Source organism: Coregonus lavaretus, assembly GCF_964263955.1.
Source record: "Coregonus lavaretus genome assembly, chromosome: 11".
Lineage (NCBI taxonomy): Eukaryota > Metazoa > Chordata > Actinopteri > Salmoniformes > Salmonidae > Coregonus > Coregonus lavaretus.
The window spans coordinates 14,812,446-15,100,803 of record NC_139998.1 but is presented as its reverse complement, the minus strand read 5'-3'; the positions used below and the strand labels follow the sequence as shown (position 1 = coordinate 15,100,803).

The 288,358-nt window shown below is 42.0% G+C and overlaps 4 protein-coding genes across 8 annotated transcripts; 3 read left to right on the top strand and 1 right to left on the bottom strand.

The window, feature by feature from the left end:
• Positions 1–67,359: 67,359 nt before the first annotated feature.
• On the top strand, positions 67,360–171,072 carry LOC311137155 (polypeptide N-acetylgalactosaminyltransferase 18-like; the record flags this gene model as incomplete). 2 transcript variants are annotated; one of them, XM_084171508.1, is made up of 11 exons in its annotated part: positions 67,360–67,606; positions 110,140–110,335; positions 110,445–110,611; positions 113,700–113,883; positions 118,583–118,780; positions 119,198–119,312; positions 121,543–121,728; positions 121,867–122,004; positions 123,310–123,405; positions 144,622–144,786; positions 170,923–171,072. In XM_084171508.1, the coding sequence occupies 11 exons, from the start codon at positions 67,366–67,368 to the stop codon at positions 171,070–171,072; spliced, it is 1,836 nt and encodes a 611-aa protein (XP_084027634.1). The 2 variants fall into 2 exon arrangements, with proteins under 2 accessions (XP_084027634.1, XP_084027633.1); XM_084171507.1 differs by lacking the exon at positions 121,543–121,728 and having other exon boundaries at positions 67,369–67,606.
• An 8,704-nt stretch (positions 171,073–179,776) lies between these two features.
• On the top strand, positions 179,777–180,233 carry LOC311137104 (phosphatidylinositol N-acetylglucosaminyltransferase subunit Y). The gene has a single exon (XM_084171442.1). The coding sequence runs from the start codon at positions 179,862–179,864 to the stop codon at positions 180,072–180,074; it is 213 nt and encodes a 70-aa protein (XP_084027568.1). The 5' UTR covers positions 179,777–179,861; the 3' UTR covers positions 180,075–180,233.
• Positions 180,234–201,110: 20,877 nt separating this feature from the next.
• LOC311137668 (BTB/POZ domain-containing protein 10-like) lies at positions 201,111–228,420 on the top strand. 2 transcript variants are annotated; one of them, XM_084172193.1, is made up of 9 exons: positions 201,111–201,298; positions 211,091–211,215; positions 219,263–219,471; positions 219,923–220,238; positions 220,336–220,438; positions 222,826–222,946; positions 224,878–225,075; positions 225,473–225,583; positions 227,635–228,420. In XM_084172193.1, exons 2-9 carry the CDS (start codon positions 211,097–211,099, stop codon positions 227,937–227,939), a joined length of 1,482 nt encoding a protein of 493 aa, XP_084028319.1. In that variant the 5' UTR covers positions 201,111–201,298; positions 211,091–211,096; the 3' UTR covers positions 227,940–228,420. The 2 variants fall into 2 exon arrangements, with proteins under 2 accessions (XP_084028319.1, XP_084028320.1); XM_084172194.1 differs by lacking the exon at positions 211,091–211,215.
• Positions 228,421–229,283: 863 nt separating this feature from the next.
• On the bottom strand, positions 229,284–253,710 carry LOC311137667 (basic helix-loop-helix ARNT-like protein 1). Of its 3 annotated transcripts, XM_084172190.1 has the most exons (21): positions 253,592–253,710; positions 245,783–246,016; positions 243,131–243,360; positions 240,368–240,420; positions 240,103–240,250; positions 239,773–239,793; positions 239,560–239,595; positions 239,258–239,296; positions 238,814–238,971; positions 238,642–238,721; positions 238,446–238,538; positions 238,199–238,316; positions 237,770–237,919; positions 233,914–234,160; positions 233,366–233,472; positions 233,101–233,251; positions 231,228–231,316; positions 230,826–230,934; positions 230,433–230,520; positions 230,102–230,195; positions 229,284–229,945 (listed from the first exon to the last, which is right to left on the bottom strand). In XM_084172190.1, the coding sequence occupies exons 4-21, from the start codon at positions 240,378–240,380 to the stop codon at positions 229,788–229,790; spliced, it is 1,899 nt and encodes a 632-aa protein (XP_084028316.1). In that variant the 5' UTR covers positions 240,381–240,420; positions 243,131–243,360; positions 245,783–246,016; positions 253,592–253,710; the 3' UTR covers positions 229,284–229,787. The 3 variants fall into 3 exon arrangements, with proteins under 3 accessions (XP_084028316.1, XP_084028317.1, XP_084028318.1); XM_084172191.1 differs by lacking the exon at positions 243,131–243,360 and having other exon boundaries at positions 253,592–253,698; XM_084172192.1 differs by lacking the exons at positions 243,131–243,360; positions 245,783–246,016 and having other exon boundaries at positions 253,592–253,707.
• Positions 253,711–288,358: the final 34,648 nt, after the last annotated feature.

Here is a 288,358-nt window from a genome sequence, read left to right as displayed (position 1 = left end):
TCCAAAAAGTACGATCTGTGTCCCCATGTGCAGTTGCAAACAATAGTCTGTCTTTTTTATGGAGGTTTTGGAGCAGTGGCTTCTTCCTTGCTGAGCAGCCTTTCAGGTTATGTCGATATAGGACTCATTTTACTGGGGATATAGATACTTTTGTACCTGTTTCCTCCAGCATCTTCACAAGGTCCTTTGCTGTTGTTCTGGGATTGATTTGCACTTTTCGCACCAAAGTACGTTAATCTCTAGGAGACAGAACGCGTCTCCTTCCTGAGCGGTATGACGGCTGCGTGGTCCCATGGTGTTTATACTTGCGTACTATTGTTTGTACAGATGAACGTGGTACCTTCAGGCGTTTGGGAATTGCTCCCCAGGATGAGCCATACTTGTGGAGGTCTACAATTATTTTTCGGAGGTTTTGGCTGATTTCTTTTGATTTTCCCATGATGTCAAGCAAAGAGGCACTGAGTTTGAAGGTAGGCCTTGAAATACATCCACAGGTACACCTCCAATTGACTCAAATGATGTCAATTAGCCTATCAGAAGCTTCTAAAGCCATGACATCATTTTCTGGAATTTCCCAAGCTGTTTAAAGGCACAGTCAACTTAGTGTATGTAAACTTCTGACCCACTGGAATTGTGATACAGTGAAATATAAGTGAAATAATCTGTCTGTAAACAATTATTTGAAAAATTACTTGTGTCATGCACAAAGTAGATGTCCTAACTGACTTGCCAAAACGATAGTTAAGAAATTTGTGGAGTGGTTGAAAAACAAGTTTTAATGACTCCAACCTAAGTGTATGTAAACTTCCGACTTCAACTGTCATTTAGGTCAATATTTTGGACTCATTACAATGTTTTTGATCCATCCTCAATTTTCTCCCATCACAGCCATTGAACTCCATAGCTGTTTTAAAACCACCAATGGACTCATGGTGACATCCCTGAGCAGTTTCCTTCCTGTCCTGCAGCTCAGTTCAGAGGGACAACTGTGTATTTGATGTGTCTGGGTGGTTTAATACATCATACAGTGAATTATAAGTGAAATCATCTGTCTGTAAACAATTGTTGGAAAAATTACTTGTGTCATGCACAAAGTAGATGTCGTAAACGACTTGCCAAAACTATAATTTGTTAAGAAGACATTTGTGGAGTGGTATGTAAGTGTATGTAAACTTACGACTTCAACTGTGTATATATATATATATATATATATATATATATATATATATATACACACACACACACACACACACACACACACACAGTACCAGTCAAAAGTTTGGACATTCCAGGATGTTTCTTAATTTTTTTACATTGTTGTAGAACTCTTTGAAGCATTTATTTGGGCTGCCATCTGAGGTGCAATTAACTCTAATGAACGTATCCTCTGCAGCAGAGGTAACTCTGGGTCTTCCTTTCCTGTGGCGGGCCTCATGAGAGCCAGTTTCATCATAGCGCTTGATGGTTTTGCGACTGCACTTGAAGAAACTTTAAAAGTTCTTGAAATTGTCCGGATTGACTGACCTTCATGTCTTAAAGTAATGATGGACTGTCGTTTCTCTTTGATTATTTGAGCTGTTCTTGCCATAATATGGACTTGGTCTTTTACCAAATAGGGCTATCTTCTGTATACCCCCCATACCTTGTGACAACACAACTGATTGGCTCAAATGCATTAAGAAGGAAAGAAATTCCACAATTTAACTTTTAACAAGGGACACCTGTTAATTGAAATGCATTCCAGGTGACTACCTCATGAAGCTGGTTGATAGAATGCCAAGAGTGTGCAAAGCTGTCATCAAGGCAGAGGGTGGCTACTTTGAAGAATCTCAAATCACAAATATATTTTGATTTGTTCAACACTTTTTTGGTTACTACATGATTCCATATGTGTTATTTCATAGTTTTGATGTCTTCACTATTATTCTACAATGTAGAAAATAGTAAAAATAAAGAAAAACCCTTGAATGAGTAGGTGTGTCCAATCTTTTGACTGGTACTGTATATATATAATAGGCTTAGCCTATAGAAAGCTGATGGGACCCTTCTCATTTTAATAGAGGCCATCAAAACTCTGTTTTCTCACGCAATTGCATAGTCTGTAGAAATGTTGCGTAACATGAGCTCATGGCTCTCATGAAATGTTTAATTTGATTTTTTATTACATTTGCATTGATGTCAGAGTGATTAGAGGGACAATTGAGTGCTGAATACCAGGCAGTTAGCAAGTTTGTGAGGCTACTAATGACCATCAGCAGCATCAGAGCTTGGAGAAACTTAGTTACCGTAACTAAATGTGACCAACCGCCTTGATTCGGTCTTATGTAGCAAAATTTGAAATTGTGTTTTTTACACTGGATAAAAGCAGACACAGCTACAAAATGGTATCATACACTGCATTTAAGGGAACAATGGGAAAGTAATTCTGCTTTGAAATTTGATCAACTTGTAATCTCACTTTTGACAAAATGGCCTTTGAATGTTTTGGTACCTACTCGAGCTCTTCTTTGTTTACACCCATTCAGCATCGTTCACTCCCTCTTAAGCTTTAGCCCCACCCATCTCGTTTTGCTCTCAGAGCGTTCAGAGCGCACACTTGACGCTCTGGCTGATGAGTAGGGTTGATCCAAGCGTTCTGACCTCACAAAAGCAGTCAAGCACCCAAGCTAACTGCCTAACATTGGCTAGCTTGCTAGCTACTTCCAGTCACAAAATTGGGATTATGGTTCATTGTTTACCTCTGGATAACATGAAAACAGCCTAACCAGCTCTGCTATGGCGAGTAAATGGTCAGTCGGGTGTTCTCTCATTAAATGACCTGGAACCCTGAGGCTGACTCTGCCTTCAAGAGGCTGAAGGAGAGGTTCACTACAGTGCCCATCCCAAAACACCCAGATCCATCTCGTCCTTTCATCCTGGAGGTGGACGCATCGGAGTAGGGCATGGGTGCGGTCCTCTCCCAGCGGCACGGTAAGCCAGAGAAAATGTATTCCTGTGCCTTTTTCTGTAAAAAGCTTACCCCCGCAGAGAGGAACTATGGAGTTGGAGACAGGGAGCTGTTGGCGGTGGTCCTCGCTCTGGAGGAATGGAGCACTGGCTGGAGGGTGCAGTCCATCCATTCCCGATTCTTACTGACCACCGGAATTTGGAGCACATACGGGCAGCGAAACGGATGAACTCTCATCAAGCCAGGTGGGCCCAATTTCTCACTCTCTTCCAATTAATTCTGTCATACCGCCCAGGATCCCAGAATGTGAAGGCCGACGCACTCTCCAGGATGCACCATACCGGAGAAAGGAAGGATCTGGAGGGTCCTATCCTGCCCTCGTCTCTCATCGTTGCTCCTGTCGTTTGGGATGTGGATGAAGACATCCGCCTGGCGGCTCAGGAGGACCCAGCGCCTGCCAACGCCCCTCCGAGGCGCCTGTATGTACCCACCAGTGTCCGTGACTGCCTGCTGATCTGGGCGCACACCAACCTTACGGCAGGGCACTTTGGTATTACGTGTACCCTGCATTCTCTAGCCCAAAAATACTGGTGGCCCACCTTGGCTTCTGATGTCTCCCGCTACATCAACTCCTGTTCCGTATGTGCCCAAACGAAGACACCTCGGAACGCCCCGGCAGGCAAACTAGTTCCTCTCCCAGTCCATAGACTTTCTCACCGACCTTCCACGTTCTGACGGCTTCACCACAGTCATGGTGGTCGTAGATTGGTTCTCCAAATCATGCCGTTTTTTGCCACTAACTGGTCTTCCTTCTGCTCTCCAGGTTGCTGAAGTCCTGTTCCAACAGGTCTTCCAGATTTATGGACTTCCGGAGGACATCGTCTCGGACCGTGGCCCTCATTTCACCTCCCGAGTGTGGAAGGCTTTCCTGGAGAAGATTGGGGCCATGGCCAGCCTCACTTCCGGGTATAGGCCTCAGTCGAATGGGCAGGTGGAGCGCATGAACCAGGAGCTGGGGAGGTTTCTTCATTGCCACTGTCAAGACCAGCAGGGTGAGTGGGCGAGGTTTCTTCCCAGGGCAGGATATGCCCAGAACTCCCTCGTTCACTCCTCCACGGGGCTCACTCCCTTCCAGTGCGTCCTGGGGTACCAGCCGGCCCTGGCCCCTTGGACACCCAGCCAGACTGATGTGCCCGCTGTCGACGAGTGGTTCCACAGGGCCGGACAGGTCTGGGACGCCTCCCAAGTCCATCTCCAGAGGGCCATTCGTCGGCAGAAGGACCAAGCCGACCGCCACCGCAGTGAGTCCCCTGTATTCCAGCCTGGGGATCGTGTCTGTCTGTCCACAAAAAACCTCCCTCTCCGCCTGCCCTGCAAGAAACTGAGCCCCCGGTTTGTGGGGCCGTTTAAGGTCCTCCGGCGGATAAATGAGGTATCATACCGGCTGCTCCTTCCCCCTCACTACCGTGTCTCACCCACATTTCATGTGTCTCTCCTCAGGCCGGTGGGTCATGGTCCTCTGGCGGATGCCGTCCCCTGGGGTACGCCTCCTCCGCCGCTGGACATTGACGGGAGTCCGGCGTATGCGGTAAGGGACCTGCTGGGCTCCAGGTTCGGTGGGGGACGGCTCCATTACCTGGTGGACTGGGAGGGGTATGGTTCTGAGGAGAGGAGCTGGATTCCGGCTGGGGACGTTCTGGACCCCAACCTAATTCGGGACTTCCACCGTCGCCGCCCTGACCGGCCTGCTCCTCGTCCTGGGGTCGTCCTCCTGGCCGGCGACGTCCAGCGGATGGAGCCACGCGTCCGGGACATGGGGACGGGGGGTACTGTCATGTCTCCTCCCGTTGCTCCCCTCCGGCGCTCTGATTCGCCGGTCTACTGAGCCACTGGTCTGAGCGCACCACCTCGGGTACACCGGAATGGAAACCCAACGCACCCTAATTACCTCCAGCGCACCTGCACCTCATTATCTCATCACCACCCCTATTTAGCCCTGGCCTGTTCTGGATGATGTTGTGTGTGATTGTTTAACTTCGTGTTGTTTACTCTATCTTTGTTATTTCTCTTGCTCATTGTTAATAAACCTTGACCTTGTTAATTCCTGCGTCTGCGTCCTGCCTCTTCGTATACTCAGTACGCGTCACACTTACCTCTTTAGTGCTAACACTCACAGGCACTCCTGTTATCACCCCTTTAATCCACTGCTTCCCTGCTTGATCAGTCCATCTGCTCGACTCCACCTTACACTTCCCTATTTGCTTCACTCTGAGAGCTTTTGCCATGTCCTTACAGAACACCAATAAGCTCCCATCTCTTAACACTTTAGCATTGACAACTTCCCCCATCAACTATTTTATCACAGCCGTCAACCTTATCGGACTCATCGCCCCAACTCCCCCTTCCTCCCTAAACTTCAGAATCACTTTATGCTCCTCCTCACCTCCATGTTCCCCTCCTATCTTGCCCTTCCTCTGCACTTTCTACCTCCGAACTTCCGCTAGCGTTGGAAGCTAGGTTGCTCTCCTCAAACTTTTCTGCCTCCTCTCTGCCTCCATTGACCTCTCTCTCCCCTTCATACCCCTACTCCCTTTCTCTCCCGCTTTCTTTTTCTTTTTCTCTTTCTTACTCCCTCCTTTATTTGTACCGCTATGTTCCATACTTGCTTCACTTTCTTCTCCATCACTATCTCCTACCATCTCTGACCCATTCACAGCACAGCCATGCCGAACCTCCGCCACACTGAGTAAAGTTTGTTTGTTTTTCAACGATTTGTTCCACCTACTCCTCTAACCTTCTCCAAACGCAACCTTCCTCGGTCGAGTAAGCCCACTATCTCTGACCTTGATTTAGCTTTTACAGTATTAGTAGCCATATTGTACTTTCAAAATTTGCAGAAAACTTTGTTTACTAAATCGAGCTGTACGTAACGCGATGCGCCACTTCCTTGTCTAGATTTCCAATGGACACTAAACCACGTTGCGCGTGTGCTGAATACACAGGCTTTTCCTCAGGAAAGGACCATCTCATATTCCTGTAAAGCCCAGCTATTTGGCTATATAGCTAGCTATGTTTCAAAACGATAGGTGGTCATTGGACCAAGATACAGTCAATCAAGTGAACACTGCCCGCCTCATTGGTGTGTAATCATGTCAGTTCTTGGTGGGCTCAAATAGCTTTTGTGTAGCCTATACGTCATGCAGAATGATGAAGATGGGAGGTGTTGAATGGAATTGAAGGATGGGACTAAAAACAACTAACAACAAACAATAACAAGATAACTAATAATGTAGGCACGCTGTGTCCATAATAAGTGTAATAATAATAATAATAATAACAATAATATTAATAATAAGGTTGGGAGCTTTTGTGAAGGAGCACAGTTAGAAAGATATGGCATGTAGAAGCAAACCGGATGAACATCATGGAAATGATCGGAGAGGTTGAGAGTAGAAGAAGTTCAGGAGAAAGAACAAACAAAATGTAATTATTGTAAAATTGACTGTGTCCATAAAATGTAGATAGTGGGTATGGGCTGGAAGTAGAGGCCTAGGCGTTGTTGTTCACTAGTTTACTCCAAGTGGGGAAGGGGTTGCGGGGTTGGAAAGAAATAAAGGGGAATATATATATATATTTAAAGGGTATGTATGTGTATGTATGTATGTATGTATGTGGGTGTGTATGTGTGTGTGTATGTATGTGTGTATATACAGTGGGGGAAAAAAGTATTTAGTCAGCCACCAATTGTGCAAGTTCTCCCACTTAAAAAGATGAGAGAGGCCTGTAATGTTCATCATAGGTACACGTCAACTATGACAGACAAAATGAGAAAAAAAAATCCAGAAAATCACATTGTAGGATTTTTAATGAATTTATTTGCAAATTATGGTGGAAAATAAGTATTTGGTCAATAACAAAAGTTTCTCAATACTTTGTTATATACCCTTTGTTGGCAATGACACAGGTCAAACGTTTTCTGTAAGTCTTCACAAGGTTTTCACACACTGTTGCTGGTATTTTGGCCCATTCCTCCATGCAGATCTCCCCTAGAGCAGTGATGTTTTGGGGCTGTCGCTGGGCAACACAGACTTTCAACTCCCTCCAAAGATTTTCTATGGGGTTGAGATCTGGAGACTAGCTAGGCCACTCCAGGACCTTGAAATGCTTCTTACGAAGCCACTCCTTCGTTGCCCGGGCGGTGTGTTTGGGATCATTGTCATGCTGAAAGACCCAGCCACGTTTCATCTTCAATGCCCTTGCTGATGGAAGGAGGTTTTCACTCAAAATCTCACGATACATGGCCCCATTCATTCTTTCCTTTACACGGATCAGTCGTCCTGGTCCCTTTGCAGAAAAACAGCCCCAAATCATGATGTTTCCACCCCCATGCTTCACAGTAGGTATGGTGTTCTTTGGATGCAACTCAGCATTCTTTGTCCTCCAAACACGACGAGTTGAGTTTTTACCAAAAAGTTATATTTTGGTTTCATCTGACATTCTCCCAATCCTCTTCTGGATCATCCAAATGCACTCTAGCAAACTTCAGACGGGCCTGGACATGTACTGGCTTAAGCAGGGGGACACGTCTTGCACTGCAGGATTTGAGTCCCTGGCGGCGTAGTGTGTTACTGATGGTAGGCTTTGTTACTTTGGTCCCAGCTCTCTGCAGGTCATTCACTAGGTCCCCCCGTGTGGTTCTGGGATTTTTGCTCACCGTTCTTGTGATCATTTTGACCCCACGGGGTGAGATCTTGCGTGGAGCCCCAGATCGAGGGAGATTATCAGTGGTCTTGTATGTCTTCCATTTCCTAATAATTGCTCCCACAGTTGATTTCTTCAAACCAAGCTGCTTACCTATTGCAGATTCAGTCTTCCCAGCCTGGTGCAGGTCTACAATTTTGTTTCTGGTGTCCTTTGACAGCTCTTTGGTCTTGGCAATAGTGGAGTTTGGAGTGTGACTGTTTGAGGTTGTGGACAGGTGTCTTTTATACTGATAACAAGTTCAAACAGGTGCCATTAATACAGGTAACGAGTGGAGGACAGAGGAGCCTCTTAAAGAAGAAGTTACAGGTCTGTGAGAGCCAGAAATCTTGCTTGTTTGTAGGTGACCAAATACTTATTTTCCACCATAATTTGCTAATAAATTCATAAAAAATCCTACAATGTGATTTTCTGGATTTTTTTGTCTGAATTTGTCTGTCATAGTTGACGTGTACCTATTATGAAAATTACAGGCCTCTCTCATCTTTTTAAGTGGGAGAACTTGCACAATTGGTGGCTGACTAAATACTTTTTTTCCCCACTGTATATACAGTGCCCTCCACTATTATTGGCACCCCTGTTTAAGATGTGGTCGAGGACTTCCAAAAATTCTAATTTTTTTAAAACAACATAGAACCCAAATGCAAAAAATCCAACCTTTTATTTAAGTACATTACTTTGGTGGTGAAAAAAAAATCACACATTTAGAAAAAAAAAAACTTGAAATCATGTGTCCCACAATTATTGGCACCCCTAACAATTCCGCTGAACATTTTAATTGATTTTTAAAAAAATATATTTTTCTGTAGTTGCTAAAGTTGGTCAGGGTATCTGGGAATTTTAATTAGTAATTCATGACTTCCTGTTTCCCTGGGGTATAAATATGACGTGACACAGAGGCCTAATTCTCTTACCCATTTGTCAACATGGCAAAGACAAGAGAACACACCATTCAAGTAAGGCAGATTTGTGTCGACCTTCATAAGTCAGGCAATGGCTACAAGAAAATAGCCACTCGCCTTAACTTGCCCGTATCTACAGTCAGAGGAATCATTAAGAATTTTAAAACAACTGGAACAGTGACAAACAAGGCTGGAAGAGGTCCCAAGTTTATCTTGCCACAACGCACAGTGAGGAGGATGGTAAGAGAAGTAAAAAAAAGTCCTAAGCTCACTGTCACAGAATTGCATCAAAGAGTGGCATCTTGGGGTCACAAAGTCTCCAAAACAACCATCAGACGCTCTCTACATGCCAACAAGCTGTTTGGGAGGCATGCAAGGAAAAAGCCTTTTCTCACTAACACTCACAAACGTAAACGTCTGGAGTTTGCTAAGCGGCACTGGGACTTCAACTGGGATCGTGTGCTTTGGTCAGATGAGACTAAGATTGAGCTTTTTGGCAACAAACACTCTAAGTGGGTCTGGTGTAAAACAAAAGATGAGTATGCCGAAAAGCACCTCATGCCCACCGTGAAGTATGGTGGAGGATCTGTGATGCTGTGGGCCTGTTTCTCTTCCAAAGGCCCTGGGAACCTTGTTAGGGTGCATGGCATTATGAACGCTTTGAACTACCAGGACATTTTAAATAAAAACCTGATGGCCTCTGCCAGAAAGCTGAAGATGGGTCGTCATTGGGTCTTTCAGCAAAATCTACACAAAAATGGTTCAGCAGTCACAAACTCAAGGTCCTCCCATGGCCATCTCAGTCCCCAGACCTCAACCCAATCGAAAACCTGTGGGGCGAGCTAAAGAGGAGAGTGCATAAGAGAGTACCCAGGACACTGGATGATCTAGAAAGATTGTGCAAAGAAGAATGGTAAAAGATCCCTCTCTCTGTGTTCTCCAATCTTGTGAAATGTTATAGGAGGAGATTAAGTGCTGTCTTGTTGGCAAAAGGGGGTTGTACAAAGTATTAACATCAGGGGTGCCAATAATTGTGGGACACATGATTTCAAGGTATTTTTTTTCAAAATGTGTGATTCTTTTTTTTACACCAAAGTAATGTACTTAAATAAAAGGTTGGATTTTTCTCTTTTTTTGCATTTGGGTTCTATGTTGTTTAAAAAAAAAAGGAGAATTTTTGGAAGTCCTCGACCACATCTTAAACAGGGGTGCCAATAATTGTGGAGGGTACTGTATATATACAGTGGGGGAAAAAAGTATTTAGTCAGCCACCAATTGTGCAAGTTCTCCCACTTAAAAAGATGAGAGAGGCCTGTAATTTTCATCATAGGTACACGTCAACTATGACAGACAAATTGAGATTTTTTTTTCCAGAAAATCACATTGTAGGATTTTTAATGAATTTATTAGCAAATTATGGTGGAAAATAAGTATTTGGTCACCTACAAACAAGCATGATTTCTGGCTCTCACAGACCTGTAACTTCTTCTTTAAGAGGCTCCTCTGTCCTCCACTCGTTACCTGTATTAATGGCACCTGTTTGAACTTGTTATCAGTATAAAAGACACCTGTCCACAACCTCAAACAGTCACACTCCAAACTCCACTATGGCCAAGACCAAAGAGCTATCAAAGGACACCAGAAACAAAATTGTAGACCTGCACCAGGCTGGGAAGACTGAATCTGCAATAGGTAAGCAGCTTGGTTTGAAGAAATCAACTGTGGGAGCAATTATTAGGAAATGAAAGACATACAAGACCACTGATAATCTCCCTCGATCTGGGGCTCCACGCAAGATCTCACCCCGTGGGGTCAAAATGATCACAAGAACGGTGAGCAAAAATCCCAGAACCACACGGGGGGACCTAGTGAATGACCTGCAGAGAGCTGGGACCAAAGTAACAAAGCCTACCATCAGTAACACACTACACCATCAGGGACTCAAATCCTGCAGTGCCAGACGTGTCCCCCTGCTTAAGCCAGTACATGTCCAGGCCCGTCTGAAGTTTGCTAGAGTGCATTTGGATGATCCAGAAGAGGATTGGGAGAATGTCATATGGTCAGATGAAACCAAAATATAACTTTTTGGTAAAAACTCAACTCGTCGTGTTTGGAGGACAAAGAATGCTGAGTTGCATCCAAAGAACACCATACCTACTGTGAAGCTTGGGGGTGGAAACATCATGCTTTGGGGCTGTTTTTCTGCAAAGGGACCAGGAATACTGATCCGTGTAAAGGAAAGAATGAATGGGGCCATGTATCGTGAGATTTTGAGTGAAAACCTCCTTCCATCAGCAAGGGCATTGAAGATGAAACGTGGCTGGGTCTTTCAGCATGACAATGATCCCAAACACACCGCCCGGGCAACGAAGGAATGGTTTCGTAAGAAGCATTTCAAGGTCCTGGAGTGGCCTAGCCAGTCTCCAGATCTCAACCCCATAGAAAATCTTTGGAGGGAGTTGAAAGTCCGTGTTGCCCAGCGACAGCCCCAAAACATCACTGCTCTAGAGGAGATCTGCATGGAGGAATCGGCCAAATTACCAGCAACAGTGTGTGAAAACCTTGTGAAGACTTAAAGAAAACGTTTGACCTGTGTCATTGCCAACAAAGGGTATATAACAAAGTATTGAGACATTTTTGTTATTGACCAAATACTTATTTTCCACCATAATTTGCACAACCTTTCTTCAAACCAAGCTGCTTACCTATTGCAGATTCAGTCTTCCCAGCCTGGTGCAGGTCTACAATTTTGTTTCTGGTGTCCTTTGACAGCTCTTTGTTCTTGGCCATAGTGGAGTTTGGAGTGTGACTGTTTGAGGTTGTGGACAGGTGTCTTTTATACTGATAACAAGTTCAAACAAGGTGCCATTAATACAGGTAACGAGTGGAGGACAGAGGAGCCTCTTAAAGAAGAAATTACAGGTCTGTGAGAGCCAGAAATCATGCTTGTTTGTAGTTGACAAAATACTTATTTTCCACCATAATTTGCAAATAAATTCATTAAAAATCCTACAATGTGATTTTCTGGAATTTTGTTCCTCAATTTGTCTGTCATAGTTGACGTGTACCTATGATGAAAATTACAGGTCTCTCTCATCTTTTTAAGTGGGAGAACTTGCACAATTGGTGGCTGACTAAATACTTTTTTCCCCCACTGTGTATATATATATATATATATATATACACAGTGGGGAGAACAAGTATTTGATACACTGCCAATTTTGCAGGTTTTCCTACTTACAAAGCATGTAGAGGTCTGTAATGTTTATCATAGGTACACTTCAACTGTGAGAAACGGAATCTAAAACAAAAATCCAGAAAATCACATTGTATGATTTTTAAGTAATTAATTTGCATTTTATTGCATGACATAAGTATTTGATCACCTACCAACCAGTAAGAATTCTGGCTCTCACAGACCTGTTAGTTTTTCTTTAAGAAGCCCTCCTGTTCTCCACTCATTACCTGTATTAACTGCACCTGTTTGAACTCGTTACCTGTATAAAAGACACCTGTCCACACACTCAATCAAACAGACTCCAACCTCTCCACAATGGCCAAGACATGAGAGCTGTGTAAGGACATCAGGGATAAAATTGTAGACCTGCACAAGGCTGGGATGGGCTACAGGACAATAGGCAAGCAGCTTGCTGAGAAGGCAACAACTGTTGGCACAATTATTAGAAAATGGAAGAAGTTCAAGATGACGGTCAATCAACCTCGGTCTGGGGCTCCATGCAAGATCTCACCTCGTGGGGCATCAATGATCATGAGGAAGGTGAGGAATCAGCCCAGAACTACACGGCAGGACCTGATCAATGACCTGAAGAGAGCTGGGACCACAGTCTCAAAGAAAACCATTAGTAACACACTACGCCGTCATGGATTAAAATCCTGCAGCGCACGCAAGGTCCCCCTGCTCAAGCCAGCGCATGTCCAGGCCCGTCTGAAGTTTGCCAATGGCCGTGTTTGGAGGAAGAAGAATGGTGAGTACAACCCCAAGAACACCATCCCAACTGTGATGCATGGAGGTGGAAACATCATTCTTTGGGGATGCTTTTCTGCAAAGGGGACAGGACGACTGCACCGTATTGATGGGAGGATGGATGGGGCCATGTATCGCGAGATCTTGGCCAATAACCTCCTTCCCTCAGTAAGAGCATTGAAGATGGGTCGTGGCTGGGTCTTCCAGCATGACAACGACCCGAAATACACAGCCAGGGCAACTAAGGAGTGGCTCCGTAAGAAGCATCTCAAGGTCCTGGAGTGGCCTAGCCAGTCTCCAGACCTGAACCCAATAGAAAATCTTTGGAGGGAGCTGAAAGTCCATATTGCCCAGCGACAGCCCCGAAACCTGAAGGATCTGGAGAAGGTCTGTATGGAGGAGTGGGCCAAAATCCCTGCTGCAGTGTGTGCAAACCTGGTCAAGACCTACAGGAAATGTATGATCTCTGTAATTGCAAACAAAGGTTTCTGTACCAAATATTAAGTTCTGCTTTTCTGATGTATCAAATACTTATGTCATGCAATAAAATGCAAATTAATTACTTAAAAATCATACAATGTGATTTTCTGGATTTTTGTTTTAGATTCCGTCTCTCACAGTTGAAATGTACCTATGATAAAAATTACAGACCTCTACATGCTTTGTAAGTAGGAAAACCTGCAAAATCGGCAGTGTATCAAATACCTGTTCTCCCCACTGTATATATATATATATAAAAATATGGGGGATTGGAAGTGATGCAGACAATTACATTGATGGAAGTTACAATCTATCTGCAATATTAAGCTTATCTACCCCCAAAAGAAAAGAAAAAAAAGAAAAAAAAGGTTTCTTCTTATTGGTGTCCTTTAATAGTGGTTTCTTAGCTGCAATTCGACCATGAAGGCCTGATTCACACAGTCTCCTCTGAACAGTCCTCTGAACAGTTGATGTTGAGATGTGTCTGTTACTTGAACTCTGTGAAGCATTTATTTGGGCTGCAATTTCTGAGGTGCAGTTAACTCTAATTAACTTATCCTCTGCAGTAGAGGTAACTCTGGGTCTTCCATTCCTGTAGCGGTCCTCATGAGAGCCAGTTTCATCATAACACTTGATGGTTTTGCGACTACACTTGAAGAAACTTTCAAAGTTCTTGAAATGTTCCGTATTGACTGACCTTGATGTCTTGAAGTAATGATGGACTGTCGTTTCTCTTTGCTTATTTGATCTGTTCTTGCCATAATATGGACTTGGTCTTTTACCAAATAGGGATATCTTTTGTATACCCCCTACCTTGTCACAATTAAATTAATATTAATATGCCATTTAGCAGACGCTTTTATCCAAAGCGACTTACAGTCATGCGTGCATACATTATTTTTATTTTTTTTGTGTATGGGTGGTCCCGGGGATCGAACCCACTACCTTGGCGTTACAAGCACCGTGCTCTACCAGCTGAGCTACAGAGGACCACAACACAACTGATTGGCTCAAACGCATTAAGAAGGAAAGAAATTCCACAAATTAACTTTTAAGGAGGCACACCTGTTAATTGAAATGCATTCCAGGTGACTACCTCATGAGGTTGGTGGAGAGAATGCCAAGAGTGTGCAAAGCTGTCATCAAGGCAAAGGGAGGCTATTTGAAAAATCTCAAATATATTTTGATTTGTTTAACACTTTTTTGGTTACTACATGATTCCATATGTTATATTTCATAGTTTTGATGTCTTCACAATTATTCTACGATGTAGAAAATAGTAAAAATTAAGAAAAACCCTGGAATGAGTAGGTGTTCTAAAACGTTTCACCGGTAGTGTACTTCTAGGGTTTGTTAGGGACCATCAGTAAATTACACAATATACATGGGGCAATATAAAATAATGTCAGTAGCTCCAAATTTCAGTGACTTAAAAACCTCAAACTAACTATAAATTGTAGAAATTCATATACAAATATTGAAAGCATTTAAAGATGCACTATGCAGAAATCTCTCCGCCATTTCCTATTTGCTAAAATTCTAATAGTTCACCTAATTTCAGTTTGTGACAAAACAAGTATAGTGTTGAGAATCATTGTTCCATCTAAACCGCTTTGAAATATATTTTCCATAACCAAAAATATTGTATTTTCAGCTGTTTGAAGCTGGTGTAAAAAAACTAAAATAAAAGATGCAAAAACTAAACTTAAGAACGGGAAGCATAGAAATAGCACACATAGAACAGGTCTAATGCTTCTTAGACATATTTTGGGTCAGCCAAAAGGTTACATATTGCAGCTTTAATGAGACAACTAATCGATGTGCAGCATGAAAATGTTGTTCCATTTACATTTATTGACTGTCACCACTAGTCCCACAGTCCAAAGTCAAGAAGTTGGCTAGCTTGCTAGCTAGTCTAGGCTACTTCCAGAAACAAGACCTGGTTAGACTATTTCAAGTTATCTAGAAGGGTGAGTGACTGTACTGTAACTGTATACTGTTTTGGCAGAGTGAAAGTACAAACACTTCCCACGTTTGAACACGCACAAAAGACACCCACACGAAAGCATGCCTCCAAGACCCAAATCTCGTTCTCAGTCGCATTTCCTAGTGAGGAGAATTGAAACCATGGCTAAATCAGGAAGTTCAGCCCCCGTCTAAGGGCACAGACAGCCAGGGCTCAACCCCTATTGCCGAGAGGGCATATGTGGTCCGGCTCAGAGATTTTTTTACTTGGGCTTTAATTCACATGTCATGTAAGGCAATTTATACAGTATGATCCATTTCCAAGAAAACTAAGCCAGTTTATTATCAGAGTAAAGGTGCTCTGGAGGTGCTATTCAAAGTCTTATTGAAACGTTCTGTGAAAGTTTTAAGGAAGTTATTGAAAAACCTCAAAATAACCTTTAAATGTTGTTCTTAGAGTGTTAAGAAAACATTCAATAATGACCATAACAAAACGTTCACAACATTTAGAGAATGTTCTAAAAATGTTATTTAGTTACATTAAAATAACCTGTAATATCCGTTCTCAGAACTTTAATAAAACCTCCCAGGAAAACTTTTGTTGGTTCACTGCCAGCTTATACTTTATGCAATACTTTTGTCCCATTCTCTCTGAAAGTCCATGGACTTACAACATGTGTATGATCATTATCTTAACCCCACTTCCAGAGATAGAGAGGGGATGCAGTTTTTATTCTGTACTTTACCCAAAACTAAATGGGATTTCAATGCTCACCTTTGTCTTTGTCACACACATTATTTACCCCCCTGCAGCTATTACACACAGAACAAATTACTCACTAAAGACAGTTTCTGTACAAGTAAAATGAGACAATAATAATATCTCTTGTTAAAGCTTGGCTTTCCCAACCAGTTCTGAGAAGTTAATCAACAATCACAAGTAAAGTATGTGTCCCACTTGACAGCCTGTTATAGCTAAACCAATTTATTTTCACATAGATATTTTTTTCTGAATCAATACACTGTAATCTAAAAAGTTATGAGACATCAAATTACAACAAACAGCTGCTGTTTGATCCAGGATATTTCCCTACAACAGTACCTCCAAAAATTATATGAAAGTCCTTATGGTTAGGATAAAGAATAATTCACAACTCTTAGCCAAATACTAATCACAGTCACTGGTACATTGTCCATTGTAATCTTGAACAGCCTGAAATTGTTTTGAGCACATTTATTACAAATTCAATGTTGCAGCACACTAACGTCTGCTCAGTGCTCATGTAGTTCAGAGTAATCGATTAGTTTTTCCAAATCTAAGTTAACTTTTGTTACACTTGGTCTTGGTCTCACCGAGGTGTGCTGATGTAGTTGGGAATAATGATGCAAATCTTCTCAGGATGTTTATCTATCTGTGTACTCCCAGACGATGGGAGGAAAATGGGCTCTCTAAGGAGGCAACAGTCCAGTGAGCGGTGACCCAGCTAGCACATTTGGTTCCTTGGAACTTGTGGGAACATATGTTTTTGGTTTCACATTGGTTGTGGGAATGAAGCCATAAGTTTCCTAACCACTTTTCTCCCCAATTTCAATCTTGTCTCATTGCTGCAACTCCCCAACGGGCTTGGAATGTGAAGGTCGAGTCATGCGTCCTCCGAAACATGACCCGCCAAACCGCGCTTCTTAACACCTGCTTGCTTAACCCGGAAGCCAGCTGAACCAATGTGTCGGAGGAAACACAGTTCAACTGATGACCGAAGTCAGCCTGCAGCCGCCCGGCCCGCCACAAGGAGTCGCTAGAGTAAAGCCCCCCCGGCCAAACCCTCCCCTAATCGCTGGGCCAATTGAGCGCCGCCCTATGGGACTCCCGATCATGGTAGGTTGTGACACAGCCTGGAAACGAACCTGGGTTTGTAGTGACGCCTCTAGCACTGCGATGCAGTGCCTTAGACCGCTGCGACACTCAGGAGGCCCTAAACTGAACGTTTTTTAAATGTTCTGAGAACAGAAGTGAAAGTTTATTTTTAGGTTGCAGGGAGGTTCTGAAAATGTTTTACTCTGATTCCTTGAAAGTTTTTCTTGGAGGTTTTAACACTCTCAGAACCTAAATTATAGGTTATTTGGAGGTTTTTGAATAACTTCCTTAAAACTTTCACTAAATGTTTCAATAAGACTTTTAATAACACTGCGATCTTATTTTAAGTTAACTTGTTCAACTCTGACACCCTCTGGTGACATTTCTTAAACAATGCATAATTAACCTGTTCAATTCTGACACCCTCTGGTGACATTTCCTAAACAATGCATAATATTGTATACTACCCTCATAAAGTACCTATAAGTCCTACAAACACATGATTAGTACTATTAGAAAGGTAAGAACTGTGGGATTCTGATAAAGGTATTTCCATTCTAAAAGTGCAGGGCTTGTGCAACGTAATTTTTCCTCTTACAGGAATATTTTTTCCTCTTACAGGAATCCTATACATATGAGGAGAAAGCTGAAGTCTCTACCTGTTTATTGATGAAAATATCCCCTGTCTGATTCCCAGTTCGTCTACTAGATAGCAGTAGGAGATCACAAGACGTCTCTTGGCCACATGAAACCAGTTGCGTCTGGATTGGGTAGTGAGTCACTGTGCGAAAATAGGTGAACGGATTTTCAAGTCTGACATCTTAATATTTACATTTACGTCATTTAGCAGACGCTCTTATCCAGAGCGACTTACAGTTAGTGAATACATATATATATATATTTTTTTTATACTGGCCCCCCGTGGGAAATGAACCCACAACCCTGGCGTTGCAAACGCCATGCTCTATCAACTGAGCTACATCCCTGCCGGCCATTCCCTCCCCTACCCTGGACGAATTGTGCGCCGCCCATGAGTCTCCCGGTCGCGGCCGGCTGCGACAGAGCCTGGATTTGAACCAGGATCTCTAGTGGCACAGTTAGCACTGCGATGCAGTGCATTAGACCACTGCGCCACTCAGGAGCTTAATATGACCCTAGCGCTCAGGCCTGTCAAGTTAATCGAGTTTGTTAATTGAAATAAGACACAGACAGGTGAGGAAACTTCAAACGTCTTTTCCCGTTCACTTTTCCTATTGTAAACGAGTGAGATAGATTAAATCAAATAAAATATTATGTCACATGCGCCGAATACAACAGGTGTAGGTAGACCTTACCGTCAAATGCTTACTTATGAGCCCTTAACCAACAATGCAGAGTTTTAAAAAAGTAATAAGAAAAATCTGCTAAATAAGCTAAAGGAAAAATAGTAACACAGTAAAATAACAATAAAAAGGCAAATATAAATATACAAGGGGTACCGTTACCGAGTAAATGTGCAGGGGTACGGGATAGTCAAGGTAATTTAGGTAATATGTACATGTAGGTAGGGGTAAAGTGACTATGCATAGATCATAAACAGAGAGTAGCAGCAGTGTATGTGAAGAGTGTGAAGGAATGTGTGTGTGTGTGTGTGTGTGTGTGTGGCGTCAATATACATGTGTGTGAGTGTGTCCATGTGTGTGTGTGTGTGTGTTGGAGTGTCAGTGTGGTGCACAACCAGTCAAAAGGAGAGTGATGGAATGCTGCATCAGATGACCTGGCCTCCACAATCCCCCAACCTCAACCCAATTGAGATGGTTTGGGATGAGTCAGACCGCAGAGTGAAAGAAAAGCAGCCAAAAGTGCTCAGCATATGTGGGAACTCCTTCAAGACTGTTGGAAAAGCATTCCAGGTGAAGCTGGTTGAGAGAATGCCAAGAGTGTGCAAAGCCTTCAACACGGCAAAGGGTGGCTATTTGAAGAATCTCTAATATAAAATATTGGTTAGTTTATGATTCCATATGTGTTATTTCATAGTTTTGATGTCTTCACTATTATTCTACAATGTAGAAAATAGTACAAAGAAAGAAAAACCCTGGAATGAGTAGGTGTGTTCAAACTTTTGACTGGTACTGTATGTGTGAGTGCATGGTTAGAGCCCAGTGAGTGTACATCGAGCCTGTGCAAGAGAGTCAATGCAAAAATAAGAATAAAAGAAGGGGGTCAAAGCAAATAGTCTGGGTAGCCATTTTATTAACTGCTCAGCAGTCTTTTGGCTTGGGGTTAGAAGCTGTTAAGGAGCCTTTTGGTCCCAGACTTGGCGCACCAGTAACGCTTGCAGTGCGGTAGCAGAGAGAACAGTCTTTGACTTGGGTGGCTGGAGTCTTTGACAATTTTTAGGGCCTTTCTCTGACACCGCCTGGTATAGAGGTCCTGGATGGCAGGAAGCTCGGCCCCAGTGAAGTACTGGGCCGTACGCACTACCCTCGAATGCCAAGCAGTTCCATACCAAGCCATGATGTAACAGGTTAACCAAACCAGTCAGGATGCTCTCGATGGTGCAGCTGTATAACTTTTCGAGGATCTGAGGCCCCATGCCAAATCTTTTCAGCCTCCTGAGGGGGAATAGGCATTGTCGTGTCCTACCACCGACATGTCGTCAGCAAACTTAGTGATGGTGTCGGAGTTGTGCATGGCCACGCAGTCGTGGGTGAACAGGGAGTACAGGAGGGGACTAAGCATGCACCCCTGAGGGGCCCATGTGTTGTGGGTCAGCAATGCAGATGTGTTGTTGCCCACCCTCTCCAACTGGATGTCCAGGACCCAGTAGTAGAGGGATGTGTTCAGTCCCACGGTCCTTAGCTTAGTGATGAGCTTGGAGGGCACTATGGTGTTGAACACTGAGCTGTAGTCAATGAACTGCATTCTCACGTGGGTGTTTCTTTTGTCCAGATGGGAAAGGGCAGTGTGGAGTGCAATAGAGATTGCGTCATCTGTGGGACGGTATGCGAATTGGAGTGGGTCCAGGGTTTCTGGGATGATGGGGTTGATGTGAGACATAACCAGCCTTTCAAAGCATTTCATGGCTACAGATGTGAGAGCCACGGGGCAGTAGTCATTTAGGCAAGTTATCTTGGCGTTCTTGGGCACAGGGACTATGGTGATCTGCTTCAAACATGTAAGTGTTACAGACTGGGTTAGTGGGAGGTTGAGAATGTCAGTGAAGTCCCTTGCCAGCTGGTCAGCGCATGCTCTGAGTACGCATCCTGGTAATCCGTCTGGCCCTGCAGCCTTGTGAATGTTAACCTGTTTAAAGGTCTTACTCACATCGGCTACGGCGAGTGTGATCACACTCGTCTGGAACAGTTGGTGCTCTTATGCATGGTTCAGTGTTGCCTGCCTCGAAGTGAGCATAGAAGGCATTTAGCTCTTCTGATAGGCTTGCATCACTGGGCAGCTTGCAGCTGAGTTTCCCTTTGTAATCTGTGACAATTTGCAAGCCCTGCCACATCCGACGAGTGTCAGAGTAGGTGTAGTAGGATTCGATCTTAGTCCTGTATTGACACTTTGGCTGTTTGATGGTTCGTCGGAGGGCGTAGCGAGATTTCTTATAAGCGTCCCGCTCCTTGAAAGCGGCAGCTCTAGCCTTTAGCTCAGTGCAGATGTTGCCTGTAATCCATGGCTTCTGGTTGGGATATGTACGTACGGTCACTATGAGGATGATGTCGTCGATGCACTTATTACATTTTTCTTCCTGTAGTTGCACTTATGACATGCTGGTAGAAATGAGGTAAAACGGATGTCAGTTTTCCTGCATTAAAGTCCCCGGCCACTAGGAGTGCCGCCTCTGGATGAGCATTTCCTTGTTTGCTTATGGCCTTATACAGCTTGTTGAGTGCGGTATTAGTGCCGGCATTGGTTTGTGGTGGTGAATAGATAGCTACGAAGAATATAGATGAAAACTCTCTTGGTAAATAGTGTGGTCTACAGCTTATCATGAGATACTCTAATTCAGGTGACCAAATCCTTGAGACTTCTTTAATATTAGAGATCGCGCACCAGCTGTTATTGACAAAGAGACACACACCACCCCACCGATCTTACCGGAGGCTGCTGTTCTGTCTTGCAGATGCACGGAAAACCCAGCTAACTGTATATTATCAATTTCCTTGTTCAGCCACGACTCGGTGAAACATAGGATATTACAGTTTTATTGTCCCATTGATAGGATGGTCTCGAACGGAGCTCATCCAGTTTATTCTACAGTGATTGCACGTTCGCCAGTAGATTGGGGCGTATGACATTGCCAGCAGTAAGATTTGAGGTACTTCCAAACTCGCCAGAACCAGTACAGAGTCCAAAACAACCACTCAGTTTAACTTTTTTGAACTCCAAGCACAGATAGAACACATTTAAATTAATTTACTTAGGCATTAATCATAGAAACACTATAATCTTTTGTTCTCTATCTATGGAATTAGTCCACTGCGCCAGGAGGGAGCTTGCATGCAATGTTCTTTATGCACACAAAGCTGTTCATTTTAGTCTATTCAAACAGACCCAATTTCAAAGGAAACAAGCAGGTGTGGACAATTAGTGGGTGAGGCCAACACACCTGAATACACTTAACAAGATAGTGGATAGAGAGAGTTTTGATGATGCTGAGAATAGAATGTATATGTTTTTAAATAACATTCTTAGAACTTTCTCTGAACGTTACAAAAGTTTTCTTGTGATTTTTATGGAAAGTTTTCTTTATGTTCTCGGAACAATTTGAGAACATGATTTTAAATAGAACCATGAGGAAACCTGTAGGAAATGTTATGCTGAAGTACTGAAATTCCCACAGAAGAATGTTGTTTCTTAACGTTCTCTTAACTATTTGAGAATATTCCCAATGTCAAACCAGTTCCTAGAAAATTACCTTAAATTAAATTTAACCATGTTTGAACTTGAGAATGTTCCAAAGCCAAGCAACTATCCTGCACCATTCCCAGAAAGTTGTGGGAAGGTAGTATGCAAAATAACCATAGGACAACCCCGCTCTCATACAAGCTCTAAGAGACGTGGTGTTATAACTATAACTACTATTCCCTGGAGGAGGAAAACGAGGTACAACATACTATGGGGTGTCTCACTCAAGCAACTTCGGTTGAAGGATCTACAATCACGCCTGACAAGGCCAATGAAATCCGCACCTCGCTGGAAGCCCCGCCTTCCACAGGTGATAAGCGTGAGGTTCGGATTCATTCCTTCAATTCAATAACGCTCTTCACCGAGCCCAGGAATGGGTGGCGCGGGGCTAAACAGGTGTTGTACTTCGTTTCCCTCCTTCAGGGAACAGTAGTTATAGTCATAACGCCACGTTCCCTTCAGCATGCCCCAATCCACATCGACGGGGTTGTAGTGGAACGGTCGAAAGCTTCAAGTTCCTCGGTGTCCACATCACTAAGGAATTAACATGGTCCACACACCCCAACACAGTCGTGAAGAAGGCACAACAACACCTCTTCCCCCTCAGGAGGCTGAAAACAATTGTCTTGGGCCCTCAGATCCTCAAAAAGTTATACAGCTGCACCATTGAGAGCATCTTGACTGGCTGCATCACCGCTTGGTATTGCAACTGCTTGGCATCCGACTGCAAGGAACTACAGAGAGTAGTGCGTACGGCCCAGTACATTACTGGGGCCGAGCTCACTGCCATCCAGGACTACTATACCAGGCGGTGTCAGAGGAAGGCCTAAAAATTGTCAAAAACTCCAGCTACCCAAGTCGTAGACTGTTCTCTCTGCTACCACATGGCAAGTGGTACCTATGCACCGTCTGTAACCAAGGACCCTGAACAGCCTCTACCCCCAAGCCATAAGACTTCTATATAGTTAACTAGATAGGTACCCAGACTATCTGTTTTGACTCATCACATACGCTGCTGCTGCTGTTTATTATCTATCCTGTTGCCTAGTCACTTTACACCTACCTATATGTACATACAGTATCTACCTCAATTACCTTGTACCCCTGCACATCGACTCAGTACTGATACCCCGTGTATAAAGCCAAGTTATCTTTACTCATTGTGTATTTATTCCTTGTGTTATTATTTTTCTATTTTTCTCTTTGCATTGTTGGGAAGGGCCCATAAGTAAGCATTTCACTGTTAGTCTAGACCTGTTGTGACAAATACAATTTGATTTTATTTGTTAGCCATCTAACTTATCGCTATAGCCAGGCCAAGCAATTCTAAGAATAACTAATTGTTTGTTATTAGGAAACTTCAGCCCACAACATCCAGGGGGTGAGCACACTCTACCACTATGGGACAGTTTAGTTGGGGCAATGTAATACAGTCTCATGTTCCAATTGTTTGTTTTCGTATCGTGAATCATTCCTATTCACACTGAGGTGAAGAGCGGAATAATTGAAGGAATGAATCCGAGCCTCACGCTCATCATTGGCCTTGTCAGGCGTGATTGTAGATCCTTCAACCGAATTCGGGAGAGTGCGTTGTACCGAAGATGACTGACTGAAAGGGAACATAGGGTTCTCAGAATGTTACATGCTAGCTGGGGAGTGTCACTACCCCAGGAGGAGCAGCTCAGTGTGACCCCGGTCTAATAATGAGTAAGTAGACTACAAGACAACAAACCACAGATGCAGTCCAGTCTGTCCACCGCAGATTCACCACATCTCATTTCATGACTTTTCACTTTGGTGTTGACAAACAAGCAGTCATTTGCTTCGCCAGTGTTCTGTCTGAGATTGATCCCCTTCGTGCAGCCCGGTGGAGATAGATGATTGTGTAGGCTTTGATGACAACCATTTTGTTTAATTTTCAGGTGGCTCTGTCTGTGAAGCAGTACCCTGTGACTCAAGGCTTGGTGCACTATAGGTGATGGTGTTTATCCTCATCAGCTGCACAGTATCTTGCAGTATACTGCAGGATATTTTGTGAGAACACACCATTTCTTAATTATATTGCACTCTAGGAATACTCCTTAATGGAGAACAACAGGACTTCCAATAAAACATATAGTACCAAGTTTGGACACACCTAGACACTCAAGGGTTTTTCTTTATTTTTTACTATTTTCTACATTGTAGAATAATAGTGAAGACATCAAAACTATGAAATAACACATATGGAATCATGTAGTAACCAAAATAGTGTTAAACAAATCAAAATATATTTTATATTTTATATTCCTCAAAGTAGGCATTCTCTCAACCAGCTTCATGAGGAATGCTTTTCCAACAGTCTTGAAGGAATTTCCACATATTCTGAGCACTTGTTGGCTGCTTTGCCTTCACTCTGTGGTCCAACTCATCCCAAACCATCTCAATTGGGTTGAGGTCAGGGGATTGTGGAGGCCAGGTCATCTGATGCAGCACTCCATCACTCTCCTTCTTGGTCAAATAGCCCTTACACAGCCTGGAGGTGTGTGTTGGGTCATTGTCCTGTTGAAAAACAAATGACAGTCCCACTAAGCGCAAACCAGATGGGATGGCGTATCGCAGTGTCACCAGCAAAGCACCATCACACCTCCTCCTCCATGCTTCACGGTGGGAACCACACATGCAGAGTTAATCCGTTCACCTACTCTGCGTCTCACAAAGACACGACGGTTGGAACCAAAAATATCCAATTTGGACTCATCAGACCAAAGGACAGATTTCCACCAGTCTAATGTCCATTGCTTGTGTTTCTTGGCCCAAGCAAGTTGTTTCTCTTTTATTATTTGAGCTGTTCTTGCCATAATATGGACTTGTCCTTTTACCAAATAGGGCTATCTTCTGTATACCCCCCTACCTTGTCGCAACAGAACTGATTGGCTCAAACGCATTAAGGTACCACGTTCATCTGTACAAACAATAGTATGCAAGTATAAACACCATGGGACCACGCAGCCATCATACCGCTCAGGAAGGAGATGCGTTCTGTCTCCTAGAGATTAACGTACTTTGGTGCGAAAAGTGCAAATCAATCCCAGAACAACAGCAAAGGACCTTGTGAAGATGCTGGAGGAAACAGGTACAAAAGTATCTATATCCACAGTAAAACGAGTCCTATATTGACATAACCTGAAAGGCCGCTCAGCAAGGAAGAAGCCACTGCTCCAAAACTGCCATAAAAAAACAATGACCCCAAGCATACTTCCAAAGTTGTGGCAAAATGACTTAAGGACAACAAAGTCAAGGTATTGGAGTGGCCATCACAAAGCCCTGACCTCAATCCTATAGAAAATGTGTGCGCAGAACTGAAAAAGCGTGTGCGAGCAAGGAGGCCTACAAACCTGACTCAGTTACACCAGCTCTGTCAGGAGGAATGGGTCAAAATTCACCCAACTTATTGTGGGTAGCTTGTGGAAGGCTACCCGAAACGTTTGACCCAAGTTAAACAATTTAAAGGCAATGCTACCAAATACTAATTGAGTGTATGTGAACTTCTGACCCACTGGGAATGTGATGAAAGAAATGAAAGCTGAAATAAATAATTCTCTCTACTATTATTCTGACATTTCACATTCTTAAAATAAAGTGGTGATCCTAACTGATCTAAGAAGGGAATTTTTACTAGGATTAAATGTCAGGAATTGTGAAAAACTGAGTTTAAATGTATTTGGCTAAGGTGTATGTAAACTTCCGACTTCAACTGTACATAGTGAAAAGAAGAAAACAAATCTACAGAAAAAAAAGATTCCAAAACATATATCCTATATGCAACAAGCCACTAGAGTAATACTGCAACAACAGAAAACGGCAAAGGAATACACCTTTTGGCTTAAATGCAAAGCCTTATGTTTGGGGCAAATCCAACACAACACAAACATGGTGGTGGCTGCATCATGGGTATGCTTGACATCGGCAAAGACGGGAGTTTTTCAGGATAAAAATATACGGGATGGAACTAAGCACAGGCAAAATACTAGAGGAAAACCTGCTTCAGTCTGCTTTACATCAGATACTGGGAGAGGAATTCACCTTTCAGCAGGACAATAACCTACAACGCAAGGCCAAATTTACATTTGGATTTGCTTACCAAGAACGTTCCTGAGTGGCCAAGTTAGTTTTGACTTAAAGGTAGACTCAGCGATATGATGTAGATGCAGAAAGTACCCAAAATAGTGGGTCAATTTCCACAACAACTAAGAGCACTGAAGCAAGAGGCTCAACTTCTCTGCTGTTATGGTACCCTGGCTACCACTCTGTGAACAGCGTGAATCGAACCAGTGCACATGCGCAGATATTGTGTGTGACTGTGTGAGAGCGAAGTCTTTCATCACGCTCATCTCAATATCTGCGGTGCTGCTCGTGGCAACGTCATTTAGCTGAGTCTACCTTTAAATCTGCTTGAAAATATATGGCAAGACTTGAAAATTGCTGTCTAGCCATGATCCCCAATACCTTGACAGAGCTTTGAAGAATTTTGAAAATAATAATTGGTCAAATATTGCGCAATCCAGGTGTGCAAAGAGACTTACCAAAGAAGACTCACAGATGTAATCGCTGCCACAGGTGTTTCTAACATGTATTGACTCGGGGGTGAATACATATCTAATCAAGGTATATTACTGTTTTAGCATTTGTCTTCCACTTTTACATTATTTAAATTCATTTTAATCCCACTTTGTAACACGATAAAACGTGAAGAAATCCAAAGGGGGTGAATACTTATGATACACACTGTACATACTACATGACTGGTTCTCCCATCAGTCAGTAGATGGACTAACTCTGAAACTGTGATATAAGTCAATCGGAAAGTATAAAGACCACTTGACTTTTTCCACATTTTGTTACGTTACAGCTTTATTCTAAAATTGATTAAATTGTTTTTCTCCCCCCCTCATCAATCTACACACAATACCCCATAATGACGAAGCAAAAATAGGTTTTTGGAAATGTTTGCTAATTTATTAAAAATAAAAAAACGGAAATATCACATTTACATAAGTATTCAGAACCTTTACTCAGTACTTTGTTGAAGCACCTTTGGCAGCAATTACAGCATAGAGTCTTCTTGGGTATGACGCTACAAGCTTGGCACACCTGTATTTGGGGAGTTTCTCCCATTGTTCTCTGCAGATCCTCTCAAGCTCTGTCAGGTTGGATGGGGAGCGTTGCTGCACAGCTATTTTCAGGTCTCTCCAGAGATGTTAAATTGTGTTCAAGTCCGGTCTCTGGCTGGGCCACTCAAGGACATTCAGAGACTTGTCCCGAAGCCACTCCTGCGTTGTCTTAGCTGTGTGCTTAGGGTCGTTGTCCTGTTGGAAGGGGAACCATCGCCACAGTCTGAGGTCCTGCTTGCTCTGGAGCAGGTTTTGATCAAGGATCTCTCTATACTTTTCTCCGTTCATCTTTCCCTCGATCCTGACTATTCTCCCTGCCATAGAAAAACCTCCCCACACCATGATGCTGCCACCCCCATTCTTCACCGTAGGGATGGTGCCAGGTTTCCTCCAGACAAACTTCCCACGGGGGGCCAGTATGAAAAAATGTATGCACTCACTAACTGTAAGTCGCTCTGGATAAGAGTGTCTGCTAAATGACTAAAATGTAAAATGTAATGATGCTTGGCATTCAGGCCAAAGAGTTCCGTCTTGGTTTCATCAGACCAGAGAATCTTGTTTCTTTCTTGTCTGAGAGTCTTTAGCTGCCTTTTGGCAAACTCCGATCCATAGATTAGGGCCTAATTTATTTATTTCAATTGACTGATTTCCTTATATGAACTGTAACTCTACACAATATATACAAAAGTATGTGGACACCCCTTCAAATTAGTGGATTCGGCCATTTCAGTCACACCTGTTGCTGACAGGTGTATAAAATCGAGCACACAGCCATGCAATCTCCATAGACAAACAGCGGTCTGTCATGTGCATTTTACTGAGGAGTGGCTTCCGTCTGGCCACTCTACCATAAAGGCCTAATTGGTGGAGTGCTGTATAGATGGTTGTCCTTCTGGAAGGTTCTCCCATCTCCACAGAGGAACTCTGGAGCTCTGTCAAAGTGACCATTGGGTTCTTGGTCACCTCCCTGACCATAGCCCTTCTCCCCCGATTGCTCACTTTGGCTGGGCAGCCAGCTCTAGGAAGAGTCGTAATTGTTCCAAACGTATTTACAATACATTTGCAAAAATGTCTAAAAACCTGTTTTCACTTTGCCATTGTGGGGTATTGTGTGTAGATTGCTGTGGATTGTAAAAAATGTAATCCATTTTAGAATAAGGCTGTAACGTAACAAAATGTGGAAAAAGTCAAGGGGTCTGAATACTTTCCGATGGCAATGTATATCAATGTATTTCCTCTAATAGAAAAACAATTTTCTGCAGCCACAGCATTCAGTCCCTCCAGTGCGTTATGCTCCTCAGGGAAACGTAAATGAAAGCAGACATGTCACAGCAGGCTTTTGTATTGCAGTAATGGCATGGAAAATGTCCCCTTGAATGCAACTACTGCTGAAATCCATCTATAGACTTTATGTTCCAGACAGTTCCTTTACATTGCAGAGAGAAAAAGCTGTTGTATCTGAGGTTGGCCAAAGGGTATTTCTTTCTTGAGTGATTTTTAAAACTGCAAGGTGTACTGAACTTTAATTGACTTAAATGGCAAACATGTTTTAGGGGCACTTCATACAGTGGTCAGCTCCACATTAGCTATGATAGATATTATCATTATAAGAGCAATATATCTGTAAAACTGTCCTAGTCACCTTTTTAGTCACTTCTTACAAAGCCTCATGCCAAACTGACTTCTCTGTTCTATGATCTGCTTTCATCCCCCTTCTGTGTCTTACATTATACCTTCCTCCTTTAGAGTGTCACTGTCAGTCCATCCACTGCCCATGGGTCAGAGTAGAGCCAAAGCTGGCTATGAGCTAGCCTCCACCCTGCAATGCAGCACTTCCTTCTCTTTGTCAAACAAAGACACATACCGGGGGGGGGGGGTTGGGGGGTGTATTGAGTGGGCAGAACAAGAAAACCTCCGCTCACAGAAATCCAAACCCTGGATCCCAATCATTCTATAAAGTACAAAGGAAATGTCTAGTAGAAACATGGAGACCAAAAATAAACCCCAAACATCTGAGATTAAAGGAAAGCAGATCAGAGGGGCTTTTATGGAAAAGTTATTTCTTCACGTCTCTTTTTTCTTCTCAGACGCTTGAGCTCTATCTGCTCCCTCTCAGTAATGCTCCCCCTCAAGTAACATCTCTGTGGGAAACGACTCGTCGATGCTAACACGACTCCCTCTCGAGTGAAGGACTTGACACGGAGTAAACTTGAGCAATGGGTACTGCAATCTAGCATTTATTAATTGGCCGCTCTATGACAACAGGACAAAAAAAATTGCGATATCTCTTTCCCTGAAAACATCTGTTGCCCATTTGATTTGGAATGAGATAATGTCTTGTCAATGGGACCTGGAAGGCAGAAAAGTAGAGAGAGTCATTTATTTTTACTTTCATATGACTACTGTGGCATGATGGGGGTATAACGGTTCCTGCTTGCGCAACATGTAGTACCTCAACTTATTGATGAACTCACACACCTTGTCGATAGTAGCATGCCCTGTACTCAGTTATCATTTCCATGCTGTGAAAGCAATTGGCTGAGTGTGGGTTAAGTGTGACCTGTCATTCCATTCCTCAGTTGGAGATGCAGGTGAACAGAGTAAATGAACACTGAAGTCCATGCTGCCTACTACCTGTTCCTGTCTGCTTTATGACTGTCCCTTACATAGACATATATGTATCCATGGTCTTGGTTGCCTGATAGCACAAAGGACAGATAGGAGCAATGCTCGTGCAGAGCTGTCTTTGACCAGTAAGGCACCTATTAGTCCATGAGCCAGAGGGGTTTGCACACATCTCAGGAGGGATTTTGTTCCACTCCTCTTTGCAGATCTTCTCCAAGTCATTGAGGTTTTGAGGCTGACGTTTGGCAACTCGAACCTTCAGCTCCCTCCACAGATTTTCTATGGGATTAAGGTCTGGAGACTGGCTAGGCCACTCCAGGACCTTAATGTGCTTCTTCTTGAGCCACTCCTTTGTTGCCTTGGCCGTGTGTTTTGGGTCATTGTCATGCTGGAATACCCATCCACGACCCATTTTCAATGCCCTGGCTGAGGGAAGGAGGTTCTCACCCAAGATTTGACGGTACATGGCCCCGTCCATCGTCCCTTTGATGCGGTGAAGTTGTCCTGTCCCCTTAGCAGAAAAACACCCCCAAAGCATAATGTTTCCACCTCCATGTTTGATGGTGGGGATGGTGTTCTTGGGGTCATAGGCAGCATTCCTCCTCCTCCAAACACGGAGAGTTGAGTTGATGCCAAAGAGCTCGATTTTGGTCTCATCTGACCACAACACTTTCACTCAGTTCTCCACTGAATCATTCAGATGTTCATTGGCAAACTTCAGACGGCCCTGTATATGTGCTTTCTTGAGCAGGGGGACCTTGCAGGCGCTGCAGGATTTCAGTCATTCACGGCGTAGTGTGTTACCAATTGTTTTCTTGGTGACTATGGTCCCAGCTGCCGTGTAGTTCTAGGCTGATTCCTCACCGTTCTCATGATCATTGCAACTCCACGAGGTGAGATCTTGCATGGAGCCCCAGGCCGAGGGAGATTGACAGTTCTTTTGTGTTTCTTCCATTTACGAACAATCGCACCAACTGTTGTCACCTGCTCACCAAACTGCTTGGCGATGGTCTTGTAGCCCATTCCAGCCTTGTGTAGGTCTACAATCTTGTCCCTGACATCCTTGGAGAGCTCTTTGGTCTTGGCCATGGTGGAGAGTTTGGAATCTGATTGATTGATTGCTTCTGTGGACAGGTGTCTTTTATACAGGTAACAAGCTGAGATTAGGAGCACTCCCTTTAAGATGCGTTTTTCTGGATTTTTTTGTTGTTATTCTGTCTCTCACTGTTCAAATAAACCTACCATTAAAATTATAGACTGATCATATCTTTGTCAGTGGGCAAATGTACAAAATCAGCAGGGGATCAAATACTTTTTTCCCTCACTGTACATTCCCATTACAATGTCGTAAAACCCAATGTTGGGCCTATTGAGGCCAATTATATTACTTTTATTATTTTAGTAACAGACCAATCTGCTATGGCCCCATAGTAAGAATACATCTTAATAAATCTAACTATGTGTAATGGTTTGCTGCTCTCATCATCAAGATACAGTATGTTAAAATGTATTGGCATTCTAATGGAATTTTACACGTTTCTTGTCCTCTGTTTTATGAAAACAGTTAATAGGATAACATTGTATATAATTTTTATCAGCTCACATGCTTGATTATTCACTTGTACATATCCATTTTACATGTTTGAAGTTGAAATATTGCAATTATTGAACCAGATCATGACATTCAGACAGCTTTTGGGCACATTCTTACCACAATTCTTTATATCTGGCACACCTGGCTAATTTGGTTGTGTATTTTACATCACTATGACCATTTGTAGATATTATTGGGCATACTACAATTATATATGGTCATATGAAATTGATCCAATAAGACCCCATTGAGTTGTTTGGTGGCCATATTGGAAAAAGGCTTCTGTGGGGTTAATGCGTGAATCCTGTGATGGCCCTCCATCTACAAGTGTTTTTATAATCCTGTTCTAGCTGTGGGTGTGAAATGTGTGGTGCCTCTATCACCAGAGTTACAATCCAAAAACATAGCTGCCCCACTACATGGAATCTTATGGTTAAGGTGCCAACATTCTAATGTCAATAGTACAATATGGGCTACATTTTAACAATAGTTGTAGTTGGTTATATTATATATCATTTGAAAGGTAATTTTATGACCTTTCAGAACCAGTTGTCAAACAAAGATTCAAATGTATCAGGGTTTTCTTTTTGAAGCAATTTATGAAGGTAATTCTGGTATGTACCCTCGATGTCAAAGGTCAAGGTTCTTTGAATCTATGCTTTCCAATGACACAGTGGCGTCAGAAAGTATTCACAACTCTTGACTTTTTCCACAATTTGTTGTGCTACAGCCTGAATTTAACCCTCCCGTTGTCCTAGGGTCAAAATGACCCGCCACTGTGTTAAACCAACTTTATTTAATTTTTATATTTTTTTGATCATTTGTGAGAAGGAGGCAGTGATACTTTCTTTAAAGTCTCACTGCCTCCTTCTCACAAATGATCCCCAAAATATAAAAATTAAATAAAGTTGGTTTAACACAGTGGCGGGTCATTTTGACCCTAGGACAACGGGAGGGTTAAATTCAGGCTGTAGCACAACAAATTGTGGAAAAAGTCAAGAGTTGTGAATACTTTCTGACGCCACTGTGTCATTGGAAAGCATAGATTCAAAGAACCTTGACCTTTGACATCGAGGGTACATTGTTTAATTTTGCGTATATATATTTTTGTTCAGTGGTAGAAATGTGCTTAACAAGTCACTATATAAGTTGTATGGACTCTGTGTGCAATAATAGTGTTTAACATGATTTTTGAATGACTACCTCATCTCTGTACCACACATACAATTATCTGTAAGGTCCCTCAATCGAGCAGTGAATTTCAAACACAGATTCAACCACAAAGACCAGGGATGTTTTCCAATGCCTCGCAAAGAAGGGCACCTGCACAATATATACAAAAGTATGTGGACACCCCTTCAAATGAGTGGATTCAGCCATTTCAGCCACACCTGGTGCTGACAGGTGTATAAAATCGAACACACCGCCATGCAATCTCCATAGACATTGGCAGTACAATGGCCTTACTGAAGAGCTCAGTGACTTCCAACGTGGCACCTTCATAGGATGCCACCTTTCCAAGAAGTCAGTTTGTCACATTTTTGCCATGCTAGAGCTTCCCCGGTCAACTTTAACTGCTGTTATTGTGAAGTAGAAACGTCTAGGAGCAACAAAATGCGAAGTTATAGGCCACACAAGCTCACAGAATGAGACCGCCCGAGTGCTAAATCGCGTAGTGTGTAAAAATCGTCTGTTCTCGGTTGCAACACTCACTACCAAATTCCAAACTGCCTCTGGAAGCAACGTCAGCACAATAACTATTTGTTGGGAGCTTCATGAAATGGGTTTCCATGGCCGAGCAGCCACACACAAACCTAAGATCACCATGCACAATCCCAAGCTTTGGCTGGAGTGGTGTAAAGCTCGCCGCCATTGGACTCTGGAGCAGTGGAAACGCGTTCTCTAGAGTGATGAATCACGCTTCACCTTCTGGCAGTCCGACGGACGAATCTTGGTTTGGCGGATGCCAGGAGAATGTTACAGGCCTGAATGCATAGTTCCAACTGTAAGATTTGGTGGAGGAGGATTAATGGTCTGTGTCTGTTTTTCATGGTTTGGGCTAGGCCCCTTAGTTCCAGTGAAGTGAAATCTTAAAGCTACAGCATACAATGACATTCGAGACCATTCTGTGCTTCCAACTTTGTGGCAACAGTTTGGCCCTTTCCTGTTTAGGCATGGAAATGCCCCCGTGAACAATGCGAGGTCCATACAGAAATTATTTGTTGAGATCAGTGTGGAAAAACTTGACTGGTTTGCACAGAGCCCTGACCTCAACCCCATCGAACACCTTTGGGATGAATTGGAACGCCGACTGCAAACCAGGCCTAATTGCCCAACATCAGTGCCTGACCTCACTAATGCTCTTGTGGCTGAATGGAAGCAAGTCCCCACAGCAATGTTCCAACATCTAGTGGAAAGCCTTCCCAGAAGAGTGAAGGCTGTTATAGCAGGAAAGTGGGGACCAACTCCATATTAATGCCCAATATTTTGGAATGAGATGTTTGACGAGCAGTTGTCCACATACTTTTGGTAATGTAGTGTATTTGTAGACGGGTAAAAAAAAAAAAAGCAGATATTGAATATCCCTTTGAGCATGGTGAAGTTATTAATTACACTTTGGATAGTGTAGCAATACACCCAGTCACTACAAAGATACTGGCATCCTTGCTAACTCAGTTGTCAGAGAGGAAGGAAACCACTCAGGGATTTCACTATGAGGCCAATGGTGACTTTAAAACAGTTACAGAGTTTAATGGCTGTGAAAGGAGAAAACTGAGGATGGATCAACAACATTGTAGTTACTCCACAATACTAACCTAAATGACAGAGTGAAAAGAAGGAAGCTTGTACAGAATACAAATATTCCAAAACATGCATCCTGTTTGCAATAAGACACTAAAGTCAAACTGTAACAAAATTGGCAAAGAAAGGAACTTTATGTCCTGAATACAAAGTGTTATGTTTGTTGAAAATCCAACACATCAAATTCACCTTTCAGCAGGACAATAACCTAAAACACAAGGCCAAATATGCTGTACACTGGAGTTGCTTACCAAGATGACATTGAATGTTCCTGAGTGGCCTAGTTAAAGGTTAGACTTAAATCGGCAATGTTAAACAACCAACTTGACAGAGTTTAAAGATTTTTTTAAAGAATATGCAAATATTGTACAATCCAGTTGTGCAAAGCTCTTAGAGACTTACCCAGAAAGATTCACAGTGTCACGCCCTGGCTCTGGGGACTCTAATATGTTGAGCCAGGGTGTGTAAAGTCTATGTGTTTTGTTCTAGGTTTCACATTCTAGTATTGTTGTTCTATGTTGGCCAGTGTGGTTCTCAATCAGAGGCAACGTGATTCAGCTGTTGCTTGTTGTCTCTGATTGAGAACCATACTTTAGCAGCCTGTTTCCCCACAGAGTTTGTGGGATCTTGTTTCTAGTCTGTTGTGTTAGACCGTGAACTGTCACGTTATCGTTTTGTTGTTTTTGATCGTGTCTCTAATAAAGAGTATGTTTGCCTGCAACGCTGCGCCTTGGTCCTCATCTCTGTTAGACGATCGTGACAGAAGATCCCACCACTACTGGACCAAGCAGCGTGTCCAGGAGCCATCGCCAGGGGAATCGCTTGCAGATCTCCGTGGCAACCTCGACTGCGTCAAGCCTAGTGAGGAGCAGAGAGGGTGGACTTGGGAACAGTGGAGGAAGAGTCTCGACTGGGTCAAGCCGAATGAGGAGCAGAATGGCTGGAGTTGGAGGCAGAAGAGCGAGAGTTGGGCGAGAACTATAGAGGCCTGGCCCACGGGGAAGAGAGACCCCCAGAAATTTTTTAGGGGGGGGCTAACGCCGTGGACGACGGGGCAGCAGGAGGCCGCCAGGTTACGGGAGTCACTGGTCACCAGGGGGAAGGAGGATGTAGAGGCACGGCGAGAGGTACTGGGGTGTGTTGCCAGTCCGGTCCGGCCTGTTCCTGATCCCCACATAGGGCCAGTGGTGTGTGTTCCCAGTACGGTCCGGCCTGTTCCTGCCACTCGCACCAAGTCTACGGTGCGCGTCGCCAGCTCGGCCCGGCCTGTTCCTGCTCCCCGCACCAAGCCTGTGGTGCGCGTCGCCAGCCCAGTCCGGCCCATTCCTGCTCCCCGCACCAAGTCAGTGGTGCGTTTCGTCAGCCCTGTCCGGCCCGTTCCTGCTCCCCGCACCAAGTCAGTGGTGCGCGTCGTCAGCCCGGCACGGCCCGTTCCTGCTCCCCGCACCAAGTCAGTGGTGCGCTTCGTCAGCCCGGTCCGGCCCGCTCCTGCTCCCCGCACCAAGTCAGTGGTGCGTTTCGTCAGCCCGGCTCGGCCCGCTCCTGCTCCCCACACCAAGCCAGTGGTGTGCGTCGTCAGTCCGGCACGGCCCGTGCCTGTTCCACCGGTGGCTGGTCCGGCACCGGTCAGATGCTTCACGCCGGAGCTAGAGCAATCCACTCCACCAGTGTGCAGTCCAGCTCCGGCCAGCGGGGCCAGACCGGACCAGGGGTACTTTGGGGGGTTGGAGAGGGAGCGGGGATCAGGCCCGGAGCCGGATCCGCCGCCTAAGCGGAGTGCCCACCCGGTCCCTCCCCTGTGGTATTTGGTGGGCGCGGTCGGAGTCCGCGCCTTTAGGGGGGGGTACTGTCACGCCCTGGCTCTGGGGACTCTAATATGTTGAGCCAGGGTGTCTAAAGTCTATGTGTTTTGTTCTAGGTTTCACATTCTAGTATTGTTGTTCTATGTTGGCCAGTGTGGTTCTCAATCAGAGGCAACGTGATTCAGCTGTTGCTTGTTGTCTCTGATTGAGAACCATACTTTAGCAGCCTGTTTCCCCACAGAGTTTGTGGGATCTTGTTTCTAGTCTGTTGTGTTAGACCGTGAACTGTCACGTTATCGTTTTGTTGTTTTTGATCGTGTCTCTAATAAAGAGTATGTTTGCCTGCAACGCTGCGCCTTGGTCCTCATCTCTGTTAGACGATCGTGACACACGGCTGTAATCGCTGCCTAAGGTGATTCTAACATGTATTGACTCAGGGGTGTGAATACTTATTTAAATGAGATATTTCTGTATTTCATTTTTAATAAATGTCCTAACAGTTCTAAAAACATGTTTTCACTTTGTCATTATGGATTAAAATGGATGAAAAAATATATATTTCTTCCATTTTGAATTCAGGCTGTAACACAACAAAATGTGAAATACTGTAAGTCAAGGGGTATGAATACTTTTTGAAGGCACTGTGCGCAATAACTTCCAAAATCCCTATGGGGAAAATGAATGGGATGGAGGAATGAAGGAAATAGTGATAACAAAGAGAAAGCTTCCATTGCTGCACTGCTGTCACACATTTTCTAGGGACATAGACAGTGCATTCGGAAAGTATTCAGACCTCTTCACCTTTTCCACATTTTGTTACGTTACAGCCTTATTCTAAAATTGAATAAATTGTTTTTTTCCCTCATCAATCTACACACGAGTCTGCTTGGGTATGACGCTACAAGCTTGGCATACCTGTATTTGGGGAGTTTCTCCCATTGTTCTCGGCAGATCCTCTCAAGCTCTGTCAGGTTGAATGATGAGCGTCGCTGCACAGCTATTTTCAGGTCTCTCAAGAAATGTTAGATCGGGTTCAAGTCCGGGCTCTGGCTGGGCCACTCAAGGACAGTCAGAAACTTGTCCCAAAGCCGCTCCTGCATTGTCTTGACTGTGTGCTTAGGGTCGTTGTCCTGTTGGAAGGTGAACCTTACATTTTACATTTACATTTTAGTCATTTAGCAGACGCTCTTATCCAGAGTGACTTACAGGAGCAATTAGGGTTAAGTGCCTTGCTCAAGGGCACATTTACGTCATTTAGCAGACGCTCTTATCCAGAGCGACTTACAAACCTTCCCCCCAGTCTGAGGTCCTGAGCACTCTGGAGCAGGTTTTTATCAAGGATCTCTCTGTACTTTGCTCCGTTCAGCTTTCCCTCGATCCTGACTAGTCTCCCAGTCCCTGCCGCTGAATAACATCCCCACAGCATGATGCTGCCACCACCATGCTTCACCGCAGGGATGGTATTGGCCAGGTGATGAGCTGTGCCTGGTTTTTTCCAGACGTGACGCTTGGCATTCAGGCCAAAGAGTTCAATCTTGGTTTCATCAGACCAGAGAATATTGTTTCTCATGGTCTGAGAGTACTTTAGGTGCCTTTTGGCAAACTCCAAGCGGGCTGTCATGTGCCTTTTACTGAGGAGTGGCTTCCGTCTGACCACTCTACCATAAAGGCCTGATTGGTGGAGTGCTGCAGAGATGGTTGTCCTTCTGGAAGGTTCTCCCATCTTTACAGAGGAACTGTGGAACTCTGTCAGAGTGACCATCGGGTTCTTGGTCACCTCCCTGACCAAGGCCCTTCTCCCCCGATTGCTCAGTTTGGCCATTTAAGAATGATGGAGGCCACTGTGTTCTTGGGGACCTTCAATGCTTCAGCCATTTTTTGGTACCCTTCCCCAGATCTTTGCCTCGACACAATCCTGTCTCGGACCTTACATAGACAGGTGTGTGCCTTTCGAAATCATGTCCAATCAATTGAATTTCCACAGGTGGACTCCAATCAAGTTGTAGAAAAATCTCAAGGATGATCAATGGAAACAGGATGCATCTGAGTTCAATTTCGAGTTTCATAGCAAAGGGTCTGAATATGTATGTAAATAAGGTATTTTTTATTTTATTTTCATACATTTGCTAAACACCTGTTTTTGCTTTGTCATTATGGGGTAATGTGTGTAGATCAATGAAGGAAAAAAAAATAATTGTATCAATTTTAGAATAAGGCTGTAACGTAACAAAATGTGGAAAAAGTGAAGGGGTCTGAATACTTTCCGAATGCACTGTAGACATTCAAGAAAATCACTATGAGACATTGTTGGCCCAAGTGAGACCAACGGCCCAAATTAGGGGGTATTGCTCATGGACTAAATGGGCTGACAGTCCATAGCGTTCACTGGCTGATGAGTTGTTGAACAAAAGGCTATTTAGTGAACATCATTTAGTTTAAGAAATTAGGATAGCAGCTACTCACGTGCCATCCCACTGGGCACAGACATCTGTTCAACGTCTAGTTTTGATTCACATTTGGTTGAGTTTTCAATTAACATGAATTCAATATGAAATCAACAAAACATTTCACCATGTCATTGGATTTAGGTTAAAAGTTGGGTGAAAAAAAGTCTAAATTTCCTTAAGTTGATGACTTTTTGCAAATCCAATCATTTTTCCACATTGATTCAACATCATCACATAGATTTTTTGGGTTGAAATGGTGTGGAAATAGCGTTGATTCAACCAGTTTTTTCCCAGTGGGATGCTGTGCTGTGCTAACTTTACCTCCCATTGCTTATGGTATTCATAAACTCTTACCCAAAGTGAACTGTGTCTCAGTTGGGAAGCCTTTTGAACAACACACCATCTACTGTGAGGACTTATTTGATGAAACTACTGTCTGTGTGGGATCTGTATTATTCATCCTAAATTTGAATCCCTTTGTCTAAAATGCCCGGGGGTAGTTGGAGGCTTACAGACAGAATATAACAAGAAATTGGTTTAAAAAATGACTGTATTTTGACTTTTTAAATTCTATTTTACCACCAGAATACAAAGATAAAATAATCCTCCCATTTGAACATTACAAAACCCATCAACTGCCCTAATGTGTACAGAGCATTGATTTGTTAGTGATGCACTGCAGGGAAAATCCTTACTGTTTTTCACAATTACCATTTTATCCTTAGTCATTATCTGAACACTATTATATGTATGAAAATTAATGTAAATTCTACTAACCCCACTGCTTTTATAGAAAAGTAAGTGTTTCTCTAGACCTGGTCGATTGCCATATAAAGTATTGTGTTTTTCCTTTCCTCAGTATTGTCACTGCATTTGTGGTCAAAAGTGCTATAGCAACTAGCTGTGCCCAGGCTCTCAACATGTCAAATCCTGCATCCAATCTCACATCCATCAAACATACTCTGGTTTCATAACACTGTTGCCATGGTTACACTGTATTTAAAACCTGTTGTAATAACCTGACCATCACAATTTTCTCCCAAAGAGGTAATGTCCACCATTTCGGTGCTAAAATTATTCCTCCACTGTCCTTGTTTTTCTAATTAATTAGCCGTATTAAAGGAAATTGGCCTGTCAACGTCAATATATCATGGGAACTCTAGTGCTTAGTGAAGTATGGATAGACAAAACTGAATGTGAGACTGAGAGCAAGGTAGTAAATTCAAGCCATAGTATAATCAGATTTTTTTTTTTACAGGTACATTTTCTAAAAGGTTGATTTCTTGAACCAGACTGTCAAGGAGTTCCACTGTTAGATTGTATTAATTGCATTCATCGTGCTGTCCAACATGGGCTGAGCATTAGATGTACACAAACATGTAGAGGGATATTGATGCAGTACTCTTAAACAATATATTGAACAGGATTAGACTTGTGTAGAGAGGTCTTGTCAGATGTCCTTGTCTTTAACTAAAAGTAGTCCTTCTCATTCTGGAGATACAATCTAGAAGTCCTTGGAACAGAGTTATCCTCTTGGCTGGGCTGGAAAATCTATGGACAATCTTTGTTAATCCCAACTCTGCTATCTGACTGTGTGCCTGTAGGCTCGTCAACCCTCTAAGGACAAGTATGGTCAAACTTACTGAAATAAAAATAATTCAATTTTCCATTTTTGTTCAGCTAAGTCCCACAAGCAGCCCTTCACTTACAGAGATTTCAGAGCAACAGTTGAAAGCACAGAACAAGTGTCAAGCAGACCAGTGAAAATCCCATGATTAAATAAAGCTGGCAAGAGCAACATGAGTTGATGTTTGTACTCTGAGAGACTACAGAAGCATGGAGTGTGAAAACCGGGCACTGCAAGGCCACTTAATCTTAATTAAAGAGTGGGGAAAGAGGCTCTGCCAAGTCTTCCACAAGATTCACACAGGAGCAAATTAGGGGCCTCTGACAGCCACACAGACATTCTCTCCCATTAGATACGACTTCTTCTCTCATTAAAGGGATGGAGCCACTCTCAGAGCTCCCAAATCCCAAATAATTAAATAGAATGCATTAACGACTGATTGAGGGAAAGAGGGATTTCTAGTATAATAGGTGTCTTCTTTCTTTTGCAAAGTGCTGTGCTGTAGCCATGCAGTAGCCACTCCTATAGGAATGAGGTGAAACACACCACAAACACACTCAAAACTGTTGGATTTATAGTTAGTTTTATTCCGGTTTAGATGGAGTCATCCAAATGTAGATCTATTGTAGCATCTCATCCCCTTCTGACCACTAATGAGCAACTCTTGGCGTCTGAGACACAGCTCAGAATAACAACATTCATATAAATACAAGTTTATGATGAATTGATAGCAATAGGATGTGACATGAAGAATACACACAGTGCCAGATGCCAGGGGTTGTCCGCTGTGGCTTAGTATCCTTCAAACTGCTTTATTACATTTCACTCGGCAGAATAATTCTTCCGACATAGTCATTTCTCAGGCTCACTGGCACATTTATATTTACTCCGCCAGAGCCAGCTAGGCAGCCCAATATCATTTCTAACAGGCAGACTGTAGAGAGGAACAGTATTTACAGCAAAGACAAATCAAACATCATCTAAAGCATTAGAACACCTTTTGACTCCATTTGGTGGACATGGTGACCTGTAAACTCGGGCTCAACAGGGCAATGTCATATATCTAACGGCAAAGTATACATTGATTGCTTTCCAAATCCATTTCACTGTCTCACAAATCCTCTGTTGCCATACCAATCACTCTCCTCCCATCTCTCTCAGTTAGTGTGATAAATCGCATCTTGTGGTCTAACTTTTAATTGGAACTAATATTGGCTACTATAAATCAAATGGGATACATCAGCATATCACTTAACATGTTAACATATGTTTCCCATCATGATTGCATGTATCCCATGCATTAATAAAATGTGTATGCTAACCTGTTTGCATATAGATAGAAATGTGTATAAAACAATTTGTTAAGAGAGTGAAATGGGGGGGGGGGGGGTTCAAACCAGAGGGTTAAATATTACATTTCCACCTCTTTATACCACCAGGTATAGAATAGGACTAGGACTCCCAATGCCATTTCATGGTCTCTGTAGAAATGATTCAGGTGTGGGATCTCTTAGGTCTTGAAGTTGAAAGGTGCTGATGGTGTGTTGTGATTGACATGTCATCTACCTCTCTGCCTTCTCTCATTATCCTTTGTTTCATCCTTTCCATGAGGGCTGGGGTTGATGAAAGACATGGAAATCTCCTAAAGAACTACAGTTACAGGTAGATATTTTCAGATTGATCTATGGGACAAAGAAGCCAATGTAACAGCACCAATGTTTTCATAGTGGTGTAAAGTACTTACAGTTGAAGTCGGAAGTTTACATACACTTAGGTTGGAGTCATTAAAACTTGTTTTTCAACCACTCCACACTTCTTGTTAACAAACTATAGTTTGGCAAGTCGGTTAGGACATCTACTTTGTGCATGACACAAGTAATTTTTCCAACAATTGTTTACGGACAGATTATTTCACTTATAATTCACTGTATCACAATTCCAGTGGGTCAGAAGTTTACATACACTAAGTTGACTGTGCCTTTAAACAGCTTGGAAAATTCCAGAAAATGATGTAATGGCTTTAGAAGCTTCTGATAGGCTAATTGACATCATTTGAGTCAATTGGAGGTGTACCTGTGGATGTATTTCAAGGTCTACCTTCAAACTCAGTGCCTCTTTGCTTGACATCATGGGAAAATCAAAAGAAATCAGCCAAGACCTCAGAAAAATAATTGTAGACCTCCACAAGTCTGGTTCATCCTTGGGAGCAATTTCCAAACGCCTGAAGGTACCTCGTTCATCTCTACAAACAATAGTATGCAAGTATGAACACCATGGGACCACGCAGCCGTCATACCGCTCAGGAAGGAGACGGGTTCTGTCTCCTAGAGATGAACGTACTTTGGTGCGAAAAGTGCAAATCAATCCCAGAACAACAGCAAAGGACCTTGTGAAGATGCTGGAGGAAACGGGTATAAAAGTATCTATATCCACAGTAAAATTAGTCCTATATCGACATAACCTGAAAGGCCTCTCAGCCAGGAAGAAGCCACTGCTCCAAAACTGCCATAAAAAAGCCAGATTCACCCAATTTATTGTGGGAAGCTTGTGGAAGGCTACCTGAAACATTTGACCCAAGTTAAACAATTAAAGGCAATGCTACCAAATACTAATTGAGTGTATGTAAACTTCTGACCCACTGGGAATGTGATGAAAGAAATAAAAGCTGAAATAAATCATTCTCTCTACTATTATTCTGACTTTTCACATTCTTAAAATAAAGTGGTGAACCTAACTGACCTAAGACAGGGAATTTTTACTAGGATTAAATGTCAGGAATTGTGAAAAATTGAGTTTGAATGTATTTGGCTAAGGTGTATGTAAACTTCCGACTTCAACTATATGTCCAATAACAAGGTGACTTTAAACGTACGGCTCATGTTTTGATGTGGCATCATTACCTAGAATGTATTGCTCAGAAACTGTTAAGGGCAGTATTTATCTGTCCAAATGGGCATCGTAGTTCACTCTGTTCACCTGTCCTAAATCCCTCTATGTGGGCTTTGGATCACCCCCCTCTGCAGTCAGGGGATGTCTGAGGATTACCCACAAGGCCTGTCAGGAGGCTCACGCATGTACGTGCAAACACACACCCACGCCACGCACACAAATTATTGGTTGCCGTATATGTTACGATTAGGAATAACGTGGCAGATTATAAAATAATCAGACAGGAAATGTGTGGGTTTTGGCGTTCAAGTGTGTTGTGTATTACCAGGGCAGTTTTGCCAGGGCCATTGTGGGCTTACTGAGGATGTATTTTGTTATCTGATTTCTGATTCTCGTCTGAAGATGAAACACACAAAAGATACATGGCTTAGAGAGCTAATTTTAGAAGAGCTGCCTTATCATTCACAACACCTGGCAATAATAGTGCTTAATTTGCAAATAAAAGGAGCCCACTGGGCACACACTGGTTGAATCAACGTTGTTTCAATGTAATTTGTCAACGTATTGTGACGTGGAATCGACGTGGAAAATACATTGGATTTGAATAAAGTAATCAACCAGTACTGTCTTCATCTCATTCAACCAGCGTTGTAAACGTTGAAATTAGGGTAAAACTACAATTTAAATACATTGACTTAACCAGACTAACAGGTTGTTAGGTCAATCTAATTTCAACATAATAATTAGAACTATGTATATGTTGAAATTGTGTTGAAAATTCCACATAGAACGTAACCACTTTTTCATCCTATATTCAATTGGGTGGTTGAAATTATGTCGAATTTCATATTTGATTAGAAATACTTTATTTGACCTTGCTACAATGTGAATTGTTTCAACGTCATGCTATCAACTTAAATAAAGAGGTAAACATGTTTGAAGCCACAGTCCAACGATTTCTGCCTTAACAGTGACTTCTACTGGTATATGAGGGGTATTGCACTTCAGTGAGAACGAGTCTACACCAGATGCCTACCTCTACAGTGCCTTCAGAAAGTATTCACACCTCTTGACTTTTTTCACATTTTGTTGTGTTACAGCCTGAATTTAAAATGGATTCAATTTAGATTTTGTATCACTGGCCTACACACAATACCCCATAATGTCAAAGTGGAATGATCTTTTTAGAAATGTTTACAAATGTAAAAAAATTTAAAGCTGAAATGTCTTGAGTCAATAACTATTCAACCCCTCAGTTGAGCAGTGAATTTCAAACACAGATTCAACCACAAAAACCAGGGAGCTTTTCCAATGCCTCAACAAAAACAGCAGACATTGAATATCCCTTTGAGCATGGTGAAGTTATTAATTACACTTTGGATGGTGTATCAATACACCCAGTCACTACAAAGATACAGGCGTCCTTCCTAACTCAGTTGCCGGAGAGGAAGGAAACCGCTCAAGGATTTCACTATGAGGCCAATGATGACTTTAAAACAATTACAGAGCTTAATGGATGTGAGAGGAGAAAACTGAGGATGGATCAACAACATTGTAGTTACTCCACAATACTAATCTAAATGACAGAGTGAAAATAAGGAAGCCTGTACAGAATAAAAATATTTAAAAACATGCAATAAGGCACTAAAGTAGAACTGCAAAAAATGTGGCAAAGATATTAACTTTATGTCTTGAAAACAAAGCGTTATGTTTAGGGCAAATCCAACACAACACATCACTGTGTACCACTCTTCATATTTTCAAGCATGGTGGTGGCTGCATCATGTTATGGGTATGCTTGTCATCGGCAAGGAGTTGTTTAGGATACAAATAAATGGAATAGAGAAAAGCACAGGAAAAATCCTAGAGGAAAACCTGGTTGTCTGCTTTCCAACAGACACTGGGAGACAAATTCACCTTTCAGCAGGACAATAATTGACAATAATTGCTTACCAAGACGACATTGAATGTTCTTGAGTGGCCTAGTTACAGTTATGACTGTAACTCTATGTCAAGACTTGAAAATGGCTGTCTAGCAATGATCAACAATCAACTTGACAGAGCTTGAAGAAATTTGAGAAGAATAATGGGCAAATGTTGCACAATCCAGGTGTGGAAAGCTCTTAGAGACCTACCCCGAAAGACTCACAGCTGTAATCGCTGCCAAAGGTGCTTCTACAAAGTATTGACTCAGGGGTGTGAATACTTATGTAAATTAGATATTGATATATTTCATTTAAAAAAACAATTCAAACATTTCTAAAAACATGTTTTCACTTCGTCATTATGGTGTATTGTGTGTAGATGGGTGAGATTTTATTTTATTTTATCCATTTTGAATTCAGGCTGTAACACAAGAACATGTTGAATAAGTCAAGGGGTATGAATGCTTTCTGAAGGCACTGTTTCAGCTGAGCTATCATGTAAACATTTAGACATTGATCAGCTTCCATACTCATTTGTGTAAACTACCTTAATAACATTGAATAGTTTAAATTAACTTTTCTAAATTTTCTTATACAAGCTGTAAAAGTAAATTGGGAATGAGGTTGGGTTTATGTAGGCTACATTGATATCTGATTTTCCCAAAGGACACCATCATTTCAATGTGTAGCTAGGTATACTATAATTCATACATGGTTGATTGGATCTTTGGATTAAAAATATTAATGTTTCTACGTCAACATTTCTACGCAATTTCAACGTATACATAGTTCTGATAATGTTGAAATTAGATTGATGTAACAACCTGTTAGTCTGGTTAAGTCAATGTATTTAAGTTGAAGTTTTACACTCATTTCAATGTTTAAAATGCTGGTTGAAATGAGATGAAAACAGTACTGGTTGATGACTTTTTTCAAATCAAATGTATTTTCCACATTGTTTCCACGTCACAATACGTTGACAAATTATGTTGAAACAATGTTGATTCAACCAGTGTCTGCCAAGTGCGAGGCGGCTTCAAAGCCTGTGTTTTCTCTCTCTCTCTCATCTCTGCCTCTAACTGTTGCCAGTCAACCAGTGCCACTACACACAGATTTTACTCTTATAATTAATTCACCTTTTGTGTGTTTTATATTTTACCCTCAGTTCTACACTCCCAGGGCGGGAGTTTGTAGCTTCTCTCAGCCAGACTGCACTTTAGGCAGGTTAGAGATTCTGTCAAGGCAGATATTTCCATGCTATCTGTGACTTCACTGAGTCTCACTGTATGATTGGGAGGGCACTGGGCACACACTTAATATAACACAATCTATTCACCAGGTATTGATGAAAAAAATAGTTCCCCTGCTGCCAGGGTATTGTATAGTGTTTGTGGGTAGCCAAGGATCTATAGACTGCCATGGTAATTGGGGGAATAGTCTAAATATAATAAGCATGCCAGAATGACATGGGTTAAAGGGCCCCTAGTTGATATGTGTGGCAGATGAAACAATAAGCAGAACTATCTGTAACACCAATTAATTGCCTTCCAGAGGGGAAACTAAGACTGCCTGTGTGTGTGTGTGTGCTCATTTGTTGCGCATTCTCTCTCTCTCTCTCTCTCTCTCTCTCTCTCTCTCTCTCTCTCTCTCTCTCTCTCTCTCTCTCTCTCTCTCTCTCTCTCTCTCTCTCTCTCTCTCTCTCTCTCTCTCTCTCTCTCTCTCTCTCTCTCTCTCTCTCTCTCTCTCTCTCTCTCTCTCTCTCTCTCTCTCTCTCTCTCTCTCTCTCTCTTCTTTCTCCCTGGTTTACCCAGCACTCTACACAGGTTCCTTTCTGTTTGCTTTATTAATCTGGAGTTACATCCCATTGCCCTTTAATTACAACATTCAGCCCAACATTAATCCAGGAGTGAAGATGGTCATTATTGCTCTCTGGATAGTCCCACACCATCTGTGGTAGTGTTCATGACAGCAGGAGAAGGACTGTGTTCATTAGATCAGTGACTCCCACTGTTGAATAATCTCCTGCAGGACCACAATGGTCTGCTGGCCAGGAGCATCAAGTGGATCCAGGGGGACCGAGAGGGACAGAGCTGGAGAGTCATTGTGTTTGTCTGTCTTTTTTCCTCAGGTATACTTTATTCAGTAGATTCTAATCTCAAGTTTGGTGTCCTTTTCTCTTTTCATACTTGGACACTTATTGATTCTCTGCTTGTCATTCAGACACGTGCTCTCCCTATTTTCTCTCTCAAAGAAGGTTGAGCCTTTCTTTCACAGTTTGGCAACAACTACACTTCTCGTCTTTGATAGGAAGTAATTGTTCTATACATTGTGTGTACGCCTACAATACTTGGCCAGCAGATCTGAGAGATAAAAGATTAATGCAATCAATGCCTTTGTCATATTTATTACTATAGGCTACGGGGTCATGTCATAACAGTTCCATTACTCTCCCATGGCTGTTGACATGTTTGGAGTCAGATGAGTTGCATTGAATTGCCAGCATCTTCATCTGTTACTTCTGCATGATGGCCCTAACAGTGTGGTTAGCACTTGTTGGAAGTGTGACCTTATTGCACATGGAGCTTCCAACGGTTCCCTCCTGAGGGAATTACTGAGTGCTCATAGCTTCATCAGACCCCAAAGCATGAGATACAGGGTAAACTCCTTCCCATAGCAGACAACTTATGTTTGTATACAAGTTTCATGTTTTGAAACTGATATGTATAGAATTATACATCTGGATTTACTTCTTTTACAGGAGATGTCTGGACTGGTGGGGTGGTTTGGAACATGAAGTTAGGTGTTGCTTTCTTCCTGTTGCCATTTAGAATAAAACACATCAGGAACCGGTGATGACCTCATTAATATGGAGAAGGTGTTGTGTTCACCTTTAACATGGCTCTCTCAGCAATCTGCAGACAGACACGTCTGGGAAGGAGAGATTGTGAGCCCTAATTTATGAGTGCGATGATGGCCGGCTTTAACTTTTAAAGGTTAGGTACCCCACTGAATTTTACATACAAATACATGTCATTTATCTTATTCAAATCGTATTGGACTACTTTAGTTGTTGGCAGGATGATTAGTACCTAAGTAAAGGTTAAAGCGGTCACTTAGTAAAAACTGACAAGGAAGTTAATTTCATGTCCAAAATATCTAAACTAGTGTTTCCCAAGTGTAGGGTCACAGGACTGACTAGCTAGATGTTGGCTTGTTTACATAGTGGGTTACACAAGAAAAGCCCAAAAAGCTTTAGGTGGGTCATGCAGCACAAAAGCGTTTAGTGAACCACTGCTCTATGCACCTGAAAGACACTCAGGTTTGGTATGCATAGTATGAAGCAAACTCTGTTCTGACTGGAGAATGGTGGTTCAGATTCTTGAAGTTGCAGGGCAGACTTTGGTTGCCTGCTGAGATATGTGAAAAGCGTACATGAATCACTGTAATATTTAGGCACAATGTTTGCTCTCTCATGTCATTTAAATTGATCGTTTTTATTACTGGGAGATCTCTGGTGGTTCTACACAATCTTTAATTAGACTCAGACTGCATCACAGAAGCACATTCATGAGTGCTCTGCTTCACTCCCTCCCACAATTACTTCACTTCTCCATCCAGTGCTTCATTGAGGTTTGCATTCAATAACTTGGATAGTTACTGGCAATCCCCAGCTAACAATTGTAGGGAGAGAACATTTTTGTAATGTTACCAGTAATGTTCTTCTAATGTTTGAGTGTCCCGTTTCTGTTAGTTAGGGGAACACTATCTACTATATGTTAGCAAAAACTTTCTGAGAACCTTTTTTAGCATGTTTTAGTGTTAAAGTTAGGAGAATATTACCTTAATGTCAAGCAGAACCTACTGTATCTAGAACGTGGTTACAATGTTTTCATAATATACAATATTTATGTTTTAGACACGTTTCATGGGACGTTGTAAGAAAATTCATCTGTCCAGTTTTCTGAGGGTTAAGAGAATATTCCATCAATGTCCCACCAAACATACACAGACTATTGTTGCCATGTTCTCAGAATATACGATATTAATGCTCTAGACACGCTTCATGGGAACGTTGCAAGAACATTTCTGTGTATCAGGACATCGCCTGATGGTCCAAAAGAAACATTCTCCAAAATAAAAGTTCAATTACACCTTGTTACTGTTGCCAAGCTCATCAAGGCGAACCACTGATCCATTCACAGCTCATTTTGTCTGTTGGCAAGGTTAGGGATACTCACACACACAGTGCTTTTAACATACATATTTGACACATGTTCATTTATACAGTAATTATTTTTCAACATGTTGTCACCTGGGATTTGAATTCACAACCTCTTGGTTCACAGCATTCAGATCTTCCTCCTACGCCAACATGTATGTGTCAGTTATCAATTAATTTGACTATTCTCTCTTCATTGATTTGATTGACTTGTTTCAACAATTTAAGGGCTTTCTGTATAGTTGTCTAATGTTGGTGGGGCATATGAACCTGTTTTAATGAAACTCCTGAATCACTATGATCAATAAAAGTTTTTCTTGAGTGTACTTTTAACAGAGCTGAGATTTACTTCAAAGTGCATTCACCCTATTGCTTACACATATCAAGTTGTTTCAGATCTACACAAGTGCCTAGGGAGGAGGGGTTAGGGTTTATTCTGGACAGGGCCTAACTATACTGGCCCAATAAGCACATGCCCTAGAGATATCCCTTATAGGGAATGTAGTTAGGGTGTTCGTCATTGGTGCTGGTGGCCTGAGTTTGAGACCTACTAGGGGAATCTCACATTCTTAGCAATATATGTTAATTTCCTTATTTGGCAACAGTTACAACACACCAATCTGATCTAATTAAAATTAGTTTCTCATTGAAACATGGAGATTAGTATAATTCTAGATAGCTGAGCATCTCAAAGAGAACTCTCTATCATCTTCTTGAAATCGACACCACATACCGTGTAGAACAAACGTGTCTTTGAAAAAGGAATCACATCCGCTCTGGTCATTGGATTTCTATCTCTAACATTCCTAATTTGTTGCCGAAACATGGCCCAGGTGGTTGTGTTACTTCTGATGGAAGCATACCCAGAATATGGTTGCCATATTCTCAGAATATCAGAAATGTGTATATTTACAGTAGCATGTCTGTACTTTCTCACATTTGCCATTTAAGCAATGATGATGCCATTTATACCAAAACAATACACAACCAGGGGCGGACTTAGGGCCCAATTCCGACCCGATCACCTTTGACAGCGATTACAGCTGTAAGTCTTTAAGAGCTTTGCACACCTGGATTGTACAATATTTGCACATTATTATTAAAAACATTATTCAAGCTCTGTCAAATTGGTTGTTGATCATTGCTAGACAGCCATTTTCAAGTCTTTCCATAGATATTCAAGCCAATTTAAGTCAAAACTGTAACTAGGCCACTCAGGAACATTCAATGTCATTTTGGTAAGCAACTCCTGTATATTTGGCCTTGTGTTTTAGTTGTCCTGCTGAAAGGTGAATTTGTTTCCAGTGTTGGAAAGCAGACTGAATCAGGTTTTCCTCTAGAATTTTGCCTGTGCTTAGCTCTATTCCATTTATTTTTATCCTAAAAAACTTCCTAGTCCTTGCTGATGACAAGCATACCCATAACATGATGCAGCCATCACCATGCTTGAAAATATGTAGAGTGGTACTGTCACACCCTGATCTGTTTCACCTGTCTTGTGCTTGTCTCCACCCCCCACCAGGTGTCTCCCATTTTTCCCCATTATCCCCTGTGTATTTATACCTGCGTTTTCTGTTTGTCTGTTGCCAGTTCGTCTGGTTTTGTCAGGTCTTACCAGCGTGTTTCCCGTTTCTCCTGTTCTCAAGTTTTTGTTTTCTAGTCTTCCTGGTTCTGACCTTTCTGCCTGTCCTGACCATGAGCCTGCCTTTCTGCCTGTCCTGATCCTGCCGTCCTGTACCTGCCTGACTCTGACCTAATTTACGAACCCCTGCCTGCCCTCGACCTGCCTTTTGCCTGTCCCTTTGTTATAATAAATATTCAGAGAATCGAACTATCCGCCTCCTGTGTCTGCGTCTGGGTCATATCCTGAGCCGTGAAAGTGTGAACTGGCCATGACTGACCCAGCAGACTCAAACCAGCTTCGCAACGCTGTCTCCTCCCAAGAAGCCACCATTGGAAGACACGAGGAGCTACTTCAAAACCTTATGAAAGGACTCCAGACCTTGGCGGAACAACATGATCACGCCGTCAATGCATTGCTGGAGCAATTCTGCGGATTATCCACTAGGCAGCAAGCCACTATGTTAACCCCCCAGACTCTCAGTAACCCCGCTACCAGCAGTGCTTCTCCCCAGCCTACCCCGGCTTCCCGAGAGCCCTGCTTACCTCCTCCGGAGCGCTACGCTAGAGATCCAGGAACCTGCCAGACGTTTCTCTCCCAGTGCACCCTCATCTTCGAGCTGCAGCCCTCTTCGTTTCCCTCGGATCGCTCAACGATAGCGTACCTGATAGCGCTGATGTCCGGGAGGGCACTCGCCTGGGCTACGGCGGTGTGGGAGCAACAATCCACTGTTTGCCTCAGTCTGGAGGAGTTCGTGGCGGAGGTTAGAAAGGTGTTCGATTCTCCATTGTCTGGGAGAGAGGCTGCTTGGAAGCTACTTCAACTGCGTCAAGACTCCCGTAGTGTGGCAGACTACATGGTGGATTTTTGCACTTTGGCCGCCGAGAGTGCCTGGAACCCGGAGTCTCTGTTCGACACGTTCCTTCATAGAGGAGGTCTGTTCCCGGTCACACTCGCTCGTCCACGGCTCCCACCTCACCTCTGAGGAATCTCGGAAGTCCCCGGGAGAATCCGATGTCACCCAAGCATCCCCAAACCATCACACCACCACCACCACCATGCTTGACCTTTGGTATGATGTTCTTACTGTGGAATGCAGTGTTTGGTTTTCGCCAGGCATAATGGGACCCATCTTGTCCAAAAAGTTGACTCAAGTTTGCCAAAAAGCACCTGGATGATCATCAAGACTCTTGAAAGAACGTTCTATGGACAGATGATTCAAAAGTATAACTTTTTGGACGACATGGTTCCAGTAATGCCTGGCGAAAACCAAACTCTGCATTCCACAGTAAGAACATCATACCAAAGGTCAAGCATGGTGGTGGTGGTGTGATGGTTTGGGGATGCTTTGCTGCCTCAGGACCTGGACGACTTGCCTTAATAGAAGGAACCATGAATTCTGCTCTGTATCAGAGAATTCTACAGGAGAATGTCAGACCATCCGTCTGTGAGCTGAATCTGAAGCTGAAGCGCAGCTGGGTCATGCAGCAAGACAATGATCCAAAACACACAATCAAGTCTACATGAAAATAGCTAAAAAGCAACAAATTGGAAGTTTTGGAATGGCCTAGTCAAAGTCCAGACCTAATCCCAATTGAGATGTTGTGGCAGGACTTGAAACGAGCAGTTCATGCTTGAAAACCCACACGTCACTGAGTTAAAGCAGTTCTGCATGGAAGAGTGGGTCAATATTCCTCCACAGCGACGTGAGAGACTGATCAACAACTACAGGAAGCATTTGGTTGGAGTCATTGCAGCTAAAGGTGGCACAACCAGTTATTGAGTGTAAGGGGGCAATTACTTTTTCACACAGGGGAATTGGGTGTTGCATAACTTTGTTTATGAAATAAATATGTAATTGTTGTGTTATTTGTTCACTTATGTTCCCTTTATCTAATATTAGGTTTTGGTTGAAGATCTGATAACATTCAGTATCACAAATATGCAAAAGTAGAGAAAATTAGAAAGGGGGCAAATACTTTTTCATAGCACTGTAGGCTTGCCATAACAATGGGGTCTAATACTTATTGACTCAAGAGCTCATTTCAGCTTTTTTTCATTTCAGCTCATTTCAGCTTTTCATTTTTTATTAATTTGTAAACATTTCTACAAACATAATTCCACTTTGACAATATGTTGATGTACTGTAGGCCTTACTGCTATTAGCCCATAGAAATGCATTGAATAACAGATTCATACATGGGAAAACAGATAGTAAAAATGTGTATCAAAAGGATGTATGTTTTGAAGTGTCTGAGAGATATAAGAAAGCTCAGGATTTTTTTTTTTTTTTAAACTGGAATTACGTGAAAACCTTTGAAGTAAAAATGCCCTATTCACTTCCATTCATTTTTCAGCCCGGTACCAGTTTACCTTCAGACGAGTCCCACTTGAGGGAGTCGTAGATCAAAACGGAGAACATTGTGTTCGTGAGAGTCTCATATTTCCATAGAGGGGCCATAATAATTTATAGACCAAACCGTTCGGACACTACAGACGTTTTCATGAGAAGACCAATTTTCAAGATGTCCCCTGGTCTGACAAACACAGCTGTAGCTCTGCCACCTTCCACCGCAGATGCGGAAGGCCGACTCGGTGGATGCAGCCCATACAGATATCTCTAGTTTAAACAGACAGATTTTGATGGGGATTTTTTTAATCATTTTTTATTATGCCTCAAGCGGAGCATGGGGGGGCCTCAAGCGGAGAAATTATTTTAATATATATGATGTGAGGCCTGAGGCAATTGCCTCTTCTGCCTAATGGTAAGTCCGCCAGTGTCCACAACATAGAGTTCCATCTCCAAGTTTTAATGTGGAAAAATAGACAAATCGCAACAGAATAACTTGGGACCAGTGTTGGGGGTAATATATTACTTACAGTAATATATACTACCAGTCAAAACTTTGGACACAGCTACTCATTAAAGGGTTTTTCTTTATTTTTACTATTTTTTACATTGTAGAACAATAGTGAAGACATCAAAACTATGAAATAACACATATGTAGTAACCAAAAAAAGTGTTAAACAAATCAAAATATATGTTATATTTGAAATTCTTCAAATAGCCACCCTTTGCCTTGATGACAGCTTTGCACACTCTTGGCATTCTCTCAACCAGCTTCATGAGGTAGTCACCTGGAATGCATTTCAATTAACAGGTGTGCCTTCTTAAAAGTTAATTTGTGGAATTTATTTCCTTCTTATCAGTTGTGTTGTGTTGTGACAGGGAAGGGGGGGGGGGGGGGGGGGGTATACAAAATATAGCCCTATTTGGTAAAAGACCAAGTCCATATTATGGCAAGAACAGCTCAAATAAGCAAAGAGAAACGGCAGTCCATCATTACTTTAAGACATAAAGGTCAGTCAATACAGAACATTTCAAGAACTTTGAAAATGTCTTCAAGTGCAGTCGCAAAAATCATAAAGCGCTATGATGAAACTGGCTGTCATGAGGGCCGCCACAGGAATGGAAGACCCAGAGTTACCTGTGCTGCAGAGGATAAGTTCATTACCAGCCTCAGAAATTGCAGCCCAAATAAATGCTTCACAGAGTTCAAGTCACCGACACATCTCAACATCAACTGCTCAGAGGGGACCTGCTTGGGCCAAGAAACACGAGCAATAGACATTATACCGGTGGAAATGTGTCCTTTGGTCTGGAGTCCAAATTGGAGATTTTTGGTTCCAACCGCCATGTCTTTGTGAGACACGGTGTGGGTGAACGGATGATCTCTGTATGTGTTTTTCCCACCGTAAAGTATGGAGGAGGAGGTGTTATGGTGTGGGGGTGCTTTGCTGGTGACACTGTCTGTGATTTATTTAGAATTCAAGGCACACTTAACCAGCATGGCTACCACAGCATTCTGCACCGATACGCCATCCCATCTGGTTTGGGCTTAGTGGGACTATCATTTGTTTTTCAACAAGACAATGACCCAACACACCTCCAGGCTGTGTAAGGGCTGTTTTACCAAGAAGGAGAGTGATGGAGTGCTGCATCAGATGACGTGGCCTCCACAATCCTCCGACCTCAACCCAATTGAGATGGTTTGGGATGAGTAGGACGGCAGAGTGAAGGAAAAGCAGCCAACAAGTGCTCAGCATATGTGGGAACTCCTTCAAGTATTCCTGGTGAAGCTGGTTGAGAGAATGCCAAGAGTGCGCAAAACTGTCGTAAAGGCAAAGGGTGGCTATTTGAAGAATCTCAAATCTAAAATATATTTTGATTTGTTTAACACTTTTTGGGTTACTACATGAGTCCATATATGTTATTTCATAGTTATTCTACAATGTAGAAAATAGTAAAAATAAAGAAAAACCTTTGAATGAGTAGGTGTGTTCAAACTTTTGACTGGTACTTGTCACGGTCGTCTATGTCGTCTAAGTAAGACCAAGGCGCAGCGTGTCCAAGAAACATGACTTTAATTGAGTAAAGCACGTAATACAAAACAAAAGACGACTCACATGAAGTCCACGGTACACTGACCGAAACGGAACAAAAACCCACAACCCTCATGAGAACACAAATAGTTTAAATATGGCTCCCAATCAGAGATAACGAGCCGACAGCTGACACTCGTTACCTCCGATTGGGAGTCACACGACACCACAATAAACTCACCCAAAACACCACCAACCGAATACACCCTATACAACAACCCCCACAACAAAACCCAACAAAACAAATACACCCTGGCTCAAATACAAAAGTCCCGGAGCCAGAGTGTCACAGTACCCCCCCCTAAAGGTGCGCACTCCGGGCGCACCAGCATACAGTCTAGGGGAGGGTCTGGGTGGGCGTCTGTCCACGGTGGCGGTTCTGGCCCTGGTCGTGGTCCCCACCCCACCTTAGTCACCACCCGCTTCCCTAGCCTCCTCCACATGACCACCCTCCAACTTACCCTACCTGGATTTAGGGGCAGCACCGGGCTAAGGGACAGCACCTGGCTAAGGGGCAGCACCGGACTAAGAGGCAGCACCAGGATAAGGGGCAGCACCGGGCTAAGGGACAGCATCGGGCTAAGGGACAGCCCCGGACTCAATGGCGGATCCTGGCTGGCTGGCTCTGGCGGATCCTGGCTGGACGGCTCTGGCGGATCCTGGCTGGCTGACGGATCTGGCTGCTCATGGCTGGCTGACGGATCTGGCTGCTCATGGCTGGCTGACGGATCTGGCTGCTCATGGCTGGCTGACGGATCTGGCTGCTCATGGCTGGCTGACGGATCTGGCTGCTCATGGCTGGCTGACGGATCTGGCTGCTCATGGCTGGCTGACGGATCTGGCTGCTCATGGCTGGCTGACGGATCTGGCTGCTCATGGCTGGCTGACGGATCTGGCTGCTCATGGCTGGCGGAAGGCTCTGGCTGATCCTGTCTGGCGGAAGGCTCTGGCTGATCCTGTCTGGCGGAAGGCTCTGGCTGATCCTGTCTGGCGGAAGGCTCTAGCGGCTCCGGTCTGGCGGACGGCTCTGAAGGCTCATGGCAGACGGGCGGCTTAGCAGGCTCAGTACAGATGGCCAGTTCAAGCGCCTTAGGGCAGACGGGCAGTTCAGACCCCGTTGGGCAGACGGCAGACTCTGGCCGTCTGAGGCGCACCGTAGGCCTGGTGCGTGGTGCCGGAACTGGAGGTACCGGGCTGAGGACACGCATCTCAGGGCTAGTGCGGGGAGAAGCAACAGGGCATGCTGGACCCTGGGGACGCACATAAGGCCTAGTGCGGAGAGCAGCAACAGGACGCACAGGACTCGGGGGACACACAGGAGGCTTGGTGCGTGGTGTAGGCACTGGTGGTACTGGGCTGGAGCGGGGAGGTGGCGCCGGAAATACCGGACCGTGCAGGCTTACTGGCCCCCTTGAGCACTGAGCCTGCCCAACCTTACCCGGGTTGATGCTCCCCGTCGCCCGACCAGTACGGGGAGGTGGAATAACCCGCACCGGCCTATGTGGGCGAACCGGGAACACCATGCGTAAGGCTGGTGCCATGTACGCCGGCCCGAGAAGACGCACTGGTAGCCGGATGCGTTGGGCCGGCTTCATGACATCTGGCTCAATGCTCACTCTAACCCGGCCGATACGTGGAGCTGAAATGTACCGAACCGGGCTATGCCTGCGTACAGGAGACACCATGCGCTCTACTGCGTAACACGGTGTCTGCCCGTACTCTCGCTCTCCACGGTCAGTCCAGGGAGTAGGCGCAGGTCTCCTACCTGACTTCGCCACACTCCCTTTTAGCCCCCCCCCAAGAAATTTTTGGGTAGTACCCACGGGCTTCCAGCCTCGACTCCGTGCTGCCTCCTCATACCACCTCCTCTCGGCTTTAGCTGCCTCCAGCTCTTCACGAGGGCGGCGATATTCTCCCGGTTGTGCCCAAGGACCCCTTCCATCCAGTATCTCCTCCCATGTCCATGAATCCTTGATAGGCGTCCATAAATCCTGTTGCCGCTTGACACGCTGCTTGGTCCTTTTATGGTGGGTTTTTCTGTCACGGTCGTCTATGTCGTCTAAGTAAGACCAAGGCGCAGCGTGTCCAAGAAACATGACTTTAATTGAGTAAAGCACGTAATACAAAACAAAAGACGACTCACATGAAGTCCACGGTACACTGACCGAAACGGAACAAAAACCCACAACCCTCATGAGAACACAAATAGTTTAAATATGGCTCCCAATCAGAGATAACGAGCCGACAGCTGACACTCGTTACCTCCGATTGGGAGTCACACGACACCACAATAAACTCACCCAAAACACCACCAACCGAATACACCCTATACAACAACCCCCACAACAAAACCCAACAAAACAAATACACCCTGGCTCAAATACAAAAGTCCCGGAGCCAGAGTGTCACAGTACTGTATAACTTTTATGAGTAACGGAGTAATATAACTTTACTGTTTGCAAATATTGTAATAATATTACAGTTACTTTTTCAAGTAACCCATTATTACTTTCAAAAGCCTATTAATACTGGCGTGCTATGTGTATTTTTTACAGCCTTTTCTCATGTAACGGAATTCATGCTGTAGGTTAACTGGTTTCCAATAGGCTATCATAAAGTTGAAAATCTAAAAAGCTGTGTTGTTACCCCACTTAACCTTTTCCTTGTGGAAATGCTCCCATTATTTTGAGTTAATCGAGAAGAAAGTGAACAACATTTTAGTCAAATGCAAACTCTGCAAAGGCAGCATTAATCTCTTCTTCCAGAAACACCACATGAAACCTGAAAAAGCATCTCGAGGCATGGCCGCGGGAAGTAGGGGTGCTGAGGGTGCTGTAGACCCCCTGAAAAATCTGATTTTAAATAATAATTTTAAATGTTAATATATATATTTTTTTCACAAAGTAGTGAACTGGGCCTTTACTAGTCCTGTATTAGCGGACCAATATAGCCAGCCGTCTATCGCGCGAGCAACCCCACCCCCAAACATCTTCCCGCGGCTATGTCTGGAGGTCGTGCACAAGGCACAACGGTAGCCAAAGTTCCAGAAATGCGTGAAAGAGCAGAAATATAAACACATTATGATAATAAACAAAGATGCATAAATAATCATGACATTTCCATATAAACAATCGAAATGTCTGATAAATGCAATTCAAAACGGCAATAATGACATTAACATATATTGCTAAGAATGTGAGAGTAGGGTGACTCCCCTAGCAGGTCTTGAACCCAAGCCACCAGCACCAATAACAGACACTCTAACCAGTGTCACGATAAGGGATATCTGTAGGGCATGTGCTTATTGGGCTAGTATAGTTAGGCCCTGTCCAGAATAAACCCCAAACCCTCCTCCGTAGGCACTGAAACAACTTCATAGGTGTAAGCAATAGGGTAATTGCACTTTGAAGTAAATCTCAGCTCTGTTAAAAGTACACTCAAGAACATATTTTATTGATCATAGTGATTCAGGAGTATATGCCCCACCAACATTAGACAACTATACAGAAAGCCCTTTAATTGCTGAAATAAGTCAATACAATCAATGATGAGAGAATAGTCTGATTATAATATAATAATTACTGTATAAATGAACATGCACAATGTACTCGTGTGTCAAATACAGTGCCTTCAGGAAGTATTAACGCCTTTTCGCTTCTTCCACATTTTGTTGTGTTACAGCCTGAATTTAAAATGGATTTTTTTTTTTTTAGTATTCAATTAAATTCGATTTATTTTGTCACTGGCCTACACACAATACCCCATAATGTCAAAGTGGAATTATGTTTTTAGAATTTTTTACAAATTAATTACAAATGAAAAGCTGAAATGTCTTGAGTGAATAAGTATTCAACCCCTTTGTTATGGCAAGCCTAAATAAGTTCAGGAGTAAAAATGTGCTTAACAAGTCACATCATAAGTTGCATTGACTCACTCTGTGTGCAATAATAGTGTTTAACATTATTTTGAATGACTACCTCATCTCTGTAACCCACACATACAATTATCTTTAAGGTCCCTCAGTCGAGCAGTGAATTTCAAACACAGATTCAACCACAAAGACCATGGAGGTTTTCTAATGCCTCGCAAAGAGGGGCACCTATTGGTAGATGGATAAAAAAGAAGGAGACATTGAATATCCCTTTGAGCATGTTGAAGTTATTAATTACACTTTGGATGGCGTATCAATACACCCAGTCACTACAAAGATACAGGCGTCCTTCCTAACTCAGTTGCCGGAGAGGAAGGAAACCGTTCAGGGGTTTCACCATGAGGCCAATGGTGACTTTAAAACTGTTACAGAGTTTAATCGCTGTGATAGGAGAAAACTGAGGATGGATCAACAACCTTGTAGTTACTCCACAATGCAAACCTAATTTGCAGAGTGAAATGAAGGAAGCCTGTACAGAATAAAAAATATTCCAAAACATGCATCCTGTTTTCAACAAGGCATTAAAGTAATACTGCAAAACATGTGGCAAAGCAATAAACATTTAGTCATGAATACAAAGTGTTATGTTTGGGGCAAATCCAATACAAAACATTACTGAGTACCACTCTCCATATTTTCAAGCATAGTTGTGGCTGCATCATGTTATGGGTATGCTTGTAATCGTTAAGGACTGGGGAGTTTTTCAGGATCAATAATACATGTATTGGAGCTAAGCAAAGGCAAAATCCTAGAGAAAAACCTGGTTCAGTCTGCTTTCCATCAGACACTGGAGATCAATTCACATTTCAGCAGGACAATAACCTAAAACACAAAGCCAAATCTACACTGGAGTTGCTTACCAAGAAGACAGTGAATGTTCCTGAGTGGCCGAGTTACAGTTTTGACTTAAATCTACTTTTAATTATCAACAACCAATTTGACAGAGCTTGAAGAATTTTGTAAAGAATAATGGGCAAATGTTGCACAATCCAGGTGTGGAAAGCTCTTAGAGACTTACCCCGAAGGACTCACAGCTGTAATCACTGCCTAAGGTATTTCTACAAAGTATTTACTCAGGGCTGTGAATACTTATGTAAATGAAATATTTCTGTATTTCATTTTCAAAAACAATTGTACAATTTCTAAAAATATGTTTTCACTTTGTCATTATGGGGTATTGTGTGTAGATGGGTAAGATAATTTAATTTAATCCATTTTGAATTCAGGCTTTCACACAACAAAATGTGGAATAGGTCAAGGGGTATGAATACTTTCTGAAGGCACTGTATTTAGGTTGAAAACACTATGTTAAAAGCACTGTGTGTTTGAGTATCCCTAACCTTGCCAAAAGAGAAAGAGCTATGAATGGATCAGTGGTTCACCAATCAGGGCCTTGATTGGCTCGGCAAAATTACTGTGATGTGTAATGATTTTTTTTGTGACACATAAATGTTCTTGCAACGTTCCATGAAATGTGTCTAGAAAATTAATATCTTATCTTCTGAGAACATGGCAACCATGTTCTGTGTATGTTTGGTGGGATGTTGATGGAATATTCTCCTAACCCACAGATAACTAGGCACATTAATGTATTTGCCAACCATATGGAAATCAACACAATAAAAGACTGATGGGGCACTTTGAGGTAAATTGCATGGCAATGGATTTGGCGAAGACCTGTGGTTGTGATTGGCAAACCCTACCTTTTAAAAGCATTTTATATGCCCGTCACAGGCATGACGGAAGAGGGGGACTATAATCTGAGGAGTCGCCTGCTGTTAAATTGTAGAGTGAATTACACTGGGGTCAGTTTGGGACAGTCAGGCTCAATAAGGGAGGATGTGCTGGTAATTGTGAAATGTCCTCGTCCCCTTCAGGAAAGCAGTGCCTCGACACAGGAGCCAAACTCAGAGCAGGCTGCAGCAAAATGTGTCGTTTTCCTCAGATTACAATTTAATCAGACATTTCAGACAAGCGTGAAAACCGGACTCCCTGCTTTAAATGGATTCTGGGGAAATAAGTCCCTCTCAGGCAGAAGGCAATGACACTTATCTTAAAAACTGGAGGGAGCCCACTGGGCACACACTGGTTGAATCAACGTTGTTTCCACGTTATTTCAACGAAATTACGCTGAACCAACGTGGAATAGACATTGAATTGACATCTGTGCCCAGTGGGTGGAAACATGCAAAATTCAGATGCCTTGATCTTTTCCTTCTCGGGAAGTGTGGGTTGATGTAAAGAGGAAGTAAGTCTTTACCTTCTGCAATGAATGTTATTATAATAATGATTGAATGTGTTCAAAGGATGTCACTCACTCAGCTGTATGGGAGAGCCACAGCAGTCAGCTTCATACAAATCAGAGCTTTCCATTTCATTAGGTTCCTGACAGATCATTGTACTTTCAACTGATTATTGCTTTTGGCAAAGGCACAGTGCAGTTTGACTGACATTTTGGGGGACTTTTTTGAAAGACTTGTAATTTTACAAAGTTCATCTGTCATCACTTTTGATAAGGTTGGTTTGTCATTCCATGGGACATGATTAATGCGTTTTAAATTTGAAGTGCAGATATAGAAAATGACAGAGATTGTATTGGAACCAAATTGATTGCAGCTCAGTAAATCATTCTACTTTATATATCATAATGTAGCCACAATGTTTCAATAGAGACATTTCATTTCAAAAGAGTGAGAATTTTAAGGAGAGCATATTTGCCATTGAGTTGTGAATATTGTGGTGTAAGCTTCATGAGCTCTCTGACAACCAACATGCGTGATTAAAACAAGCAATACATTTAATGATGCTTTTACAGTATATATGTTCCCTTACTTGAGTTCGAAGGTCATTGTAAGATCTTAAGATATACTTGAAACTGACAGTGAAACGCACCGGAGGAGGCTAAAAGCCTTTTCTATCCTTCAAGAGTCAGATGGTTTCTGTGTAAATTCTGTGCAATGCATATTTAGTTTTCCTGGTTATTCCACTGTGTTAATGATAGCATAGCTAGGACATCCCAGATGGCAACAGCAGCCCATTCAAATTATGGCAGTTTCAATTCATTCCCTGATGTTATGAGTGGCAATGCATTGAGGGAGCCTTTTGCTTGACTCATCCCTGACCAGTAGTCTGTCGGTGTCATCAATGCTTGTTGACTATGTGATTAGATTCCTGAGCAGGACCAGGCTGATGCTTCACTCTGAGTAAACACTTATCAAGACAGAAGGCTTTTCAATTGATTCACCCAGCGCTTGATTTAATTAAGGCCTCGCAACAGCAGAGCATGACCCAACATAATAATCTGATATTGTCTGATGGCGGTTAAACTCCTGCAGGTTGGAGATATTCAATCCATTTGGGTGAAATGAGACACCCTTGTTTCCCCAGAGATTATTTTAAATTACGGGGCTTTGTTGGTTCCACCTAAATCATAAATACATTGTTACAGTTGTTGGTTAGCTAGATAGTGAATTGTTGCCATATTAGCATAGACATGACATCAGTCAAAACACCTCAAAACAAGACATGCTTTCTATAACAAGATACAACGAGCTGAAACGAGCCACCTATGATTCCCCACTTGGCAGCTATCTTGTCATTGTTGCTAGCTATCTGACCGTTCAGAATCATAACAATGCACACCTTCCAGCACATCATTTCCGTGACGTTGTCAGCCAACCAGTCTATATGTATTGTCTATTTTTAGTTTAACCCTGGGTTGAATAGAAACAATAGCTGTTGATGACTTTGCAAATGCTATATACGCCGAAATAGTATCATTGATAGAGTATATGACTTTTATAAAGCATGGATACATTTTATTTGCTCTGTTAAACCTACCCTTTGGAATGACTTTGATAGCAAACGTGAATCTGTTTAGTTGTTAAGTGGAGATCTCTCAATAATCATTCTCACAATAGCACATTGGTACAGTGAGGGAAAAAAGTATTTGATCCCCTGCTGATTTTGTATGTTTGCCCACTGACAAAGACATGATCAGTCTATCATTTTAATGGTAGGTTTATTTGAACAGTGAGAGACAGAATAACAACAACAAAATCCAGAAAAACGCATGTCAAAAATGTTATAAATTGATTTGCATTTTAATGAGGGAAATAAGTATTTGACCCCTCTGCAAAACATTACTTAGTACTTGGTGGCAAAACCCTTGTTGGCAATCACAGAGGTCAGACGTTTCTTGTAGTTGGCCACCAGGTTTGCACACATCTCAGGAGGGATTTTGTTCCACTCCTCTTTGCAGATCTTCTCCAAGTCATTAAGGTTTCGAGGCTGACGTTTGGCAACTCAAACCTTCAGCTTCCTCTACAGATTTTCTATGGGATTAAGGTCTGGAGACTGGCTAGGCCACTCCAGGACCTTAATGTGCTTCTTCTTGAGCCACTCCTTTGCTGCCTTGGCCGTGTGTTTTGGGTCATTGTCATGCTGGAATACCCATCCACGACCCATTTTCAATGCCCTGGCTGAGGGAAGGAGGTTCTCACCCAAGATTTGACGGTACATGGCCCCGTCCATCGTCCCTTTGATGCGGTGAAGTTGTCCTGTCCCCTTAGCAGAAAAACACCCCCAAAGCATAATGTTTCCACCTCCATGTTTGACGGTGGGGATGGTGTTCTTGGGGTCATAGGCAGCATTCCTCCTCCTCCAAACACGGAGAGTTGAGTTGATGCCAAAGAGCTCGATTTTGGTCTCATCTGACCACAACACTTTCACCCAGTTCTCCTCTGAATCATTCAGATGTTCATTGGCAAACTTCAGACGGGCATGTATATGTGCTTTCTTGAGCAGGGGGACCTTGCGGGCGCTGCAGGATTTCAGTCCTTCACGGCGTAGTGTGTTACCAATTGTTTTCTTGGTGACTATGGTCCCAGCTGCCTTGAGATCATTGACAAGATCCTCCCGTGTAGTTCTGGGCTGATTCCTCACTGTTCTCATGATCATTGCAACTCCACGAGGTGAGATCTTGCATGGAGCCCCAGGCCGAGGGAGATTGACAGTTATTTTGTGTTTCTTCCATTTGCGAATAATCGCACCAACTGTTGTCACCTTCTCACCAAACTGCTTGGCGATGGTCTTGTAACCCATTCCAACCTTGTGTAGGTCTACAATCTTGTCCCTGACATCCTTGGAGAGCTCTTTGGTCTTGGCCATGGTGGAGAGTTTGGAATCTGATTGATTGATTGCTTCTGTGGACAGGTGTCTTTTATACAGGTAACAAACTGAGATTAGGAGCACTCCCTTTAAGAGTGTGCTCCTAATCTCAGCTCGTTACCTGTATAAAAGACACCTGGGAGCCAGAAATCGTTCTGATTGAGAGGGGGTGAAATACTTATTTCCCTCATTAAAATGCAAATCAATTTATAACATTTCTGATGTGTTTTTCTGGATTTTTTTGTTGTTATTCTGTCTCTCACTGTTCAAATACACCTACCATTAATATTATAGACTGATCATTTCTTTGTCAGTAGGCAAACGTACAAAATCAGCAGGGGATCAAATACTGTTTTCCCTCACTGTAGTAATCAGTGACAAATATCAAAGCTAAGCTGGGCTTGGTTAAAACCCTGGGAGGGGGACCAAAGGGACCGCAATAGGTAGATCAACACTCCAGTAGGAAGTGCTTCCCAGCCTATTGGATAAAAAAAAAAAAAAAGGTTGATAGTGGATCTAATGTAGAAAATCTGACGTTCTTTTAAAGTTAAAAATTCAACAGATTTTACACAAGGATTGTCTATGTTGAAAATGTGTTACCATGATGACATAATCCTATGGTTGAAATTAATGACTTTTTGCAAATCCAATGTATTTCCACATAGATTCTATGTCACAATACATTGACAAATTACTTTGAAACAAGTTGATTCAACCAGTTTGTGCCCAGTGGGATGGGCCTCCAGTAGACTTAGCCAACTGCTACTTTAACACTTTATTATCACAAGTTTTTTTTTTTTTTTTTTTTACCTTGAAATAAAATACAAAATATCATTGGCAGTATCCTTGCTGTTTCGTATGAAGACATAATATTCCATACTCTTTCATACTTTTGCCGCATGAGAAAGTCATGAGAAAGTTTCAATTGGATTAATTTAATATTTCAGTGCTCATGCATATTTCATCCGTCAGCTGCATCCTTCCAGGCGCTCCTCTTGGTGAATGAGGTTTATGGTGGAGCTGTAAAGGTGAAGAAGTAATTTAGTGAACCATTGCATGAAAGACAAATATCAAAGCTGCTGCCTCAAGGCACTATCTGTGGAAACCATCTGTTGGTGCAGCATTGCTCTGATATTATTTTAGCGCTCCAGCTCTCATCCCAGCAGGTCTGTATCAGGGAGAAGAAAGGGTGATGGGGAAGCTCCTGGCTCTTCTGTCTCTCATCAGCTGTCATAGAAATGATTTGAACTGCTCTGCTCTCACCTGTCTCTGCTGTTGGCAAAGGGACTCAGCTAGCTGCAGTGGCAATTTTAGCATGTAAATCTTCAACCTAAGTGTATGTAATCTTCCGACTTAAACTGTATTAATGCCAAAATAACATGCAAAACAGGCAACTATTTTTTTGCTAAAAGTGTGGGGCTCAAAACATTTGCGGCTATTCTGAACAAGCCTGCATTGTTATTAGTCCCCTGTAGCTCAGTTGGTAGAGCATGGCGCTCGCAACGCCAGGGTTGTGGGTTCGTTTCCCACGGGGGGCCAGTATGAAAATATATGCACTCACTAACTGTAAGTCGCTCTGGATAAGAGCGTCTGCTAAATGACTAAAATGTAAAATTATTCATAATAATGTATGATCCTATGGATGTATTTTACAATTATTGTTATAGAAATAATTTCAATATACATTTTGAATGTGTAACTTAACATGTGATTTGAAAGTCTCAATAAACTGTGAAGTCTTACACGGTATGTGTTTTTGGATCATGAATAAGTGCTTGGGTAGCCTAACAATAAAGTCTATTAAAGGAGGCCCCCTGTGGCCTCATCGAGTACTGCAGTATAATTTCCCATTTTATCGATGAGGAGATAAAGTAGATAAGAACCTTTACAAAAATCGCTATCAATTATTGATAAGTAAATTCCATTATTACGGTATTGATGAGACATACATTAACTCTATCCACACTTTGGCAGCAGGGCCCAGTTTTCTGATAGCGATGGAATTTAGGCTTACGAGTGTTTTAACGATGCATCTTTCCTCCAACTGCCGAAGATGTAGCATGCATTTCTGAAAACACCAAGCAGAGAGAACGTTCGTTAAGTGCGTCGTTGAGGCTGATAGGATCGAATGAAAGGCAGCGCTGCTCTCGGGTCAGCTTTCTCCATTCAAATCTTACCTTAACATTAAAATTATTCCACAATACTCACGACGGATCAGCTCCTAGAGAGAAAGTATCACCTATGGCTGCAAATAATCAGGTAGCTTATAATAATGCTTAACCTATAATAATGCACTAAATCAAGATTAGGCACATCATTGCTTACATGTTAGGCTACATACATACACATCATTAAATATACTGAGGCAAACATTTTGACAGTAGCCATTTGGCAGAATAAAACTAAATTGAATGAACATGAAATAGATTTTAATATAATTGAAATATATAGGCCTTTATTGTAGGTAGGCTATTTGTATTTTAATGCAGTCATCTCGGTTTTCATTTGAAGCATATTTTTATCCTTCGCTTGTTTGTAACAATTGCAAAGAAATTAGTAACATTGTATTTGTAGCCAACTTCGTTGTGAAGTTATCGGCGGTCACAGAGAGACTGATATAAACACTGTGATTCTATGTTTAGCGGAGTTCTTCTGTATATGAAGTGACGCGGGAGGGGGAAAAGCATCTAACGACGCATTTAGCTGTTCTATGAGTGGTCTGAGGCAGCTGTTAGATTACAAGCGTTTTCAAGTGCAACGTTAATAACGATGGTTTTGGGAAACAGCTCGGAGATTTAACGACGAAGGTTCTAACGATGAATGTATCCTTATAGATGCTTTTGGGAAAAGGGGCCCTGGTTAGGATAATTAAAGTAGCAGGTTAGGTGAATTAGGTTAAGGTTAGGAAAATGGTTAGGGTTAGCAAAATGCTCTCCTAACCTACGAAAATAACTTTGTATCGAAGTGGCGTGAAAAGTGTGTCCCACCTGAAGGGACGAGAGAATTGTGGAGAACACGCCTCACATGCTACAATTGGATAGTGTAATGATCGAATATGCATCGAATATGCAGTGTACGTTTTCGGAGGATTTCATTGGCCGCCAGCTCTATGATTACTTCGTAGCAGCGGATTTCAGCTGGTGCCCCCCTGTACAGTATAGCGCATCTACGAATTTAGGTTGCTGTCAGTCTCAGCAGCTGGAAGGCTTTCGCCCGTAGCTGCAATGTTATAATCCTGGATTATCTGAAGCTACCGTATTGTAATTGAGTTTTGTAAGATTTTTATATTGCGTTTGTATACGCATTGGACCGTATGGGGGGATGTCGCGATGATGGTCTGCACTAGGAGAACCAAAACTTTGGTGTCGACATGCGTTATTTTGAGTGGCATGACCAATATTGTCTGTCTTCTCTACGTCGGCTGGATCACAAATTATGTGGCCAATGTGAACACCAAAGTCCCAGTGACCGAACCGGAGAGAAAGTTTGAAGATGACAACAAGGGAGAAACTCTGAAGATTATAGAGAGACTGGACCGACTGGAAAATGTGGTCAACCAACACATCCAAGGTAGGCTACATGCTAATTTACTTTTGTAGGGCCAATGCATAGGATATATCCACAGTTCTGTTTTAGCAAGTACTTATTTAGAATAGAAAATTATATTAAAGTAATTGGAAAATAATGTAGGCCTGATGTAAAATAAAATGTAACCAAAACTCTTTATTTTAATGTGATTATCAATATCAACCACATATTGTAGTCCAAGTACTGTAAGACGAACTAAGCAGTGCTTTAAATACCATGCTGATAGAGGCATAATATTTTTTCACTAATAGGCTACAACAGGGGTAGGCAACGAGATTCAGTCGCTGGACGATTTTGTCGGGAGTGGATGGTTGGGACAGAACATAATTAAATGAATGTGTACACTGCGAATTGACCACAACTAAGCCTAAAAATAGATTGTATTTGAAAATAACAATCATTTCATACCTTGATTACATTGAGACACAATCACATGTCTCTTTTTGTATTTGTTGGAATACTTGGGAACAGATTTCCTAAATTAAACTAATTTTTAGATGAATTCCTGGTGATTTTATTGTAAATATATTTTACCAAAAACTAAAATCCTGGGGCAAAAAATAATCACTTGTGGGCATGTTGCCGACCCATGGGCTACAATATGATGGATAAATATGAAATATTAATTAGTGCAGTGCACTTCACACTGGAGGTCAGAATGCAGAGTAGTGCCAGTGCTGGTGTGAACTGATGAGTAAATTTAGCACTTGGAGCATGCATTTGGCAAAGTACTCAGTCTCACATAGATGCACCCCTGTAGCTGGTGCCATATTACATTACTGTGGATCTTTTTATGTTGTCAATGATATCTGTTAGCACGCAGGGAGCTGAGGAGATCACTTGACAAACTGTGGGACCTCAAAAGACCTTTAACACCTAGCCTAATTCTCCAAAAAATGTCTGAATGTCCAATTTGTCCCTTTATGATGAAATGAGGGATAACGTGGAGTTTCACATCTTTGCAGTGGACTATAGGGAGTGAGATTCTTACGTGTGAGTGCTTGTTCTTCAAATATACAGTACATGGCAGCAGTTTGTGACGCATGTGTACAGTAGAAGGCATGTCAGGTCTTGCATTAAGAATGTTTCCCATTAGATGCCACACAGTAAATTTTGAAGTGTTAAAGTAACACTTAAAGAGTTAAATTTAACACTATTTCTGAGTGTATATGGTCCCACCCTGAAATAGTGTTAATTTGACTCTTTTCATAGTGTTAACATTTTAGAGTTAAATTAACTCTAAATAGAGTAAAAATTTAACACTCGCTTACACTGAATAGTGTTATTTTAATTTTACACTAAAGGTTAAATAACACTGGAGAGTGTAAATATTACCCTTGGAAGAGTTAATCATTTACTCTTCTAAAATAACAAATCAACTCTGATTGAGTTTGATTCCAGTCCAGTTTAACACTGCATGGAGTTGACACTCAAGGTTAAAATAACTCTGATAAGTGTTGATGTTACACACTATTGTGTTGATAATTGACTATCTTGCAGTGAAAAACAAGCTCAAATAGAGTCAAATTCTAACACCGTATAGTGTCACGGAAACAAATTACACCAAATACTCCATTAAGTGAGTAAAAATCACAACTTACCACAAAATAATGCATTTCAAATTTTTATTAACAGCTCAACTATGTCAGGCTAAAATATATTAAGAATACAAATCCCTTTTTAAAACATTGACCTTAGGTTTCCATAAAATGGCAATAGGGAACAACATACAAGGAGGAATCTGTCGTTCCATACTTCATTTGAACATCAAAAGGTTTAAAGTAACACAGTTCAGTAATGTTGATCACCTTTTGAACCCTGTCTGGATGCATCCTGACCTTAAAGGCATAGTAATGGTAATCAAAACACACTGTTTCCATCAGTTTTCCACAGAGCAATACACAGTCATCTTTCACAGCAATAATTTTGATTTTACAAAATACAGGCATCTCAAATGCTACCTCAGTACAGATAATGAAGTCACGGCGGTACTCTGTACCATGATGTTTGATCCACTTGGCAGAAAACACACTGGTAGACAATACAGACCCAAATTTTAAAGCAATCTCGGGACCTTCTTTGAGCTCACTAAGTGTTACCATCTTCCCCGAACCTAAAGTTAATCTTTCCTTGCTAAAGGACTCTCGATACATTGCCATACAACTTTGGTGCTTTTTGGCTAATGTTTTTGTTACATTTTTAAAGCTTTTTAATTGCTTCTTTAAAAAATTATGTTTAGCTTCATAACGCATGCACCACATGTGCAGAACTGGGCCGATGTTTTTTATATTACGAGGGTAATGAATCATGAAGTGATGCTTTGGTAAGAGATTGATTGCAGGAAACAACTGCTTGAAGAGCTGATGATGATCAATGATTAAATGTTTGAGGTAAATGGTCATGCCTTCTGTAAGGACTGGGGAAAATACAATGTTAACAATGTGTAGAAGCAAAAGTAGAAGATGCCAGTGCTGGTCATCTGACTGTATTAAATCACCAAATAGCAAAGGCATATTACGTAATAAGCACCAAGACTGTATAGCATTCAACCCCAAATCATTACTTCCATCAAACAACTTTACTCTAGGTGGACGGTTTCGCTGCTGATTGTATCCATAGTCAAAAGCATGTATTCTACCAGCCAGTTGTTCAGCATTTAGGAAGTTTTCCTTAATGTACTGCAGGACAAGTTTGACTTCAAACTGAGCAACTCCTTCTAAAATATCGTGCATTATATCTACAGAAAAATTGTTGGCTGTATTAAAATACTGTAGTGAATTCAGCAGACAAATGCGTTTGACACCATAGATATGAGGTAGTGTAGGATCTGTTTGTAAAGTTTGACAGTGCAGTTTGTGCATCTCGATAGTTCGTAGTACAACTTTTGGATCATCTTCACAGAACACAGTTTGAAAACAATCTTTCTCAAGGAGACAGAAACGACAACAATACCTTGCCCCAAATGACTCCACAAAGCCAAATAAACCATGCAACCCAAGATTATCACCAGTGACCTGAACTATGGTACCGTGAATCACATCTTTCAATCTGGGAACTTTAAGTCCCTCTGTCTCGAGTACTTTAAGATCACTGACAAGTGGCTCAAGTATCAAATTAAAACCATAACGCTTGATGTCCTGCGCATGGAAAAGAGCACCCAAATGAATATTTATCAATGATGAATTAAAGATTGGGGGAAAATTCCTTAATGTAAAGTATATAGCACCTAATTTGTGTATACCCTTTTTAGACCCCAAGGGGTTTGCTGTTTCAAAGTCGTCATAAAATAGCTGGATCTGTATGGCATCTTTTTCTATAGAGAATAAGGGACTTTTTTTAAAATAGGCGGCATCTCTCAAGTCTGCATACACACCTTCCTTGGGCATGTGCCTGGGCTTGAACATGTCTGCAAGTTCTGGGTTTTGAAAAATGGCCTTTAGTGTTTCTAAAATAGGAATATATGCAAACTTGTCAGTTACAACGACCTGATCGTATGTCCCAGTTGTTTTGTTTCTTCTGCTGTCAAATCTTGTGCCAAGCACCTTTTCAACAGGTTCTACGATTCCCCATTTCTCTTTGAAGTGTTTATTTCGTTTAGCTTCTGAATTTAAGGGTGTGAAAGGGTTTTCCAACTTTTGCAAAGATTGTTCTATTCTGTTCTTATTTTCAGGTTCCTGTGGAGATAAGCACTGCAAAGCTGCATCTGTAGCTTGACTTTGAATCTCAAAAAACACTTCTTCCATGGAGGAAACAAAACTATTTACAGTAGATTGACTTAATCCAGCTGCTTTTAGTTGTGCAACAGCAGAGGCACACATATCTAGAGTGCTCCTGTTGGACTTTTTCAACAGAGTAGATGTGGCTACCTCGTGTTCATTAACTGTCCGTGACGTTGTAGCTGTCTCCTCTACATTAGTGGTCACTGCCTCTCCAATGCTGCTTAAATAAACATCAGGGTCAACCTGTTGGTCAATATACTCAGTGTGTTTTGTGTTTAAATGTTTCCTAAAACCAGAAAACGTACCAAACGCACAGCCACATCCAGTCTGAGCACATTTAAGCCGGAGATTTTTTCCAGGCAAGTAACCGTGAACTAATCGTAAATGCCTAACAAGCATATTTGAACTCGATAACTCAGCCTGACAAACAAAACACTTCATGTTCGAGGAGAAACTTCAAGCACTAATGAAGTAACCTCGCCCTGATTTCAGCAACACGAGGGCTCTCTTTGACCTTGCCAGCATCGATGCTGTACACTGTAGTTTGGATGAAAGTGTACATGTTGTGGAGCATGGTGTTGTAGGATGTGCCAAACACAAAATGTGCCTTAAATAGTTCGTCAAAAGCAACAAGAGAAGAGGTTGACCTGCAAGGTATGGCATTCTTGTCGATAATGATGAAGAACTGGTGGATTGCATTCTTCTTAACTCCAACAGCTAGGAGATAGGGCTGAGCGCTAGTAGTGATGGCATCGAGATGCTCTTGAATGTTTGTTCCGGTCTGCGAAGACAAATGAGGGAAAACTGTAGTTAATGGCCAAGTAGTTGTAGAATATGCAGAAAGAGCCAATACACTACTCTTCTTGAATATGAATATTGAATGAATACTTGTAGCCTAATATTAGGTGTTCATACCACAAATTAGAAAAAATACAAACCTTCTTGAATACCACAAGATGTTTCTCTGCTTGGGATGCGGAAACCTTTCCTGGTCTCTTCCGACCCTGAGCGGAGGGTGGAATCAGGTGTATAAGCAGTAAAACCGATGACAGATCACTGTCCCAACCTGTAACAACACAAGTTCAATGTTAACACACTTCAGTTACGTTGTTTTCTTTACAAAAGACCCCCCAGACAGACAGCAGTTCTACATCACAAGAAGTTCTCTAACTAAAACATCCACAGGGCTGAGTCAAATCTCAAAAGTTTTGTTCAATATACTGCTACAGAACGTACTCGTAAATCTTTCACAGATCCAGCTTCTTAGTATTATGTTGATATTTAAATGTTTACACATAATGTTGATATTGCAATACAACACAAAAGGTAGGCTTACAAGCATCTTACCAAAGTCAACATCCAATTCAGTGCCATCCTCAGGAGGATCAGCTGCCAGCAAGAGTTCTTCAAGCTCACTTGTGGATGGAAGCTTTCTGCATTGTTTGATGATCTTTTTCTTGAACGTGACCGGCCACCTTTCCAGAAGCTTGCTTGAGGTATCCTCTCCGAACATTAGAACAAAATCCTGTTCAACCTGGAGTGGGGTGGTATTGGTGACAATTTCAGTTATTTGACAGCCAATCAAATTGTATTGCGTGCTAGTTTAGCTAGCTAGTATCACTACAATGTCTTACAAAACAATTCACTTGTCATAGTATTTTCAAAATAACATAATTACCAAGCTTTTGACGTCTTTAAAACGTGGAAACTCAGACAGTATGTTGCTTGACTGCTGGGGGTCGAGGATCATTTTGCGGCGATACACAAACGTCAGTTCCATTTTCTTCTTGATTGTGTCTGCATCAGCAGAATGTTTCATCAGTGAGATTGCTTTGTTGCACTCATCATCAGTCAGGGCAGTCTCTGGAACAAACTGGGATTCTCGTCTGACAGTCGGTCCTCCAGACATGTCTTCACCAGTTGATCCTTTGGCTGATTCTACACAACACGGGAAAATTTCAATCATGTCAAAAGTTTTAGTAGCCTGGCTAACTTTTAAAGGAAGTACTCCACTGTAAAATATACTTTTTGAGCTGTAAACTAAATGATATGAATGATATGTTTGATGCTAGGGAGTGTGGCAAGCTGGTTTAGCCAAGGCCAAATGGGAAGAAGGCCAAATTACAGGTGTTGGCCATCTGAGGGGCAGAGGACAGCAAAGGGGGGGGGTGGTTACATGATATATATGAATGTATATGGAGCGTGATAAAAAGGTGACCTTGAAATTGTGGCGTTAATGGCGACGCAAGGAAAAAATTTGGGTGCACCTACATTTTGTGCTGGTGCACCTAAATAAAAAAGTTAGGCGCACAAGTGCAACCAAGACAAAAAGTTAGTGTGGAGCCCTGCATCAATGCTGGTGTTAATATTGACATTATTTCTTCACAATTTATGAAATCTGCAGTTTGTGGGTTGAAAAATGTATGAAAATGCCATCTACTGGTTTAAATCACCCTAAAGTTTGCAAGGCCAGTTTGCCAGGGGTTGCCTCGACCAGTCAGTGTCGAGGCAACCCCCCCTTATGTCACAGTCCTTTGTAGGTCTCTGATGCATATTTTCTTTAAATTTGCTAAGAGGGAGGGAGCTAGCAGAATTGAAGGATGTAGTTACACATTATACTATATGTCTGAGAAATAGTGCAACAAATGCAATTATTGATCTAGCAACTGTTTTGTTCCATACATTTTCCAGTATTACCTCCGAATGATGATCGCCTGTCTTTGGCGGTGCCTCTCTGAATAGTTTTAATCCTCCAGGCCAAGTACCCAGTTCCACTCTCGCCATCATAATAATGCTCCTTGAAGGATGAAAGGATAACAAAAATGGATACTTCATTGAAAACAACATGGTCTGGTAGGATTCAAAAACTTCCAATAATATTTAACATTACAACTATTACTGTGTGCAACTCACATAGCCATTCTTAGAGAATGGGTCACTGAGGTACGGGAATAAGGTCACTATTCCTTTGGCATACATTTCTTTCACCTGTCTGGGTGGAGATGTACTGCAAAATTGAAGAAGAAAGGATTGTGCAGTCATATTCACTTAGATTCAGATTTAGATTTACAGATTGAGAACACAAGGACTATTAACAAATTACCCATTCATTTCTGTCATGTCAGCTGCCAGCATGTTCACCATTTTGCGTCTTGTTTCATCCGTCAAGGACTTGGTTCGGTTGTATTCATTTATTATACGTTCCCCACCGGTTTTGTTGGTAAGAGCTGATTCCACCAACTTAAAACAAAATGCATAACAATTCTGCATGTTATGTCCACTGCAAATAAACTGGAAATAAACTAATATGATGTCAGAGGATGTCCCGATCCAATCTCAAAGATTGCAAGTGCTACAAAAATCCAATGAAAAAGCCAATAATGGTAAGAAACTCCCTCCAGACAGCGACAATAACTTGAATGTACTCGAAGTGTGCACTGTATTATCAATAAATAAATAAAAGTATCTGATCAGGACTCAATATCAGCAGATACTTTTTTTAATCGGATAGGGCGCTTAAAAAAACTTGATCGGGACATCCCTAATCAGGACTTCAAAAATGTTTTGAAACCATGTAATTTACAATGTATATTAATGTAATTTTAATTCTCTGAGAACAGATTCAAGAACAGAATTTAAAATGTCAGAATTGTCTTACTTGCTTGGCTTCTGTATCCAGCCTCTGGCGTTTTCTGGAGGGGCTATCTGAAATAATGACTGTATCCTCAGAGTCCAAGGTATCAAGGGATGATGGTTGGGATTGCTCAGAAGAGGCCACCATGGAGACAGATTCTAACCATGATTTTTAGAAGAAAAAGAATTATATATAGTTCCCTCATAATCTAAGACACTTATTTAATAGACACCATGAACTTCATAAAACAAAGAAATAACGTATTCATTAATTAGTCTAATTAACTGAAACAAACCTGAGTCATATTTGATGGTTAGCACCCCAGTTGAGGGATCCTTTATAATATCCTCAAAAACATCATCATCCAATTCAGTCCCTGAACTGTCAACAATTTTCACACCTTCTGTTACAGCTGGGACACCAAACTTTGCAAATGCTAGAAAAAACAGGGATAAAAGCTTGTGTAAACAAAAGTAAATCATTATTTATATAATAATTTCACTGTGTACACCTACCTTACCCTATAAAATAGGTTTTAAACAAACACTATTAAGTGATTAAAATGTTTTTTTTTGTAGCATCATAACTATACCTTAAGCAATGCATCCACAATTAAAGTGTAGTTACCAAGGGCAAAACAGAAGAAATTTAGACGTACAAAAATGGACCAGTTCCAAAAACCTGAGAACTTAACATGTCCCATCATTTTAGGAATATTCCAGTATATCAATTTTAAACAGCTAAATTCAGACAGTTATTACTAACATTGTCAAATTCTTACCTGCAATCAAAAAGTCTTTCAGATTTGGCTCAGTTATTCTGACAAATTTTTGGACATCTCCAAGTTTAGCTTTAAGCAGCATGCTCCCTGCAAATAGTATCAGTACAATTTCTCACAGTTAAAAAGTTGATGGTCTTATTTTAGCAGTATTTCCTCAAATATAAGAAAAAATATTGTTTCAAGCCACCAAAGTGCTGAGAAATGATCAGCACTTTTGCAGAAATGGCCAGTTAAATTGAAGTTACTGTCAAACACATTAAAAAGGATAACGTCTGATTTTCATCCTTGTAACATTAATGTTACCGCCTTGCCCGCACAATTACTGCAATTGTTGGGTCTTGGTATATTATAGAGTGTGGTCTAGACCTACTCTGTCTGTAAAGTGTCTTGAGATAACTCTTGTTATGATTTGACAATATAAATAACATTGAATTGAATAATGTTAGCTAAACGTTACACCATAAGTGTGTGCTAAGATAGTGCTTAAGTATTTTAACAGTACTGCTGCTGCTTTGAAACCCGAAAGTCATTTTGTATAATATCCAGGAAAAAAATAAAGGCACACCGCTTAAGCAGTGTCCAAGGTTAATGTCTACCCGCCGTTAACATAATAAATCCATGCCACCCGCACATAGTTAGCCAGTCAAGCTAACGTAGCTAACTGTAGCTAGTTTAGCCAACTCCCCTTAGTCTTTGCTATGTTCCTGTAATATCTGAACGTTAACAAGAAGTACACAATCCCCCCTCCACGTTGTATTAACATAACTTACAATAAATCGGGCTGACATTGTCTAGTTTGAACGTTATGTTCGTCAGTTAATGTTAATTAACGTTAGCTTAATACTGCTGGCACATGGACTGGACAGAAGTCAGTCACAACATGTTAACGTTAGCCTTTTTAAAATTCGACATTTTAAGACCTAAAACCAACTAGAGTGCACTGTTAGCAACGATATAAAGTAATTCTTAAATGCTGCTTCTGTTAAAATGACAAATAATGTGTGTATAGTCGCTTAGGAGAAACTTACCGCAGTCATTCCACATGAAGAAAATGGCGCCGTGAAAATGTGTGGTCCGTTTGAGACGAGTCGTAGGTGGGCGGAGCTTTCCAGAGTACGTCTGACACTGCGTCTTTTAACAACGTACTTTTTCACCAACACTGGGCGGTATCTTACTCCAACTGTTGTAGTAATAACTCTGTAAGAGTCAATGTACTTTGACACTGCATATTTAACACTATGGAATTTACTGTGCACACAACCCTGTTCCCATCAAATACTATTTTATTTGTCACATGCTTCGTAAATAACAGGTGTAGAATAACAGTGAAATGCTTACATGCGGGCCCTTCCCACAATGCAGAGAGAAAAATAATAAAACTAGTAATAAATACACAATGAGTAACGATAGCTTGGCTATATTTACACGGGAAACAGAACCGAGTTGATGTGCAGGGGTACGAGAATTGAGGTAGATACTTTTGTGTTTATATAGTGTATGTGGACACCCCTTCAAATTAGTGGATTCGACTATTTCAGCCACACCCGTTGCTGACCGATGTATAAAATTGAGCACACAGCCATGCAATCTCCATAGTACAACATTGGCAGTAGAATGGCCTTAGTGAAGAGCTAAGTGACTTTCAATGTGGCACGGTCATAGGATGCCACCTTTCCAACAAGTCAGTTTGTCAAATTTCTGCCCTGCTAAAGCTGCCCAGGTCAACTGTAAGTGCTGTTATTGTGAAGTTGAAAGGTCTAGGTTCATTCAATGTCTCAGCTGTGAAGTGGTAGGCCACACAAGCTCACAGAACGAGACCGCCGTAGCGTGTAAAAATCGTCTGTTCTCGGTTGCAACACTCACTACCAAGTTCCAAACTGCCTCTGGAAGCAACGTCAGCACAATAACTGTTCGTTGGGAGCTTCATGAAATGGGTTTCCATGGCCGAGCAGCCGCACACAAGCCTAAGATCACCATGCGCAATCCCAAGCTTTGGCTGGAGTGGTGTAAAGCTCGCCGCCGTTGGACTCTGGAGCAATGGAAACGCATTCTCTGGAGTGATGAAACACGCTTCACCATTTGGCAGTCCGACGGACAAATCTGGGTTTGGCGGATGTCAGGATAACGCTACCTGCCCCAATGCATAGTGCCAACTGTAAAGTTTGGTGCAGGAGAAATAATGGTCTGGGGCGGTTTTTCATGGTTCGGGCTAGGCCCCTTAGTTCCAGTGAAGGGAAATATTAAAGCTACAGCATACAATGATGTTCTAGATGATTCTGTGCTTCCAACTTTGTGGCAGTTGCACAGGGCGGGGTTCAGACCCAGGGCCTCGAGCTTAATGATGAGCTTGTAGGGTACTATGGTGTTGAATGCTGAGCTATAGTCAATGAACAGCATTCTTACATAGGTATTCCTCTTGTCCAGATGGGATAGGGCAGTGTGCAGTGTGATGGCGATTGCATCATCTGTGGATCTATTGGGGCGGTAAGCTTCCAAAAGTCAAGGGGTCTGAATACTTTCCAAATGCACTGTATAGGTAGGGGTATGGCTCCCGAGTGGCGCAGCGGTCTAAGGCACTGCATCTCAGTGCTAGAGGCGTCACTACAGACCTTGGTTCGATTCCAGGATGTATCTCAATCCGGCTGGGGTAGGCCGTCATTGTAAATAAGAATTAGTTCTTAACTGACTTGCCTAGTTAAATAAAGGTTAAATACAAAAGTACAATTGTAACTAGGTAACAGGCTAGATAATAAACAGTAGCAGCAGCATATGTGATGAGTCAAAATAGTTAGTGCAAAGAGAGTCAATGCAGATAGTCCGGGTAGCTGTTTGGATAACTATTTAGTTGTCTTATGGCTTGTGGGTAGGAGCTGTTCAGGGTCATGTTGGTTCCAGACTTGGTGCATTGGTACTGCTTGCTGTGCGGTAGCAGAGAGAACAGTCTATGAGTTAGGTTACTGGAGTCTTTGACCATTGTTAGGGCCTTCCTCTGACACCGTCTGGTATAGAGGTCCTGGATGGCAGGGAGTTCGGCCCCATTGATATACTGGGCCATGCGCTCTACCCTCTATAGTGCCTTGCGGTCAGATGCCAAGCAGTTGCCATACCAAGCGGGGATGCAACCAGTCAAGATGCTCTCATTGGTGCAGCTGTAAAACCTTTTGAGGATCTGAGGGCCCATGCCAAATCTTTTCAGCTTCCTGATGGGAAAGAGGCGTTGTCGTGCCTTCTTCACGACTGTGTTGGGGTGTGTGGACCAGTGCCGGTCAATGCCGTTTAAGTTGAGGGAGTACGATTTTATTTTTTATGAGCATGGCCTTATTTTTATTACAGTATATTGGATGACTGTCATTCATATTCCATTCAACCAGCTCAATGTAACATCGATAGGTTTATGCTACTGCATGATATTCTAAATTTCCCTATACCCATCATGAGGTTGCAACAACCTAGCCTGTGAATGAATTTTACAACGTAGGTGCGCAGATCAATCATTTTTTCAGTAATCAAGGTGACAGACATTGACACATTCAATACCGCCTTGCACACTCTTGCCTGCATCTAGCTGATCTAGGGTGTATTCATTAGTCCAACAGTTGCAAATGGGAGTTTCTATTGGACAAATTCAGGTATTCTTATCCCCATTCCATTTGCTTCCGTTGAAGAAACGTTTTTGAACAGAATCGGCGGAATGAATACACCCCTGATCACACGCAAACACAGTTCACTTTCATAGCAGCCACATACAAACAGCATGATCCCATTGATCGTTGTATAATTACTTCTTGCATCTATACGCTCTCCTCTCACTTTTTCCCATCGCTTGTGGACTTCAGTGCACAACACATCAGCTTTCTGTGAACTGGCGAAAAAACCTTTCCAAGCCAAACCTTCATATCATAACCACTAACCGCTACACACAGAGGAGGATGGAAACTAGCTGTCCTCCGGCTACACCATGGTGCTACCCTACAGAGTGCTGTAGACCTTCATTGCAAAACAGTTTGGTTTAATAAATTAATTGGTGACATGACTATACTTAGTATAGTTTTATCTAAAAATGATTTTATGAAATTCTCTGAGGAGGATTGTCCTCCCCTTCCTCCTCTGAGGACCTCAACTGGTGTGGACCATGTTAATTCCTTAATGATGTCGACACTGATTAACTTAATTCTCTACCCGTTCCACTACAGCCCTGTGGATGTGGGCGTGTTCGGCCCTCCATTTCCTGTAGTCTACGATCAGCTCCTTTGTCTTGCTGACGTTGAGGGAGAGGTTGTCCTGGCACCACACTGCCAGGTCACTGACCACCTCTCTATAGGCGGTCTCATTGTCGTCGGTGATCAAGCTTACCACTGTTGATCGTCAGCAAACTTAATGATGGTGTTGGAGTCGTGCGTGGCCACGCATTCATGGGTGAATAGGGAGTACAGGAGGGGACTAAGCACGCATCCCTGAGGGATCCCCGTGTTGAGGGTCAGCGTGGCGGATGTATTGTTCTCACATAGGTGTTCCTCTTGTCCAGGTGGGAGAGGGCAGTGTGGAGTGCAATAGAGATTACATCATCTGTGGATGTGTTGGGGCAGTATGCGAATTGGAGTGGGTCCAGGGTGTCTGGGATGATGGTGTTGATGTGAGCTATGACCAGCATTTCAAAGCATTTAATGGCTACAGATATGAATGCTCTAGTCATTTAGACTGGTTACCTTGGTGTTCTTGGGCACAGGGACTATGGTGGTCTGCTTGAAACATGTAGGTATTACAGACTGACAGGTAACACAAGCTGACATGGCATGTTGAGACCCTCTCTCACACGATAAAAATGCCTCTCTCAATAGCTCGATCGGCCCTCACTAGGCCTATAATGCTGATCTTTAATTAAAGATAAGAGGGTCTGCCACACTGCAGTCGATCCAAAACCCTCCTGTGGGAGGTTCATAATGGACTTAACCTCCATAGGGGACATTCAGGAGCGGTTTAGAGTTATGACCAACTCCACACCCACCACCTCTAGGGGGGGGGCACTCATGCATAAAGTATGCCTGTCTCACTCTTACCTAAGCAGTGTGTCACCAAGTTTGTCATATAAAAATAGGGTGCTCTGAGGATCCGTTGACATTTCACACATGATCTGTTTGACTTGGAATCTAATACTGCATGACTGTCACTGTCGTTCACTATCATTTGAGACTTTGTCACTACCCTTTATTGCTCCCCATAGCAGTGGAGGAAAAGTGTCTGTGCCCTGCGGCTATTTACTTGACTGACATCCCTTTGGCAAGATAAGAAAAAGTATTCTTTCCATTTTCTCTCAAGTCATCCAACCTGCCTCACAGTTCACACGGTTTGTATCGTACAGAGCACTCTGTAGAATATACAGCAGCGCAGACTGTACAAATTCTTTTCTGGTGTTAGTATCTAACGACTAGTTGTTTTTTGACTAAATTGCAAGTGAAAAGTTTTGGTGAGATATACAGTGCTTTGCAAAAGTCTGTCGAAAGAGAAAGCTGTGGTACTTTAAATAGTAGGCCGCCTTAGTTTGAAATGACAAAATGTTATTTTCTTCAATCAGATGTTTAAAATGTATTGATTGGCTGTACAGAAGGCACTTCTTTAAGTTTAGAAAAATGCTATATATTTAGATCAATGCTGCAAAATCATAATTTGTCATTTTCATCTGTCTAATCAAAACCCTTGTCTGATGTCTCGAGAGCTTCACACATTTGCTGACGTCTGTGAATAGATAACGTATATCTGTAATCACTATTGAGCTGGGACTCTGATTACCTCATTCACAGCTGTTGATGAGGAAACAGGGTTTTGTCAGAATATAAGAGAAGATGATACTCTGTTTCCCACTTGTAGGCAACAGGAAGGAAGAGTGGGATATCAAGGTCACTCTCCGTTAACCTCTCCTGATTTGTCTATGATAAAAAATGGACTATGATGCGAATGCATCCTTCCACAAGTTAGACCGACATCGATCCGACTGAATCCAGTGATTTACAAACAGCTAAGCGAAATGTTCAATCTTGTTTCAAGGAATGTTTTTCTTTCATTACAAATATGAAATACCTTGTGATGGGATTTGATATTTAAAGGTGTATTGGAACTGTCCATTTCCTCCATTGATGTGTACATTACAATACCTTTCTCCTTGAGAGGTCAGTGATCAAACTAGGCTTTCTCGCTTCTGGATATACTGCTAAATATGCAGAATCAAAGGATCTTAACACAAGTCTCCTTTTTGACTAGATTGATTTCACAGTAGATTATGTTGGTGTAATCTGGCCATACGATGCAGATGAGCGCAGCAGGGGGACTTTGTTGCGGTGAAGTTTTTGCTTGAATGAAAGAAAACACCAAATAGCTTTTGACAGAGAACTGCGTTGAACCTTTTGAGGTTATGAAGCTGTTTTCAGTTCTTAGTGTAAATAACTCCCCACAGTTTTATTATATTCTAATTGTGAATGGCAAATTAACCAGAATGAGGTTTTTATTGGGTGTTCTTGTTACGCTATGGTTCAACCCAGCACTCAGAGAAACAAACACGACTAAGGGAGTGGAGGAAACAAAAATTCTTTTAATAAAAGTTCAATTTGTCTTAGTCCAAAAAACAACTGAAGAAAAGGAACAGAGTGGGCTAGTCGGCTCCGGAGGAAGGAGAGGCTGAGGCAGGCAGGCAGGCAGGCACGAAGGCAGGCAGGCAGGGAGGTATGTCTGAACTGAAGACAAAACAAACGACAGGTTAAGGAGAGTAAAAAGCCAGGCTGAAGACTAAGATAATATAACTTTACTGGTGAGCCAAGTTACCGCTCTAGTAAGAACAACGATCTGGCGCCGGTGGAGAGCCATGCCCCGGAATTAGTAGTGCAGGTTGATGAGAGAATAGGATGCAGCTGCGTAGGCAGGAATCACTGGAAACAACCCGCAGCTGCACAGGAGAGGCAGATCCTGAGCACGCCCCCTGATCCACTCCAGACACACACACATAAAGGGGACAAACACACATACAGATACAACAGACAAAGAGGGGACAAAACAAGGAGGAAGGGAAACAGAAAAGGGAGAGACAAGCTGCCCACATAACAGTACCCCCCCCTCAATGGTCGCCACCTGGCGACCCACCAGGCCTGTCAGGGTTGTCGTGATGGAAGTCCGTGATCAGCTGAGGATCCAACACAAAACGCTTAGGGACCCAAGACCTCTCCTCTGGTCCATAACCTTCCCAATCGACTAGGTATTGGAGACCCCTACCCCGCCTCCAGGAGCCTACTGACGGTGTAGGCCGGATGGTCGTCAATGAGGCGAACAGGTGGAGGTGGATCAGCCGGCGGACACAAAAGGCTGGAGGACACAGGTTTCAGTTGGGAGACGTGGAAAGTAGGGTGTATCTTCATGGCTGAAGGCAACTTCAAACGAACCGCAGCGGGGTTAATGATGGACTCCACCCCAAACGGACCCAGGTACCGAGGAGACAGCTTGCGTGATTTGGTAAGAAGAGGTACGTTCTTAGATGACAGCCAAACCTCTTGACCAGGATGAAACACAGGTGCGGGAGTCCTGCTCCTATCCGCTGTCGTCTTGTTCCTGTCGGTGGTCCGAAGCAATGCTTCCCGAGCGTCGCTCCACACTCTCTGGCAGCGGCGGAGGTTCTCCTGAACCGAAGGAACAGCCAATTCCTTCTCCTGAGCAGGAAACAGAGGGGGTTGATAACCCATGGTAACCTCGAAGGGTGAAAGACCGGTGGCAGAGGTGGTGAGGGAGTTGTGGGCGTACTCTATCCAAGGCAGATGTTTGGCCCAGGATGATGGATGTTGAGCAGCCACACAACGAAGGGTTGCTTCGAGGTTTTGATTGGCTCTTTCTGTTTGACCGTTGGTCTGGGGATGAAACCCTGAGGACAGACTAACGGAAGCACCCAAAGCAGAACAGAAAACCTTCCAAACACGGGAAGTAAACTGTGGGCCTCTATCAGATACAATGTCCACAGGTATTCCATGGGGACGGAATACATGCTGGACTAGGAGGTCCGCTGTCTCACTGGCAGACGGTAATTTTGGTAATGCTATATAGTGGACAGATTTAGAGAATCTGTCCACAATGGTAAGTATAGTATCATTACCTTCAGACTTGGGTAGGCCGGTGACAAAATCCATGGCAATGTGGGACCAGGGACGGCTGGGAACTGGGAGGGGTAGCAGCAGCCCCGAAGGGGACTGATGGGAGGCTTTGCCCCGAGCACAGGTTGAACAGGCTGCCACAAAAGCCCGAACGTCAGTTTCCATTGAAGGCCACCAAAAATGTCTCCTAAGCAGCGTCAACGTGCGTCTCATCCCAGGGTGACCAGCAAAACGGGAGGTGTGAATCCACTGCAACACCTGAGACCGGACCGTCTCGGGAACAAAGAGTAGGTTGGGAGGTCCATCACCCGGTCCCGGGTCCGTGGCAAGTGCAGTCTTCACAAGAGACTCGATCTCCCACTGTACTGCCGCCACGACGCATGAGGAAGGCAGGACTGCCTCAGGCTCGCTGGTCTCCGAAGGGTCAGCAAACTGGCGGGACAAGGCATCTGGTTTAACATTTCTTGACCCCGGTCTGTATGTAAGAATAAAGTTAAACCTACTAAAAAACAGGGCCCATCTGGCTTGGCGTGAGTTGAGTCTCTTAGTGGCTTGGATGTAAGCCAAGTTTTTGTGGTCTGTCCAGACCACAAACGGCAGTTCAGCTCCATCCAGCCAGTGCCGCCATTCTTCCAGTGCTAGCTTGACCGCCAGCAGTTCCCGGTTTCCAACGTCGTAATTCCGTTCTGTGGGTGACAATTTCTTGGAGAAAAAAGCACAGGGGTGAAGCTTTTGGTCAGTGGGGGAGCGCTGGGAGAGGACTGCTCCCACACCTGAGTCCGACGCGTCCACCTCCACAACAAACTGCAGAGAGGTATTGGGGTGTATCAACACGGGGGAGGTGGAAAACAGTTCCTTCAAAACCCCTACCGCCTGCTCCGCCTCAGGGGACCACAGAAAAGGGACTTTTGGGGATGTGAGTCTAGTAAGGGGTGCCACCACTTTACTAAAACCCTTAATGAATCTACGGTAGAAGTTAGCAAAGCCCAAAAATCGTTGAAGTTGCTTACGGGTGGTGGGTGTGGGCCATTCCGTCACTGCCCGGATCTTCTCGGGGTCCGCCTTCACCTGCCCGCTCTCAATTATGAAACCAAGGAACGATGTAGACTGTTTGTGGAACTCACACTTTTCTGCTTTGACGTACAGCTTGTTCTCCAAGAGCCGTTGAAGGACTTGACGGACGTGTGACTCATGCTCCTCGGGTGACTTGGAAAAAACAAGAATATCATCCAGGTATACAAAGACAAAACGGTTCAAAAAATCCCTAAGAACATCGTTCACCATGGCTTGGAAAACAGCAGGGGCGTTTGAGAGCCCAAAGGGCATGACCAAATACTCAAAATGTCCCAGTGGAGTGTTGAAAGCGGTTTTCCACTCATCTCCCTTTCGGATTCGGACAAGGTGATAAGCGTTCCTGAGGTCGAGCTTGGAAAAAACTGTGGCGCCATGCAGAGGTTCAAAAGCTGAGTTGATGAGTGGAAGGGGATACTTGTTTTTAACAGTTATGTTGTTTAAACCCCTGAAATCGATACAGGGGCGTAACGACTTGTCTTTCTTTTCCACGAAAAAGAACCCTGCACCCAAAGGAGACGACGAGGGACGGATTATGCCCGAGGCCAGAGAATCCCCAATATACTGCTCCATTGCCTCTCTTTCCGGTCGGGACAGATTGTATAAGCGACTAGAGGGCAAGGGAGCACCAGGAAGCAGTTCAATAGGGCAATCATAAGGCCTATGTGGTGGTAGAGACAGAGCCTTGTCCTTACTGAAAACCTCCGCTAAGTCATGGTATTCTTTGGGGACAGATGACAGATCGAGAGGAGCTGAGGGATGAGTTGGGTTACACTTAGTGGGGGGAACCGCTGATCTAAGGCACTCTGAATGGCAGTTAGTGCTCCAACTGAGAATGGTGTGACGTGTCCAATCAATTTGTGGGTTGTGAAGAGCCAACCAGGGGAAGCCAAGGATTAGGGAGGTAGCTGAGCCAGACATAACTCTTAACTGAATGCTTTCACAATGATTGCCAGAAATCACTAGGGAAACGGGGGAGGTTTGATGAGTTATCTCCGCAAGGAGGCGCCCATCAAGGGCTGTGACCCGAATGGGGGTAGGTAGTGGCTCCATGGGGATACGAGCTTGTGTAACGAACTGGTGGCTAATAAAGTTGTCTTCTGCACCTGAGTCTATGAGAGCTGAGAGTGGCAGGGAATGACTCTGGAAACGTAAGGTTACAGGTACTTGTAATCGGGGAATGACGGGTTCCGGATCTAACTCTGGGCTCGCAAGTAGACCCACCGTTACGAGCGAGCCTTGTCTTTTGGGTCGCTTAGGGCATGTAGCCAGAATGTGTGTGGCGTCTCCACAGTACAGGCACTCACCTGCCTGGAGGCGCCGTTGCCGCTCTGCTGGAGGTAGTTGAGCTCGACCCACTTGCATGGGTTCCTCCTCTGTGCTCGGGATGGGATCAGGAACAAAAAGCTGCCGGCTCCGGGGAGGCGAGACTCGAGTGGTTGAAGGCTGGGGAACTCGTCCTCCTAGATGTGGCCGACCGCCTCTCTCCCGACGCCTCTCCCGCAACCGGTTGTCTAGCTTAATGGACAGGGAAACGAGAGAATGTAAATCATGTGGCTCATCACGAGCAGCCAGTTCATCCTTAATGGCTTCATTCAAACCGTTTAGAAATGCTCCTTGAAGTGCCACATTGTTCCACTTGGAGTCCGCTGCCAACGTCCAGAACTCAATAGAGTACTCTGCCACACTGTTAGAACCCTGCCTCAAATTAAAAAGTATCTTGGAGGAATTACCCACATGGTCAGGATGGTCAAAAACAGTCTTCAATTTAGCAGAAAAATCAGCAAAAGTCAATCCAGTCAAAGTTTGATCTGAGCACACAGCCTCAGCCCAAACCAGAGCTCTCCCTCTTAACAGCCCCAGAACATAATGTACCTTAGAGGAATCAGTAGAAAACGACAGTGGTCTCTGCCGAAAAATCAAGTCACACTGAAGCAAAAATCCCCGGCACTTGTCCAATTCTCCATTGAACAGTTCAGGCGACGTGACAGGGGGTTCCCGACGGAACGAAGCCTGCATAATGTCCGAGGAAACAACTTGGGGTGCATCAAACTGGGGGTCAGAGAGAGATGGAGAACTGATAACAGACAATTTAGAGACTTGTGTAGTTAACTGAGTCACCTGGTTCAGAAGTTGATGATTATCTTCCACAAGAGTCCGAATCAATTGGTCATGCTGTCCTAGCAACGTTCCTTGAGCCTGGATAGCTTGTTGGAAGCTGTCTTCGTTTGCCCCGTGCTGTTTCTCTGTTGGGTCCATGGCCAGATCGTTCCTGTTACGCTATGGTTCAACCCAGCACTCAGAGAAACAAACACGACTAAGGGAGTGGAGGAAACAAAAATTCTTTTAATAAAAGTTCAATTTGTCTTAGTCCAAAAAACAACTGAAGAAAAGGAACAGAGTGGGCTAGTCGGCTCCGGAGGAAGGAGAGGCTGAGGCAGGCAGGCAGGCAGGCAGGCAGGCAGGCACGAAGGCAGGCAGGCAGGGAGGTATGTCTGAACTGAAGACAAAACAAACGACAGGTTAAGGAGAGTAAAAAGCCAGGCTGAAGACTAAGATAATATAACTTTACTGGTGAGCCAAGTTACCGCTCTAGTAAGAACAACGATCTGGCGCCGGTGGAGAGCCATGCCCCGGAATTAGTAGTGCAGGTTGATGAGAGAATAGGATGCAGCTGCGTAGGCAGGAATCCCTGGAAACAACCCGCAGCTGCACAGGAGAGGCAGATCCTGAGCACGCCCCCTGATCCACTCCAGACACACACACATAAAGGGGACAAACACACATACAGATACAACAGACAAAGAGGGGACAAAACAAGGAGGAAGGGAAACAGAAAAGGGAGAGACTAGCTGCCCACATAACAGTTCTCTAGTTATGCTTCTACTGTAAGCTCTCACATGCTCTCTCTGTACCTGAAGCTGAGGCTTTTCTCTGCTGGGTAGTGGATAAATATGCCTGTCCACCCATCTGTGCTGTAGTGCACTGATTATTGACCTTAATCTCCTCTGTAGAAAGGAAAAACATTTTTGGGCCCCAGCCTTCACTTGATCTTGATGTTTCACATCCAGAGACAGTAGGTGGTTGTTTTGTCCAAATATATGGAGTTTTCTGAGACAAAATTATGTAAGTTGTGAGGAATCCAAGTTTCCAGCTCAACAGACCATGTTTAAAGCAATCTTTCTCTCCGCTAAATGAAATAGTTTGTCATTTTCCATTGGCAATGAGGAAGTATTTGTCTATGCCCACAAACTACCCAGGGACACCAGAGAGGAATTATTCACCTACTTTGTAAGGCAACACATACAATGCAAAGCAAAATTCTATAACTTAGATTCTCCGACCTTTAAAGAAAGCAGAGGATTGGAGCCTCCCGAGTGGCGCAGCGGTCTAAGGTAGTGCACTGCAGTGCTAGAGGCGTCACTACAGATCCGGGTTCGATCCCAGGCTGTGTCGCAGCCGGCCGCGACCAGGAGACCCATGAGGCGGCGCACAATTGGCCCAGTGTCATACGGGTTAGGGGAGGGTTTGGCAGGCTGGGATGTCCTTGTCCCATCGCGACTCCTTGTGGCGGCCGGGCGCATGCTCGCTGACTTTGGTCACCAGCTGTACAGTGTTTCCTCCAACACATTGGTGCGGCTGGCTTCCCGGTTAAGCGAGCAGTGTGTCAAGAAGCAGTGTTGGCTTGGCGGGTCGTGTTTTGGAGGACACATGGCTCTTGACCTTCACCTCTCCCGAGTCCGTATGGGAGTTGCAGCGATGGGACAAGACTGTAACTACCAATTGGATATCTCGCAAAAAGTACACACAAAGAAATTTATAAAGCAGAGTATTACTTATTCTATACTGTACACCAAAATACATATTCTACATTTTTCATTTTTCAACAAGAAAATTGCTTATACAGAAAGTAATAGCAGGTAAGCATTTACTGTCTAGAACTGGCATTCTACGGGAGTTCATTGTGGTCAGTGAGAGGCTATCTAGAGTGAGAGTTCAAAGCCACATGCCCAGAGTGTGAATGAGTACTATGGCGACTAGATGGTCAGATTATCTGTTGACCCATGACAGCTCCTTGATGATAACCTTTCCTTGTTCAGAACCTCTCCTCTGGGGTTGTGGTCCAATGTCACTCCGATCCTCTCAGGCTGCTGTGGCTGACTGTGCTGTGTGATAATAACATTCCTGCCCTTTCACCACTTGTGGAATTAGTAGATGATGATGGTAGGACTGTACATCCAAAGATCTGCTACACAAACTGAAATGATGTTCATGGTTCCTCTGTATGTGTTGTTTTAGGTGTGAATATCCCTCTTCAAAGATGTACCTTTATTGATCTTAGGTGGTCAGTTGTGCCTTCCATATGACTCAAGAGCAATGTTGAATGGTGCTTCCCACTTGTTCCTGTTTGTCAGGTCTCTACTGACTTCAGACAAACCAGCCTGCGACTGGTCAGGCTGTGACAGTAAGCAGAGTGACCAAACAGGAGGTGGAGAGATCTGTTTTGGCTCACTCAGCATCCCACCATAAGTGAAGTTGAGTGTGGTTGAAAAATGGTTGTTTCATGTCTGTGTAAGAAAAGAAAAAGCCAATTATTCTGAGACCGCCAGATGAATCATCTGAGTCTCACCAACAGACAGTCCTCCTCCTGCTGTCATGAATACTACCAAAGACTGAGGGTGATACTGCTCCACAGATGAAGGCCAAGCAGCACAAGGCAATAATAATTACCATCTTCTCTCCTGGATTATGGGATGAACGTTGTAATTAGAGGCAATGGGATGTAACCCAGATTAATTGGGCAAACAGAGAACCTGTGTGGAGTTCTGGATAAACCAGAGAGGAGTGAGAGAGGGCGTTCTCTCATCTCCAAAACTCATCAGAGATGAGTAGCAGCGTACAGACTGCTGAGGATGAGAAACAAAGCAAACAACTACACACATGCGCACACGTTCGCTCTCGCTCTCTCACCCACACACACTCACACACTCTCTGTCTATCTCTCATTCACACTCATTCACTCACACACACACTCTCTGTAGGCCAAATCAAACGAAACGTGAATGAGCAATGCTTTGCGTAGACGTGAGAAAAATAGACTTGCTTTCTAACTTGAAGCACATGACGCTTTTGACGGCGTTGACACTCGTGGCCTGTCTGTTTTCTGTCATTCTCTACCGTGCATTCTAATTCCAGTACGTACACGCTCTTTGCTCCTTCGCGTTTCGTTTGATTTGGCCTCGTCTCTCTCACACACAGACACTTACTCTCACAAACACACATTCACTCACTCACTCACTCACTCACACTCGGTCTCTCACACACACACACAGACAGACAGACAGACAGACAGACAGACAGACAGACAGACAGACAGACAGACAGACAGACAGACAGACAGACAGACAGACAGACAGACACACACACACACACACACAGGCCTACCAACTCTCTCCCACCATCTTGCTTTGTGACTCACAAGCATTGCCTGCATACATAAACATGTTCACAGTGCACCATGTCCTACGCTATTTTACCAAAAATGCGTTGACACTCGTGGCCTGTCTGTTTTCTGTCATTCTCTACCGTGCATTCTAATTCCAGTACGTACACGCTCTTTGCTCGTTCGCGTTTCGTTTGATTTGGCCTCGTCTCTCTCACACACAGACACTTACTCTCACAAACACACATTCACTCACTCACTCACTCACTCACTCACTCACTCACTCACACTCGGTCTCTCACACACACACACACACACACAGACAGACAGACAGACAGACAGACAGACAGACAGACAGACAGACAGACAGACAGACAGACAGACAGACAGACAGACAGACAGACAGACAGACAGACAGACAGACAGACAGACAGACAGACAGACAGACAGACAGACAGACAGACAGACAGACAGACAGACAGACAGACAGACAGACAGACAGACAGACAGACAGACAGACAGACAGACAGACAGACAGACAGACAGACAGACAGACAGACAGACAGACAGACAGACAGACAGACAGACAGACAGACAGACAGACAGACAGACAGACAGACAGACAGACAGACAGACAGACAGACAGACAGACAGACAGACAGACAGACAGACAGACAGACAGACAGACAGACAGACACACACACACACACACACACACACACACACACACACACACACACACACACACACACACACACACACACACACACACACACACACACACACACACACACACACACACACACACACACAGGCCTACCAACTCTCTCCCACCATCTTGCTTTGTGACTCACAAGCATTGCCTGCATACATAAACATGTTCACAGTGCACCATGTCCTACGCTATTTTACCAAAAATGCATCACTATATGCTTGAACCCCCTTACATTCTCTTTCCACCATATTTATCTTTGTCCATGCCCACAATTAACCCATGATTGGTCTCCTGATTGCATGACGCTGCGATGACAGGCAAGAAGACACAGTTCAGTGCCACTCTTGCTAATTTCCTTTTCAACCTAGAGTCATGCAGAAATCCAGCTGCCTGTGTCTGTCATAGTTATTTATTAACATAAATACAATCAACATATTATGAGGCAGTTTTGAAACGTGTAACAGTTTTGAAACGTGTAACAGTTTTGAAGCATGTCGGCAAATGTTTCCGTAACAGATGGAAATGGAACCAGGTTAGTAGAGCAGTCAGTCAATAGACGAGTCAGAGAGCTACTCTGTTCAACACAGGATATAGCAGAGAGAGGGAGAGATGTCCTTGGTCAAGTAGGAGGGCCTGTACTATAGGCTAGATAGCCTGAGAAGTATTATTTTGCATTTACCATTATATTTTCAGCAGTGCACCACAAGATTGTGCAGTTTGATTTGTAGAGCATTGTGCTACAGAGAGAATCCCAAAGGAGATGTGTAGAGAATAGTGATAGCACTTCATATGAGCAACATGCAGAATACTGTATTCTATACTCTATGCTGCTCCCATGACAGTATACAGTGTATTGGACATTATTTGAGCACAAAGTAATTCATTGGAAGTTAATTTGGTTTGTCTTACTCAAATTCAAATCAAGATCAAATCTAATTCTGGAGATGCCCTCAAGACACCCTAGTTGCCCAAATTAAGAAATAATTTCCTGTGAAATGTTTTGAATTGGTGCAAAATTGTATTTGTCCCTGGAGTGGCTTGAGTCTGCATTTTACCCTGTCAAGGAAAAGATTCCTCTAACCACAAGAAAATTAATGCTATCTAATTAGCTTGACAGTATGCATATGTGAAATATTCTGTAGCAACAGAAGAGGTGACTTTCAATTCAATATGCACCTGTGGCTTCTCTGTAAAGTGTTCAGTAGAAACATGTAGCACCTGCATCCCCCTCCGTCCTCCTCAGGGGTTTGTGAGCTGCCATCTGCCCAGCACAGGCTGCTCTCTAGTGGGCTTATTATAACTCTGGGTCCCCTCCACGGAGCCATGCGATGGAGGTTAATTGGGCATCCGTTCTGCGAGCACACTTCTCATCGTCATCTGAATGTCACTGCTTTTTATCCTGTCTCACTTACGCCGTTGTATGAATGAAGCAGTGGATTAATCAATGTTATGAATTGGCTGTTAAAGTGAGGACACAGTGCTTTGAAACAGCTGTTGTTGTAGGCTAGAATGTAGCATAAATCAACCACAGACAACATCACCATATACACCCTCCTATGTAAACCACCAGGGTTGTGATTGATTATATTCCAGTAACCTACTGATGCAGGCATATGCACTAATCTGATGAATCACCCTAAGCCCCACGTTGACCCACTGATCCACCCACATACTGGCCTAGCTGTGCCAACTGATCTGGGGCATGACTGTGCAATGGGCATGGAAGCAGCGGTGGGCATCTGAGTGTGTCTCTGTTTCTGAGAGGGTCTTTAGAGTTGGCGTGACCTTGCCAGTTTTGCCAGATGACTCTTGCTGTGGGCTGGGTTTAGTGAGCTAATGGTTGCGAGTTGGCGAGAGTGACATACCTTTGACACCAACAGATGATTGATGGAATGGGAGCTTTTGGGGATCTTACGCCTCTTGTTATTTTTCAGGTTGTCACTGAGAGGAATGGAGCACGCTCACTAGTGTGAAGTTCAGATGCGTTTCCAATCCTCTTTGAAGTGTGGGGGCGTTGCATTTTGATTACATCAGTGACTCAGTGACACCCGCTCATCAGATCAGATCTTCCTGGGTTTCAGGCACCTCTTGAATATTCCACTCTAGTTAATGGATCTCTAACAGCCTACAAAACAGTAGGAGGACAATGGAGGTCAAGAACACTGCACTATAGGCTCCTCTGCTCTGACCTTCACATGATATCTATAACCCTCACCCTACTAAGGACTTACCTGCATTATTTATTGGCTTTTTTCTTGTGTAGGGGATTCGAGAAAGGTTCAAAATAAAATGGTGTTTTCCTCCGAACACTTAAAGGTAAAGCGGGCCCTAACAGTAGGTAATGGTGCAAAAGATTGCCACCAGCCTCTATCAGATGTCCCGACTCTCTCTTTAAACGAGGTGACAGATAGTGGCGGCTGGGATGTGTTCTCGCCCACTTCTGTGGGTGGCGCCACCCGGAGGTCAGGGACAGCAGGCAGATACTTACTTAAATAACACCTCTGACTGAGCTGATTGGATGTGGCTCTCTCTCCTCTCAAGCCAGACTGATACTGAGGGCTGTGCATACACTCCAGGGTGACATGCATCTGTGACAGGGATGAGGAGGACACTCTGGGTGTATTAGCACTTAAAGGCCTTAACAGTAGACTCGCGATGACATAGATACTCAATGTAAACAACCGTAGTGGGTCAATTTTGTCAACAACAAACCTTTTTAAAAGAGGTTGTTTTAAAGTAGTTAATAACCTCTTGCCGTGAGTTTTTGAAGTCCTGGGCTCCGTTTACATAAATGCATGGTAAACAGATTGGTAATTGTAGGGCTTAGAGGGCACAAAGAATTACAACTGCCCTCTGCCCTCCCATCCCACAGAGGTGGGCACTCTGCCACGCCTCCCCTGGCTGGTCAGGCAGATGGTCAGCAAGAACTGGGCACATCCCATTCAGCCCTACGTCTGAATCTCCCATGCATAGTTCCTCCCGCCCAGAATATCACAGCACCGCCCTGCCCAACCCAGCACATCCCAGCCCATCCCAGCGTCTCAGTGAAGGGCCCTTTCCCCTGTGAAAGCTTCAGTAAATGTGTGTCTGCAAGAAATTAATAAATTATATTTCCCAGGATACGTGAGTGGGCTGTCTGTTCCCATAAGCCTCTCTGGTGGGGAGGTGGCAGGGCGAATACGTGCAAATGTTGTATTTAGTCTGTCAGGGCACGTTTTCCTCAATTGCCTCGGCGGAACAGAGGTTGCCACTGGCTGGCCTCCCTCAGGTTGGCATATTATTGAATGATTTAATATCATTGCAGTTGTCTTGACCTTACTGTCATTACATTGCAAGGGTAATCGTGCACCCATACTGTGCCGCATGCTCAAAACTCAACATGGAGCTTGTGTAGCCCTGGTATTCTCTCACAATAACTCTTAGCTCTTACTATTCCCCCAGTCAACCTCTGTCCCAGGTGTGACGGATAGGACTTGAGAGCGAGGCCTTTTTCTTCTTTCAAACCTTTCGTTTCCCTTCAGGCCCACGGGGCCTCGAGAGACGCTGTCTGTTTTAGTTTGAGGAAGCACACTTAGCATTTTGATCCATTTCATTCACACTCTCTGAGATGTGGGGATGTGGACCTGTAAAGGGGGGGGGGAAATTATACAAACTCTACATCAACACAAGACAACACTTGAAAACACTTTTTTTTTTGCAAAATGGGACGGAAGAGGCAATACAAAATTATTAGAAGCATCTGCTAAATATAATGCATATATTATTTATTGTATTATATAGTAATAATTACTTGCATTGCAAAATAGCCATTCTGTTCAAAATGACTGTTGCCTTGAAAATAAGCAAAACCGATAATGGGGAAAAGGCAAAGCCATTGTCTCAGCACAGCTACAGAAACAATTAGCTCTTATTTAGCTGTTCTCTGATAAGCAGTCTCATTGGCAGTTGCTAAGACACTCCCGCCAGCAACAACAAATGAATTCAGATCACATATTAGGCCTTTTCTATTATCGAGTTATTGTAGTTCACTATCTGTTTTGTGGTTGTTGGGATAGTGCGATGCCATACTCCGTACAGCAGTGGTGCATCATCTACTCACAGCTAAAAGTACAATTCTGAATCAGTTTCGCCAGTGTCCGTACAAATCCAGAAGGCAAGACTGCCACTGTTGCAAAAACGATTGGTTCCTCACATTTACAAGGCCATTTGCATGCTCAGTGTGGCGGAAGAAATCAGAGTTGGAGTGAAACAGGTATGAACCTTATCATGTTAATTAGTGGGCCTTGAAAGGAACAGCTACAGGCTCAGATATGGTTGAAAATCTGGAGGCTGTAATTTATCTTCATGTCTAAAGGAAAACATTTTCATTTAGGCATGCTGGTTGTGTTATGTAATGAATATTAATTTCATTTGAAAGAAAGAAATGTAGACGCTACCTCGCTTTCAAACCAAGCCACACTAATTCCATGATTTTATTATAGTAGATATTTTTGTGATTTATTTTTAGCTCATTTGGCTGTGTTAAATGCAGAGGTGGTAATTGTACAGTAGAGGATGCGAGCAGGTGCAGATTTGACTGGGAGTGGTTTGAACAAAGGCTTCAGCATAGCACTTTTCTCACATTGGCCTCCAGCTGTGGAGTAATTGGTATTTTGAAGACTTGGTTTTCCTCTCACTCGGGGCCAATATGTTTCCTAAACATGTGCCCTGTTTTCCTGATTAGGAGCATAAGTCTAGCATATTGTGGGCAGGAGTGTGCGGCAAATTACCTTGTTCTCAGGAAAACATTTAAAATCTGTATCACTGAATATTTAAACTCCACAACACTAAGATGAATATTTCATTTTGAAGGATATAGGTTGGTCCTGACAAGTGAATACCATTTCCATAGACCCTGCGTCTCTATCAGAATGACAGTAATGAAAGGTCATGTGACTATGTGCATTAGACCTAGCGTTTATAAGACCTCTCAACTTGATTGTCTCTTGATCTATCACAGCAGTTTCATCTGTGCAGTCTGGTCTATATCAATATTATTTTTATTTTTTTAAATCTTTTTGAAGGACGTTATTTCAAAACTTGTCACAATTCTCTATGCTCCGGTTTGGCAGGCGGTACGGGTACATCAAGGCTCAGACCAACACACTCCTAAACAACTTCTATCCTCTGGCCATAAGACTGTTAAATGGCTAACAACTACTGCTCTCCCTCCCTCAGACTATCCTCACTGTCATGCTTACTCACACGCACACACACATACTCACTATACACACACTCACCACACCCTCAGTCACACACTCATTACTGATGCCACACACTTACACCCACACACACACCCCTTCACACCTACGCTTCTGCTAAAATGATTATTGATTAGATTTATTACTACCACTACGCTGCTGTTCATTAAATATTGATTTCCATTACCATTAGTATCTATCTATTTATCCTGCTTCTGGTCACTATTACTCCTGTTTACATGTATAAATTATCATAGTATGTTACCATTGTATTGGTAACCATTTTAAGTATTTATATATTCCCGCTACCAGTCACTTTTCAGCCCAGTTTACATGTTTAGTGCCTTCAGAAAGTATTCACACACCTTGACTTTTTCACATTTTGTTGTGTTACAGCCTGAATATAAAAAGGACTAAATATAGATGTATGTCACTGGTCTACACACTACCCCATAATGTAAAATGGGAATTATGTCTTTTGAAATTTGTACAAATTAAAATAATTTAAAAATAGAAAAATGTCTTCAGTAAATAAGTATTCAACCCCTTTGTTATGGAAAGCCTAAATACATTCAGGAATAAAAGTGTGCCACATATTAAGTTGCCTGGACTCACTCTGTGTGCAATAATGGTGTTTAACATGATTTTGAATGACTACCTCATCTCTGTACCCAACACATACAATTATCTGTAAGGTCTCTTAGTCGAGCAGTGAATTTCAAACACCGATTCAACTACAAAGACTAGGGAGGTTTTCAAATGCCTCGCAAAGGGCACCTATTGTTAGATGGGTAACAATTTAAAAGGCAGACATTGAATATTCCTTTGAGCATGGGGAAGTTATTAATTACACTTTGGATGGTGTATCAGTACACCAAGGCACTACAAAGATACAGTCATCCTTCCTAACTCTGTTGCCAGAGAGGAAGGAAACTGCTCAGGGATTTAACCATGAGGCCAATGGTGACTTTAAAATTGTTACAGAGTTTAGTGGCTGTGATAGGAGAAAACTGAGGATGGATCAACAACATTGTAGTTACTCCACAATACTAACCTAAGTTACAGAGTGAAAGAAGGAGGCCTGTACAGAATAAAATATTGCAAAACATGCATCCTGTTTGCAACAAGGCACCAAAGGAATACTGTAAAATAATTGGCAAAGCAATTCACTTTTTGTCCTGAATACCAAGTGTTATGTTTGGGGCAAATCCAATACAACACATTACTGAGTACCACTCTCCATATTTTCAAGCATAGTGGTGGCTGCATCATGTTATGGGTATGCTTGTAATTGTTAAGGACTGAAGAGTTTTTCAGGATAAAAAAGAAACTGGATGGAGCTAAGCTCAGGCAAAATCCTAGAGAAAAACCTGGTTCAGTCTGCTTTCCACCAGACACTGGGAGATCAATTCACATTTCAGCAGGACAATAACCTAAAACACAAGGACAAATCTACACTGGAGTTGCTTACCAAGAAGACAGTGAATGTTCCTGAGTGGCCGAGTTACTGTTTTGACTAAAATCTACAGTATACTACGGTATGCAGACCCCTTCCCTTTTTCCACATTTTGTTATGTTACTGCAGTATTCTAAAATGGATTAAATAAATAAAACATCCTCATCAATCTACACACACTACCCCATAATGACAAGATGAAAACATGTTTTTAGAAATGTTTGCAAATTACCTAAGTATTCAGACCCTTTGCTATGAGACTCGAAATTGAGCATCCTGTTTCCATTGATCATCCTTGATGTTTCTACAACTTGATTGGAGTTCACCTGTGGTAAATTCAATTGATTGGACATGATTTGGAAAGGCACGCACCTGTCTATATAAGGTCCCACAGTTGACAGTGCATGTCAGAGCAAAACCATGAGGTCGAAGGAATTGTCCGTAGAGCTCTGAGACAGGATTGTGTCGAGGCACAGATCTGGGGAAGGGTACCAAAAAATGTCTGCAGCATTGAAGGTCCCCAAGAACACAATGGCCTCCATCATTCTTAAATGGAATAAGTTTTGAACCACCATATTTACTTATGTAAATGTGTGTGTGTGTGTATATATATATATATATATATATATATATATATATATATATATATGTGTGTGTTTTTTTATAAATGTGCTAACATTTTTAAAAAAAACTGTTTTTGCTTTGTCATTATGGGGTATTGTGTGTAGATTGTTGAGGGGGGAAAAAAACAATTTAATCCATTCTAGAATAAGGCTGAAAAAGTCAAGGGTTCTTACTTTCCAAATGCACTGTACTTGGAAATCTATGGCAAGGCTTAAATGGTTGTCTAGCAATGATCAACAACCAATTTGACAGAGCTTGAAGAATTTTTAAAAGAATGAAGGGAAAATATTGTACAATCCAGGTGTGCAAAGCTCTTAGAAACGTACCCAGAAAGACTCACAGCTGTAATGGGTGAGAGGAAAACAAATTAAATTGAATATATTTTGAATTCAGGCTGTAACACAACAAAATGTGGAATAAGTCCAGGTGTATGAACACTTTCAGAAGGCACTGTATATCCGCCTATCACACCTACACGTTCACTCTTGCACATACACTCACACTAACACCCACACACTTACACTGCTGCCATACTGTTTTCCATGATTATTATTTATCCTACTAACAGTCACTTTCTCATAATCCCTGCCTAGATGTACATATCTACCTCAAATACTCCAGTATCCCTCCCTGCATATTGTACTTTTGGTACTGGCACTGACCCTGTATATAGCTTCATTTCTTATTTATTTTTAATTTTTTATTAGTTATGCTATTTTGATATTGAGTACTGCACTGTTGGGTAGGGCTTGCAAGTCAAGCATTTCACTGTACTTGTGCATGTGACAAATAAAACTTGAAACTTCTTAATTATGACCCAGAATGCCTAAGACATGTGTACTCCCTTCATCCAGACAACACGCTAGGTCCAGATTCTACACAATAATGCTAGAAAATATATATATTTTCAAGAAAGAATTTGGGGAAATTGTTGTTACAATGAACTGCATTTTCAGGACAGTGAGAATGTATTAGTCCTATTAGGTGTCAGATAATTGAAGCACAGCAGTACTGTCTCTCTACCACAGCTTTCCAGGAAGTTACTCTCTGAGCAATTACATTCCCCTTATCTCTTGTGTAGGATAAATTAAATCGTATCAGCAATGCTGTAACTTGATTAGGTAAGAAGTTGTATCTTCCGTTTCAATCAAGCAGTATGAACTTGCAGAAAGAAAGATCCATTCAAAGCTAACTATTGATTTCAGGGTGTCAGGATGTAGCTAGTATACCCAAGGCTTAAGTTGGTGAGCTGAATTATGAAACATCCAGTCATGTTTCCTGCTCGTTAAAGTTTGTAGGCTTGCTAGGCTTGAAAATAGCCGTGGGATGATTTTTCATTAACGTCAATACCATTTGAAACTATTTAAAAATTTTAATTGTTATACCTTTTTAATATTTGTAGCTACTTTTTAAGTAAATACCTGCAGTCAACTTGTGCAATATGTTAGGAGATAAAGAAGAGCTCGTTCTTCATTTCACCTGTCACATAAACCACGAAAGACCGGAGCCTTGTGAGCAATGTTCCCTCAAAATGTTTTCGGCACTGAGCAAATTTCAGGTCTGCTAAGCACAAACTTGAGTGTTGTGAAAATTTGGTGCAACTTCCAGCGTGCGTTTACTGTGAACATTGAGGCTGTACCCGCTTTAAGTTACAAGTAGGCTACTGTGGCTATTTGATCATAATGTAGGCCTACCAGAGTGGCCTACCATCAAAAACAATGGAGAAAATGCATCCCATAACATTTTAACATGGAAATAGCTGTTCTGTTGTTCAGCCTAAAGTAGCAGCCAATGTGTGGTGTTCAATGTAGGCCTACATTCAATGAGACTTTTGAAAAAAACATGCAGGGCTTGACATTAACCTGTTTATCCACTTGTTCTTCAGACAAGGAGGTGACTGAAAATGTTGTGGTGTTTGATGCAAGAAACCACTTTACAAAATAAAATGCATTATTATTTCCATACCATTATCACAGAATCAGACAAAATTATGATACCCTCTGCATATTGGCTTCTTAGCTTATTCAAGCCTGTCTCAAAATACAACACTGCCCCTTTAAGACATAAAAAGCTCTTTACCTGACATGCTTTTCAAAGATGTGTATAAATGTACACGTTTTGTGCTCTTGTAGGAAGTAATCACTCCCCTATTGTTGACTATAAATGATCTATAACTGGGCTAATAACTCACTAACTAGCAAAGGATATTAACAAAATGTGCACATGTGACTACATGCAGCCATGGCTTTGATCTCAAAACAAGTGCATCTACTCACGACCGCTCGTGCTGTAAACAGTCCAGTTCAAAGTAAGTGGCACAGATCCATATATGGCAATGGTCTATTTGCATATAGGCCTACTGCAGCTCTGATTGGTTATGCCGCACCGGTTTGTGTAGAGTACGGGCTGAGTTGTGCATGTCAATACAATAGAATCCTGCTCCGATGCGTTCTACCTACAACAAAATCTCTTGTGTAGTTACTTTTGCATACTAAGTCTTGCATAGTTCGTTTTGTTTCGGTATGTTGCATTGAAAGTGGCTAATATTGCGTTGATTCGATCACAATTGCCACAGTAACGGGAAACGTTGATAGTGTTAACTAACAGGGAAAACTAGAAAGTTGAGTGAAGTTCAATCTCGTGCTTCTCTCTGTGGGCTGATACTGTATTTCTTCTGTGTGGCAGTCTAGGGGCTACTGCGCACAGCTTAGAGGGAACATTGCTTGTGAGTCACTCACTGTAATGCAGCACACGCCAGGTGATCTAGTTACAGTATGGAATTCACAACTTAATGTTTGCCAGCTAGACATCTTATAACTATTAAGTTAACTCTCTAAAATGTGCTAAATGCTCTGCAGTTGTGCATTTAGTAGCTAGTTAGCTAAGTGGTTAGCTTCTCCCAAAATCAAGCGTTGCTTGGTAACAGCGGAGAATCCCCTTCTGGATCAAGAGCCTTGCTGTTTAATGTTTTGTTTTGTGTGTGCAGCAAACTGTGAGTAATTGTTTTGTTACTTGTATTACTTTTGAGCTGGGATGTCTGTCTTGCAAATACTTTAGGTCAGACTGTATAAAATGTTCGCAATGCGCTTTTTAGCATTTAGTTACATTCTCTATCGGATTTTACATGTACTTGTTAGCATTGCTAACCTTTGGATTACAAAGGCTCAGTGGGGTTTAAAAATGGCGCCCCTTGTGTCCAGTGCCAGTATTACCGAATATTCCAGTATGGCACAAGGTCGGTACGAAGGTATGACAATCTGGATACTGGCCAAGCCTAGTGTGCGCACGTGCAAGCGATGTGTGTGCATGTAAGAGCCTCCCGACAGGCCTTGTGGGTAATCCTCAGACATGATGGATACTGATAGTGCCCTGACTGCAGAGGGAGGTGATCCAAAGCCCACATAGAGGGATTTAGGACAGATGAACAGAGTGAAATACGATGCCCATTTGGACAGATTCAGTAGGCCGTCACACTATGTAAGCATAAATGGTGCCTGATGGTTGAAAAGAACAGTTTGGCAAACAAAACTAAAGCTCTTGAAAGAGATGCATTGCAAATGGTTGATCATTATTCACGGTTGAGGAAATAGGTGGGAAGACCATCTGTTTAAATGATGATGAAATTAATAATTTCAGAGCTGAGGCACAACGCTCCAGGCACAGCAGCACTTCAGCACCACTGGTCCACAAGCATTATTGTACAAGAGGGAACTTTTTCTGTGTGATTTAGTAAAGTTCTGTAACCAAACAGATAAAACAAAGGCTTTGGCAAGAGAGAATTTCAATAGATTGGAGAGCAAATGAGATTCTCCTTTAAAAACCAAATTCCCTTATTTTAGGGGGAGTGCGTTTGCTTTAGAAGTGCAAAGCATGCTGGGATACGCTCTATGAAGCCTTAAAGCGGCAATCAGCAGTTGAAACAATAACAAAGCGTTTTCCCCGCCACTGTTTCGCTAAAAAGCTGAGGGATGGCGCTGTAAATATTTTCCACTTTCAAATGGACTGACCAGCCATTATATCAAAATTATTAGTTTTAACCATGTTTGGAGGCTATACAGTGTTTGTTTACTTTTACAAACATTGGCGTAAAACAAGCTTATATCTTGGGTTCTGATCCGGTACGACAGTTGAACTAAGCTCATGAGGCATTTATAAGTTATATTTTTCAAGGATCAATGGGTACCAAAAATGGATGTAGCAACTGCAGATTGTCCCTTTAACAGCAGGAGGCTGTTGAACTGATGTTGTAAAGGGGAATGTAACTTTACCTCTTAGCCAATAGGATCTCCCATTACAATGTTAGAGAAGTACAAATGAAGAAAATAAAAATGCAACAGGAAATGGTAATGTAGATGATATCTAAAATGATTGTAGGGTGTAGGGTGCATTTCCATAGAAAATAAATCATGAGCACCAACATGTGAAGTTCATAGGAGCATATCATATTGGGTGTCAAAATTGAAGGCATAGATAAAACATTTCTAAACCATTTTCATCTTAAAAATTAGGCATAAGTAAAGGCTTTGATGTTGACGTAAAGACCCCTGCCAACACTTACAGTACACACTGAGTGTACAAAAAATTATGAACACCTGCTCTTTTCATGACATGGACTAACGAGGTGAAAGCTATGATCCCTTATCGATGTCACTAAATCCACTTCAATCAATGAAGGGCAGGAGACAGATTAAAGAAGGATTTTTAAGCCTGGAGACAATTGAGACATGGACTGTGTATGTGTGCCATTCAGAGGGTGAATGGGCAAGACAAAAGATTTGTGCCTTTGAATGGGGTATGGTAGTAGGTGCCAGGCGCACCGGTTTGAGTGTGTCAAGAACTGCAACCCTGCTGGGTATTTCACGCTCAACAGTTTCCCTTGTGTATCAAGAATGGTCCATCACCCAAAGGACATCCAGGCAAAGAGGAGGGGGAGGGGAACGCAACTCAATATTAGGAAGGTGTTCTTAATGTTTTGTACACAGTGTATTTATATACAGTACACTTATATTCCTGCAACTGAATTAGCTACAATGGGAAATCACAATAGTCACTAACCACAGTTGTGTCACCTGCTACTGTCCTCCCTTCCACTGGCATACTGTTACGTTTAGCTCATAACTGTTTTCTTTCTCTTTTTGAGTGTTAAAACAGTTGGATTCTGGACAACCCCTGCCTCTCTCTCCCAGCTCTTACTGACACCTACCCATCAGCTCCCGTTCTTTCCATTTACTGTAACTAGCATCCTCACCCACTGAGCACAGACCAAAATCATTTTGCATAGAGTTGTATGGTTTGTTAAACTTTGAAATCAATGGTTTTTGTTTGGCATAATTCTGTTACTGTGGAATTGCCCTAGGCACATTGACTTGGAAACGTATAGTTATTGCAGTTATCCCCCCCGCAAAATGTGACGTTTTCTAAATCTTTATCGTCAAATCTGACAATGTAAGCCTCCAATAAATGTTAACATACAGTGAGGGAAAAAAGTATTTGATCCCCTGCTGATTTTGTACGTTTGCCCACTGACAAAGAAATGATCAGTCTATAATTTTAGTGGTAGGTTTATTTGAACAGTGAGAGACAGAATAACAACAAAAAAATCCAGAAAAACGCATGTCAAAAATGTTATAAATTGATTTGCAATTTAATGAGGGAAATAAGTATTTGACCCCTCTGCAAAACATGACTTAGTACTTGGTGGCAAAACCCTTGTTGGCAATCACAGAAGTCAGACGTTTCTTGTAGTTGGCCACCAGGTTTGCACACATCTCAGGAGGGATTTTGTCCCACTCCTCTTTGCAGATCTTCTCCAAGTCATTAATGTTTCAAGCCTGACGTTTGGCAACTCAAACCTTCAGCTCCCTCCACAGATTTTCTATGGGATTAAGGTCTGGAGACTGGCTAGGCCACTCCAGGACCTTAATGTGCTTCTTCTTGAGCCACTCCTTTGTTGCCTTGGCCATGTGTTTTGGGTCATTGTCATGCTGGAATACCCATCCACGACCCATTTTCAATGCCCTGGCTGAGGGAAGGAGGTTCTCACCCAAGATTTGACGGTACATGGCGCCGTCCATCGTCCCTTTGATGCGGTGAAGTTGTCCTGTCCCCTTAGCAGAAAAACACCCCCAAAGCATAATGTTTCCACCTCCATGTTTGACGGTGGGGATGGTGTTCTTGGGGTCATAGGCAGCATTCCTCCTCCTCCAAACACGGCGAGTTGAGTTGATGCCAAAGAGCTCGATTTTGGTCTCATCTGACCACAACACTTTCACCTAGTTCTCCTCTGAATCATTCAGATGTTCATTGGCAAACTTCAGACGGGCCTGTATATGTGCTTTCTTGAGCAGGGGGACCTTGCGGGCGCTGCAGGATTTCAGTCCTTCACGGCGTAGTGTGTTACCAATTGTTTTCTTGGTGACTATGGTCCCAGCTGCCTTGAGATCATTGACAAGATCCTCCCGTGTAGTTCTGGGCTGATTCCTCACCATTCTCATGATCATTGCAACTCCACGAGGTGAGATCTTGCATGGAGCCCCAGGCCGAGGGAGATTGACAGTTATTTTGTGTTTCTTCCATTTGCGAATAATCGCACCAACTGTTGTCACCTTTTCAACAAGCTGCTTGGCGATGGTCTTGTAACCCATTCCAGCCTTGTGTAGGTCTACAATCTTGTCCCTGACATCCTTGGAGAGCTCTTTGGTCTTGGCCATGGTGGAGAGTTTGGAATCTGATTGATTGATTGCTTCTGTGGACAGGTGTCTTTTATACAGGTAACAAACTTATATTAGGAGCACTCCCTTTTAAGAGTGTGCTCCTAATCTCAGCTCGTTACCTGTATAAAATACACCTGGGAGCCAGAAATCTTTCTGATTGAGAGGGGGTCAAATACTTATTTCCCTCATTAAAATGCAAATCAATTTATAACATTTTTGACATGCGTTTATCTGGATTTTGTTGTTGTTATTCTGTCTCTCACTGTTCAAATAAACCTACCATTAAAATTATAGACTGATCATTTCTTTGTCAGTGGGCAAACGTACAAAATCAGCAGGGGATCAAATACTTTTTTCCCTGTAAAAGTTGTACTACAATCTGTGACTTTCATCAAACCCAAAAGTGACTGATGTACCGGCTCTGATGCAATGCAGCATGAATTCATCTGTTTAATTCATAGGGGTCATGTAGATGTCCAGACAGACAGGCATGCAGACAGACATGCAGACAGACATGCAGACAGGCATGCAGACAGGCATGCAGACAGGCATGCAGACAGGCATGCAGACAGGCATGCATGCCCTCCAGACTGCTGTGGGCTGTCAGCCAGTGTTGTGTTCTAATGAGAGAGTGACCTCCGAAAATGACCAACCTGGAACTCACAAACTCTAGCTGTCTGAGACCATCTGCACAATGTAGTTTTCTTGTGCTTGATCAAGATATTGCCATTCGTTATGGTAACAAAATGATGGTAACAATATTCCCGCTTGCAAGCGGCACAAAATTTGATCTAATGATAATCTAAGTCCTTGTGATGTGCTGTGTTCTCATGAATAGATAAAAACATAAATGGTTTGACATTTTTCTGAGTTTCATGATGATGTAGCTATAAATTCTACCTACACTGATAATCATGTTCATCCTCGCTGCTCTCTGTGGGAGGAAGCTCTACAGACTGTGAGGGTCTCTATATTGTGTTACTCCAGCTGAGCAAACATTGAAAACAAGCCAGCGTTTTCTCAGCAAGGTCACTTCAGCCTGCTGTTTGCCATGATGACATCAGTGTTTGGTGGCAGTAGCTTTTTGGGCTGTACCCCGGAGCTCACAAACCCCCACCACCTCCCAACCCTAAACAAATGACACTATAGATGAAAGGCTCTAGGCTCTCAGTAATCTAAGGGGGTAGGGGTACTGTACAAGGTTGAGAGGGAGGATACCTACCCCAAAACTATAAGGCAGGACGGAAATCTGAATCTTACGTAGTAGGCCTCAGAGACAAGCTATAATCGCATGACTGTATTTGTACTTCATGACTAAATTACTTAAAACTCAAAGCAAAGTGGCTACTTTTTTCAGTCCAAAACACTGCTGTCTATTGAAGCCTTCACACATGCCTACACGGCTCACCTCTTTTCCACATGATTAACCATAGAGGTCCACTATGGCCCAGAGGTGTGTTGGGGGGCCTAGGCCAAGCCAAATGCATTATAATGTATACAGAACTGTACAGCCCGCCTAGAGCACAGGGTAAACATTTACCCTGCTATTACGACTGCTAATGAATTTGAAGTGAAAAGAGACACAGAACTGTGTTTTTTCGAAGTACACAGTGAATGCCATTACCTAAGTGGAGAGGCAATTACTTTTTCTGAGCTTTACATTTTTACAAGTATTTACTTGAAATAGGATTGTGTAAAATTATTTAATCTCATAGATTTTGCAGATTGTATGATGTTTAATTGAATACTGAAACTCATCATGCGGAATGCACACATCTCGTTTACCTTCATTGAGCATTGAAAAACTATGGAATCTAGTCCATTTCCCATAGACATACTGTACTGTTGTTGACAGTGTGGACAAAAAGACTTGAATGCATGCCATAGAAATATTGTTTTTGAATTCTTGTGGTCGTTTTTGTTATACACGAGACTAGACGCACATCTTGCACTCACTATTTCACAAAACTACAATCATGTTTTCTATTGTGGGCAAATATTGTTCTCTGTGCCGCAATGACTTTTCTATTACGCTGATAATTTTTCTGTTTCCAAGACTCGGGGGGAAACTGCTTATTGCACATATGGATAATAGGAAATCATTACCATAGGCGCTTGAAGATTTTATTTTACCTCAGCTTAAATGCTATCATGTAATTTCCACAGCATGCTATCGGTAATAATAGTCTCAGACTGAAAAATTCTCATTTCTCAATTCATGTCTCAATCTTTTAATAAGAATATTCAATAAAAAATATGGGGAATTGGAAATGATGCAGACAACTAAATTGATGGAAGCCACAATCTATCTGCAATATTAAAGCTGATATACCCCCCTCCAAACACTATATATATATATATATATATATATATATATATATATATATATATATATATATATATATATATATATATATACATACAGTGATGGAAAAAAGTATTTGATCCCCTGCTGATTTTGTACGTTTGCCCACTGACAAAGACATGATCAGTCTATAATTTTAATGGTAGGTTTATTTGAACAGTGAGAGACAGAATAACAACAACAAAATCCAGAAAAACGCATGTCAAAAATGTTATAAATTGATTTGCATTTTAATGAGGGAAATAAGTATTTGACCCCTCTGCGAAACATGACTTAGTACTTGGTGGCAAAACCCTTGTTGGCAATCACAGAGGTCAGACGTTTCTTGTAGTTGGCCACCAGGTTTGCACACATCTCAGGAGGGATTTTGTTCCACTCCTCTTTGCAGATCTTCTCCAAGTCATTAAGGTTTTGAGGCTGACGTTTGGCAACCTGAACCTTCAGCTCCCTCCACAGATTTTCTATGGGATTAAGGTCTGGAGACTGGCTAGGCCACTCCAGGACCTTAATGTGCTTCTTCTTGAGTCACTCTTTGTTGCCTTGGCAGTGTGTTTTGGGTCATTGTCATGCTGGAATTACCCATCCATGACCCATTTTCAATGCCCTGGCTGAGGGAAGGAGGTTCTCACCCAAGATTTGACGGTACATGGCCCCGTCCATCGTCCCTTTGATGCGGTGAAGTTGTCCTGTCCCCTTAGCAGAAAAACACCCCCAAAGCATAATGTTTCCACCTCCATGTTTGACGGTGGGGATGGTGTTCTTGGGGTCATAGGCAGCATTCCTCCTCCTCCAAACACGGCGAGTTGAGTTGATGCCAAAGAGCTCGATTTTGGTCTCATCTGACCACAACACTTTCACCCAGTTCTCCTCTGAATCATTCAGATGTTCATTGGCAAACTTCAGACGGCCCTGTATATGTGCTTTCTTGAGCAGGGGGACCTTGCGGGCGCTGCAGGATTTCAGTCCTTCACGGCGTAGTGTGTTACCAATTGTTTTCTTGGTGACTATGGTCCCAGCTGCCTTGAGATCATTGACAAGATCCTCCCGTGTAGTTCTGGGCTGATTCCTCACCGTTCTCATGATCATTGCAACTCCACGAGGTGAGACCTTGCATGGAGCCCCAGGCCGAGGGAGATTGACAGGTCTTTTGTGTTTCTTCCATTTGCGAATAATCGCACCAACTGTTGTCACCTTCTCACCAAGCTGCTTGGCGATGGTCTTGTAGCCCATTCCAGCCTTGTGTAGGTCTACATTCTTGTCCCTGACATCCTTGGAGAGCTCTTTGGTTAATTGAAATGCATTCCAAGTGACTACCTCATGAAGCTGGTTGAGAGAATGCCAAGAGTGTGCAAAGCTGTCATCAAGGCAAAGGGTGGCTATTTGAAGAATCTCAAATATAAAATATATTTTGATTTGTTTAACACTTTTTTGGTTACATGGTTCCATATGAGTTATTTCATAGTTTTGATGTCTTCATTATTATTCTACAATGTAAAAATAAAGGAAAACCCTTGAATTAGTAGGTGTGTCCAAACGTTTGACTGGTAGTGTATATTCCATAAGTACTTCTGTGAACAAAAGACGACGCCTTTTCTTTTGTCATATTTGGTGGGTGACCTTTTGAGCTCTATTTTATGTTATCCATAAAGCCTCTATGTAAATATTAATTATCTGACTTCATTTAAATGTATTTAACACTGTGCAAAATATTGTTAATTTAGGCTCCAATTACATTTTACATTTGAGTCATTTAGCAGACGCTCTTATCCAGAGCGACTTACAGTTAGTGAGTGCATACATTTTCATACTGGCCCCCCGTGGGAAACTAACCCACAACCCTGGCGTATGCAAGCGCCATGCTCTACCAACTGAGCTACAGGGGAGTGTTCTGTCAAAGAGACATTGTCATTGGATATTAACCCGAAACCACACCTATCCATAGAAATATATTTATGATCAGGATCTGAGTATTATGGTGCTGTGAGGAGCGACTGTGTAGCCGAGCCCTTCATGTCAACATCCTCCTCCTCAGATTAAGTTTTGCCCTCAGAGTAGCAAATGCAAATGTTGGGATCCCAGTCGTGGCAGAGATGAATGACTTAGTGCTGAGAGAGAGTGCAATGCAGTGGCTATAATTAAATAATCTTGGCTGATAATTAGCATTCATTAATTACCTGCACCAAGTCCTTCATCTCTCGCTGTGGTTTGTGAGGACATTTCCCGGCATCATAAATACCTTAGCAACATTCCATTGCGTTGCATTCTTTCAGCTCACAATAGTGGTGTTGAGTGAAGGAGAAATGATTGTCTTGTCCAGACAATGTGATATAGTAGGACTAACCTGTTTGGTTTTGCTGCTTTCAGTAGACCACAGGAAAAGTAGGAATATGCAAGACTGGCATCAGTTGTCCAAGGCTGCAGTAACACATTGCAGCGTTCTGGATGGATCAATTCAAATGCTAATGCATTCCAGGAATTGTGCCTGTGATCATGCTTTTCCCCACTGGTATAAATATTTTTAATGTAAGCTACAGTATGTGCAGTAGGCGGCATGAATGTAAACATGTATTCTTTCTATAGCCCAGGCACACACCATTTTACCACTCTCCTTTCTCTCTCTCTTGCTTACAGAGTTGCCCCAGAAGGGTAGTGATGAGAAAGTAGGGGAGTCCCTCTCAGACTCCTCCCTGTTTGTCCGCTGGGGTCATGACCTCGGTCCTGAGAGTCGTCGGGTGGCGCTGAAGAAGTTCCAGTACTACGGCTACAACGGCTACCTCAGTGACCGCCTCTCTCTGGCCAGACCCATCCCAGACCTCAGACCTGATGGGTACATGACCTTTGACCCTTTTGTTGGCTCCTTTTTATTGTCCATAAAAAAAAAAAAATCTGACAGAAGGTTCTTGTTCATATCTTGTCTGTTTGCTGTTTCTCCTCAGGTGCAGAAACATGTCGTACCCCACCAATCTCCCACAAGTAAGTATAATCTTTATCTTTGTGAACGAAGCCCTGTCGGTCATCCTGCGCTCCATCCACACCGCCATGAACAGGACTCCCTCCCACCTCCTTAAGGAGATCATCCTGGTCGATGACAACAGCAACAATGGTAACTCCTATATTCCTTCTAAATGTAGCCTACAAAGTATACACACTGCATTGTAAACAGGAATCCATTCAGACTGCTTACTATCTTAAATTAAATAACTTCTAAATCCAGGAAGTAACACAACAAAATGTGGAAAAAGTCAAGGGGTGTGAATACTTTCTGAAAGCACTGTGTATCCATTCACACTTGACATGCTTGAGGACCGACAGTACATCAGGAGTTTCTCTATAATCTTATTACTGGTAATAAACTCATAATGTATCTTACCCCATACACATTTACAATATCTTTTTAAAATGTGTTGGTGTTGCCTGCCAATTTAATGGATTACTTTCACACGGCTCCGAATTAAGTCATTTGTTAGGCTAGTTATTTCCGCAGGACCGACCTGCATGCTGATCAGCTATAGAGCCAGAGGGAAGTGAGAAGATTTAAAGGCTCTATTTTACCTAGACTGATAATTTGTATGAAGGTGTTTTAGCTGCATACTTTACTGAACATATCTGTTGAGATGACAAATGAGGGTCAAAAGAGTCTGGCAGAGGGATTAAAAAAACTGACTGATTCTTTTGAATGGATATTTTTATTAAGGCCTCCAATTTCAGGATGTAAATGTTGAATCATTACATTAAAAAAAGAGGAGCTTCTGTAATGTAAATTAATTGGAAAACGGAGCTGTATAGCTGAGATGCAGAGTATTGCTGAGAGTGGAAATGAAGCTGTAAAAGTTTCCTTTATGACCATTGGTATTCTAATTAATTCCTTGGCAGTTGGCTCACTTTGAACAATGCGACTCTTCCCGTCTGTACAGTTTCAGGAGTCTGGCTAACGGCTCCCCATCCTGAGTGGGGTGTCTCATAGGGTCAGCTGGGATTACTTCCCATGACAATCCAATTAACCAAATCGACCTTAGTCCTCTTATTTGTCCTCTTCATTTCTTAACGAGTTAAATTACTGTATTTTCACCGCTAACTATTGCTGGATATTACTTGGTTAATCCTAATCAGTTCATGGTTGAATAATCAATATTGTCATAAAGAACATGTCTGAAAGCCATTGTCCCATGAAGTGTCTCAGCTAACTCCCCAACACTACTGTAATGAAAACAGACATTGATGTCCAGTCCTCGCCCTTCATGTCCCAATCACTCCATCTGGTTGCCATGGTGAGACACTGCCATGACCACCTAGCAAATTAAAACAAACAGATGGCAGATGGAGCTTGTGGGAAAGTAGAATTGACTTCCCTCAACCAGACGATGCTGATAGACATCAATAATAGGATATTTCCAGAGGACCTTTCACAACCGCAATATTATTTATTTGAAATCCCATTTACACTGTGGAATAAATAGAACTTGGGACTGTAAAGCACTTTTCAAATGTGTAGTTAGAGTCAATAGTCCAAGGTACATACAGTGGGGAGAACAAGTATTTGATACACTGCCGATTTTGCAGGTTTTCCTACTTACAAAGCATGTAGAGGTCTGTAATTATTATCATAGGTACACTTCAACTGTGAGAGAGGGAATCTAAAACAAAAATCCAGAAAATCACATTGTATGATTTTTAAGTAATTAATTTGCATTTTATTGCATGACATAAGTATTTGATCACCTACCAACCAGTAAGAATTCTGGCTCTCACAGAACTGTTAGTTTTTCTTTAAGAAGCCCTCCTGTTCTCCACTCATTACCTGTATTAACTGCACCTGTTTGAACTCGTTACCTGTATAAAAGATACCTGTCCACACACTCAATCAAACAGACTCCAACCTCTCCACAATGGCCAAGACCAGAGAGCTGTGTAAGGACATCAGGGATAAAATTGTAGACTGCACAAGGCTGGGATGGGCTACAGGACAATAGGCAAGCAGCTTGGTGAGAAGGCAACAACTGTTGGCGCAATTATTCGAAAATGGAAGTAGTTCAAGATGACGGTCAATCACCCTCGGTCTGGGGCTCCATGCAAGATCTCACCTCATGGGGCATCAATGATCATGAGGAAGGTGAGGGATCAGCCCAGAACTACACGGCAGGACCTGGTCAATGACCTGAAGAGAGCTGGGACCACAGTCTCAAAGAAAACCATTAGTAACACACTACGCCGTCATGGATTTAAATCCTGCAGCGTACGCAAGGTCCCCCTGCTCAAGCCAGTGCATGTCCAGGCCCGTCTGAAGTTTGCCAATGACCATCTGGATGATCCAGAGGAGGAATGGGAGAAGGTCATGTGGTCTGATGAGACAAAAAATATAGCTTTTTGGTCTAAACTCCACTCGCCGTGTTTGGAGGAAGAAGAAGGATGAGTACAACCCCAAGAACACCATCCCAACCGTGAAGCATGGAGGTGGAAACATCATTCTTTGAGGATGCATTTCTGCAAAGGGGACAGGACGACTGCACCGTATTGAGGGGAGGATGGATGGGGCCATGTATCGCGAGATCTTGTAAGAGTAAGAGCATTGAAGATGGGTCGTGGCTGGGTCTTCCAGCATGACAACGACACGAAACACACAGCCAGGGCAACTAAGGAGTGGCTCCGTAAGAAGCATCTCAAGGTCCTGGAGTGGCCTAGCCAGTCTCCAGACCTGAACCCAATAGAAAATCTTTGAAGGGAGCTGAAAATCCGTATTGCCCAGCGACAGCCCCGAAACCTGAAGGATGGGCCAAAATCCCTGCTGCAGTGTGTGCAAACCTGGTCAAGACCTACAGGAAACGTATGATCTCTGTAATTGCAAACAAAGGTTTCTGTACCAAATATTAAATTACATAAAAATCATACAATGTGATTTTCTGGATTTTTGTTTTAGATTCCGTCTCTCACAGCTGAAGTGTACCTATGATACAAATTACAGACCTCTACATGCTTTGTAAGTAGGAAAACCTGCAAAATTTCACAGGTGCAGTATATTATAAGACATAATGAGAAATACCTACACACTGTTTCAAGGCTTCCCAGAGTTTCATTCAACAATGTTTCAGCCACTCTGGTTCTTTGTAAAGGTCAGACAGACAGACTCTGTAAAACTTCTCTCCCTTTTTCTCTCTTTCTGTACTGTATGTGTCTCTCTATTAATGTTTATATAGCTGAGCTGAAGGAGAACCTGCAGAACTTTGTGAAGGAAACCAACTCCCAGCGGCCAGACTTCATCAAGGTGGTCCGCCACGACAAGCAGGAGGGGCTGATCCGCTCCAGGGTCAGTGGTTGGAGAGCCTCCAGTGCCCCCGTCGTTGCCCTGTTTGATGCCCACGTGGAGTTCAACATCGGATGGTAAGGGACTGGGATGCCACGTGTATGTTCCAATCTATCCAACAGCTAAAAACATTTCATGTCTATTTATGATCTTTGCTGTATGAATATGCAAGACTGGTATAATTGATAAGTGCTGCATTTTCTCAGTAATGACTTAATATAGCTATTACATAACTGTGATAGATGAGAGGGTTGTCAGAATAATATACTATGTGACTGCCCTCAGCTCAGGAGTGCTGACATGCTGCTGACTGGAGTTGAGATATGTTGTTCATGGCAACGTAGTGTATCAGGGCTTTCTGTCGTCTGACAGAGTTTATGTGCCTGTTAATCATTCTCTCCACAGCTTGACCGGTCGACCGACCGACACGTATATCTCTGAAGAGCCTGGGCTCAATCCCAAAAAACTCCACTCACTCCTGAGGTGCTTTGGCACAGATCTCAGAACAGACATTTCGGAGGCCTCCTCACTCCTCCCAGCTACCCGATTTTGTGTCTTCGACTAATTAAATCATTTGGTTCAATGCGACTGCAGTGCTTGAAAAGGAGAGTGCATGAGGCTCTCAGCCTGTCTTTTATGCACACAAACATGTTGGCTATTCATATTAACATTGATCAGAGGCCTTTTTGTACAGAACAAGTCTGATGCTATTTGTGCGGTGTCTGCTGATGACCTGTCATTTTCCCAATGTAATTCCATACGTATTTGTGGAGCTCTAACGTTGTTATTTTAAATGATTGATTGAAAAATGGCTGTCATTAAACAAGAGAGGGTGACTGACTGCTATATGTATTTATCACATCAGTCTACTCTACATTCAATTATCAGGAACTGTGCACATTTTGTCTAATACCAGTTAAGTGCCAGTCAGCAACATATTTTCTGTCTATCTTGATGTGTACTATCTGGTCTATAATGGAAAACTCAAAACACCTATGTAGAAGACTTCAAATGACCTTTAGTGAGTAGAACTACGCTGAAGAAAAATATAAACGCAACATGCAACAATTTCAAAGATTTTACTGAGTTACAGTTCATATAAGGAAATCTGTCAAATGAAAAAAATATATATTAGGCCCTAATCTATGGATATCTAGAGATATGCATCTGTTGTTCACAGATTCAATTAGATTTTTCAAAGTGAATAAACATTTATAGAACATTTTACAAATGAATTTAAAAAAGTTAATAATTGGTGAAGCACCTTTGGCAGCCATGAACACAACTGTGAATAATTGTGAATACAATTTTACCAACCTTGCACTACTCTTATTAGGGTAACATATAGCCATCGTTTTTTATCAACATTGCTCAAGCTCAGTACATTTGTTTGGGAATCATTGATTGGTTCCGTGTGGCTCAGTTGGTTGAGCATAGCGCTTGCAATGCCAGGGTTGTGGGTTAGATTCCCATGGGGGACCAGAATGGAAAAAAAAATACGAAAATGTCTGCACTGTAAGTCACTCTGGATAAAAAGCATCTGCTAAAATGTATGGACAAGAATATTCAAACCTTGTCTCTGATTTTCAAGCATATTTAAGTCAGGACTGAGACTGGACCATTTCAGGAACACTCACCAAATCTTGGAAAGTCATTCTGGTTTGCCTTTGGCATTAAAATGTGTGTAATTGTCCCGTTTAAAAATAAAACTATTCCAGTGTTAGGTTTTTAGAAGACCACAGTGGGTTTTGCTTGAACTTTTTACCTGGGCTTTGCTTCTTTCATATTTATTTTGATCCTGACATACTCCCCAGTCCCTTCCGGTGACAAGCATACCCATAACATGATGCTGCCACCACAATACGCAACAATACAATATTGTTGTCCATCAATGTTTCCCAACCAAATTTACTGAGCTTGAGTGTCACGATCGTCTAACAGAGTGGACCAAGGCGCAGCGTTGAAAGTGAACATATCCTTTATTCATACAGATCACACGATCAAAACAATAAACGATAACGTGACGTCTACGGTTTGACACGAACCGAAATGAACAAAAACCCACAACACTAAGGTGAACACTGACAGTTTAAATATGGCTCCCAATCAGAGATAACGAGCCGACAGCTGACACTCGTTACCACTGATTGGGAGTCACACGACCAAACAATGAAACACAACCAAATACAACACAACCAAATGAACACACCCTGGCTCAAAATACACAGTCCCGGAGCCAGAGCGTGACAGTACCCCCCCCTAAAGGCGCGGACTCCGACCGCGCCTACACCCCAAATAGGGAAGGGCTGGGTGGGTATTGTTCCTCGGAGGCGGCTCCGGCTCCGGGCTTGACCACCACCCTATTACAATCCCCCCGTAGTGCCCCCAGTCCGATCTGACCCAGTTAGCTGGATCAGGACTGCCGACGCGCACCCCTGGCTTGGCGCGTGAGGCAGGAATGGACCGGACCTGGCAGACGATACGCACCCTTTGCATGGTGCATGGAGCCGGAACAGGCCTCACCAGGCTGAAGACTCGCATCCCTGGCTTGGTGCGAGTAGCAGGAATGGGCTGAATCCGGCTGACGACTCGCACCCTTGGCTTGGTGCGAGTAGCAGGAATGGGCTGAATCCGGCTGACGACTCGCACCCTTGGCTTGGTGCGAGTAGCAGGAATGGGCTGAATCCGGCTGACGACTCGCACCCTTGGCTTGGTGCGAGTAGCAGGAATGGGCTGAATCCGGCTGACGACTCGCACCCTTGGCTTGTTGCGAGTAGCAGGAATGGGCTGGACTGGGCTGGCGACGTGCACCACAGACCTGGTGCGGAGAGCAGGAACGGGCAGAGCCGGGCTGACGAGACGCACCACAGGCTTGATGCGGAGAGCAGGCACGGGCCGTGCCGGACTGACGACGCACACCACTGGCTTGGTGCGGGAAGCTTGGATGGGCCGGACTGTACTGGGGACACACACCACTGGTCCTACACCGGGATCTGGAACGGGCCGGACCGGACTGGCAACACACGCCAGTACCTCTCGCCGTGCCTCTACTTCCTCCATCCCCTCTTCGACCAGTGGCCCCCGTAACCCGGCGGCCTTCTCCGGCAACCCACTGGGCCGCTCTATCGCGGCCTCCTGCTGGTCCGACGTCGTGAGCCCCCCCCTAAAAATTTTCGGGGCGTCTCTCCTACCCGTGGACCAGGTCTCCATGTCCCTCGCCAGCCTCTCGCCCTTCTGCCATAATGTCAAGCCCTTCTCTTCCTCACTCGGCTTGACCCAGTCCAGGAGGCGAAGGAGATCTGTGAGGGATCTCCCTGGCGATGGCTCCTGGACACGCTGCTTGGTCCCATCTTGGTGGGTTTTTCTGTCACGATCGTCTAACAGAGTGGACCAAGGCGCAGCGTTGAAAGTGAACATATCCTTTATTCATACAGATCACACGATCAAAACAATAAACGATAACGTGACGTCTACGGTTTGACACGAACCGAAATGAACAAAAACCCACAACACTAAGGTGAACACTGACAGTTTAAATATGGCTCCCAATCAGAGATAACGAGCCGACAGCTGACACTCGTTACCACTGATTGGGAGTCACACGACCAAACAATGAAACACAACCAAATACAACACAACCAAATGAACACACCCTGGCTCAAAATACACAGTCCCGGAGCCAGAGTGTGCCATTGAGCAATTTTGACAGAAACAATGGATATACAGTATGTGATATCTTATATACTGAACAAAAATATAAACAACATGTAAAGTATTGTTCCCATGTTTCATGAGCTGAATGAAAAGATCCTGTGGGATCGTCTGAGACCAGCCACCCGGACAGCTGATGAAACTGAGGAGTATTTCTGTCTGTAATAAAGCCCTTTTGTGGGGAAAAACTAATTCTGATTGGCTGGGCCTTGCTCCCCAGTGGGTGGGCCTGGCTCCCAAGTGGGTGGGCCGATGCCCTCCCAGGCCCATCCATGGCTGCACCCCTGCCCAGTCGTGAAATCCATAGATTAGAGCCTAATTTATTTATTTCAATTGACTGATTTCCTTAAATGAACTGTAACTCAGTAAAATCGTAGAAATTGTTGCGTTTATATTTTTACTTAGTATAAATTATTCACAGCAGTAATGGCTGCCAAAAGTGCTTCCACCAAGTATTAACTCTGGGGTTTGAAGAAATATGCAATCAGGACATGGGGGGTGGGTTGGGGGTGTTGTACAATTTTCTTTCACTTTGAAAATATGAAGTAGGTTGTGTAGATCTGTAGGGAAAAATATCTAATTTAATCCCTTAAAAAAAAATGAAAGGCAGCAAAATGTGAAGACTGGGCAGGGGTGTATAGACTTCCACTAGGCACTCAATGTTGTGATAAGAAGTGTATTTCCTTAACTGTGGCTTTTACTCATGTCTGGATTGTGATTTGACATACAGTACATGGCCATATCTAGCCAACCTAATTTGTTTCCCTCACCAAATTAACACATCTCAAACTCAGAATCGGCTTGATATCCTGTGTGTGGCCCGGGACACTGGAACCTATAGCCATAGGGCGAGATTCCGTAATGAGCCAATAATAATTAGTGGCCGGGTTGAAATACCCACATTCCCACTGTTTCCCCATATCTTCTGTGATGTTAAGGAAGTTATAAAAAATGCGTGGTGATCGTAGCTTATGTGTTCTCCCTCATATTGTTTTCATTGAAAAATACACAAAATGTATCTCACAGCAACACAATGTCCCATCATGCCTTGTGTCTTCCCTACAGGGCCGAGCCCATTCTTCTCAGGATCAAGGAGGACAGAACCCGCATTGTCTCGCCGTCGTTTGACAACATCAAGTATGACACGTTTGAGATCGAGGAGTATCCGCTGTCTGCTCATGGCTTTGACTGGGAGCTGTGGTGTCGCTACCTGAACCCGCCCAAAGCCTGGTGGACCCAGTACAACCACACCGCCCCTATCAGGTCACTGTCAGCAAAGACTTAGGAATCAACTGTTGTCTTGTGCTATTTTACAGGCACTGTGTTGCATTGAAGAATCCACACAATTTTGTGTCTGTGGCTTATTCTATTTGATTTTAATAACATGTAAGAACAATGTGTGCGAACCTGTTGCATCAGTTTGATGTAGATCTCCTGGTTGTTTTTAGACAGCCGTTACTTAGAAACGTGGGAAATCCTCATTCTTGACGACAAATAAAAGGAATAGGCAAACAACCTTGTAGGTTTATTATTGAAAACATTTAACAATAAATCAAATGTGAAAAATCTTCGGCTGAGCACAGAGGTGTTACAAATACGCTAGGAAGTACTAGGAAGTAGTTCATAGAACCACAGCTCATAATTGACTGTTTCTCTCTCTTTTTGACATCTTTGTACCAGGAGCCCAGCTCTTATTGGCTGTTTTGTGGTGGACAGGAAGTACTTCGAGGAGATTGGCCTATTGGATGAGGGGATGGAGGTGTATGGTGGAGAGAATGTGGAGCTTGGCATCAGGGTGAGTGGAGTCCAAATTATAATCAGCTCAGTAGTATGCCAAATCCTAACTTGAGATCGGTCCCCCATTGACATCTATGGTAACAAAGAGTCACTAACAGCAACCAAAACAAAACAGGTGGGGTTCTAAAAGACACTCATGGGGGGTGTCCACTGAAAGTTGACAAGCAACGACAACTGGGAACTAAGACACCCACCATGAGCGCCCACTAAATTTGCCCAAGAAGAGGCAAATAAAATGAAAACCCACAACAAACTTAGACAGGAAGCAAACCAAAAAGTGGAGCAAAACAAAAACAGGGAAGAAAAGATAAAGGATTGTTTTTTTTAAATAAAAATGGAGAGAGCCAGCTAAAGGTGTTAACCCTCCACTTCTCTCAAGCCAACTGGAGCACTGTGCCAGCCGCTCTTAAATATCCCCTGTGCCAGTACAGGTGAAACGTCTTCTGACTAACGAGATGACAAGCCAGCACAGGGTAACACATACTAACGAGGTGACACCAATCAGTGCGCCTAAGGTCCAAACTTTTCCAATGGAAAAACCAAAACCTGTAACAATAATTTACACAACTTGAGTTACGTACAAACCCGGAATCTCAAGTTAGGATTTGGCCCATATTGACGACTCTTGGACTCATTAGTGTGTGTAATAATCTGCAGCTGCTGTATGTGAGTACCTGGAGGATACAGCCAGTCAGCTCAGCCTTCCTCCAGATGGGCCATGAGGGGAGCTGCAGTGTGCCAGGGAATACCCCAAAGCGAGCTGACATTCACCCAGCTCAGCGACTTGTACACTTCCATAGAGCTGAAAGTATATCAAACAAACCCTTAGAAATGACTATGGGACATGCATGCACACTCCACATTAGTGAGACAGACACAATGGGTCTTGTGTGGATATCTGTGCCTCCTTTCCCTTGCAGCTTTGTGGTCCTGCAGCATCAGGAGGGAAGGGAACAGCCTACTCTTTGGGAGGAGTAAAAACTCCCTTCAAGACTGGGTGTTAATAGAATGATAATGGGTCAGAGCAGCTGTGGTTCAAGATGTCACTCCATAGGCTGTATCTTACAGTAGCTTTTCTGATTGGCTACCTTTATCCTGCAGAAGGGAGAAATGTGCTCTATAGCAACTATATTGATTTATGTATTGCATTATGGACCTGGCTGAATGGGAAATACTTATTGTGTGGAAATATGGCAAAAGTTCAAGGACTGTCTAGATAATCCTATTGAGACTGAAATGATGGTATAACAAATCCATTGAATTGGTGGTTCATCAAGATCACACGTATGCTGGAGTGACTTTTCAATACAGTACGGCAAAAGTTCAGGGACCGATTTTAGTGTTGAGTGTATGGCCAACTTGAAATCCTCTATAGAATGGCTTATCTGCACTCTCTTAACAGGATCTATATGTGCGAGTGCATACGTAATGTTGCAGATAACAGACATCAAGTCATGGATCATCAGTGTTGTTGTCAATTATTATGTAAATGAGGCGTTTTCTTGACAGAATCAGGAACTGCACATCTGTCCACGGGGCATAACATCCCCCGTAATGAATAGTTGTATTTAGGCCCGCCAAAACAAGGGATGGGATTTTTCTGTCTTTCTACAGATGCTTCCTCCCTGGTACCCAATAACCACATGCTGTGCTTTAATAAATACTTCATTTATAGATCTATCTTCATTATATTTGTGTTTATTTACTGCCATTAGATTATTTTAGTATTTTATCTCAGCATGAAGACTTTTCACAATTTACAACACATTTGTTAGTTAGCCCCCACTCAACATCTCAATTAGCAAACTTTTATTTTGAGTTCCTGACCAAGTTGTGTGTTTAGTTTATGACAATGAACGTGTGGGTAAAACTATTCAGCACTCATAATAACTGATATATTTCTAGTCTCAGCCACTATTCTTCATACCTTCCACACGCCACAGCCAGGTGTAATGTTGTCTGCAGATATAGTTGTCTCTAGTCCAAAATAGTAGGCATGTGCCCCATATAATCCCCATGAGTGATTTTCCTCTAAGAGAAAGAAAAGGGAGAGTTCTTGGGGGCTCTACTCAGACATGTACTTAAAAAAGGATGGAAACCTGATTACTGACTTCCTTATTTTATCTAACCCTGTGTGTACTACTGAGCTCTGAACACTTCCAGGGCTATAACTCAGCTTCCTACCTATTTTTTAAAATATTTTATATGGACAATGTGTGTAACTTCAGGTATGGCAGTGTGGGGGCAGTGTGGAGGTCCTGCCCTGTTCTCGGATTGCGCATATCGAGCGTGCTCACAAGCCCTACACTCAAGATCTGACTGCTCATGTGCGGCGGAATGCACTGAGGGTGGCCGAGGTGTGGATGGACGAATACAAGAACCACGTTTACATGGCCTGGAACATTCCTCCACAGGTAAAGACCACAGCCTCCTGAGTTATTCCTGACAAGGTCCTAGTCATTTCACAGTCTAAATGTGTATTCCATATACATGTTCTATGTCAAAAATAAGTTGTCATGTGGGTATCCTTGTGTTGATGTGTCTCTTTCTAGGACTCAGGGATTGACATAGGGGACCTCACGGAGAGGAAGGCGTTGAGGAACAGACTGCAGTGTAAATCTTTCAGGTGGTTCTTGGCCAACATCTACTCTGAGATGAGAACCTACAGTGACACCGTTGCTTATGGAGTGGTGAGTATGTTATAACTGTGCTCAGCATTGTCTCTGTTGTGTTTCATGTATTAAAGTCCCTTTTCATCTTGCGAAATCTAGAGGCATTTTGTAATCAAAAAATTGCATCTGAGGACTAGTTTATCATCATTATACTGACAATGTCAGTCATAAAAAGTCATGCTATAGTGTGCATGTAATGTGAGGCAAGAATGTGCATACTGTACATGCTGAAACAATCTTTTGTAATATGTTAATGAGAACATAAAACATTACTATCCTAGGAGTCCCATTTCAAGCCACAGCTTATGGACATAACTCCATTGAAGCAATGAAAGGTTGATAAAAATAGGTCAGTTTTATTCAAACATGAGTAATGAAACGGTCCAAAAATGACCCGCCCACCCCTCTAATGCTTTGCTTGGTTGTTTGATGAGCACTTCACATCACAACTGTGTTAGAATTATTTTATGCCAAATCATGACACTACTGAGCATGTGTGGGAGTCAAGCTGTGAATATGATTACAACTTGGTGAAACACATATGAAGAATACATATTTGACAAGGATGTGATCACTAAATTTCACATGATTGTTCTCTGAAAACTGATACTCTGAAGTGCACTGTTGAGATTGATATTAACAAGGATAATACATTTACATTTTAGTCATTTAGCAGACGCTCTTATCCAGAGCGACTTACAGTTAGTGAGTGCATACTTTCTTTTTTCATACTGGTCCCCCGTTTGAAACGAACCCACAACCCTGGCGTTGCAAACGCCATGCTCTACCAACTGAGCTACACGGGACTACTATATTATTCCACAATAATTTCTTGATAAATGACAGAATATAGAAAAATACATAAGGCGTAGTAGAAAAGTGCATTTGTTATTTATTTTTGTAGCTATAGCTCTAAACCCTGCTCCAAACTGCATTTTCAAATTTCTCCTGACTCAATTTGTGGTCAAACAGATGCTGCAGGACTATTTTTGTCACAATTATTTAGTGGAAAAACATATTTCTTCACTTGTTGATGCGAGGATAATGGAAAACAATTGTTTACACTATTGTGTTATGTTTTTCGAGGCAAACAGTAATTAGCCTAAAGTGCTTCCATTTGTCAAACTGTTCATCACACAAACCAGTTGTGTGCTGTGTCATTCTATTGTTAAAGGACCAATTATCCGTTGTCGTTTGCCAGATGGAAGAAGGCAGAGCTTAAGGGCAGATTGTCCATTAAGGAGCCTCTGGATTCTTAATCCATCTCTGTCCCTCCTCCCTGGTTATTGCATTATTTTCCTTCTCTCGGTCTGTCTCTTCCAGTTAAAGAACATGCTGAGGAATGACCTGTGTCTAGACCAGGGGCCTGATTCAGACAACATCCCCATCCTGTACCTCTGTCATGGGATGACACCACAGGTGAGTGCCCTCTGACCCCTCTATCTGTAAGGTCACTCCCAACTCTGTCCTGGTCCTAACATATACACCACAGCAATTATTACTGGATCTTTTCCCCCACTTTCAAAAGAAGATCCTTGCTCTAACTATGACTCAAGCTATTCATCCTTGTTTCCTTGTCCGTTGAATGTAAAAGCTCTTGGAAAAGGTATTAGTGTTTCTCAATGCCTTGTGCTTTTATACTACTTGTCCCTTTTACCTCTTGGTAATGTGCTGGATTTTAAAGCAAATAAACAATGAATGTCTGACCGTCTATATATTCACATTGCATAATTCATAATTGCAACAAGACAGTCTAGTACTGCATCTTGTTGAGATTTTTGAGGACACTATGTTCCCCTATTGTCAGAGAAGTAAATATAATCGACTGGTGCCTGAAATGTTAAACCCTTGATATCTATCTATCTATCTATCTATCTATCTATCTATCTATCTATCTATCTATCTATCTATCTATCTATCTATCTATCTATCTGTCTGTCTGTCTGTCTGTCTGTCTGTCTGTCTGTCTGTCTGTCTGTCTGTCTGTCTGTCTGTCTGTCTGTCTGTCTGTCTGTCTGTCTGTCTGTCTGTCTGTCTGTCTGTCTGTCTGTCTGTCTGTCTGTCTGTCTGTCTGTCTGTCTGTCTGTCTGTCTGTCTGTCTGTCTGTCTGTCTGTCTGTCTGTCTGTCTGTCTGTCTGTCTGTCTGTCTGTCTGTCTGTCTGTCTGTCTGTCTGTCTGTCTGTCTGTCTGTCTGTCTGTCTGTCTGTCTGTCTGTCTGTCTGTCTGTCTGTCTGTCTGTCTGTCTGTCTGTCTGTCTGTCTGTCTGTCTGTCTGTCTCCAAACTGCTGCACTTTTATGTTTCACTGTCATATACATTCATTTTCAGTTTTCACTGAGACGTACATTTGACTCATAATAGATAATCGAATTATTATGCATAACACTTTCACATTTTTTTTTCTTCTGAAACCCAAGATATGAGATTATCAATTGCGAAGGTGCTGAAGTCCAAAATGCAGTTTAGTTCTAGACAGTAACTACAGGAATGTAGAATACAAACAGAGATTATGTTTTTCATTGGGTATTCAGGCTGAATCCATGAGTGTGTAAGCCTATACAAACTATCAGAGCATTATCTGGGTATGGATGGAGGTGAAAGGTGGTGAATGTCAGGGACCATGAACCAGCAACCAATCAGAGTAATGGCTTGTCTACTATGGAGGAGGTAGAAGAGTATTTCCTGTGGGAACAGATGGTCTGCCATGCACCAGGAAATTCTCCCCTCCAGTAGCAGTGTGTGGGTAAAATCACTGGGGAAGCCAGAAAAAAAGCAATTTTACAACTTATGTGTTGTGATAATTTTGTTGTTTGCTCTATAACCTACTTGTTCATATGCCTTGCCACTGTGATATATAGGCCTAAGGCCGAGACAATAAGAAGACACAGTGGCAGAGTAAATTCAACCACACCTTTTTGTTTCATCACAAAACCAGAGAGCAAACTCTGTCCGGTGAAGTCCACAAAGCATTTTGCATGTAACAAACAGTTACTTGACCTACAGCATGGTCAATCAAGTTAATATTACCCCCTAAAAAAACTACCCTTTTTGATTTTGTTCATTATAAGACATATTGTTTGGAACAACGTACTTTACAAGTACATCACACTTCCAGAATGGGCTCTCTGCTAATTCTGAAGTTATGATAAATGTTATGAGCACCACCAACACATTGATTGGTAAATAGATTCAAAAGGAACCCCCTATGCTGGTGATTTGCTGAATGAGCAATCCTAAAGGAGGGTTGTGATTGGTTAATAACCTATTATGTCAATTTCGATGTATAACATTTGTTATATCATTAAAAGTACCAGAGAGCCCACTCTGAAAATGTGATGTGTTTGAAGAGTATATTGTTCCTAACAATTTGTTTAAAAATAATCAAAATCAAAAAGGGTAGTTAAGATAATAATATTTTTGAATTGAATAATTGAATATGAAACGTTTATTTCAGAATCTAGACATACTCCATATTTGAGAGAACATTATAAGGAGTATAATGACACCAAGATGTTGTTTGTATAATGTACGGTTCACAGGGTCTTATAGGAAGCATGTATAGGTCTAAAGAGGGCTAAAATGGCCACTTTTATTTTAGAAAAAAATGGTTTGTGATACAAATGTAAAAAGCATGTCAAACATCCTTCCACCCAATTAAGTTTATGTGTATCACGTTTCAGGAGAAGATCCAGATGCAGACAGTGTCGAAGTAACAAAAGTTTATTACAAAAACAGGGGGCAGGCAAACGACAGGTCAAGGGCAGGCAGAGGTCAGTAATCCAGATCAGAGTCCAAAAGATACAGAACGACAGGCAGTCTCAGGGTCAGGGCAGGCAGAGGTCAATAATCCAGGGTGGTGTGACAAGATACAGAACGGCACGCAGGCTCAGGGTAGGTAGAATGGTCAAAACTAGAAAACAGGAGACAAAGGGCTGTGAGACATGGGTTTGATCCTAGACACATGAAAAGTGGGATGTATACGGAGGGTACAGAAGACGAACAGCAGAGGGGCTAATGATCTTGGTGATGGGGAAAGAGCTGATAAACCGGGGGGAAAATTTGTGGGATTCCACCCGGAGGGGCAGATCTCGGGTGGACAGCCATACCTTCTGCCCGAGACGATACCGGGGAGCCGGGGTCCGGTGGCGGTCCGCTTGTCGTCGATACCTGGAGGTGGTCTTGAGAAGAGCCGACCGGGCTCTCCTCCAGGTACGACGACAGAGGCGGACAAACATCTGGGCCGAGGGTATGCCGTGTTGAGGGCATATTCGACCCACACTAGTTGCTGGCTCCAGGTGGTGTGGTTGGCAGAGACCAGGCAGCGCAGAGTTGTCTCCAGGTCTTGGTTGGCTCGCTCCTACTGGCCGTTGGACTGAGGGTGGAAACCGGAGGACAGGCTGGCCAACGACCCAATGAGTGTGCAGAACGCCTTCCAGAACCGGGACAAGAACTGAGGACCCCGGTCGGAGACCATGTCCACTGGGAGTCCATGGATCCGGAAGACATGCTGCACCATGAACTGGGCCGTCTCTTTGGCGGAGGGTAGCTTGGGGAGAGGAATGAAGTGGGCGGCTTTGGAAAACTGGTCCACAACTGTCAGGATGGCGGTGTTGCCATCAGACAGGGGAAGACCTGTGACAAAGTCCAGGGATATGTGAGACCAGGGACGGTGAGGAACCGACAGAGGTTGGAGGAGACCAGCCGGAGCTTGCAGAGGAGTCTTGTTCTGCGCACAGATCGTGCAGGCGGCGATGAACGCGGAGACGTCAGGAACCATGGTAGGCCACCAAAAGAGTTGTCGCACAAAGGCCAGGGTCCGACGGGAGCCCGGGTGGCAGGCAAGCCTGGAGGAGTGGGCCCACTCCAGGACCGCGGAGCGGACTGCGTCAGAAACAAACATCCGGTTATCTGGGCCCCCCCCTGGGGTTCGGCTGAGAACGCTGCTCCTCCCGGACCTGCTTCCCTATTCCCCAACTGAGTGCCGTCGCCAAGCACAAAGACAGGTGAAACAGATCAGGGTGTGACAATGTGAGAATTGCTAAAACAACAATCTGAGATACCTAAAATATTTTTCGCTTCCGCTAGCATGGAATCGCCCCATTAGAACTGGTGTTACCTAGGAGACCAGACCCTCTAGACTGTGTGGAGATATGGAGAAAATCCCAATTGGCACTGCACTGGGTGGGAGAAACACTTTAGGGATCCATATTTCTTATCAAAGGATCTTATCAAAGAGCACTCTACAGGTTACTGCAGAGAGTGGAAGGGAGACCTAAGTACAGAAAAACATTGAAAGAAATTTGTAATTCTGTCTTGACTGGTTTGATCTATACTGTAGTACTAAAGGTGGTTGTTTTCAGTCATCTCAGTTATACTTGTTGAAAGATACTTTGTCATTTTTGCTAATTCACTTTAGTTGCATCGATATGATATATCTATTTGTGTGAAATTAATTTCAAAATGAAGGATTGAGAGTTGGCTCGGATAATAGACCACCATTTCTTCCTTGCCTAGCATATTAACAGAAAAGCGACTGTCAGGAGGAGAAAGATATAGTCCTTGCTGAGTTAATTGAAGAGGGATTAGTAAATGTTGGCTGTGTAATGTACAAATCCTATTTTCTTACAGTTACTAGATTCCTACACACACACAAACACACACACATTTTGTTCCTCTATCCTCGTGGGGACCTAAAATAGATTTCCATTCAAAATCCTATTGTCCCTAACCCTAACCTTAACCCTAACCTTTATACTTTGGGATTTTGGCAATGAGGCCCTTTGATCTACTTTCACAGAGTCAGATGAACTTGTGGATACCTTTTTTATGTCTCTGTCCAGTAAGAAGGAAGTTAAAGATTGTTTCGCCAGCCAATACTAACTAGCATTAGCATAATGACTTCCAGTCATTGCGCTTACAGTACACTAGTTAGCAATTGCGCTAGCGCTAGTTAGCAACTTCCTTCAAATTGCACGCAGAGACATAAAAATAGTATCCACAAGTTCATCTGACTCTGGGGAAGTAGATTTCCAAAATCCCTTTATCCCTTTAACCCATAACCCAAACCCTAAACCTAACTCCTAAGCCTAACCACTAAACCCCTTACCCTAATTCTAACCCTAAACCTAACCCCTAAGCTTAAAATAGCCTTTGTCCTCATGGGGATGTGGGAAATGTCCCCATGAGGGAGAATTTGCCTTGTTTTACTATCCTTGTGGGGACTTTTGGGGGATTGTAGGTCCCCACAAGGATATAAGAACCAACACACACACACACACAATTCTTGACATTAACCTAATGAAGCATCATATGTATCTCAGTAATAGAAAGCAGGAGCTCCTGTGTCATCAACTTCAGCCTGCTGAAAAACAAAGAGGAACATTACTAATGTGCTCTCTGCTAACATAAGGGGCTTTTGTTCTAGCCCATCGCTCTGAATTACTTTCCGTCTCTCTGTTATTCCAGAATTGTTATATTTAACAGAAACGTTCCATCGGGAGGGAGGCTCTTCTCGTGTAGAGAGGCCTTTGTTCCACACGGCTCAGTATAAAAATGTAGAAGTCATTTTCGATGAATCTAAAAGGGACTGAAATGCTGTGGTATTGGTAACAATATGAGTGTAGGCCAGAATAAGTGTATTGAAATCTTAAAGATATTGGAAATCATATATTAATATGCTTCTGTAATAGTATCGTCTGTGCAGATAGATTGGCTTGTGCAGTGCATTTGGAAAGTATTCAGAGCCCTTCACTTTTTCCACATTTTGTTACGTTACAGCCTTATTCTAAAATGGATTAAATTAATTGTTTTCCTTATCAATCTACACACAATACCCCATAATGACAAAGTGAAAACAGGTTTTTAGAAATTAGTGCTAATTTATAAAATAAATAAAAACGGATACCTTATTTACATAAGTATTCAGACCCTTTGCTATGATACTCGAAATTGAGCTCAGGTGCATCCTGTTTCCATTGATCATCCTTGAGATGTTTCTACAAATAGATTGGAGTCCACCTGTGGTAAATTCAATTGATTGTACATGATTTGGAAAGGCACACACCTGTCTATATAAGGTCCCACAGTTGACAGTGCATGTCAGAGCAAAAACCAAGCCATGAGGTCGAAGGAATTCTCTGTTGAGCTCCGAGACATGATTGTGTCGAGGCACAGATCTGTGGAAGGGTACCAAAACATTTCGGCAGCATTGAAGGTCCCCAAGAACACAGTGGCCTCCATCATTCTTAAATGGAATAAGTTTGGAACCATCAAGACTCTTCCTAGAGCTGGCCGCCCGGCCAAACTGAGCAATCAGTGGAGAAGGGCCTTGGTCAGGGAGGGGACCAAGAACCCGATGGTCACTCTGACAGAGCTCCAGAGTTCCTCTGTGGAGATGGGAGAACCTTCCAGAAGGACAACCATCTCTGCAGCACTCCAGCAATCAGGGCTTTATGGTAGTTTGCCAAATGGCACCTAAAGGACTCTCAGACAATGAGAAACAAGATTCTCTGGTCTGATGAAACCAAGATTGAACTCTTTGGCCTGAATGCCAAGCGTCATGTCTGGAGGAAACCTGGCACCATCCCTACGGTGAAGCATGGTGGTGGCCGCATCATGCAGTGGGGATGTTTTTCAGTGGCAGGGACTGGGAGACTAATCAGGATCGAGGCAAAGATGAATGGAGCAAAGTACAGAGAGATCCTTGATGAAAACCTTACTGTGATTATTTTCAATTAAAATGGTTGAAAATAAACAATTGCTTCATTGCAAAATACAATTTCTCAAGCAAGAATTTTGCAAGAACTGTCTGGGAGTGGTCTGAGAGAGGGGACTAATTGGATGAGCATAATGGGAAGGATGTGCAACCTGAAAACTAGCTGTTATTGGCAGAGGGGAGGGCAAAAACGTCTTTGTTATCGATCTATTAACTTAAACTGAGTGTACGACAAAACATTAGGAGCACATTAAGAACACCTTCCTAATATTGAGTTGCACCCCTTTTCCCCTCAGAACAGCCTCAATTTGTCGGGGCATAGACTACAAGGTGTCGAAAGCGTTCCACAGGAATGCTTCCCACAGTTGTCAAGTTGGCGGGATGTCCTTTGGGTGGTGGACCATTCTTGATACACACGGGAAACTGTTGAGCATGAAAAACCCAGCAGCGTTGCAGTTCTTGACAAACTCAAACTGGTGCGCCTAGCACCTACTACCATACCCCGTTCAAAGGCACTCTCCTCCCATTCATCTTCACTGATTCCCATTCATCTTCACTGATTGAAGTGGCATCAATAAGGGATCAGAGCTTTCACCTGGATTTACCTGGTCAGTCTATGTCATGGAAAGAACAGTTTTTATGTACACTGGTGATGTCACCAGGCGGTCCAAAAACCCCACCTAGCCAAACAAGCTGACATTTCAGGGGGTCTTTTCAAACAGCTCTTACACTAAAAATGCATTATCATAATTTTCACAATTTCACAGTATTATTCCAAACTCTTGGTGTGGAAATATACACTACTAGTCAAAAGTTTGGACACACCTACTCATTCAAGGGTTTTTCTTTACTTTTACTATTTTTTACATTGTAGAGTAATAGTGAAGACATCAACACTATGAAATAACACATATGGAATCATGTAGTAAACAAAAGTGTTAAACAAATCAAAATATATTTTATATTTGAGATTCTTCAAATAGCCACCGTTTGCCTTGATGACAGCTTTGCACACTCTTGGCATTCTCTCAACCAGCTTCACCTGGAATGCTTTTCCAACAGTCTTGAAGGAGTTCCCACATATGCTGAGCACTTGTTGGCTGCTTTTCCTTCAATCTGCGGTCCGACTCATCCCAAACCAATGTTGACAATTGCCTACTGAGACTAGAGTCCTTTTGGATACATGGGGCAGCAGGTAGCTTAGTGGTTAAGAGCGTTGTGCCAGTAACCGAAAGGTCGCTGGTTCTAATCCCCGAGCCAACTAGGTGAAAAATCTGTCGATGTGCCCTTGAGCAAGGCACTTAACCCTAATTACTCATGTAAGTTGCTCTGGATAAGAGTGTCTGATAAATGACAAAACAATTATAAAAAATTCTCAACACTGTCTCCAAGAGGTCTAAATGAGGAACTAGACATAAAACATTTTCTATAAAATGTGTTCTGCTCATAGGGAACTGCTGTTATCCCATTTTCCCTATATAATATAATATATCATATTGTATACAAAATGATTGACACATTTATCTTTTATCTATTACACATTTATATTAGCCTACTTGACATGGATAAAAAACAAAATGTAATTATGTTTTTCAATAATGTCTACTGTGTAATATTTATTGTGTATTATATGTATTCAGTGACCGAATGTTCATGCATTTAGAGGTTATTTAGGTAGGTGTGTTTCACAGTGGTGTATGACCTGACAAAGATCCAACTCGGATCGAAACGTTGTCTTTATTGTGCGTCTGATTAAATCACTATGGGAGCATACCAGAATTGCAGACACAGAGTTTAGTTACCATGACGACTTTCCACTCTCTCATCTCCTGTATGGTTACTGCTATTGGGGATCCTTGGGATGTCCCTACCCTAAACCCTAACCTTAACCCCTTACCCTTACCTTAACCGTTTTACATGTCAACTTCAATGGGGTGACGTCAGAGTTGGGACGTCCCAAGGATTCCATTTAGACTTTTCCTCTCCTGTATGAGTGTTGGGGGATGTGGGGTGTGTGTCCTGGAGGATGGGGGGGGGGGGGGGGGGTGGGCTGTGTGTGTTTGGACTCAGATACAGTGAGGGAAAAAAGTATTTGATCCCCTGCTGATTTTGTACGTTTGCCCACTGACAAATAAATGATCAGTCTATAATTTTAATGGGAGGTTTATTTGAACAGGTGAGAGACAGAATAACATCAAAAATGTTATAAATTGATTTCCATTTTAATGAGGGAAATAAGTATTTGACCCCCTCTCAATCAGAAAGATTTTTGGCTCCCAGGTGTCTTTTATACAGGTAACGAGCTGAGATTAGGAGCACACTCTTAAAGGGAGTGCTCCTAATCTCAGTTTGTTACCTGTATAAAAGACACCTGTCCACAGAAGCAATCAATCAGATTCCAAACTCTCCACCATAGCCAAGACCAAAGAGCTCTCCAAGGATGTCAGTGACAAGATTGTAGACCTACACAAGGCTGGAGTGGGCTACAAGACCATTGCCAAGCAGCTTGGTGAGAAGGTGACAACAGTTGGTGCGATTATTCGCAAATGGAAGAAACACAAAATCTCCCTCGGCCTGGGGCTTCATGCAAGATCTCACCTCGTGGAGTTGCAATGATCATGAGAACGGTGAGGAATCAGCCCAGAACTACACGGGAGGATCTTGTCAATGATCTCAAGGCAGCTGGGACCATAGTCACCAAGAAAACAATTGGTAACACACTACGCCGTGAAGGACTGAAATCCTGCAGCGCCCGCAAGGTCCCCCTGCTCAAGAAAGCACATATACAGGCCCGTCTGAAGTTTGCCAATGAACATCTGAATGATTCAGAGGAGAACTGGGTGAAAGTGTTGTGGTCAGATGAGACCAAAATCGAGCTCTTTGGCAACTCAACTCGCCGTGTTTGGAGGAGGAGGAATGCTGCCTAAGACCCGAAGAACACCATCCCCACCATCAAACGTGGAGGTGGAAACATTATGCTTTGGGGGTGTTCTTCTGCTAAGGGGACAGGACAACTTAAACGCATCACAGGGACGATGGACAGGGCCATGTACCGTCAAATCTTGGGTGAGAACCTCCTTCCCTCAGCCAGGGCATTGAAAATGTGTCATGGATGGGTATTCCAGCATGACAATGACCCAAAACACACGGCCAAGGCAACAAAGAGTGGCTCAAGAAGAAGCACATTAAGGTCCTGGAGTGGCCTAGCCAGTCTCCAGACCTTAATCCCATAGAAAATCTGTGGAGGGAGCTGAAGGTTCGAGTTGCCAAACGTCAGCCTCGAAACCTTTAATGACTTGGAGAAGATCTGCAAAGAGGAGTGGGACAAAATCCCTCCTGAGATGTGTGCAAACCTGGTGGCTAACTACAAGAAACGTCTGACCTCTGTGATTGCCAACAAGGGTTTTGCCACCAAGTACTAAGTCATGTTTTGCAGAGGGGTCAAATACTTATTTCCCTCATTAAAATGCAAATCAATTTATAACATTTTTGACATGCGTTTTTCAGGATTTTTTTGTTGTTATTCTGTCCCTCACTGTTCAAATAAACCTACCATTAAAATTATAGACTGATCATGTCTTTGTTAGTGGGCAAACGTACAAAATCAGCAAGGGATCAAATACCTTTTTCCCCTCACTGTATGTGTGGGTGTGGGATGATGTGTAAGGCATGTGTTACAAGATGGGGCAGCGTTCATGCGTGTGTATATGCCACAAAAATATAAACGCAACATGTAAACCCTTAAACAGGCTTCTGGCAAACTTTTGGCCAATTTGCCTCAAATTTGCGGCAAGCTTATATTTTCACATGCAAATTAGTTTTGTGGCAAACTGTTGCGGTACATTTGCAGCAACTTGTGAACTTCTGGCAAACAATTCTGGGAAACTTGTGGCGAACATTCATGTTTGTTGCGATCTCAGTATGAATATGCAAATTAGATCAGGTTTTTGGTTACTGTGTGTTAAACAATATTGAAATGTACAGTTGAAGTCGGAAGTTTACATACACCTTAGCCAAATACATTTAAACTCAGTTTTTCACAATTCCTGACATTTAATCCTAGTACAAATCCCCTGTCTTAGGTCAGTTAGGATCACCACTTTATTTTAAGAATGTGAAATGTCAGAATAATAGTAGAGAGCATGATTTATTTCAGCTATTATTTCTTTCATCACATTCCCAGTGGGTCAGAAGTGTATATACACTCAATTAGTATTTGGTAGCATTGCCTTTAAATTGTTTAACTTGGGTCAAACGTTTCGGGTAGCCTTCCACAAGCTTCCCAGAGTAAATTGGGTGAATTTTGGTCCATTCCTCCTGACAGAGCTGGTGTAACGGAGTCAGGTTTGTTGGCCTCCTTGCTCGCACACGCTTTTTCAGTTCTGCCCACAAACTTTCTATAGGATTGAGGTCAGGGCTTTGTGAAGGCCACTCCAATACCTTGAAAGTTGAGTCATGCGTCCTCCTAAACATGACCCGCCAAACCACGCTTCTTAACACCCGCCCGCTTAATGTGTCAGGAGGAAACACCATTCAACTGATGACCGAGGTCAGCCTGCAGGTGCCCGGCCCACCACAAGGAGTCGCTAGAGCGCGATGAGCCAAGTAAAGCCCCCCCCCCGGACGACGCTGGGTCAATTGTGCGCCGCCCTATGGGACTCCCGATCACGGCCGGTTGTGATACAGCCCGGGATCGAACCCGGGTCTGTAGTGACGCCTCTAGGACCGCGATGTAATGCCTTAGACCGCTGCGCCACTCGGGATGCCCCGGTCGCAGATACCTTAAAAAAAAGGTAGGTGCGTGAATCAGAAAAACAGTCAGTATTTGGTGTGACCACCTCAGGATCTCTGTGCATTTAAATTGCCATCGATAAAATGCAATTGTGTTCATTGTCTGTAGCTTATGCCTGCCCATATCCTAACCACCACCACGGAGCACTATGTTCACAACGTTGACATCAGCAAAATGTTCGTCCATACAATGCCATACACTTTGTCTGCCATTTACCCGGTACAGTTGAAACCGGGATTAATCCGTGAAGAGCACACTTCTCCAGCGTGCCAGTGGCCATCGAAGGTGACATTTACCCACTGAAGTCAGGACGCCGAACTGCAGTAAGGCCAAGACCCTGGTGAGGACGACGAGCACGCAGATGAGCTTGGACGTACTGCCAAATTCTCTAAAACGACGTTGGAGGTGGTTTATGGTAGAGAAATTAACATTTATTTCTCTGGCAACAGTTCTGGTGGACATTGCTGCAGTCAAGATGCCAATTGCACGCTCCCTCAAAACTTGAGACATCTGTGGCATTGTGTTGTGTGACAAAACTACACATTTTAGAGTGGCCTTTTATTGTCCTCAGGACAAGATGCACCTGTGTAATGATCATGCTGTTTAATCAGCTTCTTGATATGCCACACCTGTCAGGTGGATGGATTATCTTGGCAAATGAGAAATGCTCACTAACAGGGATGTAAACAAATTTGTGCACAAAATTTGAGAGAAATAAGCTTTTTGTGCTTATGGAACATTTCTGGGATCTTTTATTTCAGCTCATGAAACATGGGACCAACACTTTACATGTTGCGTTTATATTGTTGTTCAGTATATTTCACAAGATAAGATTTCATAAGATAGGATTGATTATTCGAATTGACTTATATTTTATTTAATGTCCAAACATAAGACTAAAGCCTCAGTTGAACTTGATGTGCACACTCAGATTGCAATCTGAGAAAAACAAAGCATGCGTGCGTGTGACACTGTCTGTATTAAGTGGTATTAACACAGATCTTTCTATCAGATAGTGCCAGAGCTAATCAATAGATAATCACATTCATTGACACACTTCGGCTATCTTAGGTGACAGCACACACACACACCATGTTGTTTTGCTATACAATAATGGTCTACATTTGGGTCGAGTTAAAACATTGTTACACAGAACAAGTGTAAAATATTACATTTGAAGGTCACTCTAAGGACATGGACTAATGACTCACTACTTAATAAGTGTATTTAATTCATAAAGCACTTTTCACAATTTCCAAAATGTACCATTTGTATTTAATGTTAATTGTGAAATAATGAAAGCATACCAGAACGCGCTTCAGTAGTTGAACTAAAGGCAAACGAGCCACATACCATACTGTAGGCAAAAAGCAAACACAAATGCATAAAAAAGCAAACAAAAAAATTAAATGCATGATAGGACTTGAAGCACACATCCAGTGCCCCAAGCAGTGCACCTTGCTCTAATTCTGGTCCACTAATGACTGTAAACACCTGTGAGCAGTCCCCAAGAGCCAACACAAATGTGTAGGGTCTGGTCACCTCCGCCTGGTGCAGGTACTCAACCATGTTGGTCCCAACCTGTTAGTGAAATCATTTGATTTTAGAATTTGAGGACTTGTGCAAACAATGGAGGCACACTGACAATGCAATCACACACAATTTATAGTTGAAGTCGGAAGTTTACATACACTTAGGTTGGAGTTATTAAAACTAGTTTTTCAACCACTCCACACATTTCTTGTTAACAAACTATAGTTTTGGCAAGTCGGTTAGGATATCTACTTTGTGTATGACACAAGTCATTTTGCTAACAATTGTTTACAGACAGATTATTTCACTTATAATTCACTGTATCACAATTCCAGTGGGTCAGAAGTTTACATACACTAAGTTGACTGTGCCTTTTAAACAGCTTGGACAATTCCAGAAAATGATGTCATGGCTTTAGAAGCTTCTAATTGACATAATTTGAGTCAATTGGAGGTGTACCTGTGAATGTATTTCAAGGCCTACCTTCAAACTCTGTGCCTCTTTGCTTGACATCATGGGAAAATCAAAAGAAATCAGCCAAGACCTCAGAAAAAAAAGACCTCCACAAGTCTGGTTCATCCTTGGGAGCAATTTACAAACGCTCAGGAAGGAGATGCGTTCAGTCTCCTAGAGATGAACGTACTTTGGTGCGAAAAGTGCAAATCAATCCCAGAACAACAGCAAAGGACCTTGTGAATATGATGGAGGAAACGGGTACAAAATTATCTATATCCACAGTAAAACAAGTCCTATATTGACATAACCTGAAAGGCCGCTCAGCAAGGAAGAAGCCACTGCTCCAAAACCGCCATAAAAAAGCCATACTACGGTTTGCAACTGCACAAGGGAACAAAGATCGTACTTTTTGGAGAAATGTCTCTGGTCTGATGAAACAAAAATTGAACTGTTTGGCCATAATTACCATCGTTATGTTTGGAGGAAAAAGGGGGTTGCTTGCAAGCAGAAGAACACCATCCCAACCGTGAAGCACGGGGGTGGCAGCATCATGCTGTGGGGGTGCTTTGCTGCAGGACTGGTGCACTTCATGAGGAAGGAAAATTATGTGGATATATTGAAGCAACATCTCAAGACATCAGTCAGGAAGTTAAAGCTTGGTCGCAAATGGGTCTTCCAAATGGACAATGACCCCAAGCATACTTCCAAAGTTGTGGCAAAATGGCTTAAGGACAACAAAGTCAAGGTATTGGAGTGGCCATCACAAAGCCCTGACCTCAATCCTATAGAACATTTGTGGGCAGAACTGAAAAAGCGTGTGCGAGCAAGGAGGCCTACAAACCTGACTCAGTTACACCAGCTCTGTCAGGAATGGGCCAAAATTCACCCAACTTATTGTGGGAAGCTTGTGGAAGGCTACCCGAAACGTTTGACCCAAGTTAAACAATTTAAAGGCAATGCTACCAAATACTAATTGAGTGTATGTAAACTTCTGACCCACTGGGAATGTGATGAAAGAAATAAAAGCTGAAATAAATAATTCTCTCTACTATTATTCTGACATTTCACATTCTTAAAATAAAGTGTTGATCCTAACTGACCTAAGACAGGGAATTTTTAATAGGATTAACTGTCAGGAATTGTGAAAAACTGAGTTTAAATGTATTTGGCTAAGGTGTGTGTAAACTTCTGACTTCAACTGTATTTTGTATATTTTATAGCTATTTACATAAATCAACACCCAATCCCTGTTTGATGCCTACATCTTCCATTCATTTGGGGCTGGGGCTCATAGGTTCATTTACACAACACTAACCACGTTTCCAGCCAACCATTTCATGCGGATGAATTCTGACGCATGAAAAAAGTCACGACCGGGCTGATGGAGACATGAAATGGCGGTACAATTTCATAAATGCCTACAGACAATTTGTTATTTCGACATGGTGGGATCTTTTTGTGTCATTTAAATTAATTATGCGATAAATGGCGGTGGAAACTCACGCGATGATATGTTGTGTGGTCCTCCCACTACGACTCGGGAAAGCATGCAGTTTATTAGGCTACAGATTAAATAAATTATGATGAACTTCACAGGATGGTGAATGTGCAAGGTGATGAGCTTGATGCTCCTTTCCAATAAATATTGAGGGTCTTATTCTGGTGACATGTTGATTGATGCTTGGCTGCCATTTGACAAATACAAATAATATCGCTCTCATCCATAACAACCTCATAATGTAGGTAGCCTACCCACACTGTATCTGTGATCTGTTGGCTAGAGCGCATGTGCCAAGACCAGAGTGGGCACATTTGCTATATAACGGAACAGATTGTGACAAAACCATCAGTAGAGTTGAAAATGCGATGGAAACCCATTTCACTTTATTTAACAGCAAAAGTTATTTTTATGTGCGCTACGTAATCACGCACAGCCTTTTATCCGCAAAAAGTCTGTTTGCTGGAAACATCTCCGGTGTGAAAATGTGGATATTGTTTAATGCAGATTTGAGAATATTCGCATGAAAATCTGTGGCAAATTGGATGGAAACCTACCTAATGTCTTGGCGTGTACAGTTATGCGTAACAGATTTTGGAATGCTGTTCCTTTCATTCAAGGTTTACAAAATGTCATCTAATTTCCCCATCAATCTCCCTATGCCTATCCACTATTTAAACTTACAGGCTGCAAGTCAATGAAGCTGGGTTGGTCTCATTGAAGCTGGGTTGGAATGTCTTCCTGCCTATATTGTAGACTGGTGTTGGAGGACCACTGGCAGAAGTCTTAAAGCGATGTCACCTTGTATATCTGGAGAGAAGAATGTTTAGTGAATAACTTGATTGATTGATTGTTTCAGGCTAAAAATAAATTAGCATCTGAGGCACCACCATCAGGGTAATTTCAAACTATACCTGCACTTCGAGGAGAAGATCTTGGGCCTGCTTCTCTCTGGGCTGGCGAAGCAAAGTTTTTTGTCCTTGAAGACCGCGATCAAATCAAATCAAATTGTATTTGTCACATACACGTGTTTAGCAGATGTTATAGCGGGTGTAGCGAAATGCTTGTGCTTCTAGCTCCAATAGTGCAGTAATATCTAACAAGTAATATCTAACAATTTCACAACATATACCTAATACACACAAAACTAGTAAGGAATGGAATTTAAGAAAATATACATATATGGACAAGCAATGACAGAGCGGCATGGACTAAGATAAAGTAGAATATTATAGAATAGAATGCAGTATATACATATGAGATGAGTAGTGCAAGATATATAAACATTATTAAAGTGACTGTAAGTGACTGGGCTGTGCTTTTACTGGTTGGCTCTCCTCTGTGTCTTTCTCACTCAAACACGCACAGCCATACACAGCCCCGCTTCCTTCTATTACAATGGTTGGATTTTCAAATCCAAACAATGAGAGGTGTCATCCCTGAGGAAAAAATGAAAACATTTGAGAGAATAAATCAAACCCTGTCGCACAATTTATTAGCGAATATTGCATTAATAACAAACAGCCTCCTTTCCAGGCCGCTGTAGTCACAGCTCTCCCTGCGATGTGAGTCAAACAAATCTTTCAACATGTACCTGGCAAGACCCGGCTGCTGCTCAAGCTTGATGTGTCCCGAGGACTTCCCCTTGTGTATAACAAGGGTGGCGTTTACGGAATACTCACTGCGTGTAAGGCTTTTATGTTCTTCTTTAACTTCAGTCTATAGTCGAGTCGTCCAAAAGCAAGAGCGTTTCCTGGTCCATCTCTTCCGCTGCAAAAGAGAGGGTAAAAGGGGTACCTAATCAGTTGCACAACTGAATGCATTAAACCGAAATGTGTCTTCCGCATTTAACCCAACCCATCTGAATCAGAGAGGTGCGGGGGGCTGCCTTAATCGACATCCACGTCTTTGGCACCCGGGCAGCAGTTGTTGTTGTTGGGAGTTAACTGCCTTGTTCAAGGGCAGAACGGCAGATTTTTCCACCTTGCTGGCTCGGGGATTCGAACCAGTGACCTATCAGTTACTGGCCCAACGCTCTTAACCGCTAGGCTTAACCGCTAGGGGGGAGATTTTAAGGGATAGTTTCACCCACATTTCTAAATTAAATACTTTGAGGGAAGGGTTGATAAGCAAAATGAATAGGGGTGGCAGTAGCTTCGAGGTTAGAAAGGCAGGCCGATATTCGAACCCCAGAGCTGCCTGCAGGGAAATCGGCAGGGAGTGATCCGTCAGCCAGAGGGTTACCAGCTACAATATCTATGTATACTACCTACTGCTGTTATGCCCTTAAGCAAGGCACAGTGCCCATGAGCTGCTCCCAGCCTGTGATGTGTGTGTTGTGTGTCAGGTTGGTCACTGTGACAGAAGATCTGTGCAAGTGACCAATAAAGCAAGTATGGTCAAATGAAGGCCAGACTATCTATGGTAGCTGTGCATGTAATATATCTAGTCCCAAAGTGGCTGCATGGTTCTAAGAGGCTCTGGTGAAGTTGTCTTTCAAGTTTCCATTAAGGTTGTACTATTGGTTATCGATGACAATGTGAAAGACGTAGATGCTGTTTTTCACAGGGTCAATGAAAATCTGTTTTCTTCCTCCCCAAAGCTCTCTACCAAATCTCAAAAAGCATGAGATAAGCCTGCCATATAGCTTGGTTAAATTAACCCAGATGGAGAATAAGTCAAATCTAGCTATGGTAACTTAACTAGCTAGCCAGCTAACTTAGCTAATGTTAGCTAACAAGTGAAACAGTGTCTGAGACAGTCCAGAAGAAGTGTCAGACTAGCTAGCTAGCAAACGTTACCACTGCCAGAGCTATTAGCACAGAAAATGATTATGATAGAACAACCTATAACCTGAATTACCATCAATTTTATAGTTAGTAACATTTGTTGCTTAACGTTTTCAGTCAGCCAAAACATCCTTAGTCTGTCGAAATAACAATTGCCGTTTCCACTCGTCAGTCACTCAATCACATTAGAACTAGAATACTTGCAAGTATTCTGGTGGACTTCACACGCTGGTGGCGGGAGAATTAACCCACTGGCTGGGTCAAATATCCATAGCCCAACCTTTAACCTAGCACCAACAACCCAACCTTGCTGTATTTACAAAAAACAACCCAACTATTGACCCAATGCCTGCAACCCAGCAATTGGGTCATCCAAACAACCCAACAGTGTAACTTATATCTCAAAGTTATGCATGCAAGAAGCCTTGACCTATCTGGTGCACACATATTTCTCTATCCTCAGTTTGATTTGAAGGCCTCAATCTGTATTTTTGTATTGTAAATGATTGCTTCTAGAAAGAGAGAAGGAACAACACATGATCAAGATGAGCTAGCTACTAGTTTTAAAGCAATTAAATATCTAATTGTTAAAAAGAATGAATGTATGGGCTCCATTTCTGAGAATAATTCATGCATTTACTTACCTTATCGATCTTAAAGGCAATACAATAATTTGCCACTCAAAATAGGTGTTATGACTGAGTGCGTCACAAACAGATTTCCAGGGTGTTGATGCGTCCTCCTCCCAATACAGCCTCTTCCAACACCACGGGTAGGGGAAGGGTATCCATTTACAAAAGTGAAGTTATGCTTTGATGTCAAATCAACTCATATTGTTGCTAATTAGCTAGCTACCTTAGCTGTTGTTCTAGCTTAACATGCTACTGAACCGTGACACTAGCATATTGACATATTGGTATTAAAAGACAGGAACTTTCATTAGTTAGCTAGCTACCCATCACACGAATTGTGCAAAAATATGATAGCTAACGTTAGCTAGCTAAGCACTAGCCAGTCAATCAGTGGCGCTGACAGATTGAAACTGGTATCAACAAAATGTGTTTCACTCTATACGATAAAACATGAGATCGGTATCTTGGCATAATTTAGCTAATAAAATGTTAGTTTATTAGGAAGTTTAATTAATAAGTTAGACACTCACTGGACAACTTTGGTAGGTACTGTAGCTAGCTGGATAGCTTGGTTTCCATTTTCCAACAGATGTTTCTAATCCCGTTATTGGTCATCAACGGTTCCGGGTCTTGGGACTCATGTGTTCACCAGAAACGACTTCTGGTAAACTGTTTGCCACTAGTGGCAATAAATGTTGCTGCCACTGGTTTGACACAGATTCAAATAGAATCTTGAGAGAGTTGTCTGCCAGAAAAAGAAACTCTGGCGAACTGTTTGCCAGTAGTGGCAATAAATATTATTGTTGCCACAGATTCACCATTACTTCTGGCAACATTTTGTGGCAGGAATTTTGCAGCAACAAATTCATTTTCGTAAGGGAAGTGTCCCATCTTGCATGAGCTGAAATAAAAGATCCCAGAAATGTTCCATATGCACAAAAAGCTTATTTCTCTTAAATGTTGTGCACAAATTTGTTTACATCCCTGTTAGTGAGCATTTCTCCTTTGCCAAGATAATCCATCCACCTGACAGGTGTGGCATATCAAGAAGCTGATTAAACAGCATGATCATTACACAGGTGCACCTTGTCCTGGGGACAACAAAAGGCCACTCTAAAATGTGTAGTTTTGTCACACAACACAATGCCACAGATGTCTCAAGTTTGAGGGAGCGTGCACTTGGCATGCTGACTGCAGGAATGTCCACCAGAGCTGTTGCCAGAGAATTGAATGTTCATTCCGCTACCATAAGCCACCTCCAACGTCGTTTTAGAAAATTTGGCAGTACGTCTAACTGGCCTCACAACCGCAAGACCACGTGTATGGCGTTGGGTGGGCGAGCGGTTTGCTGATGTCAACGTTGTGAACAGAGTGCCCCATGGTGGCGGTGGGGTTATGGTATGGGCAGGCATAAAATACGGAAAACGAACACAGTTGCATGTTATCTATGGCAATTTGAATGCACAGAGAGACCTTGACGAGATCCTGAGGCCCATTGTCATGTCATTCATCCGCCACTATTACCTCATGTTTCAGCATGAAAATGCATGGCCCGATGTCGCAAGGATCTGTACACAATTCCTGGAAGCTACAAATGTCCCAGTTCTTCCATGGCCTGCATACTCACCAGACATGTCACCCATTGAGCATGTTTGGGATGCTCTGGATTGACGTGTACGACAACGTGTTCCAGTTCCCGCCAATATACAGCAACTTCGCACAGCCATTGAAGAGAAGTGGGACAACATTCGACAGGCCACAATCAACAGCCTGATCAACTCAATGCGAAGGAGATATGTCACGCTGCATGAAGCAAATGGTGGTCACACCAGATACGGACTGGCTTTCTGATGCATGCCCCCTACAATTTTTTAAGGTATCTGTGACCAACAGATGCATATCTGTATTCCCAGTCATGTGAAATCCATAGATTAGGGCCTAATGAATTTATTTCAATTGACTGTTTTCCTTATATGAACAGTAACTCAGTACAATATTATAAATTGTTGCATGTTGTGTTTATATCTTTGTTCAGTGTAAGATAGGGTAGGAGGGGGGAGATGTCTGAGCCATGTTGCTAACTATAGGGGTGTTCTCTCTCTCTTCACTCCCCATCCCAGCTGCTGGAGTTAACCTCATTGCTCCCCCAGCTCAGCCCACAATGAGAAACCTCTTCATCATGTATGGAGACAACATGGCTATTTTATTCAGCACAGCTGTTGTTTCTGGCCTGCCACCTCCTCTCCACTTTTAGAAAAGGTGGTGCCGCCAAACACCAGCAATTAGGATGTCCCACTACAATTAAGCCTAAATCACTCCCCTAGATTCCTTTTTCTTAACGGTAAGCGTTTTAATGTGGCTGGCTGTGTAAAAGAGATGGATACTGTCAGGGTCAGCGACGATTTTGAATGGTATTTGTCATTTTTGTGCATTAGATTGCAGAGCAAACTATATTTAATTGTGGCTAAACCTCCTCTCACCCAGTATATCATAATTATGAATCTATTTGTAAATCATTGAATGAGTGCATCCCACAAACTGTTGTACAGGAATAACAGGTGTGCTATGTACCAACATGTACAGTACCTACATTGTAATTTCACTGTACCGATGTAACTACCATGGAATTGGATGATATTAGGGACACTTATTGTAAAGTGGAACCACTATTTGTATAGGAAATATGTCCATCATTTAATGTATTTATTTTTGTTAAGAATTCCCTTCTACTACTTGCTGTTTTGTAAAGTGTGTAAACACTTCAAGCTGTGGCTTTATTACAATACACACCATTAGGACCTATCAAAGGACCTATCAGGTAATGCAGGACAGTCCTCTCTTCACAGGGATTCAGACTAATGAGATTCTGTCACTAGCTCTGAATGGTGAGGAAACACCATTAAGCCTTCTGTTGGAATGGAATGTCAATCTATAGACAGACTCATGTTAAATAACGACAATTATCACCTTATCCCACATCTGCTATACGCTTCCAGGATACGAGATCACAGATAAAAGGCTCAAAAGTTGCTTTACATTTGGATAATTGCTTCTCTAAATGTCTTGTTTGTGATAGACAAACATAATTCCACCCAATTACCTCCCTGATGCTTGCCTTCAGTGCCTCCATTCAGATGCATGCCATTTCTGTTCCTAGTTCCATTCCGTTCTGTTTGCTTGACACTCATCTGGTACTTGTCCTTTTTGTCTTATCCTTCTCCAGAACGTGTACTACACGAACTCACATCAGCTACACCTGGGGGTCCTGAGCCCCACCATCGATGACGACGACAACAAGTGCCTGGTGGATGTGAACAGCCGGCCGCGGCTCCTGGAGTGCAGCTACGCCACAGCCAAGCGCATGAAGCTCGCCTGGCAGTTTACTCAGGTAACGGCTACTCCTGTCTTCTCTCATGAGAATGTAGATTCACCCTCAGATGGGTAATGAGTTAGTCACTAACAGTGTTGGGGTCGTTACTCAAAAAAATTAATATATGACCTATTACTCATTACTTCTTTCAACAGTAACACATTACTTTACTTATTAATCCCTGGGAAAAGTAAATAAGTTACACTACTCCATTATATAACTTTTGCATTATTCCCCAAAACTTTGTAAACAATGTCAACGTTACGTTATGTAGGCCAACACAATTAGGGTAATAATGAGACACAAAATCTACTACATACCCAGCTACAAGCTTCTTCAGCTCTCCCTGGGTTACAGCCTGTCCTCCTGAACAATTAAAATCAAGCCTTTTTTATTTGGATGAGGTAGGCCTACAGTCATCTTCAGCAGTAGTGGTCAGGCCTCTGGGGTCTTTCGCTATGAGTTTTGTCTTGGCGTGTTGGTTTTGCAGGTGCTTCAAGAGCTTGGAAGTTGTGTTTCTAGCAGTGGAGAGGTGTGTCTCTCCTGGTTTACAGTTTACATTTTACAGTTATATTCTTTTAATTTTGTCCTCCTACCAGATCAAAGTAATGGGAGTACTTCCACTCTGAGAAACTCAATGTTTTAGACCTTCTGCCATTTTTCATCTCCCTCACTAAAGCAGTTAGTAGTAGTATGTGCGTGTGTAAACAGGAACTTGGTGAGAGGATGTCAGACTCAAGACGAAAACCATTTAGAATCTGGGGCAGGGGAATTTTTTTAATATTGCGCCAACAGAGGGAATAATAATCAGCTCAAATATTATATATATATATTATTATAAATTTTTTTTGGGGGGGGTGTATATCAGCTTTAATATTGCAGATTGTGGTTTATATGAATGTAATTGTCTGCATTATTTCCAATCCCCCATATATACAGTATTTTTTTTACATATTTTTACCTTCTTTATTATTTTACCCTAACCCTACCATTCCTCTTCTAATTGGAATAAACTAATGGACAACAATACTTAGGCTTCTACTTCCAGCTTATACATACAGTGGGGAAAAAAAGTATTTAGTCAGCCACCAATTGTGCAAGTTCTCCCACTTAAAAAGATGAGAGAGGCCTGTAATTTTCATCATAGGTACACGTCAACTATGACAGACAAAATGAGATTTTTTTTTCCAGAAAATCACATTTTAGGATTTTTTATGAATTTATTTGCAAATTATGGTGGAAAATAAGTATTTGGTCAATAACAAAAGTTTCTCAATACTTTGTTATATACCCTTTGTTGGCAATGACACAGGTCAAACGTTTTCTGTAAGTCTTCACAAGGTTTTCACACACTGTTGCTGGTATTTTGGCCCATTCCTCCATGCAGATCTCCTCTAGAGCAGTGATGTTTTGGGGCTGTCGCTGGGCAACACAGACTTTCAACTCCCTCCAAAGATTTTCTATGGGGTTGAGATCTGGAGACTGGCTAGGCCACTCCAGGACCTTGAAATGCTTCTTACGAAGCCACTCCTTCGTTGCCCGGGCGGTGTGTTTGGGATCATTGTCATGCTGAAAGACCCAGCCACGTTTCATCTTCAATGCCCTTGCTGATGGAAGGAGGTTTTCACTCAAAATCTCACGATACATGGCCCCATTCATTCTTTCCTTTACACGGATCAGTCGTCCTGGTCCCTTTGCAGAAAAACAGCCCCAAAGCATGATGTTTCCACCCCCATGCTTCACAGAAGGTATGGTGTTCTTTGGATGCAACTCAGCATTCTTTGTCCTCCAAACACGACGAGTTGAGTTTTTACCAAAAAGTTCTATTTTGGTTTCATCTGACCATATGACATTCTCCCAATCCTCTTCTGGATCATCCAAATGCACTCTAGCAAACTTCAGATGGGCCTGGACATGTACTGGCTTAAGCAGGGGGACACGTCTGGCACTGCAGGATTTGAGTCCCTGGCGGCGTAGTGTGTTACTGATGGTAGGCTTTGTTACTTTGGTCCCAGCTCTCTGCAGGTCATTCACTAGGTCCCCCTGTGTGGTTCTGGGATTTTTGCTCACCGTTCTTGTGATCATTTTGACCCCACGGGGTGAGATCTTGTGTGGAGCCCCAGATCGAGGGAGATTATCAGTGGTGTTGTATGTCTTCCATTTCCTAATAATTGCTCCCACAGTTGATTTCTTCAAACCAAGCTGCTTACCTATTGCAGATTCAGTCTTCCCAGCCTGGTGCAGGTCTACAATTTTGTTTCTGGTGTCCTTTGACAGCTCTTTGGTCTTGGCCATAGTGGAGTTTGGAGTGTGACTGTTTGAGGTTGTGGACAGGTGTCTTTTATACTGATAACAAGTTCAAACAGGTGCCATTAATACAGGTAACGAGTGGAGGACAGAGGAGCCTCTTAAAGAAGAAGTTACAGGTCTATGAGAGCCAGAAATCTTGCTTGTTTGTAGGTGACCAAATACTTATTTTCCACCATAATTTGCAAATAAATTCATAAAAAATCCTACAATGTGATTTTCTGGATTTTTTTTTCTCAATTTGTCTGTCATAGTTGACGTGTACCTATGATGAAAATGACAGGCCTCTCTCATCTTTTTCAGTGGGAGAACTTGCACAATTGGTGGCTGACTAAATACTTTTTCCCCCCACTGTACTACAGTGAGGGAAAAAAGTATTTGATCCCCTCCTGATTTTGTACGTTTGCCCACTGACAAAGAAATGGTCAGTCTATAATTTTAATGGTAGGTTTATTTGAACAGTGAGAGACAGAATAACAACAACAAAATCCAGAAAAACACATGTCAAAAATGTTATAAATTGAGTATTTGACCACCTCTCAATCAGAAAGATTTCTGGCTCCCAGGTGTCTTTTATACAGGTAACGAGCTGAGATTAGGAGCACACTCTTAAAGGGAGTGCTCCTAATCTCAGCTTGTTACCTGTATAAAAGACACCTGTCCACAGAAGCAATCAATCAATCAGATTCCAAACTCTCCACCATGGCCAAGACCAAAGAGCTCTCCAAGGATGTCAGTGACAAGATTGTAGACCTACACAAGGCTGGAATGGGCTATAAGACCATCGCAAAGCAGCTTGGTGAGAAGGTGACAACAGTTGGTGCGATTATTTGCAAATGGAAGAAACACAAATTGTCAATCTCCCTCGGCCTGGGGCTCCATGCAAGATCTCACCTCGTGGAGTTGCAATGATCATGAGAACGGTGAGGAATCAGCCCAGAACTACACGGGAGGATCTTGTCAATGATCTCAAGGCAGCTGGGACCATAGTCACCAAGAAAACAATTGGTAACACACTACGCCATGAAGGACTGAAATCCTGCAGCGCCCGCAAGGTCCCCCTGCTCAAGAAAGCACATATACAGGCCCGTCTGAAGTTTGCCAATGAACATCTGAATGATTCAGAAGAGAACTGGGTGAAAGTGTTGTGGTCAGATGAGACCAAAATGGAGCTCTTTGGCATCAACTCAACTCGCTGTGTTTGGAGGAGGAGGAATGCTGCCTATGACCCCAAGAACACCATCCCCACCGTCAAACATGGAGGTGGAAACATTATGCTTTGGGGGTGTTTTTCTGCTAAGGGGACAGGACAACTTCACCGCATCAAACGGACGATGGACGGGGCCATGTACTGTCAAATCTTGGGTGAGAACCTCCTTCCCTCAGCCAGGGCATTGAAAATGGGTCGTGGATGGGTATTCCAGCATGACAATGACCCAAAACACACGGCCAAGGCAACAAAGGAGTGGCTCAAGAAGAGGCATATTAAGGTCCTGGGGTGGCCTAGCCAGTCTCCAGACCTTAATCCCATAGAAAATCTGTGAAGGGAGCTGAAGGTTCGAGTTGCCAAATGTCAGGCTCGAAACCTTAATGACTTGGAGAAGATCTGCAAAGAGGAGTGGGACAAAATCCCTCCTGAGATGTGTGCAAACCTGGTGGCCAACTACAAGAAACGTCTGACCTCTGTGATTGCCAACAAGGGTTTTGCCACCAAGTACTGAGTCATGTTTTGCAGAGGGGTCAAATAGTTATTTCCCTCATTAAAATGCAAATCAATTTATAACATTTTTGACATGCATTTTTCTGGATTTTTTTGTTGTTATTCTGTCTCTCACTGTTCAAATAAACCTACCATTAAAATTATAGACTGATCATGTCTTTGTTAGTGGGCAAACGTACAAAATCAGCAGGGGATCAAATACTTTTTTCCCTCACTGTATATACATTTTACAGACATGGTATATTTTACATTAGTTCTCTTTTTTTATTTGTGTTTATTTGTTTTTAGTCCCACCCTTCAGCTACCCTCAACCCAGCACAAATATTTATTTGGATCAATAACTGTAATTGGATTAGGAAGGGAATGATTACAAAAGTAATGAAATAACGACGACATATCTTTGATCAGTAACTGTAATACTATTACTCAAATTGTTACCCCCAACACTGTTTTTGTGTCTTTTACTTTTGTTTTTTACACCAGCTTCAAACAGCTGAAAATACCATATTTGTGGTTATTGAAAATATATTTCACAGTGGTTTAGATGGTACAATGACACTATGCTATTGCTTGTTTTGTCACATAAACTGAAATTAGGCAAACTCTTTGCAACCAGGAAATGGCGGAGCGATTTCTGCATATTGCACCATTTAAGTATTTGTATTTTGTATTTATTAAGGATCCCTATTAGCTGCTGCCAAAGCAGCAGCTACTCTTCCTGGGGTCCAGCAACATTAAGGCAGTTATATACAATTAAAAATATTACATGACATTACATTTCATAACACTTTTCACAACACATTAAGTGTGTTCCCTCAGGCCACTACTCTACTATCACATATCTACAATACAAAATCTATGTGTACGTGTGTGTAGAGTGTGTGTCTTATCATGTGTATGTGTGTCTGTGCCTGTGTGTGTGTCTCTTCAGTCCCCGCTGTTCCATAAGGTGTATTTTTATCTGTTTAAAAAAAAAAAATCTGATTATACTGCTTGCATCAGTTACCTGATGTGGAATAGAGTTCCATGTAGCCATGGCTCTATGTAGTACTGTGAGCGTCCCATAGTCTGTTCTTGACTTGGGGACTGTGAAGAGACCTTTGGTGGCATGTCTTGTGGGGTATGCATGGGTGTCCGAGCTCTGCATGGGTGTACGTGCATTCAGCATGTCAACACTTCTTACAAAAAAAAGTACTGATGAAGTCCATCTCTCCTCCACTTTGAGCCATGAGAGATTTACATGCATATTAATAATGTTAGCTCTGTGTACATTTAAGGGCCAGCCGTGCTGTCCTGTTCTGAGCCAATTGTAATTTTCCGAGGTCCCTCTTTGTGGCACCTGACCACACGACTGAACAGTAGTCAAAGTGCAAAAAAATAGGGCCTGTAGGACCTGCCTTGTTGATAGTGTTGTTAAAAAGGCAGAGCAGCACTTTATTATGGACAGACTTCTCAGCTACTGTTGTATTAACATGTTTTGACCATGACAGTTTACAATCCAGGGTTACTCCAAGCAGTTTAGTCACATCAACTTGCTCAATTTCCACATTATTTATTACAAGATTTAGTTGAGGTTTAGGGTTTAGTGAATGTTAGGTTGAATTAGATTGAAGATATGGCAAATAGGAGTGTCAATAAAGTTCGCTATTATCCTCTAATTTTCCATCCAAGTTGTCAGACCCCGGAGGTTTTTCATTGTTGATAGATAACAATACTCTTTTCACCTCTTCCACACTCACTTTACCGAATTCATAATTACAATGCTTGTCTTTCGTAATTTGATCAGTTATACTTGGATGTGTAGTGTCAGCATTTGTTGCTGGCATGCCTAAATTTGGAAATCTTGCCATTGAAAAAATCATGAAAGTTATTGGCAATATCAGTGATTGTGATGAATGAGCCATCTGATTCAATGAATAATGTAGCTGAGTTTGCCTTTTTGCAGAAAATTTCATTTAAGGTGCTCCAAAGCTTTTTACTATAATTCTTTGTATCATTTATCTTTGTTTCATAGTATAGTTTCTTCTGATTTTTATTCAGTTTAGTCACATTATTTTTCAATTTGCAGTACATTTGCCTATCGGTTGTGCAGCCAGACTTATTTGCCATTCCTTTTGCCTCATCCCTCTCAATCATACAATTGTTCAATTCCTCATCAATCCACAGGGATTTAACAGTTTTTACAGTCATTTTCTTAATGGTTGCGTGATTATTAGTAACTGGAATAAGCAATTTCATAAATGTGTCAAGTGCAGTGTCTGGTTGCTCCTCATTACACACCACAGACCAACAAATGTTCTTTACATCAACAACATAGGAATCACTACAACACGTATTGTATGACTTATTAAACACTATATTAGGCCCAGCCTTTGGAACTTTGGTTTTCCTACATATGGCTACTATATTGTGATCACTACATCCGATGGATTTGGATACTGTATTAAAGCAAATTTCTGCAGCATTAGTAAAGATGTGATCAATACATGTGGATGATTTCATTCCTGTGTTGTTTGTAAATACCCTGGTAGGTTGACGAAGACGGCTGCGCAGTACTGTCTTTTATCGATCGCGGTTATAATATCGTTTAGGACCTTGAGTGTGGCTGAGGTGCACCCATGACCAGCTCGGAAACTGGATTGCATAGCGGAGAAGGTACGGTGGGATTCGAAATGGCCGGTGATCTGTTTGTTAACTTGGCTTTCAAATACTTTCGAAAGGCAGGGCAGGATGGATATAGGTCTGTAACAGTTTGGATCTAGAGTGTCACCCCCTTTGAAGAGGGGGATGACCGTGGCAGCTTTCAAATCTCTGGGATCTCAGATGTTACGAAAGAGAGTTGAATTTGTGTGAAGTAGAAGCGGGGGGGGCATGGGCAAGTTGCAGCGGAGGGTGCAGAGCTGGTGGCCGGGGGAGTGGTAGCCAGGTGGAAAGCATGGCGAACCGTAGCAAAATGCTTATTGAAATTCTCGATTATTGTAGATTTATCGGTGGTGACAGTGTTTCCTAGCCTCAGTGCAGTGGGCAGTTGGGAGGAGGTGCTCTTATTTTCCATGGACTTTACAGTGTCCCAAAACTTTTTGGAGTTAGTGCTACAGGATGCAAATTTCTGTTTGAAAAAGCTAGCCTTTGCTTTCCTAACTGATTGTGTATATTGGTTCCTGACTTCCCTGAAAAGTTGGATATCGCGGGGGCTGTTCGATGCTACATTAGGTTACTTACATTGTGTCTACCAACGCCCTTGGGATAATGTACATTTGCTGAAGCATTATGACAACTCAGGGACACAATGGTAGGGATTATCTGAGCTGGGCTTGGGTCATTGATAAGTCATTGTCTCAATGCAGCTTTATAATGCTGTGAAAGGATCCAGGAACCCAAATGATTTGGGTGGATCCCTTCCTCCTTATAAAACTAGCTTTGTTTCCAGAAGTTAGTGATAGTAAATGAAGAACAGAGAGTGGTTAGTTAGTATTCAACCTACCACACCATGGAGTAGTGGACCACCATTCTAAAGTAATGCTGTCGGTGGCTGTTTGATCAAAAGTTGTGGGACTGCCTCTTGGGAGGGCACAAGGACTCCTTCTTTAAAATCCAGTGGAAAGCTTAGTGTGTGTTTGAAGCCAGATGTCCATTCTGCCTCTGTGTGAAGAGGGAGGAAAGGAGGGAAGGAGGGAGGGAGGGAGGGAGGGGTAGTGGGAGAGCGGGGTAGAGGGAGAGCAGGGTAGAGGGAAAGTGGGGTAGAGAGAGAGTGGGGTAGAGAGAGGGCGGGGTAGAGAGAGAGAGAGGTTTAATCTGAAGCGGACAGTCAGGAGCTGAGAATTATTGATAAGGGATCTTTTGAAATATTGAACCGTGTTTGACCCTGAGGGAAGAGTTGCGTCGTAAATCTATGAGAGCCCACATCGATTTTTATCAGCTTCTTATTTTATTGGTCATTTTATTCATCCCTTTACAGACACCCCTTCAAATCTGCAATAAAAAGTGAATTACAGAAATGTTAAGCACAATAACCTCTCGCAATACTCAACACAGCTTATAACTGAGGCATGACGCACACTTGCTGTAAACACATGTTTAATTCAGTTGGGAGGGTGGAGTGAATATTACCGGGAAGAAGCCCCTAGGGAGGTGGGACAGGCAATGCGGAGTGTGCTTTTCTGTCAGGTTAGAGTGCTTGTCCTTACTACAGCACTCTGAGCCAGGCCTCACATGCCGGAGCTGCTCAGCTGGAAACAAGCCAGCAAGGATACTCAGCAATACATCATCATTTACTACCACAGCTGCTCCAGCCTCCGTCTACCATACACAGGTGGTTCAAAAACAGATGTTTTTAGAAGAATGTGTTGTTATTCATATCAAATGCTTTCTGCTGAGAACTCGTACTAATATAATGCTGCCATATAAAGACCCATGAAATGTCTAACACATACACCATTTCCATTTTTGAACATTGGGTACCTACTGTGACTGAGCCAGTGCAAGGAATTGAAAATAATAAATCCTATCTAAAAGGTTTCCCACTTTCTGTTGTAATGTAAAATAAATCACTATTTCATTAAAAACAGTGTGTGGACAATATTGATGCTTGTAACGTTGGGAAAGTTATGATTCTACTTTCAAACCAGCAGTAGGTAATACACAGTGTGAAATGTTCATGTTCATAGGCTCCCTGGTATACATTTCCAGAATCAGAGCGCGGGTCACATAGACCTCACAGCCAGCTGAATTTCAGTTTCTACTTAGGATAGCAAATCAATATTTTGATTTGGCACACTCAGGAGATTGAATAAGAGAGTATTGTATGGAGAGGAGAGCAGAGTTGGTCTGGTGCCAGATGTAGAGTCCATCTCAGACCTCTCCGCTGGTACCAGGGAAAGAGCACACTCCTGAGCACACTGCACTGGAGGAGCACACACAGGTCCTACGCACACAGAAAACTAATGCCTAGTCATGTGAAGGAGTTGACACAAAGGCAAAAATGTGTGTGCAGGGTAAACAGTCTCTGCAATAAATCACTCCTATCTGAGTGAAGAGATTAATTAGGAATTAAATTAAATTAATGATTTAAGGGATTTAGGTTTAAGGCCCTCTGGTATTGGAGTTCAATAGTTCCTGTCTGGGCACAGTGGTTTGTTGCAGCATAAATTACTAGCTGCACTGCTGAGAGATGAAAATCTAATGTAATTTGTTTGAGACTTTACAGCAATATGCAATCATTGGACTGTTTTGCATTTGATCAATTGTTAACAGGGGCTAAACCAGTGTTTCCCAAACTCGGTCCTCGGGACCCCAAGGGGTGCACATTTTGGTTTTTGCCCTAGCACTACACAGCTGATTCAAATTAATCAACTAATCATCGATATTTAATTATTTGAATCAGCTGCGTAGTGCTAGGGCAAAAACCTAAATGTGCACCCCTTGGGGTCCCGAGGACAGAGTTTGGGAAACTGTGGATTAACCATTGTGAACTTGCCTTATGTTTTGCAGATGACAGCTTGATCATCAATGTGTTATTTATAGAAACCCTTCTCATAACACATTGAAAAAAGACAGATAGAAACAGTATACTATAGTATTCTAGTAAAATGATCACAACAAAACCATCTACTTTCAGTGCTAAAATCTGTTTTATTTGGTATGCCATTAAGGAACCTTCAGTGGATCAATCTTTTCACATTCAAGTTGAAAACACAGCCAGCATTAGCATCGCTACTAGTGAAACAATGGGAGTGGTAGGGCCTATGGCAGGATACTTCAATAATCATGCCCAATGTCACTTTTTACCAAATGTTATAGCAACCAAAATACCACAACAAGTTGCACATATAGAATATTGGAGGGTATTATAGGAATTCTGGTATTTATATAACATTTTCCGTAGAATAACTATTTTTTGGCGAATACACACCAATACAATCTTTGGCGAGCTATATCTCTGCAGATGATCTGATCAACATAGCTAAAGAAGAGTTTTAAAGTTTGGTCCAGGTCTGTGACATTATCGATGTCATTATGTCAATGATGATGTAATAGAAGGGCCAACCAACCAAGATGATGTCATAGTAGGTGCAACCAACCAAGTAACAAACTAGCCTGATTGCCATGAATAGTCACAGAATATGGGATATTAGATTAAAGACAACTAGCGTTACCCTGCACCTACTGCCGGTAAATAATTGGAAACTAATAATTTGATTCAATGCAATTTTCCCTTCTGCAAATCAAAAATGTGTTATCTGTTCAGCTTTCACTTGGGGCTAAGCACCATCTGAGGCAGTGGAAACTCAAAACCTAGCTAGATCTATAGGGGCTATATAATTTCCTGCTAGTTAGCTGTGTAGGCCTAATTTATTATTCTAATAGTACATTTAATATGTTAAACAACATTGCAACATAGGTCTACTACCCAATGATTTCGCCTTTATATACAGTGCCTTCAGAAAGTATTCATACCCCTTGACTTATTCCACATTTTGTTGTGTTACAGCCTGAATTTAAAATGGATGATTTTTTTTTTTTTTCTCTCACCCATCCACCATACCCCATAATGACAAAGTGAAAACATGTCTAGAAATGTTTGCACATTTATTGAAAATGACATGCATAAATATCTCATGTACATAAGTATTCACACCCCTGAGTCAATACATGTTAGAAACACCTTTGGCAGCGATTACAGCTGTGATTCTTTCTTGGTAAGTTCTTTAAGAGCTTTCCACACCTGGATTGTACAATATTTGCCCATTATTATTTTCAAAATTCTTCAAGCTCTGTCAAATTGGTTGTTGATCATTGCTAGACAACCATTTTCAAGTCTTGCCATAGATTTTAAAGCAGCTTTAAGTAAAAATGTGACCTTGAGTTTTAGGTTATTGAAAGGTGAATTCTTCTCCCAGTGTCTGGTGGAAAGCAGACTGAACCAGGTTTTCCGCTAGGATCTTAACTCCATTCCGTTTTTGTTTTTTTTTATCCTGAAAACTCCCCAGTCCGTAACGATTACAAGCATACCCATAACACGATGTAGCCACCACTATGCTTGAAAATATGGAGAGTGGTATTGAGTAATGTGTTGTATTGGATTTGCCCCAAACATAACACTTTGTATTCAGGACAAAAAGTGAATTGCTTTGGCACATGTTTTGCAGTGTTGCTTTAGTGCCTTGTTGTAAACAGGATGCATGTTTTGGAATATTTGTAATTTGTACAGGCTTCCTTCTTTTCACTCGGTCAATTAGGTTAGTATTGTGGAGTAACTACAATGTTGTTGATCCATCCTCAGTTTTCTCCTATCACAACCATTAAACTCAGTAACTGTTTTAAAGTCACCATTGGCCTCATGGTGAAATCCCTGAGCGGTTTCCTTCCTCTCTGGCAACTGAGTTAAGAAGGACACTTGTATCTTTGTAGTGACTGGGTGTATTGATACATCCAAAGTGTAATTAATAAGTTCACCATGCTCAAAGGGATATTCAATGTCTGCTAAAAAAAAAACAATACACATCTACCAATAGGTACCCTTCTTTTATTTTTTTTATTTTTATGGATCAGCTTAATATTGCAGATAGATTTTATCTTCTATCAATGTAATTGTCTGCATCACTTCCAATCCCCCATGTTTTTTTTTTTTTTTTTTTTTATATATATACTCCCCTTTATTACTTTTCAATCCCACCATCCTTTCCCTACTTGGAGTAAATTAGTGAACAACAATGCCCAGGCCTCTACTTCCGGTCTATACTTACTATCTACACCTTATGGACAGAGTTAATTTTACAATAATTCTATTATATATATATATATATATATATATATTATTATTTTTATTTTTTATTTTTATTTTGCTCCTGAACTTCTTCTACTCTCAACCTCTCCGATCATTTTCATGATGTCCATCCGGTTTGCTTCTATATGCCATATCTTTCTAACTGTGCTCTTTCCCAAAAGCTCCCAACATACAACCTATATACTTATTATGGACACAGTATGCTTACATTATTAGCTATCTTTGTTATTATTTGTTGTTATTTGTTATTAGTCCCATCCTTCAACTCTATTCAATACCTCCCATCTATCTCTTAACACCATCCATATAGGATTTCTATTTGCCATATATATTTCAACCGTACTGTGATGTTTTACAAAAGTTCTGAACCTTTCTATTCTCATTGCTTCTACAGATTGTGAATTAAAAATAAAATGTTTTGCTAAAAATATTATTATATTATTGATTGATTGACTATGACTTTTCAGATCACCCAGTAATGCTATCTGCAAGGTTAGTTCCAGGTAAATATTGCAATCCTTTAGCCATTCCTGGACCTGTGTCCAAAAACAAGCTACAAATGGACAGAACCAAAACAAATTATCTAATGATTCTGTCTCTTCACAGCAAAATATGCAGAGCTGGGAAGATTGTATCCCCCATATAAATAACATTCTATTGGTAGCAAGAATTTTATATAATAATTTAAATTGAAAGATTCTAATTTTTGAATCCGGTGTCGTTTTGCGTGTCAGTTCATAAACACTATGCCATGGGATCGGTACGTCAAAGATCTCTTCCCAACTATTTTGCAATCTATATGGGACGGCTGTCAATCCTTTGGTCCTTAAGTGAAACTGATATACTTTTTTATTTATCACAGTTTTCCTTAAGCAATTATGTTCTTTAATGCAAGGCCGACAGACAAGTTCCTTACTTTCTCCCCCTTCCACTTTCCTCTTCCACTTTTGCGGTAAGGCTGCAATTATTTGGTTGTAATTTTGGGTAGAGCAGACATTTCCATATGTTTTTGTTAGCTGCATGTGCGACATAACTCCACCAGTCCTACCGATGATATCATTTACGAAGATTATACCTTTTTTAAACATTCTGTCAAAAAATAAAGGTTTTTTGTCAATTAGTATATTTGAATTTAACCACAATATTTGTTGCATTATTTGTTCTGTCGTTTCTGGAGGATTAAATTGAAATTGCAACCAACTTTCTATGGCTTGTTTTAGAAATAGTGACATTTGGGAGATTATTTCCTTTTCAAATAACTGAAAGTGAGAGGTTGTAATCTGAATAAAGGGAAAAAGGCCTTTCTTGAACATTGGGTGAGACAATCTTACTAATTTGCTTGAGAACCAGTTTGGATTTAAGTATAACTTTTGTATGACTGAAGCTTTTAGTGATAGGTCTAATGCTTTAATATTTAATAATTTCTGTCCTCCGAATTCATATTCATTATATAAATATGTTCTTTTAATTTTGTCTGGCTTGCCGTTCCAAATAAAATTGAATATTTTTTTCTCATAGAATTTAAAAAACTGTTCGCTAGGCGTAGGCAAGACCATAAGCAAATAGGTAAACTGGGATAATACTAAAGAGTTAATCAGGGTGATTTTTTTCCACAAATTGACAGGTATTTTCCTTTCCATGGTAGTAAGATCTTATCTATTTTTGCTAACTTTCTATTAAAATGTATTGAAGTGAGATCATTTATTTCCTTTGGGATATGTATTCCGAGTATATCCACATCACCATCAGACCATTTTATTGGTAAACTACATGGTAATGTAAAAATTGTATTTTTTAGTGATCCAATACGTAATATAGTACATTTGTCATAATTTGGTTGTAATCCAGAGAGGTTAGAAAATGTATCTAGATCCTCTATGAGGCTGTGGAGGGATTCTAGTTGTGGATTTAAAAGAAAACATGAATCATCAGCGTACAATGACACCTTTTTTAAGCCCTGTATTTCTAATCCTCTGATATTATTATTGGATCTGATTTTAATAGCTAACATCTCGATGGCCACAATAAATAGATATGCCGATAGTGGACAACCTTGTTTCACTCCTCTTGACAGTTTAAAACTTTCTGAGAAATAGCCATTATTTACTATTTTACACCTAGGGTTACTATACATGATTTTGACCCATTTTATAAAAGATTCTCCAAAATTGAAATGCTCCAGGCATTTATATATAAACCCCAGTCGAACTTTATCAAATGCCTTTTCGAAGTCTGCTATGAATAGCAGGCCTGGTTTCCCATATTTTCCATAGTGTTCTATTGTTTCCAATACTTGCCTTATATTATCTCCAATGTATCTTCCATGTAAAAAACCTGTCTGATTAGAATGAATAATATCCGACAATACCTTTTTAATTCTATGCGCTATACATTTTGCTAGGTTTTTTGCATCACAACACTGAAGTGTAAGGGGCCTCCAATTTTGTAAATGGACGGGATCTTTATATTTTCCACTTGTATCCTGTTTCAGTAATAATGAGATCAGACCTTCTTTTTGAGTGTCAGATAATCTACCATTTACATAGGAGTGGTTAAAACATGCTAATAACGGTCCTCTTAGTATATCAAAAAAGGTTTGGTATACCTCGACTGGTATGCCATCCAACCCTGGAGTTTTCCCGGACTTAAAGTCTTTAATTGCATCCAGAAGTTCCTCCTCTGTAATTTCACCTTCACATGAGTCTTTCTGTGTGGCTGTTAATTTGACATTATCAATAGAAAAAAATCTCTACAATTAGCTTCAGTTAGAGGAGATGGAGGCGACTGAAAAGAAAACATATGCTTAAAGTACTTTGTTTCTTCCTTCAAAATATAATTTGGTGAATTATGGATGACTCCGTCAATTGTAACCAGTTTCATTAAGTTATTTTTGGTAGCATTCCTATGTTGAAGATTAAAAAAGAATTTTGTGCATTTTTCCCCATATTCCATCCAGTTTGCTTTATTTTTATAATATATTACACTTGATCTTTCTTGAATAAGTTTCTCCATTTCTTTTTGTTTTTCCTCTAATTTATTCTGAGCCTCTATGTTACAGTTTTTATTGCCATCTATCTGTTCTGTTAGACTTTCTATTTCCTTTCTTAGTATAAACTCTTTTGACCTAAATTGCTTTTGTTTTCGAGATGAGTACTGAATTGCATGGCCTCTAAAGGCACATTTAAAGGTGTCCCATACAATAGGTACCCTTCTTTGCGAGGCATTGGAAAACCTCCCTGGTCTTTGTGGTTGAATCTGTGTTTGTGTTCCACACATAGTCTACAAGCCACTGATGCATCTACATTTAAAAAAAGTCTAAGAAATCCATGTAATATAGCCTACACCATCACAATAAATCCATCATTAATTTTAGACAGGTCTAAAGAAACATGATATGAAGAAAATGTAGTATATTTCAGAAGAACAGAATAGCACACTGAGTTGTCCTTATGTTAGGCACTGATATGGCTATGCCATATGGCTGTGGGCTACACTAGTTCATTTAGCAGACAAGATTTGTTTAGTATTCCATGGCATTATTTTTATTATTTTATAGTATGAAAAATATAATTGAACATAGCTGAATAAAATAGAAAAGATATATTCTCCAAATGATTTGAGGGAGTGCGCACATGCGGCGATTCTGTGTTGAGTGGTTAACAAAGAAACAGGTACTCCTATATGCTTAATGTAGAGTTATTTATGTAACTTTAGTTGTGATACAAATGTTGGGCTATATGTTTTGATTTTTATACGTTCAAAGGCTGCATGATGCGACTCTAATGATGATTTGAAAAAAGTTGCATGAAAGGCATGAGCTCTGCTTTGTTTTTTTGCGCAGGCTGTACACACTTCATCAGTCTCTCTCATTCACAATTTGACAAGCACTTGAATAATGACTCAAATTTTCCGGCTGCATCCCTTTTGTGTGGCTCTAATGCCCCCTAAAAAAATCCATGCCTTTTACGGCCAGTGGCCGTTGTGCCCTTGGGCTGAATATAATAATTGTAATTCCCTTCTCCTGGCTGCATGCCGAAGCACCTCTCACTCACATGGCTCTCTGTCACGTGATCGGGTCTTTCTCACAGGCTACCAGAGAAGACAGACACATCAGGGAAGCAACTGTGCACGTCCTTATCCAATTCCGAGGCGCATATTGAAGATATTGGAAGAACTGTCATTTACTTTTCGTCAGCCAAAAAGATGAGTATGCCTAACCAACAGAAAAAGCACCAGCCTATGTCAATCTCCTATCCCCCATTGTACAAAAGTTGACCTATTATATTCTGTGCTAGAAATAAATATTCCAAACATAATCTGGGACAGTTGTGGGATGCGATAGATCCCAAATTAATACAACCACTAGCATAAAAAAACTGTTTTAAGCAATGAGCCTGACGCAACAGATCCGAACATTTAGCTTAAAATGTTTATAAACTATTAGGCCATTTCTTCACATTATAAGCACAGCAATGTGCACACGGCAGTAGGCTATAAACGCAAATGTTCCATTAGCAGGAAAACACCATTCTCAAAAGTGACAGCAAATACGATTATGCATGTAATGCTTTAATTATAAAGGTGCGTTTTTATACTGAAAATTATCTTCCCCAAACTTGAAACTCACGTGCTGCATATGTATGTCAGTTAGGCTCTACACCTGTTGTAAAGCGGATTAATGTGCTTCATTTTATGAAGTTATTTGGCCAGTTTAGTTGTGATACAAACCTTATCAAAAACATATAGACCTATGGGCTAGGCTACATCAGGTGTGCCACTATAATTTGAAAAAGTCACACAAAAAAGACATGGCTGTTTCTTGCCTTAAACTGGGCATCATTCACAAGTGATAGGCTAATATTGTCACCCATCAGACTATTTTGATTGAATCTTGTCTTTACATATACTCAATAATATATGTGTGAAATTTGTTTTGATTTAGAGTGGACCATTATCATGCACCTGGGGGAAAAAATGTGTAATCTATGCACTTAAATAGCGAATGGAGGACTCTTTTCCCACGGTTGATTTTCATGCCAGCCAGGTAAGCTATGCTCTTGTTGTAAAGAGAAGCAATGTGCTTAATATTAGGAAAGTTCAGAAATAAATATAGTAGGCCTAGCCAATAGAAAGCTGATGTGATCCTCCTCTTTTTAATAGAGGCCATCACTCTGTTTTCGCACGCAATTGCATAGCCTATAGAAATGTTGCGCAACATGAGCTCATGGGCTCTCATGAAGTGTTAGATTAGATTTTCGATTACATTTGCATTGATTTCAGAGTAATTAGAGGGACAATAGAGTGCTGAGTACCAGGCATTTAGCAAGTTTGGTAGGCTACTAATGACCATCAGTGGCATCAGAGCTTGGAAAAGCCTTATTACCCTGACTAAATGGTCATGTGGAATTTGACTGCCGTCATGACCTGTGACCACCGGTGTGGTGGTAATACGGTCACCGTAACAGACCTAGGTGTGAATACTTTCTGAAGACACTGAATGCCTATGCAATCACCTCGAATGGTAGATGCGCGCTTTCCGTGCTCCGTAGCCTATAGGGGCTATATATCGAAAATAATTTGGTTCAAAGTGAAAGCAGTGCTAAAACGGTCAATATTGAGAGTTGGGAAATACATGTGATACCTACAGAAAGCTGAGGCCCTCTTTCCAACTAGTGACATGTGACTAAATGGTTGTAGTATTGTAGGCTAGGACTAGTCCTGCATGTCCGTTGAGCACGCTGCATATCCAAGCTTGGAGTTACATTTCCACCTCTCCTGGCTGACTAATCTACCAGCTCACATTTGTTGCGTATGTTTTAGACCTTGTGCTTATTTGACTCATGTACTTTATTTGACAGCATTATTTGAAAGGATTTAGAGTTAGCTTAGAGTTGGGGAAAACAGGGCAGAAAGGCTTTACTCATGGATATGCAGTTGAAGATTTTACACACGGTCCATAGGTTATAAGCGCAGCAGCGCAGTTGATAGAATACCTTACAAACGGTAAGAAAAGTATTTCATTCTGATCAATGCAGTTTGTATTTGAAGACACTGAAGCAATGCTTGCAAATCTGAACTGTGAACATACAGTAAAGTTTTTTTGCCTATTGACGTAAGTCATTCAAATGTGTACATAGAAATGAGTGAGTGTGGCGTGCAGAGGACCCTAGAAATTAGGCAATTGTTTGTCAAATCTAGAATAATCTATGCCTACATGTATATTAAATCTATATTTGGAGGCTAAATATACAGCCAAATTATTTAGAAGATAAGCTATAGAAATAGGCAAAATTAACACATAAAAAAAATATTGATTACAATGTATAGCTTTGTAAGAATATAAATGACCAACCACCCAGCTTTGGAGTAGTTAGGTCTATTTCCCTGCATTTGAGAGGAGCTAGCTACTTTACCGGTAGACTTCCAGCAATTGCGCTAAGCTAACCAAATGCTAACTTCAGTAATCTCCAAACTGCACGCAGAGACCTAAAAATGGTATCCATGAGGTTGTCTGAGAGGGTAAGTAGAAAAAATGACCTAAATCTCGAAATCTCGCCGTATCCCTTTAAGTTAATTAATGGACTGTTGAATGAATTAATGGACTGCTGAATGTATATTTTTTTATCATGCTTTGTTTGCTCTTTTCCATATTATGTCTATCTCTGATAAGCTTTATTTAACTACCCATATTAATATATGTAGCCTTAGAAATAAGGTTCATGAAATCAATAACTTGCTAACATCAGAAAACATTCATATATTAGCAATTTCTGAGACTCACTTAGATAATTCATTTCATGATACAGCAGTAGCAGTACAAGGATATAACATCTATAGAAGAGACAGAAATGCTTATGGGAGAGGTGTTGTGTATATATTCAGAGCCCTATCCCTGTAATGTTTAGAGAAGATCTTATGTCAAGTGTTATTGAAGTGTTGTGGTTGCAGGTTCACTTGTCACATCTAAAGGCTTTTCTTTTGGGGTGTTGCTGATGTGATTTAATAAAGAGCATCCAGACGCGGAACTTGATTAATTTATGAAATTGCTTCTTCCAATTATTGATAAACATGTGCCTGTTAAGAAACAGACTGTTAGAACTGTTAAGGCTCCATGGAGTTATGAGGAATTGATAAACTGTATGGTTGAAAAAGATGGTGCAAAAGGAGTGAATAATAAGTCTGGCTGCACATCTGACTTACTGCAAATTGAGAAATTATGTGACTAAACTCAACAAACAGAAGAAGAAACTGTATTATGAAGCCAAGATCAATGATATTAAGAATGATGGGGAAAAAATGAAATGATGGGCAGAAAGACAAATTCAACTCCATCTTTCATTGAATCAGATTGCTTATTCATCAGAAAACCATTTGATGTTGCCAATTATTTTAATGATTACTTCATTGGCAAAGTGGGCAAACTTAGGCAGGAAATTCCAACAATGAATAGTGAGCCATAGTACTCATGCATAGAAATACAAATAATGAAAGAAAAGCATTGCAAGCTTGAATTTTGTAAAGTTAGTGTGGGAGAAGTGGAAAAATTATTGTTATCGATCAATAATGACAAACCTTCTGGCATTGACAACTTAGATGGAAAGCTGCTGAGGATGGTAGCTGACTCTATAGCCACTCCTATCTGTCATATCTTTAATCTGAGCCTAGAGGAAAGTCTTTGTCCTCAGGCCTGGAGGGAAGCTAAAGTCATTCTGCTACCCAGGAGTGGTAAAGCTGCCTTTACTGGTTCTAACAGCAGACCAATCAGTTCGCTGCCAGCTCTTAGCAAACTGTTAAATTGTGTTTGACCAAATACAATGATATTTCTCTGTAAACAAATTAACAACAGACTATCAGCATGCTTATAGAGAAGGGCACTCAACATGTACTGCACTGACACAAATGACTGATGATTGGTTGAAAGAAATTGATAATAAGAAGTTTGTGGGAGCTGTACTGCCTTTGATATTATTTACCATAACCTATTGTTGAGAAAACTTGTGCTATGGCTTTATAACCTCCACCATATCGTGGATTCAGAGCAATCTACAGCATCTAAAATAATTCAAAGGGTTTTCTTTAATGGATGTTTCTCGAATGTCAAACATGTAAAGTGTGGTGTACCGCAGGGCAGCTCTCTAGGCCCTCTTTTCTATTTTTACCAATGACCTGCCACTGGCATTAAACAAAGCATGTGTTTCCATGTACAGTGGGGGAAAAAAGTATTTAGTCAGCCACCAATTGTGCAAGTTCTCCCACTTAAAAAGATGAGAGAGGCCTGTAATTTTCATCATAGGTACACGTCAACTATGACAGACAAAAATAGAAAAAAAAATCCAGAAAATCACATTGTAGGATTTTTAATGAATGTATTGGCATATGATGGTGGAAAATAAGTATTTGGTCAATAACAAAAGTTTCTCAATACTTTGTTATATACCCTTTGTTGGCAATGACACAGGTCAAACGTTTTCTGTAAGTCTTCACAAGGTTTTCACACACTGTTGCTGGTATTTTGGCCCATTCCTCCATGCAGATCTCCTCTAGAGCAGTGATGTTTTGGGGCTGTCGCTGGGCAACACAGACTTTCAACTCCCTCCAAATATTTTCTATGGGGTTGAGATCTGGAGACTGGCTAGGCCACTCCAGGACCTTGAAATGCTTCTTACGAAGCCACTCCTTCGTTGCCCGGGCGGTGTGTTTGGGATCATTGTCATGCTGAAAGACCCAGCCACGTTTCATCTTCAATGCCCTTGCTGATGGAAGGAGGGTTTCACTCAAAATCTCACGATACATGGCCCCATTCATTCTTTCCTTTACACGGATCAGTCGTCCTGGTCCCTTTGCAGAAAAACAGCCCCAAAGCATGATGTTTCCAACCCCATGCTTCACAGTAGGTATGGTGTTCTTTGGATGCAACTCAGCATTCTATGTCCTCCAAACATGACGAGTTGAGTTTTTACCAAAAAGTTATATTTTGGTTTCATCTGACCATATGACATTCTCCCAATCCTCTTCTGGATCATCCAAATGCACTTCAGACGGGCCTGGACATGTACTGGCTTAAGCAGGGGGACACGTCTCGCACTGCAGGATTTGAGTCCCTGGCGGCGTAGTGTGTTACTGATGGTTGGCTTTGTTACTTTGGTCCCAGCTCTCAGCAGGTCATTCACTAGGTCCCCCCGTGTGGTTCTGGGATTTTTGCTCACCGTTCTTGTGATCATTTTGACCCCACGGGGTGAGATCTTGCATGGAGCCCCAGATCGAGGGAGATTATCAGTGGTCTTGTATGTCTTCCATTTCCTAATAATTGCTCCCACAGTTGATTTCTTCAAACCAAGCTGCTTACCTGTTGCAGATTCAGTCTTCCCAGCCTGGTGCAGGTCTACAATTTTGTTTTTGGTGTCCTTTGACAGCTCTTTGGTCTTGGCCATTGTGAAGTTTGGAGTGTGACTGTTTGAGGTTGTGGACAGGTGTCTTTTATACTGATAACAAGTTCAAACAGGTGCCATTAATACAGTTAACGAGTGGAGGACAGAGGAGCCTCTTAAAGAAGAAGTTACAGGTCTGTGAGAGCCAGAAATCTTGCTTGTTTGTAGGTGACCAAATACTTATTTTCCACCATAATTTGCAAATAAATTCATTAAAAATCCTACAATGGGATTTTCTGGATTTTTTTTTCTCAATTTGTCTGTCATAGTTGACGTGTACCTATGATGAAAATTACAGGCCTCTCTCATCTTTTTAAGTGGGAGAACTTGCACAATTGGTGGCTGACTAAATACTTTTTTGCCCCACTGTATGCTGATGATTTAACCATATACGCATCAGCAACCACAGCTAGTGAAGTCACTGAAACCCTTAACAAAGAGTTGCAGTCTGTTTTGGAATGGATGGCCTGTAACATCCTGAACATCTCTAAAACTAAGAGCATTTTATTTGGTACAAATCATTCCCTAAGTTCTAGACCTCAGCTGAATCTGGTAAAGAATGGTGTGGCTGTTGATGAAGTTGAGGAGACTAAAATTACTTGGTGTTACCTTAAATTGTAAACTGTCATGGTCAAAACATATACAGCGCATTCGGAAAGTATTCAGACCCCTTCCCCTTTTCCACATTTTGTTATGTTATAGCCTTATTCTAAAATGGATAAAATCAGTCTACACACAATACCCCATAATGACAAAGTGAAAATAGGTTTTTAGAAATTGTTGCTAATTTATTACAAATAAAAAACAGATTTATTTACATAAGTATTCAGACCCTTTGCTATGAGACTCTAAATTGAGCTCAGGTGCATCCTGTTTCCATTGATCATCCTTAAGATGTTTCTACAACTTGATTGGAGTCCACCTGTAGTAAATTAAATTGATTGGACATGATTTGGAAAGGCACACACCTGTCTATATAAGGTCCCACAGTTGACAGTGCATGTCAGAGCAGAAACCAAGCCATGAGATTGAAGGAATTGTCCGTAGAGCTCCGAGACAGGATTGTGTCGGGGCACAGATGTGGGGAAGAGTACCAAAACATTTCTTCAGCATTGAAGGTCCCCAAGAACACAGTGTCCTCCATCATTCTTAAATGGAAGAAGTTTGGAACCACCATGACTCTTCCTATAGCTGGCCGTCCCCGGCCAAACTGAGCAATCGGGGGAGAAGGGCCTTGGTCACCCGATGGTCACTCTGACAGAGATCCAGAGTTCCTCTGTGGAGATGGGAGAACCTTCCAGAAGGACAACCATCTCTGCAGCACTCCACCAATCAGGCCTTTATGGTAGAGTGGCCAGATGGAAGCCACTCCTCAGTAAAAGGCACATGACAGCCCGTTTGGAGTTTGCCAAAAGGCACCTAAAGGACTCTCAGTCCATGAGAAACACGACCCAAAGCACACAGCCAAGACAACGCAGGAGTGGCTTCGGGACAAGTCTCTGAATGTCTTTGAGCAGAGGCTGGACTTGAACCCGATTGAACATCTCTGGAGAGACCTCAAAATACCTGTGCAGCGACGCTCCCCATCCAACCTGACAGAGCTTGAGAGGATCTGCAGAGAAGAATGGGAGAAACTCCCCAAATACAGGTGTGCCAAGCTTGTAGCGTCATACCCAGGAAGACTTGAGGCCATAATCGCTGCCAAAGGTGCTTCAACAAAGTACTGAGTAAAGGGTCTGAATACTTGTGTAAATGTGATATTTCAGGGTTTTTTAAATATACATTTGCAAATTGTCATTATGGGGTATTGTGTGTAGATTGATGGGGGGGGGGGGGACAATTTAATCCATTTTAGAATAAGGCTGTAACGTAACAAAATGTTAAAGTCAAGGGGTCTGGATACTTTCCGAATGCATTCAATGGTTGTAAAGATGGGGAGAGGTCTGTCCATAATAAAGACATGCTCTGCTTTTTTGACACGACACTCCACAAAGCAAGTCCTGCAGGCTCTAGTTTTGTCTTATCTTCATTATTGTCCTGTCGTGTGGTCGAGTGCTGCAAGGAAAGACCTAGTTAAGCTGCAGCTGGCCCAGAACAGAGCGGCACGTCTTGCTCTTCATTGTAATCAGAGGGCTAATATAAATACTATGCATGCCAGTCTCTCTTGGCTAACAGTTGAGGAGAGACTGACTGCATCACTTCTTCTTTTTATAATAAACATTTGTGTTGAAAATCCCTAATTGTTTGCTTAGTGAACTTACGCACAGTTCTGACACACACACTTACCCCACCAGACATGCCACCAGGGGTCTTTTCACAGTCCCCAAATCCAGAACAAAGTCAAGAAACCGTACAGGGTTATATAGAGTCATTATTGCATGGAACTCCGTTCCATCTCATGTTGCTCAAATGAACTGCAAACCTGGTTTCAAAAAACTGATAAAGAAACACTTCACGGCACAATTTTTGTAAAATATTGTTTTTATTTTATTTAACCTTTTATTTAACCAGGTAAGCCAGTTGAGAACAAGTTCTCATTTACAACTGTGACCTGGCCAAGATAAAGCAAAGCAGTGCGATAAAAACAACAACACAGAGTTACATATGGGGTAAACAAAACATAAAGTCAAAAATACAACAGAAATATATATATATACAGTGTGTGCGAATGTAGTAAATTATGGAGGTAAGGCAATAAATAGGCCATAATGCAAAATAGTTACAATTTCGTATTAACACTGGAATGATAGATGTGCAAAAGATGATGTGCAAATAGAGATACTGGGGTGCTAATTAGCAAAATAAATAACAATATGGGGATGAGGTAGTTGGATGGGCTAATTTCAGAATGGCTGTGTGCAGGTGCAGTGATCGGTAAGCTGCTCTGACAACTGACGCCTGAAGTTAGTGAGGGGGATAAGAGTCTCCAGCTTCAGAGATTTTTGCAGTTCGTTCCAGTCATTGGCAGCAGAGAACTGGAAGGAATGACGGCCAAAGGAGTTGTTGGCTTTGGGGATGACCAGTGAGATATACCTGCTGGAGCGCAGACTACGGGTTGGTGTTGCTATGGTGACCAGTGAGCTAAGATAAGAAAGGGATTTGCCTAGCAGTGATTTATAGATGACCTGGAGCCAGTGGGTTTGGCGACGAATATGTAGTAAGGGCCAGCCAACAAGAGCTTACAGGTCACAATGGTGGGTAGTATATGGGGCTTTGGTGACAAAACGGATGGCACTGTGATAGACTACATCCAATTTGCTGAGTAGAGTGTTGGAGGCAATGCCTCTCCCCTATTTGACCTAGATAGTTTGTCTGTATGTATTGATATGTAGGCTATGTGTGCCTTTTTAAATTGATGTAGTTCTGTCCTTGAGCTGTTCTTGTCTATTAATGTTCTGTATTATGTCATGTTTCATGTTTTGTGTGGACCCCAGGAAGAGTAGCTGCTGCTTTCTCAACAGCTAATGGGGATCCTAATAAAATACTAAATACCAAAAGACCAAAAAGCTAATGCGAGTTGCCCTTCTTACCAATACATTTAAAAAATGAATAGCTGATATGGCCTATCATAAACGTAAATTAGGCATCATCACTAGGGATATTAACAATGGTTATAGTTTAAAAAGTCTACACATTGTATCGAAAAGCTTTTGACAAGCATTGTAAGTTGAGCCAGTCTGCACATTTCAACATTAGTTTTGTGTTTGTAGCATAAGTAGTTAAGAGCAGTGGTGAATCCAAATTTTGGTTGGGAATCATTGATGGACAGCAATATTCAAACCTTGTCTCTGATTTTCAAACAGTTTTAATGTCAGGACTGAGACTGGACCTTTCAGGAACACTCAATGCCTATTGGGAAGTCATTCTGGTGTGTCTTTGGCATTAAAATGTGTCTAATTGTCCCACTAAAAAATTAACCTATATCCCAGGGTTAGGCATTCAGCAGACTTAGGCATTTTTACCTGGCCTTTTGCTCTTTTCATATTAATTTTTTATCCTGACAAACTCCTCAGTCCCTGCAGGTGACAAGCATACCATAAAATGATGCTGCCACCACCTTACTTGAAATTTAAATTTGAATGCAGCAAAATGTGACAATTATGATAGGGGTGTGTAGATTTTCACTAGGCGCTGTATCTGTCTTTGAGTGGCATGCCCCTGCAGGTGCTATTCAAGTACTAATAACCTGCAGTTAAAGTGGTTTCTTTCTCATCTGGTGGTTTCCATTAACATCCTCAATTAACTTCATCAGAGATCTTCCGTTTCCCTGCAGACACAATGAAGCCATTTTTTTTTACATTGGACAAATCCTCCTACACATCCACTGGCACCTGCAGGAGTCTAACTTTGTTACAGTAATGTAAGAGAGAGAGGAACAGCAGGCTCCAACAGAGACATTAACCTGGGGTTGAATGCTTTTAGATCGTTATCCTTAGTGATTATAGGCTAGCCTCAGTTATATAGATTCTCATTATTCCCCAGGTGACATTATCAGATGGCCTCCCGTATGGCTCAGTTGGTAGAGAAAGTCTACACACCCCTTTCAATTTCAAGTAATGTGGTGGCAGTATCATTTTATGGGTATGCTTATCACCTGCAGGGACTGAGGAGTTTGGCACTTGCAAACGCCAGGGTTGTATGCACTCACTACTGAAGTTACTCTGGATAAAAGCGTCTGCTAAATTACTAAAATGTAAAAGATCCATCATCTGCATTCATTTTCTCTCTGTGATTACAGATGTACAACTTAATATCATATTCATTTTAAATGACCTCATTGGCCTGCCAATACAAGTTGGAGCTCCTGATGGACACAATGTATTTCCGCACAGTGAAATGGCTGGACACAATGTATTTCAGCACAGTGAAATGACTGCATGACTCAACATTGTTATGTGCTCTGTGTCCTAAAGGGAGGCTCCATAGAAAACATGGATTCCAAACGTTGCCTGGAGCTGGTTGAGAGCGGCGACACAGAGTTCGGCTACCAGCTGGCCATACAGAAGTGCTCTGGTCAGAAATGGACAATCACCAACCTACTGTCAACCTACACTCTCCAATGAGGGGATATTGAGTCCTGCAGGGGAAAGAGCTGCCCATGGTGAACACTGGACCTGTGACTGACAGACATAGAAGCTTTGCTTCTTTAAAAATCTATTTATTGAGGCAAGAATTTAATTATAAGCACCTTGATGTCTCTTAGACTCAAAGACATCATTTGATAAATGTAAAAAATCCCTTTATTAATATATGGGATTGAACTGGAAGACTTGGGTCTATAATGGGACTTAAATGTTTCAATGTATTTTGAGCAGATTGTCTTTTGTCACTCTGAATTCAGGCTTGCATTGGCTCTAATATACATTATGTAATTTATGCTACTATGTAGCATGTTTTTGAAAAACCTTTGTTGTTTTTGTTTGGTTTGTTTCTCAGGTTTGTAGATTGATTTCAGTATGAAATCAAGTCGCTGGTTTCAAGGAACTGCCAATATGTTGGGAGAATATACAAGCTATTTTTTTAAGTGTATACTGGATATTTATACAAACCTACAGTACAAATGCTGATGACAAATAATATTTTGTGTGGGGGGTTTTCCATCTCCTTAATCATTCCTCATGCTCTATTGAAAGTCAATCAAGATTGTCCATCTCAGTTTTGTTTTTGTGAAGACACCTTAATATAAATTCATACTGTATGGGTTACAGTCATAGTTTATTTGATACCATATTTATTTTTCACAACACATAGAAATAGTGAGGCTTTATTTGCAAGGAATGCAATCATTATTTCCTCAATACAGTGAGGGAAAAAGTATTTGATCCCCTGCTGATTTTGTACGTTTGCCCACTGACAAAGGCATGATCAGTCTATAATTTTAATGGTAGGTTTATTTGAACAGTGAGAGACAGAATAACAACAAAAAAATCCTAAAAAACGCATGTCAAAAATGTTATAAATTGATTTGCATTTTAATGAGGGAAATAGGTATTTGACCCCTCTGCATCATTCAGATGTTCATTGGCAAACATCAGACGGCCCTGTATATGTGCTTTCTTGAGCAGGTGGACCTTGCGGGCGCTGCAAGATTTCAGTCCTTCACGAGGTAGTGTGTTAGCAATTGTTTTCTTGGTGACTATGGTCCCAGCTGCCTTGAGATCATTGACAAGATCCTCCCGTGTAGTTCTGGGCTGATACCTCACCGTTCTCATGATCATTGTAACTCCACGAGGTGAGATCTTGCATGGCGCCCCAGGCTGAGGGAGATTGACAGTTATTTTGTGTTTCTTCCATTTGTGAATAATCGCACCAACTGTTGTAACCTTCTCACCAAGCTGCTTGGCGATGGTCTTGTAGCCCATTCCAGCCTTGTGTAGGTCTACAATCTTGTCCCTGACATCCTTGGAGAGCTCTTTGGTCTTGGCCATGGTGGAGAGTTTGGAATCTGATTGATTGATTGCTTCTGTGGACAGGTGTCTTTTAAACAGGTAACAAGCTGAGATTAGGAGCACTCCCTTTAAGAGTGTGCTCCTAATCTCAGCTCGTTACCTGTATAAAAGACACCTGGGAGCCAGAAATCTTTCTGATTGAGAGGGCCCTCATTCAAATGCAAATCAATTTATAACATTTTTGACATGCGTTTTTCTGGATTTTTTTTGTTGTTATTCTGTCTCTCACTGTTCAAATAAACCTACCATTAAAATTATAGACTGATCATTTCTTTGTCGGTGGGCAAACGTACAAAATCAGCAGGGGATCAAACACTTTTTTCCCTCACTGTATATGCTGAGAGAGATAAATAACTTGTTTATAGCAGCAGCTGGGTAATGGAGCATGATTAAAATGTCCAGTAATAGTATCCTCCGTATTATATATATTTTTCCTTCTATTGTGTTCTCACTGTAATCAGCTCTTTTGAGATACTCTAATTTAATTTACTCTAATGCAATGATGTTTCAGCCTTCATGCCCTGAATATTTCAAGTGGAGAAGGAATGTTGTTGTTCTCAACCAGACAACTTCTGTGGAAGCCTCCTAGTTTTCATTTGCTGCTAATTCAACCACACCACCCAGCTAGCACATTTGGTTCCTTGTTTTTGGTTTCACATTGGTTGTGGGAACGAAGTCATAAGTTTCCTGACCGTTAAAACTGAACTTTTTTTGTGTGTACATTCTGAGAACAGAAGTGAACATTTAGCCTGTTCTGGGAACGTAAATGTTTAGGTTGCAGGGAGGTTCTGAGAAAGTGTTACTCTGGTTCTTGAAAGTATTTTAACGTTTTTTAATAACTTCCGGAGCCCTTTACACTGATACGGGTTGAAAATGGCAGATTTGGACACTGATAAGCAGCTAAATTGGAATGCAGTGGCTGTACAGTAACATCCCAGCTAGCACATAACGTTCTGAGAACCATATGTTTCTTAGAGCTTGATAAGAGTGTGGTTGTCCTATGGTTAATTTGCATACAACCTTCCCACAACTTTCTGGGAATGGTGCAGGATAGTTGCTTGACTTTCTCAGCACAGTCAAGGAACTTGACAAAATGATGTACTTTTTTTGGTATTTAATACATTTAACAGAAGTTCAAACATGTTTATATTTAATTTAAATTTGGTAATGTTCTAGGAATGTTCTCCAACTTGTTTGACATTGGTAATGTTTTCAAATAGTTGAGAGAATGTTAAGAAACAACATTATTCTGTGGGAATTTCAGTACTTAGGCATAACGTTTCCTCATGGTTCTGTTTAAAGTCATGCTCTCAAATTGTTCCAAGAATGTTAAAGTACTTCCACAGAACATTCCACACAAGTTCCAATGTGGTTCTATTTAATGTCATATTTTTATTACATTCTTAGAATATTCATAGAATTTATGGTTCTCTTTTATGTCAGTCCTTGGCAATATTCTGCGAATGTTCTAAAATTATTGAATTCTACATATTAACGTAAATTAGCTCTTTATTCCGTTCTCAGAACATGATCAGAAAACTATTCATAAAAACCACAAGAAAACATTTGTAACGTTCAGAAAACGTTCTACATTTACATTCCGTTCACAGTGTCACACCTGATCTTAATGAGTGCTTGTTCCTTTGAAATGGGGTTTGAATAGACTCAGATGAACAGCTTTGTATGTATAAAAAACATATGCTAGCTCTATCCTGGTGACGCAGTGCACTAATTCCAGGTATAAAGAACAAAGAGGATAGGTTCGACTTTCACTGATGCCATGTAACAATAAATAAAACATTTGCTAATTAATTTATGTGTCCTACTGTATCTGTGCTTGGAGTTCAAAAACGTTTACCCAAAATAAGCAAGCAGTGTAATTAAAAGTCATTGAAATATTCAGTGAACTTTTAAAGGAAGTTATTCAAAAACTATAATTTCTGTTCACAGAGCCTTAATAAAACCTCCCAGGACAACTTTAAAGGAACCAAAGTAAAATATTCTCAGAACCGTCCTGCTACCTAAAAATAAATGTTTCCAAAATGTTCACTTCTGTTCTTAGAAGGTTAAAAATATATATGTTTTACCAGTCAGGAAAAGTATGGCATCATTCCCACAACCAATGTGAAACCAACAATATATGCTGCCACAACTTCCAAGGTACCAAGTGTGCACTATCAGGTTTTTTTGGTGGACATGTGAACATGCTTTAAAATAGGCTTACTTTAAAGTCCCTTGATCTATCTATGTTTGTGAGAGATATCGAATACTTTTTAGAGCCTGCTAGCTGAGAGATGGCTCATTTTCTCCAGTATCTGCACTGGAGAAAAGGGGTTCTCCTATGGGGATAGCCAAATAACAATTTTAGGTTCTAGATAGCACCATTTTTTCTAAGACGGTTGAACTGAGATGTGGACACGAACCTATGGTTAGAGTTGTGGAACGGTATGCACATATTCACCGGAAGTAGGATATCAGACTCCACTGGGTAGCAGATTTTTCTTTACAGAGTTTAATCATAGAGGTGCCTCAGCCTCATGTTATGTGTTCCTGCCTGAAGCAGACGCTTATCCTCTTGTTCCTCAAGCTTCAAGTTCCTCGGCTTGCACATCACTGATGACCTGAAATGGTCCCTTCACACAGACCGTGGTGAAGAAGGCACAACAGAGCGTCTTCAACCTCAGGAGACTAAAGAAATTTGGCTTGGCCCCTATGACCCTCAAAAACATCTACAGATGCACCATTGAGAGCATCCTGTCGGGCTGTATCACCACCTGGTACAGCAATTGCACCGTCCACAACTGCAGGGCTCTCCAGAGGATGGTGCAGTCAGCCCAACGAATCATCGGGGGCACACTGCCTGCCCTCCAGGACATCTACAACACGCCAAGAAGATCATCAAGGGCCTCAGCCACCCGAGCCACGGGCTGTGCACTCCGCTACCATCTAGAAGGAGGAGACAGTATAGGCACAGGTGCATCAAAGCTGGGACCGAGAGACTGATAAACAGTTTCTAGCTCCAGGCCATCAGACTGTTAAACAGTCAGCACTAGTCGGCCTTCACCCAATAATCTGCCCTAAACCATAGTCACTGTTACTAGCCGGCTACCACCCAGTACTCTACCCTGCACCTGCTTTGCCCTATGTACAGTTGAAGTCGGAAGTTTACATACACATTAGCCAAATACATTTAAACTCAGTTTTTCACAATTCCTGACATTTAATCCTAGTAATAATTCCCTGTTTTAGGTCAGTTAGGATCACCACTTTATTTTAAGAATGTGAATTGTCAGAATAATAGTAGAGAGAATGATTTATTTCAGCTTTTATTTCTTTCATCACATTCCCAGTGGGTCAGAAGTTTACATACACTCAATTAGTATTTGGAAGCATTGCCTTTAAATTGTTTAACTTGGGTCAAACGTTTTGGGTAGCCTTCCACAAGCTTCCCACAATAAGTTGGGTGAATTTTGGCCCATTCCTCCTGACAGAGCTGGTGTAACTGAGTCCGTTTTGTAGACCTCCTTGCTTGCACACGCTTTTTCAGTTCTGCCCACAAATGTTCTATAGGATTGAGGTCAGGGCTTTGTGATGGCCACTCCAATACCTTGACTTTGTTGTCCTTAAGCCATTTTGCCACAACTTTGGAAGTATGCTTGGGGTCATTGTCCATTTGGAAGAACCATTTGCGACCAAGCTTTAACTTCCTGACTGATGTCTTGATGTTGCTTCAATATATCCACTTAATTTTCCTTCCTCATGATGCCATCTATTTTGTGAAGTGCACCAGGCCCTCCTGCAGCAAAGCACCCCGACAGCATGATGCTGCCACCCCCGTGCTTCACGGTCGGGATGGTGTTCTTCGGCTTGCAACACACACCCTTTTTCCTCCAAACATAACGATGGTAATTATGGCCAAACAGTTCTATTTTTGTTTCATCAGACCAGAGGACATTTCTCCAAAAAGTACAATCTTTGTCCCCATGTGCAGTTGCAAACCATAGTCTGGATTTTTTATGGCGGTTTTGGAGCAGTGGCTTCTTCCTTGCTGAGGGCCTTTCAGGTTATGTCGATATAGGACTCGTTTTACTGTGGATATAGATACTTTTGTACCTGTTTCCTCCAGCATCTTCACAAGGTGCTTTGCTGTTGTTCTGGGATTTATTTGCACTTTTCGCACCAAAGTACGTTCATCTCTAGGAGACAGAAAGCGTCTTCTTCCTGAGCGGTATGATGGCTGTGTGGTCCCATGGTGTTTATACTTGCGTACTATTGTTTGTACAGATGAACGTGGTACCTTCAGGCATTTGGAAATTGCTCCAAAGGGGTAACCAGACTTGTGGAGGTCTACAGTTTTTTTGCTGAGGTCTTGGCTGATTTCTTTTGATTTTCCCATGATGTCAAGCAAAGGGGCACTGAGTTTGAAGGTAGGCCTTGAAATACATCCACAGGTACACCTTCAATCGACTCAAATGATGTCAATTAGTCTATCAGAAGCTTCTAAAACCATGACATCATTTTCTGGAATTTTCCAAGCTGTTTAAAGGCACAGTCAACATAGTGTATGTAAACTTCTGACCCACTGGAATTGTGATACAGTGAATTATAAGTGAAATAATCTGTCTGTAAACAATTGTTGGAAAAACTACTTGTGTCATGCACAAAGTAGATGTCCTAACCGACTTGCCAAAACTATAGTTTGTTAACAAGAAATTTGTGTAGTGAATAGAATAGCCTTCGTTTCTCAGAACAAGAATAGACTGACGAGTTTCAGAAGAAAGTTATTTGTTTCTGGCCATTTTTAGCCTGTAATCGAACCCACAATTGCTGATGCTCCAGATACTCAACTAGTCTCAAGAAGGCCAGTTTTATTGCTTCTTTAATCAGCATAACAGTTTTCAGCTGTGCTAACATAATTGCAAAAGGGTTTTCTAATGATCAATTAGCCTTTTAAAATGATAAACTTGGTTTAGCAAACACAACGTGCCACTGAAACACAGGACTAATGGTTGCTGATAATGGGCCTCTGTACGCCTATGTAGATATTCCATAAAAAAATCTGCCGTTTCCAGCTACAATAGCCATTTACAACATTAACAATGTCTACATTGTATTTCTGATCAATTTGATGTTATTTTAATGTACCAAAAAATTGCTTTTCTTTCGAAAACAAGGACAATTCAAAGTGACCCCATACTTTGGAACTGTAGTGTATATATAATATAATAAATATATATATATATATATATATATATATATATATATATATATTCCGGACGCTGACATTGCTCATTCTGATATTTGCTAATTTATTTATTTTAACTTTTTGTATTATGTGCGAATTGTTTTATCAAATAAAAATGACTAGGTATTATTACTGCACTGTTGGAGCTAGAAACGCAAGCATTTCGCTGCACCTGCAATAACACCTGCAAATCTGTGTACACGACCAATAAACCTTTATTTGATTGGATCCACTGGGCACACATCAACGTTGTTTCCACATCATTTCAATGAAATTACATTGAACCAAACCTGGAATAGACGTTGAATTGACGTCTGTGCCCAGTTGCCAGGGTCTACATAGTGTATTGGTGGTAAAAGTGACCTGGACACTCACAGGCTTCAATCTAATTACACTAATGAAGTTTAGAGCCTGGAGGCATTATTTTATGTTAGCAATTTAATTTAATTGTATCTTTATTTTTACCAGGTTAGTCTTATTGAGATTAAAAATATATTTTGTAAGAGAGAACTTGCCAAAAAAGCAGCTGTCAAAGTTTCAAACATTTACAACATAAAACACAAAGCACTACAGTAAAAAAAAAAAAATTAGTTTTCACATTGGTTTTGAGAGGAGTGTTTCAACTAGGGGTCAAAAAATTGCCAGCCCCCTAAATGATTTTCCACTATAGTTTTTACCCTAGCTTTAAAATAATTGAAGAAGACGAGCTCCTGTAGTTTTAAGTCCTTTTGTAGCTCGTTCCAAGTAGAGGAGGCAGAGTAATGGAATGTTTTTATACCTAGCTCTATACAGGCCTAGGGTACCGTCAAGGAGATACAGTCCTTTGAGTGTAGGTGATAATTGTCATTAGTCTGCTGGACAATGTTGGTACACAGGTAATACTGTATGGAGCAGTCTTAGTATGGCCTTTTTTTTTGCTTAGTGGATGCTTCCACTAAAAACTCTCAGAGCAATATCCTCATCTCTATGAAAATACATCACTTTCTTCTCCTGAACTTTGTTAATTTACTAAAGAAATTGAGAAACCATCTCAATGGAATATCTACCTGGCCTTTACTTTCTCTCTTGTGCGACTGTCATGGCTGCATTTGAACAATAAAGCCTGTGATGATTTATTTATTTGCATAAAACATCTACTTGACTCATTTCCATATCATGTATAATGAGCTTTTGTGGGATAATAATCACACAGGATAGTTGGGCAGTGTGATATTTTAAATCCTTTATGAGTTTATGCTGCCATCCGGTGGTTAATAAAATACTTGTCAAATGTCTGTACGCCGTGATTTTATATATTAGCCTGTATCAGTAGTCAATAATAATTCATATTGTTGACAATTTGTCACTGTCTCTGAAAATATTCTTTTTAATATTTTCACAATTTGCTGTTGAAAATCTCAAAAGGGCAGTTGTATTTCTAGAGGACGGAACGGATTAATCAAATACCGGAGTTACTTGGGATTGCATTTGTGATGCACTACAGTAATACGACTACGTGTGTTCGACCTACTTCGCTTGAACTGTTGGTGATTTCGGTCACAACATCACTAAAAGCCTCATCTACGGGGTACTTCGGTCATGTTTCAGAATGCTTTAAGAAGATTATCTAATGAAACTCGAAGTTTTCAAACGTCTGTCAAATATGTGCATTTTTTACGGGGCGTAGGACCTCTTCGTGTATCTGCTAGGCATTTGACAGATGTGAAGGACGCACAACCCTTTGACACTTCCTTGCTCGAATTTCTGGTGTGTCCACTATCCAAAAAGCAATTGAGGTAAGTCATTATTATACAAAGCCAATTCAATACTAATGTACTTTATCCAACGACAATCTTGTTTTGCCATGGCTTAGCTGAGACAGAAACAACAAACTTTTTAGTTAGCTACGCGTTAGTTTGCCAGCCAACTAGCTAGCTAATTGTTGTACTCTTCACTCACTCAGGTACGAGGAAAAGACCAATGAACTCATCAACGAGGAGCTTGGAATCGCATACCCAATCGTTAATGGGATTCCAAACATGATCCCCACAGATGCTAGATTGATTAAAAACGATCCTGAAACACTAGTGGAACCAGCACAAAGTCATAAAACACCAAATACTTATTAAGATCTTGACCCTGAACCGTGTATAAAATAACTTGTAAGCTGAAAGTCAAGATGTTTTCACTGTCTACCCTTACAGTACTGGTTCCCATAGTCTCCCTATTTGGACTTTTCTACTCTGCGACAGTGGATGAGAATTTCCCACAGGGATGCACCAGCACTAGCAGTGTGTGTTTCTACAGTCTTCTGTTACCAGTAACGATCCCTGTCTATGTGTTTTTCTATCTTTGGAAATGGATGGGAATCAAGCTGTTCAGGCACAACTAGTGTATGCTTTACATTAATATTTTTTACAGCAGAATGATGTGAATATTGAATAAAGGTATTACATTATTGGTACTAAAGTGGATGTCATGGGTGTTGTATCGCTACCAAAACCAGCACATGATTCTGTAAGTAATAAATGGAATGACAAATTAAACTTTATTTGATGAGTGACAAATGCAATTTCTTCCATAAAATTGAATATATTTGAATGTTTTTAATGGAACTTAACTTGAAACAGAATGTTGATTAACCTATAATGGCATCGTCAGCAGTAATTTGAGAGTTTTCTTGTCCCTCTCCCCACTGATAAGTCCCAGAAAAGTTTATAATTCCCACTCTTAGGGCTTTCCCAGGGAAATGTGTATTTTGCTTTGTCTTTGGTTGTTGAGGTGCAACATCTGACTACTTTTGGCTGTTTTGCTTGTATGTAAGCAGGGAATTTGGTGCCTTCACTGAATCACTTGCCAGTGGCAAAAGCTCTTGTTTTTGAAGGCAATGTTCAACAGCATGTTTGACAGTGGACTCCCGGGGAGAAGGGCCTTGGTCAGGGAGGTGACCAGGAACCTGATGGACACTCCGACAGAGCTCTAGAGATCCTCTGTGGAGATGGGAGAACCTTCCAGAAGGACAACTATCTCTACAGCACTCCACCAATCAGGCCTTTATGGTAGAGTGGCCAGACGGAAGCCACTCCTCAGTAAAAGGCACATGACAGCCTGATTGGAGTTTGCCAAAAGGCACCTAAATACTCTCAGACCTTGAGAAACAAGATTCTCTGGTCTGATGAAACCAAGATTGAACTCTTTGGCCTGAATGCCAAGCGTCACGTCTGGAGGAAACCTGGCACCATCCCTACGGTGAAGCATGGTGGTGGCAACATCATGCTATGGGGATGTTTTTCAGTGGCAGGGACTGGGAGACTAGTCAGGACCGAGCCAAAGATGAACGGAACAAAGTACAGAGAGATCCTTGCTGAAAACCTGCTCCAGAGCGCTCAGGACCTCAGACTGGGGCGAAGGTTCACCTTCCAACAGAACAACGACCCTAAGCACACAGCCAAGACAACGCAGGAGAGGCTTCGGGACAAGTCTCTGAATGTCCTTGAGTGGCCCAGTCAGAACCTGGACTTGAACCCGATCGAACATCTCTGGAGAGATCTAAAAACAGCTGTGCAGCAACGCTCCCCATCCAACTTCACAGAGCTTGAGAGGATCTGCAGAGAGGAATGGGAGAAACTCCCCAAATACAGGTGTGCCAAGCTTGTAGCGTCATACCCATGAAGAATCAAGGCTGTAATCGCTGCCAAAGGTGCTTCAACAAAGCACTGAGTAAAGGGCCTGAATACTTATGTAAATGTTTCTAAAAATCTGTGTTTGCTTTGTCATTATGGGGTATTGTGTGTAGATTGATGGGGGGGGGGGGGGGGAACAATTTAATACATTTTAGAATAAGGCTGTAATGTAACAAAATGTGGAAAAAGTAAAGGGGTCTGAATACTTTCCGACTGCGCTGTATATAGTCTGGGGTCAGGGTTGGGGTCAATTCAGAAAGTAAACTAAATTCAAATTCCAAATTTTTCTCATTGAAAAGCATTGAAGAAATGTGTGATTTCTGTGTACTTCCTGAATTGAAATGGAATTGACTCCAGCCCTGCTGGAAGTAGCTCTCACAATGGATTTGTATATGCTTTTAGGCTGTTTATCAAATTAGAATGCTCTCTGACTTTATTATAGCAATACTGTATTTGATTCTTACCAGATGTTCAAGACACCTTCTGTTCCTCCAATGTCAGCAAGCTGTTACTCGTATTCTCTCTTTAAACCATGTAACCCAGCACTTGTATTAAACATTGAAGATGAGCCTCATAAAGATGAAACAGTGGACCATCTTGACACAGCGCAACATCATCAGCATTGCCTATACGACTTATATTTTGTATTCATGATGGAACTTGTTACAGTAGCCTAGTAGACTTAACTTCGAAAATATTACAGGCTTTGGTCTTCACAAAGTAAGGAGACAGGCTATTTAGGCTATACAAATATAGCCCGGAATATGGGAAACTGAGATTATGAATTTCTAAATCTAAACCAATTAACGTTTTCATAAACTATATTAATCATGGCGATGAATTACCTCAAATCATCCTCCGGCCCCGACACTTCACTTGTCAGACTCCCACCAGCCCACCTGAAACTTCAAAGAGAGCGCCTCTTTATAGCGCTCATGCCATTTCATTTGACAAGGCAACTGGCTTATCTCGTGACACATCTACTGTATGCGAATCTTGCCCACTACTCACCTGCACATACACGCAAAGTTTGTCCATAGGGTAATTTACCTAATGAGAATATTAGGTTTCAAGAACAATGTAGCCCAATCTAAAGTGTCAAACTGATTCATTTTAAGGTGGTTTGTGTCAGTAGCGGTGCGTTGGTAAAATCACTGGGGAAGCCAAGCCCCCCCAACCACACCTTAATTTTATCACAAAACCGGATAGCAGGTGAATTCCACAAAGCATATTCCATATAATAGACAGTTACGTGACCTACAGCATGGTCAAGCAAGTTAATGTTTCTGACATTGTGGAGAAACGCAAATGCCATCCTCCTCTCTTTCATGTTGACGAAACAGTCTATCACTCTGTCATACAGTACACGCTTTTATTTTTTGTTGTCCTAGGCTACCTGGCTAAAATGCTTTCTCGCTAGCCTAACTTCCATTCATGGGCAACGTTAGCTAGTTAACATGAGCCTTCTACATCTAAATGTAGCTACATATTGAACTTCCATCCGCTCAGGCCATGGGCACAACAATGTATGAATTAATGGTTGGATCAGAATCGTTTATAATCATTGGTCAGTACGGAGAATTAAGTAAAACCACAAGTCCAAATCCCTATCTCCATCCATGGGTAATTTAGAAAAGGGCTAGCTAACAGAGGACAACGAGATGCAACAATTCAAGTAGTTTCAGTCAATGACATATGCTCTCAATGTGATTTGATAGAAGAGACGCCTAATCTAAACTGGCGTCCCTTGACACTTTTTTTTGGTGCGCCAGAACCATTCACAGTTGAGCTCGCTCAGTTTAGCGCAATGCTTATTGGCTAGTTTTTGACACTTTTTTTGTCAAGGGAGGCCAAATGCTCGCTAGCTTCCCTTGCATTCAATGCTATGGGCGGCAACAATGTCATACTCGTTTGGACAGCATCAGAAAGATGGCCTACACGTAGAGAGACAGAGGGGCGCTGTTTCGCTCGCCTCTTGCGAATTGAAGGAAAATGATGAAACACAGATAGACAAAAGATAAATTATTCAATGTTATTTTAATAATGAAGATGTCAATATACAGTGCATTTGGAAAATATTCAGACCCCTTCACTTTTTCCACATTTTGTTATGTTACAGCCTTATTCTAAAATGGATTACATTAAAAATGTTCCTCGTCAACCTACACACAATACACCATGATGACAAAGTGAAAAGAGGTTTTTATAAATTTTTGCAAATGTATTACAAATAAAAACAGAAATACCTTATTTACATAAGTATTCAGACCCTTTGCTATGAGACTCGAAATTGAGCTCAGGTGCATCCTGTTTCCATTGATCGTCCTTGAGATGTTTCTACAACTTAATTGGAGTCCACCTGTGGTAAATTAAATTGATTGGGCATGATTTGGAAAGGCACACACCTGTCTATTTAAGGTCCCACAGTTGACAGTGGAAACCAAGCCATGAGATCGAAGGAATTGTCCGTAGCGCTCCGAGACAGGATTGTGTTGAGGCACAGATCTGGGGAAGGGTACCAACAAATATCTGCAGCATTGAAGGTTCCCAAGAACACAGTGGCCTCCATCATTCTTAAATGGAAGAACTTTGGAACCACCAAGATGGTAGAGTGGCCAGACGGAAACCACTCCTCAGTAAAAGGCATATGACAGCCCGCTTGGAGTTTGCCAAAAAGCACGTAAAGGACACTCAGACCATGAGAAACAAGATTCTCTGGTCTGATGAAACCAAAATCTAACTCTTTGGCCTGAATGCCAAGCGTCATGTCTGGAGGAAACCAGGCTCCACTCATATGGGTGGTCCTCTGTAGCTCAGCTGGTAGAGCACAGCGCTTGTAACGCCAAGGTAGTGGGTTCGATCCCCGGGACCACCCATACACAAAAAAAAAAAAAAAATGTATGCACGCATGACTGTAAGTCGCTTTGGATAAAAGCGTCTGCTAAATGGCATATTATTTATTTATTATTTATCACCTGGCCAATACCACCCTACAATGAAGCATGGCGGTGGCAGCATCATGCTGTGGGGATGTTTTCAGCGGCAGGGACTGGGAGACTAGTCAGGATTGAGGGAAAGATGAAAAAAACTGTTTTTGCTTTGTCACTAAGGGGTATTGTGTGTAGATTGATGAGGGGAAAAAAACTGTCATCCATTTTAGAATAAGGCTGTAACGTAACAAAAAGTGAAGGGGTCTGAATACTTTCCAAATGCACTGTAGATCTCAATGCAGATTTCAGAATAAGTTAATACAATATCCAAATATTAAATCACCCTACAAATTGACATGGTCAATGTATACTGTATAGGCAACCTTTCCAGTTTCCCTTCACAGTGTTCTGCAGGGTGGTAAATACAGATGTAACCTTTTTGCACCAATTCAGTCCTTTATGAGTCACCAGTCTAGCTTCCATCATGTCTCATAGCATAGCGTCAGTCACCTTCAGGTCCTACTGTGCTTACTATTTTCACAGGCTGAGAGGGGAATGCCTTGCACACAATAATGGGAGGACTGCTTTCTCTTTTTATTGTGGGAAAAAGTTTCTCTTAACTGTTGTCTGTGGCCTTTATGATGTCAGTCAACAAAAGCCATGATCATGGGTGATTGAGGATATTGTCTGTGAAAATAAACTGTGTTCTTTATACAATCACATTGATACAGTAATAGTCTAGTAGTGTACGGCGCAAAGCTTAGTCATTGAGAAATTATTTTGGTTGTTTTTCAGGAAATTCCTCTTTCCGGTGAGAACTTGGTGTGCCTGTGACGGAGTTAGAGAGCCAGGGGGAAAAGCAGGTGCAATAACATTACGTCCGCTACACTATTTTGTTTAGCATCATTAATCTAATGATACTGTATTAAACCATACATTTACCATACATTTTCTATTATAATGGAAGTACAGTAAATCATTTAAGGTTCTTGTGTTTGCTCCACATTTATGTTTTGAAAAAGATCCAAGTTCAGTGGAGCAAATATTCTGAAACGGTTGCCTCATATCCTGCTTGCCCATCTCTGTGCTGGGAAACTAGCCACCCATATAGTAGCCCAAATTAGAACACAGACAATACTGTAGCCTACGCTGTGGCTTTCTACCACCTGGTCACACATAGGAACATCCCTGCAATATAACATGGAAGGAAGGTATTTATATCTGAAACTAACGTAGTTGTTGAAGTGTTAATTGGTGCATAGATTAGGTAATAGGCAGCGATGGCTCCAGTTTTACACTAGTGTGGGCGGCTGACACTGACGTCCGTTTGGTTGACCTGCTAGGGAGAATTTGTTGGTGGCGTTAGGGTGATTTAAAGGCCCTGTTTCTGTCATCACAACACGTAGGCAACACTGTCTGACCATTGACTGCCATTTACAAGTAGTAGACATGAAGAGTGCCAACATTGTATGAATGGCAATACATGTAATTGTGTTTTTAAGTTATCCATAACCTCCTGTTTGATTTAGGTATTGCAATGCCAAATGAATCTGACTGTTTTTATTAGTTAGGACTGCCTTACCATTGTCCGAAAATAACATTCCATATCTTCTTGATTGTTGAGACATATTCTTATCTGTAGGATTACTGTTAATTTTATGCTACTGTTTAGAAATGTTGACGTATATTTTTCAGATTATATTTAGATCAACAACATGGGATTTCATTTTCTGACATTGAGGCCTTTACAACGTTGTTATTGACATTTACAGTGGCTGCGGCTGTGGTGAATCGGATGTATTTGACATATTTAGACACTGCACATATGATTGGGTGACTAATGTGTGGATGACTTCCAGATAGAGACTCTCATCTGTTTTCCACTCTTGATGCGCCATTCGTCTGAGCGCTACATTACTTCTGCCTGTAAATGTTCAACACACCCAAGGGATTCTCTTTATCTGTGGAGGTACAATGAAGAATGTGTCAAAACCATGGGCTTTGCTTATTTTTGGAAGCAAACTTCACCCCGTAAGTGTTAATACACAGCATATAGCTACAGCCTTTTCACTACTCCAGCAATGGTTCCGGATATGGAATAATATAATGCATAGTATCAGATCCTCCAAACAAGTGGGCCCCTGCTATAAAAATAATGTGCTAATCTGCTAGCTTGTTAATGCTATAGCACATGATAATGTGAGCAGACTATTTGTCTTAGTAGTAGTAGTAGTAGTAGTAACCAGGCTATTTATTGCGGTGCTCATGAGCCATTACCAAGGTAGTGGCGAAATATGCAACGGATGCTACAGCTCTACCTAGATCCCTGAATTACAGGGAAGGTCAGGGGTGCATTATTGTCAGATGCCTTCCATCATTTCAGTTGTTCCACGTGCCCACGCTGTCTGGATCTGCGGGTCAGTCGACCTTGCGTTGATCACTATGGTATACAGTAGGCCTTCCTTTTGCTTCCTATGTCTCAGGGTAAAAAACAAGATGAAACAGCGAGAAATGTTTGAGATCATTCATTGAGTCTTGAGAATCAAAATCAAAATAGTAACTTACTATTATACGATTCATGGCTCATGTTTTTATCTAGACTGCCTTATTCTGCGAACACATCTGGTGAGACTGTTGTGTTGCCATGGCAATCCTGTGGGTACAAAGGTAGCCCAGTGGGATCATTTCTGCAACTTATATCAGGTGTGAAGTTGCTGACTGCTGAGGAGGAGCTTGTAATGGTGCGGCCACTACCTGTTCTCTGCGTAACACTTGGCATGAAAGCCCTCAACCCGTGACCGGCTGCAAACGGAACCGTGAGCCGCACGTGCTTCCCTGGGATAGCCTTTGAAACTGCACACGCTTCTGTTGTTGTACAAGCTTAAATCATTCAGACATGTCAGAGTAAAGTGGGTGGTGAACAGCTTCACAGTTGTGATGAATCGGGATGAGGCTCTTAATAGATGGCACCACAGAGGCCCAGAGTTCCAGTACACAGTAGTGTATCTCATACAAAAATGCCATCCCTCTCTCCAAGATGTGCGGACCGGCCCAGTCGATTTCTTCAGGGTCATGTACTGACGTTCTAAATTAACAAATGCCGGCTTCCCCTCAGCTGTTGGACCCAAACCCCAGTCTGAGTCAAAGGAAGTGGAAATGTTCAATGTCTAATATTGTGCTTAGAATAACGTTTTTCCTTCTCAGTCACGCGTGAATCCTGCTGAAACACAGCAAGTCTCTGCCGTCATTCAGATATCTACACAGCATGCTGTTGTTTTCATTTCAGATGGCTTCCGCAGATAAGGTCTTGAATATTTAGGCTTTTTTACTGCTAGTTTGATTGGTTTATTGGTCACTTCCAACCGATACAGTGTCAATGAGTCAGGCACACAATATTTGTTTTGGTGGCTCTGAAGTAACTTGGAAACTTGTTATTTTATCTTGCTTTATTAATGTAATCAAGTTGCATGCATCACCAAAGCTGGTGGGAAAGGTCTGGCCAAAAGAGAATTGATGAGAAAATACGTGTATGAGAATACTCCTTACAGAAGAAATCCAGATGTACAGTCCCAGTCAAGATTTTTGAGACACCTACTCATTCAAGGTTTTTCTTTATTTTAGCTATTTTCTACATTGTAGAATAATAGTGAAGACATCAAAATTATGAAATAACACATATGGAATCATGTACAGTGGCTTGCGAAAGAATTCACCCCCCTTGGCATTTTCCCTATTTTGTTGCCTTACAACCTGGAATTAAAATGGATTTTGGGGGGGGTTGTATCATTTGATTTACACAACATGCCTACCACTTTGAAGATGCAAAATATTTTTTGGTGTGAAACAAACAAAAAAAAAGAAAAACAAAAAAAAGATAATTTGAGCGTGCATAACTATTCATCCCCCCAAAGTCAATACTTTGTAGAGCCACCTTTTGCAGCAATTACAGCTGCAAGTCTCTTGGGGTATGTCTCTATAAGGTTGGCACATCTAGCCACTGGGATTTTTGCCCATTCTTCAAGGCAAAACTGCTCCAACTCCTTCAAGTTGGATAGGTTCCACTGGTGTACAGCAATCTTTAAGTCATACCACAGATTCTCAATTGGATTGAGGTCTGGGCTTTGACTAGGCCATTCCAAGACATTTAAATGTTTCCCCTTAAACCACTTGAGTGTTGCTTTAGCAGTATGCTTAGGGTCATTGTCCTGCTTGAAGGTGAACCTCCGTCCCAGTCTCAAATCTCTGGAAGACTGAAACAGGTTTCCCTCAAGAATTTCCCTGTATTTAGTGCAATCCATCATTCCTTCAATTCTGACCAGTTTCCCAGTCCCTGCCGATGAAAAACATCCCCACAGCATGATGCTGCCACCACCATGCTTCACTGTGGGGATGGTGTTCTCGGGGGGATGAGAGGTGTTGGGTTTGCTCCAGACATAGTGTTTTCCTTGATGGCCAAAAAGCTCAATTTTAGTCTCATCTGACCAGAGTACCTTCTTCCATATGTTTGGGGAGTCTCCCACATGCCTTTTGGCGAACACCAAACGTGTTTGCTTATTTTTTATTTAAGTAATGGCTTTTTTCTGGCCACTCTTCCGTGAAGCCCAGCTCTGTGGAGTGTACGGCTTAAAGTGGTCACATGGACAGATACTCCAATTTCCGCTGTGGAGCTTTGCAGCTCCTTCAGGGTTATCATTGGTCTCTTTGTTGCCTCTATGATTAATGCCTTCCTTGCCTGGTATGTGAGTTTTGGTGGGCGGCCCTCTCTTGGCAGGTTTGTTGTGGTGCCATATTCTTTCAATTTTTTAATAATGGATTTAATGGTGCTCCGTGGGATGTTCAAAGTTTCTGATATTTTTTTATAACCCAACCCTGATCTGTACTTCTCCAAAACTTTGTCGCTGACCTGTTTGGAGAGCTCCTTGGTCTTCACGGTGCCACTTGCTTGGTGGTGCCCCTTGCTTAGTGGTGTTGCAGACCCTGGGGCCTTTCAGAACAGGTGTATATATACTGAGATCATGTGACACTTAGATTGCACACAGGTGGACTTTATTTAACTAATTATGTGACTTCTGAAGGTAATTGGTAGCACCAGATCTTATTTAGGGGCTTCATAGCAAAGGGGGTGAATACATACAGTGAGGGAAAAAAGTATTTGATCCCCTGCTGATTTTGTACGTTTGCCCACTGACAAAGAAATGATCAGTCTATAATTTTAATGGTAGGTTTATTTGAACAGTGAAAGACAGAATAACAACAACAAAATCCAGAAAAACACATGTAAAAATTTTTATGAATTGATTCGCATTTTAATGAGGGAAATAAGTATTTGACCCCTCTGCAAAAAATGACTTAGTACTTGGTGGCAAAACCCTTGTTGGCAATCACAGAGGTCAGACGTTTCTTGTAGTTGGCCACCAGGTTTGCACACATCTCAGAAGGGATTTTGTCCCACTCCTCTTTGCAGATCTTCTCCAAGTCATTAAGGTTTTGAGGCTGACGTTTGGCAACTCGAACCTTCATCTCCCTCCACAGATTTTCTATGGGATTAAGGTCTGGAGACTGGCTAGGCCACTCCAGGACCTTAATGTGCTTCTTCTTGAGCCACTCCTTTGTTGCCTTGGCCGTGTGTTTTGGGTCATTGTCATGCTGGAATACCCATCCACGACCCATTTTCAATGCCCTGGCTGAGGGAAGGAGGTTCTCACCCAACATTTGACGGTACATGGCCCCGTCCATCGTCCCTTTGATGCGGTGAAGTTGTCCTGTCCCCTTAGCAGAAAAACACCCCCAAAGCATAATGTTTCCACCTCCATGTTTGACGGTGGTGATGGTGTTCTTGGGGTCATAGGCAGCATTCCTCCTCCTCCAAACATGGCGAGTTGAGTTGATGCCAAAGAGCACCATTTTGGTCTCATCTGACCACAACACTTTCACCCAGTTCTCCTCTGAATCATTCAGATGTTCATTGGCAAACTTCAGACGGGCATGTATATGTGCTTTCTTGAGCAGGGGGACCTTGCGGGCGCTGCAGGATTTCAGTCCTTCATGGCGTAGTGTGTTACCAATTGTTTTCTTGGTGACTATGGTCCCAGCTGCCTTGAGATCATTGACAAGATCCTCCCGTGTAGTTCTGGGCTGATTCCTCACTGTTCTCATGATCATTGCAACTCCAAGAGGTGAGATCTTGCATGGAGCCCCAGGCCGAGGGAGATTGACAAGTCTTTTGTGTTTTTTCCATTTGCGAATAATCACACCAACTGTTGTCACCTTCTCACCAAGCTGCTTGGCGATGGTCTTGTAGCCCATTCCAGCCTTGTGTAGGACTACAATCTTGTCCCTGACATCCTTGGAGAGCTCTTTGGTCTAGGCCATGGTGGAGAGTTTGGAATCTGATTGATTGATTGCTTCTGTGGAAAGGTGTCTTTTATACAGGTAACAAGCTGAGATTAGGAGCCTCACTTTAAGAGTGTGCTACTATTCTCAGTTCGTTACCTGTATAAAAGACACCTGGGAGCCAGAAATCTTTCTGATTGAGAGGGGGTCAAATACTTATTTCCCTCATTAAAATGCAAATCAGTTTATAACATTTTTGACATGCGTTTTTCTGGATTTTTTTGTTGTTATTCTGTCTCTCACTGTTCAAATAAACCTACCATTAAAATTATAGACTGATCATTTCTTTGTCCGTGGGCAAACGTACAAAATCAGCAGGGAATCAAATACTTTTTTCCCTCACTGTATGCACACACCACTTTTAAGTTATTTATTTTTTAGAATTTTTTGAAACAAGTAATTTTTTTTCACTTCACCAATTTGGACTATTTTGTGTATGTCCATTACATTAAATCCAAATAAAAATCAATTTAAATTACAGGTTGTAATGCAACAAAATAGGAAAAACGCCAAGGGGGATGAATACTTTTGCAAGGCACTGTAGTAACAAAAAAAGTGTTAAACTAATCAAAATATATTTTATATTTGAGGTTCTTCAAATAGCCACCCTTTGCCTTGATGACAGCTTTGCACACTCTTGGCATTCTCTCAACCAGCTTCTTGAGGTAGTCACCTTGAATGCATTTCAATTAACAGGTGTGCCTTCTTAAAAGTTAATTTGTGGAATTTCTTTCCTTCTTAATTTGTTTGAGCCAATCAGTTGTGTTGTGAAAAGGTAGGGGGGTATACAGAAGATTGCCCTATTTGGTAAAAGACCAAGTCCATATTATGGCAAAAACAGCTCAAATAAGCAAAGAGAAACGACAGTCCATCATTACTTTAAGAGATGAAGGTCAGTCAATACGGAAAACGTCAAGAACTTTGAAAGTTTCTTATAGTGCAGTCGTAACAACCATCAAACGCTATGATGGAACTTGCTCTCATGAGGACCGCCACAGGAATGGAAGACCCAGAGTTACCTCTGCTGCAGAGGATAAGTTCATTAGAGTTACCAGCCTCAGAAATTGCAGCCCAAATAAATGCTTCACAGAGTTCAAGTAACAGACACAGCTCAACATCAACTGTTCAGAGGAGCCGGCGTGAATCAGGCCTTCATGGTCGAATTGGTGAAAAGAAACCACTACTAAAGGACACCAATAACAAGAAGAGACTTGCTTGGGCCAAGAAACACGAGCCATGGATATTAGACCGGTGGAAATCTGTCCTTTGGTCTGATGAGGTCAAATTTGAGATTTGTGGTTCCAACCGCCATGTCTTTGTGAGACACAGAGTAGGTGAACGGATGATCTCCGCATGTGTGGTTCCCACCGTGGAGCATGGAGGAGGTGTGATGGTGTGGGGGTGCTTTGCTGGTGACGCTGTCTGTGATTTATTTAGAATTCAAGGCACACTTAACCAGCATGGCTACCACAGCATTCTGCAGCGATACGCCATTCCATCTGGTTTGCGCTTAGTGGGACTATCATTTGTTTTTCAACAGGAAAATGACCCAACACACCTCCAGGCTGTGTAAGGGCTATTTGACCAAGAAGAAGAGTGATGGAGTGCTGCATCAGATGACCTGGCCACCACAATCACCCGACCTCAACCTAATTGAGATGGTTTGGGATGTGTTGCACCGCAGAGTGAAGGAAAAGCAGCCAATAAGTGCTCAGCATATGTGGGAACTCCTTCAAGACTGTTGGAAAAGCATTCCAGGTGAAGCTGGTTGAGAGAATGCCAAGAGTGTGCAAAGCTGTCATCAAGGCAAAGGGTGGCTACTTTGAAGAATCTCAAATATAAAATATATATTGATTTGTTTGACAGTTTTTTGGTTACTACATGATTCCATATTTGTTATTTCATATTTATGATGCCTTCACTATTATTCTACAATGTAGAAAATATTAAAAACAAAGAAAAACCCTTGAATGAGTAGGTGTGTCCAAACTTTTGACTGGTACAGTATGTGTACGTCATAAGCCATCATTTACAGTGCCTTCGGAAAGTATTCAGAGCCCTTGAGTTTTTCCACAATTTGTTACGTTACAGCCTTATTCTAAAATTTATTAAATAAAGAAAAATCTCAGCAATCTACACACAATACCCCATAATGACAAAGTGAAAACAGGTTTTTATAAATATTTGCAGATGTATGGAGAAAAAAACCCTCACATAAATACGTTATTTACATAAGTATTCTCAGACCCTTTGCGATGAGACTTGAAATTGAGTTCAGGTGCATCCTGTTTCCATTGCTCATACTTGAGATGTTTCTACAACTTGATTAGAGTCCACCTGTGGTAAATTCAATTGATTGGACATGATTTGGAAAGGCACACACCTGTCTATATAAGGTCCCACAGTTGACAGTGCATGTCAAAGCAAAAACCAAGCCATGAGGTCGAAGGAATTGTCCGTAGAGCTCAGAGACAGGATTGTGTCGAGGCACAGATCTGGGGAAGGGTACCAAAAAATGTCTGCAGCATTGAAGGTCCCCAAGAACACAGTGGCCTCCATCATTCTTAAATGGAAGAAGTTTGGAACCATCAAGACTCTTCCTAGAGCTGGCCTCCCGGCCAAACTGAGCAATCGGGGATGAAGGTCCTTGGTCAGGGAGGTGACCAAAAACCCAATGGTCACTCTGACAGAGCTCTAGAGTTCCTCTGTGGAGATGGGAGAACCTTCCAGAAGGATGACCATCTCTGCAGCTCTCTACCAATCAGGCCTTTATGATAGAGTGGCCAGACGGAAGCCACTCCTCAGTAAAAGGCACATGACAGCCTGATTGGAGTTTGCCAAAATGCACCTAAATACTCTCAGAACATGAGAAACAAGATTCTCTGATCTGATGAAACCAAGATTGAAGTCTTTGGCCTGAATGCCAAGCGTTACGTCTGGAGTAAACCTGGCACCATCCCTACGGTGAAGCATGGTGGTGGCAGCATCAAGGTGTGAGGATGTTTTTCAGTTGCATGTACTGGGAGACTAGTCAGGATCGACGCAAAGATGAAAGGAGAAAAGTACAGAGAGATCCTTGATGAAACCTTGCTCCAGAGCGCTCAGGACCTCAGACTGGGGCGAAGGTTCACCTTCTAACAGGACAACGACCGTAAGCACACAGCCAAGACAATGCAGTGACTTCGGGACAAGTCTCTGAATGTCCTTGAGTGGCCCGGACTTGAACCCGATCGAACATCTCTGGAGAGACCTGAAAATAGCTGTGCAGCAACGCTCCCCATCCAACCTGACAGAGCTTGAGAGGATTTGCAGAGAAGAATGGGAGAAACTCCCCAAATACAGGTGTGCCAAGCTTGTAGCGTCAAAACCTAGAAGACTCAATGCTGTAATCGCTGCCGAAGGTGCTTCAACAAAGTACTGAGTAAAGGGTCTGAATAATTACACTACCGTTCAAAAGTTTGGGGTCACTTAGAAATGTCCTTGTTTTCCATGAAAATATACATGAAATGAGTTTGAATAGGAAATATTGCTAAATGAATAGGAATTGTTGTCATTGACAAGGTTAGAAATAATGATTTTTAATTGAAATAATAATTGTGTCCTTCGAACTTTGCTTTCGTCAAAGAATCCTCCATTTGCAGCAATTACAGCCTTGCAGACCTTTGGCATTCTAGTCGTCAATTTGTTGCTTCCTGAAGCACCTCCCACAAGTTGGATTGGCTTGATGGGCACTTCTTACATACCATACGGTCAAGCTGCTCCCACAACAGCTCAATAGGGTTGAGATCCGGTGACTGTGCTGGCCACTCCATTATAGACAGAATACCAGCTGACTGCTTCTTCCCTAAATAGTTATTGCATAGTTTGGAGCTGTGTTTTGGGTCATTGTCCTGTTGTAGGAGGAAATTGGCTCCAATCAAGCGCCGTCCACAGGGTATGGCATGGCGTTGCAAAATGGAGTGATAGCCTTCCTTCTTCAAGATCCCTTTTACCCTGTACACATCTCCCACTTTACCACCACCAAATCACCCTCAGACCATCACATTGCCTCCACCATGCTTGACAGATGGCATCAAGCACTCTTCCAGCATCTTTTAATTTGGTCTGTGTCTCACAAATGTTATTCTTTGTGATCCGAACACCTCAAACTTTGATTCGTCTGTCCATAACACTTTTTTCCAATCTTCCTTTGTCCAGTGTCTGTGTTCTTTTGCCCATCTTAATATTATTTTTATTGGCCAGTCTGAGATATGGCTTTTTCTTTGCAACTCTGCCTAGAAGGTCAGCATCCCGGAGTCACCTCTTCACTGAGACTGGTGTTTTGCGGGTACTATTTAATGAAGCTGCCAGTTGAGGACCTGTGAGGCGTCTGTTTCTCAAACTAGACACTCTAATGTATTTGTCCTCTTGCTCAGTTGTGCACCTCCCACTCCTCTTTCTATTCTGGTTAGAGACCGTTTGCGCTGTTCTGTGAAGGGAGTAGTACACAGCGTTGTACGAGATCTTCAGTTTCTTGGCAATTTCTCGCATGGAATAGCCTTCATTTCTCAGAACAAGAATAGACTGACGAGTTTCAGAAGAAAGTTCTTTGTTTCTGGCCATTTTGATTCTGTAATCGAACCCACATTTGCTGATGCTCCAGATACTCAACTAGTCTCAAGAAGGCCAGTTCTATTGCTTCTTTAATCAGCACCACAGTTTTCAACTGTGCTAACATAATTGCAAAAGGGTTTTCTAATGATCAATTAGCCTATTAAAATGATAAACTTGGATTAGCAAACACAACGTGCCATGGAACACAGGACTGATGGTTGCATAGGCCTCTATACGCCTATGTAGATATTCCATTACAAATCAGCCATTTCCAGCTACAATAGCCATTTACAACATTAACAATGTCTACACTGTATTTCTGATCAATTTGATGTTATTTTAATGGACCAAAATTTTTATTTTTTTAATCGAAAACAAGGACATTTCTAAGTGACCCCAAACTTTTGAACGGTAGTGTATGTAAATGTGATATTTCCATTTTTTATTTTTAATAAATTAGCAAAAATGTCAAATAAATTGTTTTTGCTTGGTCATTATGGGGTATTGTATGTATATCAATTTTAGAATAAGGTTGTAACGTAACAAAATGTGGAAAATGTCAAGGGGTCTGAATACTTTCCGAAGGCACTGTACATTTCTGTGTGTGATATGAAACCTTTCCCCCCACCATGAAGGTGAGATACCGCAAGCATCCTCTAATGTGTAAGGTTATCCACATGCTACTGTACACAACAAAATACCGATGGGGGCTGCATTACATGCTTCAAAGCGTGTGCAGACTAGAGTTAGTACTAGAGAGCACCGGCTCCGAGAAGGTGACGGAATGCAGACCATCAACCAAAGTCGGTGCTGGCTTGCCATGAGTTACAGTAATTCCCATCATAGTGCATTGCTCCAGGAGGATAGAAAGCCACCTGGACACGTCTGGGGAAAAAAGGTCAGCCTTAACTAGAGCAAGAGTAATGTGGTGTCTGTAGTGTCAGAGATAAGTGACTGTGTTCACGTTGAAAGGTTCTCCTAGTTACACTTTTGCCTTGCACCGCAAATCCTAAAGGTAGGCTATACTAATCAACATATAGTAAACCAATTACCATTTAGCTTTTTGAGTCATACAGGTGCGTTCCATGTATAAATTCTCATAGAGTTACTTCCTGTGGTATCGAGATCATCTGATGTCAATACATACGGTTAAGTATGGTATGATTTGGGTTGGACTCAGACTTTGCCATCATAGCTATTATGCAGATCTTTCAAAACATGCATCTATAGATCCTTTCAAATGAAAACAATATAAATAATGAACTGTATTTTAAACTTATCCATAATGTACCATTTTGATGACTTATGAGGAGTATCTCTGCTATGTTATGCATTGTCTGGCTCCTCCAGCTTTTTTTTAATAGTCTATAAAACCAAAAGGAAACCCACGAATAGTACTGCTGCGCTACTTACTGATTTTATTTACTGTATTGACTGAATTATTAATAAGTAAGTGCCTGCTAGTCATGATTGTCATTGTTGTATGGATAGATGTTGTTAGCAATACCTTCTCTTTAATCCCGGTAGAATGTCCATGCACCCCAATGCTGTCACATACCACCGGTGACATGGCTTGCATTGAGCCAGCATGAGGTAATGAGAACTACATGGATTAGGATCTCATGCTAAGTTCAAAGGTCATTTTGTTTGGTGGGTGTCATCTAAACATGCCTGCTGCAGTCCATAATAGTATCAAGAGAAACCAGTAAGAGGGCAACATCTTTAACGTGCATGTCAGCTTGGCCATAAATCTTGTTGAACTGGTATGTAAACAACTTTAATTGCCCACCACCTGTGAAGTTTGTTTTATAGGAGGATTAGATAGTAAATGAAAAACAGTCTCGGAGCATCATTATCAATATTAGCAGTTCAGGACATTGATTTGGTCAACAATAAAGTCACTCACTAAAATGGATATGCCAATCTAATAAAGGGATTAGAATTTTCTTAAAAGGACGAGTGCATTAAACTTGCTTGAGACATGTGCAACTATGCATGAACCAAATTGCACCAGAATGCATCAAAATGCACCTTCAAATATATTCCAGAACTTTCCAACACCCAAGCTGCATTGTTTCTCCACCATAGTGAATATCAAATCTTATGTTCTTTGCCCAGAAGCAGCTGACAGTTGCTTATGTCCTCGCATAACGCCATGGACTGCCTGCTCTCTGTCGGCATGTTCTTTTTGGGGGAATGCATGCCTGCAGCCTTGACAGAAACCTTAACCAGTCCACGAGGGAAGATCTATAGGTCGGACCTGTTTGGTTCCTCTCTGGGATGTATTCTCTGTGTCATGACATAGCCATTCCTCTTCCACATTTAGAAAGATTCCCTCATGGTTACCTAATGTGTAATTGCGCGCCCAGCGCCCATAAAAGTAGGACAGGGTCGCTCGTGTCCCAAGGATCATCCTAAACACCTGTAGCTACAGCAGGATATCTCGACTCCGGGGCATCAGAAAGGGAGAGATTTGATATCTGGCTATAATGACTTAATACTATTATATTGCGTAACGTGTCAATAGAGCTGCTGTGTGGCTCATCAGTTGGATTGATGAAGACCAATGGGGTTTCTTCTGTCCATACATCTGGAAGATGGTGGGGGCCTAGAGTTGATACTGGTTAGGGAGTTGACACTGCACATAAATTACGGGACAGAGAGGGTGGGTGTGGGAGGTCTTCTTAAAATGTTTCTGCAGGTTTGTAATGCATATGATAGACTAGCCTTTGAAGATTATTTTTCAACCACTTTTATGAATTACTAGTATTTATTTATCATGACTTACAGAATATTGGACATATAAGGCAAAGCTGTTGAATCAACAAGGTGTGTAGGCCTACATTTGAGTGAACTTGCATTACAAAATAAGAAATTAAAATATAACATGAAACATTTTATTAGGCTTTATGGTTTATGTTTTCATCCGAGCCATATTTGAATCATTAACACTGCAATGATGTCTCTGAGTTAAGTCATGAATTAGGGGTTGGTTGGGGATTGGTTGGGGATGGTTGTCACATGGAATGTCAGCTTGGTTGTCTTCTGTATACCACCCCTACCTATTCACAACACAACTGATTGGCTCAAACGCATTAAGAAGGAAATAAATTCCACAATTTAACTTTTAACAAGGCACACCTGTTAAGTGAAATGCATTCCAGGTGACTACCTCATGAAGCTGGTTGAGAGAATGCCAAGAGTGTGCAAAGCTGTCATCAAGGCAAAGGGTGGCTACATTGAAGAATCTAAAATCTAAAATATATTTTGATTTGTTTAACACTTTTTTGGTTACTATGTGTTATTTCATAGTTTTGATGTCTTCACTAGTATTATATAATGTAGAAAATAGTAAAAATAAAGAAAAACCCTTGAATGAGTAGGTGTGTCCAAACCTTTGACTGGTACTGTACTTAATGCAATATACAATAAATGTATAGCCTACTTTATAAGCTATACAATATAAATATATACTTTAGGCTAAACACAATTTGACAAAGCCAATTTAATATAAACATGTATAATAGGTATCCACCCAAAAGTTGCAATAGGCCTATGTCAGTAACGAAACATTAACTGTGAAAGGCTGATCCATGTAGTCAATTATAAATATTTGCTATTGAAAATTGGTTATCCCCAGTAGCGCAGAGTTTCAAATGCAGCACGAGTTAACCCCGGGCATAGGTGCTGAAAGCTCGGATTTGCGGAGGTGTTTTCATGCGCATGCCTATCCCCATCAAGGCAAGGGGTGACATCAGCACTAATAATGAAGGCGGCTCATCAATGGGCAGAGGGCTATAAAAGGAACTTTGGGAAACTTACCCTAATCATAACAGATAGACTGATCTACAAACCGGGTTTACACCCCTGCACTCCACATCACAACTTTCCAGAGAGAAGCCTATCGCACAAGAGGCAAGTTGAACTTCATCAACTTTGTCATTATTTTGTCTACATGGCATCCCATGTTCTAAGTTTAATTATATAGCCTATTTAACTTTATTTGTAGTAAAAATGGTTGCTTATCCAACACATGTAGTTTTATTTAACTTTATTTGGAGTTAAACATTTTAGCTTATCAAACACATGTATTACATATATGGGTTTATGTTCTGAACTATTTTCTTACTTTGACAGGTTATCAAAATGTTTCCCATCAGAGGTTTGGACGTAAAAGTGGTACTCATATCACTCTGCATTTTATACTATTCAACGCAATCTGAAGGACGACCAATGGCGTAGGCTTGAACCCTATATGAACTTGAAATAACTTTATGGAATAACTTTGTTTTATGCTATATGATATTGTATTGTAATATGATTGGATATGACAGGATACTAATATAGCCTACTTGCAAATGATAATAATGTCCTGTTTAAAATAAGACATCTAACGTAGTATTTATTGTTTCCTACAGAAAGAGATCCGTTAGTGAAGTACAACTAATGCACAACCTTGGGGAACACAAGCACGTGCAGGATAGGCAAGACTGGCTCCAAATGAAGCTGAGGGACATCCATACAGCCTCGCTCCGAAATGCAGAGAAGGGGGAGAAAGTGAGAACCAGAAGGCTTCTTCCCGAGGATCTCCTGGATTTGGAGGAGTTAACGCCAAACGAAGTTGAATACATTTTAAACATTTTGGAGAAGCTCCTCAACTCTCAGTGAAATTATATTTTTGCAGTCTGGACTGTAGGCTACCACGTTTGACACTTCATTCTATTCATGACTTTTATAGTTTTTCTGTTTTATTGGAACAACTCTAATTTATTTATAGGGCATGCGATTTTAAAATGGTAATGCAGTAATCAAATTGTGAGGAGGCTAAGCTTCCATAGTTTTAGCTTAAAGCACTTTTATTTATTATTAAGTAGTTCAAGCTATTTATTTATCATAACCAAATAAAAAGGAAGGGCAAATACTGTTTAGGACCAAAACATTGTTTTTATTATCTGGAGAAAGTAAGTGTTATACAATTGTTTATTAACTTGATGATGATTAATTATTAACTTGATGATAATGTGTTGTCCACAAAGACAAAACTATGTCTGTATTTTCGTGTTCTATTAGTGCCATGGTATTTTGATATGTGGTGTAAAGCTGGGTTAGTATGTAGAAATAACTAGTAAATAGTGTAACTTGTGCATGGATACTTATATGCAGTAGGCCTAATTAGGAATAGGGATCATTACAGTTACATAACAGAAAAATATTTATGCACTTTAACTGTAGAATGTAGCGACTTATATTTTTTATATCAACCAACTCCAAAGTGCCGCAATGTAATTGATTGTTGTAAATAAAACAGCATAATCACAATAGCTATATACTGTATGTTAAGCAATAAACAATTAAGTGAATCTTCAATTTTTATTTGCAGTTACTGGCTTTTAAACGGCTGAATAGCCTATGAAACGTTGATATGCCTACATGTTAACCTACCAAGTTTATATTTCTACCTAATGTTTCAATCCTGATGTTTCCGAAATTGGAAGGTTACTGTATCATTACCACTGAGGTATAATAGATAATTACACCTCAGAGGAGGGTGATTGGTTGCTGATGTTAGCTCAATAACTGTTACCGCCTCAGAGGTTGTTCACGGGAGTCAATGTACACAGTGGCTGCATATTCGCTCATTATAATTAGTAGCCTATATGAACATAGACATTGATATATAACCGTTATATACACATATATCAATTAATACAAATATTTAATTTCCTAAATGTTTGTGGGCTTGATGTGTTTTTTTAGACTGCAGATTGCGCAGCGCGTAGCAATTCCGACCCTCGTGAACAAGCCAGTTATTTGGTCTCGCGATCTATCACATTCGTTGTTCAGCAGTCAAAACAAGGGATTACATTTAGCGGTTTGCCCTTATTTAGTGACTGTTTGGGGGAAATGTCTGTCACTATTACTTTAAGCAGTCGGTCACCAATCTAGCAAAAATATTTATTAGGAATTTGTTTACTTTCACTTTAGGATAAAACTCAGACAACAATGAATCCCAAGAGGTAAGGAGCGTCATGCTATAGTTAGCTAACCGGCTACTTCAGCGAACTAAAGTGATTTAGCTAACGTGAGCATTATTTTATCCTGTCAACTAACGCTAGCTACAAGTTTACTGGTTAACATTTTGTTTGATAGCGAGCTAGCAGTTTTTTATGTTTGTCTAAACCCTCAAAACGGTATTCTTCATCGCTTGCTAGCACGAGTCATAAGGAGTCATAACCTAGCGGTCAAACACGGACATTGTTCCAATCGTTTTTTTCACAATTAATATGGGGATTTTAGAAACACTTCAAACAAGGTCTGTTTGTTTTTCATGTCGCTAGGCTTTCCCTAGCGTGACGTTTAGATTTACACGGTTATCAATCTCGGACAAGGTGACTTATCAATATATTCGGCTTTATTTACTCTCAGATTCGAAAATGCTAATTGGAATCAAAAGTAGACATCATACAAGACTAACGTATAGCCCTTGATCAGGACTCTCAGCTCAATTACACGAGTCATTGGACGAAGGCGTCTTGTAGCGGGGGAGTTTTGTTAAGAGCCACGACGCTCGGTCTGAACATTAACACGCATCGCTTGCGGTACGGTTTTGGAAGCAAAATGACCTTATCTTTCATATAGGCGAGAAATAAAAATAAATAAATAAAAGGTTAAATTGATACATACTTTTTATTTTATAGGGTTAGGGTTCCCACATGGCCATATTTCCATGTTACCGAAGCTGTCTTTGAATACCCATACTAACATGCTGTATACTACATACTTAATGAGTATATACTATTAGTTCATTTTAGTATACGAATGGTATCCTTTCAGTTGAGCATACTAGCGCTTCGCCTGTCTCCCGGAAGTTGATACTGTTGCTATGCAACCTCTTGTTAGCTTGTTATCATAACAAATTACTAGGTAGACATTTTACCACTTCGGGTGTCTCCGTAAATTCAATCTGGAGTGCGCTCTGGGCGTTTGTAAATTCAGAGCGTTGTGAGATTGTCTGTTCGTAAATTCAGAGGGTTTCGTTCTCGTGGTTGATCCGAGCGTTCTGACCTCACAACGGCAGTCAAGCACCCAAGCTAACTGGCTAACGTTGGCTAGCTTGCTAGCTACTTCCAGACACAAATGAGAGAACACCTCACTATGTAGTAGGTATGTACCAGTACAGAGGGATAGGCCAACAAGTTATATATGTTTCAGTAACATTGGATTTTTAGCATTTATAGCAATGGTTATTAATTGTACTGCAGGGATGGAACGTAAGTCGAAGAAAATTGAGGTTGTGGTGGCAGCTGCAGAGAGGTATTTGGGTTTGCGAGACTTGACATCAGAAGGGTTACAGGGAGTGTTAAGTGGTGATGTCCCATCAGTTCAGGTTGAGGGCATGAGGTAGGAATGAATATATTTAAATAGTGGAGTAGGGTGGTGTTAATTATTAATACTTTTTTTTTTTTTGTGAGTGTAGTGTTTGATGGTAGGGTATTTATTTTATTTTTCAAGCAAAATATAAGGGAGTTGTACTCCAGTCTAGTAGGTGGCGGTAATGCAACAAATTGGATGCCAACCACCATTAAACCTCATCGAAGAAGAAGAAGAAGAACACCTCACTCTGACCATTTTACTCGCCCTAGCAGAGCTGGTTAGACTGTTTTCATGTTATCCAGAGCGTTGGTGACGAACTATGCTGCTGGCAACAATTTAATAATGCTTTTTTTGCCAACGTTTACTGACACTGGCCATATTCAACAGGTGTTGAGCATTTGTAAATTCATCAGTTATTCTGCTCTCTGGCACACCCAGACAAGAGTGCTCTGAAATTGGAGTAGATTAATTAACAATGACCATTGAGAACGCACAACGACTATACCACTTAGCTAAGCTAAGAATTACATATAGTTAATATACTGGCAAGTTCGATGTATTAGTAGCCAACTAAAGTTAGGTAGCTAGCTAACATACCGGTGCATACAGCTGTAATGATAAGGATAGCGTAGCTAACAAATTGTCAGCCAACGTAACTTATTTGAAAAGTCATTACTTTATTACATTGCTCACTTTTTCTTAACATTTGTCATAATTAGTTAAAGCAATGAAATTGTATCCACTCTCGTCGGACTTCGGCTGCATATTTTCCGCCATTTTCTTGAAATCTGAAAACGTTGTGAAGCCACGCCCATTTTCTGAAGAATTGTATTATGGTCCCTAAAAGCACGGAAATAGTGTCCACTGCTTGTATACTTCGTATTTTGGCGAATTTAGTACGACATCCGGGAACTTTTGGCATACTCACTATATCTATACTATGACCAATAAGCACAGATACTCAATTTATGTCACAAATAGTAGGTTTAGTATTAGTATTCGAACAAAGCTCAAGTGTACTATCTGTGCCAAATAGCTATCTTGCTTCTCCGAACACCTGTGTGTAAATGGAAGACAGACGCCACAAACTTGTTGTCACTGAAAAAAACTGTTTGCTGCAACTGTGTTAAAACCAGTTAAAACAGTGTGTATTTTGCATTAGTGAAATTATTTTGATGTGATATGAAAGTAGAGGGATGTATGTTTCTAGAACCGTACCACGAGTCAGAATCGATTCACGTTTATCAAATCAAGTCAATTTTTATTGGTCACATACACATGTTTAGCAGACGTTATTGCGGGTGTAGCGAAATGCTTGTGATGCACCTGTACTGACCTCGCCTTCTGGATGATAGCGGGGTGAACAGGCAGTGGCTCGGGTGGTTGTTGTCCTTGATGATCTTTTTGGCCTTCCTGTCCTGGAGGGCAGGTAGTTTGCCCCAGGTGATGCGTTGGGCAGACCGCACCACCCTCTGGAGAGCCCTGTGGTTCGGGCGGTGCAGTTGCCGTACCAGGCGGTGATACAGCCTGACAGGATGTTCTCAATTGTGCATCTGTAAAAGTTTGAGGGTTTTAGATGCCAAGATACATTTCTTCAGCCTCTGGCCCCGAGCTTAATGATGAGCTTGGAGGGTACTATGGTGTTGAATGCTGAGCTATAGTCAATGAACAGCATTCTTACATTGGTATTCCTCTTGTCCAGATGGGATAGGGCAGTGTGCAGTGTGATGGCGATTGCATCGTCTGTGGATCTATTGGGGCGGTAAGCAAATTGGAGTGGGTCTAGGGTGTCAGGTAAGGTAGAGGTGATATGATCCTTAACTAGCCTCTCATGACAGAAGTGAGTGCTACGGGGTGATAGTCATTTAGTTCAGTTACATTTGCTTTCTTGGGTACAGGAACGATGGTGGACATCTTGAAGCAAGTGGGGACAGCAGACTGGGATAGGGAGAGATTGAATATGTCTGTAAACACTCCAGCCAGCTGGTCTGCGCATGCTCTGAGGACTTGGCTAGGGATGCCGTCTGGGCCGGCAGCCTTGCGAGGGTTAACACGCTTAAATGTCTTACGTCGGCCATGGAGAAGGAGAGCCCACAGACCTTGGTAGTGGGCCGCGTCGGTGGCACTGTGTTATCCTCAAAGCGGACGACGGTGTTTAGCTTGTCCGGAAGCAAGACAATTGTGTCCGCAACATGGCTAGTTTTCCCTTTGTAGTCCGTGATTGTCTGTATACCCTGCCACATAAATGTCTCGTGTCTGAGCCGTTGAATTAGATGTAGTATTTGGCTGTTTTGGCTTCCAGAGCCAATTTGCCCTTTAAAAAGGACATGTAACTTGGACAAAGGAGTAACATTATGTTCCTTTAGTCGAATATTGGGCTAACAAGACTACAAATCCCTGCAAGCTCCTGCACTTCGTCTCTATCTGACACCTTTGTAGTCAGCTAGCTAGCTACTAGCAACCTTGATCCAAAATGGAAAATATATTGAACATTTTCATTTACTGTTCCATATTTTAGTTAACTAACATTTGTTGGCTTATTATTGCATTTGGAATTGTCTTATACAGAATACTATCCTAGTAGCAGTTAGATATTTACGTGCCATGAATACTAGGCTAGTTCTTTGCAAAGAAGCTAGATAGCTACCTAACGTTAGATATTATTAGCAACATACCCTTATTTTACCAGATCCTCTTCTCCTTCAGCCGGTGGAGGTCTACATTTAATCCCTTATAAATTCTGCAAACTATAGACGGGTTGGCTGACAATGTCATGAAAATGATGCACACACATCGATGTGGCTAGTTGACAGGTGATAACTCAGGCACGCCCATTGGTGCTGGAATAGAGAAAGTGCAAATAAGGTTTGCAATTTGGCAGCAATTACATGACCGTAATTCTACCTAAAAAATAAATGTGTGAATACCAGTTAATTTAAAACTCACCATGGCAGGTAGGATTAAATAAGGTTACATCATCTTGCCTACTAGCTATACTAATGATCTGCTGTCCAGAAGGTAACAGCAAACAGATCAATGTCTTCCTGCAGTAAAGAATGCACACTGTTGACTCGAATGCTAATCAGTCCATCTCTGAAACCTCTCAAAAAGCCAGACCAAAATAATACAGGTAGCTACAAGTCAAGTAGTGCTTGAAGTAGGCTACCAACCCTTCAGACGCAAACAAACATCAAGAACACCTAGCTTCACCATCTAAGTTAGCTAGTTAACTAGCAAGCTAGACTGTTGGTTTATAAAAGCCAAAGAAAGCTAAACTAGTTTTTATGAAATTCTCATGCATTTAAATAGCTAGACTTTGGATGTTAATTTTTAAACGTTAATCGTTTAGCTGCCGAAAATACATTTTACCAGTAATGCTTATCGATCTATAGGGTAATTTGCATAATTGTGTGCAATTAAATTGGCACGTGTGTATTTTCGTTAGTTGTCAGGCATCTTATTTATCACACGCGCAGTATACAGAGCCTAGGTTGAGGATCGGAATAGCCTACAACCTGTCAGACAGCGCGAGAGTAGCTCATAAAGTCTAGTCTACTGGAGTGAAACTTGCTTTTGTAAGCCCAGTCATTGTGCAACAAATAACAATTCTAAATGCAATTGCATGTTAAAAACTTTGGTGGCCACGAGTAAAAGGAGCTATTTTTATTTCTCAATCTCAACTCGTAATTAAAGCGCACCTCCCATTCGCCATTCGGGTGTATAGGCTATAGCCTGTCTTCCGTTGGCTATCAGCGTGTCACCCACCACTTTGTCGCAGTGACATTCTATTCGTTATGTCGTTATGAAAAAGTATAAACACAAAAACTACAGGCTGCATGACATCAGCAGCCTGGTACTCCAAAATAGCATAACTAGTCTATTTTATCATCAATAAACCCACCCGTTTTAAAAATGAGTTTAGTATGTGTTTTTTAAACCAGGCAACTAAAAGCAATTTCTAAACAATGTTTTGGTTCATTTCTAGCTAGCTAGCTAGCTAGCTAATGTTAAGTTAGCTGGCTAGCCAGTTCAGATAATGACCATATCTTAAGATGACACCGTCTTCACTTTAGCTCATTACTCTTCATTATTATAAGAAATGACGAAATGACAAAATAAAAGCAGGGCATTCTACCAGAGAATGTTTGAACTTGGACACTCTCGTTGGCCTAACGTTATATCCTAATTTGACTTTGGTGCAGGTCATGTTCTTCACATTACCATCTGGTAAACACATACTATATCAAATAAAATCAACATTTATTTTTCACATGCACAGGATACAGAAGGTGTAGTGAAATGGTTACTTTCACTACACATAGTGGAGTCTCTTGTTAGCTAGCTAGCTAAACGATGAACCATAATCCCAACTCATAATGTTACTACCCTGCATGAATCTGCAGGTAGCTAACCAAGCAGGTTAAATGTTAGCTAGCCAGCATTAGGCTATAACTAGCAATGCAAATGGCCCTGAGATACAAATAATATTACTACGCAGATCATACACGTAACGTTAGCTAGCGAGCCAGCTAACAGTAGCTAGCTAACAGTACACTTTAACTTGAAATGAAAACAACTTTCGGACAAAATTTGAAATGTATAATATCTGAAAATGTAGCTAGCTAGACTATCTTACCCATATACATGGATGGACGCTTCTCCCTCTCTCACGGATGCCATGGTTGCACTTAGTTTTAAGATGTAATCCGGAGACAGGTGTTTTATACAAGAGCCTTCTGTGTGTTCACTTTTCGACTCCCTCTGCATATTTACAATCAAACTCCAGAATTGTCTCCATCTCCTTAGCTATCATACTCTAATTCCACCGGGCATTCCACTGATTTCAAAACTCAGTCCTCCAGAAAGTGGAGAGCAACACTTTTGCAGTTCAACTATGTGATATCTCTCAAAAAAGCTGTGTTAGAAAGGAATACCTACACATACTGACCAGCTCATGTTATAGACAGAAGCGTGCTACATGGCAGACCAATCCGAACTCATCTCTCGGTATTTCCAGCTCATCCATTATCTCAGCCGATCATGGCTAGCGGGAAGGTCCTGTCTTTTTCGTGGCTAAACCAACTAGGCTCGTAATTTTAACCGTTTTATTTGTATTTACAGATGGCATACAAGTTTGTTATTAAGGCACATGAAAGTTCACGTTCCAGAAGGCATTTCTGCCAAAAAATTAATTTTGATTAAAAAAACAATATATATTTTACATTCAAATGCCTCTCCTGTGAAGTAGTGACGCGCGACATATGCCTAATTTCCTGAAACAAGTCACATATACAGATCTCTAATAGTATTTTCTGTTGGTCACGTCATTTTACTGTTTGGGAAAAATTTAACCGTTTGTTGACCGGTTAATGAGGGTCAGTTAGTCGGCAGCAAAACTGACCGAAATTTGCATCACTAGGCTAGAAAAATGGCTAACTAACTAAACTTGCCCAGACAGTTCACAAAACAGTCAATTTATTCATTACAAAATTTAGTTAATATTAGTTTATCCAGAGATTCTTAGCTTTGCCTTGATGTCAGTCTCGTCCAGATCATCATGGCCCTGGTGAGTGATGTGAAGCTTGAGACAGGCATTTCTAGTTCTGTATGATAGCCACATTAGCAGCTAATTAGCATTTCATTTTGGGGGGTAAATACAGGCGAATATATTGATAAGTCACCTTGTCCGAGAGGAATTTACACTGTTAGCAAAACGTCACACCAGGGTAAGTCTACACGAAGCACAGCCCTTATTTGAAGTGTTTCTAAAATCCTCTATGGGAAAAATGAATGGTGGAAAAACGATTGGAACCATTTCCGTGTTTGACCACTAGGTTTTATGGGTATTATGACTCATACTGTGGTACTCTATTATTAATTTAGCCAGGTAACGTTAAAGGTTGCTTGGCTAACTAGCTAGCCAACCGCTAGTTTAAACCACTTAAATGTAATCAAAAATGTAATCTACTTAATCCCCAAAATGATTTATTTATCATGAGAGGGCCATAAACAATAACTAGTAATGCTGCGTACTCAAAGAAAAGTTAAAATCTCACCTTTCTGGTAAAAAATAGTTATAAATTGCTGAGGTGTAGGAGACTTCACTTTTGAGGACAGAAACTCAAGTACACAATACAAATGTGATAAAAATATGGAATATTTTATGATATATTTCCTATTCAACAAACTGTATGAATAAGGCGTGAAATAATTTATATGCTTTCAAAATATAATATAATAAAATTATAAAACGACTAACTACAGTGCCTTCGGAAAGTATTCAGACCCCTAGACTTTTTCCACATTTTGTTACGTTACAGCCTTATTCTAAAATGGTTTAAAATAATTACAAATCCTCAGCAATCTACACACAGTACCCCATAATGACAAAGCGAAAACAGGTTTTTAGAAAAACCAAGCCATGAGGTCGAAGGAATTGTCCGGAGAGCTCCGTGACAGGATTGTGTCGAGGCACAGATCTGGGGAAGAGTACCAAAAAATGTCTGCATTATGAAGGTCCCCAAGAACACTATGGCCTCCATCATTATTAAATGGAAGAAGTTTGGAACCACCAAGACTCTTCCTAGAGCTGGCTGCCCGGTCAAACTGAGCAATCGGGGGGAGTGACCAAGAACCCGATGGTCACTCTGACAGAGCTCTAGACTTCCTCTGTGGAGATGGGAGAAACTTCCAGAAGGACAACCATATCCACCAATCAGGCCTTTATGGTAGAGTGGCCAGACGGAAGCCACTCCTCAGTAAAAGGCACATGACAGCCAGCTTGAAGTTTGCCAAAAGGCACCTAAAGACTCTCAGACCATGAGAAACAAGATTCTCTGGTCTGAAGAAAACAAGATTGAACTCTTTGGCCTGATTGCCAAGGGTCACATCTGGAGGAAACCTGGCACCATCCCTACGGTAAAGCATGGTGGTGGCAGGCACTGGGAGACTAGTCAGGATCGAGGGAAAGATGAACGGAGAAATCTTTGATGAAAACCTGCTCCAGTGCGCTCAGGACCTCAGACTGGGGCGAAGGTTCACCTTCCAACAGGACATCGACCCTACGCACACAGCCAAGACAACGCAAGAGTGGCTTCGGGACAAGTCTCTGAATGTCCTTGAGTGGCCCAGCCAGAGCCCGGACTTGAACCCAATCGAACATCTCTGGAGAGACCTGAAAATAGCTGTGCAGCGACGCTCCCCATCCAACCTGACAGAGCTTGAGAGGATCTGCAGAGCAGAATGGGAGAAACTCGTCAAATACAGGTGTACCAAAGAAGACTCAATGCTGTAATCACTGCCAAAGGTGCTTCAACAAAGTACTGAGTAAAGGGTCTGAATACTTATGTAACAGTGACATTTCCGTTTTTTATTTTTAATAAATTAGCAAACATTTCTAAAAACCTATTTTTGCTTTGTCTATGGGGTAGTGTGTGTAGATTGATGAGGAAAAATAACAATTTAATCACTTTTAGAATAAGGCTTTAACGAAACAAAGTGGAAAAAGTCAAGGGTTCTGAATACTTTCCGAAGGCACTGTATAATATTTAACTTCCTTAACTGTAAAATACATATTTCTGTTTTTATTGTTAGAGAAAATGTGCATATGTTCTACAGGTCTCTCTTGATCAAAACGTCTGCCCCCATCGCTGTGAATGTCTCAGAGCTCTAGCTTGGCTTCCTGAACTCGTCAGGAACTCACCTTTCATCCCATATTAATCTTGTCCGTCTATGACAGTGTTTTTTTTGTTTAAAATCTATTATTTATTTTAGATTAATGGCTATAAATCGATCTCTGAATGTTTTACAGTGATGACACCACTCTCTCCTGCTGTGCTACGATTTAACGATTGCAGGCATGTGCTTTGTCAGTGGCTGTGACGTAGGGTTCAGCCAGGAGAAGGACATGCCAGCTTCAAGTAGCTTTAGATTTCACATCCTACATCACACAGGCTCAGAAAAATATACTCTGTGTCCATGGGAACCAGGGCTATCGCTCAATGCTAGCTATTTCGATCTACGTTTTGTACAGATTGATTTATAAGCTAAAATGTTGGTCAGAACCGGTACCAGAACCACGCAGGTCCGCTAAACAGGGGACTTTACATCTAAGAGGTTCAGTCTAGCTAGCCATTTCACATAAATGTTTTCAGTTACCAAGTTGGTCAATAAATTAGCTACCTTTACTCAAGTTATCGCATGTCTAGCTAACTAACTTAGCTAGCTAGCTAACAAACAATGGCCCCATCTAGCTAGCTTGGTGGTGGTACTACTAGCAAGCCTGTTATTTTTAGTGAAGCCTTACTTGGCTAGATGGAGAGTAAGTTTGTTACGTTTGCCAAGAGAAGGCTTTGGTTGTTGTTATCTAGCATTCCGTTAAAATTTATTCAACAAATGTGAAGAGAACAACAAATGTGTATGTTTTGTATTAACAGGACGTCATGAGTGCTGATGGTGGCAGATTCCCTAACTACTTACCTGTGATGGCTGAAAGTCCACATTTAGATGACAACTCAAGCGACACTGAGAACTGGGAAAGTAATCTTCACAGACACTCAAGGTGATAAACTAGCACTCATTAGGGAAGAGTACTGTATTGTTACTTACAGAAAGAATTGTAGAACACAGAATTTTTTTTTTACATTTTAGTCATTTAGCAGACGCTCTTATCCAGAGCTACTTACAGTTAGTGAGTGCATACATTTTTCATACTGGCCACCGTGGGAATCGAACCCACAACCCTGGCGTTGCAAGCGCCATGCTCTAACAACTGAGCTACAGTAGAAGGACTCCTGAATGTGCTTGATTGTTCTTGATTGTTCAGCATTCAAGACAACTGTCCAGTACCATTTTATATACAGTGCCTTCAGAAAGTATTCACACCCCTTGACTTTTTACACATTTTGTTGATACAGCTTAAATTAAAAGTTGATAACATTTTTACAACTTTTAATTAAAAAGGAAAAAAGGAAATGTCTTGAGTCAATAAGTATTCAACCTCTTTGTTATGGCAAGACTAAATAAGTTCAGGAGTAAAGATTTACATAACAAGTCACATAATAAGTTGCATGGACTCACTCTGTGTGCAATAATAGTGTTTAACATGATTTTTGAATGAAAACCTCATCTCTTTACCACACATACAATTATCTGGGCTCCCGAGTGGCGCAGCGGTCTAAGGCACTGCATCTCAGTGCTTGATGCGTCACTACAGACCCCCTGGTTCGATTCCAGGCTGTATCACAACCGGCAGTGATTGGGCGCACAATTGGCCCAGTGTCGTCCGGGTTTGGCCGGTGTAGGCCGTCATTGTAAATAAGAATTTGTTCTTAACTGCCTAGTTAAATAAAGGTTAAAAAATATTTAAAAAATCAAGGTCCCTCAGTCGAGCAGTTAATTTCAAACACAGATTCAACCACAAAGACCAAGGAGGTTTTCCAATGCCTCACAAAGAAGGGCACCTATTGGTAGATGGGTAAAAATAGAAAAAAGCAGATATTGAATATCTCTTTGAGCATGGTGAAGTTATTAATTACACTTTGGATGGTGTATCAATACACCCTGTCACTACAAAGATACAGGCGTCCTTCCTAACTCAGTTTCTGGAGAGGCAGCTCAGGGATTTCACCGTGAGGCCAATAGTGACTTTAAAACAGAGTTTAATGGCTGTGATAGGAGAAAACTGAGGATGGCTCAACAACATTGTAGTTACGCCACAATTCTAACCTAATTGAGTGAAAAGGAATACAAATATTCCAAAACATGCTTCCTGTTTGCAATAAGGCACTAAAGTAATACTGCAACAAATGTGACGAAGCAATTCACTTTTTGTCCTGAATACAAAGTGTTATGTTTGGGGCAAATGCAACACATTACTGAGTACCACGCTCCATATTTTCAAGCATAGTGGTGGCTGCATCAGGTGATGGGTATATTTGTAATCGTTAAGGACTGGGGAGTTTTTCAGGAGTAAAAAATGAACCAAATGGAGCTGAGCACAGGCGACTCTTGCTCGACGCCCAAAACACATTGAAAGTGCTGTGCACACGTACACACCATCTCATTATTGCAGAGTCCTACTAGGAAGACAAATATTGCGTCCTAGAGAGGACTGGTATGAACATGAAGCTTTGCATTTGCTCATCAACTTAGCCTATAAAAGGCCTATTTTGTTTGAACGTAGATGTGTAGGAACTATAATATTTCAGTGATATTTCTGCTGTGCGCCGCTTTGACAGATCCCATGGGATCATGTGGCGCACTCTACGCTTATAAGCCTATTATTTGCCATGTTTATATAGCCCTATTGGACTGAACTAGTATTACTAGAGACGTTGGTTATGTAATTATCCAAGCATGTGCGTTATTCCAGAGGACGATTCACAAAGGATTAGTGTTTCCAAACTGCCCACTGGTAATTTTTATTTTTATGCCGGAAACCTGGAGGTTTATATTCGAGGTGTGAAGATATTTCAACGTCATGTCTAGACAATAGTAGGCTACACTGATATCTCGTGCTTGGCTGCCAAATTTATAAGTGTTCCCATAATATTTAAATTGAGGAAGTGTCATTATTCTAGCGCTCCATGGTAGATGTCCTTCCTAATACAAATGCCCCCCTGTCGTCCTGATTTGAGCTGCTGAACAGTATTTGCGCTTGATGCTTTTATGGATAAGAAAGTGAACTTGCCATTTACAAAAAGGTTATCGGCGATGCACTGTTTTGCGAACTATTGCCTAGGACATCAGCAGCCAGCCATGGTTTCATTTAAATAAGCTAGAGGTGCAATAGGCTTACTTTTTATTGCACATTTAGGCCTAATTAAACTAACTCATTTGGCGATGTTGAACTTCAATTTACTGGCACTATGTAAAATAGCTTAGCCATACTCAGTGATAGCCTAATCTATACTTTAATATACTTTTGGTGAATTTACTTGGCATTGCAAGACAAGACATTGCGATATAGATTACCAAGATATAGACTATGTGCACGGTTCCGACTGTCTGCCTGCCCCTCCTCTCACTCCCTCGCTGGCTTGCCTGCTCTTTCTCTTCTCAAGGAAAGATGTGTGTGTTCAGTCTTTGGTCAGTGGTGTGTAGAATAGCTCAGCCTACTCATTGAGAGCCTCTACTTTAGTGAATTTGCGAGACATTGCAAGCCTCAAAGTTGCGAGAAACAGCATTGCGATAAAGGCCTACAGCTATTCATTATGGATGCACGGTTCTGACTCGGTCTGCCTGGCTGTGCCCCCCTCCCTCCCCTCCCTCACTAGCTTGCTCTTTCTTTGCTGTGAAAGATGCAAGAGTTTGTTTTTTCGGAAGTAGCCTATGGCAACTACTCCTCCATTGCAAAATTACTGAATCTTAGGATTTGAGGAGTCGTTCAAGACAGGATAAATATATTGTTTCGGGTGATCATAAAACATGTTTTGTTAAATAATTTTTTCCTCAACTTGTTTCTCTAACTTTATAGCAAGTCAAGCTAGCTTGCACGGCATCAGTTGCCATAAAGCCATTACTGAAAACCACATTTTCATCTTCTCTGGCTGGACTGAAGACGACGCAAAGTTGTCAAAGTATGCGCCGTCCGTCTCGCAACGGAGCCTTCAACCGCAAGCGGGCGTTGCGTTTCCACTCCGTTGTGGACATCCCCATTGAAATGTATGACATCCGGCAGAGTGCTTATGGGTAATGTGAACAAGGCTTTACTCAGAAAGACTCACAGCTGTAATCGCTGCCAAAGGTGCTTCTACAAAGTATTGACTCAGGGGTCTGAGTACTTTATGTAAATGAGATATTTCTGTATTTCATTTTCAAAAAATTTGCAAGAATGTCTAAACATATTTTCACTTTGTCATTATGAGGTATTGTGTGTAGATGGGGGGGAATCTATTTAATCCAGTTGAGTTCAGGCTGTAACACAACAAAATGTGAAATAAGTAAAATGTGTTTTGTTTCAGAAATTGACTTGCATTCCGGAAGTATGACATATCTATGAATGTGTTTTTATTTATGAATGTGTTTGTTTCTGTATCGGAGCCCATGCATCTAGAATAGATACGTATCAAGTCATCTTGAAAGGGAAAGATCCACAATAGGTGATGTTAAATGCGTCGTTATTTTACCAAATCGGTAACAGAATGACCAAAGATTCAGTAACAGAATGAATGCAACTGAATTGGCTACAATAGGAATTCATAGTAGACACAAACCACAGTTGGGTCACCTGCTACTGTCCTCCCTTCCACCGGCATACTGTTATGTTCAGCTCAAAACTTGTTTTCTTTCTCTTTCTGTCACCTTACATGGTGGTCAAAGCAAGTGTGTGAAAACGGTCTAGTGAACCCCTCTCTCTCTTTCTCCAGTTAATGTCAACTCTCCCGGCTCTTACTGACACCTACCCATGAGCCCCCTATTTTTTAATTTACTGTAACCAGCCCTCTCATCCACTGAGCGCCGACCAACATGGGATGTCCATGGACGTTGAAAAGTTGTTGAAATTTGGTCAGTCCAAATCTGATCCAATCATAGACATCTGTTTCACAAGTTTGGACCGTACAGCACACTAGAGTACAGTATAATTTACTGTGCACTGTACTGTACTGAACTGAACCATACTGTGATGTCCGAACTTGTGAAACATAGACATCTATGATTGGTACAGATTTGGTCTGGTCAAGACCAACCAAATATCTTGTTTGGGGGAGAAGCTCATTAGAAAAATAGCCATCATTCTGTTACCAGGTGTTAATCCACTTAACTTAGTGTAGTTCAATAACCAAAGTAGATTTTTTCAAGCTCAAGGTGTCATCATAGCTGACACCCCATTCTTTCTGCAGACATCTTTGAATCAGACAGAAATACTCCTCAATTTCATCAACTGTCCGGGGGGCTGGTCTCAGACGATCCCGCAGGTGAAGAAGCCGGATGTGGAGGTCCTGGGCTGGTGTGGTTACACGTGGTCTGCGGTTGTGAGGCCGGTTGAATGTACTGCCAAATTCTCTAAAACGACGTTGGAGGCGGCTTATGGTAGAGAAATGAACATTCAATTATTTGGCAACAGCTTTGGTGGACATTGCTGCAGTCAGCATGCCAAATGTCACACTCCCTCAATTTGAGACATCTGGGGCATTGTGTTGTGTGACAACTGCACATGTTAGTGGCCTTTTATTGTCCCCAGCACAAGGTGCACCTGTGTAATGATCATGCTGTTTAATCAGCTTGTTGATATGCCACACCTGACAGGTGGATGGATTATCTTGGCAAAGGAGAATTGCTCACTGACAGGGAGGTAAACAAATTTGTAGACTCAATTTGAGAGAAATAAGCTTTTTGTCCGTATGGTACATTTCTGGGAACTTTTATTTCAGCTCATGAAACATGGGACTTTACATATTACGTTTTATATTTTTGTTCAGAATAAATGGGGTGACCGTATTTATGTACAGAATCATACAAAATGCTCTGAGACCAGGTTGCTGTGGTTGTAATCCTACCTCTGGATGGACTACTTAAAACATATCCACACTCCTGTGATTCTCAATCAAAGCCCTTATCTGGGGAATCAATCATCATTTATAAGAATCTCTAGCTCAAATTAGATTTTTTTATTTTTATCAACCAACAGAACACATTTCAAGCACATATTAGCATTGTAATCTACAGTCAAGTCCAGAGGTCAATTGGTGCTTTGTCATGTTCATTATCCCCAAGTCAGCTATTTTATTTCATCAGCCAAGCCATGCTGCTTGATGCTGCTGAAGACAATGTCGAGTCGGACAAGGCTATACAAGGACACGCCTGACGCCCAAACCGATATTTCATTTCAGAATTTATCAAAATGAGGTCAGGTAAGGGTCAGTTTTAGGTTTTTGCTAGTCGGTTTAATGACCTGATAGTCTCCCCCGGTCGAGTCAGACAGCATCAGGACAGTAGACCGGGAGGTCGAACTACGTCAGAAGGGCTGCTCTGTGTGTCTGACTCAGTGTCGTGGAAAAAAGCGCACAGCCATTTATATCTACGGGTCTCCTGTCTGAATTGAATGACTGGTCCTCTCGCTCCCTTTTTATTGTTATTTTTTTATCGGGGCTTTCGAAAGATAATTTTACAGCTAGCAAGTTGAACAGGAGTCTACGAAATAATGCTGAAGTTCGAAAGTAATGCCCAAGGATGCTAAACCGGCTGGCAAGGCTGCATTGTTCGGAGGAGCCCAAGTCCTTTGTGCTTTCATCCCTCAACTCATCCCGTGCTGCTTTGTCTTTAATTTGCCGTGCGATACAGACGGGTAGGTGTGCGAAGCATCATTGCATTTATTATGGCATATGTTGATTCCCTATGTTTTTGTAAATATTTATTTCAATGATCGGCTTTTTGTGGCTTTTCCACGCGTTTTAATGAATGGCAAGGGGAAAAGAACAAAGACTACGCGTGTCTTTTTAAAAGGAAGTGTGTCGTTTCATGGGGTTTGCCGATCAGAACGTATAATAGGGTTTACATTTGTGGAGGGTTAAAACCCCGACTCTAGCGCGCATTCTCTCTCTTAATATTATAGGAGCAGTGCTCTAAATTATTGATGGGACCCTTTTCTTTAAGTAACGGGACTCAATGCTGTAGACGCTTATTTATAACAAGTTCATCTGCGAGTTCTGTCTCCATTATCAGTCATAGTAATCGTCTTAAAATGACTAATATTAAACATTGCAATTTGCATCCAAAGTTGTCATTTCGTGGAAATAAATGCCTTTTCCAAGAGGTTATGTGAGGTAATGGCGGCAGCCATTGAGTTGATATGTGGATGATATAGCTTTGTATTGCTGCCTGCATGAAAGACTAGATGAGCTCTATGGCTTTCACTGACCCTTTGTTAGCTGATCCTGCCTTACTTGCCTTATTCATGCACTTGGGGAAGATTTGTTATATAAATTTAAAAATCTGGTCACAACTTTTCCTGTTTGACATTCTACTCTATATTCAATGACACAAATACTGTGTAGCCTATTTGTAAGTCGCTCTGGATAAGAGCGTCTGCTAAATGACGTAAATGTAAAATATTCAGAATTGCAGTTATGCCAAAGTAGCCAAAATATTCTAGATAAGAGGTAGAATAGAAAGAGGGATTGATACTGCTATATGTTTGCTCACCTGAATTGCTGCTGAGTGCAATGGGGGCATCACTCCATAACTAGCTAGTGCTGATCCTACATTCAAGCTTTTAATCATATTCCCCAACCTGATGAGTCATAACTCTAATGAAGAGTTTCTCTTTTTGAGATTTCATATGAGCCTATACATTTTATGAAGTCCACAGGTCATGTGAGGACACGAGGGATGTCAATTTAGTCCTGTCATTGTTTCAGTAGTGTTTTTATTTACATGGCTGAAGGTCTCATAGCAGTACAGTATTATATGCTGGTGCAGTAACGAGGACAAGCTGCACAAAGATCAGGGGACCCACATACTGTAGGGCAGGCCTGCCTTTCCCTGACCTGCATACAGTATGATTAGAGCATCCCTGTCCTGGACCGTTCATTAGCATCCATTCAGCCGCTGCCAAAATGTAGACCAATTATTTGTTTCAGTAAACATAAACACTATGAACAAGATATTTAATAACATGACATTCAGCCCAATTTTGCCACATACTACTTCTTTTTTTTTACGACATTCCGTGTACTGAAATGAAGTAAGTTGATCTCCATGTGTAGTGAAATGACTGATTTCTCCTACTCAGTCAGTGAGCCATCTCGTTCAATCTCTGGGACTCCATCAGTGAGGGTGGCAGTGGAGGCAGCGGCTAAGTCAGACTGTGTTGAATTTTCTGTGGGGAACTAGGTGGACGGATGTCGTCCATTTGAGGGACCATAAAGGCAGCTTCTATATAGCTCTCCCGTCTTTGAGAGTTCCTCTTTTGTGCTGCTCTCTCCAGTCCATTCTCTCTAAGGGCATTCACTTCAGCCTCCTCATATTTCATAATCACTTCCCTCGGGAAGGAGGCACTCTTTTTATTAGGGAGACCTGCTGCGTGGCACGCTGGCCAGACTAGACAGACCAGACCGTGTGAGAGCTCTTTCAGAGGTGAAGCGGCTGCCGCAGATAACATAACAGCTCTCATGTGGATGCTTTTGGCTTCTCTCTGCCTGGGTAAATGGGATGACCAGTTTCTCCAGTTTCCCTACAGATAGGCTCTTTTGTGATGAATGATAGTTGTTATAATAGTGCTATACCCTGTGGAAGTATTTTTTACAAATGATTTCAATAAGGTGTGTTTGGTACATCATGCAGATAGTCTGCTCCATCAGTGTAATATTTCATATTTTACCAATGCCACTCCAAGAGGAGTAATATACCTATTTGTGTTCTTTCACTCCCTAATGGGTTTCTCATAGTATAGGGCTCCAGCTGCAGGCAGCAAGCAGTAGTGTTGTATTGGCCATCTTTCTGCAGCAGTCAGCGCTGCTATTTCTTCTCTCTCACACAGAGGGTTCATATGAGTTTACTGCAGGCTTTTACCCACTTCTTCTCTGCAGAGAAGCATGCAAAATGCTCCCTTTCCCCCTCAGTGCTCATGTGTGTGTCTGACTGTGGGTGTGGTGTACTCCTCTCAGTGCCCAGCCCCACGTCCCAGTCCCTCAACTAGAGGCCGACCTGGTCAACATGAACCTGCATGGCGCCGGCGGAGGCCTCGACCGCTGCAGGGACAGTGACCGCCGGCGGTCTAGTGACCGCTCCCGAGACAACTCCCACGAGAGGGGCGAGGGTCAGCTGACCCCTTGCATCAGGAACATCACCTCGCCCACCCGACAGCACAACAGTGGTGAGTACTCCATTACTGCTTTGAGACCACACAGGGTGCTTGATGCAACACTGGCATAACAAGGCTGTCTCAGATGCCTCCGGTACAGCTGTTGGATTGAGTCCCTTCCTAACTACATAAAAGCAGTGGCTGAATCAGAGCTCTCAGAAATAATGTGGTTTCATTATGTAGAAATCGCCTTAAAGCCTCACCCAGAGGCGGAGCCACGGTAGTCATACTACTCCTACTCAGTCTGTACCCACTCAGGGAATTAAGCCAATGACTGAACTGAATGATGTTTAAATTGCTACAGTTAGAGTTGAATAGTAGAGTCTTGAAAGGAAACCATTTTGACTCTTGCAAAAGCTTTCAATTACTTGACCATCGTTAACAATGTCCCTTTTCATCCAGTGTGATGAGACAGCAGTGTTGGCACCTTACCTACAGTACTCTGCCTGTCTGTGTCTCCCAGATCGTGAGCGGGGCGAGGGTGGTTCTTCCTCCAGGTCGTCGAGCCCTCGGCCCCCCAGGGCCTTAATATCCGTGGGGCCCAGCTGCATCGCAGCTAGCAGCAGCAGGAGCAGCCTGTTCAGTACTGAGGCCCACTGTAAGGGTCTGGGTCATGGACACGTGCACGGTCCCTGTGACCTCCTCTACGTCTATGAGAACGCCAAGGAGGGGACGCGCACATTACGGACCGCCGAGAGGGTCACTCTGATAGTGGACAACACCCGCTTCCTGGTGGACCCGGCCATCTTCACCGCCCAGCCCAACACCATGCTGGGAAGGTATAAAGCATAATATTGTATCACTACAAATTAAAGGGCTATCGAAAGGGATATTAAAACAAATTAATTTGAAACCGAATGTTTTCTTCTCTCATAGAATGTTTGGATCTGGGAGGGAATACAATTTCACCAGGCCCAATGACAAAGGAGAGTTTGAGGTGGCAGATGGAATCAGCTCAATGGTTTTTAGAGCCATCCTGGTAAATCACTCTCTGGCTTTATAAGAATGTCTCATTCAGGTTTGATAATGTCATCGTTTTTCACCTAATGTGCCCAGAGACGGGTTGGTATTGACGAAGTGAAGGATTACGCTGCTGCGTCATTAATATAAATGACTGGAATGGCAAAGGCATTCTCTCACAGATTCTATATCCATCCCCTATTTATTTTATTAAGAAGAAGAATAGGCACTCAGTATTCTGACCTATCTTTCTAAAATAAGCACCCTGATTATGGTACCAAATTAAAGGGATACTTCGAGATTTTGACGATGATGCCCTTTATCTACTTCCCCATAGTCAGATGAACTCGTGGATACCATTTTTATGTCTCTGTGTCCAGTATGAAGGACGTTAAGGTACACTGCATGACCAAAAGTATGTGGACACCAGCTCATGGAACATCTCATTCCAAAATCATAGGCATTAATATGGAGTTGGTCCCCACTTTGCTGCTATAACAGCCTCTGCTCTTCTGGGAAGGCTTTCCATTAGATGTTGGAACATTGCTGCGGGGACTTGCTTACATTCAGCCACAAGCATTAGTGATGTTGGGCGATTAGGCCTGGCTTGCAGTCGGCATTCCAATTCATCCCAAAGGTGTTCGATGGGTTTGAGAACAGGGCTCTGTGCAGGCTAGTCAAGTTCTTCCACACCGATCTCAACAAACTATTTCTGTATGGACCTCGCTTTGTCATGTTGAAACAGGAAAGGGCCTTCCCCAAACTGTTGCCACAAAGTTGGAAGCACAGAATCGTCTAGAATGTAATTGTATGCTATAGCGTTAAGATTTCCCTTCACTGGAACTAAGGGGCCTAGCCCGAACCATGAAAAACAGTCCCAGACTATTATTCCTCCTCCACCAAACTTTAAAGTTGGCACTATGCATTGGTGCAGGTAGCGTTCTCCTGGCATCCGCCAAACCCAGATTTGTCCGTTGGACTACCAGATGGTGAAGCGTGATTCATCACTCCAGAGAACGAGCTTCCACTGCTCCAGAGTCCAATGGCGGCGAGCTTTAAACCACTTCAGCTGACACTTGGCATTGCGAAGTGATCTTAGGCTTGTGTGCGGCTGCTTGGCCTAGGAAACCCATTTAATGAAGCTGCCGACTAACATTTATTGTGCTGACGTTGCTTCCAGAGGCAGTTTGGAACTCGGTAGTGAGTGTTGCAACCGAGGACAGACACATTTTAGGCGCTACGCGCTTCAGCACTCGGCGGTCCCTTTCTGTAAGCTTGTGTGGCCTACCAATTTGCGGCTGCGATGTTGTTGCTCCAAGATGTTTCCACTTCACAATAACAGCACTTACAGTTGACCGGGGCAGCTCTAGCAGGGCCGAAATTTGACGAACTGACTTGTTGGAAAGGTGGCATCCTATGACGGTGCCACGTTGAAAGTCTGAGCTCTTCAGTAAGGCCATTCCACTGCCAATGTTTGTCTATGGAGATTGCATGTCTGTGTGCTCGTTTTTATACACTTGTAGTGCATTCGTATGCAATTACGAACGGATACGTTGACAAATAAGCTTGTTTACAAACATCTCTGAGGTTATCCATCTGACATTGTGTATTTTTGCGGAAGTGTGGAAATGGAGGGCAGATAATCTGTGCAGTGTTACGTAAGGCAGATTTTCAGGGATCAGAGCTACTAATACTGTACAACATGCTAGTGCTTTCATTATTGTGTCCGTTCGCCCCGGCATTCCACTTAAGTCTCCAGGGACAAAGGGCAGGAGAACAACCAGGTAATGGCATCTGTTTGTGTGTATCATAGGGTTTCTGGGCTTTATTTCATTCTCAGGGGCAGCTCTCTGTGTGCCTCAGAGGTAGTACTGTGTTCTAGCATGCCAGAGTAGCAATTTCACATCTGTATGCTTCTTTGTATGGGGGAGAGAAATGTAGATAGTCAGGACTCAGGTATGCTACAAGCACTTCTGTGTTTTGATTTCAAGGCTTATCTTGGATTTTCAGTATTGAACGGTCTCGTAGTACAGATCTGTTCTGTGATTGTGAAGAGCTCTTTGTATCAAATGCGACCCGACCATAACAGCAGGGAGAAAAAAAAAAACATGGCTGGCAGCATTCGCATTTAGGGCACAAAGAAAGCTAACAGCCGTTTCTGACGCTATCTTGTGAATATCCGAGCATTGCTGCTGTTGCCTCGATACCTTTTATTTTCAGCGTTATACTTGAACGATGTCAATATTCCGCTGGCTGTAAATAGATCTGTGGGGGTGGGGGGGGAGAGAGGGTTGTGACGTCGCTGCCATTTGCTGTTGTCAGAAGGCTCTGTTCTGTGTTTGCGCAGAGCAGCCTCAGTAATGGCTGCTTGGTTTTTGTTTTTCCTGTGTGACTTTTAAATGGCAGGATTACTACAAATCTGGGATAATCTGCTGTCCTGATGGGATCTCCATTCCTGAGCTGAGAGAAGCATGTGACTACCTCTGCATCTCCTTTGACTACAGCACCATCAAGTGTAGAGACCTCAGTGAGTGTATATATGTATATATATTATATGATACCCTCTTTTCCCTCTCATTGCTATAAATTGATAATGGGTTATTACATTTTAGGCAGAATATTCCTGTGTAATATTTCATGCCATGTCGTTCTGTATTAGCTGCAATATTTAGCCTGTGTTAAGTGTTGTGGGGGTGTTGATATGATGCACAGCTCTGAAACCAGGTCAATATTAGCCTACAGATTTGATGCACGTCAGATCGCAGTTTCCACAATGTGGGTCACTGACTGCTGTAGCCATTGATTGACATTGTTTGAAATGTGGATGAGTGCCTAGTTTTGTTGACTTGCTGCGAGTGAGCTAGTGCGTGTTTGTGTGAGAACATGTACAGTGCATTCGTATTCAGAGCTTTCCCTTTTTCCAAATGTTGTTGCGTTACAGCCTTATTCTAAAATGGATTAATTGAATGTTTTGCTCATCAATATACACACAATACCCCATAATGACAAAGGTAAAACCTTTTTTAATTTAAGTATTCAGACCCTTTGCTAGGAGACTCGAAATTGCGCTCAGTTGCATACCTGTTTCAATTGATCATCCTTGAGATGTTTCTACAACTTGATTGGAGTCCTCCTGTGGTAAATTCAATTGATTGGACATGATTCGGAACAGCACACACCTGTCTATATAAGGTCCCACAGTTGACAGTGCATTTCAGAGCAAAAACCAAGCCATGAGGTGGAAGGAATTGTCCGTAGAGCTCCGAGACAGGATTGTGTCGAAGGCACAGATCTGGGGAAGGGTACCAAAACATTTCTACAGCGTTGAAGGTCCCCAAGAACACAGTGGCCTCCATCATTCTTAAATGGAAGAAGTTTGGAACCACCAAGACTCTTCCTAGAGCTGGCCGCCCGGCCAAACTGAGCAATCGGGGGAGAAGGGCCTTAGTCAGGGAGGTGACCAAGAACCCGATGGTCACTCTGGCAGAGCTCCGGAGTTCCTCTGTGGAGATGGTTGTCCTTCTGGAATGTTCTCCCATCTCTGCAGCACTCCACCAATCAGGCCTTTATGGTAGAGTGGCCAGACGGAAGCAGCTCCTCGGTAAAAGGCACATGACAGCCCGCTTGGAGTTTGCCAAAATGCACCTAAAGGACTCTCGGACCATGAGAAAAAAGATTCTCTGGTCTGATGAAACCAAGATTGAACTCTTTGGCCTGAATGCAAAGCGTCACGTCTGGAGGAAACCTGGCACCATCCCTACGGTGAAGCATAGTGGTGGCAGCATCATGCTGTGGGAATGTTTTTCAGCGGCAGGGACTGGGAGACTAGTCAGGATCAAGCGAAAGATGAACAGAGAGATCCTTGATGAAAACCTGCTCCAGAGCGCTCAGGACCTCAGACTGGGGTGAAGGTTCACCTTCCAACAGGACAACGACCCTAAGCACACAGCAAAGACAACGCAGGAGTGGCTTCGGGACAAGTCTCTGAATGTCCTTGAGTGGCCCAGCCAGAGCCCGGACTTGAACCCGATCTAATGTCTTTGGCGAGACCCGAAAGTAGCTGTGCAGCGACGCTCCCCATCCAACCTGACCGAGCTTGAGAGGATCTGCAGAGAAGAATGGGAGAAGCTCCCCAAATACAGGTGTGCCAAACTTGTAGCATCATACCCAAGAAGACTCGAGGCTGTAGTCGCTGCCCAAGATGCTTCAACAAAGTTTTTACTGTTTTTGCTTTGTCATTATGGGGTATTGTGTGTAGCTTGATGAGGGGGAAAAAACGATTTAATCAATTTTAAAATAAGGCTGTAACTAAACAAAATGTGCAAAAAGTCAAGGGGTCTGAATACTTTCCGAATGCACTGTACATTTCAGCGTGAGAACTGGAGTGTGATCATCACATGTCCCATGATGCACTTTCATGACCCTGCCCCACTGACTCCACCCACTCCTATCTTCTAGGTGCACTCATGCACGAGCTGTCCAACGATGGGGCGAGGCGTCAGTTTGAGTTCTACTTGGAGGAGATGGTGCTGCCTCTGATGGTTGCCAGTGCCCAGAATGGAGAGAGGGAGTGTCACGTGGTGGTCCTGACCGACGACGACGTGGTGGACTGGGACGAGGAGTACCCTCCGCAGATGGGAGAGGAGTATTCACAGAGTGAGTCAGGTCATTCGCCTCACTGGCTCTGTTGATATAGTATATGTGCATAGTAGTATACTGTACAAGCAAGCCATTTCAACAATCACCCATGAGAGGTTTATATCCTTGTGTGTTTGACTGGTATGACATGTATCCCTAATGTTAAAGGCCCAGTGCATCAGTTCTGTGTAACAAGTTACTTACTGTAATAGTTTTTCCTTAAAATTGTCAAAAAGAAACAAGTTTCATCAGCTGTTATGACATGATACAAACCCTGGAAATAAAGTGCACTAGGCATTTAACAATTCTGAACACCTGACCGATCTGTATTGCTGAATGCCTGTGCTATTTTACGTCTAATATGTATGACATTTTAATAATTTAAAAAATATTACTTATTCATTTTTCTTGACAGTTATATACAGCACAAAACTGTACAGATTCTTCAAGTACATAGAGAATCGAGACGTTGCCAAATCAGTATTAAAAGACAGAGGACTTAAGAAAATCAGACTTGGAATTGAAGGTATGGTGGATCATCACTGAATTTCCTTGTTCCACATAATGTCAATCAAGAAGTTTGCTTTCATGTCTATTCAATTTCTGATAACACTAAGCAAGTTGCTCTTAAACCTACCATAATCACTCATATCCATTACTATTATGCAATCCTTATAGGCCCTATTGCTACATTACAGCATGTGACAATGTTACTAGTAGAGTAATAACCGTGTTATTCTACAGGTACAGTTGAAGTCGGAAGTTTACATACACTTAGGTTGGAGTCATTAAAAGTTGTTTTTCAACCACCCCACAAATGTCTTGTTAACAAACTATAGTTTTTGCAAGTCGGTTAGGACATCTACTTTGTGCAAGACACAAGTAATTTTTCCAACAATTGTTTACAGACAGATTATTTCACTTTAATTCACTGTATCATAGTGCCAGTGGGTCAGAAGTTTACATACACCAAGTTGACTGTGCCTTTAAACAGCTTGGAAAATTCCAGAAAATGATGTCATTGCTTTAGAAGCTTTTGATAGGCTAATTGACATCATTTGAGTCAATTGGAGGTGTACCTGTGGATGTATTTCAAGGCCTACCTTCAAACTCAGTGCCTCTTTGCTTGACATCATGGGAAAATCAAAAGAAATCAGCCAAGACCTTAGAAGAAAAATAGTAGACCTTCACAAGTCTGGTTCATCCTTGGGAGCAATTTCCAAACGCCTGAAGGTACCACGTTCATCTGTACAAACAATAGTATGCAAGTAAAAACACCATGGGACCACGCAGCCGTCATACCGCTCAGGAAGGAGACGTGATCTGTCTCCTAGAGATGAACGTACTTTGGTGCGAAAAGTGCAAATAAATCCCAGAACAACAGCAAAGGACCTTGTGAAGATGCAGGAGGAAACAGGTACAAAAGTATCTATATCCACAGTAAAATGAGTCCTATATCAACATAACCTGAAAGGCCGCTCAGCAAGGAAGAAGCCATTGCTCCAAAACCGCCATAAAAAAGCCAGACTACGGTTTGCAACTGCACATGGGGACAAAGATTGTACTTTTTGGAGAAATGTCCTCTGGTCTGATGAAACAAAAATAGAGCTGTTTGGCCATAATGACCATTGTTATGTTTGGAGGAAAAAGGGGGTTGCTTGCAAGCAGAAGAACACCATCCCAGCCGTGACGCACGGGGGTGGCAGCATCATTCTGTGGGGGTGCTTTGCTGCAGGAGGAACTGGTGCACTTCACAAAATAGATGGCATCATGAGGAAGGAAAATTATGTGGATATATTGAAGCAATATCTCAAGACATCAGTCAGGAAGTTAAAGCTTGGTCGCAAATGGTCTTCCAAATGGATAATGACCCCAAGCATACTTCCAAAGTTGTGGCAAAATGGCTTAAGGAGAACAAAGTCAACGTATTGGAGTGGCCATCACAAAGCCCTGACCTGAATCCTATAGAAAATGTGTAGGGCAGAACTGAAAAAGCGTGTGCGAGCAAGGAGGCCTACAAACCTGACTCAGTTACACCAGCTCTGTCAGGAGGAATGGGCCAAAATTCACCCAACTTATTGTGGGAAGCTTGTGGAAGGCTACCCGAAACGTTTGACCCAAGTTAAACAATTTAAAGGCAATGCTACCAAATACTAATTGAGTGTATGTTAACTTCTGACCCACTGGGAATGTGATGAAAGTAATGAAAGCTGAAATAAATCATTCTACTATTATTCTGACATTTCACATTCTTAAAATAAAGTGGTGATCCTAACTGACCTAAAACAGGGAATTTTTACTAAGATTAAATGTCAGGAATTGTGAAAAACTGAGTTTAAATATATTTGGCTAAGGTGTATGTAAACTTCCTACTTCAACTGTATAAGAGCAACTCAATATAGCCTATAGGGTTACCTTAATTGGGTAAGAAATATGAAAGACTACTCTTTATGTATAAATATACTTATAATACAACATGTATTTAATACAAGGTATTTTTCAAAAATTAGATAAGTGTTAACAGAAAACGTACACGTCACCAACTCCTAAACAAAATGTATCTTTCTACCTTCCCAGGTTACCCCACCTACAAGGAGAAGGTGAAGAAGCGTCCCGGCGGCCGGCCAGAGGTCATCTACAACTATGTCCAACGGCCCTTCATCCGCATGTCCTGGGAGAAGGAGGAGGGCAAGAGCCGCCATGTTGACTTCCAGTGTGTGAAGAGCAAGTCTATCACAAACCTAGCAGCCGCCGCTGCAGACATTCCCCAGGACCAGCTTGTCAACATGCACCCTGGCCCTCAGGTGGACGAACTGGACATCCAGCCTCAGCCCATCTACCACTACGAGCCAGACCCAGACGCCCCCTCACCGGCTGTCTGAGACTGGGCCCCCTTCTCCCTCCACAGAGCACTGGAGCGAGTTTGACAGCAGAAACCAAATTGCCTTTGCACCTCTTCTGCAGCTTAATAAGGCAAAAAAAAATGAACTGGTATATATTGTCAACAGCCTAGGAAGGAGAAGCAAAGCACACAGTAAACAATTGCCTCCTTGCACTTTTTCTTTTTTTAACTGACCAAAGGAGATCTTTTTTATCAAGAATATTTGAAGTATTCTTTTCATTTGATGAAAAGGTTGTATCACAAACTTGTCTGTGGGTCCTCCTGTGATGAGTTATGGGTGGGGTGTGGTGCTGCTCTGTGGACAGTTACAATACTGTAGTTCCTAAAGAGTTTGGTTTTATCCTCTTCTGCTTGCTCCCCCTGTTGATGTGGTGTGGTGGTGCGGATGAGAATGTTACTACAGTAGTCTACCACCAGAGCACCTGGGGAGCCTCAATAAATCATTTTTTATTTAATATTCCTCTCACTTTCATCATTGACTCCATTTGATTGAGATCCCAATTTGGCAATGAGTATGTATTGGTCAGTTGTTCCTTATCGATATCACATTGCTGTATGTTCGCTTGTGCTGGAAAGGACCCAAGCTTATGTTGTTCATTATTAGGCACTCCGACTTAAGTCAATGGAGCGTAAAGACCCAATATGGTACAACATTGAATCTGTTCCAACTGGAGAGAGCAAGCCTAACATATTTGCACCATGTCAGCCATCAATAGCTTGTATACTGAAGTAGTCAACCGCTTACTGGGTCTGAAGAAAGGGACCAGTATTGCTCACACTGCATGAGCATCAAGCAGAACATGTACATTTGTTGTTGGCAAAGTTTTCAAAAAATGCTCAATGTGTCCTGTCCTACTTCAAAGTGGAATTCCTTAATTTTATAATGAAGGATTTAACTAGTATTCCTCATTATTTCAAATGATTGAAGACTAGTAACTATAGCATATTGCTCTAATATCCACACTTGCAAATATTACCTGGCTTCTGTCAGCATAGTTGTGTTTCTCCTCCCCACACTAGCAATGCAGTCTCCTGTTATCTCTAGCTGACAATTTCTGCCTATGGATGGCAACATGATTTAAAAATATCCCAGCGCTGCACCAATAGGGCCAATGGAGCAAATCTTATGAAATAAATGTGATGAATTGCTTCCATTACATGCAATTCCATGAATGACTCACTCACCCTGATTCATCAAGTGCGATTGTTTAGAACATTTCTGATAGTATCCATATTTAAAATGCGCAATCATGGCACTCGTACTACTTATTAATTAGCATCATTAACACACTGTCTGTTTAGCTCAAAGACTTGGAGAAGAGATACAATCCAAAACAAATTCTTTCATTTAAAAAATATTTCACTGCTGATACAATACTAATACATTTTGCATAAAGTATTAATTACAAACTATTTCAAGATTTGACACAGTTGTCAATGGGGATATCCAACAAGGAAAACCATCCAAACACTAAGACATGTTTTCAATATAGAAATCCCTGGTAGGATAATGCAGGAAAATAGACATTGAAAATGCTAACTGAATCATCCTGTGGTGAATGTCAATGGAAGAATGCCCATCAGCAGGCAAGGGAGGGCCTGTATACAGACACGGGTACACTTGAGGGGTCCTGTACTGTACCAGTCCCACTCCCAACATGGAGCAATTTGCTCCAATGAGTCCCACAGTGCCATGAGGCACAGTAGCTGTAGTTAGCTAGCTAGCATGGTTCCTGTTGATATGACAGCATCGTCAATTCAGGGTTCTGTGGGCCTTAGGCCAAGGATTCCAACAACCCTGCTATGCCTCATTCCTCTGGGCCTGTCCTCACAAGGGCCAGGGTAAGTCACTAAAGTCCACAGGGCCACCGAGGCCTGCATCAGCCTCCAGGAGACTCATGATCACAGCCATGGCTGCCTCGTCGTTACTGGGGCTGCTGGAGCCTGGTTCGTCCATGATGTCAATGCTGAGGTGCGAGTTGTCACCTAGAGGGGTGTTGAAGGAAAGTGCTGTAGTTAGTCAAACTGGTTTTTGATACGGCTTTGTTTTTTCACCACAAATATGACATGTTTACTTGAATGGGCAGGATTCAGTGTTTGAAATTCTTAGAACATGTTACATTTGTGTGCACAGCTACTTACTCATAATGGACTGGTTGGAGTATGGGTATCCAATGGAGTCAGGTCCTCCTGGTAGCATTCCTGCCGACGGAAGGTCTGGCGTTCCAGACTGAATCTGCAAGAACAAATAGGTCAGTGGTGGTCTACATAGAAGATCAGCTTTCAACCACAGGACAGAGTCCTGACTAAGTAACCAACAGACAATACTGGATCAAGCACAAGATCCAACAAATTAATCAGTGATGCGAGCGAGGTATCAATTTCTTGTGCCAGACATTGCTATTGGAAAAATCCATCAATGTCATCTTTCAACCATCCCAATGTTCTTATTGTGTGGCTCCCTCAGACTCACTCTCTTGCCCCCTGGAGAGCAGTCTGGAGGAGGGGTGCTGATGTTCAGGGGGCTGGAGCCACAGCTGGAGGGTGTGGAGCCTCTGGTCCTGGCAGAGAGAAGAACAGACGACGCCATTAGACTAGGGCTCTGAGACAGTGTGAAGAAGTCAGCTAATAAACCTTCAGCTCCAGGTAATTCATCATAGCTGACATAGCCCAACTGAACAGACTCATTTGCAAGCCTGTCACTTTTTGATAAAGGGTGCATAAATATCAGAGCAGGGAATTCACACGAAGGGATGATACAGAAAAGTAATCACCGAACGAGACAGGCTTCATGGTCTGGGTGTTATTCTTTTGGTTCTACAGCTATTAACAACCTGTCATCCATTTTCTGCCTTCACTCTCTCACCTCTGAGTCTCCATCACCTCCTCTGCGATCATGCGGCCGATCTTGCCGGCGCCTGCACGTGTTCCCCCGGGGATGCCTGGCACCGTCTGAAGGGCCTGTCTCCCTCCACCTGCAATCAAACATATCAATCACACTGCCTGCTCCTGGATTGACTGAGAACATTGCATTTTCACATTTGATCCAATGCTCCTATAGTCTTGTTACAAGATCTCCGATGTTTTATCATTTCGTACACGTAGATACAGTACATTTAATCACAAAGGAAGCTATTCATTATAGCTTGTATCTTTGCGTACAGAGAGAATCAGCTGACAAATCTCAGATCTTGTTCCAATGCCCTAAAGGAAGCCCCTCTGATATGTAGAAAAGCATGCCTTCTTTCACATCATTCAATAGTGTCACCTTCTGACGTCAGCACACTGTCCATAGAGGCAGTGGGAGAGATAGCAGACTGAGGATAGCTGGGGTCTGCACCGTCCAGCATACTGCACCTAGAGATGGATTCACACAGCAACATCAGGATCAGTTTCAAGTACAAAAACAGTACATCCACGACATACTGCCAGTTAGCTCTAAAACGATCAATGAAGCCCCAATGACACATGAACATACAGTGGGGAGAACAAGTATTTGATACACTGCCGATTTTGCAGGTTTTCCTACTTACAAAGCATGTAGAGGTCTGTCATTTTTATCATAGGTACACTTCAACTGTGAGAGACGGAATCTAAAACAAAAATCCAGAAAATCACATTGTATGATTTTTAAGTAATTAATTTGCATTTTATTGCATGACATAAGTATTTGATCACCTACCAACCAGTAAGAATTCTGGCTCTCACAGACCTGTTAGTTTTTCTTTAAGAAGCCCTCCTGTTCTCCACTCATTACCTGTATTAACTGCACCTGTTTGAACTCGTTACCTGCATAAAAGACACCTGTCCACACACTCAATCAAACAGACTCCAACCTCTCCACAATGGCCAAGACCAGAGAGCTGTGTAAGGACATCAGGGATAAAATTGTAGACCTGCACAAGGCTGGGATGGGCTACAGGACAATAGGCAAGCAGCTTGGTGAGAAGGCAACAACTGTTGGCGCAATTATTAGAAAATGGAAGAAGTTCAAGATGACGGTCAATCACCCTCGGTCTGGGGCTCCATGCAAGATCTCACCTCGTGGGGCATCAATGATCATGAGGAAGGTGAGGGATCAGCCCAGAACTACACGGCAGGACCTGGTCAATGACCTGAAGAGAGCTGGGACCACAGTCTCAAAGAAAACCATTAGTAACACACTACGCCGTCATGGATTAAAATCCTGCAGCGCACGCAAGGTCCCCCTGCTCAAGCCAGCGCATGTCCAGGCGCGTCTGAAGTTTGCCAATGACCATCTGGATGATCCAGAGGAGGAATGGGAGAAGGTAATGTGGTCTGATGAGACAAAAATAGAGCTTTTTGGTCTAAACTCCACTCGCCGTGTTTGGAGGAAGAAGAAGGATGAGTACAACCCCAAGAACACCATCCCAACCGTGAAGCATGGAGGTGGAAACATCACTCTTTGGGGATGCTTTTCTGCAAAGGGGACAGGACGACTGCACCGTATTGAGGGGAGGATGGATGGGGCCATGTATCGCGAGATCTTGGCCAACAACCTCCTTCCCTCAGTAAGAGCATTGAAGATGGGTCGTGGCTGGGTCTTCCAGCATGACAACGACCCGAAACACACAGCCAGGGCAACTAAGGAGTGGCTCCGTAAGAAGCATCTCAAGGTCCTGGAGTGGCCTAGCCAGTCTCCAGACCTGAACCCAATAGAAAATCTTTGGAGGGAGCTGAAAGTCCATATTGCCCAGCGACAGCCCCGAAACCTGAAGGATCTGGAGAAGGTCTGTATGGAGGAGTGGGCCAAAATCCCTGCTGCAGTGTGTGCAAACCTGGTCAAGACCTACAGGAAACGTATGATCTCTGTAATTGCAAACAAAGGTTTCTGTACCAAATATTAAGTTCTGCTTTTCTGATGTATCAAATACTTATGTCATGCAATAAAATGCAAATTAATTACTTAAAAATCATACAATGTGATTTTCTGGATTTTTAGATTCCATCTCTCACAGTTGAAGTGTACCTATGATAAAAATTACAGACCTCTACATGCTTTGTAAGTAGGAAAACCTGCAAAATCGGCAGTGTATCAAATACTTGTTCTCCCCGCTGTATATGAAAACATACTCTATGTAACCATCATAAATAGGACAGTAGAGAGATGGGTGACTTACGAGACCACTGTGTTTGTGGAGACAATGTACTCCACCTCTTTGGTCCAGGGATTCATGAAACTGAACCAGCGGCTTCGCAGAGTGATGAAGGAGCCATCTTTAATCTTGAACTTGTAACAGTTTGTGTTGATCTTTTCTCTCATCTGCAGCACTGTGAAACACAAGATACCCAGGATGTAAGGTCACAGAACAAAATGTGGTGACTAAATATAGTAAGATGTAAATCACAAATGAATGTTGTCATGCTGGACAGTTGATCCAATACCTTGTCTGTGACATTCTGCCAGGTGGCCAATATCATCCTGATGGAAATACTCGTAGAAGGAGGTGCCAAGAAGCTCCTGGGGTAAGTATGCAAGAATGGCTGTGGCCCTGAATAGAGAGGAAAGATAGAACAGCACAGATAAGAAACTCTTTGTTTTTGAGATGAGAACACTGAAGAGACTTTAAAATGGCACCGGAGCATTTCCTATGAACATTAATCAGTTCACTGACATTTTTATGAAATTTAATTATCGCCATGAGTAATAGTGGCCTGTGAGGTGTCAAGCTGTGAGCAGGAGATTAATTCATAAAATATGCTGAGGCTGAACCTGCCTTGACAAGCCTAGGCTGGTATAGATGGGCTAATCTGGGTGAAGGGTGGTTGAAGAGGAGAAATTTACTGATGATTTGTTGCCTCTTCACGTATTAGTTTAAACCATACTTTTAGAATGTGTGTTTTCTTGGCCAACTTTATGACCGACTACCGCACATCTAATCATAAACTAAAAATGTCATAGTAAAATGAAGTCATAAGCTCCATCATCGTACCTCTGGTCAACAAAGACAAACTTCCCATCGATGGCATGGCGGCAGACGTATTCGGTGGGTTTGACGCGGATGTCCTCGTGGGAGGGCTGGGGGACAATGTGGGGGTGCAGCCGGCCGATGGCCACCAGGCAGTTGAGGTTACAGCCCTCGTTGTCAGGCTCGTTGTCATCGTCCAGGCCCATCTTGGTGGGCGGCCAGCTCTTCAGGTAGCCAGTACTGTGGATCGTGCAGAAGCTCTTACGGTCGGCTGTAAGTAGAAAAAGAAACATTGTAAATATCTTTCCTCCCATACAAATGGTTATCCATCTGTTTACAGGTGGTCCATGACTAAGTCAAGTCTAAATGATTTAAATGAGAAAACCACAAGCTAAGCAAACAAGTAATACTAGCCATCTGAATCAGGGGTCAATCAAGGGGAGAATAAAGTTTTCCTAGATAAAATATTAATAATCACTGAAATATTCAACGAGAGCTCCACTGGAGATTTGCTTGCCGTTTTGCATAACCTACACAGCTTTGCTTACTAAATGGTTTTAATCACAGCACATATTAAAGATTGAACAGAGGTTTTGTATACTTTTAAGCAAGTAGTTCTGAAAGTAGCACTCAAGAGCCTAAAAAGGGTGCCCGAAAATTGCTCTAGCCCATGTAGCATGTGCACAAAAATAGTTTTTTAAAAATAGTACAAAAATGAATAAAATAAAACTGGTGTGCATGTCCTTGGCCCACCCCACAACCTCATTGGACAATACTAGGCCAACCTGATCTCGCCTCCCACTTTAAAAACTTGCAACCTCATTGGACATCATTCCATCTGCCAATCAACATTGTCCATTATGTTCGGTTGTTGCCGGCTAGTTCCTGTTGTTGCATGCATGGTCTCAGACTAGTATGCATCAAATGTCCTACTCCTTCAAAGTCGTGTATTAATTATATATAACATATGCCTATGTGATGAATGATAATCGCTGGCAATCAACAGCTGCTGTGTTGCCCATTGGATTACCCAATATCATGGAATACATGTGTGAAAGTTTATAAAGACAAAATGTGGACAAATTGAATTATTAGATATGGATGGATAGTTGACAACAAAAAAGGTATGCGATTTGTGAACGGGATAAAGCGAACGGGATAAATGGATGGACACGTGCCTGGTAAAAACCTTGTAGCCTCTGGTAGTGTTGTCCCGAATTTTGACTTCGATACCAATACCAGGTTTAGTATCACAATACTCGATACCGAAACGGTACTCGATACCAAAACGATACAATGGCAAAAAAAAGAATGAAATGTCAGAATAATAGTAGAGAGAATGATTTATTTCAGCTTTTATTTCTTTCATCACATTCCCAGTGGGTCAGAAGTTCACATACACTCAATTAGTATTTGGTAGCATTGCCTTTAAATTATTTAACTTGGGTCAAACGTTTCGGGTAGTCTTCCACAAGCTTCCCACAATAAGGTGGGTGAATTTTGGCTCACTCCTCCTGACAGAGCTGGTGTAACTGAGTCGGGTTTGTAGGCCTCCTTGCTCGCACACGCTTTTTCAGTTCTGCCCACACATTTTCTATAGGATTGAGGTCAGGGCTTTGTGATGGCCAATAACTTTGGAAGTATGCTTGGGGTCATTGTCCATTTGGAAGACCCATTTGCGACCAAGCTTTAACATCCTGACTGATGTCTTGAGAGGTTGCTTCAATATATCAACATCATTTTCCTTCCTCATGATGCCATCTATTTTATGAAGTGCACCAGTCCTGCAGCAAAGCACCCCCACCGCATGATGCTGCCATCCCTGTGCTTCACGGTTGGGATGGTGTTCTTCGGCTTGCAAGCCACCACCTTTTTCCTCCAAACATAACAATGGTCATTATGGCCAAACAGTTCTATTTTTGTTTCATCAGACCAGAGGACATTTCTCCAAAAAGTACGATCTTTGTCCCCATGTGCAGTTGCAAACCGTTGTCTGGCTTTTTTATGGTGGTTTTGGAGCAGTGGATTCTTCCTTGCTGAGTGGCCTTTCAGGTTACGTCGATATAGGACTCGTTTTACTGTGGATATAGATACTTTTGTACCCGTTTCCTCCAGCATCTTCACAAGGTCCTTTGCTGTTGTTCTGGGATTGATTTGCACTTTTCGCACCAAAGTACGTTCATCTCTAGGAGAAAGAACGCGTCTCCTTCCTGAGCGGTACGACGGCTGCGTGGTCCCATGGTGTTTATACTTGCGTACTATTGTTTGTACAGATGAACGTGGTACCTTCAGGCGTTTGGAAATTGCTCCCCATGATGAACCAGACTTGTGAAGGTCTACAATATTTTTTCTGCAGTCTTGGCTGATTTCTTTAGATTTTCCCATGATGTCAAGCAAAGAGGCACCGAGTTTGAAGGTAGGCCTTGAAATACATCCACAGGTACACCTCCAATTGACTCAAATGATGTCAATTAGCCTATCAGAAGCTTCTAAAGCCATGACATAATTTTCTGGAATTTTCCAAGCTGTTTAAAAGGCACAGTCAACTTAGTGTATGTAAACTTCTGACCCACTGGAATTGTGATACAGTGAATTAATCTGTCTGTAAACAACTGTTGGAAAATTTACTTGTGTCATGCACAAAGTAGATGTCCTAACCGACTTGCCAAAACTATAGTTTGTTAACAAGAAATTTGTGCAGTGGTTGAAAAACAAGTTTTAATGACTCCAACCTAAGTGTATGTAAACTTACGACTTCAACTGTATGTTCATGTCATTGTCACTCAATAATTCCAATTTAGTTGCTAGTAGAATACCGTTACAATGCAAATAATGTGTAAATATTTTTTTTTTTGTATGTTGTTTTGGAACTAAACCTCCCTTGCACTGCTTTGTAACACTTTTTGTCTAGTGGTTTCGGTGGGCTGGTCCTGATCATCTGCTGTGTAAGCAAAATATTCCCATAGTTCGCTTCTGGAGCCAGTTTTGTCAACAAGCTGCTGGCGTGAATGTATGATGTTTTCATTAGAAGAAGCAATGCTGTCACCATTTTCTCTCCTCTCGCTTGCTTCTCAAAAGTGGCTTGCGCTGTGTCTGGCTAGCTTACAACTGCCCCCTTGAGAAGATTCAAACAAATTATTAGACAGACTCGATCCTATCAATCCGTATGTAACGTGAGATTTTTGACAGAAATACCAAAAGTAACAATTATATTACCAAACCGTTTTTCATGTTCTGGTATCGAAAAAGTACCGAAGTTTCAGTATAGCGTGCAACACTACAAGTCTATTGCGCAATATATTCAAAAAGTCTAACCAAGTACACCAGTGACACCATTTAGGAGATACAGGTTGTGAGCATAGTGTTTCTGATCTGGCTGACAAATTATCTTAGAATGTATTTGTCTGGCTACAAAGCCATCTTTAGCACACATAATTTTCTGATTGTTTTCCAGAGATATGCATTGAAAGACAAATTAAACTACTACCGATGTCTAACAGATCTAACTATCCCTGCTCCACGTGACAGGAACGAGCACTAAATGATGCCAGGTTAGAATGTAAGAATTCTGTGCCTTTCTCTGCTGGGAGAGGACTGCAGATGGTTTAGTTTGCATGTATAAGCCATACATTGACACGTAGATTACAAAACGGGAGGTTTAAAAAAATTACGAGGTAGTTTTTAATCCTCGATAGTTTCACTTGAAGTTCTAAAATAAGCATATTGTTTATTAGCCAAGCCATTTGGTACATAGAGAAGCATACATCCTGTACTCAAATTGTAATGCTAGTATGATGCTAATGATCTGTGTTGCCAGGTTTCTGAGTATCAAAATAAAGTCATCAGGGAAGGAGGCTGGCCTAGATCTTGATATGGGTACCTTTCTTTTTGGAGCAGGTGGAGGGGAAGTCCTTGTCCTCTGTTTTGACGTAGGGCCGGTTACACTTCACTCGGCAGAAGAATGAGCGTCTGGCCCCGGAGCACAGTCGAGATGGCCCAGGGGTGATGTCTGTCTTAACTGGTAGGCCGGCTGAGGGAGAACAATCACATCGTATAAGACCACTGCTGAACATTGTGAGCTACTCATTCCCAATAACTTCAATATAATGTTAAAAGCATTATATATACTCTTATATGCCAGGATGTTTATATACATAATATAGCAGGTAAACTGCCAGGTAATTGGCATACAGTTTTTAATGAGGCATAATGCTGTATTGATTTTCCTCCCCGAGTCTGCATCAATTCTGTTTGACTACTTCCTGCCCTTATGAGGACAGGGTCTGACAAGACAGGAGGGAGTGTTTACTTTTGGCATCGATGAGTCGCTCCCGGGGTGCTGTATCCGATGACGACAGTTGCTCCTTGACTTTGGCGATGTCTTTAGGATGCAGGTAATCAAACAGACTCTGGCCAATCAGGTCATTCTGAGGAAAGGGAGAGGAGAGGGGAGATTGACTTTGGGAATGAGCATTTGTGAGCTCAGATCTGGTCTGATATAGTACAACAAGAATTACAGTATAACAGTAGGACATTTGACAGGAATGGAGACGTACCTGGCAATAGTTGAGGATCTTGTAAACTGACTCTGAGACGAAAAGGATCTTCCCACGATCACATCCAACAACAAAAAGAAAGCCATCAGCAGCCTAAAGGAAGACACAAAAAAACATTGAGGCTTGTGTCATCAGGCTCACCCAGATAGCAGAGAGGAACTTAGCAAAGAGGAGTTAAAGGAGGGCTTGAACCTACCCTCAATATTAAGTGCTTTAGTTCATCATCGGACAGGAAAGATGGCTTGTAGTTCGCCTCTGTGTAAGGGTTTGCTGCTCCTGTAGAGAAACAAAAAATTATCTCAAGTAACATCTTTGATGTCCAGTGATAATTTGCCTGCTGTCTCTGTCTGCATCTCACTCCATCTCACCTCGTAATGTCTTCATATGCTGGACAGCCATGCGTAGGACCGTGAGTTTGTCCAGCTTGCGGGACATAGCGTTGCAGGTAGGCACTAGCGCCGCCAGCTCGTCTATGAAGCTGTTCATCTTGTCCCTGCGCCGCTTCTCAATCTGACTGTGTGCCTCCCTATTGGCAGTGTAGCAGAAAGCAAACAGTTAGAATGACTCCCAGTCCTTCTGTTCCACAGTGCAATCTATAGACAACATAAAGTGCCTATTCATCGATGGGACACAAGGCTTTCTCTGTCTCTAATAAAGAAAGGAGCATTCAATTCACCCTGGAAAGAGATTAGAATATACTGTATTTGATCCTGTAGTTTAACCGCTTGCCAGGTCACTAGAAACACTATGCGTAGCTGCCGACAGAGACTTTTAAAAGTGAAACATGAGGATTCAGGAATGAGTCTGGGTACCTGGCATTTTTTATCCGGCCCTGGTGATCACCACACTCCCTGGAAGAAGGGGAAAAAAGGAGCGATGTTTTAGTGGAAGATGTCTGGCAGCAATCACACACACAACACAGGTCCTGTTACAATAACAACCACTTACGAGTCTGTATCCCTTCACCACTGGTACATATAATGACAATAGATTAACACCTACTCAATCTTAACATCTCTGCCTCCCCTGTACAATATAGAACCAGTTATATGAAGAAAAAAAAATAGCCTCATAGTGTAGGGTAATTCATGCTTTTTGCTGCCAAAATTCTTACCTAAGTTTATCCTTGTCTGTATCCATTTTGCTATCGCTGTGGAAGATAATCAGATGCCATCAGATTCCCGCCCAAAAAGACAAACTCTTCCTAGCAATAGTTCCGTCTACAAGTCCTGTTTCCAAACCTTTATATCCATTCACACTATAATATTCAAAGTATCTAAGCAAAAAGCTAACTGCAACCAAAGGTAAAAAATAAAACCATACTTACTCGAAAGAAAATCCATCAATTCTGCAAAGAAAATAACGCGTTAATCATTCCGTTGTCAGATGAATGTGGATCAATAACAGATTGCAGGAAAATTACGGAGTAGACGTACAAATTAGTCAATATAGCACAATGCCATAACAATTTCTTATTGCAGAATGGGCACGATTTTCTCATAACTATAGCAGGTGAAGTAAGTGGGTTGGGTTAATTATTCATTCATAGCTTTAAAAATTCTGTGAACACAATCTCCAGCACTGACTGTGGTGGGAGGCTGGGGGAGACTGTGTACGGTGACTGAGTGGGCCACAGTGAGGTGATGGGGATGCTTACTGGTAGTCGGAGGTGCTGCCCTTCCTCTTGCGGGTGTAGTCCATGCCTGGGGTGTTGACGGAGCTGCTGATCAGGTCGCTGGAGCTGGGGGACATGAACTCATTCATTGTAGAGGTAATGTCCATTCTTTGGTCTGCCATTAGATCATCTGAAACAGAAACATGAATTAGAGCTAGACTACTTTGTACTATTTTGAGGAAGGATAATTCAAATGGAATTCAGGAAAAATGCCGGACAAAGCTGGCACAAAAGGGGTCTCCCTCACCACAAATGTTCATTACAGCTTCTGGAATTTCCTTCCATCCATTTGCAATTGCTCTGCATAAAAAAAAAAAAAGAAGTGTATGCCGTAAAACGTTAATAGCTGAACATTGGCACACATTTCAGCAAATAAATGCTGGGTCTAAATGAATTGTTTAGGAGGTTACCATGGACACAGCTCTGATATTCCCACGGTCATGTGCATTAAAAACTTTATTTTATTCTGTCATCATTGCTACCCATAGCGCCACTAAAAAGAAAACAACATCAAATGAATTGTGCTGAAGCGCGAAATCTGGGGTGTATATGATAGGCAGCCTAGTCTGATCTGGGGTGTATATGATAGGCAGCCTAGTCTGATCTGGGGTGTATATGATAGGCAGCCTAGTCTGATCTGGGGTGTATATGATAGGCAGCCTAGTCTGATCTGGGGTGTATATGATAGGCAGCCTAGTCTGATCTGGGGTGTATATGATAGGCAGCCTAGTCTGATCTGGGGTGTATATGATAGGCAGCCTAGTCTGATCTGGGGTGTATATGATAGGCAGCCTAGTCTGATCTGGGGTGTATATGATAGGCAGCCTAGTCTGATCTGGGGTGTATATGATAGGCAGCCTAGTCTGATCTGGGGTGTATATGATAGGCAGCCTAGTCTTTGCAAGTCTGATCTGGGATGGATTTGTTATTACACAGAACTAAAATATAAAACGCAACAGGGGCGCAACTTTCACTGAGCTCAAAGAAATGTGAGGAAGACACTACTAATGAATGGATACAGATATGTTTGAATGCCCAGTCATACTCATATAATCTCAGACATAAATTACTGCAGTTTAAGACCATCTATAGAACGTACTATATGCCAGTGAAACTGAATATCATGCATTCAGAAATGTAGTTCCTCTGCTGGAGGTGTAAAAGACAAAACGGAACATCATTTCAATATGTTCACTTTCTCACTCATCTTATTCACAATTCATTCAGGATTATCCATCATCATGGTAGCATCCACATTAATGTAGAAGTGTTAAGAAAAATATTCCAGGCCAAAAATGTACTTTTTGGTCCACCAGCCACTGTGGTAGGTAGATTTAATAATAATGTATTACTAGTTAGAAGTAATGTGGTATAATGTTTAAGTTCATTTCATTTTTTGTGAGTCTTTTAACCAAAATATCACAGATGAGACAAACATTTTCACCTGCCCCTTTAAGGGAGGGAGGTTACCATGGTAAGATTGAGAGCAGCGGTCTTCTCTTCCCTAGCAGTTGAATCTCAATCATTGAAAAACAATCTAGCTTGTGAACAAAACAATGTAAATAGCCAAGAAACACAAGGACAAAGTCTCACTTCAGCAGACTTTAGTTTCAAGTAAATTAGACCAACTTTTATGCCTGTGCGCAGCGCTTCTAAAAATGAATCTTTCACTCAGATCTTCACGTGTGCACAGCCCCCAGCCAGGCAGTGTTGCAGCGCGAGGTGGGATGGGCTATATAGGATTCGTAGTTCTTTGACTTTGTACGATTAATTTACCAGCTATGAAACAAAACGGCAGAAATACTTTGAAACAGCTACTGCAGCATTTATTTTGCTATAAATGTGATCATGCTTGACTATTTTTATTCACAAAGACCAGTGAAACGCTCGCACTGTGGAGCTCTGACCACCCACCAACGTGGCTAGTGAAATTGACATCTTACCCGCCAATGTCAAAATCGACCCAAATTTGGCAGGTGGTGGGCCCTGAACATATTCTATTCTTATTTACAATAAAAGTGACCCCAAAAGGGTCATATTAGATTGTGTAGAAATGCAGGAAATGAGCTTTACATGCCCCAAAAATTCTGAGGGAGGACCCCCAGATCCCCCCACCAGGTTGTCCCCCCCAACTTCTAAAACCAAAGTTGCACCCCTCAAAAGTTGGTACAACTGTGGCATTGTGTTGTGTGACAAAACTGCACATTTTAGAGTATTTTATTATCCCCAGCACAAGGTGCACCTGTGTAATGATCATGCGGTTTAATCAGTTTCTTGATATGCCACACCTGTCAGGGATATAAACACATTTGTGAACAACACCTTACATGTTGCGTTTATATTTTTGTTCAATGTATAATGTTTATACTGGTCATAATGGTCACAAACAGTGTGGGAGTCTTTTCTACATTTTATTGAGCAAAAGCTGTGTGCATTAGGGAAATAGATGCCTGGCTCTAATAGAAGCTGGTCTCTAATAAGAGCTGGTTGCGTTAACTGATTAAAGCAAATAAATGCACGGGCTATTAATTTAAGTTTTACTGTATGTTAATTCTAAATCAGAATACTGTCTCATCTTTTTACATTTCATTTCTTCAAACAATTCAGTCAAGTTTGCCCTCCTTGTGAGAATAAGGAGTGAATTTTACACTGTGCGCACACACACACACACACACACACACACACCATAGTGGGCTCTGCTACAGACTAGACTGGTTGCCAGGATACCTCAGGGAAAAGAAATGCAGTGGTGTCGCATTTTTATCAAACAGGGGCCTAAAGTGCGTTCTGCATCCTAACAAACCTCAAATGTACATCATACTATACCTCACCTAAGCTGACCCACCTTGCACCTTTCAACACATCAGTGGCACTTATGCAACTCTAACAAAGTGTTGAGTCAGTATATAAAAGCAAACAGAGGCCCAGCCAAAGCTCGTCATCTCTGCTTCTGTCCTCAACCAGGGGAGTGCTCTAATCACACCACAGGGTTTTTGGCCTATTATCCTACCTACGAGTCTGCCTCAGTCAGGTTCAAAGGTATCTTAAGGACAGCGTGTGCTTGTGCGTAATCTTCTCATCACCGTCTGTCAGGTGATCTAAGGATGAGTCTTGTTGGGTGGCAAGTTCCAAGCCTCTGCTAGTGAGTATTAACTTGGTTTAAAATGGAGAGAGTGAGAGACGCCTCCTGGTTGGTTGGTCTGGTATTCCTCCTCTGAGACACTGGGCTAGGTGCTCTACCTGTACAGAGAAGAGGACTGTCAGATGTGGTCTGACTATGGCACTAATCCTAACATCCTAGACCAAGGTTACACGTCACAGAAACTCACACAATACTATGTTGGAAAATCAAGGACAGTAGCATAGAAGGAATTTCACAGTCAAGTGGTTCTGACCTGAACATGAGAAAATGCCCCATGCCGCATATTTCAAATTAAAATCACATAGCCTAAATATCCATATTATGCCTATCATTAAATCAGAAGTGTTTGGTATTTGGTATCTTTTGGTATTTTATTAGGATCCCCATTAGCTGTTGCAAAAGCAGCAGCTACTCTTCCTGGGGTCCACACAAAACATGAAACATGACATAATACAGAACATTAATAGACAAGAACAGAACTACATACATTATTTTTATAAAGGCACACGTAGCCTACATATCAATACATACACACAAACTATCTAGGTCAAATAGGGGAGAGGCGTTGTGCCGTGAAGTGTTGCTTTATCTATTTTCTGAAACCAGGTTTGCTGTTTATTTGAGCAATATGAGATGGAACAGAGTTCCATGCAATAATGGCTCTATATAATACTGTAAGCTTCCTTGAATTTGTTCTGGATTTGGGGACTGTGAAAAGACCCCTGGTGGCATGCCTGGTGGGGTAAGTGTGTGTGTCAGAGCTGTGTGTAAGTTGACTATGCAAACAATTTAGGATTTTCAACACATCAATGTTTCTTCTAAAAAGAAGAAGAAGTGATGCAGTCAGTCTCTCCTCAACTCTTAGCCAAGAGAGACTGGCATGCATAGTATTTATATCAGCCCTCTGATTACAATGAAGAGCAAGACGTGCCACTCTGTTTTGGGCCAGCTGCAGCTCAACTAGGTCTTTCCTTGCAGCACTGGACCACACAACTGGACAATAATCAAGATTAGACAAAACTAGAGCCTGCAGAACTTGCTTTTTGGAGTGTGGTGTCAAAAAAGCAGATAATATCTTTATTACGGACAGACCTCTCCTCATCTTTACAACCATTGAATCTATATGTTTTGACCATGATAGTTTACAATCTAAGGTAACGCCAAGTAATTTAGTCTCCTCAAATTGTTCAACAGCCACACCATTCATTACCAGATTCAGCTGAGGTCTAGAACTTAGGGAATGATTTGTACCAAATACAATGCTCTTAGTTTTAGAGATGTTCAGGACCAGTTTATTAGTGGCCACCCATTCCAAAACAGATTGCAACTCTTTGTTAATGGTTTCGGTGACTTCATTAGCTGTGGTTGCAATATTATAACAGAGCATAGGCCTACATGTAGAATACTATTCCGTTAATCTTCCATACTATTCCAAACATGCATTCATGGGCCTTTTTGTTAAGAGGCTTCAGGCTTGTGAAAGTTATTCCCTCCTGGCCTTAAAAAGCAAAGCACTTCTTGTTAGTCTTTTTTCTGTGGGAGTGGGACAAAGCACCGGGAAAACCCCTGTCATGATCAGCTAAACGCGAAGCACAAAACTGTCTACTTTGCCAGGTGTAATTTCCCTCCTTTACTTGATTAAAACATGGTCTCTGAGGAGATGATCACAATAAGGCTCCTGGCGCAGCTGAGGACTGTGGTTTACTGTACAGTAGTTCCATTGCAAAGCTTATTCCATGGCCCATGGATTTACAACCAACATTCTTGAGCGATATCTTAGAAATTATCCATCATGCCAGGAACACTTCAAGAAACTTGTGAGCATATGCAATATCCAAAAAGGTAACATTACCAAATAAAGCACTGGCATTCAGACAATGATCAAGATCTAGGAAATATTGGACTGTGCCAATGTACAACTCACTGGACAGACTTGAGGGAGCCAAAAACCTGCCTGCCAAAGTTGTCACAAAGCAGCATTGTTGGGTTTGGTACAGTACACTAGTTAGCAGTCACCCCACATAGAAAAGAATGTGACATTGAAACACTGGCTTGACGTGCACTGTGAAAGAGGAAATATATAATCCACTCTTCAACTGAATACATCTGACGTGTATAACCCATGACCTGTGTGATAGGGCAGCCAGTAGCCTAGAGGTTAAGAGCGTTGGGTCAGTAACCGAAAGGTTCGAATCGCCGAGCCGACTAGGTGAATAATCTGTCAATGTGCCCTTGAGCAAGGCACTTAACCCTAATTTCTCCTGTAAATCGCTCTGGATAAGAGCGTCTGCTCTATGTAAATAGTTCGATTTAAACGTTTACATGATTTTCAAGAAGAACAATTTCCCTAATAATCCCGTTTACATGGACATCTGAAATCCTGATGGGATATGTGCAGAAAAATCGCCAATCAAAATAAACATTCTACCACAGCGACCATGTTATTTTTGGGAAGTCTATTTAATTCTGAGTTTGGCCATATAAAGTTTGTATGTGAAAATGTCTATGATGGGTACTTACAGTTTTTCCCCAACTCACTTCATTCGTGAGGGAGGCTTGCACTGATTTCACATGCCAGATCAAATACACCGCTGGAACTCTGATTAAGCTGTTTAGATGTCCCAGGGTTTCCATAAGGAAAATGTGGCGCTGAACAATTAAACCGGGAAGATTTTAATTTACTGGCCATTTGAGAAATGTACCGCATCCATATGCATTGGGTGCATAAACCATCAAGGCATCCACCCACTGTACCTGGAATGACAGAAATCACATTTAGATTATGGTAATGCTCTTAACAGAACATGAAACTCATGTAATGAAGCAGCCAATAAAACGTCATTTTCAAACATTTGCCAAAATGCAATTCGCAGGAAAATACTATTCTAAACAGCGCACCTGGAAAACACCATTCTAAACAGCGCACCTGATAACATTTCTGTATGTGACAGATAAAAACCTCTGTTAGAAACTTAGAAAGAGGGGGGATCTAAAGATGCAACAACTAGGATGGGTTGCTAATATGACTAGGATTGTGGCTTTGGCTTCTGGACGACAACAGAAAGTTGATATGAAACCAATAGAACAGGAGAGGTAGAATAGGAGATTGTCAAATAGACCACAATGGGTGACATTCAACAGTGAGTGTAGCACAAAGAAAACCATCTCAACTGGATCACCACAGGGCTCAGTCATCTCTCCTGTCCCATTTATACTCTCTATAGCTGACTGTAGGAGCATCTGCCCTGAGATAACATACACTTCCTGACACATCCAATTCTGATTACATGATTCAGTTTACAGTGGACGAGTTTGACCTCTGGTACAAGGAGAACATCCTGGATCTGAATGCCACCAAGACCAAAGACCTTATCATAGACTTTAGGAAGCAATCATCAGCTTCGAAAGAAATCACCATTGGTGACCAGAGCATAGAACAGGTGGAGTATAAGTACCTCGGTACAATAGGTGACAATAAGATTAACTTCGGAGCCAACAGTGGGCGAGTGTTATCTAAATGTCAGTCAAGACTTAGAAGGCTGAATGTCAAATCTGTTTTACAGTCCTTTTACAGATGTTTTATTGAACCTGCCTTAACATTTAGTGTAGTTGCCTGGTTTGGCTCCCTCACATGGGCAAGTCAGAAAACTCTAGACAGTGGGGTCAGTGGTTAGATAGTAGGGAGAAAGCAAAAGGCTCTCAGAGACACTTACAAAGAGTGCATACGTAAGAGTGGTAAAGAAATCATTTTGGATCTTACACAGCCACTGAACAGCCACTATACACAGTGTACAAAAAAATGAGGAACACCTGCTCTTTCCATGACAGACTGACCAGGTGAATCCAGGTGTAAGATATAATCCCTTATTGATGTCACCTGTTAAATCCACCTCAATCAGTGTAGATGAAGGGAGGAGCCCCTGCCTTGCGACAGATTGTGTATGTGTTCCATTTAGAGGGTGAATGGGCAAGACAAAAGATTGAAGTGCCTTTGAACGGGGTATGGTAGTACGTGCAGGTGCACCGGTTTGAGTGTGTCAAAAACTGCAACGCTGCTGGGTTTTTCACGCTCAGCAGTTTCCTGTGTGTATCAAGAATGGTCCACCACCCAAAGGACATCCAGCCAACTTGACACAACTGTGGGTAGAGCTGGGTGGTATACCGTATTTTACTATATACTGGCATTGAGGCACGGACTGGTTTGGGTTTTTACTTTACCTTCTATAACGGTATTTGAATGTTTGTCAGTTTTATAGTTTATACCGCTCATTTTGATAGTTTATACCCTTGATGACAACGATGTTGTTTCGACTTTGCTTAATATAAATCCACAAGCTTTATATAATTACACTATTAGTTTGTGTTTCTTACATCTGCAAACAGCTAGTTTGTCTTTTCTTAGCAAGTTTTAGCTAAATCGTGTTAGCCGCTAATCGCTAGTTAGCTGGCTAGTTAGCTAGCTAATACATCCTGATACCAGTGCTGGTGTAGGCCTAAATTAGCATGTTGTTTATGCAACAGTATCTTCTAAATCAAAGAGGAATAGGTGATGAAGAAACATGAATATAGCCAAAGATTGTAGGGTCACCTAGGAAACACTGACTACACTGTCACAATAACTCCTCCGTGGCATTTTCATTCGTTGTCATGTCAAACAGTGTATTAAATGTGCCCACTGTTATTTATATTCTAACTATAGAATAAACATTCTATTTCCATGACTCCAACAGTTCACCCAAGTGTTTTGATCTAAAATCGCAAGTCAAATCACATTTGTAAAATGTGGTTAAAGATAAGGCCTCGTTTTTTTGCCCATATTGTGCAGCCTACATGGCAGTGTGGAAATGACATCAAATGAGTGCAGGAAATGCAGACATGTATGGAAATGCAGGAGATTTTAGGTTGAAGTGAAATTGAACAGTATGAAACAATCAGAATGGACCTACAATGTATGTGTTGCCACTATAAGGTCACACACTACACATAAAGCACATTTTATAACTTGTATTATTCAAAAACATCAAATACTGTCAAATACCATCAACAATATAATATTTTGGCTAGCCCTGTGGGAAGCATTGGAGTCAACATGGGACAGCATCCACGGGGGGGTTTGAAGTGTCTGTTCTATATCCAGGAGATATAAGAAAGCTCAGGAAATTTGTTTTTTGGACCCCTTATTTTTGTTGGCACAAAACTATCTCCATATTTCCATAAATTTGTATGGGTTACCTTCAGGCGAGTCCCGTGACATTTGTGGGGGTCGTCTTTCCAGAGAGGTCATATTAGTTTCTAGGCCAAACCGTTCGGACGCTACAGACATTTTCGTGATGTCTCATGGTCTGACAAACACAGCTGTAGCTCGACCACCTCCCACCGCAGATGCGGCAGGCCGACACAGGCGGATGCGGTGGATTGAGACGCAGCCCATGCAAAAAAACCTGATATCTCTAGCTTAAAACAGACCGATTATGACGGGGATATTTTTATTATGTTACTTAGATTGACTCACGGGTGCATCAATAGACTCTTAAGGATTAATAGTTTTGTACCGGTGTCAGTGCGGCTTTTAAGTGAACATTTATTTGTGTGACTTACATTTATCTTGTATAGACCATGGTTGACAAATTCTAGAACTGTTGAATCTTGGCCCCTGACCACTTCCATTTGCGCGGTGCATTTTTTTTGTTTTGATTGTAGTGAGAACAGTCAACAAGTTATAGCTAGCTCCCCTTCCCCTCCCCTTTTTCTGCGTCCCAACTATAATTTGCATTCCGACCTGTGAAAGGCAGCAATAAGCCACAAAGCGTCTAGCTACAACAAGAAGAAGTAGTTTAGCTAGTGAGCCATCTTTAGCTACTAGGGGTAGCTAAGGGTTGAGCGCTGTGTTACGGTTCATTGAAACAGGACAACGTGCGTGGAATTTAATAACTTCTTGGTTAGAATGGAAAATGTGTCTTTTTTTTTGTTGTCATTTAGCAGACGCTCTTATCCAGAGCGACTTACAGTTAGTGAGTGCATACATTTTTTTCCATACTGGCCCCCCGTGGGAATCGAACCCAAAACCCTGGCGTTGCAAGCGCCATGCTCTACCAACTGAGCTACTGGAGGCATGTAGCTCAACACCAACAAATACACATAAATTGGCACAGGGTTAGCAGCAGTGAAGAGCCCCTGGATGGAGAGCAACTGTGGAGGGTTGGGTGCCTTGCTCAAAGGCACAATGGCAGCATATAGTACATGGGATCAATGATCATCAGCCTTCCAGCTGCCAGTTCAGTTCCATTCCTATTTAAACCAGCAACCTTCCAGCTGCTGGTCTGCCTCTCCAACCTCTGTTTCTCAATCCTGGTCCTGGGGACCCAAAGGGGTGGACATTCTTATTTTTGTCCTAACACTACACAGCTAATTCAAATGATCAACGTATCAAGCTTTGATGATTTGAATCAGATGTGTAGTGCTAAGGCAAAAACTAAAATGTTCACCCCTTTGGGTCCCTAGGACCAGCATCAGGAAACACTGCTCTACACTACTAGGGTGCTGCACTGCAGGGTGTTGGCAAAAGCATTCTAACCAATAGACAAAGTATCTATTCTCTCCATGTTCTTGTCACAAGATGACTCTGCACAGCTCTACACCCACACCGCTGTTGCCTCTATTGCACCACTGTACACGTATTCCTTGTATTGTACTACACACAGACATTACTGTATGTATGGCTACTATTTAATTGTGCAATGTAAACTATCCTGTATCTTCAGAACAAATAAACTTTGAAAAGGAGTGGAGCAATATGGTAAGTACTGTTCGCAAAACAATGACGTCTATACAGGCTAGATCACTTTACAATGCAAGAAGATACCTGTAGCTTCCAACTTTGTAGTATAACTTTTCTTGCTAGCTTACAGCTATAGCTATCATCAATTCACTACCCTGGTACTTTGTTTGTGATAATGCAAAATATGCAGATTTTAAAGCTGATTGCCACCAAAACGTTATTAATTCACTTAATCCGTATTGCCTCAGCGAACTGACTCCGGCCCGCCCCCCTCTTGCCCCATGAATAACATCATTACTGGTTAAAGAGACAGCACACACTTTTATAAAATAAGCTACTTTTATGCAAATGTTGTTGAACAGTACAATAAAATAAGTCCCAAATGGAAGGGAAGCAGATTGTCATCTGTATCCCCATGAAAATCAGCAAAAACAAGCTCAATAACTCAATGCATGCACACACACACACATTTATGTGAATAGGCCTAAGCGACATCTTGATTTACCCAGTTTATCAAGAGATTTACCATTCAAATAAATTATTACCATTATGTTGTTATGTAGTTAGATTGGTAAAAACAAAGTGAAATTGATTGTATGGTCTCTGAAAAATGTTGACGTAAACTATTTCAAATATAATGATATTGAACTCAAAAGATGCCCAACGATGGAACAGAACAGTAGCTGAGTTGATCTGTTTGGATCAAGACTTTGGTTAATATGCCTTATGTTTTTTGCAGTGGTATCGTTTTGGTATCGAGAACCGTGACACTAAACCTGGTATCAAAATCAAAATTCTGGTATTGTGACAACACTAATCCATGGCAAGTAGCCCACGTCCTCTGAAGTGTGGCTGGCTAGCTCCACCCCAGACTTCTCCATACACTGACCTGGCTACATGTAACCCTGCTTTTCTACCTTTATGAGTAGATTTTTGCTTGACTTTTCTGCTTGTAACATGCACTTGGGGCAGCTAGCTAGCCGGATGTAGTGGGGCCTCGCGTTCGAAATTAGTTTGTTATGGTTTACGTTCCAAAAAACGTCTATAGCACAGCTCTTAAATTAAATAGATTTTTGTGACTTACATTTATCTTGTAAATACCTTGTAAGCATTTGTATCTGTCATGTGTGAATGTTGCTGTTTATATGTTCACTATATAGCTTTATCTTATACGACTTCCCACAACTGAAGTTCCTTCTGGAAAAGTACAAAGTAATTCAATCTACTGGCCGTTGTTAATCCCTACCAGATACATGTGAACTCCTTTTCTTTCTTAGATACCTTTCTTTACTCCCATTCCTTTCCTAGATACCTTTCCTCTCTACTGGCTGTGGTTAATCCCTACCACATGTGAACAACTCCTTTTCTTTCTCCAAATTCCTTTCCTCCTTTCCAAGCTCCCTTTCTTTTCCTCCTTATCTAAATGTATTTTCTATCATCTCTGATGACTGTGGTTAAAGATATTCTCTGGTACTTTTGTACACTATTTAGCCAGTAGTTCTGAAAGTAGCGTCCACAGCCAAAAGTGATCCCCGAAAATTGCGTACTACGTCACAAATGTGCAGATATGTGCGCTATGTGTGCGTCTTGCTAGCTGTCACGCAAATGGCGAGGGGCTGAAGCTCATTGGCTGAAACTCGAATTGCTAGGGGGTCGGCCCACTTGGGGGTAAATGGAGGGAAAATGGAGCCGCACAGCTTCCAGAAAAGTCGCTTTCAAACTAGAGATTCCGTGGTTAATTAAAATTGTAATTTCTGGGCCTCCCGAGTGGCGCAGCGGTCTTAGAGGCGTCACTACAGATCCGGGTTCGATCCCGGGCTGTGCCGCAGCCGGCCGCGACCGGGAGATCCATGAGGCGGCGCACAATTGGCCCAGCGTCGTCCGGGTTAGGGGAGGGTTTGGCCGACCAGGATGTCCTTGTCCCATCGCGCTCTGGTGACTCCTGTGGCGGGCAGTGCGCATGCAAGCTGACACGGTCGCCAGTTGGACAGTGTTTCCTCCGAACACATTGGTGCGGCTGGCTTCCGGGTTAAGCGAGCAGTGCGGCTTGGCAGGGTCGTGTTTTGGAGGACGCATGGCTCTCGACCTTCACCTCTCCCGAGTCCGTACAGGAGGTGCAGCGATGGGACAAGACTGTAACTACCAACTACTTTCCTAGATTCCTTTCCTCACACCATTTCCATTCTTTGCTCCATTTCCTTGCTTCCTCTCCTTTCCTCGCTCCCTTTCCTAACGCCCTTCAATTTCCTAGCTTCTCTCTTCCTTTCCTTTCCACTCTTCTATTGGCCATGGTTAATCCTAGGAAAGGAATGGAAGCGAGCGAGAAAAGGAATCTAGGAAAGGAAAGGAAGCAAGAAAAGGGAGCTAGGAGAGGAAAGGAGATAAAGAAGGAGGTGAGGAAAGGGAGGTAAGGACAGAAAATAAGCTAGGAAAGGAATGTAAGCTAGGAAAGGATGAAAATAAAGGGAGTGAGGAAAGGAATCTAGGAAAGAGGAAGCAAGGAAAGGGTATAGGAGTTAGGAAAGGACACAAGGAAAGGGAGATAAGGATGAGGCGAGGAAAATGAGGTATGGAAGGAAGCTAGGAACGGAGGAATGAAAGCTAGGAAAGGAAAGTAAGCTAGGAAAGGAGGAAATTAATCTAGGAAAATAGTAAAGAAAGGGAGAGAGGAAAGGAGGAAAGGAATCTAGGCCAGAAAAGGAGGCGTCCACATGTATGTGGTAGCAATTAACCACGGCCAGTAGAGAGGAAAGGAAGTTCAGAAAGGAATCTAGGAAAGGAGGAAAGGGAGTGAGGAAAGGAAGCAAGGAAAGAATGAAAGGAATCTAGGAAAGAAAAGGAGGAATTCACCAGGGTTGGGGTCAATTACATTTTAGTAATTTAGCAGACACTCTTATCCAAAGCGACTTACAGTAGTGAGTGCATATATTTTCATACTTTTATTCTGTACTGGTCACCATGGGAAACGAACCAACAACCCTGGCATTGCAAGCTCCATGCTCTACCAACTGAGCCACATGGGTCAATTCCATTTCAATTCAGAAAGTACACTATAATTCAAATTCTCTTCAATGCTTTTCAATTAGGAATATTTTGAATTTGGTTCACTTTTTGAATTGACTGGAATTGACCCAACCATGGCGGTCACAAGTGGTCGGGATTAACCATGGCCAGTGGAGAGGAAATTAAGAAGGAAAGGAAATTAAGAAAGGAAGCTAGGAAAGGGAATAAGGAACGGAATCTAGGAAAGAAAGAGAGTTCACATGTATGTAGTAACCACGGCCAGTAGCTGGCGTTAGTATTGTTTTAGTGACAGGCTAGTTTTAGTCACAGCCTGCTGCTGCGGGGCTGCAGCTGGATACTATTGTATTGGGCTAGCTAGCTTGCTAACATTACCTAATGCCCCTCTAGCAAATCAGTATGACCAGCAAAAACAAGCCGTGGTGTGCTAGCTAGCTAACGTTAGCTACCTCCATCGACTATCTAACCAACTAGTCATTTATCATCACGATTTATTGAACATAGAGCATAAGCAAACATTACGTACTTACATGAGATAAACTAGCTAGGTCATCTCCATTCAATGATGGAACCCTCTGTTACAGGAACTGTGATATACGGTATTCAGTCTAATGACCTACTTTCTCCCCTCTGTCATGACTGCAGCACTAGTAACCTAGTTTTTCTAAACCAATTGTATAGGAGGACTACATAACGTAATTTCTCTCACCAATCACAAAACGTTTGAGAACAGGAAAAGATGATGGACATACTGGTCGTCCAATTATAGAGGGCTAATTTGACATCGCAGCCGACTTTAAACATCGGTCGCGTTTGAGCCGATCACTTTTGTCAAGTCGTTGACCATCGTTTGTCACTGCCTTTCAAAGTGTCTTGCATTATAGCGTAAAACAAATATCCGACTTGCGCCTAGAAGTCGCCTGCAATGACTTTACAAAAACCATGTGATCAAAGGTCATGAAGTTTTGACTGCAAGTTTCTGCAGTTGGTCTTCATCAACTTCATCCTGAAGCCAGCGTCTGCATTGCTCTATTGTCAACCAATCATTAGGGTGTTTTTGTTTGACCCAATGCGAACCGAATGTCACCAAAGACATGAATGAATGCTGAACCAACTTTGCCATGATTCATGTATACAGTGGATATCAACAAATGTATGTGATATTTGAGGCTCTCTCACAAATTGATAGTACAATATACACACACATATTTATAGTTTGTGATATGGGAGTTTATTTTAGTAAAATATGGGAGTTTAAAATAGTAAAAATAAAGAAAAACCCTTTAATGAGTAGGTGTTCTAAAACTTTTGACTGGTAGTGTATATCCAATGTATGCACCACACAGAACACATAATGCACTGCAACTGCCTTTGCAATGCAATGCTGAAAGGCAAAGTCAACATTCCATTGGAAATTACTTCTGGTGTAACAAAACGCAATGACCCTGTCGGTCTGAGCGAGGCATTACAGTGGCTGGATAGGTATTTTACATATCAGCTATTTTTATATATTTAACATTTATTTGAAATCTGGCCAAGATAGGCAGCACCAAGTCATTACACAATTACAGACAGACAACATGAAAAACTACAAGTAATCTAGTAAACATCCATAGAAATCACAGGAGCAGAACAAAATCATAAAACAGCAATTTAAAAACATTGACAGGTCAAGGAATCAGCCTCAAAATCCTTCATCAATGATTTAAAAACACCAATCGGGACAAGTTCTTCAAGTTTAAAAGTATGTTGTAAGGCGTTCCAAGCCGATGGCGCAGAGTACATAAAAGCCCTTTTACCAAATTCAGTTCGGACATTTGGAACAGTTAGCAGGAATATGTCCTGCGAACGAAGGGAGTACCCACAACATTTCTGAAGAACAAAAATGCCCAGATAAAATGGTAGTAAACCCAAAATGGCTTTGTAAATAAAAGTATACCAGAGACTGAGCCTACGAGTGACTAGAGAAGGCCAGCCAACCCTGGTATATAAAGTGCAACGGTGCGTAAGGGTTTTACAGTTTAAAAGAAATCTCAATGCTCCATGATAAAGGGTGTCAATTGATCTCAAACACTGAGCGGAAGCATTCATATATAAAAATATCTTCATAGTCTAGTATAGGCATAAATGTAGCTGGTACTAGCCTCCTTCTGGTTTCAAAAGAAAAACTGGCCTTATTCCTAAAATAAAATCTCAACTTCAGCTTCAATTTTTTGTAAGTTGTTGAATATGCAATTTAAAAGAGAGGCTGTCATCAATTAAAATTCCAAGATATTTATATGAGGTTACAACCTCAATCTCATTGCCCTGACAGGTAGTAATAGGTGAAAGGTTCAGTGGTCTACTTCTTGCTTTAGAAAACACAGTTAATTTAGTTTTTTTTGTGCCTGTTTGGCATGTTATTTTGGCATTAATTCGTGTAACATATCAAATCAAATCAAATTGCATTTGTCACATGCGCCGAATACAACAGTGAAATGCTTACTTACAAGCCCTTAACCAACAATGCAGTTTTAAGAAAGAATAAATAAAAAAATCACAAAAAAATATTAAAATAATACGAAATAAAAGTAACAAATAATTAAAGAGCAGCAGTAAAATAACAATAGCGAGGCTATATACAGGAGGTACCGGTACAGAGTCAATGTGCGGGGGAACAGGTTAGTCGAGGTAATTGAGGTAATATGTACATGTAGGTAGAGTTATTATAGTGACTATGCATAGATAATAAACAGAGAGTAGCAGCAGCGTAAAAGGGGGGCAATGCAAATAGTCTGGGTAGCCATTTGATTAGATGTTCAGGAGTCTTATGGCTTGGGGGAAGAAACTGTTTAGAAGCCTCTTGGACCTAGACTTGGTGCTCTGGTACCGCTTGCCGTCCGGTAGCAGAGAGAACAGTCTATGGCTAGGGTGGTTGGAGTTTTTGACAATTTTTAGGGCCTTCCTCTGACACCGCCTGGTATAGAGGTCCTGGATGGCAGGAAGCTTGGCCCCAGTGATGTACTGGGCTGTACGCACTACCCTCTGTAGTGCCTTGCGGTCAGAGGCCAAGCAGTAGCCATACCAGGCAGTGATGCAACCAGTCAGGATGCTCTCGATGGTGCAGCTGTAGAACCTTTTGAGGATCTGAGGACCCATGCCAAATCTTTTCAGTCTCCTTAGGGGGAATAGGTTTTGCCGTGCCCTCTTCACAACTGTCTTGGTGTGCTTGGACCATGTTAGTTTGTTGGTGAAGTGGACACCAAGGAACTTGAAGCTCTAAACCTGCTACACTACAGCCCTGTCGATGAGAATGGGTGCGTGCTCGGTCCTCTTCTTTTTCCTGTAGTCTTACAATCATCTCCTTTGTCTTGATCACGTTGAGGGAGAGGTTGTTGTCCTGGCACCACACTGCCAGGACTCTGACCTCCTCCCTATAGGCTGTCTCGTCGTTGTTGGTGATCAGGTCTACCACTGTTGTGTCATCAGCAAACTTAATTATGGTGTTGGAATTGTGCCTGGCCATACAGTCATGAGTGAACATGGAGTACAGGAGGGGACTGAGCACGCACCCCTGAGGAGCCCACGTTTTGAGGATCATTATGGCGGATGTGTTGTTACCTTCCCTTACCACCTGGTGGCGGTCCGTCAGGAAGTCCAGGATCCAGTTGCAGAGCGAGGTGTTTAGTCCCAGGGTCCTTAGCTTAGTGATAAGTTTTGAGGGCAGTTTGCAAACAATGTTAAACAATTTTTTCTTTGAGTTAATAAAGATATAAACATGGTCTCTTTCTTGAGTAAGGCAGCTCCAAAATACAGGTGTTTCAGCCTAGCTCAATGTTTCTGTGGTGGAGGGGCAGCCAGCAAAAATACAGAGTGTAGGCATTGGTAATCTTCTCTAGTTGCGCCGTGAGTGGCTCAGTGTTCTATCACTCATGGGGACATTATGTCACTGCCAAATCTACAGGGAGAACTAGGCAGTTCAAGACCATTTGGGTGCTGCCATAGATGTACATTAGAAGTGCCTGTCCAAGAAGCCTCAAGGTCATTGGCCACAGATAACATGACGTCAAATCATGTTATATCTACCATAGCTTTGATTGGACTTATCATGTTACTTTCACATTCTTAGCTAGCAAGCTAGACAAGCAGTCATCATCATGAATCACATCGACAATCTACTGTAAAATCATTTTCGTTCCTTGTCATATGAAGAGAAATTATAGATAAAACGTATCGGTGCTCATCGGCCATTGGACATAAACATTACACAACAAGTTGGAAATAGCTAATTCAACAATGAGTGGTTTGGAAGGAATCAACGGCTAACTGCAAGCATCACAAAGCAATCACTATTTTGCTTCCCTTGCCTGCTATTCGGTGGAGAGGGTGTGTGGTCCAAGTCTGGGTTTAAGGATTTAAAACATCTGTCTGAAAGGATCACTTTTCCAAGCTTAAAAGGATAAACATTCACACTCAACACCATGGGCCAGAAAAGGTTGACAAGATTTACATGCTAAAATCGCCACTGCCTGCAACCATATAGCCATGTTATTTTTACTCGTCATTGTTATTTGTTATTCACTGTGTATTTATTGCTCGTGTCACTATTTCTATATATATATTATTATTAATTCTGCATTGTTGAAAAAGGACCCCTAAGTAAGCATTTCACTGTTAGTCTACACCTGTTGTTTACGAAGCATGTGACAAATTATATTATATTTGATTTGAAGTGGCATGCAACCATTGGTTGATGCATGCAACGTCTGAGCAGGGGGACGGTGACCAATATTTAAACCACTAGCAGATGTGCATACGCATGGTCTTAAGTTTGTGGGGAGGTGAGCACAAGTACATTTTATTTAAATGCCAACTTTTGCGTGAAAACTGGCGCATTGGGTATATTTTGTAGGTACACATGTTTTATAAATGAGGCCCCTGGAGAGGAGATTGAGAGAAAGCCACTTTTGACAATTGGGATAATGGTAGCCTATTGTACCACACCATTTGTGTTGGGGACCCGAGTTGCCTAGTTGGACAACCTCCCCGAATTCGCTTTAGTGGTGTGAGAAATGGGCTGGCGCCCAATTAGGTCATACAAGTGGGCGCGTTTGAGTGGGAAGGACGGCTCAAGTGACCGACTGTAGACGAAAGTCAACGAGTGAAGTCGGGGGAGGTGCAACTGTGACAGCTGAAAGTCAGACACTAATGTAGTTTTCCAACAGCAAGGCTCAGATCAACATGGAAATGTTGCCATTGTCTATACAAGTTTGTACACTGCTCAAAAAAATAAAGGGAACACTTAAACAACACAATGTAACTCCAAGTCAATCACACTTCTGTGAAATCAAACTGTCCACTTAGGAAGCAACACTGATTGACAATAAATGTCACATGCTGTTGTGCAAATGGAATAGACAACAGGTGGAAATTATAGGCAATTAGCAAGACACCCCCAATAAAGAAGTGGTTCTTCAGGTGGTGACCACAGACCACTTCTCAGTTCCTATGCTTCCTGGCTGATGTTTTGGTCACTTTTGAATGCTGGCGGTGCTTTCACTCTAGTGGTAGCATGAGACGGAGTCTACAACCCACACAAGTGGCTCAGGTAGTGCAGCTCATCCAGGATGGCACATCAATGCAAACTGTGGCAAGAAGGTATGCTGTGTCTGTCAGCATAGTGTCCAGAGCATGGAGGCGCTACCAGGAGACAGGCCAGTACATCAGGAGATGTGGAGGAGGCCGTAGGAGGGCAACAACCCAGCAGCAGGACCGCTACCTCCGCCTTTGTGCAAGGAGGAGCAGGAGGAGCACTGCCAGAGCCCTGCAAAATGACCTCCAGCAGGCCACAAATGTGCATGTGTCTGCTCAAACGGTCAGAAACAGACTCCATGAGGGTGGTATGAGGGCCCAACGTCCACAGGTGGGGGTTGTGCTTACAGCCCAACACCGTGCAGGACATTTGGCATTTGCCAGAGAACACCAAGATTGGCAAATTCGCCACTGGCGCCCTGTGCTCTTCACAGATGAAAGCAGGTTCACACTGAGCACATGTGACAGACGTGACAGAGTCTGGAGACGCCGTGGAGAACGTTCTGCTGCCTGCAACATCCTCCAGCATGACCGGTTTGGCGGTGGGTCAGTCATGGTGTGGGGTGGCATTTCTTTGGGGGGCCGCACAGCCCTCCATGTGCTCGCCAGAGGTAGCCTGACTGCCATTAGGTACCGAGATGAGATCCTCAGACCCCTTGTGAGACCATATGCTGGTGCGGTTGGCCCTGGGTTCCTCCTAATGCAAGACAATGCTAGACCTCATGTGGCTGGAGTGTGTCAGCAGTTCCTGCAAGAGGAAGGCATTGATGCTATGGACTGGCCCGCCCGTTCCCCAGACCTGAATCCAATTGAGCACATCTGGGACATCATGTCTCGCTCCATCCACCAACGCCACGTTGCACCACAGACTGTCCTGGAGTTGGCAGATGCTTTAGTCCAGGTCTGGGAGGAGATCCCTCAGGAGACCATCCGCCACCTCATCAGGAGCATGCCCAGGCGTTGTAGGGAAGTCATACAGGCACGTGGAGGCCACACACACTACTGAGCCTCATTTTGACTTGTTTTAAGGACATTACATCAAAGTCGGATCAGCCTGTAGTGTGGTTTCCACTTTAATTTTGAGGGTGACTCCAAATCCAGACCTCCATGGGTTGATACATTTGATTTCCATTGATAATTTTTGTGTGATTGTGTTGTCAGCACATTCAACTATGTAAAGAAAAAAGTATTTAATAAGATTATTTCATTCATTCAGATCTAGGATGTGTTGTTTAAGTGTTCCCTTTATTTTTTTGAGCAGTGTATTTCTCTTTGTCTCCAACCCCCATATCACACACTCACAAACTGAACTCATATAGCGTGTATAATGCGCGAGAATCATGAAGCAATCAAAGGCCAAGCCAAGCTCTTCAGAGTCCTCATTGCCTATGAAAAGTACAATCCTGAGATTGGTTATAGCCAAGGTACAGTTAGCGTGGCTGACTGTGTTTGCATTCACATACCGGTATGCACACAAGCACAAATTCTGAATGATATTGTGTTTAAATGTTAGTGAGACTGTTTGACGGAAGCACAGACACATTAATGCAATAACTGTAGTTTTGTCAATAAACAAATCCCTTTGAATTAGTTTCCAAGGACAGCATTTATTATTACTAAACTTTATGACATCCAAAAACAATTCAATTGACATACAGTTCTTAGTAAAATGTTAAGTTCCATACTTTAGCCACATGGTGGCAACAGAGTCTAAGTAGATAATGAGCCGGTACAGCACCATGCTGCCAAGCAAATCACACAAACATTTCCAATACTACAGTACATTTCTTATTTTTTTATGATCTGATAATGAATGCTACATTGGTCTATTTCAGCCATATTTTAGCCATATTAGTAGCGCCTCATTGACTGTTTTATCTTGATCAGGAATGTAATACATCGCTGTAGTGCTTCTTATGAACCTATGCAAAGAGGAGGCCTTCTGGGCTCTGGTCGTTCTTCTAGAGAAGTCTAAATATGTCAGAGCTGTTTGACCTCTCTTGAAAGAAGTAAGAATGTACTTTCAATGCATATCACATTATAAAGCTTTCATTAATTACATGAAGCTGCATACTTGCTGATGTACTGTACTGTATTTAACCGGTCTTTGTTTTCTAATGTCAGGATCCAGCATCAAGTGATGGTGTTTCACCAGTTCCTCAATAACTAATTTGCACCCCAGTATCTCTATTTGCACATCATCTTTTGCACATCTATCATTCCAGTGTTAATACAAAATTGTAACTATTTTGCACTATGGCCTATTTATTGCCATACCTCCATAACTTACTACATTCGCACACACTGTATATACAGTGAGGGAAAAAACTATTTGATCCCCTGCTGATTTTGTACACTGACAAAGACATGATCAGTCAATAATTTTAATGGTAGGTTTATTTGAACAGTGAGAGACAGAATAACAACAAAAAATCCAGAAAAACGCATGTCAAAAATGTTATAAATTGATTTGCATTTTAATGAGGGAAATAAGTATTTGACCCCTCTGCAAAACATGACTTAGTACTTGGTGGCAAAACCCTTGTTGGCAATCACAGAGGTCAGACGTTTCTTGTAGTTGGCCACCAGGTTTGCACACATCTCAGGAGGGATTTTGTCCCACTCCTCTTTGCAAATCTTCTCCAAGTCATTAAGGTTTCGAGCCTGACGTTTGGCAACCTTCAGCTCCCTCCACAGATTTTCTATGGGATTAAGGTCTGGAGACTGGCTAGGCCACTCCAGGACCTTAATGTGCTTCTTCTTGAGCCACTCATTTGTTGCCTTGGCCATGTGTTTTGGGTCATTGTCATGCTGGAATACCCATCCACGACCCATTTTCAATGCCCTGGCTGAGGGAAGGAGGTTCTCACCCAAGATTTGAAGGTACATGGCCCCGTCCATCGTCCCTTTGATGCGGTGAAGTTGTCCTGTCCCCTTAGCAGAAAAACACCCCCAAAGCATAATGTTTCCACCTCCATGTTTGATGGTGGGGATGGTGTTCTTGGGGTCATAGGCAGCATTCCTCCTCCTCCAAACACGGCGAGTTGAGTTGATGCCAAAGAGCTCAATTTTGGTCTCATCTGACCACAACACTTTAACCCTGTTCTCCTCTGAATCATTCAGATATTTATTGGCAAACTTCAGATGGCCCTGTATATGTGCTTTCTTGAGCAGGGGGACTTGCGGGCGCTGCAGGATTTCAGTCCTTCACGGCGTAGTGTGTTACCAATTGTTTTCATGGTGACTATGGTCCCAGCTGCCTTGAGATCATTGACAAGATCCTCCTGTGTAGTTCTGGGCTGATTCCTCACCGTTCTCATGATCATTGCAACTCCACGAGGTGAGATCTTGCATGGAGCCCCAGGCCGAGGGAGATTGACAGTTATTTTCTGTTTCTTCCATTTGCGAATAATCGCACCATCTGTTGTCACCTTCTCACCAAGCTGCTTGGCGATGGTCTTGTATCCCATTCCAGCCTTGTGTTGGTCTACAATCTTGTCCCTGACATCCTTGGAGAGCGCTTTGGTCTTGGCCATGGTGGAGAGTTTGGAATCTGATTGATTGATTGCTTCTGTGGACAGGTATCTTTTATACAGGTAACAAGCTGAGATTAGGAGCACTCCCTTTAAGAGTGTGCTCCTAATCTCAGCTCGTTACCTGTATAAAAGACACCTGGGAGCCAGAAATCTTTCTGATTGAGATGGGATCAAATACTTATTTCCCTCATTAAAATGCAAATCAATTTATAACATTTTTGACATGCGTTTTTCTGGATTTTGTTGTTGTTATTCTGTCTCTCAATGTTCAAATAAACCTACCATTAAAATTATAGACTGATCATTTCTTTGTCAGTGGGCAAACGTACAAAATCAGCAGGGGATCAAATACTTTTGTCCCTCACTGTATATTTTCTGTTGTATTTTTGACTTTCTGTTTTGTTTACCCCATATGTAACTCTGTGTTGTTGTTTTTATCGCACTGCTTTGCTTTATCTTGGCCAGGTCGCAGTTGTAAATGAGAACTTGTTCTCAACTGGCTTACCTGGTTAAATAAAGGTGAAATAAAAAAACAAGAAACCCCAGCTCTCCAAGCACATAGTAAGTGTAAGCAGTGGCCTAACACATTTTGCCATGAGGCTGAGAGAAAATATTGCTGTTTTAGACCTCAGGGATTCTTGAAAGAGTGGGGCCTCAACTTTTTCCCCACAACAACATTTGAAATATATATTTTGATAGACCAAAGTATCAGCTATCACACCATGTAAAGGAACAACTTCCTATTTATTTTTTCATAAAATGCAACTAACTGGATTTATGTCAACTCAGCCAGACACCATAAAAGGCATTTCATTTTTTACAATTATTGTCCAATATGTGTTTAAAGGCATTGATTTTTAATTCAAACATTAGATTATTCAAATATGTAATACAAATCTCCAAACTTCTTTTTGTTTTAGAGTACTATTAAATGCTCCAGGAGAATTTATTTAGCATTTTGGCATGTTTCTCTTGATTTAGAACATTAAACAACATTTATAAAGCAAACATTATCTCTTAGGTCTAGCACAGCAAATACTTCAGTTGTTTATTGTAATCACTGCAGAACAGTGATTGCAATATTTTTTCTGAAAATTGACAAAAAAAATCTTAAGGGCATCAGTAACGGAGTTGACAAGCCATTGACGGAGTTGACAACAGATACGCAAAACAGCCTCTAAAAATAAAAGTTCAATACAAACATTTGTCAGTCTCCTGAGTGGCGCAGTGGTCTAAGGCACTGCATCGCAGTGCTAACTGTGTCACTAGAGATCCTGGTTCAAATCCAGGCTCTGTCGCAGCCGGCCGCGACCGGGAGACTCATGGGCGGCGCACAATTGGCCCAGCATCGTCCAGGGTAGGGGAGGGAATGGCCGGCAGGGATGTAGCTCAGTTGATAGAGCATGGCGTTTGCAACGCCAGGGTTGTGGGTTCGATTCCCACGGGGGGCCAGTATAAAAAAATATATGTATTCACTAACTGTAAGTCGCTCTGGATAAGAGCGTCTGCTAAATGACGTAAATGTAAAAATGAAAATGTAAATGTCAAATATGGAAAATGATTCATTTCAAAAGCCCCAATAAAAACATAACCATTCTATCAGATCTTTCAGCACTCTGACGGCGTTGACATTAGAAAAGTAGAGAACTTTACAGACCCTGAGTGGTCTTGTTGCACTACATGTACAGTTGAAGTCGGTAGTTTACATACACTTAGGTTGGAGTCATTAAAACTCGTTTTTCAACCACTCCACAAATTTCTTGTTAACAAACTATAGTTTTGGCAAGTCGGTTAGGACATCTACTTTGTGCATGACACAAGTAATTATTCCAACAATTGTTTACAGACAGATTATTTCACTTATAATTCACTGTATCACAATTCCAGTGGGTCAGAAGTTTACATACACTAAGTTGACTGTGCCTTTAAACAGCTTGGAAAATTCCAGTAAATTATGTCATGGCTTTAGAAGCTTCTGATAGGCTAATTGACATCATTTGAGTCAATTGGAGGTGTACCTGTGGCTGTATTTCAAGGCCTACCTTCAAACTCAGTGCCTCTTTGCTTGACATCATGGGAAAATCAAAAGAAATCAGCCAAGACCTCAGAAAAAGAATGGTAGACCTCCACAAGTCTGGTTCATCCTTGGGAGCAATTTCCAAACGTCTGAAGGTACCACGTTCATCTGTACAAACAATAGAGCGCAAGTATAAACACCATGTGACCACGCAGCCATCATACCGCTCAGGAAGGGGACGCGTTCTGTCTCCTAGAGATTAACGTACTTTGGTGCGAAAAGTGCAAATCAATCCCAGTACAACAGCAAAGGACCTTGTGAAGACGCTGGAGGAAACAGGTACAAAAGTATCTATATCCACAGTAAAACAAGTCCTATATCGACATAACCTGAAAGGCCACTCAGCAAGGAAGAAGCCACTGCTCCAAAACCGCCATAAAAAAGCCCGACTACGGTTTGCAACTGCACATGGGGACAAAGATCGTACTTTTTGGAGAAATGTCCTCTGGTCTGATGAAACAAAAATCAAACTGTTTGGCCATAATGACCATCGTTATGTTTGGAGGAAAAAGGGGAACGCTTGCAAGCCGAAGAACACCATCCCAACCATGAAGCACAGGGGTGGCAGCATCATGCTGTGGGGGTGCTTTGCTGCAGGAGGGACTGGTGCACTTCACAAAATAGATATCATGAGGAAGAAAAATGATGTGGATATATTTACATCAGTCAGGAAGTTAAAGCTTGGTCGCAAATGGGCCTTCCAAATGGACAATGATCCCAAGCATACTTCCAAAGTTGTGGCAAAATGGCTTAAGGACAACAAAGTCAAGGTATTGGAGTGGCCATCACAAAGCTCTGACCTCAATCCTATAGAAAATGTGTGGGCAGAACTGAAAAAGCGTGTGCGAGCAAGGAGGCCTACAAACCTGACTCAGTTACACCAGCTCTGTCAGAACGAATGGGCCAACATTCACCCAACTTATTTTGTGAAGCTTGTGGAAGGCTACCCGAAACGTTTGACCCAAGTTAAACAATTTAAAGGCAATGCTACCAAATACTAATTGAGTGTATGTAAACTTCTGACCCACTGGGAATATGATGAAATGAATAAAAGCTTAAATAAATCATTCTCTCTACTATTATTCTGACATTTCACATTCTTAAAATAAAGTGGTGATCCTAACTGACCTAAAACATGGACTTTTACTAGGATTAAATGTTAGGAATTGTGAAAAACTGAGTTTAAATGTATTTGGCTAAGGTGTATGTAAACTTACGACTTCAACTGTAAATGAGGACATGAATAAGGGGTCCATATGATATAGCTGACCCTGCTCATTCCTGATAAATTTATACTGAACAAAAATATAAATGCAACATGTAAAGTGTTGGTCCCATGTTTCATTAGCTGAAATAAAATATATCAGAAATGTTCCATACGCACAAAAAGCGTATTTCTCTCAAATGTTGTGCACAAATTTGTTTACATCCTTGTTAGTGAGCATTTCTCCTTTGCCAAGATAATCCATTCACCTGACAGGTGTGGCATATCAAGAAGCTGATTAAACAGCAGGATCATTACACAGGTGCACCTTGTGCTGGGGCCAATAATAGGCCACACTAAAAGATGCAGTTTTGTCACACAACACAATGCCCCAGATGTCTCAAATTTTGAGGGAGCGTGCAATTGGCATGCTGACTGCAGGAATGTCCTGTTGCCAGATAATTGGAGGTTCATTTCTCCAACTGGCCTCACAACTGCAAACCACGTGTAACCACGCCAGCCCAAGACCTCCACATCCAGCTTCTTCACCTGTGGGATCGTCTGAGACCAGCACCTGGACAGCTGATGAAACTGAGGAGTATTTCTCTCTGTAATAAGGCCCTTTGGTGGGGAAAAACTCATTCTGATTGGCTGGGCCTGGCTCCCCAGTAGGTGAGCCTGGGGCCCAAGTGGGTGGGCCTATGCCGTTCCGGGCCCACCCATGGCTGCGCCCCTGCCCAGTCATGTGGAATCCATAGATTAGGGCCTAATGCATTTATTGCAATTGACTGATTTCCTTATATGAACTGTAACTCAGTAAAATCGTTGAAATTGTTGCGTGTTGCGTTTATATTTTTGTTCAGTATAGGATTTTAGACAAGTCTGACAAAGTTTCCGAACACATCCTTTAGGAATCAAAGTTTTGAGATAAACATTATTTAAAGTCACAGAGGGATATTGCAAGAAAACTACATACGATCATTTTTCAGTTAATATCCGTTAGTGCCAGTGTTTAGAATTTTAAACACTTTTTTGGAGAGTTTGAAATTGGGATCCTTTGCTCCTAACAAGGCATAGAGCTGACATGGAAATGAATAATATTTAAAGTATTTTGAAAATTCCCAAAACAACAATTCCCCTAAATGTAAATGTTAAGCACAAAAACAAAACAAAAAGTTTCCCTGCCAGACAAGGATTGTCCCGACTTTCAAGAATCCATGAGTTAATTTGCTGCTTTTCTACACATTTTGCCACGAGGCTGAGAGAAAATGTTTTTTTATCATGGCTTGTGATGTGTTCATACCCCTTGTGGGGGCTTGGGGTGTGTGTGTTATGTCAGGTAGCTCTTAGGCACAAATCTCACATTGAGAAGACTTCAATTAAAACTGCAATTCAGGGCTATTTGGAGGGGAATCTGCTTGATGACTGAACATGCCTCAAATGTAGGGCTCTTTCTCGTCACTCTTTCACTTTGCAGCCTTCTCTAAAATCCCATGGCCTTTTCGTATAGACCATCATCATCGCTGCAGCTCTTTGTCCTCAGTGACTGGGTTTACCATAAGATCCACAGATGCTTCCCAGTAACAGTCTGAGCTCATTCACGGAAAGCAGTGGAGGCTGCTGAGGGGAGGACGGCTCGTAATAATGGCTGAAACGGAGGGAATGGAATGGCATCAAACACATGGAAACCATGTTTTTGATGTACTTGATACCATTCCACCTATTCTGCTCCAGCCATTACCACGAGCCCATCCTCCCCAATTAAGGTGCCACCAACCTCCTGTGATGGAAAGAGGCTTGCCCATTCTTATCACGCTCAGCTCTCCAAGTCCCACCAACACCTCTGACTGCAGCCCCCATGAGAGACCAAACCTCCACCCACCCACCCCTCCACCATCATCTATATGTCATTTGTGCTGCTTGATTGTCTTGATTGGGATCTCAGTGTTGACTCAGCATGTCTAGGAGAAAAGCTGCCCATTCAGTGCTGGTGGCCTGCATACCACAGGGGCTTAAATGCACTTCAGTGAATGTTTCTAATGCATCATTTGAAGTACCAAGACCATCATTTTGCCACTGACTCTTCATAGAGCTCTGCTGAAAAAGTTTTTCATCCTGTAACTGAAAGTCTACGTTGTCATTACGTAACCTTTTGATGCCAAAGCCAAATTATTTCGCTCTCCCCCTCACTCTCTCCTTCTCCTCTCTCTCACTTTAGGAGGAGGTAGGGGTTTCATCCATCCATTCTGTTGTAACCCTGTTCACATCCCTGCCCTGCTGGGACTCTGTGCTGGCCGTATGGGACCTCATCATGTTGCATGGTACAGGGAGGCACAGCCTCTGCAATTCTGTAAACCCTTTGTTGTCATGTACATTATTGTTGTTATTTTTCACTCCACCATGATTGCTCCAGTAGGCCCCCAAAGTTCTCAGACTGGAGTGTGAAAAGCCACACAGACAAGTAGTAACCTCCCGAGTGGCGCAGTGGTCTAAGGCACTGCATCGCAGTGCTAGCTGTGCCACTAGAGATCCTGGTTCGAATCCAGGCTCTGTCGTAGCCGGCCGTGACCGGGAGACCCATGGGGCGGCGCACAATTGGCCCAGCGTCGTCTAGGGTAGGGGAGGGAATGGCCGGCATGGATGTAGCTCAGTTGGTAGAGCATGGCGTTTGCAACGCCAGGGTTGCGGGTTCGATTCCCACGGGGGTATGAAAAAAAATAATGTATGCACTCACTAACTGTAAGTCGCTCTGGATAAGAGCGTCTGCTAAATGACTAAAATGTAAAAAAAATGTAGGCAGTCAGTTAACTAGTGTCTGAGATATGATGCTATTGGGCTTTTACTGCGTAGGATGGCTGGATGAGTAAATATATAGATAGATGGAGAGAAATTGGAGTGAGAAGTGAGTGAGCGTTGGGTTACTGAGGGGAGGATGAATGTGAAGTCAAGCGGGAGGGCTGTGCGTGGGAGCATCTGTAGTGTTCAGCCTCTGAGGAGTTTGCCAACTATATTTCTGGTTCATGTGTCTATGTTCAGTACTGGTCTCACCATCATCCAGCTGCTGGAGTCTCGGCTGTTGAGCCTTGACTGACGAGGCTGCCGTGCTGCCCCTGCTACTGAAGATACCTGTGGATGTGTGAGTGTTACATCATCCTTCCTCATTCAATAACACAGAGAGACTTGGGCCCACACACAGTAGTCTAAAATCATAATAGGAACCTTTTTATATACATTAGCTTTTATTGGACAGCCATTTGAGTCCTTTAGTAGTTTTCAAATAAATAGACTTCTCTCATGAATGCAAATCAGTCGATATAGCGTCAGAAGTTCGACAGGTTTTGTTGACGTCTAACGGTCCCTATGGAAACATGGCAGGGGCACTGGGTTTATGTATACAACAGTGGCTGGCCAGTTAATGATGTCGAAGCAGTTATCATATTTGTTTTAATATCTAAACCAAATCCTTTTAATCGTTCTGTTGCCGCCTCTCTTAGAATAAATATTGATATCGCTACAATAAGTTTACTTTGGATAAAGAACTGTGGACTATCCTCTTGTTACTGTGGGTTGAACAGCAATTTGAGTCCCATCAGCATGTTAATCATTGGTGTTTAAGAGCTCTTTGATATCCAGGCTTTGTTTTAGTAGGTGGGGGTGTCGTTATAGCAACATTGCCTTGCAAACGCTATGTTGGTGTTCTTGTAGTAGGATTTGGAAGGCGTAATGGGACCTATTGATTCTGCTCAACTTCATTGTTGATCTCGACTAGTATGATATTTAACTTGCCTTTCTGTTTGAAGCATTACTTTGCAAAGCAATATAGAATTGAGGTATTCATTTTATATTAGTTTTGAAATAACTGTTCAGTTTCTTTGAGGATGTTCCCTGGAAATCAAGTCATTCATGTGCATGCCGTTCACATTTGAATATTTAGCCCTTTGACGGTTGACTGCGGGCACCGAGCCACATGCCACATTGAAGTGCTCTTGTTGCTAGCCTGGCATCTATGTGCCAGTCCAGTGAGGTCATGGCTAAGTGGTTTCTCTGTCTCTGAGGCCAGGATCTTCTTACGAAAGGAAGAAACAAGCTTTCTGAAACCATAGCCCTCCTGTTCAGTGAGAGAGAGAGTGGGAGGGAGGGAAGCAGGAAGTCATCCAAACAGAGGGAAAAGGCTATGAGCAGTCAGCAGGTTAGAGGATGTTTTTATGTGGTATCCTATCACCCAGTTGCCCCATTAAGAATATCATATATTTTCAAGAGAGACCTGATTTAACCCTGGCTTTAACTCAAAATTCACAGCCCATGGCTCATTCTCCTTGGCCTGTTTAATCTAATACAGAGTGGCCAAGGTGGACAAGTTAAATACCAATAGATTCACCTGGTTAATGAAGGACTTTATGTTTCATCCATCTCATCTATTGGTTTCTGCCCCAAAGTGGCTGTCTATCACTTGTCAACAGAGCCAGGGTGATAACAATGCTTTGGTCCTGCCATTGGCGGACTAGTATGCCCTCACTCTACCCCCACTCTCACTGCCCACCCCTTTCCCCCGTTCTCTCCATTCAGGCCCATTGACACGTCTCTCTGCCTGAGGAGTTGACAGCTCATTTGTTTCACTGACAAGCCCACTTCAATGCGGACCCTTTTTCACAGTGCTTATGTAAAAGCCAGTATGACGTGAAGCACAGGGACAAGCTGTGTCCCAGCTCTGAGGACTTTTTAAGTGAATACTTTTATAACCATGATATATCAAAGGTTTGACTAACGTCATTGAGTCTTTAGGGCAAAAATGTGGCATGTTTTTTTCGCCTATAGAGTACACTGTCATGTATTGCCTCCAACCGATGTGATGGGTGATCAAAGTTGAATGAGGAGATTGGTGTACTAATGTGAGTCCCCGTCTGTCCCCCCTCCTCTCTTTCCCTCTCAGCTCTCAGTATTGTGTCCTGCTCCCAGCCCTGTGGAGTCCCGAGGTACAGGAGTGGGAGATCAAGTGCATGAAAAGCCTGGTGTTGGAAGAAACTGACAAGGGACACCATCCAGGTAACACTCACATACATATTGTTGTAGTGGTACAATTACATTACTCTACCTGACTCCTGTGTGGCGTGACTCCCCCCTGAGTTCTGTGTTTAACCAATGACCGGTCCCGATGCTGTAACGGGAGAAGTGGGTGGGAAACTAAAAGTTAAGTGGTAAGGTCTGACAGAGGAACCTGAGATAGTTTTCCTCTCTGATGCGCAGTCCCCAGTGTCCAGGCCTTATCTGCTGGTTCATGGTTGTAATGGATTTGGTAGGGTGAGTCTGTAAGAAGCTTGTTCATCCAGACTAAATGTCAACGCTATTTTACCTGGACCCTGGGGATGATTCACAAAGCTCACTCTTTAATGTGTGCGCGTTGTGATGCAAAACTGACAATTTTCTCAGTAGTTTTGTCCTTGTTTATCTTTAAACTGTGACTGTGGGCTCTTTCTTTCTACAATCTCATTTTCTCTCTATACCTCTTTCTCTCTCCCTCTTTTTCGGTGTAGCAAATTGGTTGATACCACATTGGATCATGGTGCTGCTCACTCCATGGTTCTGCTTTGTTTTTGTTTTCAGTGGTGAAGTGAAGCATTTTTAAGGAAATGTTGACATGACTCAGTCCAAAGGGGTATACTGCATAGCAAGCTCGATCTACTCAGGGTTTTCTAAAGCTAGCCAGCTTCAGTTAGCTTCCCTCTCCAGCTCAGGCTTCATCTATACTATGACGGTGGATATTGCTAGTCTGCCTGCTGCTAACTCTAGCGGGCTTGTAGCTGCGCGTGCAGTTTAATCAGTTGTCTTCCTCAAATGAAGTGGATGATGACAAAATCTTTGCGGGAGGGAGAGAATCTGATTTCATTGGTCCTCAACTCACGGCTCAGCCACTTCATTCAGGATAAATGTAGTCAGCCCTGACTTAGCCTGCCCTGGAGCAGGTTAGTTCTGAAGGATTCGTTGCCATAGAAATGTACCTGGCTAAAAGGTGAGCCACTTTCGTGGTACCGGTTATCCCGAGTTGAACTCAAAGCTGACCAAAGTTACCTCGCTAACTCCTCAAACCTGATTCGTAGTATAGGGCTCTGAAGGGTATACTACAGAGCAGATTCAATGAGTTAGCCAGTTTGATAAACAACCAGAAATAACTATGGATTTTCTGGTTAATTTAAGAAAGCTAAACTTAGGGATGTGTTTTTGTTTGTTGAGTCAATTAGACCATGCCCATTTAAAGCATATCATTCTGAAAAATGTCAAGTTAGCTGGCTAACTCATTCAACCTGCTTTGTAGTATACCCCACTGGACTGTGGTGGTGCTTTAACCCACGGTACTAATGGATGACAATGATTTAACATTCAGAGATGTGTAGATGAACTGGGTCAGGCCAGTGGGGACACTTAGTTTGTGTTTATGTTTACTGTGTGTGTGTGTAATCCTCATTCCCTTCCAAAGATACAGTGACTGTAGCCATCATCCTGGCATTGTCTCAGGCACTTAGTAAGTACCATAATTTCTCTGAGAGTGAAATGGCACCTTGATTAGCTGCTACTCGTTCTGTGCTGCTCTGATCCCAGATCTCAGATCTCCGTGTCTGCGTCTGTGTTGTCTCTAATCTCTTGGCAGACCAATGGGGAAAATATCTTGAGTTATTCAGTACCCGACTCGACATTCCCCCTCACTCTGCTCCGTCTGCTCTCTGAGTCACCGCCTGGCTCTCAGACTGGTAGAGAGTCCCAGAGGTGCTGTCAGTGAGTCACAAAATGGCCACCACAGTGCCTGTTGTCAGTGTGGATCAGTCCGGACCAGGGGGCCCCACTGTAAAGCTAATTGAAAGGCTCAGCACAGCAGCAGGTTTTACTATGTGGATCTTTCATCAGGCCGCTGTGTGTGAGTCAGGATGAGTCATCTACACTGCCTTCTGTCTAGCTAGCTGTCCCTCTAGCCTCAGGTAGAGAGGAGCTAAATCAAAGCCCATCAGTAACCAAGCATTTAGGCCCAGCCTAGCCCCTGTCTTTGGTGCTTTTTTGACAACCTGCTCTATAGAAACGATGACAGACTGAGGCCCAGTGAACTCCAAAAAGGGTGGAGCTGTTATGGGTACACAAGGAGCTAGATGATTTGAACCAGTTACATGGGTTTTTACTGGAGGTGTTCATTTTGGTTAGTTTGTTAACTGCATATCTGCCCATTTGAGCTTTCAGCAGATGAAGAGTATAGCCTAGGGATCCTGCTATCTGTCCTCAAAGAAGCAGTCTCTCAAGTCATCTCCTTCCTACCTCTATGACATAGCTATGGAAGCCCATTCCCACCAAAAAAATATGTATGTCGATACTATCAAAAAATTTAGATACTATATACAATTTTTGAGATGCTATCTACAAATTGAGATAGTAAATCATACATTCTGTATAGGAGATGTTTCTTCAGAGATCAGCACAGCAGTGCCACCGGAAAACGTGTGACGGGCTGGCATTTGCCCCAGCACTTTTGATTTGGTTTAATTAAATTACACAAGCGTTGAAAATAGGGACAAATTACTGTTGTTTAGACTGATTCGCCTCATGATTTGTCAACTCGTGCACAATTAATCTGTTCTTCAGTCTGATCCTGTAGCCTACTGATAACAACCACAGCTGCATGTAGCCTAGAGAAGCCTATGCACTCTAATCCGGCCAGGGGAAACAAAGTGGTAACGTCATGTATTTAAGTCTAAGCTATGTATTAATAACCTAAAATAGGCCCATTTATTTGTCTTTAGAGAATGTGAATGTGATCATTACATTACCGTTTCATTTCCGTTGGCCAGAGGGTATCAGAGCACATAGGCTTCTCTAGGCTACCTGCAGCTGTGGTAGTTATCAGTTGATCAGACTGAAGCACAGATTAATTGTGCACAAGTTGACAAATCATGCAGAAAATCGGTCTAAACAACAGTACCCTCTTTTCAATGCTTTTGTGTCAAGATTTTTTATTAAACCGAATCAGGTGCTGGGGCAAATGCCAGCTCGCAACGCGTTTGCCAGCAGCCCTGCTGTGCTGATCTCTGCAACGTGGATAGATGGAAATCGCCACACAATGCTACAAATAAAGAAATGTATCCTATATGTATGTTCTACTATCTCAACATTTTGAGTTAGTATCTCAAAATGTTTAGCTAGTTTCTAGAAAATGTAAGATTGTATCTCGAAATGTGTAGACAGTATTGACATTTACATTTTTTTGGTGGGGGGAGGCGGGAATGGGCTGTCATATCAAAGGATGCAACATTTTCTTTACTTTCAAATTCTCCTATCCTCACCAGCAGTGCCAACACCTCGAGCACGCCCCCATCTACATCGATGGGGCTGTAGTGGAGCGGGTCGAGAGCTTCCAGTTCCTCTGTGTCCACATCACTAAGGATCATGGTCCACACACACCAACACAGTCATGAAGAAGGCACAACAATGCCTCTTCCCCCTCTGGAGGATGAAAAGATTTGGCATGGGCCCTCGGGCCCTCAGTTCTACAACTATATACAGCTAAAGTTCTATACCGCATAACCAACAGGACCCTGAACAGCTTCTACCCCCAAGCCATAACACTGCTAAATAGTTAGTCCGGGTAGCTATTAGTTAACTATTTAACTATCTGCATTGACTCTTTTGACTCACCACATACGCTGCTGCTACTGTTTACATGGTCTAAGGCACTGCATCGCAGTGCTAGCTGTGCCACTAGAGATCCAGGCTCTGTAATAGCCAGCCGCGACCGGGAGACTCATGGGGCGGCGCACAATTGGCCCAGCGTCGTCCAGGGTAGGGGAGGGAATGGCTGGCAGGGATGTAGCTCAGTTGGTAGAGCATGGCGTTTGCAACGCCAGGGTTGTGGGTTCGATTCCCACGGGGGGCCAGTATGAAAAATAAATAAATAAAAAATAATGTACCACTAACTGTAAGTCGCTCTGGATAAGAGCGTCTGCTAAATGACTAAAATGTAAAATGTAAATGTAATGTTGCCTAGTCACTTTATCCCTACCTACAGTGCCTTCGGAAAGTATTCAGACCCCTTGACTTTTTCCCCATTTTGTTTTACGTTACAGCCTTATTCTCAAATGGATTAAATACTTTCCCCCCTCAGCAATCTAAACACAATACCCCATAATGACAAAGAAAAACAGGTTTTTAATTTTTTTTCTCCAAATGTATTAAAAATATAAAACAGAAATACATTATTTACATATGTATTCGGACCCTTTGCTATGAGACTCAAAATTTAGCTGAGGTGCATCCTGTTTCCATTGATCATCCTTGAGATGTTTCTACAACTTGATTGGAGTCCACCTGTGGTAAATTCAATTGATTGGACATGATTTGGAAAGGCACACAGTTGACAGTGAATGTCAGAGCAAAAACCAAGCCATGAGGTTGAAGGAATTGTCCGTCGAGCTCCGAGACAGGATTGTGTTGAGGCACAGATCTGGGGAAGGGTACCAAAAAATGTTTGCAGCATTGAAGGTCCCCAAGAACACAGTGGCCTCCATCATTCTTAAATGGAAGAAGTTTGGAACCACCAAGACTCTTCCTAGAGCTGATCACACGGCCAAACTGAGCAATCGGGGGAGAAGGGCCTTGGTCAGGGAGGTGACCAAGAACCCGATGGTCACTCTGACAGAGCTCCAGAGTTCTTCTGTGGAGATGGGAGAACCTTCCAGAAGGACAACCATCTCTGCAGCACTCCACCAATCAGGCCTTTATGGTAGAGTGACCAGACGGAAGTCACTCCTCAGTAAAAGACACATGACAGCCCGCTTGGAGTTTGCCAAAAGGCACCGAAAGATTCTCAGACCTTGAGAAACAAGATTCTCTGGTCTGATGAAACCAAGATGCACTCTTTGGCCTGAATGCCAAGTGTCCCATCTGGAGGAAACCTGGCACCATCCCTACGGTGAAGCATGGTGGTGGCAGCATCATGCTGTGGGGAAATTTTTCAGCGGCAGGGAGTGGGAGACTAGTCAGGATCAAGGCATAGATGAAAACCTGCTCCAGAGTGCTCAGGACCACACACTGGGGCGAAGGTTCACCTTCCAACAGGACAACAACCCTAAGCACACAGCCAAGACAACGCAGGAGTGGCTTCGGGGCAAGTCTCTGAATGTCCTTGACTGGCCCAGCTTGAGAGGATCTACAAAGAGGAATGGGAGAAACTCCCCAAATACAGGTGTGCCAAGCTTGTAGTGTCATACCCAAGAAGACTCGCGGCTGTAATCGCTGCCAAACGTGCTTCAACAAAGTACTGAGTAAAGGGTAGGACTACTTATGGAAATGGCATATTTCAGTTTATATTTTTGTATTTTTGTAAAAAAAAATCTAAAAACCTGTTTTTGCTGTGTCATTATGGGGTATTGTGTGTAGATTGATGAGGAAAAAACCCAATTTAATCAATTTTAGAATAAGGCTGTAACGTAACAGAATGTGGAGAAAGTAAAGGGAACTGAATACTTTCCGAAAGCACTGTATACGTACATATCTCAGTTACCTCGTATCCCTGCACATCGACTCGGTACTGGTACCCCGTGTTTACCAAGTTATCAATACTCATTGTGTATTTCATCCTTGTGTTATTACTTTTCAATTACTTCTCATTTTTTCTCTAATTGTTGGGAAGCATTTCACTGATAGTCTACACCTGTTGTTTACTAAGCATTTTACAAATATTTTAATTTTGGATTCTATCTCCACTGATATCATACAGACATGAGATTCTCCTCTAAAATAGCTAGTTTTGAAATATTTACATTTACATTTTAGTCATTTAGCAGACGCTCTTATCTAGAGCGACTTACAGCTGCCCAGAAATATGCATGCATGAACTGGCAGACCTCAATATGGGTATATAAATACAAACAATTTAGGTAATAGTGTGTTTGGAACTATAATGAGATCTATCTGAAAACAGCCCTGAATGTTTGGTGCATCGCTGCTACCTCCAGTGTTGGAGCAGGATTATATTCTGCTTGTGTGAGCTGGCTGGCTCGCTGCTCTAGCCCTCAGGTCCGGTGCTAGTGCTTTTGTCAGCACAACAGTGATAGCAGGTGGCTACCGCCCCCTTTCTCTCCTCTGTCTCAGCATGTTGTTCCCCTGTGCTGGTACAATGACACAGCTGTCATTTGCAGTTGGACCAATGCTAAGTAAATCTGGCTTGCTGTGCCTATATCAGACAGAGGATACCAACTAGAAAGACAAACAACAACGTGTGCATAATAGCTGCATATTTGTGATATTTGTAGACATCAGGGAAGATTTCAAGAGGTCAGAATGTGTTTGCCCTGTGTTACCTGACAAGGCATTCAAGACCAGGCTTTCTCTCATAACTTCATGTCAGGGCATGTTCTTCTATCCATATAGGGTTGTGCAGGTGAATGCCCACAGGTGAATGAATGACCTCGGAGGACATTTCAGAGCTTCTGCATGACTGTGCTGAATGTTTGAGCCTACAGCCTGAGTCACCCGTGTCACCTTGGATAAAGCGATAGCAGGGATTTTTTGCTCTAAATGTAAAACGAGCTGATTAGAAAACCCTCTGTTTGCATTGTACTGTTCTGTCCCTGAGCTACCTCTCTGAAGTGAGATAATGCTCTGTAACCCGAGAAGGCTAGCTGGTTTCAGACCACAGGCCTAGCTCAAGTCAATCCAGTCATCTATAGAAAATTTGGTCTCACTTTATTTGAAGTGCATCTTATGAAGGCTTCATAAAGCCTTCATATAGGCTTCATAAGCACTACATAGATGTTTCACAAATAATTTCTAACCATATATCATGCTCTATAAAGATTCATAATTTGGCATAACTGCGTGACATAACCATCAATTTATTAATGCGACTAATGACCCATAAATTTAACTGCCTTCCTGATGGTCCAAGGATTTAGACAAATTAATCAAACAAATGTCCTCTGGCTTTTTGCAGTTCTGTGTATTTTGTAGGTACATCCTCTCCCCCGACTGTGGTCTGTCTGAAGGGACAGCAGAGTGAGTGGGGTCCCATGGCTGGCTCACCTGCTTTACCTCCTCAACTCTCTCCAACTGTCCTGGGAGTCACTGTCCTCTGTGTGCACTGTAGCCTTGCATAGGGACATATCCTGAACAGAGTACAGTTTTCTGAAGTCAAAATGGTGCAATGCTCAAAATCTGTTAGTCCCCCTTCCCAAGTAGCCTGATTCTCCAGTCACCCATGTGGTTACCCTGAGGACTGTCACAGCAGGTTTGCTAGAATGGGCCATCTTCTGAATTAGTGCACATGCAGGGAAACCAACCCCAGCAGGAGGCATCTCAATAATCAATAGTTATTTAATAATGTTTACTTGTGTAGAAATCTGGGGCATAATTGAGGGGTTAAGATATGCATGCAGTCTACTGTTTATAGAACCAAAGTGGGTTAACTGACAATGATCAGTCCTGTATGCTGGGATCTGTACTGTATTTCTACAAAGTCTTCTTCAGAAAGTGACAGGCCTTTATACAACGCAAAGGGCAGAGATATGATGCAGTGGGTATCCTTGTGTAACTGTGTCAGCCATCTGGAGAAGAGAAACTGTTCTTTTCAAGACAGGGTCTGATCCTCTTACGGAGCTGCTTTGTCTCGGAGGGGATGAAGCTTCCTCATATGTGCCCCCAATATCACACACACACACATACACACATATACACACACACCAACATGATGTGCAGTCTCCGATTGAGAGGATAAGACCTGAATGTGCTGCAGCCTGTCATTTCTCTCAAATTTGGAGTTGGAGACGTCTTATTTCAGGCTTATGTCAGTGTTTTGCCATGATCAATTATGAAATGAAAAAGCTGGTAAAGAGGTTAAATTATATGCCAGATCCAGTTGATTGCTCATAATTCCTGTTCTGACAGTCATAATTATGTGATGACTTTTTTAAATGCCTCTTAGAATAGAGAGAATGGTTGTAAAGTAGCTCCCCCTCCTCCTTGATCCCTGCTTGGTCTCCACTGGCTCTTCTCAGGATCCTTGTTTGACCTCTGCACCCCAGGCTGACCCTTGACTTTGCAGCAAGCTTAGAGCCCTATCAAAACAGAGGGCCTGAATCAGAGGGTGCGGTCGGTTCAAACCTCAGGGTCACAGAGATCGGCCCACACCTCTCCCTCTTATTCTTTGAGCAATGCCCTCCACATTCTACCTCTTTGTGGCCAATATTGGCCTCTTGACTGATTAGAAATGCCCACAATGACTGAACAATCCTGCCTAGGAGTAGAATAGGCTGTTGGTGGAGGGTAGAAAAATAGGACAAGGGAGTTTGTTTACAGCATGGAAATCTAATTACTTATTAGTGATTCGAATTCTGGGGTTTAGAGAACTCTGCTTTTGCAGTTTTCAGGATTAAAATTTATGTTTTTTCCTCTCACAACATTTGTATTACCATAACAATCTAGAAATAACAGATAGCAAAAATGTATTGAGAAATATCATTATCAGTTTCATTCTGTGCGTATTAGTATTGATTTGTTACTGGTATAAGTGATATATCTGTACGTTTTTCCTTACACTGAGCAATTATCCAATTGTTATCCATTCATGGTAAGCCTGTGACGACACTCCAGTTGGCTACAGATAGCAATGTTGGTTTATATTTGAATGTTCTTACTTCTGTGCGGAGGACAACTCACGGGGAGTTGTTTAGCACCCTGGGAAGTGGGCAGTTTTGGGTGTCTGAGGAGCCTTTGTAACCTGACCTCTATGATTGATCTTCTCCAGGGAGCTGATCGATGGCTATCAAACAGAGATGAGCAACGACTGATTGATAGATGAAGAAAGCAGACTCCCAATGGACACAATGGTGGACTGACTGGCCTCCATTGGGCCTCCATTGTGTCCTTATAATAATAATAATAATAATAATATTAATAATAATAATAATAATTGATTACATTTATATAGCGCATTTCAAAGAATCTCAAAGCACAAAAAATGACAAATAATTTAGAAAAACAACATCACTACATCATTAGATGGACAGTCATTAGAATGTTCATGGCTTGAGTGGTCATCTGAGGGAGGTGTTCAAGCAGGGAGAGAAAGTCAGGAGGCAGACAGGAAGAGCGGTCTCATCAAGGTGTCTCGCTGTCTCTAGTTTTCCCATAGTAGATCTCAGTCAGATGAAGTTTGAGCTAAGCCACTGCAGTCAATGGACTCCATAGTAGGTATCTAACTAGTTACTAGTTCACTACTACCAATAATAATAATAATTCAAAAGCAGCCTTGTAACTTTGTCCTCTCTACGATCCTCATCACTGCACACCTCTGCCGTCTTGCTTATGGCTTCTCTCCATCCTCGACCTTCGGATACTGGCTGGCATTCGAATCAAAACAGCTAGCCAGCTAACGTTAGTTAGCTAGCCAATCAAGAATATATATATATTAATTGTTAATTCCTAAAAGCAAAAAGATTGTAGGTAAAAGAAATGGCATAAAAAATATTTAATTAAGCAAATATTTACAAAATGTACAGAAGCTCCCTGCTTAGGCTACTGCTAGGGCGCAATTGGCCCTATCTCCTCATGATGCACCTGTTGCTCAGGGAGATCTTCGCCCTACCAGGAGTACGAGCCAGAGCCTACAGTTTAAATGAACAGAAATAGGAAAGGCACAGGCCTAGTGGCTCAAATATTGAAATGTTGCTGTATAGGAATACAAGAGCATTTTGAAGCGGATTGTAACTCAACGTTTGGCATAGAATATTTGTTTTGTCATAAAATGAATAATTAGAGCCCATAGAATGTTTGGCTCCCTGATGGAGATTAACTCAGCTTATATTGTGGTGAAATTCTAATTTAATATTTTCCTTATGAGGTTTTCTTTGTCACCAGACACCTGTTCAGTGGATTTCGGCTAGTTTACATCAGGCATCAGCTCGTGCCGCTTGATATTTGCTTGACAAACAGTCTGTCAGCTGCCAGGAAAGTAATTAATGAGCAGTAAACTAATACACGATGGGAATCTACCCTTAGGTAATGTATTTTTTGCCTGATAACAAGCGTCAGTCTATTACCTATATGAAAGATAACGTATTAACATTGATTGATTTTGTGAGAATGTAATTGTGTGACCCTAGGGGCTTGTTAAGGCTCTAGATAGTTGATAATAATTCTGAGGAATGAGTGAATACATGCCATTCATTCAGTGATGAATTCATGGAGTTGGTGAAAGGTAACAGAGACAATGCGTTTAAATGTCCTCTCACTCTTTTAGAAGAATCTCTAACAACATGATAGGCATCTGATATACCGTCTTTCTGACACTGGTCCATGTGTGGTCTGTTCACAGATTCCTGTTGTAACATGTATTGAAAAGCAGGGGGATCATCCTCTGCTGCAATTTAGGACCAGTTCCAGTTAATGCCTGGGTAGAGCAAAGATAAGGTAGTCATGTATTTGAGTTAGGTCTAAGATTTGTGTTCACACATGTCACACACTCAATGAACACCCATCTGTGAAATGGCACACCTGCAAGATGGCAGCCTACCTGAGCTTACCCTGAACTGGGGGAAGGAGTGGATGCATTGGCGGGTCATCTGCTATGCTTTATCATATCAGTTCTAGTGCAGCTCTACTTGAATGAACTGTATAATCTCACAATGTGCAACCTGTCTCGTATTCCTGAGAGTTTTATTTAAAGAGATTCATAAGAAAAGCTTACAGTCCTGCTGTCCAAAAGGAGGAAGCAGCCTGGTTGTATTTGTGTTTCAGTTATAATACTGTTTAGATCTTGGCATGTGGGATACCAAAATCCCTTTGTTTTCCTTGAGTTTATGGAGTTTATCTAGAAAGGCTATACAGATGGAAGGATGAGATGGGACAAGTCAATCCCTCATTCTTAATCAGTCACTGAAGCAATTCAGATCTCTCTGTCTCAGTGGATTGCGTAACGAAAGGGAATAAGAAATTATGTGACATGCTGTAAAATGTGTTGACATAACTACCAACTTTTTCTATTGTAGGTCTACTATAACTTTATGTAGCTTGGAGTAACTGGGATGCAAAGTAGTACAGTAAATCAGAGCTCAATAGATCTTCATATAATCACCATTACGCCTCACTTAACCAGTCCATCCCAAATGGCTATATTCTGTGATGTCTTTCAATGGTCAAAATTGACCATGTGTTGCTTATGAAAACAGCCATGTTGTTATGCAGCTAGGTAGGTCTTTTGCATTGTTCTTCTTCTGCTTTTACATGACTCTGGTCAGTCTACTGCGGCTATTCCCAGGGGTACGCGTAATGCCGCCGGGGATACGCCAAATAGAAATGTGATTCAACGGGGCTATATATGTTTTTTTCTCGCCTGAGTAGCCTCGTTTCACTGCCAAAAATAAAATTAAACCATATAGTGTTCAGCAAAATAACAGCACAATGTCAAATACAGGTAGCCTAGTCAAATAATTAACATCCAATCACATTAACCGTTACTCTCTCGGGGGAATTCCACTAACGGTCCGTATGTAGCCAAACGTAGCTGCTGCTCATTCCGTTTGGTCGAAAATAAATGGTTAAAAAAAGTAAGGCCCGTGTCCATAAAGACACATACCAGCTCTACTGGTAGTACTGCTACTACCAGCAGTACTACACCTGCATCTGTCGATGACACAAGTTGTTCTGCTTCCACGAGCACATCCAATGCTAGCATCAGTAATTCTACATTTGTTGCTAGCCCAGCTAGCATGGACACTGGCAGTTATGAATCTGATGCAGCCGAAGAGCTACTGCCCCCTTACCTGGGAAAGCACCGAACAACAGACTGGGACGTTGGACCATCGAAGAGGCGCAAATATGATGCGAACTACATTGATTTGGGGTTCACTTATATTGGGAGTAGTGCTTTTCCTCAGCCACAGTGTGTTATATGTGCTAAAGTACTATCTCACAACTCGATGAAACCTTCACTCTTGCGCAGACATTTAGAAACGAAGCATGCCAATTTGAAAAATAAGCCACAGGAGTTTTTTGAGCGAGAATTAAGACGACTTTCGACTAGTAACACATGTATAAAAGAAACAGATACCATTCATAAGAAGGGGCTAAAGCGTTTTATATGGTAAGCTACCGAGTGGCTAGGACAGGGGGCTTGCCTGTACAACAGTACATGGCTGGGACAATGCTGGGACAATGCTATACAGACAATGCCTTTATCAAACAACACTGTTTCACGACGCATCAGTGACATGGCAGGAGATGTTTAGAAACAATTACTGCTTCGCATACAAGCCAGTGAATTCTATGCGTTACAGCTGGATGAGTCAACAGACGTGGCGGGCCTGGCACAGCTCCTGGTATATGTCCGTTACATTTATGGGGGGTCAATTAAGGAAGACATCCTCTTCTGCAAACCACTGGAAACCAGGACAACAGGAGAGGATATTTTGTACTGGACAGCTTTGTGACATCAAATGGACTTTGGTGGTCAAGATGTGTTGGTATCTGTACTGATGGCGCAAAAGCCATGACAGGGAGACATAGTGGAGTGGTAACGCGCGTGCAAGCAGTTGCTCCCGACGCCACTTGGGTACACTGCAGCATCCACCGAGAGGCTCTTGCTGCCAAGGGAATGCCTGACAGCTTGAAAGATGTTTTGGACACTACAGTGAAAATGGTTAACTTTGTTAAAGCAAGGCCCCTGAACTCTCGTGTATTTTCTGCATTATGCAATGATATGGGCAGCGACCATGTAACGTTTTTACAACATTCAGAAGTGTGCTGGTTATCAAGGGGCAAAGTATTGACACGTTTCTTTAATTGAGAGACGAGCTGAAAGTTTTCTTTCTGACCATAATTTTCACTTGTTTGACTGCTTGCATGATGACAGGTTTTTCACACGACTGGGTGATGTTTTTTCTCGCCTGAATGATCTGAATCTAGGATTACAGGGACTCTCCGCAACTATATTCAATGTGCGGGACAAAATTGAGGCTATGATTAAGAAGTTGGAGCTCTTCTCTGTCTGCATTAACAAGGACAATCATTGTATGATTTTTTGTGTGCAAATGAACTCAAGCTTACGGACAATGTCAAATGTGATATAGCGAAGCACCTGAGTGAGCTGGTGCTTATGCAGGTACTTTCCCCAAACGGACGACACAAACAACTGGATTCATTATCCCTTTCATGCCCTGCCTCCAGTCCACTTACCGATATCTGAACAAGAGAGCCTCATCAAAATTGCAACAAGCGGTTCTGTGAGAATTTAATTTAATCAGAAGCCACTGCCAGATTTCTGGATAGGGCTGCGCTCAGAGTATCCTGCCTAAGACACTGATGCCCTTTGCAACCACGTACCTATGTGAAAGTGGATTCTCGGCCCCCACTAGCATGAAAACTAAATACAGGCACAGACTGTGTGTGGAAAATGATTTAAGACTGAGACTCTCTCCAATACAACCCAACATTGCAGAGTTATGTGCATCATTTCAAGCACACCCTTCTCATTAACCTGTGGTGAGTTATTCACAATTTTTGATGAACAAATAAGGTTTTATATGTAAGATGGCTAAATAAAGAGCAAAATTATTGATTATTATTATATTATTATTTGTGCCCTGGTCCTATAAGAGCTCTTTGTCACTTCCCACGAGCCGGGTTGTGACAAAAACTCACACTCATTCTTATGTTTAATAAATGTATCGTATAGTGTGTGTGTGGCAGGCTTACAATGATGGCAAAAAACAACATTTGAGAGTGCGCTGACCCTGGTGCTAGAGGGGGTACGCAGCTGGAGGTTGAATGTTTGAAGGGCTACGGGACTATAAAAAGTTTGGAAATCACAGGTCTAGTGTGTGTTCCTTGGCGCCGTCCCTGGCTGTTTTGTAGCCATACACGCTGTCCTGTTTTCAGAGCTCCTTCTACCATTTATCAGGTTTCTTGCTGCTGTGGACCTCTGCCCTCTTTTCCACATCGCCACTTCACCTAGTCCTGCTACATCTCAACATCTCAACAGCCCGTTTGTCTATACTCTTCACTATCCAACCTTAGAACCACTCTAATGTATGGCTAACCTCTGCAAAGTGCTAACGTCTCTTGTTTTGGTGAACTTTTGGGGTGTGTAATTTTTTTTATGAACCTGATAACCTGATTGTTGTGTTTTTTTTTCTGTGTTACTGGCTCGCCTTTCTAACTGATTTTGTATTAACCTGCCGGCTGTCAGGAAACCTGTAGAAATGAGAGAGTAATATCAATATGACATGAACAAGCTGCTGTATCTGTTCATTAAGGGGGTTTAGGCCTGAATATCTCGCCGACTCCATTGTTTCCCCACAGGCCAAAGCAGTATAGGACTCTGTCTGTTCTCCTCTGACGTGAAGGTGGGCAGGTTCTTTGAAAGAGAAATCTTTGATGTTACAGAGAGATGAACTAGACAGATAAGATGATTGCAAGTCCCCACAGCTCCTCTAAGTGTGTGTAGTTAACCCAGACTGACCCAGTGCAGGCTGTGTTCCCTTGTATTTCCACATCCTCAACTATGACGCCCATCTTTAAATGTTTTGCTTGTGGTCTTTGGTCTTTCAAGAATCATTACGAACATAATTGACTGAGATGACACTAGTCCATTCCCTAAAAGTGATCTAATCTTGCAGCACTGTGACTATTGAGCCCCACAGTGGACACGTCATAATACCCATAAAACCTAGCGGTCAAACACAGAAATGGTTCCAATTGTTTCTTCACCATTAATTTTATCCATTGTGGATTTTAGAAACACTTCAAATGAAGTTGTGTTGGGCTGTGTTTCATGTAGGCTTACCCTGGCGTGAAGTTTTGATAACGTGTAAATCTCTCTCGGACAAGGTGACTTTTATCAATATATGCAGCTCTATTTACTCTCAGATTCAAAAATGCTAATTATTATCAAAGAAGACATCATGCAAGACTACAAATGCCTGCAGGCTCCTGCACGTCATCTCTAGCTGTCACTTTTGCTCTCAGCTAGCTAGCTACTAACTACCTTGTTGTCTTATTTCTGCATTTGGTCTTGTGTCTTGTACAGAATACTATCCTAGAAGCAGTTAGATTTATAATGTGCCATCAATACTAGGCTAGTTTTTTGCAAAGAAGCTATATAGCTAGCTACCTACCTAGATGATATTAGCAACATACACTTATTTGACCAGATCCTCTTCTCCTTCAGCCGGTTGAGGTCTTTATTTAATCCCTTAGAATTTCTGCTAACTACAGTGCATTCAGAAGGTATTCAGACCCCTTGACTTTTTCCACATTTTGTTATGTTACAGCCTTATTCTAAAATTGATTTATTTTTTATGTCATCATCAATCAATACACAATACCCCATAATGACAAAGCAGAAACAGGTTTTTAGACATTTTTGCAAATATCACATTTACATAAGTATTCAGACCCTTTACTCAGTACTTTGTTGAAGCAGCGATTACAGCCTCGAGTCTTCTTGGGTATGACGCTACAAGCTGGGCACACCTGTATTTGGGGAGTTTCTCCCATTCTTCTCTGCATATCCTCTCAAGCTCTGTCAGCTTGGATAGGGAGTGTCGCTGCACAGCTATTTTCAGGTCTCTCCAGAGATGTTCGATCGGGTTCAAGTCTGGGCTCTGGCTGGGCCACTCAAGAACATTCAGAGACCTGTCCCGAAGCCACTCCTGCATTGTCTTGGCTGTGTGCTTAAGGATCTCTCTGTACTTTGCTCCGTTCATCTTTCCCTCGATCCTGACTAGTCTCCCAGTCCCTGCCGCTGAAAAACATCCCCACAGCATGATGCTGCCATCACCATGCTTCACCGTAGGGATGGTGCCAGGTTTCCTCCAGACGTGACGCTTGGCATTCAGGCCAAAGAGTTCAATCTTGTTTTCATCAGACCAGAGAATCTTGTTTCTCATGGTCTGAGAGTCTTTAGGTGCCTTTTGGCAAACTCCAAGCAGGCTGTCATGTGCCTTTTACTGAGGAGTGGCTTCCGTCTGGCCACTCTACCATAAAGGCCTGATTGGTGGAGTGCTGCAGAGATGGTTCTCCGTCTGGAAGGTTCTCCCATCTCCACAGAGGAACTCTGGAGCTTTCTGAGTGACCATTGGGTACTTGGTCACCTCCCTGACCAAGGCCCTTCTCCCCCGATTGCTCAGTTTGGCCGGGTGGCCAGCTCTAGGAAGAGTCTTGGTGGTTCCAAACTTCTTCCATTTAAGAATGAGGGATGCAACTGTGTTTTTGGGGACCTTCAATGCTGCAGAAATGTTTTGGTACCCTTCCCCAGATCTGTGAATCGACACAATCCTGTCTCGGAGCTCTACGGACAATTCCTTTCACCTCATGGCTTGGTTTTTGCTCTGACATTCACTGTCAACTGTGGGACCTTATATAGACAGGTGTGTGCCTTTCCAAATCATGCCCAATCAATTGAATTTACCATAGGTGGACTCCCATCAAGTTGTAGAAACATCTCAAAGATGATCAATGGAAGCAGGATGCACCTGAGCTCAATTTCGAGTCTCATAGCAAAGGGTCTGAATACTTATGTAAATAAGGTAGTTCTGTGTTTTATTTATTTTTTATTTTATTTTTAAAACCTGTTTTCGCTTTGTCATCATGGGGTATTGTGTGTAGATTGATGAGGGATACAAATAATTGTATCCATTTTAGAATAAAGCTGTAACGCAACAAAATGTGGAAAAAGTCAAGGGGTCTGAATACTTTCCGAATGCACTGTATATGAACAAGGTGATTTCAATTCATGGTGTCAGAATGCACTGTGGTATTAAAGCAATTCAGAACTAACTTTAAAGAAATGAAAATAGTAATGCATACATATGCCTTTTATGCATAACATATAAACATCTGAATTTAAGTAAACATTCAATGATTTATTCATCAATGCCACAAACCTAGGACATCGAAGAGCACCACATTAACTATTATTACAATCCAAGAGCGCACAGATTCTTCTGCTTTTCCATTTTAGGAATTAGACCAGCACAAATAACACAAAATGTAAAACAGCATATTGTGATTTTGGTGGGTGAGTTACAAATGGAAAAACTGGATTGTAAGGGAGGTTGTATATAAAATACTAGGTCAACTCGAGCAGAATGAGAAACACACTTAACAGACTCAAAACAAGGAAGCCATGCCTAAATGCAGCTACAGTGGGGGAAAAAAGTATTTAGTCAGCCACAAATTGTGCAAGTTCTCCCACTTAAAAAGATGAGAGAGGTCTGTAATTTTCATCATAGGTACACGTCAACTATGACAGACAAATTTAGATGTTTTTTTTCCAGAAAATCACATTGTAGGATTTTTAATGAATTTATTTGCAAATGATGGTGGAAAATAAGTATTTGGTCACCTACAAACAAGCAAGATTTCTGGCTGTCACAGACCTGTAACTTCTTCTTTAAGAGGCTCCTCTGTCCTCCACTCGTTACCTGTATTAATGGCACCTGTTTGAACTTGTTATCAGTATAAAAGACACCTGTCCACAACCTCAAACAGTCACACTCCAAACTCCACTATGGCCAAGACCAAAGAGCTGTCAAAGGACACCAGAAACAAAATTGTAGACCTGCACCAGGCTGGGAAGACTGAATCTGCAATAGGTAAGCAGCTTGGTTTGAAGAAATCAACTGTGGGAGCAATTATTAGGAAATGGAAGACATACAAGACCAAATCCTGCAGTGCCAGACATGTCCCCCTGCTTAAGCCAGTACATGTCCAGGCCCGTCTGAAGTTTGCTAGAGTGCATTTGGATGATCCAGAAGAGGATTGGGAGAATGTCATATGGTCAGATGAAACCAAAATAGAACTTTTTGGTAAAAACTCAACTCGTCGTGTTTGGAGGACAAAGAATGCTGAGTTGCATCCAAAGAGCACCATACCTACTGTG

Bases quoted from the DNA above. Each gene is read 5' to 3' on its own strand.
- LOC311137668 (XM_084172193.1), top strand. From the start codon at position 211,097: ATGAGTGCTGATGGTGGCAGATTCCCTAACTACTTACCTGTGATGGCT. The intron at 211,216-219,262 runs GTGATAAACTAG...TACTCCTCTCAG, and splicing joins AATCTTCACAGACACTCAAG to TGCCCAGCCCCACGTCCCAG. The intron at 222,947-224,877 runs GTGAGTGTATAT...CCTATCTTCTAG, and splicing joins CATCAAGTGTAGAGACCTCA to GTGCACTCATGCACGAGCTG.
- LOC311137667 (XM_084172190.1), bottom strand. The intron at 238,317-238,445 runs GTACGTCTCCAT...CCCTTTCCTCAG, and splicing joins AGATCCTCAACTATTGCCAG to AATGACCTGATTGGCCAGAG. The intron at 234,161-237,769 runs GTACCCATATCA...TTCTACTTACAG, and splicing joins CACCTGCTCCAAAAAGAAAG to CCGACCGTAAGAGCTTCTGC.
- LOC311137104 (XM_084171442.1), top strand. From the start codon at position 179,862: ATGTTTTCACTGTCTACCCTTACAGTACTGGTTCCCATAGTCTCCCTA.